The sequence below is a fragment of the Zalophus californianus genome, chromosome 7, assembly GCF_009762305.2.
Source record: "Zalophus californianus isolate mZalCal1 chromosome 7, mZalCal1.pri.v2, whole genome shotgun sequence".
Classification (NCBI taxonomy): Eukaryota; Metazoa; Chordata; class Mammalia; order Carnivora; family Otariidae; genus Zalophus; species Zalophus californianus.
The window spans coordinates 108,084,308-108,358,312 of record NC_045601.1 but is presented as its reverse complement, the minus strand read 5'-3'; the positions used below and the strand labels follow the sequence as shown (position 1 = coordinate 108,358,312).

General features: G+C 45.7%; 2 protein-coding genes across 6 annotated transcripts; both read right to left on the bottom strand.

Moving 5' to 3' along the window:
- Nucleotides 1-6,248: 6,248 nt before the first annotated feature.
- MRPS10 (mitochondrial ribosomal protein S10) lies at nucleotides 6,249-25,579 on the bottom strand. 2 transcript variants are annotated; one of them, XM_027603766.1, is made up of 7 exons: nucleotides 25,493-25,579; nucleotides 14,443-14,507; nucleotides 14,282-14,354; nucleotides 11,968-12,104; nucleotides 9,999-10,107; nucleotides 8,428-8,517; nucleotides 6,249-7,937 (listed from the first exon to the last, which is right to left on the bottom strand). In XM_027603766.1, exons 1-7 carry the CDS (start codon nucleotides 25,538-25,540, stop codon nucleotides 7,857-7,859), a joined length of 603 nt encoding a protein of 200 aa, XP_027459567.1. In that variant the 5' UTR covers nucleotides 25,541-25,579; the 3' UTR covers nucleotides 6,249-7,856. The 2 variants fall into 2 exon arrangements, with proteins under 2 accessions (XP_027459567.1, XP_027459568.1); XM_027603767.1 differs by having other exon boundaries at nucleotides 14,282-14,351; nucleotides 25,493-25,555.
- A 5,575-nt stretch (nucleotides 25,580-31,154) lies between these two features.
- Nucleotides 31,155-229,471, bottom strand: TRERF1 (transcriptional regulating factor 1). 4 transcript variants are annotated; one of them, XM_027603026.2, is made up of 18 exons: nucleotides 229,296-229,471; nucleotides 228,789-228,871; nucleotides 150,474-150,556; nucleotides 96,930-97,044; nucleotides 68,474-70,167; nucleotides 66,957-67,003; nucleotides 65,908-66,058; nucleotides 64,606-64,854; nucleotides 60,705-61,089; nucleotides 59,997-60,063; nucleotides 58,488-58,627; nucleotides 58,252-58,355; nucleotides 56,668-56,743; nucleotides 48,834-48,922; nucleotides 47,101-47,268; nucleotides 41,093-41,296; nucleotides 37,969-38,216; nucleotides 31,155-34,813 (listed from the first exon to the last, which is right to left on the bottom strand). In XM_027603026.2, exons 5-18 carry the CDS (start codon nucleotides 69,899-69,901, stop codon nucleotides 34,498-34,500), a joined length of 3,672 nt encoding a protein of 1,223 aa, XP_027458827.1. In that variant the 5' UTR covers nucleotides 69,902-70,167; nucleotides 96,930-97,044; nucleotides 150,474-150,556; nucleotides 228,789-228,871; nucleotides 229,296-229,471; the 3' UTR covers nucleotides 31,155-34,497. The 4 variants fall into 4 exon arrangements, with proteins under 4 accessions (XP_027458827.1, XP_027458828.1, XP_027458829.1 ...); XM_027603027.2 differs by having other exon boundaries at nucleotides 37,969-38,180; nucleotides 47,158-47,268; XM_027603028.2 differs by lacking the exon at nucleotides 64,606-64,854.
- Nucleotides 229,472-274,005: the final 44,534 nt, after the last annotated feature.

Here is a 274,005-nt window from a genome sequence, read left to right as displayed (position 1 = left end):
GAGGGGCACAAGACCAACTCCTAGCCCACGAAACAGAACCCACTGGCGAGCTGGGGCTCACTCCTCCCCAGGGCCCAGTGAGAAGCAGCAGAATCGGTGACGCGAAGGTCCCCAAGCTCAGTCCCAGCAAGTCACACCCTTGAGTCTTGGAAATTTTCTATTTTCCAATTTAAAGGACAAATGCTTCCTTCCAACACCCTTCACACAAGACCTAGGGACAGGGCTTCTCCTACTTTCTCTCCCAAGTGTGAGTACATGAGAAGGATCTGGGAGCATGGCTTAAAATACCTCTAAGCCTCTTGCTTTTATATTAAATGTCCTGCAAATTTGTTTTTGAATCAATTATATATTTGCGCTTATTTTAATGTAATATTAAAATGATACCTTCAAGAAACCAGAAGATCTGATGCACTTTTCTAGATTCTAGGAGCAGCTGTTCCAGTGAGTCTTCTAATCTCAGGGGTAACACTGCCTGTCTCCCATTGGCTGTCCGTTCCTGAAACGTTCTGTACACCTCCAGGCCTGACCCCCTCTCTCACATAACCCCCCACCTCCATATGTCCCTAATCTCTTGACGTTCTTCTAAGTTCTTGCCTTTCCTGAGGTTGGAACCCCACTTCCTGTCATCCTTGCAAGCGCTCATGGATTTTTCTCCCACATCCCACCCACATCTCTTGGGGTCAGGAGAGTAGGGCTCACTTCCCCGCTCCTACTTGTTGCCTCCACTTTTTCTCTTTTCTGCCTCAAAAATGCTAGTCCCTTTGAAGCCACGTCTGACTCAACCCATTTGCCATCACTCACTGGCGACTTCACCACTTTGTCTCAAAGCACCAGTTTGGTGACTCCCACTTCCAGGTGGAGAGCGGATCCATCCCCCACTCCGACCTCACAGGTCCCTGATCTCCTTTGTTCCAAAGAGCTTTTCTTCCACCCCGCCTTGGCCTCCCATTCGTGGTCCCTTGGGCCAGCAGCTGCAGCATCTGGGAGCTCGTTAGAAATGCCGATTCTCAGGCCCCACCTCTCCTACTGAACCCAGAACCCTGCGGATGGGCGCAGCAATCTGTGTTTGAACAAGCCCTCCACATGCTTCCAAAGCACACTGAAGTTCGGGCACCACTACTGTAGGCCTTGCAATCACACATTTCTGAACCCCCTGAGACATTCGCTTCCAGCTCACTCTGTAACACCTTCACCCAATAAGGCACCAGCCTGACCTGCTGCAATCTGCTCATCTCGTTTTTTAACACCCATCACCTCGTTCATACCCTGGCTTTCCTCCTTATCCACAGCCCAACACTCTTGCCATTTCCTTGCCATGACCTTGAACTTCGTGCCGCTCTCTCCCTCTAACTGCTCAGTTGGCAGAACCTGACCCCGGCTAAAGCCACTAACCATTGGCTAACAGCTCACCTGTACCCACGAGGCACTAGTACACGCCCGTCCCTGCTGATGTCACTCTCCCCTTCTGAGATGACTTCTCCACAAGCTCCCTGCCCTCAGACCTTCCACTCGCTCCCATGTCCAGCTGATGACCTTGTCACAAACTTCACTGCAGAGAGGAGTAGATGCATCATCACATGACCACGTCAACTTCCCACGAGACTTCTCTGCACCTGTGCCCATGCTCTCGCCCTCTTCCTGGGTCCCTGGAAGTGGTGATCCTTCCCTTCTCCACCTTTCAGCTCCTCTGCTAGGTCTCATCTCTCCGGCTACCCAAGCACTTCACTCCCAAAATTATTCCTTTTCTCTGCTGCATCCTCAGCTTATCCTTCTCTAATGGATCATTCCTGTCTGAGAACCGCCATAACGTCACCTTTATTAAAACAAAACCAAACAAAAATCCTTCTTTGACTCCACATTCAGGGTCCCATTATGGGACTTCCAATGGGCCCATACGCTTTTGCCTTCATGGGTCATAAGATAAATATTGGATAAATAAATATTAAATAAATGTTGAAAATATTTTGTCACTCATTGGTATAAAGATGAACATAAACCAGTACAGACTATACTTCTTTCTCATTCTTTCTTCTGATTTTGAAAGAAACGAAACATTTAAAAGAAATTAAAAATCCTGGGGACCCCAGGCACTGTGCCTACTGCATCCCCTTGGCCCTCCAGCTACTGTCTTAATTTTGGCTCCTCTTCTAACAAAACCCCTTGTGGAAGATGTTATTTTCCAAAAATTGCACCGCAACAGATCTGGTCTCACTCGTTCCTCCCATCAAGGGAAGAGTCTATTTCTCCTTCTCTTCAACCTGGATGGGACTTTGTGGCTACTCATTGGCGAGAAGAGGCAAGAGGGACACTGGGTGACTTCCATCAAAGGCGATAAGGCTTCTGCCTGGCTCTCCCTCAGGACTCGCCCTTGGAGCTCAGCCCCGTATTGTGGGAAGCCCAGAGCACCTGCGGGGGTTCCGGCTGGCAGCCCACCTCAACCACCAGGAGTGTCGGGTGAGTGACTCTGCAGATGACTCCAGCCCCTGTCTTCCAGCCACTGTAGCTGATACCAAATGGGGCATTGTCCCCACAGAGCCGTGACCAAGCTGTAATTCATGTGCAAAGTGTCACTGAAGCTACTAGGGGTTGGGTGTTTTTCGGGTAGCGATAGATAACTGAACATTCTCAAAACTGTTCTGCATCCTCTTCTTATGCACTCAGCTTACTCCAGTTGGACGCTCTCATCCTTGTCGCTCCATGGAGAAGTGGTCACCAATGACCTACTTTTCTCACTCAATCTGCCAGCAGATTCATCCCGGTTCAACCAATGAATTCTTTCCTCAAACACTCCAGGTTTCAAGAACCCACACTCCTCTGATTTCACTCCAACCTCACTGACCACTCATCTCCTTTGCTCGCAGTTCCTCCTGTTTAACAAATCTCTTCCGGCCCGGGGCTCCCAGGCTCCTGGTTGGTACCCTTCCCACCTCCCCACAGTGCCCCCCAGGTGAGCTCATTCACCCCCACATACTATCGGTAGGCTGAGTCCTTCTTCAATCTTTTCTTTCTCTTAGATCTCAATCTACCAGTGGGCCATTCCGTCAGCTCTGCCTCCAAACCATATTCTGAATCCAACTACTTCTCATCACCTCCATTACTGCATCTCTCGTCCAGGCCATGTCCTCACACCTGGTCCCCTGCAGCAGGTCCTAAACTGGTGTTTCTGCCCCCTTTCACAGTCCCTACCCAGCACCAAAATAATGTGTTCTACAGCATCAACCTCATCTGTCATTCTCCTGCTGCCAACCTTCCAATGGCTTCCCATTCACACTCAGAATTAAATCCATGCTCCTTCCCACAGCCGTGACACATGACACAATCTAGCCCTTGCCTACTTGATCTTCATGTTCCTCGGCCCTTGTCCCCAGACACGCTAAACTCATGGGGCCTTACCATTGATTGTTCCTGCTGCCCGGACTGCTCTTCCCCTCTGGCTTCCCATGGCTGTCTTCTTGACACTCTTCCCTCCTCAGAGAGAGATTTCCCAAGCCCACCTCAAGTAGCCACTCAAGTCATCCTGACACTATCCTATTTTATTTGCTTCATCATGCTTAACTGAATCTTTTTCTTTTCCCCCCCTTATTATGTCTTCTCCACCAAGTCCAAGATCCTTGAGGAGAGGACTTCACTGTACACACGGAATTCTCAGTGTCCAGAACAGTGCTTGGCACATACAAGGAACTCAAATACATATTGAGTCACTGAGCAAAGTGCTCAGCACACAGGCAGTGCTGAATGAATGTGAGCTCTTACTCCTTAATTTGATAGAACAACTCCCTTGACTCCTTTGAGAGTGGCTGGGTTCGCAGGTAGCTGTTGATGTGAAAAGGCAGTGGGATTTTGGAACTGGAAGAGGCCTTGAAGATCACGTGGCCCGGTGATTTCTAACCTTTCCCCCATCACCTCACACCTGAAGACATGTGCCCAGCAGCTGCTGAGGCTCTGCACCAACAGCACCTTAACTGGCTGGGTGTGAAGGGGTGTCACCCCTCTCTCTGTGTTTATCGACATTCAAGCAACATTGAGGAGTGACTAAAGCACGGCACCTATGCTCAAGTTAAGACACTATATGGGCGAGGGGCGCCTGGGTGGCTCAGCGGGTGAAGCATCTGCCTTCGGCTCAGGTCATGATCTCAGGGTCCTGGGATCGAGCCCCACATGGGGCTCCCTGCTCGGGGAGCCTGATTCTCCCTCTCTTCCCTGCTTGTGCTCTCTTTCTCTCTCAAATAAATAAGTAAAATCTTAAAAAAAAAAAAAAAACAACTATGAATGAAATTAACTTGATTTAGCCTCTGGTCAAGGAATCTAAAATTCAGTTGGCTTCTTTCGTTTGGGTCAGTCGTCCATGACCTGCCCTTAAATACTGCTGAGCTGTCGAGGTATAAATATACCGTTTTAAAGAGGATTAGGAGCCATACAGAGAAATAATAGCTGGAAGTGAGTAACAATAGCAACGATTTAAGGAGGGCAGGGTTAGGAATTGAGCAGGGATTTGCAGAGAACCCTGGGGATTGTAGGCGGTCAGCCATAAGCCTGGCTCCAGGAGTAATGTTTGAAAGTTACAAGCCAGAGTCCGCTGAGCCCTGGACGGACCTAGCCTGAAGGCCTACTGTAAATCATCTCCGTGCCAATTTTTGATCCTGTTGCACCCTCGGACACTTAGGACCAGTGTCAGCCCTGAGACCACAGGGATTGCCCTGTATATTATGCTTCTTGCCTTTACTCATACACATTTACACCCTCTATTCTTTAGATATTTTCCTAGTCAATCTCACTTTTTTTTTAAGTCAGCTCCACACTCAGTGTGGAACCCAATGTAGGGCCTGAACTCACGACCCTGAGATCAAGACCTGAGCTGAGATCATGAGTCGGATGTTTAACTGGCTGAGCCACCCAGGCGCCTCCAATCTCTTTATTTCTAAGCCTTAGGGAAATGAGTAGGTTTTACTCATGTACAAGGGGAAATGAATTTGGATTTTAGGTTTGAATATTCTGCATTTAATATGTGGACATCTGAATACTTCCTAGCCTTTCTAGGCTGTCCCTGTCTTTAACTGGAACTCACACCAGTCAGTTGCACTTGTGGTCTCAGCCTCATCTGTGAACTGGGTGATTGAGTGGGCTAGTCATAACTTGGTTTTCTCTCCTGTAAAATGGAGGTAATAATTGTAACCACTTTATTGGGTTGTTATGAAGATTAAGTAAGATAGCATCTGTAATGACTATGTAAAATGCTTGGCATAATGGGTGGTGGTGATTATAATAAGCATGTCATGTGTTTTCTCATCTAAATTAAACTTCGCATCAACTTCAGCAAGTAAATGACTTTGCAGCCACTCTAAGTGTTGTCCTCACCTTGGAGATACTGAGGTCCTTTCCAGCTGGTTTTTAAACAGTACCTACAGCACGCAAACACCTGGAGCCTCACCAGCTGTGTACGGCCAAGCAGTAACAGCTATTATATAGTGGATGTCTATTATCCGCCCGGTATGATGTGAGGCGCTTCTAAGCGATCTAATTTAACACTCCTAACCTTAGTAAGTAGGTATCGTTTCCTCCATTTTACTAATGAGGAAACTGAGGCTCTGTCAGGGTTAAGTATCCCGCCCAAGTTTAAAGCAGTTATTAGGGGGTTGAACTCTTACTGGACTCAGGCCTGACTCCAAAGTCTGTGTTTTCTCTACTCTGCTACTCATTCAAGTTGTGGTAAACCTAAATAATACAATGTAGGAAAGGAGCAATGGTAGCTTTAACAAGTAGAAATGTTAGGAAATTAGACTCCTGGCTGAAAATAACTGTTGTACGTATTTACTGTGGCATGTAAAAATGGCCAAAAGAACCTGTCAGTGATTTGCTTTGAAAGCATCAAAACCCACCCTGAGTGAGTCTAATGTGTGGAAGTCGATCAATAACTTTAAACAGACGATAACATTATTTTAATATAAAAAGGAAATCTATCTCACTCAGAGAAAGCAACAATGAACCCAGGGTTACACCTCGGTAACAGAAAATAACCTCACTTCCTACCTGCCTTGTGGTTCATTCCATCAGGTAATTTTCTCTTATACCTCCCTTCCCCACACGGATAAAACATGCTACTTGGGTATTAATTCTGATTTTCAGCATAGGCATTTTTCTCAGGAGACCCAATTAAAGAAAGGTCCTGTCAGGACGAAGAAACGATCTTGTTTATATCAGGAAGTAGGCCTCAAATATGCCAAATACTTTTGTCAAAAAAATATCACTAGTTTTTGTTAGGTATGTAGTTTATTTGTATATTCACCTTAAAACAAGATTTTAAAATATATAATTTGAAGTGCTAAGCTAAGTAATCTGGGTTTATAGACTGCTTTAGTCTGAAAACAGCTCGAAGTGGATGCACACCTTGAAAGGAGCTCACAGAGAGTCACTGGAGGCGAGTTTGCATAAATCATCTTATGATACAGTGATTAATATTGTTTATAAAACAAAGATTTAAGTGATCTATAATTAAGAAATTATTTCTTTTAAAGTAAAAATGGGTCACAGATTGCCGCTTTGCTAGATACAGTTCCGTTATATTGCTCTTGTTTTATCGACTAGTTCTTAATCCCGAAGCTTATACCTGGGATAAGCATGCTTTAGGCATTTGTGAATGACACCGTCAACAACTGAGCTGGGAACTGAGTGAGGTCACAGGGCACAAGGCTGTAACTCTTTCCATGTTGAGGACAGTACTGTAGGTCTGACCCATAAGCAGCATGCATGCAGAACGGTGATACCTGACAGAGCATCAGGGAAAAGAGAACCAGGACGCCGGTTTAAGGGGGAAAAACTGAGAAGTCCTAACGACCCTGAAGACGTGAAGGGAACTGCAGAAAGACATGGACCCAATTGTGCTGTAAATGGAAACGAATCACTCCCTTGACATACCTGCAGTTGCAGCACATTGTAGCCTTGCCTCTTTCAGGCCTTTAACTTCGATTTAATTTCACGGAAAAATAGACCTCTCCAAACAGAAAGAATGCCATTTACCAAAGGAAAGAGGCCTTATCACCGTGGGGTTTAATAAGGAAAAATATTTGTGCCCTGCTCAGTTTTCAAAAGCCATTATATCCATTCAATGTTCGGTATTTTCTACAGTGCTGGTTACAGAGCTAACAAAATAAAAGCCTGCTGAGTGAATGAATCACAGGATGAAAAAAGTGATACAGTAATTTCTCGAGAGCTCAAATTCCTTAACAGTGATCCTTCTAGGCGGCCTGGTAAGGGTTTGGGCAACAAGAGGAGTTCAGTGCATGCCACAAATGTGCGTGAGATGCTGCACAGTATATTCATGTTCAAGAATGTCACACTAAAATGAGGTAAAATTTGGAGGTTACCATCCCCACACTAACATTTGCCAGCTTGCACTGAGGTAAATATGAAGAACTTTAACTGTTCGGTGTTAATCAAATCAACTGAACGTTCGAACTTCCAGGTGGCTCAAAAGGGAAAATGTACATAAGGAATATTTCAAAAGATTCACTTTCAGCTGAAATGATACAAATTAAAATCAGTGCGAACTCATCATTGAACAGTAAGAGAAGAACAAAATATAAACTCGATTCTCTTGGCGCACAGTAGTCAAAGTGGTTTGCTCACATTTGTTAAAATCATAACTGAAATGATGATGTGTACAGAAGAAAAGGTCAAGTGGTTTTTCACTCTAGTCCAGTGTGTCATTAAAATTCTGCCCCTTGCTGTGAGCTGCTCAGGGCCTGTGGGCGCATGTGGGCTCAACGGAGTAGTCAGGTGGACTCACGGTCACCCCGACTGGAGGCCTCTCTATCTCAACAACATATGTGTCTGCTGGCACTAGTGGACTCGCTGAGACTTTAGGATGTGCCTTCTTTTTCTTCTGGTACCGTTTCCCAGACTGGCTCCTTGATGTGTCCTGGCAACTGTTCTAGTTTGGTCTAAAAAGAGAAAAATAAAATTATAACATAACGTGGACTTAACTGAACTCTTGAGCCACAAATTGGATTTATGCATTTCGTTCCCTTAAATCCTCTTGTCTTCTTTTTCCCTTTCACCACCCCTCCCCGCCCCCTCATCTTTGTGTAGGGCTCTAGAACCAGGAGAAGGAACCCGGATGGTGTATGAAACACTCTCACCTAGTTCACTCAGTGATCTCCAGGGACTGCCAATGAATGCAGACCCCATGTCTTCAACTACTAAGGGGGAGGGAGCCTCAGGGGCAGCTTGGGGAGGATGTGGGCGGCACTGGCACGATTCTGCTGGGCTGCAGCGCCTGCACAGGGAGGCAGAGACTCCAGCCACTGTGGCAACTCTGCTTCTAGTCCGCCTCAGGCCCTACCCTCCACTCGGGGGGCCGGGGCAGGGCTGCAAAGTAGCAAAACAACAACACAGATCTCTCTCCATCGGAGCTAGAAATTCACGTCATACCTTTGTCACTTCCATGGCAACTCCTTCAGGTAAATTACGCTGAATATATTCCAAGTAGACATCTGCTGTACTTCCAGTTAGATGTTCTAACTAAAATTTCAAACATGAAATTGGTTCATGATATGCTGTTAAAGCAGAAATTTTGTTTCTTTTTTCAGTAAAAGCAGTATAGCTTTTTTTCTCTTTTTTTAAAATTTTTATTTATTTATTTGACAGAGAGAGACACAGCGAGAGAGGGAACACAAGCAGGGGGAGTGGGAGAGGGAGAAGCAGGCTTCCTGCTGAGCAGGGAGCCCGATGCGAGGCTCGATCCCAGGACCCTGGGATCATGACCTGGGCCGAAGGCAGACACTTAACGACTGAGCCACCCAGGCGCCCCAGTATAGCTTTTCTTTCTCTATGAAATCTTACACAGAATTCCAACTTTTTTTTTTTCTTTAGAGAGGGAGAAATTGTGAGCGCCAGGTGGGGGTAGGAGGGGCAGAAGGAGAGGGAAAGACAGAATCCTAAGCAGGCTTCACGCCCAGTGCACAGCCCAACTCGGGCTTGATCTCATGACCCTGAGACCATGACCTGAATTGAAATCAAGAGTCAGACGCTTAACTGACTGAGCCACCCAGGCACCCCCAGAATTCCAGTTTAAAAGGAAAAAAGTATTGGGATGCCTGGGTGGCTCAGTTGGTTAAGCATCTGCTCTTGGCTCAGGTCATGACCTCGGGGTCCTAGGATCAAGTCCCCATCAGGATCCCTGCTCAGGGAGAAGTCTGCTTGTCCCTCTGCAACTCCACCCCCACCCCGCTCACGCATACACTCTCTCTGATAGATAAAAATAACAAATAAATAAATAAATAAATAAATAAATGGAAAAAAGTACAGATCTTCTGGTTGGCTGGAAGGGGGAGCACAGCCCAGAACACCTTAAAACTAGGGCTCTATGGAACCCAGCTGGCAAGTGTGATATTAAAGCAAAACAACATTTACTAATCATTCATTATGTAATGGGAGCATTCTAAGTGCTTTCGATAAGTATCTCATTTAATCCTCACACTAACCTTACGAGATGCGTACTGTTATTACTCTCATTCCACAGATGAAGGAACTGAGGTGCAGATCACACAGCTCGTACATGCCAGTACTTGGACCTGTCTGACTCCACAACCCTTGCTCTCCTTAACCACAAGACTACGCTGACCCTACTGGATGCACAAATGAATAACTGATGAATGAAAAACCTTAATGTTTCCCATTGTGGACATGGAAAACCGATTAGTGTGTGAAAAGAACCACTAGAACTATGCAAAAACTTAACTAGAATTTATGAAATATAAGCCAAATTCTTCCAAGGTTTTATATTGTATGAAAATTAGCATAATCTGTATTGCTGCGTTAAAGTATGAACTACCCTAAAGGACGGCTTTGAGTCTGATTTTCTATCATTTACCTTCTCTACAGCTATCAGTCACAGGCTGACTGACAGAAGGCCATCCAGTCAATGTTAAAGGACAGTTGCAATATGCTAGTGTGAACTTCTGGGCATTTCAAAAATGCTTGAATGTCTGAAATAAACTCACCTCTAAACATCTGTAAAGTGTTCTCATTTCATACTGAACTCTGTGCTTCTTGAAAATATGCACTGATTTGAGAAGAGTAAATCGCTCTATTTTCCTTGGAGGTTCATGTCTGAAAAATCAATGGGCAAAACAACATACTTAAGCTAAGTGATGTTAAAACCCGAGTCACTGATAGCAAAGCACGATTCCACAGTTCTGTAGGTGAGGCTCATACTCAATTATAGGCATTAGCTACCGTTTACAGACTTCCAGCTGTCAAGGCTATCAGGCGTAACAACTGCTGTCCTAAAGCTCGGGCCAAAATGAACACAGCAGACAGCAATGGAACAAATATCCCAGAGATCCAAACTGAGCCACGGCACGCAAGGACAAGCAAGTATGCCTCTGGCTTTCACCTCCCACTCGCCACCCCGAAGTCCGGTTTTGACCAAATGTATGAACTGTGAAGAGTCGAACCAGTGTGTTGCTATGTGCGTTGTTTTAGGGAAATCTGCACATTAATTAATAACCACAAAACTAAAAAGTCTGTTATGGGAAAGGCGTGGGTTCCTTCTGTTTTCTTTTTTTTTTTAAGATTTTTATTTATTTATTTGACAGAGATAGAGAGAGAGCACAAGTAGGCAGAGCGGCAGACAGAGGGAGAGGGAGAAGCAGGCTTCCCGCCGAGCAGGGAGCCCGATGTGGGGCTCGATCCCAGGACCCTGGGATCATGACCTGAGCCGAAGGCAGCTGCTTAACTGACTGAGCCACTCAGGCGCCCCCCTTCTGTTTTCTTGTAAGGCAAGCCTGGCAAAGCCCTAAATGGGCCTTGTTCGGCATCAGAAGGAGCAGGTGACAAGACAAAAGAGGTGCAGCAGTCCCCCCCCTTATCCATGGTTTTGCTTTCAGTGGTTTCAGTTGCCCATGGTCAACCACGGTCCAGAAGCAGATGATAACTCAGAGTGAGTCAGAAGGTTAATAGCAGCCTAACGTGACATCACAGTGCCTACAGCATTCACCTCACTTCATCTCATCACCTGGGCATTTTTATCATTTCACATCATCCCAGGGGTGAGTACAGCACAAGAAGGTATTTTGAGAGAGGGAGAGAGACAAGAGAGCACATTCACGTAACTTTTATCGCAGTATATTGTTGCAATTTTTCTATTCCATGGCTAATTGTTGTTGTTAATTTCTTACTGTGCCTAATTTATAAATCACTTCATCATAGGCATATAGGTATAGGAGAAAAAAGGACATGTAGGACTGAGTACCATTCACAGTTCCAGGCATTTGCTGGGGGTCTTGCGTATCTGCCACGGATAAGGGGGAGATTACTATAGTTACACTTGACCCAGCAGTGATTTCAAGGCCATATGAAGCTAGCCTTGCTCCTGTAGGAAATGACTGGGTGAGTGATGTTTCTGAAGGCGGTTGTGAAACAACAGCTATATTAGACAAAGATCATCAGAGTCTGAAAGGATTGCTTGTTCACCTAAATCACCTCCCTGCCCCATGGACAGTCCAGACATGAGGGCTTCGTGGGCCTCCTTATGTCTGTGCAATTGCTAGAGAGAGGATTCCCTCTGTTTTCCTTGTTCGCTCAGTTTAGTATTTAAAAATTCTAATAGGAATCCTGATTAGGATAATGTGACAAGCCTAAACTCTACCCACCATGGGTTTCTATGCTATTTTAAGGGTTCAGACCTAGCTGGGATCAGCACCATTTTCCTGGTTGATCACGTTACAGCAGCTAACAGGTCAGATTAGGAAAGATCATACTTACACTTCATTTATTTATTTTTTAAAAGATTTTATTTATTTGAGAGTGAGAGACAGATCACGAGCAGGGGGGAGGGGTACAGCGAGAAGCAGATTCTCCACTGAGCAGGGAGCCCAATGTGGGACTCGATCCCAGGACCCTGGGATCATGAACAGAGCCGAAGGCAGATGCTTAACCGACTGAGCCACCCAGGTGCCCCATACTTACACTTTAATAGAGATACCAAGTTCTTTTGCAGCAAACACGGCAAAATATTCGTAACTGTCCAATACAGCCTTATCATGGCCTTTTACTAAAACTGATAGGCGCTTATATAATGTATCTGGTTCATCAGAAATGGTTATCTACAATTTTAAAATCAAAAAGAAAAGTTTCAGTTACAGTTCCTCTAATATTTATAATTGGAAAATTTCATGTATTATCCTCAATTGAACCATTTCAGAGTTTACTAATAAATGGGAAGAAAAATGCTGAGTAACATCTTAATACTATTAGCTTAATTACCTAGCTACTATCACATTCAGATCTCCACAATGACTCTTACAATCTGTTAAAATATAGTTTAAATCAAAAGGACTTTCAAGCAACCTACAAAGTCACTAACGGAACCTTCTAACTTCATAGTTATTAAGCCCCAAATATATAATGGGGAAGGATTTGGGGGGGGTCTATTAACAAAGTAACCTGGTCAGAAGGTCAGAAGACTTGGACTAGGAATTAAACTGCCTCTTCCAGCTGAACGATAACAGGCAAGTCCTAGAATTTCACCGCACTGCAGTTCGATCATATATAAAATAGGGCCATACCTATGCTAGAGATCACAGCATCACTCACAGCACTTCTGTAGGGAACTAATAAGCAAACACAGATAAAGTGCTTATAAATTATAAAACGTTGTTTCACAAAGGCAAGCTATCGCTATTCATATTTTTATTTTTTTTTCTTTCTTCCTTTTTTTTAGATTTATTTATCTGTCAGAGAGAGACAGAGAGTGCACAAAGCAGGGGGAGAGGCAGGCAGAGGGAAAGGCAGGCTCTCCGCTGAGTAGGGAGCCCGATGTGGAACTCAATCCCAGGACCCTGGGATCACGACCTGAGCCGAAGGCAGACGCTTAACTGACTGAGCCACCCAGGCGTCCCTTATTAGGTTTTATTCATGTATGTTTTGCTTGCCCTAACAGAAAAATTACTCATTTCTAATGAAAATGTTATGGCACTGACTGTACATTTAACTTCCCCCCCTTCCACTCTAACATTTAAAGATCTTAGGAATAATGGGTCTGACGTTTCTTTCTTCCAAGAGATGAATTACATTCACCTTCATTCATCCATTAGACCAGTAATTTATCTTACTAATCCAATGATTCAGGGTTAAATTACTTCACTCCTGAAAGGCGATCTACTTATTAACCAGGAAGCTAGCCAGACATTTACTCTCAATTACCCCAAATAGGGTTGCTGGAAGAAGAGAACACACTGATATTCTAAATCATAACTTGGGGGACAAGGGAAAGGGAACAGAGCTCCAAGATGTGTTCTGATTGGTCCCTACAGGGCTTTAAAGATAGTCTGAATCTGTCATGACAGGAAAAAGCAAGAGATCTGGAATAAAAGTTTGGATTTCAGGTTAGCTTGGAAAATTTAAGACCACGTGACATCACAAGGTCTAACTTCCCACATGGCAACATGGGGCTGGAGTAAGTGGTATCTGTCTTGCTTATAAAGGGCACAGCCTGCCAACTGTGCACCACCTTTCCTTACAGGCCTGCCCATGCAAACATCTGACGTGGAGACCCAGGGTTCACATGTTCTGTCATGGAAACAATCCAATATCCGCTCAGCGAAAAAAATCAAAAGAGCAGTACATTACGTATAATACAATTCCATTTTGGTGAGCACGTGCATAGATGATTACACACAGACAAATGTCTAGAAGGAGTCATACCAATGGTTAAAACAGATTGTTTTTGAGGGGTGGAACTGAAAAGATTCGAAATTTGTAAGGATTGTTTAAACCACAATTTACACAAAAACTGGGTTGATAAATCATGGTTTTTACTTAAGGGAAACAAGGTTACACAGCTACTTCTAGATTTTCTTTGCTTGTGGTAATGCTCTTCCTCGCTGTGAACAATAAAGGATTGTCCAGGCCCAGGCTCAATGCCTTAAAACGGAAACAAACACTTAACGCCTCCAAGGAAAGCATTTTCTATAACATAGGATCAAGTATTCTGCATCATTAATTATGACAACTCTTCACATTGTGCTGAGCTAAAGCACAAGTCTGCTTATTCCCACAGTAATTAGTTATTTGGTGTAAATAACTGATTCCTTGACTCTCTGAAAGATGGTATGAGCACACAGGGACATTAGAATCCTTCACTCAGGCATACCGTGTATCTGCCAGTATTCCAGAACAAAACATTCTTATTTATTAAGTGTTTGGGAAACAGCCTCAAATGAAATAATGAGAAAAAATTATTGCTAATATAGCTCCTTACCAAGAAATAGGGAGTACATACCGTAGGCTTGGTCAAATCCTTGGGAATATCAACGTGTAGGTTTGAAAATTGTACCCATTTCATACTGGTACTGCTGTGTGTGGAAACAAAGAAAAACCTAAGTGAAACAGCACAAAAGCCCATTTCCTTATTAAATTTAGCACATCCAATTACATACTTACAGGAGAAAGCCACCATTTCTGGCTGTACTGCTCTTAGAACTGTTTATAGAAAAATTCCTTGAACCCTAAAAAGGGGGGGAGCATGTGTTAGAATTATAGTCAATCCTCAAACATTCATAGTTTCCACTAAAAAAAAAAAAAACAAAAGATGTACAATGCTTTAAATTAAGGGCTATCCATTATTTCAGATGAAGATACTAGGGTAACTAAAATGCCAGATTAGATTTCATTTAAAAATAAGAGGACAATGATAGAGTTGATAATCAAAACAGATTCTCAAAATACTAGAGAATCTGTTATCTCTTAAAGCTTCAGAGTAAGTACTTTTTTAAAAAGCAATTTACACAGACACAAGCAATTCTCACACTGAAAGAATATCTATGATTTAAATATGTGGACATCAAGGAAAAAGTGACTTCATTTTTCCAGTATTTTTTAATAGATTAAATGTACTTCAATATAATACTTATCTTGCCTATGTCTGAGCAGTAAAAGTCTCTTTTTAATTTATTTATAAGAGCTGAAATAATAATTTTAAAGTACCCTTTTTGTGAAGCTTTCATACATCTTTTCTACTGTATGTTTCTTGGCTTGGCTAGGAGATTTATGCCTGGGTGGCTCAGTCATTAAGCGTCTGCCTTCAGCTCGGGTCATGATCCCAGTGTCCTGGGATCGAGTCCCACATCAGGCTCCCTCCTCGGTGGGAAGCCTGCGTCTCCCTCTCCCACTCCTGCTGCTTGTGTTCCTGCTCTCGCTATCTCTCTCTGTCAGATAAATAAATAAAATCTTAAAAATATATATATAAATAAATTGAAATACAGTGAGACGGACATCATCTTACAATGCAGCCTTTCCAAATCCTTTATTGTCAGCTCCCCCTGGTGGACAAAACTTCTAGCTGTAGGAGACCTATGGTAGTATATATAATAATGTAATGTGCCACCTGTTTTCCCCTTGAGCTTTCCTGAGATTTAAAAATGTAACCCGAGAGGGGTGCCTGGGTGGTGCAGTGAAGCATTTGACTCTCGGTTTTGGCTAAGGTTGTGATCTCAGGGTTGTGAGATCCCAGCCCTATGTGGGGCTGTGTATTCAGCAGGGAGTCAGCTTAAAACTTTCTCTCCCTCTCCCCTTGCCCCTCCACCCCACGCTCGCTCAATCCTTCTCTAAAATAAATAAAATTTTAAAAAATATTTTTTACAAGATTTTACTTATTTATTTGACACAAAGAGAGCGAGAGATGGAACACAAGCAGGGGGAGTGGGAGAGGGAAAAGCAGGCCTCCTGCTGAGCAGGAAGCCCCAAGCAGGGCTCAATCTTAGGACCCTGGGATCATGACCTGAGCCGAAGGCAGATGCTTAAAGACTGAGCCACCCAGGCGCCCCAAGATTTTATTTATTTGAGAGTGAGAAAGCGAGAGAGATCACAGAGGGGGAGGGAGAAGCAGGCTTCCCGCTGAGTGGAGAGCCTGATGTGGGACTCCATCCCAGGACACTGAGATCATGTCCTGAGCCGAAAGCAGACGCCTTACCGACTGAACCAACTAGGTGCCCCAATAAATAAATCTTTAAAAAAAAAATGTAACCTGAGAAAGTATAGTAAGATCCTCACAAATACTTAGAAGATGAAAATAACACTTTAGTACAAGTAAAACTTAAAACAACTGAGGGTCACCTAAGTATGTTTTAAAAGCCCTATTTATTCTTAGCTTATTGTCCTGTCCGACCTCTGTACCCAAGGATGGATGCAAACCAAAACTTTCATATCCTCCCTTGGATGAAGGGAGAAAAACAAAAAGATAGGATATTAGGCACAATACAAAGTAGTAGGAGGTGAGTGCCATTTCCCCACACACAATCACACTTCCTCTGCCTCCCTCCCTGCATGTGCGCCAGCGATCCCACAACCCAGTGTGCAAAAGGACCACAGGTCTGGGCACCTGGGTGGCTCAGGCAGTTAAACATCTGACTCTTGATTTCAGCTTTCCCTCTCTTTAAAAAAAAAAAAAAAAGGCCACAGATCTAAGCAATAGGACACTCTGCCAGTCATATTCTCCCAGTATAAACCTCTGCTTTTAAAAGCTGGAGCCTAGGGACACCTGGGTGGCTCAGTCGGTAAAATGTCCACCTTTGGCTCAGGTCATAATGCCAGGGTCCTGGGATCGAGCCCCATATTGGGCTCCCTGCTCAGTGAGGAGCCTGCTTCTCCCTCTGCCTGCCATTCCCCCTGCTTGTGCGCTCCCTCTGACAAATAAATAAATAAAATCTTAAAAAAAAAAAAAAAAGTTGGAGCCTAAAGTGCTGTTATAACCACAAATCAACCTTAAGAAGCTTTTTTTAGGGGCGCCTGGGTGGCTCAGTCGTTAAGCGTCTGCCTTCGGCTCAGGTCATGATCCCGGGGTCCTGGGATCGAGCCCCACATCGGGCTCCCTACTCGGCAGGGAGTCTGCTTCTCCCTCTCCCACTCCCCCTGCTTGTTCCCTCTCTTGCTGTCTCTCTCTCTCATTCTCTGTCAGTTAAATAAAGAAATAAAATATTTAAAAAGTTTTTTAAAAAGACTTATTTATTTATTGAGGGGGGGCAGAAGGAGAGGGAGAGAGAATCTCAAGCAGACTGCACTGAGTGTGGACACAGGGCTTGATCTCATGACCCTGAGATCCTGACCTGAGCAGAAACCAAGAGTTGGATGCTTAACCGACTGCGCCACCCAGGCGCCCCCGACAGGAAAAGATGTTCACTGAATCTTCTACAAGAAACTGATTACCTCTTGAAACTCAGCTAATGAAAAACCATCACTCTGAACTCTTGCTTTTCTCCACTGGACTTTCATTCAAAACCTCTCCCAACTTCTTCCTTTTTCTCCATAAAATAATGTTTCTCTTCTTGTTTATAGGACTTGCCTATGGCTTTGCAATAGCTTGCATGTCCCAAACTGCAACTCTCTGTCATTCCCAAATAAACCAATTTTTACTGGTAAAATAACTTTCATTTTTAAGGTTAACATTATTTGGTGATCAGAAGTGGGATCCAGAAATGATCAACAACTTTGAGGCTAGTAAGCGAACAGTGCCAGGGCCCACAGAGCCAATGAAGCTCACTGCTTTCTTACCAACCCTGGAGTTGGGGGCCAAGTTTCTCCTGGACTTTGAGCTCTACTCTCTTAGTGTTTTGAGCACTCCAGGATCTGTTTTAAGGCTTTGTCCTTTCAGAGAGTACTTGTCTTACCTTTGGTCTGACTCCTTTTTGGAACCAAACAGTTCCTGTTGGAACTGTGCCTGCTTGGAAGTGTGTTAGTTCTGGTCTACCTTCTTTCCAGAGCTGGGCTATTCCTACTGGTTCTGTGCTGGCCTTTGGTCTGATTCCTTTGGAACCAGGACGTTCCTGTTGAAACTGTGCTGTTCAGGAATTTTTCTTTTTTTACTCTAGAGAAAAACCTCTAAGAATCAGGATCCTGGTCATTCAAATGCTTTGAGGGCAGCTCCCCTTCTGGAACACTGATGATTTTATGTTTAAAAGCTGTGGTTCTTCCTCATGCCCATGTCTAACTTTAGTTACTGACTTAATCAAAAGTAATTTAGAACTTCAATGGTCATTACCGGGAACTTCTGATTTCCTCAGAATTAATCGGGCAGCCAAGTCTCTAAAACCGTCGAAACTGAATGGGATACCTATTTTGATTGGTATCTTAAAGCTTCCAAACATTATCAAGGAATCTAAAATTGCCTCTGCAAAATACAATTTCTAGACTAACTGAGGCAAAGATAAAAAGGCTCCTGGGGTCTGAGGGACATCCCCCCGCAGCCCCAATTCCCAGGAGGCTGGCAGTCACTTTATGCTCAGGCCCCAGCTGTGGTGCCATCACCCTCTGGCGCTTCCACCTCCTCTATCAACCTCCCCATTCTAATTCTCTCGCTAAACTTCCCTTTGCATCCAAACCTCACCCTGCTCCCCTCTCTACTGAACCTATCAAAACCTGCCCCTTTACACTTAAATCTTTTGAAGATTTTTTTAAAAGATTTTATTTATTTATTTGACATAGAGACAGCGAGAGAGGGAACAGAAGCAGAGGGAGTGGGAGAGGGAGAAGCAGGCTTCCTGCTGAGCAGGGAGCCCGATGCAGGGCTCGATCCCAGGACCCCGGGATCATGACCTGAGCCAAAGGCAGACGCTTAGCGACTGAGCCACCCAGGCGCCCCTCTTTTTAAGATTTAAAAAAAATTTTTTTTGAGAGAGAGAACGTGCATGTGCCCAAGCGGGGGGAGGGGCAGAGGGAGCGAGAATCCCAAGCAGACTCCCCACTGAGCATGGAGCCTGACACGGGGCTCGATCTCACAACCCCGAGAGCACGACCTGGACACTTAACCGAATGAGCCACCCAGGCACCCCTAAAGTTAAATCTTCTGAGGATCCAAATAACCCCCAAATTTCTTATGTTCCCTGGAATGATGCTGAATTGAGAGCCATAGTTAGTTTCTTACAGTGACTGAAAACCCCCATAGGTTTGCGGAAGCATTTCACACAGTTATTCAAACTTACCAACCTGGTTTCTCAGATTTTTTAGCAATTAGTCCACATGCATGTTGGTGAGGGCCAGGCCAAATACTGGTTGTAGCTAGCCCAATGGGAATACCTTGAAAGGAGTTTAGAGAAACAGACCCCTAACTTTTGGTAAGACGCTAGAACATATGCTAGAAATCTCCACCAAGCAATTACAGTAGCTTTTCCTAAGCCTGTTGACTGGAACAAAATTCAGTCTTTCATACAAAAGCCTGATGAACCTGTTCATGACTATTATAATTGATTTCAGATTGTTTTCAAAGAAAATTCTGGTCTTCCTTTTGATGTTGAATCAATCAGGGTTAGCATTTAACTATGTTTTTTAATGGGCTGAACTGGGCTAACTCTTTTAGTTAAAAAAAAAAAAAAAAAACCAAGATGGAATGGGAAACTGTGTCCACTCCTGATTTAATTTGGCAAGCCAGCTTGCTAGTACCCTAGGGCAGTCGCCTAAAAGAAAGACCACTAAAATTCTTAATTTTCTTCTCTCTTTTTTAAAGATTTTATTTATTTATTCATGAGAGACAGACAGAGAGAGAGAGAGGCAGAGGGAGAAGCAGGATCCCCTCTGAGCAGGGAGCCCGATGCGGGACCCGATCCCAGGACCCTGGGATCATGACCTGAGCTGAAGGCAGACGCTTAACCATCTGAGCCACCCAGGTGCCCAATTTTCTTTTCATCTTCTTCTTCTTTTTTTAAAAGTAGGCTCCATGTCGAGCATGGAGCCCAATGCAGGGCCTGAACTCATGACCCCAAGATCAAGACCTGAGCTGAGATCAAGAGTTGGACACTTAACTGACTGAGCCACTCAGGCACCCCAAAATTCTTAATTTTCAACCCTTAAACAAAACCAAAAACTTCCTAGTTTCTGCTATTATTGCAAAGAGCCAGAACACTGGAAAAAAGATTGTTACCATCTTAAGTGCTCCAGGTGCCTTCAGCCCTCTACAGCCAGCCTTTCCAATGCCCTCATTCCCAAGACATGGCTGCAAGGAAATACAGGGGCTCTTTCCAAAACTCCCTCTCACTTGGCTCAGAGAAACCACTGTTCAGATCAGGAATAAAATCTTTGTCCTTACTGACATCATAACTACACTCTTGGTACTTGGCCCCAGTACTATAAAGCAGTCCCTGACTTGGAGTTTTAAAACAGTTCAAACGGGTCTCTAATAAACATCACAGTTTCCTGTCTCTGAACCTGTTCCCTTTGGTCTAGGTCCTTTGGGAGATACATACCCTTTTCTCCATAGTTTCTCTGCTCCTATTCATTTATTGGGCCAAGACTTTTTTGTTTTTTAAGATTTTATTTACTCATTTGAGACAGAGAGATACAGAGACAGAATATGAGCAGGGGGAGAGGGAGAAGCAGACTCCCCGCTGAGCCAGGAGCCCGACTTGGGACTCGATCCCAGGACCTAGAGATCATGACCTGAGCCGAAGGCAGATGCTTAAACCATCTGAGCCACCCAGGCGTCCTTGGGCCAAGAGTTTTTTAATAAACATATCGTGCTGGAATTTCCTTCTCCCAAAAGAGGGAAATAATTCTAGAATTTGACAGTAGTAATCAAAATGGCCAGCCAGGGGGATTAAACAACCTTTTGACATCTCTTATTTGCTCCATGTCTGATAGCACTATAGTTGCATGTGGGGACACTGTTTGTTCCTATTGGGACAAATCCTCTTTCTGGGCAAAATCTTCAACTGATCTGCAGAATCCACGCACACTTCCTATCAAGATTCAAGCAGATCCCTCAAAACCTCTCCCCACAATTAATGAATACCCTATAAAGAAAGAAGCCCTGCAAGGCATCAAGCCTGTAACAGATGATTACAAAGCTCAGGGTGCTCATTATCCCCTGCACTAGTCCTAGTAAGTAATACCCCTATTTTACCTGTGAGAAAACTCAATGGCCAAGGATGGAGGTTTGTCCAAGGCCTCTGAACAATACATTGTTATCCCTTGGCACCCTGTTGTTCCTAATCTGCATATGTTGCTGACAACCATTCCCAGTGAAAGCAAATTTTCACTGTAATTGAAATACACAGTGTATTTTTTAGTATTCCAGTTGGTAAGGATAGCCAATATCTTTTTGCTTCCACTTGGGAAGGATGGAAAGACACCTGGACAGTAAGGCCTCAGAGTTGCACAGAGTCCTTACTTTTCACCAACCTTAAAAATGGATTTGGATGACAAAGTTTTCTGCAGGCTCTACTTTGATAAAATATGTAGGTGATTTGCTTTTCTGCTGCCCTTCTCAGTAAGATACCATCTACCTATTAAAGCTTTCGGCCTTGGCCTTAAAAGAACACAAAGTCTCCAAAGAAAAAACTGCAGTTTGCTCAAACTCAGGTTTGATACTTAGAGCACCTGATCTCAGAACAAAGCCTACATTTGGATCCAGGGAGGCCTCATACCATCCTGAACTTCCCCAAACCTGAAAAGAAGTGCCAATTATGAGGTTTTCTTGGACTGGCTGGCCGCTGTTGAAATTGGATTTGAAACTTCTTTTATGGCTTAATCTCTATATGCTTTACTAAAAAAAGAAAAATGACAAACCCAATCCTATTATTTGGAAAAATCGAGAAGACAAAGCTTTTGGGACTTTAATAAAGCCCCCTGCCCTCAGACATCCTAATTACCAACTTCCCTTTTTACTCTTTGTATGTGGAGGGGAAAGGAACACCCTTGGGAGTACTCACCCCAGTACTTGGGGACCGTGATGGACCTGTTGGGTATTGTAGCCAATAACCAGACCCTGTAGCATGGGGATATTCCCCTAACTTCTGAGCCATTCCTGCCACGGCACTTAGTTAAGGCCACTGAAGAAATAATCTTGGGATCCCCTTTAACTATCTTGAATTTCAGCTAAGGGTAAAGCTGCAAATTTATACCAACAGTCAGTATGTCTTTGGGGTAGTTCATAACTTTGGAATGTTAGGAAGCAGTCAAGAAGTTTCCTAATCTCCAATGGGGATAAAATTAACAACGTCTCCTATATCCAAAATTTATTTGATACCATACTTTGGCTGGCTGCTCTGTTATTAAGGTTCCCAGGCATTCCAGACTCAACTCCCTGGGCACCAAAGGAAACCACCTCATTACTATTTTCAACAAAAATGCTGCTTTCAAAGAAATCAATAGCCAAATCTCTGTCATGGTCCAAAGGGATGTTTCCCAAAATGATAATTTGGAAAAATTAACCAGAGATACTCAACAATTGGTCCCAGAGAGAGAAAAACAGTATCGGAAAGAGAGTAATTGTTGCCTCAATAAAAAGAGAACTGTGGTCTGGACCAAATAACAATCTGTCCTTACCAGAAATTCTAACATTCCCACTACTTACCACTGTACATGTATTAAACCATTGGTCTACTGAAAAAATGACAGCATCACTAACCAATATTCATGGGGAAATATTAATAAGGCTGCAAAAAGTATCTACCTCACTTATCCCTTCTGTCCAAAGTACGATGTAAAGAAATCTTTGCAGGAATTTCATACAACTCCCCCATCTCATGTATATAAATATGTTTTAGTCATGGTTTGTATGTTTCTCACTGAACTAAAGCTTTACCTTATAGACAGGCCACTGCTGCTTCTGTGGCTAAAGTTCTGTTAGAAAGGATTATTCCTACTGGGGGAACCCCTCTTGAACTTCAGAGTGATTGGGGAAACCATGTGACCAGTCAGGTGCTTTGACAAGTCTGTGCTGTTTGGCTGGTTTTACAACACTTTTATCGTATATATATCATTTTCAGTCCTCAGGGTTAGTTAAACTCACTAACGGTACTATTAAGACTTAATTGGCAAAATTTGTAGAGACTCTCCCAATACCTTGGCCAAAAGCACTGCCGTTGGTCCTTCTGAATCTCAGATCCACCCACTTTGGAACTCAGACTCTCAATCTCTGAGCTAGTCATAGGACGCCCAATGAACCTGGTACCTGCCTCCTTGACCCACAACTGATAAAAGGGTATCTACTTCATTGTAAAGGCCTAATTACTTCTATTAAAAACAACCATGCTTTGGTCAAGCAATCTCTTCACAGTGCTCTCCTGGGAGACAGACCTTAATCATCACACCAAGCAACCTGGAGATTTCATCTACTGGTAAAGATAAGTCCAGAAAGACTCTCTTTAACCTTGCTGGAAGGAACCTCATCAACTACTGCTAACCAACACTTGTGCTGCCAAACTCCAACAAATAGACTGCTGGGTTCACATGACAAATCTAAAGAAAGCATCAAACCCTGACTGGACCTGTATACCATCTGATGACCTAAAAGTAAAAATTTCCCAGAACTGAAGCAGATGACATCTGAAGAGACAGCTTTTCCAAGGTGTCCAGGTCAGGCCTGTATACCTTTTCCTCACTATTTACTTCTACTATCTCTTTTGTGGAAAGAAAATGCCCTTGTCTGCATTTGCCAAACCCCTGTGAAAGGGGGAAACCTCTTCCTTTGATTATGGCCTTTTGAAAACAGCCTCGTCATGATCCTGTGACAAATTAACTTTCACATGCTTTTTCTGAAGGGTGAGAGGGTTCAGCATTCACAAGTCTCTTTGTTCATCTGGACTATTAACTGACTCTGGCATCTTATCCAAATTCATGATCTCTGAAATTTGCAACCTTACATGCTGTATTATTGGATTACATTTGGTTCCAAACAGTTCTTTTGAGATAACAATATTGTTTTCATATACCTTTGAAGTTTTGCTATTTTTGCAAAAAACTCATTAGCTATTAGCTTCATGTTTGTGACTACAGTATATTTTCCCAAATGCACTCAGTTAATTTTCACCGTGTTCTTGCAGTATTCACTATTTTGTCTTCATGGCTACGTTAAGCAGGGACTTCCAGGAGGCATACATGACCCCAGGTTTGCCTTTGTAGGGGGAACTTTCCTCCCCTAAGTTGGAGTAAGTGCCAATAAATATTTCAGTTGGCTACCTTCAGACTTAGGGTCCTGGTTTAAAACCATCATACAATTTGGAATTGTTACATTACTTCTTTTGTTTTGTATAATTATTTAAGTTTTGTACTTAGCCTGTCCAACTTTTGTCAAAACGATGTAACCAATAAGGAGATGATCTCCAATGCTTACAAGCCTGATAACGTATTGACAGATGGAAGTGCCTGAGCATTCTCCCTGCCACCCCTCCTTGTTAGTTGAATGTGACCTCAGTAGGTTTCCAATCTGTACTTTCCCTCAGACGTAAGACATGGCAATCAGAAAAAGTCCTTCCTGGTACTGAGGGACACAATCACTAAACATGGAAACCTGACTCCCAATCAGCAATGCTTTTAAAGAAAGATCTTAATCAAAAGGAGATGTAAAAATAAAGGGAAACCTCACTCAAGTAGAGTTGGAGGCTAAAAAGGGGATCCACACTACTTAAAATCAGTTACAAGAACTGCCAATTATAGGCCTCAAGGGAAGAATAATCAACAGGAAAGAATGATCAATTACAGGCCCCAACAGAAAAAGATGTACACTGAATCTTCTACAAGAAACTGACTACCCTGCAATTCAGCCAAGGAGAAAGCATCTTCGCCCTGAACTCTTGCTTTTCTCCAATTGACTTCCATTCAAAACAGCCCCTCCTAACTTCCTCGTTCTCTCTAAAATAATGTGCCTCTCCTTTATTTGGGGACTTGCCTATAGTTTTGCCACAGCTTGCATGTCCCAAATTGCAATTCTGTTATTCCTAAATAAACTCATTTTTGCTGGTAAAGTAATTTTTATTTTTAAGGTTAACAGGAGATTTACAAAAATATAAAACACTGCCACTCTTATACCTCTGAAAAATTTAGTTATCTTTCCATAAAAAAGTTAATTAACACGAGTTAATTTTATTTTTAAATGAACAAGCATTTTTAAGATTCTCGGCTTTATTTTCTAATAAGCTAAATATTCATTGCTAAAACCCACAAAAACAAAAGTTCTTTGGAGCCCTCAACCGGTTTTAGAGTGTTAATGGGGTACTGAGGCCAAATAAGTTGAGAATCACTGCTTAAGTCTTGCTTTGTCTCTAAAGAACGGCAAAGAGAATCCTTAACCCATTCCTACGACTTCAACGACTCTCATCTAATCTCACAACATCCGGGTATCAGAAAAGTATCCCAATTTGGTTCCATGAGAGGGGTCTAAGATCTTGTATCAGTTCAGCCCCTAATTTTATCGAGGCAATCCTCTGAACTTCAGTGTATTTTGCAAATCTGAAAGAGGGGCCTGGAACATACATTGTTCAATATTCTTTCCAGCTCTGACATGCTACGATTCTTCTTGTTCCCGTCTTTGCCCTGACTCATGTTTTATCCCATGAGAGAATTCGAAATAAAACCAGCCCCTTTCTCGCCGCCTTCCGGCAAACAAAACGCCAGGATGCGGAATAAACATCGGAGAAAGTTCCCGATGGCCAGAACGACATCTGGCAATCAGATTTTGTGGCTACTGTCCAGTCAGGCGGCTTAGCACCCCCAGCCCGTCAAGTACCTGCCAGAGACGCCGGCACATGGAGCACAGCGCTGCCCGCGCCGCCATCTTGCCGTCCAGGCCTCCCAGGACCGCTTCCGGGGTCACAGCGGTGTCCTCAGACCATAGAGTTCCGCAAAAGGAGAGAGTGTAGCCTTGCGTTCCGGCACAGAAACAACCATAGAGACACGATTCCACACTTTTTGAGGGCAAGTCTGAGAGTACAGCTGGCTTTCCTAGGGTTGGCTGAGTGGCCAACGCTCGGTCTTGATACCATTACATCTTCCCATATCTAGATAGTTACCAAGTTCCTTCAGTGTTTGCTCTTCAAATCCTGTTTTGTTGGGGGCAACATAATACATGCTTTAAAAAAATAGACGTATAGTTAATATATTAGCAGCAGTTATTTCTGGGTAGTGGATTATCGATGGTTGATTTATTTTCCCATTTCTGTGTTTTTAAAAATTTTAACAAAATTTGTATTTCATTAAAAGGAAAAGAACCAGGGGTGTCTGGCTGGCTCAGTCTAGAGCATATGATTCTTGGTCTCAGGGGTGTCAGTTTGAACCCCATGTTGGGTGTAGAGGTTACTTAAAAATAAAATCTTAAAAAAAAAAGGAAAAGTACTACTGCAATGAGTCTAGGTCCCATTCCTTTACTTCATTTCAATAGCCTTTCTATGTTCCTTAATCCTGTATTCCTTCCCCACACCATTTGACATTTTTGTGACCCGCCCCCCACCATCCTGTACACCACTGTCCTACAGATCTTCCTAGGTCTTCATTTCCTTATGTTACTCTAGTATTTCAGAATTTACAATTGCTGACATTACCAAGTACCACAAGACCAAAAGTTTTATAACCAAAAAAAAGGTTATTAATGTCCACCATAATTTAGCTCCAACTAAAAAGGCTTTTACTTATTTTTTTAAAGATTTTATTTATTCATTCGACAGAGAGAGACACAGCGAGAGAGGGAACACAAGCGGGGGGAGTGGGAGAGGGAGAAGCAGGCTTCCCACAGAGTAGGGAGCCCGATGTGGGGCTTGATCCCAGGACCCTGGGACCATGACCTGAGCCGAAGGCAGACGCTTAACAACTGAGCCACCCAGGCACCCCCTATAAAAGCTATTAACTGGGGTTTGCTGTAATAAAAATCTCTTCCATTTGTGCCATTCTCTAAGCTTTATTTTCCCCAGGTGTTTTCACATATGCAATTCAGCATAATAGAAAACTCTAGACTTATAATTGGGAAATCTGGGTTTACCACTTAGCTGAGTGACTGTGGGCAAGTTTACTTGCCCACTCTGAGCCTCAAGTTTCTCATATATCAACCAGAGATTATAACAATAGTTCCCATTTCATTTTTTAAAAAGATTTCATTTATTTATTTGACTGAGAGAGAGAGCTGCAGGCAGAGGGAGAGGGAGAAGCAGGCTCCCCACTGAGCAGGGACCCTGACGTGGGGCTCGATCCCAGGACCCTGGAATCATGACCTGAGCCAAAGGCAGACGCTTAACTGACTGAGCCACTCAGGCGCCCCAATAGTTCCCATTTCAAATAGTTGCTATGCAGGATAAATGAGATGGGGATGTGTGACGGTTTGGTATAATGCCCAGCACATAATGATGCAAGGTGAGTATCATCCACTATCTGTAACATAAAGTTGCTTCTGGGGCACCTGTGTGGTGCAGTCGGTTGAGTGTCCAACTCTTGGTTTCTGCTTGGGTTGGGATCTAGGATTCATGGGGTTGAGCCCTGCATTGGGCTCCACATTTGGCCAGGACTTGGCTGGAGATTCTCTCTCCCTCTACCACTCCCCACCTCCCCCTCCCCCGCCCCAATCAATCAATCAGTCAATCTTCAAAAAAAATTGCTTCTACCTCACCTGCCTTGCAAGATTGTTGAGCGGATTAAAAATAAAAAATAAAAAGATCAGGTTTATGAGAACATTTCATACCATCTAACTAAAGTATTATGCAAATATATTCTTCCCCACCCCCAAGTAGGTATCATTCACCCTTACTTTGTAGGCAAGAGAACCAAGGAGAAAGTAGCATGATTTTCTCAACATCACACAAATTGATGAAGATAGGAACAGAAACTAGTTTTGGGGTCCCTCAGACTAGCCTCTTTTCACTAGAACTCTGTCCACGTGGAGGTGTGGCAGAGAAGTGCAGTCTGTTTCTACACCAGAGTGTGTAAACACCACAAATTACACCCGCACCTCTACTATCCTTGACTGTGCCCAACGTTGGCAGGCTGCCCAGTGCCCTTTTCAGAGCTAGGTTCCCTCTCTGAATTGTGACATTCAAATTGGCTGGTCTCTCCCAGCCAGTGGGGTTCTCCAGTAGCTCTCCAACTCTGTTGTTACTTCTGAAGTTTGCATCCGATTCTCTTATGGCACTTCCGCGACAGCTTTTCAGCCTGCCCCTGCCCGCTTTGAGTAGTCTCTGCTGGGTGAGTGTTCCGCAGCCACAATGATGGTGACATTCACCTAATTTGATCCTCACAGGAAGACACAAATTTTATCCTAATTTTATAGGTGAGGACACTGAGGCTCAGAGATAAAATGACTCAAAGTCATATGAATTAGTTACAGCTGAACCAATAACCATCTTCAAAATCCTAGCTCAGTACCTTTCTACCTCTGCAGTGGGTTACTCTGTGATGAGGTCCAGTTCTGTGTAAGTCCCTGTGGATTAGAGGAATAGAGATCCCTACTCCCCTACCTCCCTGGAAGAGGAAAGGGCTTATTTTTATTTTTAAAGACACATGGCCTGAACTACTCCTAAAACTGGAAAAGTAGGTTCAAAGCAACTTAGGGACTCGATACCCTCTCCATTTCTGAGGCCACACATGGTCTCTCTAATGGTGGGCTTTCCCTGCTTACAAACAGCTTCTGCTCCCCCAGAGCTCTGCCTGGCATGTGGCCATTGCTGGTTGCCTCTGGCTCACTAAGTTTCTCTATTCATACCCTCAAACTTGGAGATTTGATTTCGTTCCCGCATTTTCCTGGGCCAAGCCATATTGCGTGTCACCAAGCAGCCTATGGGCCTAATAGAGTGGGGTCAGGTGCCAGCCCAGGTCCAGTTAACTGGGGGCAAAGGGGAGAGTCATTGGGAGGGGCAAAGCCAGGTCTTGCCAGCAGTGGGGCCGTAAGGGGGTGTTCTCTGCCATGGTGTGTAGGCAAGGACAGAGCTCTGCAGCTTGACCCAGGCATTATGGGCCTCTTCCCTACTACCTAAACTTTCAAACATCTGACTTACTGTAAGATGAATAGGAGGCCAAACGATTCTAGGCAGTTGAGGCAAGTACAACTTGCTTTATATTCAGGAAGAATAAAAGTATGTGAGTCATATATTTCTAACATATTTTGATTGCACCAGCTGTTCTATTTTAAAAGACAGCCCTTTTCCCTTGATTGTGATGGCTTCACAGGTATATACTTATCTCCAAAGATACAACTCATCAAGTTGTATATGTTAAATATGTATAGCTTTTCGTATGTCAACCATTTATCAGTGAAGGGATTTTTAACAATGCCAATTACAGCTAAAAATGAAGTTACACAAGCAGAGGAAGTTATGACCTAAAACAGCCCAAAGCAAGCATCAGTGTGGTAAGTGTGTGTGCGCTGGAATGCAAAACAAGCCTGTATGGCTGTTCTGGCCTTTACAACTCAAACAGAAGCATTAAACACTTACCTTGGGGCAGGGGGTGGGGTGGGGAGGACAGCCCTTTTCGAAAGATCACTCTTATATAAAGGAAGTAATCAGCACTTTGGCTTTTTTATACGGGGATATCTGTGATCCAAAGATCATCTATGGTTCAGTTAGGAACATATTATTCAATTTATTAACATGTTTTCTTAGTTGTGTTTTGCTTGTGTCAACATTAAAACTCATCCTCATTCCTAGAGCACACCTCAGCCGCTGGCTATGGCTGAGGAAGGTAGACTGGGAGTCTGTGAAAGTCAGAATTGACTTTAGGTAAACTCAAAAGGCTTTATTTACAAACACACACACACACACACACACACACACACACACACAAATGCACGCACGGATAAGCATACCTGGAAGAGTAGAGGAAATTAATCAATTTATTTATTTATATTATTATTTATAATTAATTTAACAAATCATTGCTGAGGACCTGATATACATTGCTGAGGGAGGCAGTGGTGGTAAGTGAGTTCAGATTATTAATAAAACATGACCTTTGCTCTTCCCAATGGAGGAATTTTTTTTTATTAAAGATTTTATTTCTTTATTTAAAAGAGAGAGAGCACAGGCTAGGGGGAGAGGCAGAGGGAGAAGCAGACTCCCTGCTCAGCAGGGAGCCCGATGCGGGGCTCGATCCCAGGACCCTGGGACCATGACCTGAGCAGAAGACAGACGCTTAAGTGACTGAGCCTCCCAGGCACCCCTGCAATGGAGGAATTAAATCAAGTCCCAGGCCCTGTGTGTTCTAAGTATTAAATTGGCAGGAAGGCATGTTGGTCATCTTTATATACTCTCTTCCCCCGTGTATAATACAGTTGGAATAGTGTCTTCTACAGGGAGTTCATGAGTACTGAATGAATAAATATAAACATAGGAAAACATCTTTGGATTGGACACGTGAACCTCTGCAAGCAGAATTTAAATTTACAACACTGGCTACATGCACACTGCTTCTAGAGGAATAGCTATTTTATTTATACAGAACTGTCTAAAACTGATAGCTAAATATGAAAGTAGGGCGCCTGGGTGGCTCAGTCGGTTAAGCGTCTGCCTTCGGCTCAGGTCATGATCCCAGGGTCCTGGGATCGAGCCCCGCATCAGGTTCCCTGCTCAGTGGGGAGCCTGCTCCTCCCTCTGCTTGTGCTCTCTCTCTCAAATGAATAAAGTATTTAAAAATAAATAAATAGGGGCGCCTGGGTGGCTCAGTCGTTAAGCGTCTGCCTTCAGCTCAGGCCATGATCCCAGGGTCCTGGGATCGAGACCCGCATCGGGCTCCCTGCTCAGCGGGAAGCCTGCTTCTCCCTCTCCCTCTGCCCCTGCTTGTGTTGCCTCTCTCGCTGTCTCTGTCAAATAGATAAATAAAACCTTAAAAAAAATATTAAAGTAAAAAAACCCCCAAAGAACCTAGATTAAGGTCTTGAACAGGTATGCCCCACTTAAAGCAAATTCTGTAGAAAACCCAGAATGGAAATTCTTATTTATTCTCTTGAATAAATAAATTCAAAGATTTATCTATTGGGGCACGTGGGTGGCACCCCAGGTTTGTTTTTAGTCATTAAAAAGTAAACATACTCTAGAATTCGGAAATCCAGACTAGCAATGCATTTACACCAGGGTGGACGGGACTTTGTGGCAAGTTCACGGTGAGCTACCCGTGTGTGATACTGAGCCCCCTAAGCTGCAGCCTGGGCAGTATGGTGTAGAGACCACCAACCCATCAAGGGGCTCATGTCCTGGCCTCTAGGATGTGTGTAGGGGGCACTTTAATGAGCCATTAAATCTCATCAGCAGACCTCTAAACCGGTCTACAGAAGCCAACTAACAGGTAAATTAGCATTTATCCAGCATTGAGAAGTCATTTCAGTGGCTAGAAAGAAGGAATGTTTAAGCCAAATGAAACTCAAAAAGATAACATTTTATTTTCAGAGCAACTGATGCAGTATCGAATCAGGTTTTCACAAATAAATAGGACAGTGTCTATTTGGTTACATCTCTGTTTGATGAATGCCTATCTATAGGAACTATAATAAATTTCTGAGAAGGTTAATGACTGGAACCTTTTAAGTGAAATTCTTCTGGCTCTCTTTCTGAAAAAAGGATTGTGAGAACTTTAAAAAAAAATGCTTTCAACTCTAGGGGAAAAAACCAACCTAGAATGCCTGTTTTATTTTGAAGGAATGCACCTTTTTAGGACAAGTCTATAAAACATCTTTATTTGTTTGTTACATATGATGTTTAAATATAACTTTGCTTTCAAGCTTCAAACTTTTTATTTTTTTAAGCCCCTGGTAAAATAAGACTTTTGGTTCACCTTAACAAAAACTGACCTAGGAAGAAACATTTTTAGCAAAATGTATTATAAAATTCACTAGAAAATACTGCCCTCTCTTTGCCAAAATGTTACATAAAATCCTTATTAAAAATACACACATTACAAAAGAAAAAATTATGAAGATGCTAATACATAGTGCTTTGGATACGGACCAAGGGACCTGCATTCCGGGGAAAATACAGTTAAGTACACTAAATATTATGATGTCAACTTATAATAGTGCAAACTTGAATAAATTACATCCTGAAATGGGAAGGCATGCAAGTCATTTGCTGAGAATAGAACATAACGAAGCCAGAACAGGAAGCAATCACAACACTATTTAAAAATGTTTTCGTTTTTATTACATTAATTTTTTTCAAAAATACTTTTCTTTACAATAGAACTCCTAGAAAATATTTACAACCTTCCTCTAATAAAATATAACAGCAGTTAAATATATTTGAAAATAAGATGGGTTTTTCCATAAAATATATCTGTTAACTTTTTATATACAAGCTTTCTCAAAGAGGTCTAAATTCACTAATGAAAAACCATCTGATAGTAAACAGTAACGGTGTTGAAGACATTAATCTTTAGGAAGAGAAGTTCTTTGGGGCGGGGAGGGTGAGAGAAGCAAAAACAGAACACATACATGCAGGCAGAATCATTGCAGAAGGAAAATAAGTGCAATATTTTACCATGAAGTCAATTCTTTAAGTTGATATTGTCAAGAAATACTTCTTCAGGAATTTGAACTGTCTCGTTAAGGAGGAGTTCTTTGGTTATTTCAAGTCAAAGATGCTTACATTATACTGCATGAAAAATCAAAATTAAATTGTGCATTACATTTTTTGCCTTGGCAACTCAGTTTATTTTTAATGTTTAAAACTGGAACGGCTGGGCAAGTCTCCAAACACAGCAAGTACATTTGCTTTATAAACATGTTTCTGGGTGTTTGCTCCTTTGATAGATAAGCTTTCATAGACCCGATAGCGGAACCATTCCAGAATCACTCTCAGACGCCGGCACACGCAGGGGGAAGCAGTCACCGGGACAGACGCAATCAAATCAGCTGATCTTACGGAATGGTTCTGGAACAATTCTGCCACAGAGTTGATGCACACTGCCTAGGCAGTTCTAACTCGAAACAGACGAGAGAATAACCTGTCTAAAATGGCAGCAAATAAAACCTTTCTTTTTGCCTTATAAGAAAGGATGAATGAAACTGCCAAGAACTTTTTTTCTGAAAACAGAATGATGGAAACGAAAAGAACCTTTATATTTATCTTCCGTCCGTGGCTTTCCTGAGATTCAGAGAACACTGCCTCTGCGGAGCCGGGGTGGGCTGCAGTGTGTGCTAAAATGCTTCTGCCAGAGTCAAACTTCAAAGATGCTCAGGTCCTGTCCTCATACTTCTGCTGACATTCTCTCTAATGTCAAGCTATTAATTAATGTGCCCGCGGAGTAGCCTGGCACGATGGGCTACACCTACACCAGCTGGGGGAACCAGCCTACCTGGGGTGGGGCAAGGCCTGAAAGCCCTCCTTCCGGGAGTCAGGCAGCATTAATGCTCAAGGGAAGGCCTCCAGGGGCAGTCCTCTCTGCTGGGCTGCGTCCCAGTCTGAAGACACGAGCTAATTTGCCCCAACGGGGGAGGGGGCAGTCTGACTCAGCTCAAAAGCCTGAGCTAAATGCCATTTTTGAAGGATTACAGGCTTACTACCTTCAAGTACAAACAGCAACCCTGCTATAGGGACAGGAAGAAGCAGAGCAGAGTTCTGTAGCTTGGAGAATTCTAGAAGTGCTTTGGTAAATGACTTGAATGAATACATTCCTTGTTTGAATGCAAATATTGGTAGCTAGAGTGGTATCTGAAACCATTATTGTTGGTCTTTAATGCTATTTCACTTGTATTTGCTATTAAATTGGTTAGGAAACGGTCCAGCAAAGGTGAATGACAGCAAAATCCCAGCGAATGAAGTTTCACAGTACTTCCAAGTGGTACAAAGTAATTCCAGAACTCCACGGACCATTAACAGTGTTGCAAAAAAGGGGCTCTTCCAGTCTGTAGTTTTGGGGCAAAAGAACACTTCTTGGTGTTCCAGAATGTGTGCCCCTCAACCACTCTCCCTAAACAGCCCTGGCAACTTCATGGTTGGGGTTGTTTTCCTCTAGATGGCTCAAGCTGGGACATGACTCTGCCAATCCACGAATCGGAACCAACTAGTTCCCCGGGGAGCAGGCAAGAGGACGCACTTGCTCTAGGAACCAGGTCCTCCGTAAAGCAGGGCATTGGAGTGAAAGCCTGAAATTGTACAGTACTCCTGGAAACAGGCCAACGGACACAGGCAAGGCAGGGAGAAAACTTATTTTCACATTTGGTCAACTTTCCAAATGGCGTATGTGCTAGAGGAAAGCCGTGTCACACGAGGGCTTGCTTTTTGCTCACTGGAAAGTTACCCCTTAGCACAGAATCTCCTGGCAGAGACTCCGGGTTCACTGCAAACCACAGAATGAGGTCAGAACAGAACAAAAATAACTCTTAGTGGGAAAGGATGGCCCAAGGCCCCAACACGAAGAGGGTAGCCTGCTTCACACACGCACACGCATCCACACGCTCACGGCAAGCTTTGGGATCAAAGGCAGCAAGGATGGTTGACATCTGAAAGCAAAAGAACATTGAAGGTCAGGTTTATTCCCTGCCAGGAATGAGTTCGTAGGAATGTAGCCCAGATGAAACACCTCTTAAATAGAGTTGTGCCAATTATTTATTCCCTCCAACCTCCCACAGAAACATTGATTTTTTTTAAATAAAAGGAAAAGAAACTGAAAAAAAAAATTTTTTTTTCCTAAACCTGAATGAAACGACCACTTTTTTAAACAGGTAGTTTAAAATGGTTACAAAGCGAGCAGGAAGTCCGGGTTTCCTGATTAACGAAGACGGAGGCCGTGGGTGCTGGCTGTCTCTGCGTGACAAGCGGGGCTTTATAGTTCCGCGTCACCCTGAAGCAAAACCGAATCTTGGTCATCCAAGAGGAGATCCGTGTCCACGACCTCAGCCTCTTCCATGACGCCTCCCAACTGCTGGACCACGTCGCCATCGAGGAGGTCCACGTCCTTGATGGGTTTGATCAGGCTCAGCTGGTCCAGGGGCAGCAGCCCCGGCGCCCCCGCGGTCCTCTCGATAGTGGCGGCCATTTCGGCGGCAAAAGCTGCCTTCTGAGCCTTTTGCCTCTGCTGTTCCTCCTGCTGCCTGTGTGTTTTCATGTGCGCATTACGGCTTTTGATCTTGAAGAAGACTCTAAAGATGAAGAAAAAGAAGCGTGTGAAACTGAGGAGATTGGAGTTCTTGGAAATCCGGGTGCCCTACAGGGAATAGGGGCTGCGTGGTCTAACATCTGGTCTGGGTGGCTTTGTCGGGAGTCCCTGGGCCACCTAGGACCTCCACTCCTGTTGCCTGCCCTCTCCGAGCATTACGAGGGAGAGGGGATGGGGACGGGAGCACACGTACAGTGTGACAATGGAGGGGGAGTTCTCAAAGGTCTTCCTGTCCATCTGTGGTGGGCAGCACATGCTGTTCGCCTCCTTTGGCTTCCCCCTTTCTCGCCTCGTCCCAACAGAATCGCAGAATCTGAGAATCCCTCAAGCATGCTGCTGAGCTCTCATAGTTCCCATAATAAAACGCATCATCTGCCTTTGGCTTCTGTCCCTGTTCTTCCACAAATTTCTTGAAGGCTCTACCTGATTCTTCACACTTGGTATATTCCTCTTCCCTCCACCCTCTCCAACTGGACTCTTGTCCCCTCCACTGCAGCCCCAACCCTCTGCTCAAGGCCACCCGTCACTCTGTGTGGCCAAATCCAATGCCCCCCATGCCATCTTTATTGTACCTGACTTCTGAGCTCCACCCACTACTCCTTTTCACCTAAGATCCCTTCTCATTGGCCATCATATTGTCATAATTTCCTCCTTTTAGCTTTAGAAGGAAATAGTAGTTCTCAGCTGTGGGTGATTTTGCCTCCCCAGGGACACTTGTTGATATCTGGAGACATTTTTGACTGTCACAACTCAAGGGGCAAGATGGTATTTCTCGAATCCAGTGGGCAGAGGCCAGGGAGGTGGCTACATATCCTACAGCATGGAGGGCGGCCCCCTCTTCCACAAACAAGGACTGATCAGACCTAAATGTCACTGCTGAGGTTGAGAAACTCCAAGACAAGGGGCCCGCAAACCATGGTCAGTGGACCAAATCCAGCCCACTGAATTTTTGTAAATAAAGTTTTATTGGAACACGGCCGTGTCTATTTGCTTATGGACCGTCTATGGCTGCTCTGCCTGGCAATGGTACAGCTGAATAGCGGTGACTGAATGGTTGTATGGCCTGCAAAGCCTTAAATATTTCTCCCTGAACCTTTTTCAGAAACTGTTTGCCCAGATGTGAGGCTGCCTCTTTCGGGAGAGGGGGTGGCACAAATACCCTGCATTCATTCCTGAGCTCATAAAGGGAAAGGAAAAAAAAACTCTGATTTCTAAGACAAGCAGAGTTGATGAATCACAATTGCCCGTATTGAAACTGTTTCATGTAATGAACATAATTTCAGCAGCTAAAACAGGCATTCTGCAAACATTTGCCTGTTATTCCTACTCCGGAAAACCACAGAAAATATTTCTATTTTCCACAAAGTCTTAACTGGAGTTATGGTATTAAAAGGTCCCAAGCAACATAAAAACAAAGACAAGGAAAACACTTAATGGATGTCACTGAGAGACAGCCAGAAAGCTCAAGATGCTAATTCTGGTTTGTTAAAATGTTCTTTGTCTCCACCTGGTGGGATAAAGAGGTGTGGCCTGTGTGTAGCCCAGTGAGTGGAGGTGTTAGCTCCCCTCAGGGGAGAGATGGGAGATAAAGGGCATCAGCCTGAAGATGGTTCCTTCAAGTCAGGAAGCCTAATGATCCATCTGGGGGCTCACTTCTCCGTGATAAGATGAAGGTGATGCCTTGTCATGGTTCTGAAGGGTATGAGAACACAGGGGGGCTAAACTAGCCATCTCCCCCATCCCTGTGCTTCACAGAGAGAAGACTGTTCTAATTCCACCTCACCGTGGCGAGTGCCACCAGACGGAGTTAGGTTCACTCAGAGGCTGAGAGCGCCGGCCTGGGTCAGGCTGCAGAGCCTGAATCCCGACTCAGATGTGCACTGTGACAAAGACCTCACCCTTTCTGTGCCTCATTTTCTCAGCTCGTCAAAAAAGCAGCTACTAAAAGTGTCTACCCCATTGTGCTAAAGATTAAGTGAATCAATACCTGTGCAAATCCTTTAAAACCGTCCCAGGCAAATAGTACCTGATAAGTGGCAGGGACTGGTAAGTTGTGTGAAATAGCCTAATGAGTATTATAAGCAGAGGTCCCAGTTGGCCTCATTCATACAACTAGGGAGGCTAAAGGAAGTCACTCATGACAACCCCTCCAAGTCAGGCGGACTCACTGAGAAGTGGAATTCTACACTGGATGCTGTGGGAAGGAACGCTGTGCATCTTATCATCAGTGATATTTTCCACCTAAAATAAACAGACCAATAGCATGGAGCAGTGGTCAGGAGCCCGGGCTCTGCCCTTCAACAGAGATGGGTCCAAATCTCAGCTCTGCTCTCATTGGGGGTGTGACCTGAGGCAAGTCACAGTTACCTAACTTTGAATCTTTATTTGTATGACAAGGATAAAGACAGCCTCTGCCTCACATGTGGTTTCTGTGTGAGGATTAAGATGAGCTCCTGCCATAAAGTATTGTCACAAAATGAGTGCCCAGCAAGCGTTAGATGTTATTATATTACTGCCTACTGCCAGTTTTTCTCTCTTAGTTGTCTTAAATTATACATAAAAGGACAGGCATGACAAATAGGCTTTATCTCCTGAGTCATCCCAATCCATCGGTTGTGCCTGCTTGAAGCATTCCGATGGAAAAGATTTGAGGTCCTGTCTTAAGATGATAGCGAAGAGTGCAGCAATCAGTTAGTGATGTCTGCCCCAGACACAGGCCAGAGCCAGTGGTGGGAAGACAGTTCCTGATAGGTGTTTCAGAGCCATTCTCAAATCACTAAGCAGCAATGGAAAGAAAGCCCCACTCGTGACTACGGTTTGGGTGTGAAGGGATGGAGTGGGAATCCAAGTCCCACCCACCATTTCTGAAAAAGAGCGAAGTTTTTGTTACTAGAGGTTTGCCCTGAAGTTATCTGTCCTTATTAGGCGTGAGGATATCAGAATGACCATATTCTGAGTCAGAGACGAGGTCCACCCACCCTGAGGCTCTGTGCAGACCGCAAGGATGATACGAGGGAGTATTTGGAGACACTGGGTTCTTTTTCTAGCTGAAGGAACCTCAGAGCATCTTGGCCCGGCCTCCCCAGAGCAATGATTCATCAGGAACTCAGACTCAGTGCCCGGTCCAATTGCACGTACTTGCCGCACTCCTTGCAGGGGAAGATGGTGGTGGGGTCTGTCTCGCTGCTGGTGGTGCTATGAGAGGGGGAGCTCTTCACTGAGCAGTACCCGCTCTGGGTGCTGCCCGGCTTCTGCTTCCCACAGGGGGTGGCCCCCCGGGCTTTGGTCACCTGGTTGGTGCCACCGTGGATGCGGGCGTGGCCGTTCAGTGCCTGTCGGGAGCTGAACACCTGGGGAAGAAAGGGAGTGACATGACATCTACAGTCCTGAAAAGGAAATTAGGGTTATTAGTTACTCAGTGGTGAAACACAGGATACTTGAAACAGTGTCTAATGATGGCGGGCGGGGGTTTTAAGTAAGCAAACTTTGGACACAGGCATGAAAAGGTCAAGGTCAAATACTACCACTGCGCCCCTAAAAAAAAAAAAAACACACACACATCGTTGTTACAACCGGAAGACAGGAAGTACTGCGTGCGGCACAGTCTGAAGGACAGAGCTGCCGTCTAGCAGTCAGGGCACTGGGGGGCGAGATCCAGCACCTCTGCCTCACAGGGAGGGCCGCTGGGCCATTTCCCCTCTGTACACCTGATTTTTTTTTTTTCTTCCATCTGTAAGGTGAAGGAGGTGGCCAGCTTTCAAACTCTTTTTTTTTAAGTTGGAAATGACCTCCCCTTCCCTGCCCCGCCCCCCTTTTCTTTTCTCCTCCCCTTTCCTTTCTTTCCTTTACTTTAAGAAAAACAAATCAAAACGAATCAAGTCTTGCTCAAAAGCTCAAAGTTAAAAGCAGAGGTGCTCTGGCCGAAATAGAGGCAGCACCCCGGAAGTGAGCCAATTTGCTCAGCTCTATCTCCCCAGCACGGAAAGCCTTAGCACCCCAAGAAACACAGTTGGAAAGACACTGATGAGCTGCTCTGATAAATTCTATATATTACGTCCAAGCCTCAATCAGTGGCCAATTGTCAAAGCAATGTTTCAGACTCCCAAATTTTACTGCGGGATGATAAAAAGGGGCAGGACGAACCTGGACAGTCTTTTGAAACTTGCCATAAAGCAGGTTCTCCCAACCTCAGTATGACTGACATTTGGGGCCGGATAGTTTTTGCTGGAGGGGGGCCGTGTTAAGTAGGATATTTAGCAGCATCCCTGGCCTCTGCCCAGGAGAAGCCAACAGCACCTCTCCAGATGTGATATAAATGTCTCCAGACATTGCCAAAGGGTCTTGGGGAACAAAGTCATTCCCAGTCGAGCACCGCTACTGTAAAGAGATGCAATCCGCTCCCCTGAATTCAAAGAGCCCCGACTTCCAGCTTGTTAAACACATCAGCTAACAGCCATACCCATGGAGCTTGCTCTGTGTGAAATTCTTGAGTTCTGTTTATGGTCTTACTGGGGAAAAAAATAAATCTATGGCTGATTTAGCAACGCAAACCTCCAGGCTTAGGCAAGGAATAAAACCAACATGCTTTTTCCCTGTGAATTTTAAAAATCATTAAAAAAAATATCCAGCTTGCTGAGCATTTCTGATTGGGAAAAGTGAAAGATGACTTCCCACTCCAGTCAAGGATTTACCGTACACCAAAACTATGAATTGACGAAACAGTGAATTTCTAAACAAATTCACCCAGAAATATTGTCATTTAAAGTCACACCTTAACCATCCCTGAACGGAAGCGCTCTACACAAAATGGAAATGATGCGGTGACACTTCCAGGTCATTAAACATCAAAGACAGAAACAAGCTAGCAATTTCTTATGTTCTCTTCGCAGCTAATGTAAAATGTATGTATCTTTTTCTCTTACTTTTTCATTTTTTTCTCAGACGTTAATCAAGTGAATTTCTGCTTTAGGATCTAAATATTTTAAAGACTATTGCTTTCTCCATCTAAGTGACAGAATCCTCAAACAGCATTCAATACACTCTGGAAAACAGTATTGTCCTGTGTAATATACAAGCAAAGATGTACACCAGCTTGGAAAAAAACGGCTTCTTGTGAAGGAGTAACATTCTCATTTTTTTTGAGTAGTACCTCTAGAACGCACCTGTACAGGTGTGCCTGGCTTTAAGAAATCTGATTCGGGAAAAGTTCATCAATTCAGACTAGTGGGGGACCGGTGGGCGACTGAAAGTCTAAAGTTAACAGCTTAAAAAAATATATCCTTTAAAATACATGGGAGCCTTAGACCAGACCAGTATAGATTCTGTAAGGCCTTCCTTAGTGCCAAGAATGATCAAACGGTAAATTTGTTTTATTTTAGCTAAACGATTATTTCCAACGTACTTGAAATGTACTATATTCAATAATTATACAGACTCCCCTTCAGCCCGTTTACATGATTAATTTACTTAGTAAAAATTTTTTTGGTTCTCCCCAAAGAGTACCAAGGTAAACTTTAAGCTAAATTTTTTAAAAGACTTTTATTTATATTACAGTGAGAGAAGGAACACAAGCACGGGGAGTAGGAGAGGGAGAAGCAGGCTTCCCGTAGAGCAGGGAGCCCGATGTGGGGCTCAATCCCAGGACCCTGGGATCATGACCTGAGCCAAAGGCAGATGCTTAACGACTGAGCCACCCAGGCGCCCCTTTAAGCTAAATCTTTGTAATGACTTTCTCAAATTTCAAATTAATGACATTTGAATGAGTAACACTTGATGGAATACGAAACTTTGCAAAATCTTCTGGACAGGTGAGATGGCCAGGAATGGGGTCAAGTTGTAATGAAAGGGCAAAACCTTCTCTGTGGGCTCCCCCACGGCATTTCAATGCATGCTTTACAGGGCAGGACGTAGTGGCACACGGACCCGCGGGGTGGAGGGGCACCAAGAAACACGGGGTGTAAGTTCTGGAGTCCAAGGCTCGCTGCAGAACCATTCACAGCGGCTCTGAAGAGCTCTGGATCACATGCTTCCCAGGGGGCGGGGACCTTCTCTGTGGCCCCTGAGCGCCCAGCACAGCAACATCTGCCGGCTGAACGAATGAGGAAACGAAAAGACAGGAGACAAAGCCATGGCAATGTGGAGTCTCCTCTGTGAAACTTGCCTTGCTGCAAGTGCACCCTTTCTAAAATGCCCTGTCCTTAAAGCCAGGCACAGCCCACCGCCCTCTTAGTCCCAGGCCCCCCGAGGACGCAGCGACACTTACAGCCCCGCAGTTGGGCATCTCACAGATAAAGGAGCCGGAGGGCTGGCTGAGGGCGTGCAGGGGCGGCCCGTCCGCGGGAGCCAGCACGGGGCCTGGCGGCGGCTCGGGAGACTTGGGCACTTCGCTCTCCTCTTCTCTCGTGGATTTCCTATCTTCTTCTGGGTCCTCCTCCTCCTCCTCTAACTCTTCTTCTTCTTCACTCGTCTGGTGGTGAGGCAATAAAAGCAAAAGAGGGGACATCCCCAGATGGCATTTTTAGTGATAAACAGAGCCACCAGCCAGAGGAGAGAGGGGCTAACACAGGGATCCTGTCTAAGGAACGGCACAGAGCGCTCCGGGGAGGGCTACCGCCTCTACCAGGTCGGTCATTGGGCGCTTGGGGCTTTGAGGTCGAGGAAGTCCCCCCGCCTCACTTTGGGGTCCCCTCACCACTTATATGATATAAAAATATGTTAATGCAGGGAGGAGAGATTTCTGTGTGTAGAGTTTCTCCCCCTGGTTCAAGACCAGCAGACCTTGAAATGGATTAAAACTCGCTTGTGAGCAGCTCCGTCTCCCCAGAGCAGTGACGAGGGCCTTCAAGCAGGAATGATACTGTGGAAACTCCTCTGGAGAGAGACTAAAGACCCATATAATGATTTGCCTCCAGGCCTTATGATACATTTCCGTATGAGATGCCCCACATGTCTGATCTGACTCATGGCCTGTGGAAAGCATGGGACCCATGGTGCTCTGACGGGCTCCTGCTTGCTCTTGTCAAAATGGAATCCAAGAGTGAATGTCAACAACTTTGTGGAGAGGAAAGGGGAAGAGATAACCCCCCACCCCCTCACCCTGCATTTTTTTTTTTTTTTTTTTTGGACTGTCATCATGCGCTTGGAGAAATGCCTTCCAGAGGCATTCTATGAAAAAGAACATGAAAAATATTAGTAGCCTCACTGCTACTCTGTCCCCTCCCCCTACTTCAGAACAGCAACCAAGTGGCGAACAAAGCAGAAAATCCTGTCTTCCTCAGAGTTTACAAGATAGTAAGTCACTGGAGCAGCCTGGCACCCTACTGTGGGAGGGTTGGGATGGAGGCCAGGGATGCAGGAGGCCCTCATTCCACTTGTTTAACTACCTTACTCTGCTTCCTCCGTCCTCATGGAGGGATGCTGGCTCCTGCGGGCTGAGGAAGGACTGAGGCCCAGGGGAAGGGAGTTCTATGTTACATCAATCTCACTCCAACTTCTATTTCACAGCACTTCACAGTTTACAAAGCATTTTCATGTTTGCGGTCTCACCCAACAAGACAGAAACATCCTCCCATTTTACAGATGAGAAAACAAAAGGCACGTCCTGCCACCTCCACCCGACAGGTCAATTGTGTTGTCTGCCAGGCTCTGCTCAAAGCACATGGGTCCCAGTTTGGTTTACCCCAGAGAGGGATGTAACTCTGGGGGAGCTTACAATTCTTAGAACCCAGAAGCGAGAATTCCCGAAAGGGACAAAGATTTCTAAGAGTGGAGCAGTACCCTGGGATCCAGAAACCACAAGTTTTCTCTCTCCAGTTTGGATTGGGGACAGGGGAGAAAGACGATGCCAGTAAATATGGGGCGTTTAACATTCTGACACTGTTCCACTGTTCTCTGCATTTAATACCATATACATGCATATTTGAGATGATGTAGTGACAGGGTGTACTTAAGAAATAGCTTCAGTGTCCAGTGGGTTAATTACGATTAACTAGTAATGATTACATTTGCTGAAAGACTTCAAAGAGTACAGATGTAGGCCTACTTCATTTTACAGAGTGATTCATGATATGTAAGTTGTAGGTCTCATAATTATGACTGTAGAACACAAGGGTTGATTTTACTTAAATAGTCTGATTCCCGTGTGAATCCATCATCTTTGGATCTCAAGGGGTTTCAGGTAAAACCACATTATGTCAAACTCCAACGGTTCACTCCGTTCCTTTCTAGAACTAGAACTCTGTGGACTCAATATTGGTTTATTACACAGGCCATGGTCTATAGCTTGGCACTTAAAATAGATCACACGATAACTTTTAATGACAATGGCATCTGTTTTACAGTGCTTGTTATAATTGTAATTTTCTCACAATACCTTTTTTTGGCTTAAAAGCTCTTAGAAAGAGACATTCCACATAGCCACAAATTTACAGATTAAATTACACTGTACTGGATTATATCCGTCTCTGGAATTTAGATAGGTTTTATTTCAACTGGCAATCTATACATGTTCACAACATGATTTATCGTCAAGCCATATGGCTTACCAAAGTGACTAAGAGATACAAAGATAGGAGGACAAAAACCCTAACATGTACAACTTTGTATCAACAAGTTGGCCATTTCATGTGTATTGTGAAATGAAACACTGAATAATATTCCAAAATTGGTAGAAGGTGGGCAAATACAGGATAGGGAGGTGGTGATATATTTAACATTGGTGCCTAAAACCTTGAGTGTCTGCAGTAAGAGTTTCTTGAGGAGGATGATATTCTTATTTCTCAGGAATGCAAACAGAATTCGCATTATGAGACATTTGTAAGTTAAAATACAAATGCTCGACAGCCCAAATTTACTCAGAGACATAAATCTGAGCATCACAATTACTAATGATGATGATGATGGGGATGAAAACATATTGAATGCCTGCTATGAATTAGGCACCACACATATACACACACACACGTGTACACACATACATATACGTGAAATTTCTGGTGCGCACGATAACCCCGTACACATTTTTCTTTTTTAAACAAATGAGGAAATTGGCCAGAGAACGACTTTCCCCAAGGTCACATAGCTGGTAAAGAAGTTGAACTGAGATTGAAACCTAAACCATCTGATTTCAAAACCTCAGCGTTCTTCATTTATTGGCCCTGCAGCAAATGTCCACAGGGGAACACGTGTTCCTCTGCATATTGTTTAGGTTTTCAGCCCAAACACAGAGACCTTAACCCCTCAAAGCCACTGGCCACAGCTGCCTGTAAATATCGAAGGGCAGCAGGAGGTTTCCCAAGCCCCCATCAGTGGACCAGGTTGTAGTAACTTAGGTGCTTAGACCATGGGTGAGCTTGGCCCTTGGAGTCCTGACTGCTGTCTTCCAAAGTTAGCTACTTTCCTCGTTTAGTTTCTTGAATTGTGCTGAATTTACAACCAGATCCACAGATTGGCCTTGAGTGGGAGCATGAATGCGGGTAGGAGACAGGGAGGTGTGATCAGCACTTTCCTCCTACATCTCTAACAGAGCCCACCTTGGTCCCCTTCTTTTGCTTCCAAGGTGGAAGGACCTATCATAGCTTCAGGCCAGAAGTCTACTCAGCTGAGTAAGCTATTGTGTTCTGTTGGCCTTCTGGCTACCTCAAGAGCAGCCATTCCTCACAAACTCTCCTTTTCCCTTCTCCCCACAAAAGTCCCTGAACTATCTGAGTGTGTTCCATCATGTTCTATCTGGGACAAACACTACGGACCTATGATCAGGAAGCCATCCCAGGTGTCCAGGCAGGCCCAGAGGACAAAGGGCAGGACCCCTAGGACTGTGCCTTCTGCACCCTCCCCATTTCTTGCATGGTCCCAATTTTTCATCTCTACTTTGCACACTTTCCTTGGAAGGCTGACTGTGCCTTCACTGTGCCTAAAAGGGCTACCTTGTTTGTGAGCTACCATGCTGACCTTAAATCAAGACTTCCTTCCTCCTTCCTTCCCTCCCTCTTTCCTTTTTATGGGCCTGAGTCATCTCTGCACATAGCTTTTTGCTCTCCTTAAGGTAACAAGGGTGGGGATGCTCTCCTGATCCAACTTAATCCTGGCTCCTGGTGAATAAGCCCAAGAAGGTGGGCATCATCTTAACCTCTCCTCCTTAGTCTCAGTTTACATGTTGGCCTGGGCCTTTCTGTACATCTCCAGAGCCCTGTTGGCCCACGACTGCACCTCTTCCTTATGTGGTAACATCTTCCTTAGCAGCAATCCCTTGCTCTGAATCCCCTTGTTCACCCCATCACCCTGCAGTGAGTTCATAGAGGGACTGTTGCTATGATCCACAGTAACTCCTATCTGGGAATGATGTTCACTCAATTCGTTCAACAAATATTTAGAGTATCCATATTATGCCAGGAACTCCCCTAGGCACTTGGTAACACATAGCTGGAAAGACATCAATTTGCCCTAGGAAACCATATCCTCTTGATTTTGCCTTCTTCCAAAACATGACTCTGACAGAGGCCAGAACATTTCAGGACTGGAAGGGACTTTCCAAATCATCTAAGCCATCTGCCCCATTTTGTAGGTCAGTAAGCTTAGGATCCAGGTCCTAGGTCTGCAAGCCCAGGATTCTTCATGCCTCCTTGTTTGCTGTCTGGTCCACTCATCTGGAAAGTAATGCTCTGTGTGACCTTGGGCAGCCCTTCCCCTCTCTGGGCCTCAAACCCCTGCCTGGGGCATGGTGGAGCTGGATGAGAGAGAGGACCTAAGGCCTTTCTGGTTCTCGTCTTATGCTGCTTGTAAACAGTCTTGGGGTTCATGCTAAAGCTTCCATTTGCATATGCCATATCCTTCCAACTTCAGTATATGCTCCTGGTGCGGGGCAGGAGGGCCAGAGGCTAGTTAACATCCTTAGGTCACCCACAGCACCACATATGCATTGTTGTTTACACTGTGGGAACTCAACTGTGTTTAGCTGATTGAGCCAGAACAGGCCACATTGCTTTTTTTAAACATTAGGCCACACGTGAGAACAACGCTCTTCAGTTATAAGACAGCACCTACTTCGACCACTCAGACCATGGGAAACCGCCGAACATAGACCACCATCACCTCTGATGCAGATGTTGATTTTTTCCTGATATCTGGGTCCAAATATAAATTCAAATATGTGTGTATATTTCACAGCTAAGATCATTCCCAGTAGGAACCTGGAACTTGAGGCATTAATGAGTCCAAGAGTTTTTATACTTCCTAAAAGAATTTGCATTTGACTGCTCTTAAGTATCACACAGGGAATCAGGCTCAGAGAACATCCTCACCAGCCATTTGACCACGGCTAAGTTACCTAGGCTCTGTACCTTAGTTCCCTACCTCACGAATTGGCTGTGAGGATTAAATGAGTCAATATTGGTAAGAGGACTAGCACAAGGCCCCGCACATACAAAGGGCTATGTAAGTGTCTCTTAAAGAAAATAAGCCACTTATGTGCTAACACTCACAACTGGGGCATTATGGGGAATGAAAGTGTAATTACAGATATTCACAACAATCATGAATTCCAAACACTTTCCCCGATGGTGACAGCCTGGAGTTTACTAATCTGTTATAAGACATGCCATTTTTACACACCTATGCATGGCAGGTAATTTCCACAGTGCTTTTAGATTTCCCCTGGTTATGGATGCAGATAAAAAGAGTGAACCACAAGGACAAAAGTGATAGTAATTACCAAAGCCACACATTAGGGGTTCGGAGAAGATTTCAATGTCTTTCATTTTTGGTATGTTATGTCTTTAGTGTATACTGAATATGCAGACAACTTTGGATCGTCTGCCACTGAAGGAAATCAGTCTCGGGGATAAATGGTGATTAAGGATTAGAATAATACACACACTGCTAACTATTCCTCAGTAATTGAGAGGTCCTGGCACCGTCTAGAGGCCAGAGCTCCTCCTAGGTCATGCTTCATGGACGCTGTGGGAAAACCCGAGGGTTCTGGTTCTCTGGCCAGCAGCATCTGTGACACGGATGGATCAGAAAGGATAACCTGGGGGGTCAAGGGCACCCACTAATAAGCCATCAAGTCAAGGCTGGGACCACCCTGGCTTCACTCCCCTGGCCCTGCCTGCCTTGGAAACCAGGCCAGCCCTCACCTCCTGAACTGAGCGTTGAGCTCTGGGGCAAACCCAGGACCACCTTCCTTCTGGCATTTCTAGGCCAGGGAGCGGGACTGTCATCCGCTCCCTGTGATCACCTCAGTAAAGCCAAGCCAAACACCAGCCACTTACTAACCTGGGTGTGGGGCGGGAGCGGGGCCCGCATAAGCAGCGACTGAGCAGCTTCACTCACCACAGAATCATCGATTTCTGCGAGGCGTGTCCGGTGTTTCCGCCCCAAGCGCATTATCTTTTTCCACGTGTAGTAGTACTCCACACACTGAGCCACTGTCTTAGACTTCACCTGCCGGGAAAGCCATCTCCAGATCAGCTCAGCAGGGCGCGATGTGCCAAGCCACAAGTTTTTGTGAAAAGTTAATTTTCTAATAGGTAATAGGTGTATGCAATTCAATTAAAAAAATGTAGATAGTGAAAACCCTCCTTCCGTGCCTCGTCTCCCTCCATCCAGTTCTCACCCCCGACCCCTGCCACACAGCTAGTCCCTCTTCTTCGTTTCTTGGGTCTCATTCCAGAATCTCTTTATGCATATACCAAAGAACACAAAAATATATTTCTCCTCACAAGAGGCGGCACACTGTCTATACTGTTTTGCAACTTGATTTTTTTTTTTTTTCCACAATATAGCCTGGAGATCTTTTTTCATGTCAGCCCATAGAGAGCTCATTTCTTTTTTTAACCCATAAAGCAGCATGCTTTTTCATTTAATGTGCTTGAGCATATTTGGCTCTCCAGCCGGTTGACCTTCAAAAATCTATTTATGAAAAATATTCCTTAGTAATCGAACAGGAATGTAAGGCAAAAGTTATGGTGACAAGAGCTTAGTCTCTGCAGGAAACAAACCTTGCCCTGTCCTCCCCCAAGGGGGCAAAGGTACATGCATTCTAAAGAGAAAAAAAAAATGCCTCTGTGTAGTTCATAGATCTCCCAAGCTCAAGGTGGGGTTCAATAATATGGGTTTTCTGGAGGCAGATAAAAGGCTGGCCATGCTTCTGGAGGGTGGAAACCGGCCACCCCAACCATGAGATCAGAGGGGCACCACCAGAAGAACTCCTGTCTTCCTGAAGTTGCTCCCTTCACATCACTGGATATTTGGCTCGGAGAGCACTTGTTGAAAAAGCCATGGCGCCTGGCAAACATGACACCTGACTCCGTCACCAGTCAACACGGTGCAGGCCTGCAAGGGGTGAGGCCTCCGACAGGTCAGTCCTGGGGGAAGGGGACTCAAAAAAGAGCATGGAAGCTGCTGAGCTTACAGGGCATTCAAGAGCATGGTGGCCTCCCAGGTAGGGAAAGGCAGGGGTGAATACAGATCTGGAGATGGGGGCAAGAGGGAGAAGAGTCTACCTGTTATGATTCTTGTCCATCAAGGAAGGCCCTAGATTAAGGACAGGAGACAGGCACCCACCCAGTGGGTGGCATCAGCTTGGCCCAGCCCAGAGCCAGTGGGAGCTGTTACCTGCTACTCTGTTCTCTGTGCACCTGGACATTTTAATGACCTTAATAACACAATTCGGCTCCACTGCTGACTTTCTGAAACACTCTTGGAATCATTTTAACTTTTAGCCTAAACTACCTCACCTCTTAGCCAATTAAGGTCTATTAAGTTCATTATCTGCTATAAAAGTGCTACTTCATCTGTGTAGAAAAATTCTATTTTGTTGTGAGATGCTGTATATACAAAATATTATTTTTATTACTACTGTCATTATGACATCCTTCACCAGAGAGAGGTGGAAGACATCCTTTTCGTGAGAGTGTTAAATCAGTACCAAATTATTTCTGTAGGTCTTTAGGTGTATAATTTCCCAAATTCAATTTCAAGTGAGCGATTGGAAAAAGCATGCTTACCATCTTCTGTACAAAAATAAAGTCTTTGCTGTAAGTGGCTAGTGCTTTATTAAACAGTTTTCTTTCTAGGGAAGTCCACTTGTCCGAACCTACAAAACAGAAACGTCTTAAGAACAGCACACAGTTCTCCCTACTTTTAGGTGCTGGCTTACTTAGTTACAAAACACGACTCTTTAGCAAGTGATATAATACACATCCAACTCCCGTTTGAACAAAAAGCCAGTGTAGTGTAATGGTTAGCAACCCTGACATCTGGGTTAAAATCCCAGCTATGGCCTTGACCTTGGCAAGTTACTGAATCCGAAACTCAGTTTAGTAACCTACAAATGGGAATAATTCTAATTGTCCCCAGCTTTTGTGATCTTTGCAAAGGTTAAGGAAGATAATGCACCACACAAGTGCTTAGCTTAGTAACTGGAAAACCGGGAGTGCTCAACAAATTGTAGCTATAGTTTTTGTGTAATTATGCTGTTCATGAGTGCAAACGTTCACATAGCAAGTGCTCCTCAAGATGTGGCAGACTCGGCAGGCTCCACCCTCAAGATGCTCACCATCTAGTAGGGAGACAAACCAGCAGGCCACGGTGTTCAAGGTGAGCCTCACGCTCAGGTTAGGGTCAGGTTTCCAGGTAGAGAAAACACCTGAGCTGAGTTTTAAAGGACACACAGAAACAATTCAGGCAAGAAGGAGATGGAAGGGAATTCTGGGGAGAAAACATGGCTGAGGCAAAAGTGAGAGGCAAGAGTGAGATGATGGATGCATTCATTCATTCAACAGTATTGCGTGTCTACTACACGCAAGACACTGTGCTAGAAAAAACAAAACAAAACAAAAACCTAGCATTTCTAGGTGCTTACTATGCCAGGTTCTAAGTACTTCACAGATACTAGTCATTTGGCTTCACCTGTAAGACTCACCCTGTAAGACTGGCATTACTGTTACCCATTTTACAGATGAGGAAACAGAGATGTTCAGAGAAGAAGCAGTAATCCAGTATGGTTTAACACAAACTCCCAGTGAAGAGAAAGCAGATGAGGCTGGAGAGGTGAGTGGGACCGGCACCTGATCTACAAGACCAATGAGGAAGAGGCCCCACAGTGCTGGGTTGGTGCATCTGCCTTAGCGGCTAATCTTGATTTTCAAATTTGTTTTCTCTCCATATATTAGAAAGCAAAATATGCAGATCATCATACTGGGTGGTCCTGGCCTGTTTGGGGTAAGAAATAAAGCTTATTTCTAAGATAAGCCCTATTTCTGGGGGCTCCAGGGAAGGCTCAATTCCTGTGGCTGATTGCAGAAAACTCTGCCTCACTTTTCTGGTTTTTTGAGTTCTCCACATCTCTGATTTTTTGGATGGTACACGGCAGGCCTTTGACATTCCTCCACTTTTCAGAGCTATAATCCCCCAAACCATAATACTTTCCTTCCTCACCAGGATAAGCCCGGGATTTCCACTTTGCTATGGTTGACCGATGAAAATGAAGATATAGGAAACCTGAATTATTTCCCCCATTGGAAGGTTCAGCCAAAATTAGTGAATCAGGCCAAGAACTCTGGCTCCAGACTCAGAATATGCTCTGCGGAGTTGGCTGGCTCAGAACTCCAAAACACAGGGCCGCCACCACCTGATTTCTTTGTTTTGCAAGTTTATCTCTTTATTTCCAGAAGGGAAGCGGTTTTCTGATTAATCCTCAGCAGAAAGAAACATCTTCCACAGGTTCTGGAGGCTGGGTATCTCTGGCTGTGCAACCATCACAATAGGGAGGAGAAGTGAGTCTGGGTGTTTGGAGAAGCTTTGCTGGAGCGGACATGAGCACAGGAAGTCAGTGCGATCTGGGTTTCCAGAATGGTTCCATCACTGTTCCTCAAATTCTGTCTAATATTCAGGGCCTTGGGGTCCCAGCAAAAATATGCTCCCCTTGCTCAGGAGCAGAGGTAGAAAGAGAGAGACAGAAAGGATTACCAACACTTCAGTTGAATGACCAAAGAGCAGCCATGGTTTCCTTTAGGTATCCATCAAAATAGCAAAGAGGTAAGAGGAATCAGAAATACAATGGTGGAAGAGGATCATGATGCGGACATGTCACATCAGCTGAATCCCTGGTCAAGCTACCGCGCTGCAGGTCCAGAGCCCATGCAGCTCTGGGTTGCATCTCAGATGGAGAATCGGGGGACATCTTGGCAATGATGACACCCAACTAGATCAATGAGAATCTCTTCCGCTCTCAGCCAGACCATACGTTTCCTAAGTTAGAGTGGGGCTCTCAGACTTGATGAGACACTAACAGGGCCATGCAGCCTTCTCAGGCCAGCATCCAGTCTCTATGGTGGACACACTTGCTTCCACCCCATGCCAGGAGTGGAATCATCACCTGATTACTGCCCCAGCAGCAGGGTTAAATGCCCAAATCTACTTTTTTTTTTTTTTTTAGAGATTTTATTTATTTATTTGACAGAGAGAGAGACACAGCGAGAGAGGGAACACAAGCAGGGGGAGTGGGAGAGGGAGAAGCAGGCCTCCCATGGAGCAGGGAGCCCGATGCGGGGCTTGATCCCAGGACTCAGGGATCATGACCTGAGCCGAAGGCAGCCACTTAACGATTGAGCCACCCAGGCGCCCCTGCCCAGGTCTACTTTTAAGAAGCATATCCCTTCATGCCTCCATATAGATTGTCAGGTGGAACCCCACTGAACGGGAAATAGCTTCCTGGACCATCTGTCATGGGGGACCCCAAGCCTCATGGTGGAAGGGAATCCCCCCTGCTGACTCCTCGGTGGTTTTTAGGGCTGCTGCTCTGTGATGGGGTCTTCAGTCTCCCCCATCCAAGAGTGCTCGTTCTGTATCCCGTCCTGGATCAGAAGCGGGCTGCACTTTCCCGCTCTGAGGACTGCAGGGCCCGGGGAAGGGAGCATGTGCTCAGAGAGTAAAAGATGGCTCCTGTACATAGTCCTCCGGGTTGCCCTTTAGTGCACAAGACAGCACCGTGTACGTGTGTCTGTCCAACAAGGGCATCCATGAAGTGAGAGGCAGGGACAGGGCCAGACAAGCAAATGCATTCTTATGCTCACACTATAGCACAGTCCATCTTCATGACATCCTGATCACGAGATGGCCCACGGGGCTGAGAATCTACCCTTGGGCTCCTGGACTGAATTCCCAGGCCCAAGCCTAGAAACACCCGAACGTGTTCTTCCCAGATAAAGGCACTGTGCTGTGACTTCAGGGGCGCCTGGGTGGCTCAGATGGTTAAGCAGCTGCCTTCGGCTCAGGTCATGATCCCGGGGTCCTGGGATTGAGCCCCCCATCGGGCTCCCTGCTCAGTGGAGCCTGCTTGTCCCTCTCTCTGCCATTCCCCCTGCTTGTGTGCGCTATCAAATAAATAAATCTTAAAAAAAGGGGTGACTTCAGTCGAGACCCCAGTCTGCGAGACCCCAGTCTGCAAATCCGGTTCTGTCATTTACTCCTGTGGCCTCAGGCAAAGGTACTCAACTTCTCTGGCTCTCAGTTTCCTCTTCCCTGACAGCAGCGTTTGGTCCTAGGCAGGCACACGACTAATGTCACCGGCCATTTGGAGAGGAGATTCCAAGTCAGCCCACAGCTATGGCATACACACTGTCCCCTGCTGACATGCATTCATGGCACTGGGGAAGACTGCTGATCCGCGCCGGTGTTCCTAGTTCTGTGTGACTACAGTTGCACAGCCTTACTCCTGGCTGCTGGTGGCTCCCTGGCTTCTGCTCCCCAACCCCCGATATTCCTTCTGTAATCCCATCAAGGCAAGGCTCAGGCGTCTTGTTCCCAGAGGCTCTTGTCGAATAGGAGCACTTTCTACATTTTTAGACAAGGTTCTAAGCCAGCCCTTCCTGGATTCTGTGTCTTGGACAAAGTCCAGGATAAAATACAAGTTAGAGGCAGGGGGCTGTCTCTAACTCTCCCGTTGCTCTGCCCTTTCTTCCCCTCCAGGATCCCTGCTGTCCACTCAGCATGCATGCAGGGTTAGTGGGCTGACATTCCCCCAGTGCTCATTTGTCCTACCTGGGGATTCCTGGCTATTGGGCTGTTATCAGCAGGGGCCCCTAACAAGCCGATTAAGGCTAATTACAAAGGGCCTAATTAACTGAGGAAACTGGTGCTGGAACAGTATCCAGAGGAAAATTGTTCTGAGCTTCGGTTGCTGGGAAACAGGCTCTGGACTGTGGCTAAATTTGGGGCGATCTATAGCGAACCCAGGCAATTAAAAAGAGACATGGAGTGGTGAGAGAATTGGGCTCAGGATCTTTTAAAGAGGGCGCTTCCGTCGTGCTCTCAAGACTTAAAAAAAACTTTTGTGATGGTGCTGTTATTGCACATACACCAGGAAGACATGTTCACTGCAGGAAAAGGGGGACTGTTTTTGAATCAGATCTTCATTTCTGTGTAAGGTTTTCCACAGTGGGTAAAGGCTGAATAATTTTTTAGGGGTGGAGGGTGAAGTTGGCTGCTGCCAAAGATCCCCCTGGAGGCAGAAGGAAGGGAGGCCTCCATCTGAATCCAGACCTCGAGCTCGTCCACTGACCATTCCTTTACGGTTGTGACAGCATTATGTCAGGCAAGGCCAGAGAGTAAGTATTAACTCAGGTCCTGCCCTTGAGGTGACCACTCTCAGCCAGAGACATGAGCTGAGAATGCCTGGAAAATGACATCACAGCTGTGTTTTTTGCAAAGTATTCTCTTGAGTATGTAGTTCTTTCTCCTCGTCAAACTGGGCAGCTTCCAAGATAGAGAAGAGGCCTTCACCAACCGACTGGGTAATCCCGCAAGTCCAGAGTCAGGTCAGGGTCTGGGACCCAGGAAGAGCCTGGGCTGTGGTGGGAGCTGGACAGTGGCCTCTGTTGCACCCTTGCCAGGAAGCAGAAGGCCAGTGTCCGCAACCATTAGCAGGAATGATGGTTTTTCGATGGAAAATCCAAGGATGCAGCAAGCCCCTTAATCACAACCAGGCGTCTTCACCCTGATCCCCCCATGCTCAGGCCTTCCCCACCCAACCCAAAAGCTAGCAGGGAGCCTCTGCAAACTGCTACCCACACATGGGTGGAGGGTGCTGAGAGAGGGCTGGGCTGTGTGCCTGGGTATGGATTAGCATGCTGGGGGCCACTGCAATGTCACCTTCCTTCCTCCAAGGATCTTGTACAGCGCTCCTCTGGCCTTGGCAAGCAGCCTCCAGATCCGGGCAAGCTGCCCACCCACACTAGTGTCTCTCCTGGGCCCCAGCACTGGTCACTTTTTCCTTTTCTTACCGAATTGCTTGGGATGGGGTGGGAAATGCCCTAAGTAAAGCAGGGGAAGTGACTTTCACAGGTCTGGGTCTCTGTCTCCCCCAAACATGTAGCCTCTGCCTCCAAGCTCAGTCGTTCTGCCTTGCCTCCAGGGCAGGGAGCTGGGGTGGGATGACACTGGCCACAGCCACAGAGCCAAAGCCAAAGGCAATCCAGAAGATAGTGTCCCGGTGATGCCGACTTAACCTGACAGAGTCCTACAGGAGAGAACCCCACCAGGGCACAAAAGCCAAGGCAGGACAGGGCCACGGGGATGGGATTCACTGATACCTTGGAACGAAACTGAGAGAAGGAGTGGTGTCTGGTAACTAGGACATGTGATGGGGGTATACTCTGGGGCCTCCTCTGTGGCCTGGAAGGGAACTATTAAGGGATGGAGTCAGGCCAGACTTTAGGAACCAGGGACCTCTGACTTTTTTCCCTCATAGTTCTACAAAATTCTCTGGGGCTTGGTCTGTGATCACTTCCTGGAGAAGGCAGATGTTCCAGGAGGCAGCAGAGGGCTTCCTGGTCTGCCTGTGGGGGAAGGAGGCCAAGGGTGGGCAACACGTTAGCTAGGGACCCTAAAAGATGGTTAATTTTAGCAGAGTTTAGTTTCAAAATCCTTACTATTATTTCAGCATTTTTGTTTTGTTTTGTTTGGGGTGGGGGGTGGCTTCTAGTCCATAGCTTTCCAAATATTATGTCATGACACACATAAAACAATATAAAACTTGCTTGGCACAGTGGGAAGAACTGGATGGAGGGGGTTTGGGTCTCAAGAGGTTGCTCACAGCTGGAGCTGACCAGCCCAGAGGCGCCAGCCACCCTGGTCACCCTGCGGGTGAGGGCAGCTACAGCAGATGGTTGGGAAGCTCCTTGTCATCAACTGTCTCGCCCACTATACAAAGAAGCCTGAGATAGGCTCCAGGAGGCTGGACAGCCTGTCAGGGTTTAATGGGCAGCAGATGACACTGGGAATTAAGAGGATTGAATTGTTTCCATGGCAGATTAGGGAGAACTCCCACATCTTCCTACCCACACTCGGGGCAGACACCAAGCAGGAAGTGATGGAGACAATAGTAAGAAACTGGCTGGCTTAGGCCCTAGTTAAATGATGGATTTCTAATCCCTGTGTCCGTTCTGTGCTTGCTGACTTCCGGTAGTGGCCTGTGTGCTGACACAGTGACCCACGGGCAGACATCCAGGGCTGTCTGTGCTCAGGTGAGTGACTTCTGAGGCCTTTCCCCCTTGTGATGACAGGAGGGAAGGCTGGCTCAGGAGAGGGGCACAGTAAGTGTGGCAAAGGGTGGTGGGCCTGGTGGGGTGCCCATCGAGAACACTCTAGTATTTGTAGAGCAGCCCTCACCTTAGGCCACATCTGGCTGCCTGGACTGAGGTCTAGAAAAGGTCTGACCAGGTCCCCAAGCCCACTTAGGCATTTAGCACCTAACTATACAGTGTCTGCCCAAGGCACCAAAGGAACCTTCAAATGATTAGCAATCCCAGGGGCACTGGAGGATTTAGCCCCTTCTGAAATGGAGAACCCCGGCAGGCTCAGGGAGGCCCTCAGAATGGATAGGTTTACCCATTACTAGAAATTAAAATGCTGATTTCAACTTCATTTTGTCACTCCAGGCTCCCCAACCTGTCGCCTTCTCTCTTCATGATTCTTACCACATTCAACTCTCAATGGTGTTTTCTCCTTCCCCCTCACCGGTGACGTCATCGTTAACTCACACCGTCACAGGACACATTCTGTCCACGGACATGTATATGTGACATGTGTGCACATATACGTACAATACACGCGTGTCTGTGTGTATATACGCACGTGTGCCTGTACAGTATACGCATATGTAGACGCCTTTCTCCTGCCTTGAGTGTGATCCGTTGTTGATGACTACTTCCTCCTCAGACCCCAAAGTGCAGGAGGCAGGATTCCATCTATGTCCGTCATAATCCCTGTTTTATCTTAGTACTTAGCACAGTTTCTTGAACGCAAGTACTCAATAAATAATTATTCAATAAATGAATAATAGCCACTTGAATATGCCACGCATTGTGCCACATCCACTATCGCTAACCATCACAAAAATGTTGCAAGGGATGGAATAGGAGCCCTGTTTCACGGGTGAGGAGACCAAGGTTCCAGAAGGCCAAGGGCTGCAGGCGAGATTTGAACCCACGTCCACTGATTCCGAAGCCGAGGGGCTGCTGAGTGTTGTTGTCTCTGTGCTGTCCCCTCTGTGGTTCCTTCCCGCTGATGCACCAGGCTCACCGCCACATGTGCGGGCACCATCCACGATCACCTGGCTCTTGGCACATCCACGAGGGTGGGGGGAGCCCGCACAAAACACCCAACGGTACCCAGCCAACAGACACAACTGCCCCACCAGCTATGCCCTGGAAGGCCTCGAGCTCACAAGGGGCATTTAGGATGGGCCTGGGTCGGTCTATTATTAAAAAGCGACCCCAGCAAACATGCAAAGAGCCTGCTCTCAGGAAGCAGTGGGGCACGAGGCTCCTGGCAACCTACCGGCATAGTGGTAATTTGCTAAAGGATGGCATTTTAACCTGACCGGCTTCCGCAGCAGCAGCATTTCCAGGGCGGCCTGCAGACCCATGGGAGAGAAAAGGTGAGAGTCAGTAACGGGGTATGTGGGCCGCGGGAAGAGCATTACCTAACGGGGAAAAGGAGTCAGCACTGCAGAGCCAGGAGTTGGGGGTGCTGGGAGGAAAACCAGAGGGGGAACTCCCCTAACTGGGGCTTCCTTTCTGGCCAGCACCCCACAGGACGCGGCACTCAAACACCTCCCCCCCGTGCCTGCGGCCAGTTGGTCCTGTCAGAGAAAAACGGGGGGCAGTGGAGACCCCATGCCTTCCCTGGTGAAGACCCCAGCCTCAGAGAGACGGTGAGGCTTCCTCTGGATGGAGACTGAATCTCTGGGGAAAGCCTCCAAGGAAATGAGTGGCTGATTTGTAACTGTTTTTGCAGAAAAACCGCATTTCATTACAATTTAACATAAACAGTTGTATTAGTAATAACTGTACTATATACTGTCTTTCCAGGGAGCTTAGAGAAAGAACCCTTTCAAATATGCCTCCTTCAGCCTCGTCAACTTTAAAAAAAAAAAAAATGGTGCATGTGGACTCGTAGATGGGTTAGGGACAGAGCAAGGTCTAGATTCTTGCTTCTCAAGGGTGGTCCACGGGCAAGCAGCACGGGCATCCGCTGGGAGCTGGTTAGAAACACAGGACCTTGGGCCCCACCTCCAGAATTGCTGAATAAGAATCTGCATTTTAACAAGATGCCCCAAGTGATTTGTGTGCACATTAGAAGTTTGAGAAGTGCTTCTCTGCAACACTTGTCTTAAAGGATTAAGGAGCGTTCTCTAACATTCTAGAAAATCCTTGAAGGGGATCAATAATCTCATGAGAAGGGAGTATTGGGACACTTGTTTACTTGCACATTTTCATACAATCAAAAAGCAAGGGGCTAGATTTGGTACCAAAGCCATGTGTTTACTAAAGAGGAAACAGGTTAGTGACTGAGTGCCCTTGCCAGGAGCCCAGGTGGAGCAGCCAAATGGTCAGCTAGGATCCTGGGAAAATGGCACCAAAGGTCTGACTGTGTCAAAGGTGGAAGAATGACCCCAGCTGGTGCGCAGCAAACCCTTCATTTTGGTTAGGAGAGAAACAGTTCTACGAACATCGAACTGGCTGACTTCCATAGTAGGGAAGAACAATCAACAGAGTAGGATACACAGTTTCAGGCCAAGTCTTGTCTCAGTGAGGTTTTTCTACCTCTATCACCAGAGGCCAGGTTTCTGATGTGAATTATAAGACTGCTGAAAAGAAATTCTAATTTCCCAAGACAGATGTGATCATAATTACTATTTGGGAACAGATGTATAAACAGAAGTCCAACTGCAGGTTCTCCTGCAGGCATTAAATTCTGGCCCAATCGATGAGATAAAGGAACATGGTAGCATGTAGACTGGTCATGATCTTAGGAACTGGTTTTATGGTATTTGGGACAATGCAGAAACTCAGGAAAATACTTTTCAAAATTCTGACATGGAGAATATGAACCGTGAAGTCTATTTTCACCGTTCCTTACCATCACATCACCTTTGGCCTCGAAAAGAGAGTGCAAAGCAAATTCAGAATTGGTCCCTCCACCAGGCAACGCACTTGAACAGCACAAATTCAGGAGATTCTCCACTGTTGGGGACAATGAGAAGCCACTGCATCAGAGAGAGCTTGGTCTCATGGACAAACACACCCAGACTGGAGCCAGAGACCCCTGTGAGAGGATCAAGCCTTTTCTACCCAGTTCTCCCCCCATGCCAATACCTCTTTGCTGGAGGTCATGGTTTTCCAGCTCTGGCCAGGGCTTCCATACCAGTGTGGCCTTGTGTGTGTCCCGGGCCAAGGCAGAGACATCCTGAAGTTCTGGGATCTCTGCTTGGAACCTCAAGCCAATGTTGATGCGTCTTTAAGGACAAGAACGAAAACAACAGTGTGGTCTTCAATTTGAGGTCAAGAGCAACTGTCAGGAACTTGAAAAAGAAGGAAACCAGTTCCTTCTGCAAGAAGAATGCAGGGGCATTTCCTCACAGTGTGATCCTAAGATTCCAGGCATGGCCTTTTCACTGGAGAAGGAACAGCTTTAAGATTGGGGAGAGATGCTGCCGGGAGCGGGGGAGAAGTCTGCCTGGAGTGTCATAGCTCAGTGTAACTCAGACAGGGAGGGTGCTCATCGCAAGACAACAGCCGCCCAGAGTATGGCCACTGGCACCATTTAACCAGGAAAAATGCAACAAACATAATGTGCTTATTATATTTGTTATCCCTTTTAGACCACTTTCACATAAATTATCCCATCTGAATCTCACAAAGACCTGTGATGTAAGCAAGGCAGTGATAATTATTCCCACTTAATAGGTGGGTTAACTAAAGCCTAGAAAGGTTGGGGTGCCTGAGTGGCTCAGTTGGTTAAACGTCTGCCTCATGATCTCAGGGTCCTGGGACCGAGCCCCGAATCGGGCTCCCGACTCAGCAGGGAGCCGGCTTCTTCCTCTGCTCCCACTTATGCTCTCTCTCTCTCTCAAATAAATAAAATCTTAAAGAAAAAAACAAAGCCTAGAAAGGTTAACTTCTTCAAGGTCAAATAAAAAAATGGTGCTGGAACTCAGGCTTTCAGATTCCTGACTCAAGGTAGTCACCACTCTACCACCTGGTCTTTTTTGCGCTTATCTATGAAAATGGCACCTTTGTTGTGGTTCCTGGGTGGCTCAGTCAGTTGAGCCTCCAACTCTTGGTTTGGGCCCAGGTTGTGATCTCAGGGTTGTGGGATCGAGTCCGGGGTCGGGCTCCTCACTCAACGAGGAGTCTCCTTGAAACATTCTCTCCCTTTGCCCCTCCCCCACTCACCCACACATGCTAAGTAAATACATAAATCTTAAAAAAAAGAAAAAAGTAAATAGCACCTTTCTTTTCCATTATACTCCCCAGCCCCACCCATACCAAACCTATTTGGAGGACCAGCCAAGAATTTTAGGGAGGGAACTGGGAAGCAAGGGCATTTGGATGAAGCCTTGCAGAGAGCTCAATGTCACTGGGGATGTGCAAGCATGTGGCCACAACCATGCAGCCGGAGATGGGGTCACGAGGTTCTCTGAATATAGGGTTTCATGCTTTAGTATGCACTGAGTCTTTGGAAAGAGCCTTGAAACACCAGTACTTGAGAACTACCATGATCCTACAATTTCTCTAACTTCTCATTCGGTGGTTCCTCATCTTCAGCTGAGGCTTCTGTTCTAAAACAAACAAACAAACCAACCAAAATTGGCTTTTTCTTACGGTTCAACATCAATGGTCTGCTCTCCAGGCCCTGGGGTGACTGTCACGTTGCTGCCATCAATGCTGTCTGAAGCACAAAAACCAGAGGTCAGTGGTCAACAGGAAAGGGTACCGAAGAAACTAAAGCCAATGAGCAGTGACCTAAACAGTCATAATGGGACCCGTCTCCCACCCAACCCATGCCAGAGTCACCCCCCGTAGTCTTCAAGGAACCGAATGGCATGTGCTGCTAAATGGCTTAGGGTTACTCATTTCTCGCACGGGGTAAGGAGAAGCCAGCGCCCTGATTCTGGTCGGCTAAGCTCTACCGTTCCTCTGAAACCATTCTTACTCTAGAAAGAGATACTGGCTCCCGGGCTCTCCATGCTTGATCTTTACACAGCGCGTGCATAAGATGTGGAAGCCGGGTCTTGAGAATAATACTTAATCCTATTTGTCTATCTACTTAGTACAGATATGGGGGGGGGTGTCTCCGACGATTATCCACGGCCCAGGCTTAGGGAGCGAGGGCACACTTCAACTGTTCGCTTGTGCCAAAGCGGCCGTCATTAAGGTAGCTCCGAGGTCTCCCCAGCTAGACTGGGCTTCCCCTGAGGGGGAGTGGCGTACGCGCAGTCTAAGCGTCTCCGGCAGAAGTGGGTGGGGTGCAGGAGCCCCGCGAGCGCGGGGGGGGGGGGGGAGAAGTGGGGAGGGAAGGCGGGGACTCACTGGAGCGGCACAGCAGCACCCGCGGCGTGGGCGTCAGGGGCGTGAGGGGCAGCTGCGGGTGGGCGCCGGGGCCGTGCCCCGCGATGAGCACGTTGCTGAAGAGCCCCGAGCCCTGGCGCACCGGGCTCAGCATGGGCGGGGGCGTGTAGGGGGGCAGCTCGTGGGCGGGGTCCAGCAGCAGGTGGTCCCCGAGGACGCGCGGGGAGCGCAGCTGGCTCTGGTACAGGGTGGCGCCCGAGTACGAGGCGGCGGGGTTGGCGGTGTAGGAGGGCGGTGGCGGGATGAAGAGCGGCTCGGGCCGGTGCCGGAACTTTTTCTTCTCCGGCAAGCTCTTGAGGGCTTCTTCGGCTTTGGCCGCGCCGGGCTGCTGCTTCTTGGGGATTTCCTAGAACGGGAAGAACGGTCCGAGTCGAATCCTCAGGCTTTCCCCACAGGCCATTTCCACAGGTTGAGGGAAGGGGAGCGTCTGTTCTAACGGGGACCCCCCCCCCCCGCCAACCCCGCATCCCCTGCCTCGGAAAAACCGCCACCTCCAGTTCCCACAGGGCGAGTTCGGTGGCTTGACGGGGGAGAAAACTTGGGTTTGGGAGGAAATCCCTAATGTCTGGAGAGAGATGGGGGTCGTAGGAATGGTGGGTGGGCAAGAAAGAAAAAAAATTCACATTCTTTATTGCTTATCACCGCATTCCCATCTGGTGAGTGGAATCCAGCCAAGTGGGCCCTTTAATTCCCCACCGCTCCCAGGGGACGGCCACCAGGGACAGATAACACATGTTCTGAGAAGGGGACAGAATAATCTATTCAGGGAAGCTGGGCAGAGGCTGTGGAGCAGGAAGAGGGGGCCAGGCCTAGCCAAGGCTCCCAGGGCCAGTGACCCACACTGGGCTCTCCTTCGAGGTAACTGTGGAGCCGAGGGAGAGCCAGCTACGGTCTTTGAGGCCCGTTTCATGTGCTCTCCTAAAAACGGATGTGGTGAAGCCCCCCCGCCCCCCACCCCTCACCACTGCTCCCACTGCGGGTCCCAGGACGGTAGCTCATTTGCAGCAAGCCCTTCTCCTGGGTTGCTTCCTGTCAGCAGTGTTCGTTTATTTTATGGCAGCGGAACCAAGCATAGCCTGGAAGGAAGATCTGCCACATGGATACATATATACTAATAAGTAAACATATGCACATAAATAGATAAGCAGGGCATGCCAAAGCCAAACAGAAACAGACTTGGGGTGTGTGCCAGCATCAGCCCAGAAAAACGGAGAGCTGGGTGTAGCTGGGTGGGGCTGGGGAGGCCGAGGTGCGGTTGGGAGAGGCAGTGGGGATACCTGCAGAAAAGTTCGGGGCAGTCTGTGGTACCCTCCCAGGCCCTGCAGGCCAGTGCCTGTCACAGCTGCAGTTCCTGGCAATTCCTGTGCCCAGGGTGGCACCCGAGTAAGGAGGGAGCAGGGGGTGATGGGAAAGGCTGGCCGTGGTCATGTGACCAGCTGCCTCCAGGCCATGTGACCTGCTCCAGTCACCCCCTCAGCCCTGGGCTCCCTTTGCTGCCCCTCCTGTTTCTCCCTCAGCTTCACTGTCTTCTGGGCTGCTGTCCCAACCCCCAGGAGGGAAGTCTAGGGAAGCTGAGGGGTGGGGAAAGGAGAGGGAGCAGAGGACCCCTCCAGGCTCCCAGCTCACCCCCAGGGGGCTCTCCTGAGGCCAGAGTGCGACAACCTGCCTCCTTTCCCCACCAGAGGGCTCCTCACCACCTGAGGCTGAGGCAGAGAGACAGGTCTGAGGAGAATGGGGAGTGGATGTCTCTGCCCCCCAAGTTGGGAAGCAATCTGAAGCTTTATATATACCCTGTTCCCGGATAACTGATGAGGCCATCTGAGCACAGGCTGACCTTGCATGACTTTCAACCCTGTGCGGGAATCCAGACCTCTGATCACAGGGTCAAAGGTCCCTTTTGGGCTCCCTGTACTTGAGCCTCTGGTCCTGTTACTCCAGTTCTCAACTCCAGGCAAGCCTCGGAGACCCTGGGCCAGGGAAACCACCCAGAATGTCAGGCCTGGATGTCACATGAGAGGAAGCATTTACAGGGATCCACCTCTACCAGGCTATTCAGACTCTGGAGGTGGGACCACTCACTGAGAGGTTTTAAAAGCTCCCCAGAGCAGGGAGATCCACTGATGAGTCCAACCCCCAGCTCAGGGGAGAAACCCAGGCTTTTCACGGGGGAGGGTCTCAGTTGCCTGCATCCCCAGGGGGCCAGCAGCAGAGTGGGGATTAGAACCCAGGGCTCCCCCGCAGACATTTTAATTTCTTTACATCAAGTGTCAGGACCTTGCCCCTATTTACTCAATCCTAGCTACATGCTTCTAGTTCAGCTTATCTCATTTAACAACGTCCCTCTCACCTTTTCCACAAAGCCAGCTCCACCTCTGCCTTTAAAACCCTGCTCAGAACTGTGCTCATGGTGGTCTTCTGAGCAAATTCATACCAAACTCCCTTCGTCTCCCCAGTCCCTAGTTACTTTAGCTGCCCAGGGGTGCTCCCCTATGGGGGACCACTGTTTCTTCTCTGCTCTGGTTTCTTTCCCACTGTCTCAAGTTGGGGCAGGGGGTGCTGCCTGGGGCTCTGACCCCTCTGTGACTAGGAAACATACCGTCTCCAGCTTCAGGCTGAGAGTTCTCTAGGGGTAGAAACAGTGTCTCTCCCGCTAAATCAGGAACTTCCCTGGGCAAAGCGGGAGCTTGGCTGTCATTTCACCTCTCTGCTTGTTACTGGCCCCCAAGTTCTGCCGGCTTATGAGAACTGTGCTCACTCCCAGAGGTTCCCCTCAGCATTCCTCTTCTGAGGCCTTGGTATCACAGAGAGAACCAAGGAGGTTCTTTCTGGACTTTTCTAGTTCTCTTAATTATCCACCCTACCCCTATTTTGGCCCAACCCCACCTTCATACCACCTGGAATCCCAGCAGCCACTTATTCTTTGAGGACAAATGTGACCCAGCACACCACTTTGTGGAGAGGGAACAAATCTGATGTAGTCGACCACATGGGTTACAGACTCCCCAGGGGAGGGAAGGAGGGAAGAGGGAGGAAGACAGAAAGAGAAGGAGCGAGGAAGGGAGGGAGGGAGGGAGGGAGGGAGAGAGGGAGAGAGGGAGAAGGAGAGGGGGAGAGGGGGAGAGAGAGAGAGATCTCTACCCCAGAGCCAAGCTAAGCTGCTTGGGTGAAGCACTTGGAAGTTGAGAAAGAGAAGGAGAACTTCAGAGTGAGGGAGAAACACAAATCTCTTTGCTTTCCTGAGACTGGGGGGTGGGTGTCTCTCAGTGGAATTACTTTGGGGACCTTAGTGAATTAGGTCCTCTAAGGCTAATAATGCAGGTGGGATACTGAAAATATGAAGCATCTGCTTAGGCTGACCATCAGAACAGATGCCAGGGCTATTGCATGGAGGCTTGCTGTGCCAGGGCTTCCATCTGTAGCTGCTGGATTTGAGGAGGTCTGGAGATCCTGAAGTGGGGGGGGGGGGCAGGGCTCCAGGCAATAGCTATTTATTATCTGCGATTGTGCTTCCATATTTTAATGGCTGTGATTACCAGCTGAGTTAGCATCTTTGTTTCCCTCTTGGAATACCTTCAGGTCTCAGAATCTACCCAGACCGTTAGCCTGGTAGGGTAACGGGTGTTCCCTGGGGAGCAGGCAGTGTGGACAAGGATGGGATTCCCAAGGAGGCCGTGTGGGGCTCACCCCGAGAGACCAAACCATGTCTGAGCTCAGGCCAGTGACCTTGGAAGAGCTGCCCCATCTCCAGGAAAGCAAAGGGATGTTCCCACCCCAGGCGGGCGGGGACAGAGCAGCAACTCACAGCAGGCGGGTGGGGGGCAGCCCCTTGGGGTGAGTGTGGGGGAGAGAGGGTCATCCTCACGAGCACGGGCATCTCGTCGTCCGACATCGAGCTGGCTGGCTTGTCTCTGGCGGAGGGGGCGGCAACGATGCTGCTGGCGAAGCCCTGAGAGCCTGGCTTGGGCGGGAGAAGCTTGACAGGGACAGACACGGGCATGACCATAGGCGTGAGGCTTTCTGCCTCGGGAGGGAGCTGCGGTGGCGGCGGAGGTGGCAGTGGAGGCTGGGGCTGAGGCTGAGGCTGAGGCGGCAGGGCCTTCTCTCCTTCCTCCTATACAGACAATAAAGGCTTTGATCCTGGGCTGAGAGCAGCCTTCCCAAGGGGGGGGGGGGGGCGCACTTTGCTTTTCCTGAAATGTTGCAGGACATCATGCGTGGGTGACAGAGAACCACGGCAGGGTGTTTTCCTTCCTGCAACCCTGAGTCCCTTGGCTCAAGTGATGCCAGTTGGCAGTGGACAAGGCCATGCAATTTTCTATGTTTAAAGAATCTCGACTGTTATCACTTGTATAATTAAAGCAGATATTGAAGTTTTGTTGTTGTCGTCGCTTTTAAAGGAAAGGATATGGACTGGTAATCAGGCACAAAACAAAACACATAAGCTCTTGTGTAGGACCTCTTAATTCTACGGGCCTCAGTTTACTCATCTGTCCAATGGAAGAAAAAGCTCTTTGATCTGGAACGGCCAGGAGATGGGAGTGACCCGGGGTATCAAGGATTTTGGTGAACAGAGAGTTAATCCCATAGACTTAAATTTAGATCAACAATATCTAAAGAATTTAAGAAATTCTTTGAATTTTAATCTTACTCTAAAACTGCATGGGTAGTTCACCACATGGATATCCTCCCTGGATAATCCTGAGGGTATTTAAAGACCTTCCATTGCTGGAGTCTAACACTAGTGCACTGGTGAGTAGAAAGTGCTGGCTGAGAGCCCGACGGTCACATTAGCTTTCCCTGGCCACCGGCTACTACGCTGGGAGGCCCAAGATACTCTGGTCTTAGGTGCTTTAAGCAGCAGAAGTTAAAAATAATATCACATCTACGTGTTTTCTTTGCTGTCTTTTTCAGGAAGTGGAGAGACTGGGATCCCTCAAAAGGTTTCTAGCCCCTCTGTTTTTGACCCTTGTTCATGAAACCAGTGGAAGTGGGGTCTGTTTGACCTGACTGGCTCCTAGCGGCAAAGCTTAAGCACTCCCGTTAGGGAAGGATGGTGCCTCCCCAGGTGCCCACCGGGGGGGTCACATCACTCTCTGTCTGACGGCAGCAAAGCAAAGCAAGCAACACATGGCCTGGGAAGGGCAGGGAGCTGGCTCCTGCTAACCTGTTTGAGGCTGGGGGAGGCTCTCATTCCCCCATGGGACCGCATGTGGCCATTCAGGGCAGGTAGGCTCTTGAATTCCTTCAGGCAGATGGAGCACGTCAGTTTGTTCTTGGCATCAAATTGCTCCCCAAACACTCCTTTTGGTTGGCCACTGCTCAAGGGTAGGGCCAAATGGAGAGGACACACATGTTGACAAAGAGGAAGGGTGACTTACCACAAGACCTCACACCCCACAGTGAACCCATTTCATTCATCCAGTGCTCCCATGGCCCCACTTGTACAATCCCAATACCCTTCAGAGAACTAAGCCCACTTTACAGATGGAACACTGAGGCTCAAGAGTGGGAAAAAGGGCTTACTCAAAGTAATGCAAGAGTTGAACAAAACATCCTTCATTCTAGGCCATCAAGTGCTGGCCTTTTTTCCCACCTCTGGCCTATTTATTATCTTTCTAGAGTCAGCTCAGGCTGCCTCTTCCAGAAGCCTTCCCTTCGAGACACGTGTCTAAGTCCCTTGGTTCAGCCTCTAGACGGCATGTCTTAGCAGTTTGTCAGGTTGTTCAGGCTAAGAATTTACCATGCCCATGATGGGGGGAAACAAGTCTGTACTATTTACTGCTGCATTCTCAAAGCTTAGCTCTATTGCCTGGCACACAACAGATACCCAATAAATACTTGACTGAATGATCAGTGGACAGAACATGGCCTCTGGAGTCAATCCCAGTATTGCCACTTACTTGATGTACAACTCCAAGCTCTCTGAGCCTGTTTTCTCATTCGTAAAGTCATAGGAATAAAGCCAAGAATGGTCGAGTGCTTACTATGTGCTAGGCACATGGTAATCCTACCCACCCCCACTGGGCTGCTTTATTACACAAAATATAGAGTGCCTGGCACACAGTAAATGCTCAAACACAATAGCTCCTGCTATTATCATTATAAACTTCTTTGAGAAATTGACTTTGAATTTGAAAATGAATCTGGAGAGACAACCCAGGAAAACCTCCCACTCTCCCAAAATGCCGACATGCCTTCTTGCATCCATCCTACCTTGACTCGGGGGACCCTGGCTGGGCTCTGCCATCAGGTAGGTGCATCTAATTTTGAGCCATGCAGGACATGGGAAGAAAGAAGAAAGAGAAAAAAAAGTGTCTTTCTCATGGGAGGAGTCTTTGAGCTGAGGGAACCCCTGGGCCTGCACTTTCTAAGATGTTTCCCCAAGCTCACAGGGGCCAGCAGTTCATGTCCAGGCGCTGGGTGCACCTGACACTTCTTTCCCTTGCTTCTCCCAGCCCCCCAACTTGGTAACGCACCCACTCTGGGAGTTGCCACCAGCCACCAGCCACCAGCCCACCAGGACTCAATCCCCTGCCTCGTTCCTTCCTTTTCTCCCTGTCCACCACTGTGTGCACAAACAGGCTCCAATTCCTAAGAGAAACATGGAACAGAGAGCTGGACGACACAGCAGCATGCCCGGAGACCTCCTGCTCGTCAGGTCGGCACTGGCCATGCCAACTTATTCTTATATTCATAAAGGCTCTCCATTACCAATGGGCCTGAGTCTCAAGCAAGACAGGGTCAAGGGGAGCTCATCTCCAGCCTCCAGGCTCCAGCAGAGCCTTCCCTCCATCTATCCTGGCTCCTTCTCCCCTGAGCCTACTGTCACATGACTATAGCACCTAGAACATGCCAAGGCATGAACAGTGCCCAGCACACAGGAGGCCATTTTGTGACAAATACATTTGGGAAACAATCAAGGGTTAACAACCCTGGCCCACAGGACTGCTGACGGTTTTTGTTTGGCTACACGGTTTTGAAAAGTCCTGAACAAGGATGCCATCAGATGGGGCATCTGCCCTCAAGGCCACCAGAGCTGGTAGCACTCCTCATTATCTCCTAACAGGCCACTTTGCTTATTCCCTTTACCTGCCTGAATCCCAAGCTAAGAGTCTCAAAATCTCTGAAGCTATAGGAGGTATCCCCTCTGGGAGATTCCCAGCGCCCATTAGCATAGTAAAGGCTCTGAGAAGCCCCTCAGCATTGCAACCTGATCCACTTTAGGAACCCCCAAAATGGATTTATCTGGAGAACCTGTCTCCCCCCAGCCTTATCTATTAAACATTCTATTGTCTTCCTGGTCTGAGTAATATGCTTGGAGAAATGCTGTCATAACGTGGCCTCCTTCCCAAAGCGGGAACAATTTCACAAAGGAATTCTCTGAGGATTCAGACCGAAGGGGACCAGACACCCCCACTGTGTGGTCCCTGGGCCTCTGACCCAGGCCTTGACCACTACGTGCATCATTCAGGACCTCATATGGTATTCTGGCCACCTCTGTAGCAAGATTAAGCTCAGTGGGCAGAGGACTGAGTCGAAATCGCTTCTGTGTTCCACATGCCTGGCACAGACAGCGTCTGGCACATGTGGCTTAATGTTCGTGGCGTGAACAGGGAACAGAAGCCCGGGACGGGGCTGGCTAGAGGGCCGGGCACTGCCTAGATAGACTCAGCTCTGGCTGGCGCTGCGGCACACCGAGCTACCCAGAGCCACCCCCACGCTGAGAATACCTGGGGCCACAGGGCACTGGGAGACAGCTGCTGGTGCTGAGGCCCCACGCTGTTGAGGTGGATCCCACCGGGGGACAGGAGCGGCCGGTGGGGGAGGGCCCCGCTGAGCCGGTTCAGGTCCGAGCTTGCTGGGTCTCCCATTCCTGCATCAGGAGGCCCCAGGTCACCGTGGGAGCTCAGCATGGCCTGGGCCTGCCTGTCACTCGGGTAGGTCTTGGGCTGACTGTCCTCACGCTGCTGGTGCTGGGGCAGGTGGCTCTGCTGGCAGAGGGGGTGGCTGTAGGGCTGCTGGGGCTCCTGATAGTAGTACTGGGGCATGGAGCCCAGCTGGATCAGCTGGACAGCGTGCGCCTGCTCCGGGCCGTACTGGTGGGGGTCCCTGTGATAAGAGGGTGCCTGCAGGTGCATCTGCTGCTGCTGTTGCTGAGGCTGCTCTTGCAAGTGCTGCATCGCGGGTTGGGGCTGGTAATACTGAGGTATCTGCATCGGACCCTGCCGCTGCTGCAGCTGCTGTTGGGGCTGCTGAGGCTGCGGCGGGCGGGGCTGCGGCGGCGGTGGCGGCTGCGGCAGGTCCTGCAGGGGCATGTGCTGCTGCCCAGCCTGTGGCGGTGCTGCCGCGTAATACTGGTGCTGCTGCATCTGCTGCATGTGCTGGGACAGCATTGGGGTGGCCTGCAGTGGCTGTCCTCCCTGCACTGGCATCTGAGCCAGCGGCTGCTGGTAGTCGTAATACAGGTGCCCCTGGCTGGCGTGTGGCCCTACCTGCAGGGCTGGTTTGGACAGCCCGCTGGGGAAACCAGGATGAGCCTGCTGGGGCACCTGCTGGTAGCGAGCAGGAAGAGCCGGCGCTGGGGGCTCCATGGGCTTCTGGGACAGCAACTGGCGGAGGGCACTGTCAGGGGCCCCATCCATCACTGCCGATTGGGTGTGCAGCACCTGGGCCATATTGTTGACCTGAATTCGCAGGTTTTGGTTGGCGAACACCTGGGTGAAGGAGTCTAGCTTGTGCAGGACACCGCTGGTGAGTTTCTGGGTCCGGATCTCGCTGGCCTGGGAGTAGGTATATTGGTAGCCATCGGTGGGCTCAGGCTGGGCCGGGGTCCCCCACATCATGTTTGAGTTGGTCAGGTTGCCGCGTAACTGGACGTGGTTTCCAGGCCCGGTATGACCTGCCCACCCTCCCTGCCTCGAGGTATCCACTTGGCCCAGGTTTTTGGAGCCAACAGGCAAGCCTAGACCATCCCGAGTATCTTGAGGGAAGTGGGGGGAGATGGGTGACGCCTGAGGGGCCTCCATTCCAGCCCCTGTGACTGTATTCCCATAGTTGTGGTTCAGCCCGCCATGGATGCCAAGTGGGGTCTGTTGGTAAAAAAGGTTCTCACCACTGTGGGCCACGTGATTGGTCTTGTAGAGTTGCTGATCCCCCATGGCGCCTGCCTTGGCCGGGAACGTCCAGCCACAAAACCATAAAAAAAAAAAAAAAGGTCAATGAAACAAACCCAAAAGGACTGAAACCCTGAGAAGCTGAGAGAAGGCGTCCACACTATTCCACGGCTGACATGTCTGTGAGCGTGGCTGCAGCCAGATGTTCCTGTTGGCCTGTACCACTCATGTGCAGAGCGGGGGGCTTGACATCATCACGCGGGCCGAGGTACGGACCAAACACTGCCGTGGTGCAGAGATGCCGCGCACACCTGCAAGACAAGGTGCAAAGCACAGGACCAGATTTACTTGGATGCTCCGCAGGAACAATGACATCTACCCTGACCAACTAGAGAATTCAATACAAAACAGGAGACTTGATTGGAAATAGCCTGTTTCATACACTGCACACTCTTTACACTGATTCTGCAGATCTGGGCCCTCATGGGAGATGGGAACTCTCTTACTTTCCAGCCATTGTTCCATGGCTCATTAGTTCATTGATTTGTTAATTCATTGTTTTGCTCACTGATTAATTCTCCCATTCTTCTGGGACTTGGCACTATCCTAGGACCTGCCGGCGATGTGAAGAAGGTTAAGGCATTCATTTATCAACTTATCTGTTCAACAAACACTTACTAGACACCTACTAAGTGTAAGGCACAATGCCAGGAAATGATTATGACATGGGCCAGCTCTTGAGGTGTTCATGGTTAGAAAAGGTGATGATGGGTCACATGAATAAATATGATGCCAGAAGGAAGAATGCACATAATAAAAAGGTAAAAATAACAGATACGGGAACTTAGACTGGAGAGCTTATGCCGGATAAGAACGGAACCGGAGAAAGTTTCCAAGGGGAGTATTGCACACATTAGTTTGCCTGTCCCATCAACACAGTTCCCTGCTTTCTGAGGTGCCTGCTCAGGGAAACATCTCTGCACAGTGCTGACCTGGCATGAAAAACCATACTGGGACAAGTCTTAGAACCATGAACTAGGATATCTAGAGAGACTGGTTTAGTCTGGTTTGACTCAGATAGGTCCTTTAGGGGACGTCTAACGGGTCTGTAAACCCCTGGGAGTACATGAAGACGTTCCGAGCACTACACACATGCACTCCAAGTTTTGAGAGAAAGTTTTTCTTTCTCTTAATTCCCAGATCCTCAAACTTCCATAGAAGCTGTTTTCTAGAACTGACTGGTGACGAAGGTGCAAGTTGACGTTTTATACTTGCACCCTCACAACTGCCCTCCTTCTCTACAAAAGAAAGACCTCTTACCCAATCCCAAGTCTTACCTGGGCTTATTATCGCCCCAGCAAAACCCCCCCGGCCACCATCTAGAAAACAAGCAACTCTAATAAATTAGTGGTGAATCTTCTTTGAAGCTGGAGGGTTTCCAATTCCTTTTTTTTCTTAGGAGGGCCTAACAGAAGTAATTAAAGTCTAATTGTTAGTGATGGATCGCTATGTGATTTTTGGTATAGAAGTCAGAAGCAGATCAAGAACTGAGTGATCAGGGCGCCTGGGTGGCTCATTCTGTAAGCGTCTGCCTTCGGCTCAGGTCATGATCCCGGAGTCCTGGGATGGAGCCCCACAGCGGGCTCCCTGCTCTGCGGGAAGCCTGCTTCTCCCTCTCCCACTCCCCCTGCTTGTGTTCCCTCTCTCGCTGTGTCTCTCTGTCAAATAAATAAATAAAAATCTTTTTTTAAAAAAAGGGAAGAACCGAGTGATCCTGTTTTAACAAAACTTCTATCAGTTCATACGAATGAGGATATTCAGGGCTTACATCTCTATGACTAAAAAACGGAAATGTAATCAATGCCGGCCCATCTCAAATCTCATACAATACGTAATATTCTTCCACGAATATAAAAACAAGCTGAAGAAATAACTCAATGCCAGCAGTATTCTATTTCTGGGCGTGGTGATGACTGTATTCATTCAAGTGAGTGTGCCCACTTGGATAATTCAAGATGTACACTCTGCTCATATATAGGTATGTATGTCTTAAGTCAATAAAAAGCTTTATTTTAAAAAGTCATCCAGCATTACTACCTCACCAAGAGACGCATCTTCAATATAATTTTAGGTTTTATGTTTATTATTTATCCAAATTAGCAATACATTTATGTTATTTTGATCAATCATGTCCTATTAATAATTGTTAACAATAACTCAAACCAGAGAAAATTTTAATACTTAGAGCTTTATGATTTCAGGAAATTAAAGAAGTTTTAATTTCATATAAAATTGTTACAGAGAAATATGATAGGGAAACAAATGAAAGAGTTTTAAGCATAAAATAGATTACATATATTCCATTAGGATAAAATTCCACCGGGGAAGTGAACAGAAATAAAGTTTCAAGAAGAAAAAGGAACGCTGACAATTAGTGAAGAGCGTGTTCATGCATTTTTAAAATGGATGATGGTGGATATCAAATGTCTATGGTGCTTAGATTCCACTGGATAAATTTAAAACAGTGATGTAATAGTTTTATTTAAAAATAACCAATGTTTATAATATACTGGAAATTGCATCTTCTGCAAATGTATGATAAAAAATGTAGATGTAAACTGAAAATGTGTGAGGGGGGGTCATTACATTTACCACATCCTTTTATGGGGGATTTTAAGCAGCAAAGTGTGAAGACCATTGCAGTAGCCCCCTCCAACCGGGAACTAGACTGAGTTGGTCTCTGTCCCTTTCTGAATGATAGAGAGGGACAAATTCAGAGCAAGGGATTTGCTTTGGTTTGGTAGAATGAAGGGTAGATGAAGGGAAGCAGTGGGAGGAAACCATGGCTGGCCAAGGAGAGCTAGAGTAGATCCTGAATATGACCATGAATGGCTACTGAAGGCATCCGAGCAGAGGCACAAGGATGCTGGGCTTGATGACGCTGAGCTTCAGAAGCCAGGAGACCCACTCCGCTCACTGAAAATGCGGTCTGTATCACCTGGGAGCTTGTCAGAAATTCAGAATCTCAAGGCTTCAGCCTCCATCTACTGAATCAGGATCTGCATTTTATCAAGACCCCCAAGTGATTCACGTGCACATTAAAATTTGAGGATTTTAGTAGGCTCTCGCTGCATCCAGGTGAGACATAATTAAGACCTGAACTTGGATGACGGCGAGCAGAACAAAGGGAGAAATGAGAGAAACATTCCCTGTGCTGCCACTGGGAAGGGAGTCTCCTTCAGGGGCTTATGACCCAGTCTGAGGAGACACCCTTTCTCTTCTCACACAAGCTCTCCTCCTTGACATCCCCACTCAACACTATACCTTGCTGACCCCCAGTCACTACTCCCAGCCCAGAGGGTCTGGGCTCCTGCTCAGCTGCCTACCCCAAATTCTACTTCCATATTCAAAGGCAAAGTCAACATCATGTTCCCCAGAATGGATGGTCCTCCAAACTCTTGCCCTCGACTCCTCCGTCTCCTTTAATCAACCCCACAACCTAACAGTTTACCTCCTCATCTGTCTTCTGGACCATCCCAATAGCTTCCAACTCATCTCCCTGCTTTTGGTCTTATCCATGCTACAGACAGCAGCAGCAGAATGAACTTTTCAAATATAATTCCGATCCCATCATTGTTCAAAATCCTTTGAGGGCATCCTAGTGCTCTTAAGGTTAAAAATCAAAATCATGAACAAGGCCGATCGGGCTCTGAAGTTTGTCCCAGTCTGGCAATGTATCTCTCTTTTCTTAGTTCTTTACCCTCTTCCCATCCCACCACCCCAAGCCATTCTGGTATTCTCTCAGTTTCTTGAAGCTGTCACACTGCCTCCCACCACAGGACCTTTGCACATGCTGGTGTGCCCCCACACCCCTAATTTGGAAAGCTGTTCCTTTTCCCATACGCTCTTCATCTAGTCACGTCCTGGGCATCCTTCATTCAGATCTCAGCTCAGACTGTATTTCTTAAGGAAGTCTACCCCGACCCCAACCACAAGTCAACATCAGGGTCATTTCTTACACATTCATTTCTTCCAAACCACTATTCTCAGTCCATAATTGTACTTCCACCAGTGCCATTATTTGATTAATGGATTTCTCTTTATTAGAGCAGGGGCCATGTCTATTTTTGCCTATGATTTTATTCCCAAAACCTACCATAATGCCCAGCATATTGTAGGCCCTCCAATAAGGATTTGTTGAAGGAAGGGTAATATTTGTTGAATGAATGAATTGATTAATGAAAAAAAAGGTAACAATGATCAAGTGTCCCACTGAATTGGTATCAGCAGAAAAAGACACAGTGTAGGGGGAATGAATGTTAAGTTCTTATGGAGAACAGTTAGGTTTACCTGGGTCTTGATGGACAAATAGAGTTCATACAGAGATGAGAAGACCAGGAAGGGTATTCTGGTTGAGGGAATGGTGTGTATAAAAGCGTGGAGTCAGGTGCAGGTGTCCATGTCAGGAACTCACTGATGATCAGACTGAACTTGTAAAGCAGGGATAAATTGTGGGGGCTTTAGAATGACTGCTAGCAGTGTTATCCTGTGGGCATTAGGCCTGATGATAACAGAATGCCCTGCCTAGCTTAAACCTCACCACTTAACCTTCCTCAAAAGGCTTTGCACCACATTACCTCCCACAGGAAGAATTACTTATTGAAACTCACCAGATTCCGACCATGACCTGATTTCATGTCCCTCCACCATGCCCTTGTGGGTGGAATGGAAGCTAGATAATTTTACTTCTGTTGATGTGTCTGTTTTGTGTTCTGAGCTACAGGAAACTATTCTTTATTCTGTAATATTTTCAGAACTGAAGATGTAGTTTACTTACAAGTACAGAACCCTACAAAGTCAGAAGTGGTTCCTGGGTCAGCAGCGTAAGCATCACGCAGGAACTTGTTACAAATGCTAACTCTTGGCCCCCACCCAGACCCACTGAATCAAAAACTTGGTTGGGGGACAGCAGTCTGTGTTTTAATGGGCCCTCTGTTGAGTCTGATGCCCTCTCCGGTTGAAGACTGCGGTAAAGCTCATCTGGTCTCCCCACATGACAGATTTAGAAACTAAGGCCCAGAGAATAGTGCCTGGTTCACAGTGGCAGGCATTCAAGAATCATACATCGAATGGAAGAGAGGGGAAAATGACTTCCCTAGGAAGAGATAACGAGGTAGTGGCAAAACCTTGTGCTATTTATTTTACGTTAAATTTATTTATTTGACAGAGAGAGAGAGAGAGAGAGCCAGCACAAGCAGGGGGAGAAGCAGGCAGAGGGACAGGGAGAAACAGGCCTACCACGGAGCAGCGAGCCTGATGCGGGGCTCGATCCCAGGACCCCGGGGATCATGACCTGAGCTGAAAGCAGATGCTTAACTGACAGGGCTACCCAGTCGCCCCTATCTTAGGTTAACTTTACAGATTTTTAAATTTTTATTTATTTACTTTCCCCAAGAACTTAAATACTTTCTGTGTATAAATTTATATATATATATATATATATTTTAAGTAAGAACTATATTTATGTGGTTCAAAATTCAAAAGGCGTAACAGAATATACAAAAGAGCGAAAATACCCCAAATAAATAAGTGCTTAAAAAGAAAGTGAAAAGTCAGAGCAAATTTTTTAAAAAAGGGTACGCGTGAAACGTCTTCCCCTTGCCTCTATTCCCAGATACCCAGCAGCCCAGCTCTCTTAGGACCACCACTCAGATTCTTGCGTATTCTAGAAACATTTGCCTTTTGCAAAGATGGCAGCGTGCCACAGTTCAGCATTTTGTCAAAAGGTATTTTAAGTATACATTTACAACCTAGAAACTGTTCTTCTTGGCGGATTAGTCAATCTAGAATTGTCAAACTACCATCTCAGGACTCAAGTCTTAATGATTTTTCTAATAAGGTAACTGCTTTGCTCATTATGTAAAACATTTCCTATTGGGTAATTGGCACCAGGAGCTTTTTCACTCATGAACTAATTAACAGAACTACTACTTTCACATTTCCTTGATCAATTCCTTCCTTAGAGCAAGACTCTGGGATTCCAGAGTGGAATCAACAAATGAAGGCTGACTCAGAACCCGAAGTGCCCTCTCTGTTCCCCCTGAAGCATGAGAGTCACATGGCCTGCTTCCATGCCCATCTGCCCACTGCCTGTCCCGTCATTCCAAGGGAGGGACAGCATCCTACTCATACTGTGTCCCAGGCTGGGACACAGCAGATGCTCAATCAACGCTCATTGAACTGAGACGCTGCGCCAAGCAAATGAGACGGAGAGCACTTCACCCCTGACATAGACCCAGGGATGGAATCTATTATTTTCTGTTTCAGGCCAAGTGCCCTATAGCACCAGAGTCATGTGATACTGTAGATAATAAGGCTCCGCATAGACTTTTCAGCACAGGAGTTCTTCTGTATGGGGCCAGCTAGTAAATATGCTCAGGTTTGTGGGCCATACAATCTGTCATAACTTCCCAGCTGCAGCGTGAAAGCAGCCATAAAATGATACAGCACGAATGGGCGTGGCTGTGTTCCAATACAACTTTATTTACGGACACTGAAATTTGAATTTTACATATTTTTCTCATATCAAGACATACTACTGTTCTTCTTCTGACTTTTTTCTTCAACCATGTACAAATGTAAAAACCCTTCCCTTAGCTCACAGGTGGTATAAAACCAAAAACTTCTGGCTGGGTTTGGCCCCCGCCAAAGTTTGCTGACCCTTATTCTAATGCATCAAAGTCCCGTCCCCCACCCGCCCACCCCAGGAGCACCAGGAGACAGAGCACAATCTGTAAGGAGGCTATCCGTCCAAAAGGACTGTCCTTTGAACCAGAAAGAGAGAGAGAGGGAGGAAGTTGACTTTGGCCAAGGACTCAGCGGGACTTGTTTGCTTATAATTCAACCGGGGTAACACCCCCCTCCCGCCAGACCACCACCGCTGGTTGGAGGAAGAAAAACCAAAAAGATTTTCCTTTTTTCGACATTGGGTCATCATCCAGAGACTGTATACACAATCCTCCAAATGACTTGGCTTGGGTTTGGGGCAAGCCTTCCCCTCAGGTCTGTCAAAGGAGCTTCATTTGGGTTCTCCTGGGATTCTTTGCTGTCTAGCTCTCGCCCCAGCTCCCCAGAGGTGGCAGAGGCCAAGGGCAGTTCTCCAAGGCGTGGGCCCATGGTTCATGGTCTCCTTTATAGCAATGTTGTCGTTCTAAATGCTTTCTGATTAGTCTTCTAAATAAAGCCGGTGGGTATTTTATGATTCTGTGACCCAATTACCAGGGACGAGTTCGGCCGATGATGGCTCATAGCACCAAATGTCCCCCCTCGCAGAGTGACCGGTATGCTCATTTCCGTGGGGGCCCGCTCTTCCCTGCCCCGGGTCTCTGCTGACTCCCTGTGGTGGGAGGATTCCCAAGGCTGCCTTTGGGCTCCAAGGGACACTTATTTCTCCCTCTTTCAGACTCACCCTGTGGCATCAACTGTCCCTCTAAGCCCAGGAACCAGGAAGAAGCCTGATGCAGAGCCTGGGAACTTGCAAAATGGAGTTTGGGTTTTGCCTCCTGTGGGCAGTTCACCACCAGTACAGGGCAACAGGAGATATTTCAGTTTCTGGTGTGCAGGGTCCTGGCCCTCACTGTCATTGCTCACTCCTTTGGGCTAGCAGTGGTCCTCGACCAGGGAATCAATGCTGTCTTCCCCCAGTGACTGCCACTTGTCATTTCTTCTCTCCCTCCCCAGTTGGCATGAAGGATGTGGATGCTGAGGATGTGGGGAGATAAGGGATCACAAGAATCTAGGATGGCTTCCTGGAGGAGGCAACCATGATCTGAGTGTGCCTTGTTGATGTATTTCTGTATATAGTCTTTCAAATCACCTTCCTCCACAAATGGCTAGACCTGGGTAGGGATATTAGGAGTATGGGCTTGGACTCTGAATATGGTGCAATTAGACAGAGGGGTGCTGGAGGAGCAAACAGGAGCCTCGGCTTTGGCTCCACTGACTCTCTGTGTGACCCTGGGCAAGTCATTTGTCCTGTGTGGACCTCAGCCATGTTTTTATGTATCCAGATAATTAAAGTCAAGCTTTTCTAGAGGGAGCTTGAATAAAATTCATAAAATCCCTGCCTCATCTTTTATCAACTTGTAGAGGCTGAATTTAATGGTTCAGCATCTAATTAGTATTCAATGTGTGGAGCAGACGACTGTTCAGGGGTGAATGCACACAGCTTAGTGACCACTACGGGGTGTCTACCTCCTCCAGGACAGAGAAGTTAGGGAGGAGGAGGCAACGGATGTGAACCGATGTGGCCCAGCCCTTCCCGACTCCTCAGCACCACATGATGTAACTGCTCTGGGAGACGAGAGTGGGACTTGCTCATAGGCGCCCAGTGGGACCCACGTTCGTCACGTCAGGACAGATAAAGTCAGTCTCCCCAAGTCTCCTGGGGAGAAAGCGACATGTGGGGGCAGCGTAGGAAATTTATACCCCAAACTTAGGGTCCCTTAGATCTCATGGGAGCAATGTAATAGGCTCTGGGGCGGTTATGCCAGGGACGACGTCCACATGGGCTGCCTGACTCCTCCACGAAGGCTCCGCCCAACCACAGCGGGCCCCTCCTGGTGGGGGGGAGGCTGACAGATGATGCAGCCAAGAGGTCTGCAGAGAGAAGACAGGGCGGGGGATCATCCGAACAAGCCACACGGGAGGCCCCGAACACTGGCTACTCCATAGGAACGTGTTTCTCCTAAGGAGGAGTTGCTAGGAGAATTTCAGTATCCACCAGCAACCATAACGAAGACCTTACCTGTGCCAGGAGACCTGACCAGGTCATAGCTGCTGGCCTCAAGAGGCTTACGTAAGGGGACCGGGAACTTCACAGCCCGGAGACCGGCCATCTGTGCCCTACCTGTCCTTTATATTCTTTCATACAGCCTCACCCCAAAGACCTACTGTGCCAGGACTCTGCTAGAGGAGCTAAAACCCTGAAAACCTGCATCTTTAAGCTCATGGGTCTGGGGGAACGAGGCTGGGGTGGGGCTTCCTAAAGACTCCAAGGAATTTCACAAGGAGGAGGCAGAGGAGGGCCTCCAAGGGGGCAAGTCACCCCAGCCAGGGCCCAGGAGGCACAATGGGCAGACCCTTGCTGTTGGGGATGGGGGTGGGTATCTCTGTGGGGTGTCCCACTGGAGGGGGCTGGGCCTGGGGCCACAGGGAGGATCCACCACTCCTGCTCCCAAGGACCTAGGACTCAGGTTTTGTGATTCAACACGGGGATTGCAGCCAAAAAAGCATCCCCATCCCTGAAGCTGTCCAGGGCAGGGCAGGGCAGGGCTGGGAGAATGGAAGATTCCCCTCCAACTGCTCTGACGATGCCCTAGGGAGTGTGGCGGATGAAGAGGGACTGAAGGGGTGCTGGCTGGTGGGTAGATCTGACGCCTGTACTCTGCCTCCAGCCTCAGAGTGAATTATAAATCTAAGAAAACACAAGTCAAGCTTCTGAGGGCTCCATTCCTGTCTGTCACTCAAGCCCCACGTCCAGCACCCTGGGCTGAGCCGCCAAGAGAGCCTCTAGCAGGTCCGTGGTACAGACTGGCCTCCTCTGCAGGGGATAATGAGGAGGGGAGCAGGCTGCACCGCCCTGGGATAGACCAGCCCGTAGATTCTCCTGCCTCAGGACTCTACGTAGGCTGCCTGGTCAGGGCTTCTGTTCCCAAATGGGGCTGCTGGCTTGGTTTTGGTCTGTGGTCTTTAAAGTCTGATGTCTTTATAAAAAACAGATGCCGCTGGACACCAAGGTCACAAAGATGGGGAGAGGGGGCTTTGGGAAAACACAGCCCTTCTTTCTGGAAAACAGCTTATAGCTCACTGGGTAATCAAGTAAGTGACGCTCCCTTGTATGTAAAGTGATTGTGCCTTAGCGTTCTTGGTGCTGGGGCTGTCGGTTGGTGTCTCTTGGCTCTCCCGCCTGCATTTCAGACACGGGGCTCCCTGGGTGAGGATGTCAGTGCCACGTCTGGGCATTCTGTAACCAGCAGCAGCAACACGGTCCCATCCTGGAGCAATGCCACGGCTCCTAGGCTCTTCACTTGTACGATCAGGGGGCTAAGACAACCATCCCCACAGCCCTTTCTGGCTCAGAGTTCTAAGACTTTGGGGTAAATTCTGGGAGTCAGGAAACAAGCCAGAGGGACCTCTGTGTATGGGGCTGGAGGCCTTCCCAGAGGCACTTCTTGAGTGGCTCCCTCCTCTAGACCCCTGTAGATTGGATTCTAGCCTATCATCATGGCTCACGCCCCCACCTTTCCAACGCTGAGGGCAGCCAGAGGCCCACCCTGCTCAGCTCTGGGACCCAGCCTCTGCCTCATGCCTGGCACCGTGCTAACTAGGTGTTTGCTCAGTGAAGCCAGACAGAGGGCTTCATAGCCCACGTCAAACCTCCTGTCATCCTGTAGCCCCCTGACCAAGGTTTGACTCTGTGGCTTGGCTGCCCTGAGATGTCTCCTTTGTCCTTCGTTGTGCGGAGGAAGGCTGGCCTCCACCAGATGAGAGGGGCTCCTGGTCCCAGGCCTCTTGGGAAGCTGCTGAGCACAGGGGAGCAAACAGTGAACAGGCAACAGGGGTGAACATCCTGCAAGAGGCAAAGCTGATGGAGCCGCGGAGACCAGTTTTGTCAGGAGGGCCTCATGCCAAATCACAGCATGCCAAGGTGAAGAACACCCGTATGCTTTAATCTACAGATGCTTCTAAGAATTCAAATATTATAAAGTTGGAAGTGAACATTCCCAACAACCCCCTCACCTGAGATTCCCACTGTTGAGTTCTGTATGCAGATGATGGGACGGACACAAAGCCTGGTTTCCGGCTACCCAAGAGGCTACTGACAGGCCTCAGGGAATCAAGAGTGTATCTTGCCTTTTCTGGGTTTGCTCCCTCTTCTGGTGATCCTTTACATCCTGGTAAGCCCCCAAACCTGTCCGGACTTGCCCAAGTCCGATATTCTATTGGTCATTGGTCCCCATTGTCTCACTGTCTCAAATTCTTACATATATATCTTTAAAGATTTTATTTATTTGAGAGAGAGAGAGCGTGAACACAAGTGAGAGAGCACAAGCGAGTGGGGGGGGGGCAGAAGGAGAGGGAAAAGCAGGCTCCCCACTGAGTAGGGACTCGATCGCAGGACCCTGGAATCGTGACCTGAGCTGAAGGCAGAGGCTTAACCGACTGAGCCACCCAGGCGCCCCTCACTATCTCACAGTCTTGCCCAACCAACTTCCCTTTGCTGCTCTAAGACCAGGAGGCTGCAGTGATGCATCCACCAGGGGCCCCTGTGGCTTAAATGAGAGGGCAGAAACGGGGCCCCTAGAGCCTGGGAGCCTTGGGGAGAGTGAGGACCAAACCCTCAAAGAAGGATTTACACGCCCAGAGACGCATCCTTCTGCTTGTTGGAAATATTACTCCATCATGGAGTCACCTCAGATATTCTATTTTTCAACCAATGCTCGCTAAAGGCACAGAACTGTGTCTTAATCCCTCTGTTTGTACGTCTCTCCTTCCCCTCTCCACTGTGCCATGACCAGTGCTGGGCTCAAAGCAGATCCACTCATCATGGAATGCAGCAAACAAAGTTTGTCAAACATCAACACTGTGTGCCTGGCTAAGGATTAGGAACTGAAGGAGACAATCCCCTTCCCAGAAAGCTGATGTGGCCCCGTGTTAAGCCTAGGTAGGATGCCAGCCTAAGAATGTTCCCAACGTTGCCCAGGCGTCCTCCAACCCCGTGTGGAGATAGATTGCAGAGGGGCGGGCTGCAGCTGGGAGGAGAGCAGCAAAGACCCCCACCGCCATGCTGATGAGCTGGACTAACGCTGTTGAGCAGATGGGAAGGAAGAATGATAAAGGTAACGTGGCTAACATGCGTGGGATGCTGACCTCGGGCCAGGCACAGTGCCAAGTCCTTCACATGACCCTCACACGCACCTCCCACACCCCGGTGGGAGCCTGCACCCATCACACTTCACTGCCTCACCAATCTCCCATAGACACTCTGAGATAGCATTCTCAGATGAGACCCCTTACAAACCTCTGTGAGAATCTCTTTAGGATACACACCCAGGCACTGAGAATTCCCTTTCTAGTAAGTTGGTTATAGAAAAGACAACAAATGACACATACAAACCACCTACAGTATTATTTTGAATAGCCAAAGATGGAAAACATCCCAAATGCTGACCAGTTAAGGGACGGATTAAAGAGAATTGTGGAATAAGCACACGGTGGAATACTATGCAGCTGTTAAAAAGAACACGGAAACTCTCTATGGACTGATATGGAAAGCTCTCCAAAGTTAAAATAGACTATACACATAGCTGTAAAGAGTCGATTCTCATTATTAGCAGTCATATGTCCTGTGAAGTCACCAAGAACACTGAATTAGTGAACACTCTTACCACTGCTTCTAAGGGAAATACAAGTTAGGTCCCCATGAGGTCACAACATTTCCATCAACTGATCAGTACATCAGTACATGTACATATCAGTACATCATTTTACATGTGTTTCTGCTTCAAGGCACCTTATTCAATATATATTGCTGATTCGTAAACACCAAACTCACAGCCAGCAGCCCTATAACTCTTACTTAAATGAAGCTTATCTAGCAAGTATTTTCTCCATAGGTCACACACGACCTGGCACTTAGGAGCACTAGCCAGCGTGTCAGCATCATACCTGGGGGCCACTTTACAACAGCGAAGTCAACAGGAAGCACAAAAACATGACAACTGTGGCACGAAAGAGGCTGGGGAAAGGACATCTGTCCACAGCACGAGAGCCCAACAGGAAGGCATCGCATCACACCGGGCAGCCCCAGCTGGGGGTGTGTGTCGGGCAAATCCAATGTTCCACTGCCCTGACTTGTCTGTCAATGACTTCCAAAGTGTCGCCAAATATCGATTTGGGGTTTATAAATAAATTTAAGAGAGTAGAAGAATTCGCAAATACAGAATCCGTGAATAATGAGGATCCACTGTAATATTCATAGTTGGTTGTTGTGCATAAAGAAAACCTGGAAGGATCCAAGAAACCAGTAAGAGTTGTCTGTGGGGAGGGGCTGTGTCTGGGCTGCATAGGAATAATGGGAAGGAGACTTCATTTTAGAGCTTTTTATGTTTCTCTCGATTATTGAGCCACAGGAAGCTATTACTTCAAAAATAAACAGACGTCATAAAACACTGAAAAGCCTGCATGTACACTTAAAAGTGCTACGTTCATGCCTTAATAACATTTTATTTTAACTTCAAACACAAATATCTTACTAATCTTTGAGGCAGGGTCCAGGCCTCTGCGCATAGTTCGGTTGACTAGAGCTGTGCGTTTGTCTCTTCAGCACAAATCACCCCCCATGCATCATGGGTCATTTTCTAGTCCAGCATCTGTAAAAAGGAGCTGGAAGGTGAGGGCGCCAGTCTGACAGGCACGTCTCTCGCCTCCCAGGGCCGGTCTCCAGCCGTGCTCATGCACACACCTGGGCAGGGATTTTTCTTGGAGCGGCTTGCTTCCATCAATTCCTTCCAAAGCATTCAGTTCACTTTTCACAGAAACAGCATTTCTATTTCTTTCGTGTGCTCAGAGGTCATCGAATTTACGATACACTACCGAGCACAACTGGCTTAAGCAGGTGCTCGGGTAGCCCGGGCCACCCCTGTGACGGTGGGGGCTGTGCAGGCGGTCTGGGGGCCAAGGGAGCAGGGCAGCCACGAGCCAGGAGGTCAAAGGGGGCTGACGACTGCCTCACCTGTGCGTGAATATGCCTTGTGAACTGGAATACACCACAAAAATGCAGGATGTCGTTGAAGCGTGTCTTCGTGTACGTTGTGTGTCAGTTACGTCCATGGGTCAGACAGACTAGGGGCAGAGGGCTGGTCCCTGTGGGGCTCAGAGCAGAGCTGGGGGGAGGAGGAGCGGGGGCGAACAGCTTCCAAAGGCAGAGACCTTCCTCAAAGGCCTTCAAGGTAGGATTTCTGACAAAGCAGACATTCAGCCATCCCATTTTTAGGAAAAGGTAGAGGAAAGGCAGGTCTGGACAATCTCCGTAAAGGCCCTACGAACCCCCAGAGAAGCTATTTGGGATTGAAGTCCTCAATCTGGGCCTCCTGCGTCCATGCCCCGCACCTGGTAACCGTGGGAAGGTGCTAAAGTCCATGACCTGAACCCAAAAGGCCTTTGCCTCAGCAGATGACCCTGACTCTGCTTCGCAGAGGAAACGGAGGCTGCCGGCATTGACTCCCTCTGCTTCCTGGGCCCAAACGAACTTTCATGCCTCCACCCCTGCCTCAATTCCTTCCTCTTCACTCGCCTCAAGTACTGGAGGGGACTGAATCAGAAACCTGGGACCCCAAGAGTAAATCCCCCCTCACGTCCAATGGGTTATCAATTCCTGTCGACCTCTCCATGGCATTCCCTGGCCATCTTCTCCCCATCCCCCTGCCAAGTCTACAATAGAGTCTCTTCATGGCCGGCCTCACTCCCTCCAGCCCACTTTCCCCCCAGTAGCCCTGCCCATGCCACCCCTCTGCCCGAAACCGCCAGTGCTCCCCCTGCCGACAGGAGAAGGGTCCCCACAGCTCAGCCTGGCACAATTTGGCCTCATCTACCTTTGCAGCGATTTTCCCCAACTATTGCCCCATACACATCCCAAGCACCAGACCTAGGGAGCTACCCTGAGTTTCCAGAATGCTGGTCCTTCTGCCTGAAATCACTTTCTCTCATTCTCTGTCTTCTCAACCTACAAGTTCTTGCTCAGACTTAGCAACTTTCATGAAACCTTCCCCGATTCTCAGATATGCACTGTAACAAAATATCTGCATGCCCACTTTACAGCAGGCACAATGGATAAAATGGGGCTCGGTGTCAGCCCTCGTGGGGCTTGCAGTCTGGGGAGGCAGTCTCAGACCCAGACAAATGTAATTCTATGACCATGATGAATGGCTATAATACCGTGTCATGACCTCAGCAGAAAGGTCTGGGAAGGATCCTCTGAGGAAGTCACAGTGATGCCACCATCGGAAGGATGAGAAGGGTGTGGAAATGGTGTGAAATGTCACGTTCCAAACAGAGTCAAGGACAGTACAGGCAAAGGCCCTGGGGCAGGTGGGAAAAAGGTAGACATGAAGAACCAAAAAAAAGGGCCAGAGTGGCTGGAGCGCAGGACCAAGGAGCATGGTGATAAAACTGGAAGGGGGGCAGGGGCCAGACCACCCAAGGTTCTTGAGGGTAAGGAGTGTTATCTTTATCCTAAAAAGGAATGGGGAAACATAAAAGTGTTTTGAGTGGGGTGGGTCTGTGTGTGTGTGTGTGTGTGTGTGTCTTCTAAGCAGGTGCGACTGACCAGATTTCCATCTTGAAAAGGTCACAGGGTAGACCAGAGGTCAACAAAGTTTTTCAAAGTGAAGGGCCAAATAGAATACATTCTAGGTGTTGCAGCCAGATGACAAAACCAAGGCTATGATGTAGACACACATGTAATGAGGGAAATACACATTTCTACAAATTTTTTCAAGGAAACTCAAAATATAATAATAACAGTACTTTTTTTTTGTTTTGGTAATACAGATCTGCTAAGGAGAAGAGTGGGAATATTTTTTGGAGGGATAACATGTTGCCTAACTGGGGTTCAAAGCTAGTGTTCCCATATCATGCAACGTTCATATGTACAAACCAATTTGTAGCTCACGGGCCATAGTCTGTGGACCCGTGGTGCAGACATGGACTGGAGGAAGTTGAGGGGGGACACGGGGCACTTAGCTTTACAGTGGTTCATGCCAGGCAGCTCACACGTGGGAGGTGATGGAGGGGCATTTTGAGGTGAACCTGGCAGAACTTAGTGATGGGGTGGGTATGGGGGCACGGGAGGGGCAGGTGTCAAGATGACACCCTGATGTTGGGTTCGCGCCTGTGAAGACAGGGCACCGTGAGAGTTCAGTTTCATTTGGAGACCTACAACAGGAGCTGCCCTTGAGGCAGCTGGACTGGGGATGCCCAGGCTGAGAGGTCTGTGAGTTCCCTGACAACAGGTAATATGTGAAGGCAGGGGCATGAGGAAGAACGCCTGCAGGGCGAGCAAGGATGGGCCGAGGACCCTGCGCATCATTACACCACTCAGCATGCTGTGCCCCACTGGGCTATTGCCTCCACCATCAGGCTAGCACCTCTTCTGAGGAGTGCCTCATCACCTTTGTCTTCAGGGGCCGGCATATTACGTGGTACCCATTGGGCACTAAGGACATGAGAGAGGGAGGGAGGGAGAGAGGAAGGGGAGACCTTTTGTTTCTACAGGATAACATGGAAAAGACCCCCTCAATTCACAAGGGAATCCTTCTCTGAAGAGCAGACCACGTCCTTCCCAAGAGCTGCTTTTGATTAAGGGTCACTGGACCCTCCCCAATCATGTTAAATCATCCAAGTGTGTGAATGCACACGTACATTTACACACAAATCTCCTCCCCACCAACCCTTGCAACATGAGTTGGTGATGGTGTATTAATAACACACCCATCAGCTGTCAGTTCAACACATCTAAATATTATGTTCCATCACCCAGAACATCATTTTTTTAAATTAAAAAAAAAAAAGGCAAAATGGCAATTCCACTCACAGCAAGGGGGGGGGGGGGAAGCAAAAAAAAGCCACAGGTTAAAGAAAATCAGTTTTTCTCTTTTTCCCATTTTGTTTGTTGTTGTTTTTAAAGAGTAAGAAGCTCATGGTTCCATCTCTTTAACAGCCCAGGGATGAGGTCAATGCAGAATGACCTGCCCTGATGACCACGGGATGTGTCTGCTGACATCTATGGAGCTCAGAGCAGACTGGTCCCCTGGTCCACAGCCACAAATCCTCTGGCCCAATGTGGAGTCTCTGACAGGGAGAGCAAGGAGTTCACAGGAGGGTGTGTATATCCTCATGGCCAACAGTAACATTCTGGAAAGAGGTGCACAAAGCACAGACATGCACTGTTTCGTTTTGTCCCGACAACAAACGTGTGAACGCAGGAAGTGCTTTCCCTGTTTAAAAGATGAGGTGGGGGCGCCTGAGTGGCTCAGATGGTTAAGCGTCTGCCTTGGGCTCAGGTCATGATCCTGGGATCCTGGGGTCCTGGGATGGAGCCCCGCATCAGGCTCCCTGCTCAGCGGGAAGCCTGCTTCTCCCTCTCCCACTACCCCTGCTTGTGTTCCTTTTCTTGCTGTCTCTGTCAAATAAATAAATAAAATCTTTAAAAAAAAGATGAGGAAATTAATATGAAGGGGATAATCTGCCCAAGGTCACACAATTAGTGACAAAGGACGGGGCCTCCAACGCTCTGATGCCCAAGGATGAGGCTTCCTGTGGTATTCTGCAGGGTCCCTGGTTCCCCATCACAGATCTGATTAGCATGAAGCTACTTCCCCCAAGATGGAGCCTTCCAGCTTTCTCTTTGACTCCGGAAGGGTTGAGGAAAGCCAGTTTTACCACAGTACAGACATGCCCTGGGAATCTGGCCATCAGCCCTGAGCAACCCTTCAACCCTCTAGCATATAGCCATGAACTCGGAAGTATGAAAAAGAGGCACTTTACACCAAAAAAAAACCTTCCTATTTCTAGTCTGAAAGGGTTAAGCTCCAGTGTTTTTTAACACATCAGGAACTTCTCCCTGGAGAGAAACACATGGGGGGATGTGGCAGGGCATTTTCCTCACAGAAATGCTCAGACCACTATTCTGGAGTCAGAAGACCAGAATTCAAATCCTAAATTTCCACTGGCAAAGTAAGAATGCAGCAGGCTGATCTTGTCTTTTTTTTTTTGGAGCCACAGTTTGGACTGAGGAATGACAATACCTACTGTTCCATTTTTTTTCATGAGGATTAAATAAGAGAATGTACGGGACGTGCGTGGCACCCAGTGAGGACTCATGGAGCCTCGCCACCTGGGGTGGGGTTCCTGTTGTTTATTTTGACTTGGGTACCGTTTATTTATTTTTTTTATTATTTTTTTTAAAGATTTTATTTATTTACTTGACAGAGAGAGACACAGCGAGAGAGGGAACACAAGCAGGGGGAGTGGGAGAGGGAGAAGCAGGCTTCCCGTGGAGCAGGGAGCCCGATGCGGGGCTCGATCCCAGGGCCCTGGGATTATGACCTGAGCTGAAGGCAGACGCTTAACGACTGAGCCACCCAGACGCCCCTTGGGTACCATTTAGATCAGGCCTCAATGACTCAGTTGTGATTGAATCGGTTTGGTTATTCGTTTCCTGGGCAACCTTGAGCCCTCCCTTTGTTTCAGTTAGCAGACTGGTGCTCAGGGGCAGGCACTGCCAGAAGTGGACACCGTAAGGAAGAGAGAAAAACTGTAAAACCATCCGCTGGGAAACCTCAGCAGTCCGGGGCCCTCTGGTGCAGGGACCAGCAACCACACCTACTCCACTATCCTCTGAAAGCACCACTGCATCAGGGTGCCTTCACTTTTAGCCTTCACAAAGATCCAGAGACACCATGGAAAGCCTCACGCACATTTAGCATATTCTTCACCAGGCAGAGAAATAACCAGAAGAACGTAAATGCTCATGGGACTTGCTCATTGTTGAGGAGAGCTTTCCAGGCCGGTCAGCCCCCGCAAGAGAGGCCTTCGGCTCTCCAAGGGTCAGTGCGATTCCGGAGGTGCCTGAGAGGGGCTCAGAGTGGGGCCACAGGTCAGGCCAAGTTCTCCCACGCGGTTCTGCTCTCTGGGGTCTAGCCCTCAAGCAGCTCAAGACGCCCAGAGAGGAAAAGAGAAGTAATTATTTAGTGGCCATCTACAGCTTAACAATACCCGTGGTTATCATTCAAGGAGAAAGAGTGCGCCCAGTTACCCAGAAAGAGTTACTTCATTACCTCCATGACACCAGATAAGGAGACAGTCTACTTCCTTTCCTGTTTCAAGAGGGTTCCAGCTCTCAGATTCCTGGAAACTGACAGTAACTCTGTCTCTATTTGCAGTTTCCTTACTTTTAGTCACAGCCTCTCAGCCTGCCTCAACAATGGTCCCTCGAAGGAAGCTGGGACACACCGTGTGATGCGCTGTCCCAAGGAAATGGGCCTGGGGTGGCTCTGGTGGCCAACCCCTGCCACCTGGTCCGATGGGAAAATGAAAGCTTGCCCAGCAGAAGCACCAAACTCTCTCAGAGCCCATGCCAAGGCAGGTGTGAGAGAAGGAAAAAGGAGGCCAACCTAAGCCTTACCGTGTTGAGGGCACTCACAACCCATTATTTTTCTGTGAGGTAGACCTGGTAGGAGGCTGCATTCCCATTCTGAACTAGGCTATAGAAGCTCCGAGGGAGGAAGAGGTTTCCAAAGGATCACTCATGCCAGTAGCAGCAAACTCGAGGGACTCGAGGGCAGAGGCCTCTGGTCCCAGGCCAAAGAGCCCCCTAAGAGACCACAAAACCACTGCCACTAAAACGTGACTAGGGCCACCATGTGACTTGAATGTGCTCCAAAAATACTAACAAGAAGGCATCACGAAAGTGCAAAAAACAAATTCCTATTTATTTCTATTCCATCGATAAAAATGTCCCAGCCTTCTCTGAATAGCTCCCATTTTGTCCTCCTTCCCCCCCCTTCCCCCACCACACTCTTGTTGGTCTTTTGGACCTAAACCAAGTCTTCCCTCTCCTTTTGATTATGTGCACATAGATTATCTCCCTCTTCATGGGACACTCACAGGAAATTTAAACATTCTCAGACGGCTTCTTTTAAGCCCACTTCCCCTGCCCTCCACCCCCACCCCCCACCCAGTTGCTGGCGTATTCAGGAAATACAAACCCAATATAAAGATAACCCGGACCAAACAGAAAAGGAGACTGGCCCTGTGACCTTGTTGGGCAAATGACTTCCCCTCCCTGCACCTCAGACTCAGCTTCCGCGGAACAAGGAGGTTGGGCCCAGTGGGCTGCAAGGAGGTCCCTCTGGCTCTGACTTCCCAACACTCAGCTGGGTGAGCACCCCCAGCACCCCCATGGTCCCACGGACACCCAACGATCCTGAGCCAGGATAGTCAGGCACTGGGGTTTTCTACTACTCACACCTGATCCCGAAGGATCCTATTGCAGTGGCTCAAGAGCGCTGGGAGTCAGGACACCTGAATCCAGTCTCAGTTCTGCCACCTTTTTGAAAAGGGAAGAGAGTGAACGGGAGAGGGTATCTGAGCAGACTTAAGCTCCAGCTACTGTGTTTTAATTAAAAAAAAAAAAGAATAGTATATAGGATTAGTATAATAAAGATTTTTTTAAAAGATTTTATTTCTTTGTCGGGGGCGGTAGAGAGAGAGAGAGAACACAAGCAGGGGAAGCGGCAGGCAGAGGGAGAGGGAGAAGCAGGCTCCCTGCGGAGCCCAACGTGGGCCTCAATCCCAGGACCCCGGGATCATGACCTGAACCGAAGGCAGATGCTTAACCAACTGAGCCACCCAGGCGCCCCTATAATAAAGATTTTAAAAATATTTTTAGAGGGGACACCACCCAACAGTGAGAAGCAACTGATGACCAATCTCCAGAGCAGCACTTAAAGACTGAGCTTGTAACATCTGTCCATTGGCTTTTAGTGGCTCTGCCAGCATATGAGTCCTTTGATTGGGGGTCCTCCTGTCACTGTGTCCATAATAATCCTGGTTCCCCAAACTCCTAAGATAGCCCCAGACATAAGGTGTTAGACTTTCTAGTTTTGCAAAATGGCCTCCACAATTGCACCTAGAATAAACCCCTTGTTTCATGTGCAGGGCTGACCAGGAGAACACAGGCCAGGTTGTCACCCAATGAAGACTATTTAATCTACCAGCTGAGCTCCCCCTGGGCCAAGCCAGTTGGATGGTATAAGTAATCAATCTTGGCTCACAGCTCTGAGCAACTAGAATGGAGGAGGGACAGGAAGCATGAGTCATCATCGGGAGAGAGCTGTTAATAGACTTTGAGGTTTGCAGGCAGGGGTGGGGTTGGGCTGGCCCCTCAGCTGGGTGGAGAATATCCAGGACATCATCTTGGGAGTTGTGCAGAACAAAGAAGCCCCTCTCTAACCACAGCAACATCAATGCTCAGGCTCCTAGGACCCTCATCCTTTTAGATATTCAAGTAACACTTGCACAAAGAAGACAAGTGGTTGACTCCAAATAAATCTGATACTTACAGACTGAATTTTTATTTATTTTTTTAAGAGATTTTATTTATTTATTTGAGAGAGAGAGATAAGGAGGAGAGGGAGAGGGAAAAGCAGACTGCATTGAGCATAGAACCCGACTCGGAGCTTGATCCCACGACCCTGAGATCATGACCTGAGCCGAAATCAAGAGCTGGAAGCTCAACTGACTAAGCCAACCAGGCGCCCCCTTACAGACTGAATTTTTAAAGAAGGTTGCCAGTCACTATTTTATGACAGTCATCTGATGGCCTGGAGTCAACTGAGGCATTTGTTTGCGAGATAGCGAGATAGAAGCCAAATGCTAATCGGCTCAAGACTGCCATGCACTCAAGACCACCATGTTCACTGGCCATGAGTGGTCAACCACACTTGGGAAACCTGATGAAACACAGTCTAACTGTAGGACTTCTCAGGGCTTTTGAGTGGATATGGCCTCCAAGAGGAGTCACAGAGTCCATCTGTCTCACTGGCTCATGAGAACATCCATCTTTATACCTCAGGTCACACCATAAGGCCAGCTCCAGTCTGCAGCTCTAGCCTCCCGTGACCACTGAGTAGGGCACAGTGCTGTCCCTCATGACGACCCATTCTGCATTCCTAACACTTAATCTCATGAAGACGGTTTATCCTTTGTGTCTGTTTTTGGTCATAAAATCTCTTAACATTAACAGACTTTATTTTTTAAAGCAGTTTTAGGGTCACACCAACTCTATGCATTTTTTAATGCCACTTGCCTACTGTATAAAGCCTAGAGTCACTATGAATAGCAGGTGCTGAAAAAAGTTGTTGCCTGAGAGATATCAAATCAGGAAGTGATACAAATCTGAGAGTGATATAAAGCCACGTAAGAGAGGGGAGTGTGTGAAATAAAGTGTCCCATCAGCTATAAGAACGAAAGTAAAACGGACAGTGAGGACCACCTCTCTCACCCCTCCTGGATATGTGTCTGGCAGGGTGGTTGTGCCATCCTTGACCTGGGGGGCTGTCCACAAGGGAAAAGTCCCAAGTGAGTGGTGTCATCAGAGGGCATGGCTTGGAGGGAGGGCTGAGATTCTGGAGTACCTCATTTCCAGAACCCACAGTTTATATCCTCTGCAAACACTGGCTGGACGGGTGTGCTCTGTTTTCCCTCATACTGCCTTTAAAAACACCCCTAGTTTGAAGTACATAATAGTGAAGCTGGGAATCCCACACTGGCCCTAGATTTCCGCCTCCATTTTCATTGCGGTTCATAAACCAGTTCTTGTCCACTTAAAAGCATCACTGAACAAAAGCTCGGGGCTTGAAGGGTGTGTCTTAGTCATATTGATATTGACTATCATAGACTGAGGGCTGTGAGGCTCCAAGCTCCTGTCATGAGCTCTATGTGCACTGTCTTTTTTTTTTTTTTAATTTATTTATTGAGAGAGAGAGAGAAAGAGAGAGAGAGAAATAGGGTGAGTGTGGAGCCTGACATGGGGCTTAATCTCCCCACCCTGAGATGATGACCTGAACCGAAATCAAGAGCTGGATGCTCAACCCACTGAGCCACCCAGGTGCCCCATACATGCACTGTCTTATTTAGTCCTTAAGTAGCTCTGTCTATTGTCCCCATGTTACAGATGAAGAAACTGAAGCTCAGAGACACCGAGCTAGTAAGTAGCAGAGCGAGGTTCAAACTCAGTTCCTTCTCCCTGTCCCCAAAGCTCAAAAAGCCTAACCACGGTGCTCTGTGGCCTCCTCTCCAATGAACGGCACACACCAGGAGACAGAAAAACCAACAGCAGAAAGGGTGGGGGCGGGGGCAAGGGATGGGAGGAGAGTGGGAAGGAGAGAGTGGCATGCGGAGGAGAGGAAGTTGGGATCTGGAGGAGATGCACATGGGGTCTGGCATCGGGTCCAGCAGGCCTTTGAGGAGTGGGAACGAAGCAGGAAAGTTGCTGGTGACTGCTGGAGAAATAGGCCACAAAATATGTAGAAGCCATTTCCTCTCTCAAGGAAGATAAACAATAGATTCATAAACAAATTTTACAAAGCTGTCCAGCTATTTAAAGCATTCTGGTAGGGACTCATATCCTTTGTGAGCATAAAGTTCATCCACCAAAAATGGTGAAGTTACCTTGGGGAGAGGGAAAGTGGGAAAAGGAGACAGGAAGGAACAAACTCTTCACAGTGCATCACCTGCTAGCCCTGTGACTGCAGCCAGTTACGAGCTGTCACCGAGCTGTGGTTCACTCTTCTGTGATAAGGACTAGTAATTCCTGCCGTAGGGAGCTATGGTGGAGAAGAAAGAAGATATACTTTCGGGCAGTATGGCAGACCAGATACCCTACTTGACCTTCCCAATCGAAATAACTAACATGCTGGATAAAATTTAAAAAATAAAAATTGGATACACATCACTGAGCTCAGACCAGTGCAAGGATTCTTCAAAGACCAACCACAACCCCAAAGCAGGAATCCTGGGAGGTGAGCTAGCAGCAAAGCTGACTTCTGCCCTGAGGGTTCCTGTCAAACCCTAGAGATTCTATGTCTGCCGTGAGAGCTGCACAGTGTTCAGGAGACAGGAGAAAAAAAAAAAAAAACCTCATTCCATAAAGTTGGGGCTCCACACTCGGTGAATGCGAAATAAATGAACAACACAGAAGGAGACTGCAAGGAATCCTGACCTTGGGCTGGTGGAATGGGAGACAAATCTCTCCTGAAAATTTGTGGGTTTTTTTCTTTTTTTCTGTCTTTTTTTCTTTTTCAGAGAGGGAAAGAGAAGGCAGGGAGGGGCAGAGGGATAGGGAGAGAATCTCCAACAGACTCTGTGCTGAGCATGGAGCCTGACATGGGGCTTTATCTCATGACCCTGAGATCATGCCCTGAGTCAAGATCAAGAGTTGGATGCTTACCTGAGTCACCCAGGCACCCCTCTCCTGAAAATATGGAACCATAAGCTAGACCTCACACAGGTTTGGAGTTTGAATTCATGCTTCTTATGTAACCAGGGAACTCTTGGGTAGAAAATTAACTTAAAGTGATTTTTGGTTGCTACTGACCCCAATTAGCAGAAATTAATACAAATTCTCTCTGGAAAAGTCAATGTCAATGAATACCTCAAATAATTCTCAAAGTTTCAAGGAAAATAAGCAGGTGGCTGGAAGCAAGGCACCATGAGTACTAGCCAGCAGACACAACAGACAGCAGAACTAGGCCTCCAAGGATTTCAGAGTCTGGAATTCCCAGATATGAGAGTTTACAATTTCTAAATAGCTACTTCCATAGATTAAAGAAATTAAAAAAGAAGTTTGCAAAAATGAGCAAGAAATAAGAGACTAGAAAAAAATCACCAAGCAGAAAAATAATGAGCCAGAACTCCTAGAAATGAAAAATAAAACAACTAAAAGGAAAATGGATGGAATCAGTGGGTGGATTAAAGAGCATCTGAGACCTAGAATACATGAGCTGAATGGAAGGCAGATTTGAAGGAATTATTCAGAGGTCAGCCCAGAGAGACAAAGAGATGAAAAATATGAAAGAGAGGTTGAGAGCTACAGAGAACAGAGAGTGAGAAGGTCTAACATAAGTCTAACAGGAGTTCCAGAAGAAGATACTAAAGAGAATGGAAAAGAGGCAATATTCAAAGAAATGAAGGATGGGAAATTTCCAAGACTGTTGAAAGACACCCATCTTTAGCTCTAGGAATCCCAATAAAACCCAAGCAGAATGAAGACAGAAAAACTTACACCTAGGTACATGGTAATGGAAGTTGCAGAACACCAAAGAAAACAGTGTGTTGTTGTTTTTAGAGATTTTATTTATTTATTTGTTTGAGAAACAGAGAGAGCACAAACAGGGGGAGCAGCAGAGGGAATGGGAGAAGCAGACTCCCTGCTCAGCAGGGAGCCCAATGCGGGGCTTGATCCCACGGCCCTGGGATCATGACCCGAGCTGAAGGCAGACACTTAACCAATTGAGCCACCCAGGCGCCCCAAAAACAATGTTTTTAACACAGTCAGAGAGAAATGCCAGGTCACTTATAGAGGAACAGCAATTGGACTGACAGCTGACTTTTCAACAGCAATTTCAAAGCCAGAAGCAATAAAATAATGGGTTCAGTGACCTAAGAGAATAAACTCAGGAAAGCCACCTTTCAAGACGGAGAGCAAAATAAAGACATTTTCAAGCCAACAAAAGCCAAAAACCAAACCAAACCAACCCAGACCAGGAAAAACACTTGAGAGTTTACCACCACCAGACTCTCACTAAAGGCTAATAATGCTAAAGGATTTATTTCAAGCAGAGGGAAAATGATCTGAGATTCATGCAGGAATGGTAAGAAAAGATAAGGATAAGTATGTGGGTACATCTGTACAAACACCGACTGTATACAATGTGATGTCTGACTGGTAGGGAAAAACATAGGATAGAATGAAAGCATGGGATACAAATTGTACATAGACTGGGAGAGGCAGTGACGAGAACTGAACCCGTCTATGGCTCTTGCATTGTTGGGGAGGAAAGTAAAGACCCCGATTAATTTTAGACTTTGGTAAGTATGCCAGCTACAACAGCTGGACTAACCACTGCAAGAACAGATAGAGAGCGCAGAACTTCTAGAAAGAGCGCAGAACTTCTAGAAAGAGCGCAGAACTCCGTGGAAAACGGAACGAGGGGGGCAGACAGCTCAGTCCAAAAGAAAGCTGCAAGTATATAAAGGTGGTAGAATGTATCTCAACCCATCAATAATATACACAGATTCTAAGCATCTAGACACCAAATAGCATTGCCTTAAAATATAGAAAACAAACATTTCAGCACTACCAGGAGAAACTGACAAATCCAGTGGGAGATTTTTAACACATCTCTCTCAATAATTGATAGATTCATCAGACAAAAATAGAAAAGGACATACTATAGACGATTTGAACCATACAATGAACGAATTTATTTTGACCATACTATATAGAAAAATATATCCAACAATTAGAGAATACACATTTTTTTGAGCACTCATGGAACATTTGAGAAAAAAGTGGAAAAGAGATAAAATATGAAAAGGGAGCACGCCGAAGGGGTTATGCTTCTTTCAAACTATCTCCAAGGATCCAAACCTGTTTTGTCTTGATGCACTGCGGGTCTAGCGCAGTGACTGTCACAAAGGAGGCTCTTAAGATGTCCTGACCCAAGAATGGTCAGCAGAGGATTCTCTGTGGAGGTGGGTAGAGGCTGAGTGAGCATGGGAGCCTGTTCCAACACGGAGAGGGACAAGAGGCCAAGGTGAGTGGGGCCAGTCTCCAGGTAGAATGGATACAAACAAGAAAAGCGGAGTCATGAACACCACCTTCCCATCTGAAGGAGACTCATGTGGAAGAGATTTGGAAAGCCCAGTCTTTGTGGTTCCAAATGGCACAGCAGGGACAGGCAGACAGGAATCACAGGGAAGAAGAGTTGCACCCAAATTAGGAAGAAATTTCCAATAATTCACTGTTCAACTTTGGTTAGGAATTGGCCTGGCTGATCCGTTAAGACCCCTTACAACTCTGTCCCAGGTTACAGACTAACTGTCCTTCTAATGCCCATTCTTTCCAGAGATTCCTTCACCCCAAATTCCCTGGATATATAATCCCCAAAAGATTTGCCGAAGGTCCCAGATTCAGGAGGTGGTGGAGGAATAATGAGAGCTTTAGTCCCCAGATCTTCAATTTGGTACCCTTTCTTCTCCATCACTGGCCTCTCTACTAAGTGCAGTGAGCAGGCTTTGCCCTGCTAGGCTGCCATGCACTCTCTAAGCCCACCCATGTGCCAGTAAATCCCATTCTTTCAGCACATGGTACGAGATCACAGAAGCACAGAGAATTAGTTGCAATAAAAATGCCTGGGCCTTCCAGGAGAAAGGCAAGCAAGCTTACCTTGACCTCCGCAGCAGATGGTTGAGTTGGGGGCCTGGCTCTGGGGGCTTCTCCTGCAGCTGGCCAGTCATGCTGCTCTCATGCTTCTGGGCAGGTGGGAAGGGGAGGCCTGGTTCTGCAGAGGAAAGAGAAGGAAAGGGTTTGCTCCTAGCTCTCCATTACCATCCTGCAGAGGATACCATCCAGAAGCCCAGGGAGTTCCTGAGGCTGGCCTCACCCACTCTCATATCCTCGGGGAGCAGGCAGGCATGGATGGGACAAACATTTCCCCGCCCCTACGATGTGCCATGCGGGGATCTGAGGAATGAGGCTAAAAAGATGAATCAGATGCACTCCCTGCTCTCAAGAAACAGTCGAGAGAGAGAGAGAGAAGGAGAGAGAGAGACGTGCACATGTTTCATTACAATATAATTTGGTAAGTGCTGTGATTTCCCCAAACTCATTCAACAGCCTACCTGTCCCACAGGGGAGCAGAGGCAGCTCACAAGTGCTACCCACAGGCCTTCCCAAAGAACTTGGCAGGAAGGATGGGTTGTCTTTGTGTTTTAATTTCCAATCCATTGCAGATAACTTTTTTTATAAAAGGTAATGAAAATGAACTGGTGGACAAATGAAATGAAAAAAATGCTCATACAAAGCACCACCTCTTCAGTTACCCGACTCAACAGATTACTCTGTCCAATTGGGATGGAAGTTTCTAAGCGCTTCCTCGCCATTTCTGTTCTCGTCTCGTGACGGCTGAACAATTTGCAGCCCGCGCCATTGCGCAAACCACAGTTGAGTAGCCTCAGTAGAAGTTTACACAGAGTTAGGCTTTCCCAAGATGTCTGGCTGATCTCTTGAGAGGGTGGCTAGCAATGCAGCTGATGCCAAATTCACCCTCTGGACTACAGATTAGAGAGTCTCTCTCCGGGAAGGAGGGCCACTGCAGGAACTTCGGGGAAAGTGTCGGGACAGAGCCAGTGGAACTCGCTGGGTTCAGGTTACGGAGCATGGGGCTCATGGAACCTGGTCAAAACATCCCAGCCCTAACGAGGGCAACCCCAGCCAAAGCTACTGCCCTGAACAGGAAGAACAAAGTGTTATCTATTCAAACGGACTGGGACATTTCAGAAAATAAATCCGTTCCGAGATGTCAAGAGGGCTGCTGGTGTTCATTCCTACTATTTAATGCCATAAAAATGATTTTTTTTTAAATTGAGAAATCCTTTGTCTGTGACAGCCAGCTCCAAAAAAAGCCTTTAAATGCCTATTGCCTTAATACTTGAGGGAGAAATTACAAGTCATTTTCACCCATTTGAATGTTTAAGAGAAAGTGTTCATTCCTCTAAACTCTCAGCTTTTAAGTAGTTCTTATTTTAAACTTTAGAAGATAACTCCACAGAAGAAAAACTTCCCCTTTCAAAGTCTTTTATTTTTTAACGCAAACACCCATATAGTCTCACTCCCTGCTTCAAACGCTAAATCATCTGCAATTTGGGAGTTTGTTGCTCATGAAATTCTAGCGAGAAGCACATCATAAACAGTCCTATAGCAACAGAATGCTTTTGAAGCGATGTCTGTGATGTCACAAAGATTGTATATCATTATCTCTGTATGTTGGAGAAGAGAAGGTTATGGGAATAACTGTTTATGTACAAATAAGTCAATATAGTAACTGGCAACCTGCATAGAAGACATTAGCAAGAAACTAAACCATGGCGCGGGGTGGGAAGCAGGGACGTACTTCCCTCGGTCTCCATGGCTAACGCGCTGTCCTGACTCTCAGCAAGTTCCCCGGCCACAGCCTGAGTCCTTGGAGCTGGCTGTCTCACGGGCAAGAGCTATACTTAGGCAACCAGAGAGCCAAATGTTATTGATCATCTATTGTATGTCAGGTGCTGCGCTGGCCTCCAGGGTTCTCAAGATGGGTTCTCCCTCAAGGGGGCCCAAGACAGACATGGAAGCAGGTGATTACCACCTCCCTACCCTGTTAAAAAAAAAACAAAAAAAAACACCATACTGGCTGGAGTTAAGGGAGAGGAAGTGAGGTTAGCTGGCTCAATCCATCTCTCCAAACGTCCATTCATCCATCCAATGGTGACTGAGTGATGGTATGCACCCTGCAAGTGCAAGGCACTAGACAGAGAACAGGTGAGACCAAAGTGGTCCCTGCCTTCATGGAGCTTATAGTCTAGTGGGAGAACAAACATTAACAAACTAGAAGTAACTGCATTGTGATGTGCTCTGAAGAAGTATATGGCTACTGCTATAGGAACACGCGATGGGGGCAGACCTAGCATGGAGAAGGGTCAGTGGTGCTTTCCAAAGGAACTGGTCCTTAATCGGAGCCCTCAGAACACATTAGTGAAGCAAAACAGGGAGGGCGGGAGAGAAACGAGAGAGAACAGGTGTTTCCAGCGCAATGAACGACCTGTGCAAAGGTCCTGTGATGAGAAGGAGCACGGCACGTTCTAGCTATGAAAGGAAGCTTGTAATAAGGACCAAACTGGTTCTTGGCCTCACGCCATGCTTCAATCACTGTGGTGTTCAAGGCAAGCGTGAAAGATTTGTAGGTTTTTCAGAAGTATCCAAGAAGTTACCTATAGCAAGCCAGGAATATAAGGTGCATATGTACACACATAAGGTGCAATTCTTTCTCACCCTAAGCTGGCATAAGGCATCCAAAATAGGGGCCTCCTTGCTCTCCCTCCAATTTTAGACCAAGTTTTTGGCACTCTTACCTATTTTCTTTTCAGCAGTGGTGAGTTGGTTAAATTCAGTTTGGCCAGTAGTAAAAATTAGTTGATCAGGGCTGATAAGACAGACAGTGTGTGGGTTTTGGAATGTGGATGAACATTCCATTATTAAGATTATTGCTGGAGAAGCATCTTGGGGGGGGGCGGTACTTTAAGAAAATTCATACAATTTCATACAATTTCATTCATGGAACAAGAGCTTTGGGGCCCAGCAGACTTGGGTTCAAATCTGACTCCATCCCTCACTGGCCATTCGGCCCTTGGTCTTCTGTTGAAACAGGGTTAGCAGCGCCTCCTTGCAGGGGTCTCTAGGAGGTAGCAAGCAGCACACTGCCTGGTTCCCAAAGGACCTTGAATAAGGGGCAGCATTACCATCACTGCACCCCGGTGAGCAGGGGACAGGGACAGCCACACCCCTCCCTCAACGTGAAAATCAAAAGGAGTCCACAGAATGATCTCCCAGCCACTACTGGGGCTGTAGGGTAGATTTGCAATGGCTCAGGGGTTACCCATCAGTGGCCAGGTATCCTGATGACTCATCGTTTCTGGGCGTGTACCCTCAATGGTCCCCAGCCACCTTGCTGATAGTCCCCCGCTGGAAGTCCCACTCCACACTAGGGCTAATCCTCACTGAGCCACACCTCATCTGCCCCAGGCTCAACTGCACTGAAGGAATCCAGATGTCCTGCTGGAGATTTACGGGAAGCCCCACTCAGGAGCTCTGGGCTCCCACCATGAACAACGGGGGATCCTTTGGACAAACAGCCGAGTCCCAGGGGGTAGAGGAGATGGGCCAACTACCACATCCTACCACAGACTAGGCATGGTGCTGGGACTTCCCAGGGATTGCCTCTAATATTTACAACAATCCTGCAGAGTCACTGTGGGTATCACAATTTAACAAGTAGGAAACTGAGACCTGTTGACTTGCCCAAGACCACAGAACTGAGCAGTAGAGCCAGACCCTGAAGCCCGGAAGCCCCTCCTCTTTACTCCATCACCACACCGCCTTACGGGGACAGAAATCTTATTGTCTCTTTCTCAGACGACCCAGGAGGACACAGCCCTAGAAGGCTGTGTGCCTTTCCAAGGATCTGCAGCGAGCCAGCCACCAGGCAAGGCCAGACTCTTCCCACTGCCCCACGCTGCTGTTTGGGCCTCAGTTTCCCTTCTGCACACTCGTGGTGACAAATGCCACCTTATATACCACACTACTGTCAGAGTTGGGGGGGCAACAAAGATTTGAAGAGCTGGGGAAAGGGAAAAAATTAATATACAGAAACAAACACTTTAAATGGGTACCGAAAGGCTCCAACCAAAGAAAGAAGGTTCTCCTCAGCCACAAAGCAGTTGTAATGAAAAGAAGAGCTCAGGGGCGCGTGGGTGGCTCAGTGGGTTAAGTGTCTGCCTTCAGCTCAGGTCATGATCTCGGAGTCCTGGGATCAAGCCCCGCATCGGGCTCCCTGCTCAGCGGGGAGCCTGCTTCTCCCTTTGCCTCTGCCCACCACCCCTCCTCTTGTGCTCTCTCTCTCAAATAAATGAAAAAGAAAAGAAAAGAAAAGAAAAGAAAAGAAAAGAAAAGAAAAGAAAAGAAAAGAAAAGAAAAAGAAAGAAAGAAAGAAAGAAAGAAAGAAAGAAAGAAAGAAAGAAAGAAAGAAAGAAAGAAAGAAAGAAAGAAAGTAAGTAAAGAAGAACTCACATCCTGCCCTGATGGGTTGGGGGAAGGTTTAGCTGGGGACACAGGATATACAAGAGGGAGCCTCTGGAATGGGAAGCAGGACGAAATGAAGTGTGAAGAATTCCCTCCGTGCCACCCACAATAAATTAGAAATTGGCACCAATTTTAAAAAGAAGAAAAGGAGGAGGGGGAGGAGGAGGATTCAATCTGTAGCTTTAATTTAAGAACAGCTAAGAAACGGTCTGACGAGTGATCGATACAACGAGAAATCTCGGACTCCAGGTGCTTGGGGGCCAACCCTTCCGTCTAACGAACACCATGCAGAGACAACCGTGGCACGGAAGAAGATCTAATTTTCAAGTGAGACACATTCCCCCAACAGTCAGGGGAGGCCCGGAAGCTTTTTAGATGTGGGGGGAAAAGTCTCATTCTCTCTCTAAACATCTCTTCTCTTGGTACCCCACTCCCATGGAGGTTAAGGAAGAAAACAGCTGTCCTGCATGGCAGGAGGGGGTCCTGCCCAGACCACTATGAGACAGAGGTGGGCCATTTAATCCAGCTTTCATGCACCTGGTTATTCCACAACACAGAAGCTGGGCCATTCACATCAATAGCAGAAGAGCTCAAATACTGAGAACACATCATCAGACGGACTCATTGTAGACTGATGATGAACAGCAGGTCACTAGCCACTGTGCAACCTCCTCAGGCCTCCTACCCCTTTGCTCATGGCCCCAGCCAGCTTGTTTTTAGGGCTTCACACACCCCAAGCTCTTTCCTACCCCTGGGCCTTTGCACATACTGGTCCCTCTGACTAGGATGCTCTTCTCTTAGCTCCTCCCTCATTAGCATCTAGTCAAGCTTTCAGGTTATAGCTTCAGTGAGACTTCTCTGACTCTCCAGAAATATAAGTGTGCAGCAGTCCTTACCACAGTTGCAATCAGTTAATTATGTGATTAGCAAATTGGTCTCCCCAGTCAGACTGTAAGCCCTACTATGGCATGGGCAATGTCTGGGTTTTTTGTTTTGTTTTTTTTACCATTGTGTCCCATGGGCTAGCATAGCAGTTCTCAATCCGGACTGCACATCAAAATCATCTGGGGAGTTTAGAAAACCACGGATGCCTGGGTTCCACCACAAACCTATTAAACAATAGTGTTTAAAGCTTGCCCAAGTGGTTGTAATATGTGGCCAAGGCTGAGAACCGCTGACTTAAGGAGGTCGTGGGTGCTGGGTTGATGTCCTAGAGCAATCTTGCAGTGGCCCAGGGAGTTACAGTAGGACTTTGCTCCCTTTGCTTGTGTATACAATGTAGCATTTAAATGTTGTTTTTCACTCCAGAGATTAAATTTGAGGAAATTCCGGAAGAGGGAAACAAAATCCTCATTGTTAGAGAGGAATACTATTCCTTTCACTAAGTTCTCCCCAAACAGTCTCCTCCCCAACACACCTCTGTCCTTTCACCCTGCTTTATCACCTTTATCCTCAGAGCCACGGCATTAACCTGATGTGTTCCTGAAATACACTTAAATATCAGGGACGAAATCTGCTATTTAAAAAAAAAAAATTAAAACAGGCCCAACTCTACAATGCAATAGGATGCAAAATTTCACACTCAGTTTTGTTAAAACAGGAGAGTTCAAAGCCAGTCTGTACTGGGACAGGCTTGCTGAATCAGCTTCTCTGTCCCCAAGCGACCTGTGTGCCCACTAAAGTGTGAGCAGGGGCGCCTGGGTGGCTCAGTCGTTAAGCGTCTGCCTTTGGCTCAGGTCACGATCCCAGGGTCCTGGGATTGAGCCCTGCATCGGGCTCCCTGCTCGGCGGGAAGCCTGCTTCTCCCTCTCCCTCTGCCCCTGCTTGTGTTCCCTCTCTCGCTGTGTCTCAAATAAATAAATAAAATCTAAAAAAAAAAAAAAAAGATTAAAAAAATAATAAAGTGTGAGCAGCCTGGTCTCCCCAGCTGTGTTAGCCGCAAGTGGCTATTTCAATTAAAATAAGACGAAATGAACTTAAAAACTCAGTTCTTCCAGTTTTACTCGCCACATCTTAAGTACTCAGTAGCCACATGTGGCTCGCGGCTACCATACTGGATGGCACAGAACAGAACATTTCCATCACTGCTAAGCGTTCCATGTGACAAGCATTCTTCCAGAGCAGAGGATCGCTACCTGGGCGCTAGTGACCTTTGGGGCAGGATAATTCTTTGTTGTGGGGAGCTTCCGGCATATGGTGGAGTGGTAGTTCTCAACCTCCGGTGATTTTTACCCCTCAAGGAACACCTGGCCATGTCCAGAGACAGCTTTTGGTCGTCACAGCGGGGGCTTCTACTAGCACGTGATGGGCAGAGGCCAGGGTTGCTGCTAAAAAATCCTACAGTGCACAAGGCAGTCCCCACAACAAAGAATGACCTGGTCCCAGATGTCAGTAGTGCTGAGGTGAGAAACTCTGCTCTAGATTAATCAAGAAAACACAGCTGTTCTCAGTAAAACTACTGGCAGGAGACTCGCAAGACCCAAGTGCCCCGCACCCGCTCCCCTTCCTCAAATTTAGAACCCTGAGAACAACTGTCTAGGCAAACAGGTGTCTCTATTTGTCAAGAATGCAGAATAAGAAGTCCTGGTTTCCAGAATAATCTATGAATTTGTTTTTAAAATGAAGTCCCTGCACTTGGAACCCTAAGGACTAGGAAGAGTAGACATTCATCTTCGGCACTGTGGTTTGGGATGTGTGATTAGCTAACTCCAGTCTGCCTGGTAGCTGGATGTCGCTATTCCTTTGTTCACGCATCTACTTATTCAGAAGTATTTACTGAGCACCTGCTATGTGTCGGGTACTCTTCTAGTGTTGGAGACAGAGCAGTAAATAAAAGAAGCCAGGTCCCTGCCTTGTAGAGCTGACTTTCTACTAGAGAAGACCAACAGTACACAAAGAAACAAATACAGCAGCAGTGGACAGGGGGGAATGATAATGTCAGGAAGGAAAACAGGCCAGGGTAAGGAGACAGAGCAGTGAAGGGGATGGATGCCTGAGGTCACCCCTCTGAAGAACGAACAGGGCAGGTCAGCTGAAAAAGTGACATCTGGGCAGAGACCTGAAGGAACTGAGATTGAACAAGGTGATTCGAGGAGGCAAGAGAGTCCCAGGCAGGGGGAAGAGTGGGTGCTGGGTCCTTTGGTGATACAAGCTTGGGGGAGAGGGGAGAGGGCTGGTAGAGAGGTCAGTGAGGCAGGCAGGGGCCAGGTGGCAGGGCTGGGAAGCCACTGGATGGCTCTGAGCAGAAGAGAGATGGGGCTTGGTTAATGTTTCACAGAACAAACTATGGGATGACAAGAGTGGAGAAGGACAGACCAGTTACGAGGCTGCTATGGTCTTCCAGGCAAGACATGGTGATACATTATTAATCAATCGACAAAATCATTAATACTAATACCAGCTCTCTACTTGGCCAATGCTATTCATATTCTACCTCAGATAGATCAAGGGCAGACCAAGCATCCTGTTCAAGCTACCTCTATGGGAAAATGCACTCTGAGTTCCAAATGGTCAACTTGGGTTTTAAGCTGGGGACCGTGTGTGATCTGAGAAGAAACAGCGGGAAAGGGAGCTGGGGGCTGGGAAGATTTGCAGGCGGAAAAAGGGAGTATTCCCCAATTGTCCCCCTTTCTCCAAAGCCATCAGAGGAGAGGAGTCTGAGAGGGGCCTGCCCACCATATGCTTCCAAGGGTTGTTGGACAGTGAGTGGCTGAGATCCACTCTCCCGCTACAGGCAGAGCAGAAGGGGAAGGACTGGTTCTCCTGGAAGGATGGCATTGCAGCTGAGAACGAAGGAGGGCATGGAGTCTCTTCCAGACGCAGGAAAGCCTTTACTTCTGGGTTTCTGGGGTTTCAGGGCAACACAGGGTCAGGGAAATAGCCATGGAGTCAGCAGATGTAGCGCAGAATAATCCAGCCGTGCCTCTTCCTAACTGCACAACACTGGGCATGCCGCCCAATCTCCCCGACCCTCTGTAAAATGGAAACGAGACCCTGCCTCTCAGCATGGTTAGGAGGGGTCAAGCCAAATGACGTCCAACCTAGAGTAACAACTTCCAGCCCACGTGCCGAAGTCTGGGCCCATGTGTCTTCTGGAGCAGAAGCAGAACCCACATGATGGTCCACAGGCATGTCTGGGTAATTCAGCTCTACCCATGGGAAGGGGCTTCTCTAACATCAATTTATCTATCCAACACACATCCACTAGGTCTTAGTGCTGGACTTGGTTTCTGGAAGAAACAGAGAGTAAGATGCAGCATCTACTGTCTAGGAACACAGGAGCAGTGGGGGGGGGGGGGCGGTGGTGGGAGACAGGCCAAAAGTTTCCTCCAATCCTCCTTTTTCCCTCAGTGCATGGTGACCCTGCGCAGAAGGCTTTCATGCTGTTCGAATACAGCCAGCAGCCTGCTGGGGCCTGTGCACCTCTCGTGTGTACTGGAGGCTTGCAGCGTCCGCCCTCGGGACCCTCCAGACCGGCGAGCAGGCCTGATCGTTTCTCCTGGGGGAAAAGGCAGGGCTGCCTGGGTCAACAGGGACACAGGAGAAGTGTCTGCCTTCAGCCAGGCCTTCCTTCCAGTCCCCGCTTCCTCTCTGCAGGGGACATGGCTCCAGGAGAAAAAGAAGACCATGACAGGCCAGAGGCAGGTAGGACACCCACTCCTGACCCCCAGATGGCCCAGTGCTTGGCATCTTCTCTAGCGCTTCCCAAGGAACGTCTTCAAGAGAAGGCCCCAGCTCTGAGTCATCTGAAGCAGAGAAGGGACCTTGTAAAAATAACTCCCAAGTATGAGGAACCTGTATTCACATTATTCATGAAACAAAGAACAAAAAAGCAGGGCAGGAAGCAGAGGAGGAAAGTGTCGTTCACATCAGTTTTCTTCACATGACAAGCAGCCAGGAACTCATTTGCTGAGCCCCATGTCTCTCCCTCTCCCCTCCTCTCTCCTTAGAGCGATTACATAAGCTGGAGAGAGGGTCTCCTTTTCACCTTTTGACTCTCCCACCCCCCCTTCAACTATCACCCCCAAATCTGAGCCTTCCCAGTAATCCCAGACAGTATCCAGAAGGGCGCAGGCTGTGCCTTCTCCTGGTCGTCTGCCCTGACACAGAATCTCCTCGAAGCCCCAAGAGCCTCTGCCAGGTGCCAGGGGCGGCATATCTGCCATTGTGACCAGAGATATTTTAGCAGACATGTATAAAATCAAAAGGAAAATGCCTCATAATCCCACCGCTTTGTGAGAATATTTATTTCTATTTTTTTTGCTAAACTTTGAAGAAACTATGGTTGAGATCATATTGTATACATAATTTTGTATCCTGTTTCTAACATAAGCATTTTGTCATGTTATTAAAAGCTCTTTGTAAATATTAGCTTTAATGATCGGCTAATAATTCACCAAACATTATGGTCCATTCCCTAATGTTATGAGAAACAGGAACCCGTATCCTCCCCGGACTTATTTTACCTAATAATGCAGGTCCTGTTAAGTGTCCCCCCGAGCACTGAATACAGCAATCATCACCCATCTCTGAGTGTGTACTACTCTGTGCCAGGGACTCTGCCTCCTACCACGTCAGCTGGCTGGGAAGGTTAGATGTGGGGATGGCTTAAGATCACACTATCACGTGCAAAATAGATCCCCTTTCTCCACACTGGGAACTTTTACACCTCCCTTGGTGGAGGGCCATCTCCCACTCCATTCTTCTCCCAGGAAAACCAGGGCCTCGCCCTCACTCCCTTGAGAGGAAGCTCCAGGTCCCAGAAGCAGAGGACATGTGGCCAACTGAAAAGCCTTGGATCGGTCATCGGGTATCAGAGCTGGTCAACCACAGCCTGCAGGCCAGCCAGCCCCCTATTTATACAAAGAGAGCTTCCATGGAACACAGCCACACCCATCATTTACATACTGTCTACGGCTGCCTTCAGCCACAATAAGCAGACTCGTTGTGATAGAGACCATATGGCCCACAAGCCTAAAATATTTAGAACTTGGCTCTTTAAGACTGTTTGCTGACCCCTGTGTTTGGAGGCCAAACATCCTCCAAAATCCATGCTCCCCATTATTTAGTGAGAGGCGTCCCTCAGAAGCAGCTGCCCCGTCAGGAACTCCTTCTGCCTGCTCATCCTGCCGCAAGACGGGACCCTGTGATTAGTTCTCATCAATGAAACGAGGGCCCCGGGACGTACGCCATCTCGGGGCTGTGCGGGTGAAGCGGTGGGTGAGCTTCTACTACCTTCTTTTTTCCCTTCCACCTGAACCCAGGGTCCTCTTGGGCCTGTAGTACTGTTTCCTTCCTTTCTTCATCATTATTCCCCAGAAAGGAGCCTTTTTGGACACTTTTTTCCTAATTGCCTTCCTCCAGGAAATTATACCACAGGTACACTGAATATCTGGTTAGGTACCACGGATATATCTGTCATATTGACGTAAGGAATGTAAAATTTTTTTTGCCCCTGGGCACTAGGTTTTGCCCCCTTGAGTGTAATATTGCCCCCACTGAGAATGTACCCTCTAAAATATAGCAGAATCACAAGACAGAGGTACCTGGGTCCCTGAATAATCTTGTGGAGGAATGCCAGGCATGCCAGAACACTTGCATTTGACTGTTATAAGGGCAAGAAATCACTGATCATGTTAAACTCCCCCAAACTGGAAGATGATTATGGCAGCTAACATTGCCTTAACAATGTTAATAAGAGATCTAAATTTAATCATTTGTTTCAAAAGTATGGACTGGATAGGTAGGCAATATTATAAACAGGGAATCTCTCCTAAATCCCAAAGAAGGTAAATTTAGGATTAAAAGCCCCTACTTAGATGGGGGAGAGTTTAGCCTGTTAGCTCTTGAAGTGATATAGGCAAACATTTTAAAACAGATTCAAGAAGGGTTGAGATTCCATCTTTATTAGGTGGAACATGGATAACATATTAACTGCATTCACTTATATCCTTTTCATATGGATACATCATTGCAAAGATGAAAGTGAAAGAAAAAAAATTTTTTAAAGACATTTCAGGGTGCCTGGGTGGCTCAATTGGTTAAGCAACCAACTCTTGATTTTGGCTCAGGTCATGATCTCAGGGTCGTGAGACTGAGCCCCATGTCAGGCTCCATGCCCAACTCCATGCTTAGGATTCTCTTTCTCCCTCTCCCTCACTATTTCTCTAAGAAAAAAAGAAGAAGAAAGGACATCATTTCAAATAACAAAGGGAATAGGTAAGAGCTACTAGGAAAGAGACTGGAACAACTCTGTGGAAAATAAACAGACTACGGAAGGTTACAAACTGATGGTGGAGGCACAGGAAGCCTGAGCCCAGAATAGATGTGAGTATCATGGGAGTCCATCCGCCTGGCAGAGTGGCCAAGAGGCTCATGACTCAGGGCAATGGAGGGCAGGAATCAGATGTTAGGCTGAACAGGGGGGATTATATGAAATCTGAAGTCAGAGGAGTTGAATCCTCCACGGGTGGCTCATGGGGCAGCCAGGTATCCACTCTCCCCAGCGAAACATGGCATTTTTTTCTCTGAAGAAAGTGAACGGACCCAAAGAAAAGATGAGATCCAGAAAGCAGTAGAACTAACCTAGTAAAATAGTAAAGGAAAAGCCCAGATGACAATTGTGTAGCAGGCCTAGAGAGCGACCAGATCAAACTCGAGGAGAACAGAGGCTCTGGGAGGAAGGGAGGATATATAAAATACCCAACTGGCTGGAGGGCTTGGTAGGAAGAAAAATGACAATATGATAACAACAAATGGTTAAAAAAAAAAAAAAGGCAGTAAGATACTCTAGGAAAAATAAAAAACTGTTAAAAAAAATAAAGGATCTGAATATATTATTACTTGGCTCCAAAGAGGATAATAGATCAGGCATCAGGGTCACACACATAAAGCCTTTATGGTGAGGCAAGTAAGTTAATGATCAGAGAAGGTTAGGTATTAAGCACATGCATACACTGAATGAGTGGCAGGGGCTGCGGCAAACGGGTAGGCGTGCCCATTCTAAAGGAGGCATCCTCAAGCAGGGTGATCATTTGGGAAGTCAGACCATATGTGCCAGAGCTGCCAACTTTTAAAACAATATCCCAAACTCTCTTTTATGAAAATTCTATTTTAAAATATTGGCCGAAATTGAAAAAAATCACCAGGCAAGCCAAACAAGTATGTTCAAGGGCAGACTGTCAATACACAATTTATTATTTAAATATTCACAGTAAGACAAATTCTATATGCTGATTTTTCAGTGTTTAGGATCAACCTACAGATAATGCATAGAAGACTTAATGGCAATTAGAAAATAAAAATGTAAATGCTATCACCTTTATTGTACAGGTAAAAACAGAGATGACAGAAACTGGAAAATGGGAGGTAGCTAGGGTAAGAACACTAACATTTTCATGTTACTGAGAAGAGAATCAAGAAATATTGTTGTTAATGAACAAGAAATATAATAGCAAGAATCTCACTTATAAAGCTAACCAAATAAAGGAACTATAAATAACAATACAACTATGTTGTGAGGATGTGGGGAGGAAGGTAGAAGGGTGGTATGAGTGAGCTAAATCATCACCTATCACAACAGGAAGTAAGCTGATAATTTCTAAAATAGGAGTGAAATAAAAGCACCTTATTTTCAAATATGGAGATAAGTGCCAGAAAGAAGTAACTGAAAGAGTTAAAAGTGGCTGCCACCAAGGGAGTGGGGCTGCAGTTAGTGAGAGAAGGGGACAGGAGACTGTTATTTTTATTATAAATTCTTATGAATGTGAATACCCCCAACCCTGGGTGGGGGGAAACTTCTGAAAGAAAATGAAACAGATCAATTCATGGGGTTGACTACTGAGATAGATAAGTAAGCCTACAAGTTGACTGAGTAACATAGTATAAATGGCACCCAAAAGGGTCTAAATGAAAATAATTTAATGAATGGACAAGTTACAGAGTTGAGAGGAAGGTTAAGGGAACCAACAATATATGGTGCAGCACTCAGAGGCTAACACCAGCAAGAAGCCCTTACCCCCCTAAATTTGAAGGGCAAGGGGAGGGAATGGTGTTCCTGGAGCCCAGTGAGGCTAGAGCTCTGGGAGAGGGGCTGATGCCAAAAAGAAACAGCCACTGCCAGAAATCAGATGAAAGCAGAGAGGGAGCAAGAGGATTAATACTCCAACCTTCCTTTCCTCCTGTTCTTGAATCTCCTGCTGGCATCTCCTATTGGTCAAACCCAATCAAACTCAGAAGGTAAGGTAGAGGAGTCCAGCTGATGAAATCCACAGAGGCCAGCCTCCCCAAGACACAGCGAGACAGAGAATGGATCTGGAAGGAGGTGGGCAAAGAGAGAACAACCAACACAGAGTCTCGCACCCCCATTACCTGCGAGTGAAAAAGTAGGCACCCGGAGTGGTAACTCTGACCTTCTCTAGTTCAGTAGCAGAACTACAGGTCTGCCGGGAAGAAATGATAAAGGATGTGTAATTTCCCCCCAATTTTCATTAGTAAATATAGATGGATGACTTCCATACATAGGCCCTGCATTTAGTCAAAGAGCAGAACCAAGATATATGAAGTAAGAATCCCTTCAACATGAAAAAAGGAGTGAGACAGACCTACACAGAAAGGTAATGGTACCATGTGGTGTGATGAGCATCCAGAAATGTGCAGCCACACATCTCCAAGCCCCAAACCAGGAAGCCACACACCTCCCCAGGCTTTCCTAAATAGGGGAGACTTGATCGGCCCTTGAAGGACAAGTGAAATCAGACAAACAAGAGAGGGCAGCATTTGAGACATGTTCAGGGGCAGTGAAGAGGTCTGCTTGGTCACAGGAGATGGGAAAAACAAGCTGGTCATCAGGCTGGGACAACATAAAGGAGGGATCCAAATGTCAGGCTCAGGAGCTAAAACCTTCAGATCAAGCTTCTCTGAAGCTGTAGAGAAATTAAATAGGTAGAATGTGAACCAATGTCAAAGGCAGAGCAGGTGGGGACATAAAGGACTTGCTCCTAGTAGATGCTTACTCTCTGTGGAAAGACGAGAGGCCAGGAGCTAGGAAGGAAGGGAGGATGCATATTGGTAAGCACTGAGCTGTCATTTAAGATTCAGCTATAAGGTCATAACCTCTATTAAATTTTTCTTGCCCAAACCCTGCCTTTTCTCAGTAATGGGAATATTAAGCCCTGACTCTCAGAGTTTGGAACACTTCCCTGAACTCATGTTTCCTGCTATTACTGTATGAAATCTCTTGAAGGCAAGAAGGGTGACTTATTCACCTTTACGTCCCCAGATCCTAGCTCAGGGCCTGGCCCGTAACCAGTCTCTTCCTGGGTGGGTGGGTGGGTGGATGGACGGACGGATGGATGGATGGATGGGGGATGGATGGGGTGACAGGGGCCTGCGTTAGGATAGTAACAATGCAAATGAATGAAACAGGAGAATCAATAGCATTTGGATCTTCCCAGAGTGTGCAGGCCAGATGCCTGTCTCTTTTGGAAAGTGGGAGATTATAACTTAATTGCTTTATGATTCTGCAAATATTCCCCAGCTTGTGAGGGCATGTTTGGTTATTAACAGATCGTGCAACAAATTGGACACAGGAAAGAAAGCACGGATGATAGAAAGGTGGGTGGGGCTCAGGGCAAGAAGCAGAGACCAAAGCGCCCTCTCACATACAATTTAGGAGGATGAGGTCAGACATGTTGGCTCGCTTTACTTTGAAGTTTTGGCTGCTTCATTTTTTATCGTTCATCTCAAAAGAATGACAAGGAACAAGAAGGCCGTTTCCAGAGAGCTGTTTCTCTACCACACACCAACATCTCTTCTATTACCATAGGCTTGTTTTTAACTAATGGTCTTGGCAAAAAACATAGAAAGCAAAACAGTGCCCTTAACGTTAGGTTCCAGAAAAACACCAGCTGTTGAAATTAAACAGCCAGACTGGTGGCCTAATGATGAATAAAGACAACTTCCTTCAAAAAGTGCCATCACTATGCAAGAGACTTTTGCGTCCTTGGACGATAAAACGCAACAGTTCTAATCAGATGGAACCGCTGCCCCAAATACCATAATCCGCTTGACCAGTTATATAAGTACAGCATCTCCTACATCAGTAGACCAAAAAATGATTCTGAGATTCTAGCTAGAATCTGTGAGACATTTAAGAACCCCTTGAGAGACTATAAGATGCCAACAAGTAAGGGAAGGTGGTGGCATCTGATAAAAACTTTCATTACTACCATGACAGAGATGAGTGGTGGCTAATTCTCTACCTTTCCTATATTCAGGTAGGAAGAGAGAATAGGTTTGCTATCTCCTTGTGTCAGAGTGAGGATGCCCAATGACACCCTGCATCTCTTCTGCCCTATGTATGGCCCCAAGTGATTTCAACAACAAATCTCCCAAGAACCCAGAGGAAGAGCTGGGGCAGGTTCCTCTAGTCACATTTGACAGATGGAAAAATAAACTCACATGAATCTGGAACTCACAACTTGCCCCAGGGTCTCAGAGAGGAGTCCCTGACCCAGCCTGATCTGGAACATTGTCCTCCTGATGACCCACACACAAGGATGGTGACCTCCTCATTCTTCTGTCTCTGAATCTTAGCACAGAGCCTGGCCCTGGTCCATAATCAGGGCTCAAGAAACACTTGCCGAACAGATGCTTCCTTGTGTCAAACTACTGCATGAGCCTCTCTCAGGAGTTGATTTCTTTGTCTGTAAAATGGGAGTAACAATATTCTTCTCATCGGGTTAACATGAGGATCCGAAGCATTCGTACATGGATAGCCTTTACAACACTGCCTGGCATGTGGTTGATACTCCTTAACATTAGCTATTACTATTATTGTTGATGGTGTCACTGCTGTGAAGAAAAGGGAGTAAGGTAACATGAGCGAGAATGACATACTGGGGGGGTGGGGCGTACCTTAGGCTTGTGGGTAAGATGCTCCTGAGGATGTGACATTAGAGCAAGACCTAAGTGACAGAAAGGAGTCAGCCCTGCTGGATCTGGGGAAGCGGGGAGCAGGTTGGGCGGGGGCGGAGGTAAGCTGGGAGATTGGAGTGAGCCTGGTGTGTCTGAGGGGTGGAAGGAAGTGGCAATTTTGTAATGATCACAATCCATTTTATACATCCCAATTGCTATCCCTAATTTTTAGGAGGAAATGTGGAATTATCCACCTGAATAGCCACCCCATGGAAAGACCCACTTTGCTGAAAGTTTTTAAAAAGTCCCTTCAGCACTGTTCACACATTTCTAAGACAGATCTTATTTCTAGCCCATAGATGAGTGGCTAGGGAAACCGAGGCTCCAAGCCACCTCGACCATGGAAGTCTCCAGCTTCTGCTCAGCAACAGCTGCTGAGAGCAATTTGCCAGTACCTACAACCCCTGTCGGTCTCCTCCCTAAGGCTGTCTCACCAGGATTAAATCTGGTAAATGTGGAGGAAGGAGGCAAGTCAATTCAGTAAACACTGAGGAGAAACACAAACTACAAGGTAAAGCCCTGCACTGAAACAGCACTGTCTTACAGCATTTGAGGCTACCCTATGCTATTATCAAAGGAAGCCTGAGCTGAATCAACTCAGGTGAGCCCTTTAAAGCCCTGGTCTTGCCCTTGCCCTTGCCCTAAAGACCCACTCGTCTTGCCCTGACTTTGAGGCTCAATCAGGCCGAGGAGATTTGGACAGGAACAGTCCCTCCTCTTAACCACCAGCCCTAGCGAACAACACTGCCCCCTAAAGCCAGTTCTTAGTGGCCAGAGAGATCTGGAGCCATGCTGGTCCGAATCATGTCCATACTCCTCATTGACATTCATCTTCTGCCTCTGGATCATCCCAATGTGAGGTGGGTTCTGGCACACTCCAGCCAGAGACTCCCCAGGTCACATAATGCTGAGTCCCAGGGAGGGGCTGCCTCTTCCCAAGGATCAGCCTCCTACCCACAGTCCCAGGAGAACTGGCAGTGGTGACCTGGCCCTCCTTCCAAAAGAACTAAACTTAGTCGCACTGACATGAGCAGCCAGCCCATCGCTCAGGCCCCAGCAAGTGAAGAAGTAAAGGGAACCCAGGAAGCTCAAGGTTTAGGCGATCCTGGAAGCATACCACGAAGGCAACAGACTGATCAATTTTACTGTTTAGGGGCGGCTGGGTGGCTCAGATGGTTAAGCGTCTGCCTTCGGCTCAGGTCATGATCCCAGGGTCCTGGGATCGAGTCCCACATCGGGCTCCCTGCTCCTTGGGAGCCTGCTTCTCCCTCTGCTTCTCTCTCTTTCTCTCCCTGTCTCTCATGAATAAATAAAATAAAATCTTTAAAAAAAAGTTTACTGTTTAAAATTTATCAGTTGTGGGGCGCCTGGGTGGCTCAGTTGTTAAGCATCTGCCTTCGGTTCAGGTCATGATCCCAGGGTCCTGGGATCAAGCCCGGCATCGGGCTCCCTGCTCAGCGGGAAGCCTGCTTCTCCCTCTCCCACTCCCCCTGCTTGTGTTCCTGCTGTCGCTATCTCTCTCTGTCAAATAAACAAATAAAATCTAAAAAAAATAAAAATTAAAAAAATTAAAAAATAAAATTCAGCAGTTGTGTATGCAAACAAAAAAGGGTAAACAAAATTAAATGTCAACAAAGTAAAAAAATAGTTTTCCGTATGCATATTAGTAACCTTCATATATAAAGAGTGCTTAAAAGTCAGTCAGAAAATGATAAACACACAAAGAAAAAAATGGTTACAGGCCATCCATGAGAGAAGAAATACAAAAGGAACAAATACATGAAAAACTGTAAGCCTCAGGAGAAATCAAGAAAATGCAGATGAAAAGAACCTTTCAAATTGGAAAATATTTTTTATATCCTAGTGCCGTGTTGGCAAGAATGTGGAAGAAATAAGCACGCTCACATGTGCCGGTAAGTTGACCAATGTCTATCAAAACTTTAGTGTGCACGCAGTCTGACCCAGAAATCTATCCCGTAGAATGTTCACATTGTATACACAAAAATATACGTTATATGATCTCCAGCACTGACAAGAATGTGGAGAAGCGGGCACATTCATTACTGCTAGTGGAAATGAAAATTAGTGTCATATTTATGAAGAGACATTTAGCAATATATACCAGAAACATCTTAAAAGTTTTGCATATCCTCTGACCCAAAAATTCTACTTGCAGAAATTCACCCTTCAGAAATCATCATGACTATGCTTAAAGATTTACTACAAGGATGCTCATGCGCTGATTTTAATAGGGAGGTGGCAGAGGGGCAAAATATGTATGTGTAAAACGCAAGCCCAGGTAAAGAGAAGGTACAGACATGGCATAATGGAATACTATGAAGTTGTTAAATGACTCCGTAGCCCTTCTGGTTTAAAAACAGAAGACTGAAAACATGTTTATCCCTCACCCCTTCTAGGACTCCATTAAAATGACAGTAAAGGAACTCTTTTAATTGTATAAACTTAACAACATTGAAGAGAACAGAAAAGAGGCAATTAGCGACAAATTCTAGGAAGACAGCAAATGGACAGGAGGCAGCACTGAGAAAAGAGAACAAGATGCTCCCAGGGAAGGATGTGGACGAGAAGGGTGTGTCTGCTCTATAAACCAGAGAGTGAGGGAGGCAAGGATGCCAGGAATGGGGAAGGGTAGAAAGAGAAGAGGCTGGAAATGGGGACTAAGGGCAAATCAGAGAACAGAAGATTGGCACATCCACAAACTCTCATCGCTCCCTCCCGCCCACCTGCACCTATCTTGCAGGTAGGAGCCTGGAGGCTCCTTCTCCAGATTAACTGAATGACAAGCAGGTCACCCCAAGTAGTGGCCGGGTTCCCTGTGGGTCACCCAGAAAAGCTCCCAGCTGCGAAACACTAAGTCAGAGAGGGCAAAGGCACAGGAGAATGAAGGGCCACTGGGTGCTGTAGATCCCCAAGCAAGAGAAAGGAAGGGATTCAGAGCCCAGGGTACGGTGTGACCTCCTTAGGGGCACCGGGCTGGGTGCTGGCTGCCGATCCCCTCAGCCCTGATGTTCTGGGCCACTCCGAGCCTGGGTCTAGCCAGACTAGCAATGCTGCCTGAGGCAGGTGCACCCCAGCCCCCAGGGGCCACGCACATAGTCCCTTCTGCTCTTAGCCTCCCCCTTTCCCTTGAGCTCTGCGGAAGAGCTGGGAATGGAGAATCTGTTTCCAGGGAAGTAAAATATGTGTCACTGGCCATTCTTTTCCTGAAAAGTCAGGAAATGGTCTAAACCAAGTGTGCCATCCTTGTAAAGAAGAGGCCCAGTGGGGCGCCTGGGTGGCTCAGTTGGTTAAGCATCTGCCTTCGGCTCAGGTCATGATCCCGGGGTCCTGGGATCGAGCTCCACGTTGGGTTCCCAACTCAGCGGGAAGTCTGCTTCTCCCTCTCCCTCTGCTCCTCCCCCCTGCCTGCTCCTTAATAGCAACCAATCACATGTTGGCTGGTGTTAACTCAGATGGTTCCTGATTAAGCTTATTTCACCTCCTGCTTTTATCTTTCTGGGATTCCAAATAAACTGGGGAGCTATGTTCAGGCAATACCTTGGGGTGCTCATGACTGCAGTCAATGCTTAAGGCCTCACTTGCATAAGGAAGTTACCATCCTCCTCATAAGAAGAAGTGAATGGGGCATATAAGGGGATGTTTCCCAAAGGTCCTGTAATGTGGTTCTATCAGGCACCTGACTCATTGGGTCACTTCAGCTCTTTCCCTGCCGGGGAAGGTGTTCACTTTCCTGACACAACCTTTGGTAGCCACATCAAAGCCAGCAGCTTCCCTTCATCCTGGTGCAGCTGGGCAAAGTGTTCTTTCTGCCAGAGAAGAACTGACCTGGATCCCTGGAGAGAGGATGCAGAGCTCCCGCCATCGATAAGTAAAGGGACCTACACCCCTCAATTCCAACTGGCACAAGGGGCAGAAAATAACCACAGGATCCCAAGGGGGCCCCGTTCCTGACTTCATCCTTCATGGGAGGAAATTATAGGAGCCTCCAAGGGCCACATGGGCCCCTCTAGTGCTTACTTAATGTGAAGAGGAAATTGCCCCAGACACCCACCAACGGATGCAGAAGCGCTGAGACCAAGAGCAGTGACGAATCCCAACGGCCACATCCCACCACATCTCAGCCATGAAGAAATGGAAAATCCCAAGGATACAGCAAAGATATTTTTTTCTTTTAGGTTGACAATCCTAGGTGGGCTTTCAGCTGGGGCCAGTAAAAAAAAAAAAAGAAAGAAAGAAAGAAAACAAAAGAACTATATAGACACAGGTAGCTCAAAGGGGTGTGTGTGTATGTGTGTGCATGCACACGTGTGTGGGTGTGTGTACTTGTGTGCGTGTATACGCTGAAAGGGGTGCCAAGTCAAGAAGCCCTGAAAGGATAAATGTGGATATCTAAAAATAAAACAAAGAAAACTTCGGGAAGGCAAGTGGAGCCCAGTGATTTGAAGGTAGTTGAGCCATGGGGGTTAAGGTAAGACAGGAAGCGCAGGAGATGTGCCTCCAGCAACCCCTGACATGCTCACTCCTTCCACAGCAGCTGCCGGCTCAGGCTTCTCAGCGATTTCCAGCATCACGACCCGCTTTCAAATTTTAAAGCAACTCAAGCCCCAGCTCTAACATTCTCCACAATTCTATTACCTAACAATATTATACGGGCCGATCTCGTGTATCAAATCTCATTACCAGAAAGAATTGCTTGGATGGGCCAAGTCATGGTGATGTTTTGATTTGGTTAGAAAAGAGTCTCTCTGGGAATTAATCCTATACAGCAAATCCTCTATCTAGGCCTGACCACTTAGAGTGGTCACTCTGCGCTGTAACAGCTGGTTCTGAGCGGAGAGCAGCGCAGACCAGAGAGAGGGGGCGGGTGGGGGACACCATGGCTTTGCTTAGGGCCACAACTCCCTAAGGGGAAAAGGGAACGAAGCTCTGAGACCCCACCCAGGTAAGGGCCACTGCGTACCACACGCCTGGTGGCACTGGAACTGAAAAGGTGACATGAGGTGGGGTGGAGAATGCTCCCTCTGATATTTCAAAGCTGTGAGTAATCGATGCAGCCGTGGTCGCGGCAGAGCATTGAGACGTCCCACCTGCACCTGAGTGATGCCCCGGAGGGGACAGGAATGGGCACTGGGACTCCTGTCTGAGAGGAAGATGCTGGGTCACTCAGCTTCGTCATGGGTGAGATGCTTCCCTCTCTGCAGTCCTGATGTTCACAATGAGGGGAATCCGACACACTAGTGTCCTGACCTTGCTGGATTGTTACAAGGCTACGTGATGCCCGGGTCCCAGAAAGGACGGCAACTACTGTGACTTCTGCACCATCAAACCAACGTTTGTGGGGTCCGCTGGGAGGACTGACATCAGAGAGGCAGCAACAGGGCAGGGTGAGAGGGAACACTAGGAGCCAGCACTCTTGGTTCACCTCCAGTGGGAGCCGAGAGCCCGGAAGCCCTCCTCCCAGGTGCGGGGGGCTGGCACCAGGTACTCCCTGATTCTATAAGCAGCTGGAGGGAAAGCATCCCTCGGCTGACAAGTCAGGGGTGCTGGAAACCTCCTATATTTTCCGCCAGCACCCAACAGTGCTTACAGTGCGCCAGGCACTCCGAGGTGCTTTGCATATACTAACTCATTTAATCTTAACGACAATTCTATCATGGACACACCATTTTGTCCATTTTACAGATGAGGAAACTGAGGCACTAGGAGTTCAAATAAGCAGATCTGAACCCAGACCCAGTCTGTCTGTGCTCACCAGGCAATGCCAGATCCTGTGCTCCACACAGTTCCGGATCAAACGGCCGCCGTGAACGCGCACCGGACATGTCGTTTATTGAATGCCAGTGATGGGCTATGTCTGGGCACTTCCCCATGCACGAACGCTGGGATTTGCTCTCCTCTCCTTTCCAACCTCCCTGCCAACCTGGTTCCCGCCTGCTCCAACTCCAATGCAACCATCTCTTCCTCAGGGAAACTCTGGCTCCCCCAACCAGGTCCAATTCCCATTATCTGCTGACAGGACTCCCTCTACTTCATCTTCCTATCGCTTTCCATGGCTCCACATCATTTGCTTGTCTGTTTACACAATAAATGCTCTTCATGGGCCCCTCAGTGGCTTGGTCGGTTAAGTGTCCGACTCTTGACTTTGGCTCAGGTCATGATCTCGGGATCATGAGATTGAGTCCCAAGTCAGGCTCTGCGCTCAGCACAGAGTCTGCTTGACGTTCTCTCTCTCCTTCCTCCCCACTCGCCCTCTTTCTCTCTCACATAAGTAAGTAAGTAAATAAATAAATAAAAATCTTAAAAGGAAAAATAAATGCTTTTTTCCCTGGCTAGATTCTAGGCCAGCACCATCCGATAAGTCTTTCTACGGTAGCAGCTTCTGTTTGTGCCTGAGCCATGCACGTGTGGCTGTTGGGCACCTGAAATCTGGCTACTTAATGTAACTGGGGAACTGAATTGAAGAATTCATTTAATTTTAATTAATTTAAATCTCAATATCCACAGGATACTAGTGGCCACTATAGTCCACAGTGCAGGCTTAATCCCCACGACGGCCTGTTTTCATACTGCAATATCCCCAGAGTCAGGAGACAATAAACACTGACGTGAAGGAATGAGGAATGAACAGATGAAAGGAGGCAGAAACCCAGGAGAGGGAAGCTGATGAGGAAGAGAGCGGCAGGACCCCAGGGGGCAGCACATCCTTGCCTCCCATTCGCTCTGTGCCGTCCCACCCACCTGGCCATCATGCGTCAGAGCCTTGCTCACCTTCCACAGCCCCTCTCAGGGCTGTTTCTATCCCACCCCACCCTTGCCAGGAAGTGTGTCTTCTGCAAGCTGCCTTATTCTACTTACTGAGGACGTACTGGGGTCAACAAGCCATCACCTGCAAGAAAAATGATCCCAAAGGAGGGACCACTCCTTCCTCCCCACTTTAATACTTAATCAGTTAGGCTCTGCATCTCCTGTGCCCTGGAGTGGGGGGGGGGGTGGGTTTCACGTCATGCTTGCACAGAACTAAGTGGGGCAAATGATTCCCATCAGACCCTCAACACCTGCAGGAAAAGCATGACCTAAGGAAACAGTGGCTTGTGTGGCTTAGGGCAAATTCACAGCACCCCAGGCTGGTGTTCAGGAGCCAGGGGTCAAACTCCAGTTCTGCCACTTAAGTGTCACATAGCTTGGTGCAGCCACACTGCCTGTCTCAGCAGCCGGTGCTCCATGTCCACACGGGTCATATTTATTAAGCTCCTACTGCACGCAGGCTGTGTGTATGGAGGGGTATGGTGGTGGTCTGGTTTCCGCTCAGTGGAGAGCAGGCCCTAGCAGATGCCAAAAGAAGAATAATACAGTACGGTTTTCTTTCTTTAAGGAGGCCAGCTGGGGACAATGGGGTCTTGGGGGCAATGGAGTGTGTATCTGGAAAGGGGAGAGAAGTAAGGGAGGTAGGAGGATGCCAGAGAAACTCTAGCTACTGATGCATCCTTTGGGTATCCTGAGCTGTTCAGTGGAACTGTAAGCACCGAGGAGCCTGGGACAGGCCCTGCTCTCTCTTTCTGCAGAGGTGTGGCCCAAGGCCCAGCGGAGAGGAAACTGGCCACAGAAGGGCAATAGGCAGATGGTCAAGAGTCCTGAGGGCAGTGGAGCAAGAACTGTAACGTCTGCGACCTTCTCCAACATTCGAAGCACCTCTTTTCACGTACACTTCTCCTCTTGGAAAAGCCGGGTTCAAGTTCTGGTTCTACTGTTCCTCATAGAAACGCAGGAGGAACTCACTGTAGCAGGTCGAAGCCCCTGTGGTTTGCCTCTGGGCCCAGGAAAAATCGGACTCACTCCTGTTTATGGAGTCCCCACTCGTAGAGGAGTTAAGTGTGGTCCATCCTCAAAGATAGCCTGGTCGGCTGCAAGAGGCAGCCATGCCCAGACCATCTCTACTATGAGGCATGCGTGATGGAGAGTGAAGAGGAAAGGGACAGGGGTATCCTGGTGGAGACTGATAACAGCTCCAAGGAGACACGCCTCTGAGCTCAACCTTGGATGGACAGAACTCTCACAGGTGGAAAGAGGGAAAGGCGTAAGCAGGAGGGACAGCCTAAGCAAAAGGATGGAGGTGGGCAGGTCCCAGATCAATGGTTCTCAACCTGGCTGCATATTAAAATCACTCATGGAGCACTGAAAATGGATGGATGCCCAGGCTCCGCCACCCAGAGATTCCTGATGTAATGGATCTGGGGTGGGGTCCTAGCACTGTTGTTTATTAAAAACTCCCCAGGGCTGAGGGTTGAGATCCCTGCTACCTGGGCCCCCAGCACCACCATCACCTGGAAGCTTATTAGAAATGCAGAGCTTCGGGCCCCACCCCAGGCCTCCTGAGTCAGAATCTGCATTTTCATAAGATCTGCGGGTGATGTGTGTGCACATTAAACTTTGAGAAGCCCTGCTCTAGGGTACTGGAGGAAGAGCGAGGACTTGCATTTAAATCATCTTTTTGTTCAAAGGCATCTGGCTCCCTGCTGTGGGGAAGTGGCAGGACCCAAAAACAATAACCAAATGACCCAAAGCAGCAAGAACCACGTAGCAGCGAGCTGGTCTCCACTGGGCACTGTGGGGAAAGGGGTGTTGCCATATGGCACATATACGAGAAAGAGGGAACTAAGAAATTGGGGGGTAGGGGAAGCAGTGTACTGACAAGACTGGGATTCTGTAAGGCAATGAGAAGAAAAAATGATCTGAGCCACAGCGATGTGAATTCAGAGTGCACACATGCATGCAGGTGCACACACACACACACGCACACACAGAGGCATGAAATTCAAAATGGCGCTATCAGACTTTGAGCTACTTACCAGAAGCCAAGCATTCTAAATTAAATGCATCATTCATTAAATGGAATTTACAAAGAAATTAACAAGGTCCTACTATTAACTTCTGAAAAGCAGCAATCTTGCTTCTGAGTATTATGGACTAGAAAATGGTGCTCTTTTGCCTCCTCCTTTCCTATGCCCCATCTCCACCTAGCAGGCTTTAAGATGACTTTCCCCGAATCCAGTCTGCAATGTCACACACAGACTTTGGAAGCGATCAGCCACGTTGCTAGAATGGGACCCAAAAGAGGCCCTTCCATACCATAAGATTCTTATTTGGAACTCCATTCATAGCCCACACATAGTGAACTCCCAGGAGCATCTGGTTTTCTGTGGTGATGACTCAACACACATTTGTTTTTACTTATTTTTCACAACTGGTCTATGCCCAACAGTTGGCTGGATAACCCACCAGCCATCCCTAACCCCTCTTGCCCGGCTCCACTACTAAAAGGCTGGAAAAACTAAATAATCCTTCACCAGCTTCCCTTGCAGCTAGGGGTGACCATGTCGTACTCACGGAACTGACGAGAAAAGTAGCCCAAGGACAGAAAGCCAAAACACCAAGGAGGGCGAAGTAGAGAGACTGAAAAGACTCCCATCCTTGACGTCACTGTTCAACCGCCCCAGATACACAACAGATAACCACTGCATCCATCCTAACTTCTTGTTTTATGAGAAAATGTATTACCGTTATTTATGGCCCAAAGCATGCCTGTGGGCTTTTCTATCCTCAGCTCCTCTCCCTCCATCAGCTTCACCTCCTTATCTATTTACTATTTCCATCTTGTTTTTGCACCAACCTCTAGACTACTCCATTTTTCCTTATTCATTTCCTAGTTACAACCTCCACCCCCAACTCATTAATAGAACAACAGGGTCAGATACACAACCCCCACTTTTGAAACACTGAGAATGAATGTCCAATCTTTGATCCCCACAGAGTAGCCTTTTCTAATCTCTGGAAACTTCCGCATTGCTACAAATTTTACCCAAAGCTGTAAGAACAATGAGAAAATTCTGTTATTATGTTCCCTTACGTCTTAGGTTATCATTATCAGCCAATAAAGGTATGCAAGGATATTTCTCAAGTGTGTTTATATTTTAACAAATCTTGAATTACATAGCAGGTAACAAGACTCAGCTAACTCATCCAGGCTGACATTATCAACAAAGACAGAAGGCCTTGAGTAAGTAACTACTCCTGAGAATGGATGTGTAAACAGAAACACAATTTATGAGCTAGCCCAGTGTGCTTTCCAATGTTGACTCATGGAATCCAGACACTACCTGGCTGGCCCCGAGCATTTAATTGGATATGTGATTAGGCAAAACATATTCTAATCTTGATGAAGTTTAAGATTTCCTTCTTTCAATGAGCTGCTTAACATATATGTTCAACCAACGTGTTTTCTGCAACTGTTGACCTGCCTTGGCCTCCTTTAGGTTGTGAAATGCTCGAAGGCAGGAACTGTGTCCAAATGGTGCTTTGTCCTTCCACGCTGCACCCACCCCAGAGCCGAGTCTGATCCCGTCCCCAAAACAACAGCAACCAAGTCAAAATCAGAAATAACATGGCAGTTGCCAGTCACAACCAAACACCATTTCTTACCTGTACGTGCTACAGAAATTAGTCACATTTTCAGGGCTCCCTCATTTCAAGAATGATTCACAATTTTTTGTGACTCAGACACACCACCCCATTCCTGCTCTAGCTCATGAGGAGTGTGGAGTGAAAGCATCATGGGATGGATAAGTACCCCCAAGATTACCCTGGCAGGGTGGAGAACAGCCAGGCAGACCACAGAAGGGACAGGAGCTCACCAAGCCCATCACAGAAGGTCAAGCATTCTAACCACAATGCTCAATTTCCCCCACAGGAATACCGCTGCCATGGTCAACATCTACTCATCAGCACACAGACTGATCTATTTATTCTTTTGCAAGTGGCATTTCCCCCCCTTTCTTAGCTTTGTTTCTTCTTCACACACCACACATGAAGCTTCAGGAGGGTCATCTTTCCCCAACCATGTATATGAGCAAAAAAGAAAACTCTCATATCAGATCACATCAAATTAACATTCTGAAAATTCTCCTGAAATGATCGACTTCTTTCTGGAACTTACTCTGACCAGCACCTCACTCCTCCATAACATGCCCAACTGACTGTTTTTTTAGGGTTAATCTTTATGCACTCAGCACTTGACCATGGCTGCTGGGAAACTGTTCAGAATCTGCTACTCCAAGGCAGGGGTCCGTTCGGAGATGCCGAGAGCCCATCCGTGGTGACGGGCTCCCCAGCAGTCCCCCATGTGCAATGCTAAGCTCAGCCTGGTGGCTTCCCCTCACAAACTCCCAGATCTGGGTGTGGGAGTTTCATGACCCCGAATCATTTACCAGCAGAGCAGGGGGTGGAAAGAACAAGGGGCTTTATAGACAGAAAGCTCCAGGTATGAACCCAGCTTTGTGTGACCCCAGGTATACCACTTAACTTCTACAAGCTTCCGTTTTCTCATCTGTAAATTAACATTTGCCCTGTAAGCTTGTTTCAAGGATTACAAATAGTGTGCGAAGACTCTGGCCCAAAGGGGATGCTCAGTCTGGTCAATTACCAATAATCATCCTTATCACCACAGTGAGAAACACTCCAAAAACACACTCATGCGTTTATGTGATACCTCAGTCAGAGGTACTCCCTGGTCTGTGTGCGCATCCATTCAGGGTTTTCATTCTGTGGCATGTCCCGGGTCTGCCTTAGATTCTAAGGACCTGGGGATGGGAGCGGGTGAGAGGGCAGGGCAAGATTTAGAACAATACACGTTCCCTTTGGAGATGAGGCACCTGTTATTTTTGCAGGAGATCTGGCTTACTACAAAAATTCAGCGGGTGAGCTAAACTGTCTCAACAATGCCAGGACCTCAAGTCTAACCCTAACATGTCGGAGGCCACAACGCCCCTTCCAAGGTCAGCTGCTTCATGAAGTCACAAACAGTGAGTTACCACAACCTATTGGCACTACCAGAAGAAAACAAAAAAAATCTGTTTTTCAATCCATCTTGGATGCAATGGGGATAGGCGTTTCAACTTTATTTGTAGGAAGGACAGCATTTAAATGTTCAATATCAATTCATATGCTGACATCCCCCCTCCTGCAACCCCAGGCTTTGGTAATTATTAGTGAAGCCATCTGCTCAGCCTAATGAAATGTGCAATCTCCTGCACATATAATTAGTGAAGTCATTTTAATTAATTAAACAAATTAATTAATTGCAAGGATACTACAACAATTTCCTAGGAACTGCATCCAACTCATTTATTCTGCATGTGTCTACTGGGCTCCTACTGAGGGCAGAGTCCCACACTCGTGCTCTGAGGAGATAAAGATACACGAAGAGGAGAAATGGAAGCCCAATGTGTACAGTTTTGCTGATGTCCATCCCCTCTGCTTCGGGTGACCAATTCATCTTGGTTTTCCTGGGATTGTCTTGGTTTGAAAGCTAGAAGTCCAGGTCCCGAACCCCTCCACCCCGCCAATCCCAAGCAAACCAGGATGGTTGGTCATCCCACTACTGTTCGACCTGGGTCAAAGTTCACCACTAGATAATCTCCACTAGAAAGGAGATGGCTAATACCGGGCATCCTGCAACCTGGCCTTCTGTCATGGTAGACATTGTTTTTTCGTTTTTGGTTTTGTTTTTAAAGATTTTATTTATTTATTTGAGAAAGAGAAAGAGAGAATACGAAGCAGATTCCGTGCTGAGTGTGGTGCCCAACACAGGGCTAGATCCCATGACCCTGAGATCATGATCTGAGCCAAAATCAAGAGATGGACGTGGGGCACCTGGGTGGCTCAGTCGTTAAGCGTCTGCCTTCGGCTCAGGTCCTGATCCTAGGGTCTCGGGATCGAGCCCTACATCGGGCTCCCTGCTCGGCAGGAGGCCTGCTTCTCCCTCTCCCACTCCCCCTGCTTGTGTTCCCTCTCTCGCTGTCTCTCTCTGTCAAATAAATAAATAAATAAAATCTTTAAAAAAGAAAAAGAAAAGAGATGGACGCTCAGCTGACCGAGCCACCCAGGTGCCCCTCACAGTAGACACTGTTAATCAATCAAGGAGTTCCTACTTGCTTAAATCCTTCTCACCTTTGCTCCAGGAGCCACTATGAATAATCCTGAATAAGAAGCCCAGAAAATTAAATTTATTTTCCATGTATGCCCTAGAATCATAGAACCTCTAGGCTAGTAAAGGCCTTTGAAGTCTAGTCTAATCACTCATCCAGAGCTTAAATCCCCTCTATAGGATCTTCCACAAGTGGCCAGCCAGCCTCTCCTTACATACCTCTAATGATGGGGAACTCACTATCCCTAAAATAACTCTTCCTATCTTCAATAGTTTGGGCCGTCATACTCCTTCCCTTAATTCCTGAAATGTCTCTCTTATCAGTCCTTCTGGGGGGACCACATCGTGGTGCTTCAAAGAATGAAACACAGTTATTAAATTCCTCCCTAGTTTTCTCTTTTCCAGGCCCAATTTCTCCATCTGCTCCTTCATTTGCAGTTGGGCGTGCGGTCCCAGTCCTCTCACACCCTGTTTAAGCCCCTCCTGTGGTACAGTACCCAGGGACACCCCCCACGCCAGTTCCCAAGCCCCGGGGGCATTCTCCACTCTGTCGTAGCATCTGGCAGCGCTACCACGCACTGACTCCTACCAGCTTCCCGACGCCGTTTCCCAGCGCGCGACTGTGGAACCATAGCTCCATCCATCTGCCACAGGACTTCCCAGGAGTTTACACTCCATCTGGAGTCCTGGGAGATGAGAAACCCCACCAGACGGTAAGAAAATATACTATAAATGACTGACTGCCAATTTCCCTGTTACAAACAACTTGCTCTAAAGGTTTGCTTAAAAGTGATTTCTTGGGGTGCCTGGGTGGCTCTGATGGTTAAGTTAAGCGTCTGCCTTCGGCTCAGGTCGTGATCCCAGGGTCCTGGGATCGAGCCCCGTATCGGGCTCCCTGCTTGGAGGGGAGCCTGCTTCTCCCTCTGCTGTTCCCCCTGCTTGTGCTCTCTCACTCTGTCAAATAAATAAATAAAATCTTTTTTAAAAAAGTGATTTCTTAAGAATCCTCACAGCACGTAGCCACAGAAACCATATTTAAAATGATGGTTAGACTCCTAGGCCAGCCCACAAAAGCCTTCTGAACTCACCATGTACCTGCAGCATAAAACAGTGCAATTTTACCTACACGTAGCTACCACTTATACGACGGTTTCCACACTAACACACACTCCCTGCATTCCGTTTCAGAGAACTAGACAGGAGGTATACCCAGGGCTGCGTTACTCTGGGCGTTCCACATGTGGGGCGAGGGGTGTGGGGGGTGTTGACTAGGAGGAGAAATGACTCTAGACACTAGCCCCCCCACTCTGGTAAGACTCACAGGTCCTTGGGACGCTTGGGTGGCTCAGTCGGTTAAGCATCTGCCTTCGGCTCAGGTCGTGATCCCAGGGTCCTGGGATCGAGTCCCTGCAGCGAGCTCCCAGCTCAGCGGGGAGCCTGCTTCTCCCTCTCCCTCTGCCCCTCCCCTTGCTTGTGCTCTTTCTCTCTCTCTCTCTCTGTCTCTCAAATAAATAAAATCTTCAAAAAAAAAAAAAAAAGACTCACAGGTCCTTTAAGGGTGTGGCCTGCCTACCTGAGGGCTATTACGGCTAGCTTTGCTGTGAGGCTGCGGTGAGAGGCCTTCTGGAAGGAGGCAAGCAATAACAGTTTCGGAGTTTGGTTGTTGTCTGTGGTGGTGGTGTTCATCAACAAACTACAGCAGACGCAAGGATGGGGTAGTTCTCAAAGTCGGAAATTTAAAACTAGAAGGGTCACTAATTGTCGTGTTCCTGAGTCTTTACGAGGGATCTTTACAAGCTGCTGTGTATGGTGACTGAGGGGACCTGTGTCTGTGTGTGGGGGGGGGGGGGGCGGCAGGGAAGATGTGTTGACACCCAGTTAACAGCAGTGAGGATGCTAGGCAGAGCTGCCAAGCCTCAGCTCTTCCCAGTAGAAGCTCTATATCCTTCCTTCTTCCCACCTCGACCAACCCTGCCCCTCAACCCTTGCCCGGCCCTGGGCTGCTTTTCTTCTGAGGAGTCTACAGACTGATCACGAAGGCAGTGAATGGAATCTGTGGCCATGTGTCCTGGACACCCACCTAAAGCAGGAGTAGCTGTGCCCACCGGGAGGAAGGCAGGTGCTTACCTGGATCGAGCTGGGCCTAGAGCCTGAGGCCTGTAATTTGAGACCCCACTCCACCACCCACTAGCACCCTGAACTTGCTCATTATTAGTGCCGCTAACCTCCCCGGGCCTCAGCTTCCTCATCTCTAAACTGAGCTTAACATCCTCCTCTCGGGACTGTCCCAGGTAATACATGAAAGGCCGTAGTAATAACAGCCAAACTTCCTGGAGGTGCTCTTTCCAGCGCTGTTCTATGCACTTGGATGAACTCATCTAAACTGTACGACAATCCTAATACTTTATAAATGAGGCCCAGAAAGGGAGCGTTATCTGCCCCAAATTGTGCAGCCAGTAAAGGTCAGGATAATAGAGAAAAACCAATCTGGAAACAGCAACATGTTATATAAATGGTGGTCGCTGTTGTTGGTAATGAGCAACAGAAGACAATGCATGGATGCTCAAGTCTGTATTTCCTACCATGAGGGATCCGAGTGGCTCCTGCCCAGCTCTCCTAAGGTTCTGACAGTGGGTCCCCTCCAGCCACAAATGCAGACCTAACCCAGCAGGCATCTTAGCGGCACGTGCCGTGAGCTGAACATTATAGCCCCGGTGTTTGTCCAAAGGCCTCCCCATCACCTGACCACCCTGTTTAAAACTGCAAAATGTGTAACATGCAACCCCCTCACACCCACTCACCTTCCTTATCTCATTTTTCCCCCATAACATGTATCACCTTCTATCCTACCACATATTGTATACTTGGTTATTGCCAGTCACTCCAGCTAAACTATAGGTTCCCCAAGGGCAGGGAGTTTTATCCCTTTTGCTCAGTGTCACATGCCCCACACCCTGTATCCTGCTGGACACATGGGAGGCGTACAGTAAGTGTTTGCTGAATGAATTATAAATTGATCTTCACTGACACAGAGAAAATGTCCTGAAGATACTGTTAACAAAAGAAAGCAGGCCCCTAAATTTTATATAAAATGATCCCATCTGCGTAAATATACCAATGTGTGTGTGTGTGTGTGTGTGTGTGTGTCTGAACATATGTGTGAGTGCACAGAAAAGAATCTAGGAAGATACCTGTGAAAATGTTCATTGTGCATATTTCTAAAACGTAAAGACAGCTTTAACTTCCTACTAAATGTTTTACCAAGACCATATATTATTCCTATAAATTTTTAAAGCTATTTATATCGGAAAACAAATACACTGTATATGCACACACGCACACACAGCAGAAGCATGCAGCTGGTTACGGGAGACCCAAGCAAGACATCAGGGCCGGTGAAAGCTCGAAATATCCGCCCTCCTGGTGGGGGGCCAGACCTGCATTTTCACTCATGGATCAGCAATGCTGAGACAAGTAACAGAATGCGGTCTACAGGGTCCAGGAGAGCACATAGCACTCCTTCAGAAATCCTCCAAAAAGGAAATGAATCCAAAAAGGAAAACTCTATAAAAATCAAACCCACTTCACTGCCTCTATAAAGCAGTCTCAGAATTGTTTCATCCTCTGCGATTATTTTTAAATTACATTCGAATGTTCCAGAAAATGTAAAGCAAACCTAATATATAGAGCGAAGTATGTTGCGAATGAAAATTCACTTCACATGCAGGCAGCCTCATTCTCCTGTGCCGGCGTTCAAGAGGAAGTCGGGGTAACTGAATTCCACCCAGGACCCTGGGGCTGCTTCAGGCCGGTCTGTAGTCCCGCTGCCCTCCTCCTCCACGGTACCCACATACTCCGCATTCAGCCGCTCACGGAGAACACGTCCTCTGTCACCCACAAATCACCGAGGTGCCCTCAACAACACTGTGTACACCAAGCAAGGACCAGCTGTGGGCCCAGCACAGGGCCAGGTGCCATGAGGTGGAAAGAAAGGAAGTAAGACAAGACACCTGCCTTCAAGGAAGAACTAACACGCAAGAAACGCGGAAGAAAACAATTAGACTCGCTGCATGGAGCAGCACTGGATGTGTACTAAGAGTTCTGAGAACACAGAGGTAAATGTGGGCAAAGAGGCTTCGGAGAAGACAGCCGGCTGCAGTCAGCCTTGCTGAGCGCCGGAGGCCACAGTGTGCCCAGGAGACAGGAGCTGAGGGCTGGGGCTGGGGCTGAGACGAGGGAGCTGGGCCTCCAGCGCTGCCACTTCCCCTGCTCTACCTTCCAGGTGCCACACGTGTGCAGAGAGCCCCCCCAGAGAGGCCAGACTCTCCCTGGATGCAGAGCAGTTTCAACTCTATGTCACAGCCACTTTCACATCTTGGTTGAGTTTAGGAGCCAGGCAGACCCAGGGGAGGAGGAGAAGGAAGCACCTTCACATATATCTAGCTCCAAGGACTCTGGTCAAACCACAGAGACTCAGACTGCTGGTCTGGAAGGGCCTCTAATAGCAGAAATGCAAGCAGGGCTCGGGGCTTAGCTTGAAAGAACTAGGGAAGAAGGAGTGACGAAGGCAAAAAGAGAGGGAGAAACAGGCCCAATCAAGAACCTTGCAAAGGGAAAAGAAATAGGGATAGAGCTGGCCAGGGTAGGGAAGGGAGTAAGTGGCACCTAAAGTGACCAGCTGTCCTGGTTTGCCAAGGACAGAGGGGTGTCCCGGGACTCAGGACTTTCAGTATTGAATCTGGGGCAGCCCCAGGCAAACCGGGACGAGTTGGTCCACCCAGTGGTACCAATACCACTCAGGGATACTAAGGGGGTGCTGACCCCTTGGTGCTCTCTGCCCCCTCCTCTGTGGATCTGTCCTTACTCATCAGCAACCCCTAGGGCAATGGGAAGGATGAAGATGTCAACGCAGGGAGATGACCATGCGCCCTTCCTGGCTTGGGTCCTCTCATCTCCACCATGAAGATTTCTGAAGGGCTCCGGTAGAAAATTCTTTATTGTTGTTGAAATTAAAGCTAGAATTACAGCCACTATCCTTTACTCAACTGTTTCTCAGGCACTGAGCTCACCAGCCACCCGCAAGGGGAGGACACAGCACCCTGCCATTAGGGAAGTGCCTTATCTGTACTTGGAAATCAGAAGAAGGAGGGGTGGGCTCACCCAGCTCTCAAAACCATCCCCATCCAGTCTCCATCACCCTCTCCCCTCTCAGAGCTTCAGTCCCCATCTGTGTCTCCCCAAGACAGGGTTCCAAGAGGGTTCTGATCCATGGCCTCTGCCCACCCATGACATCCATTTATGCAGCAAGAACTTACTGAGCATTTACTATGGGCAGACACCCTTAGGGACTATAAAGAACACAAATAACAATAAGATACAGTCTCTGCCTCCCAAAAGGCAGAGAATGGTTGGGGGGGGGTTGGGGAGTGGGGTGGGAAGGTGGGGGTGGTATAGAGAAGGTGAGGATCATTTAATTAGTGAACATATATTTCCTTTGCTGTTAAAATGTGCCAAGAATTGTACTGGGGGAAGAGAGACAATAACCATCAATTGCATAAACCACTGTAAGTACAATGAGGGTGATGTGGGAGCCCTCAGGAAGAGCATCTATCCCAGGCACTGAACCAAATGCCAAATGGTCACCCACTTCACTTTAGCATGGAGGTAAGTGCTATGGAGGATTACACACACACACACACACACACACACACACACACACACACACTCAGAAAGTGGTAAGGCCAAGCACTGACCTCAGTTAACCAAATGATCCCAGACATAAAACCCATACATATGAAACAATTAGTGTATCACAGGACACAGGGTGAGGGGCGAATTGTAGAGTGCAGACCTTCAGTACCAAGAGAAACAGCTGAAGAAGGTCCAAAAAGCTGCCCAGAGGAAGTGGAAGTAAAATCGAAGATGAAATATTGATGGGGAAAGGGTTTTCTAAGCAGGGAGAAGCCAACAGGTACCTTCATTTTTCTCAGAAAGGAAAAGCAAATGTATAGTTACTCCTAAAAATGTTTCTAAGGGCCACACCTATTCACAGGTCTTTGGTTTAAGCAAATGAGGACCTTGCCAATAGTAACTTGCGCAAACATAAGTTTCATTAAAATGAAAAGATAGGCATCAAATCTAATTTCAGCTGAACTGAAATATACTTAATTTTGTAACTGCAGGTCCATGTACATACTTGCACGCACGCAGACACACAAACGTGCACAAACACACACACACACACACACACACACACACTACCCTTTGCTCCTTTCTGTCTCCTTTTTGTACGTCTATCCTCAAGCCGTCCAAACTCCATCTTTCCATTGGAAGAACCCCATAATTCAGGGAAAGAAAAACTGAATTACCAGGAACAATCTACAAATTAATGACTGAGAATTGACCAATGTGGTCAATTTTTTTTTTTTTGCTATAATGATATTCACGAAGTAGGAGCAGAAAGGTCACATTTGGTCTGATGGTACCCCAGTCAGTAAATAATAAGTTAACAACTATTGACTGTCTATTTAATGAAGAGCCCTGTGCTGGTGTTGGGGGAGTGGGAAGGAGGGGCTGGTGAGAGGGATCGGTAGAAAGAAGGCATGATACAGTGAAAAGAAATGGAAGACTCATTAGACAAGGAGTCTGGTCCTAGCTCTATCATTGACAAGGCCTTGGGTAAGCTGATCCCATGGTGAACTTCACCTCCTCATCCATGAACAGATCCCACCAACCTCTTAGGGTCATTTGCACTTCAAAGGAGAAAATGTAGGTGTACAGTGCTCAGAAAAGCAGAAGAATCTACATAATGCATCATGGGGGCTTGGAGGTACCTCCCTGACTTCACTACCCCATCGACTTTTCCAATAGTCCCCTGAATCTTCCAGGCAGCCAATCTGTCCCATCCCCTCCACATGGTACTGCTACAGGGAAACATAAGGTCCAAATTAAGCCAACCAGGGGCAACTGGACTCATTTCTACACCTTTGGTTGATCCATTAAGGATCTTGCCTCATACTTGATGAGGACAAGGGAACAGGCTGACCCGGGAACTATGGGCTGCCATTCTGAGGCTAGAAAGGGAGATCATGCCTGGGGAAGGAACCGACATTGAAGAAGAAACACTGGGTCCTGGGCACTTCATTTGCGCCCCTGGATAAAGCCTAACCTGAGGCCAGCATCTAGTCCTAGATTGAAGGCTGTCTAGGTTGGTTTTCAGTTAATCTGTCACCTAACAAAATGAGAGAAACTACGGCTAATGCAGTGTTATAAATGTCTCTAGTTCCTCACCAAATCCCTGTGGCTCCATAAACTACCCACGGAGCACTTCCTACCAAGTGTCTTCCTGCGCAGGGAACACATGAAAGGGCTCAGTCAAGGGACAAAATGAAGAAAGGCAATCATAAGCAATAAGACATAAGTGACTAGTGGGCCTGCCAATAATTCATTTGCTTCTTGTCTTCCAAGACCAGTGAGGGTGGGCGTGGTGGGAGAAGGAACTCTCCACGATAAGCTGAAGGACTGGAGCTTCTGTCTCAGCTCTATTTCTGCAAGCTTCCTCCAAATGTTTACCCATTCTCTTTTATGGTAACCACTGAAAAGCCCAAAGGAACAATACCAGCATCCTACTGATTTATTTTATATCTTAAAAAATTACTCAGGGCCTGCAGTACTGAGCTCATGTTCAAATTAAGTTTGCTGGAAATCTAATTTGGGATGAGTAATTTAATTTGGCTACTACAATTAAAAGTGGTGCAGTATTTGTGTTTTAGAGGAAAACCATATTAGATTCATCTAATCTTATTAGGTGAATATCACATTTAGATCACATTATATCTGGAACAGATATATACGGGATTGATTTCTTTCATAAATCACTCAGGAGACCAAAGGGACTAATCTTCTTCCCACTCCCCACACACCCATCCGACACAGGTCAGAACAGGTGATGAATGTCAACGAGGCCTTGTGGAGAACTCCACTGCAGAGCCCGGGAGATCACACATCCAAAACACCGCCTACAACAACCTCTCGAGTTCTGTTGATGAGCACACTGAGGGCTCAAGTGGACGAGTGACTTGCTCAGGGTCACAGTCAATGGCAGAGCGGAGACTCCGACTCAGCGCCCTGACCCCTACTTTGGCTCCTGCCATTCTACCACGTGTGTTTTTAATACAATCTAACATGAAAAACAGCTAGAGGGCCTCTGAGACCCTACTGAAAACCACGGAGTCCTTCAGATACCATCAACCTGCCCCCTACTGCTCTTAACTATCCTGGGAAGATAAAGAAGACAATCTCATCATCTCCGTGGGTAAAAACCCCAGTGCCCCAACTCCTCCTTCTTGAGTCCATTTTCTCGATGACTACTTTAAACTCCCTCACTTCAAGATAACTAAAATTTCACAGTGAGAACATTCAAACCATATGATGCGTCAGAAAAAAGAATCCGCTTTGCTTTTTAAAAATGTCATTAATCTCAGAAGTATGCTAACCGGGCAGATTCAGTGGGTATGACAGCGCACATCAGGTTTCAACTGTAGAGTTTAATCTTAAAAAATTAGGTCACAAAGCAAAAGCAAGGAAAGGGGAAGCTAGATAAAAATATTTATAACATGACAAGTTAATACATACAGCATAAAAATCTCTTATAAATGATTGAAAAGAAGATGGAACACTTCAAAATAAAAAATGGAAAAGGATGCAAAGAGGCAATTCACACACACACACACGCACACACAGATTACTGATGGCCTCATGAAAAAATGCTCAAAAGCATCATAAGGAAAGCTTACAAATTAAAACAGTGCACTACCTTGTTCAACAATCGAATTGGCAAAAAGCAAAACAATTCTAATGCCCATGATAGTCAAGAGTGCTCCGAAATAAGAATCCTCAGACACTACTGATAAAAGCATAAATAAGTCCACATTTCTGAAGGGCCATCTGGTAATATGCATCACCAGCCTCAACACTGAGCAAGTTCATTCCCAAGAATTTTCCCTGAGGAAATAATCAGAGGAATACTCAAAGATTTATGCACAAGGACATTTATAGCAGCACTACTCAGAATAATAAAAATCTAGGAAAACGTAACTGTACCATAACAGAAAAGTGGTTAAATCAATTATGATATATCAAAACAAGGAATAACACATAGACATTAAAACTCTTGTTTTTGAAAAAGATTCAAACACACAAAAGCTTACAAAATGATGCTAAGGGGGCGCCTGGATGGCTCAGTCAGTTAAGCGTCTGCCTTCAGCTCAGGTCATGATCTCAGGGGGTCCTGGGATCAAGCCCCATGTCAGGCTCCCTGCTCAGCGGGGCGTCTGCTTCTCCTTCTCCCTCTCCCTCTGCCCCTCCTCCCCTCGTGCTCGCTCTCTCAAATAAATAAAATCTTTAAAAAATGATGCTAAAATTCAAAACTCTTAATAGGGTGATTCCATCTTGTAAAAAAAGTATGTATCATATACATTATAAATGTAACAAATGGTGGCAGAGGGCGCCTGGGTGGCTCAGTTGGTTAGGCGACTGCCTTCGGCTCAGGTCATGATCCCGGAGTCCCGGGATCGAGTCCCGCGTCGGGCTCCCTGCTCGGCGAGGAGCCTGCTTCTCCCTCTGAACCTCTCCCCTCTCATGTGCACTCTCTCTCTCATTCTTGCTCTCTCAAATAAATAAATCTTTAAAAGAAAATGGTGGCAGATTCAGCCAAATGTCCAACAAATATTCATGCTCTTTCCAGAGTGTAGCGTTTTCACTGGAAAGCTGGTACCCAGCCCGGGACTACATTTCCCAGCATCTCTTCTACTTAGGTGTATCTGTATGACTATTCCCACCAATGGAATATAGGCAGAAGTGACATGAAGCACTTTCAAGCTGAGGTGGTTAGTAAGTAACATGCCTTCTCGATGGATGCTCTCTTCCTCCAACCGCCAACTAGATGCAGAGGACCCCAAAGCCCCAGAGAATGGAAGAATCATAAGATGGAAGGACCCTGGGCCCCTGAATCACTCGTTGGAGGGCTGACAACCAATCAGAAGCACCTATGTTGATTAAGAAATAAACCTCTACTGTGTCAAGTTAAATTTGGGGTTTTAACTGTTTCATCAGCAAGTGTTACTTTAACTAATATATGCATATAGAAGAATTACTGAAAGGTAAATTACCAAATTTTACCCAATGCACTGCATGACAGACAAATTATAGGTAAATTTTTTTTAAAATGTATTCTTGGGGCACCTGGCTGGCTCAGTCAGTTAAGCGTCTGCCTTTGGTTCAGGTCATGATCACAGCTCCTGAGATCGAGGCCTGCATCGGGCTCCTTGCTCAGCAGGAAGCCTGCTTCTCCCTCTCCCTCTGCCTGCCACCTCCCCCCGCTTGTGTTCTCTCTCGCTCTGTCAAATAAAAAATAGAACCTTTAAAATAAATAAATAAATTAATAAAATAAAATAAAAATAAAAATGTATCCTTTCCACCACAAACATCTTATTTAATAACAAATAAAGATATTAAAATAAAAAAGCAAACTTTAGAGGGCAATGCTATATAATGAAACCCCTCAGTAAAATATTGAGTAATACAAAAATAAAAATGTAGAAAATTACAAAGGCTCAAAGGACAAAAAAAACTAGATTTACAACTTTTAAAAATCTACTAAAATAATTCCAGACAAATGATTGTTCAAAAATGACCTAAAGTTAAATGACAAACAACAAACTAGGAAGAAAAACTGCAATTTATACACCATAGGAAATATCAGTGTCCTTTAATATGTGAAGAGCCCTTATGAATCAGTAAGTGGGGGGGTAAATAGAATAATTGGGGGGGAAGATATAAACACCTAGTCATAAAATAAGAAATACTGATGTACACTTACAGAAAGATTTTCAACTCACTGATAATTTAAAAAATGCAAATTAAAATAAGATATTCTTTATCCCTCTACCAGATTGACAAACATTTAAAATATTGTAACTATAGCGCCCAATGTTGCTGAGATTATGATGAAGTGGGTAATCGTATATGCTACAGGAGGAAGTTCAAAATGGTATCAAATTTCCAACAAGTAGTCTGCCATGATAGAGAAAAAAACCATAAAAACTCTTGGATTTTCTAGATATTTCTCAGAAGAAATAAGTATGCAGAATTGTTTGAAAAGGTAAAACAAAATGAAACAACTTAGATATCCAGTCCAAAGGACTGGTTAGATCAATAAATTATGGCATGTGTGTGTGTTTTCACATATTAGAATAATACACAGCCATAATATTAAGTTATGAGGAAGATCTAAATGTACTAAAGCACAAGAGTGTCCACAATATAAAAAGCAGGATACAAAACAATATAGATAGTATAATTTCTTGTTTAAAGGTGTGTACGTATAGGAGTTTACATTGTAAATGCCTAAGGAGAGTATAGAAGGATTCTTATAAAAATGTTGATAGTAGTTATTCCAGGGGGTGGGAATGTGGGTGACTTTCATTTCCTTCTTTATGCTTTTCTATACTTTATACATTTTCAGCTGTGAATATGTATTACTCTTATTTATATTTTATTATGAAAAATTCTAAACATATATACAAAAGTAGCAAGAACGTATGTATTCACTGCCCAGCTTCAATTATCATACATGGCCTTGTTTCATCTATACCCCACTATGGCCCCTACACCTGGATTATTTTAACATAAACCCTGGATATATCATTCATCCATAAATACCCCCAAAATATGGACTTCTTATATTTAATATATTTAAACTCTCCACTGAATTATTTTAAAGTAAATATCTGATATTTTATTTGTTCATAAACACTACAGCACATATCTTTAAAATATAACCATAAGTAACAATGTCACACCTAAACCTTAATAATTTTGCAATATCAAATATCCAATCAGTGTCCCAATTGTCTCATAAATGCCTTTTCACAGTTGGTTTGTTTAAATCAGGATCCAAACAAGATTTGCTTTGGTATTTGGTTGACACGTCATCTCTCAAGTCTTCTAAAATGTATTACATAGGGCTGCCCCTCCTTTTCCATGCCATTTTATTTGTGAGCAATGTATGGACATATGTCCCAAGAACTTCCTGACTACATCTTTATGTTATCTTTTAATATCTTCCTCTATCCCTTGTATTTTGTTTCAACCGAGGTTTAGTTCTAGTGTCTGCTTGACTTCAGGTTCCACTAAATTTTTGTAAGACTATCTCAAATCACTGTATTATTTTTGTAACCAGACAAAACAGTAAGCTAAAAAAATGTTTTAAAGGAACCCAAAGAAATGCCAGCCTTTCTAATTAATCCATTTCAGCAATGCAGTAAACTCAGTATCCAAGAGATTTTTTTCAGAATACAGGCTAGGTCAAGACTTTCTCACACAAGAAAGATGCTCAGTGACTGTTCATGGATGCGTTTACTTTTCCAAATACATTCCTTTTACATTTCAAGTCCGTCTTGGGGCACCTGGGGCTCAGTCACTTATACATCTGTCTTTGGCTCAGGTCATAATCCTGGGGTCCTGGGATCGAGCCCCGTGTGGGGCTCCCTGCTCCACAGAGATCCTGCTTTTCCCTCTGCCCCTCCCCCCACTTTGCGTGCGTGCACACCCTCTCTCTCTCAAATAAATAAAATCCTTGAAATCAATCAATCAATCAATCAATCCTTTTGCCTCAGTGGTGAAGTCTATCACTCTCTGAGCAAAGGTACTCACTCCACTGGAAGCTTAAGTCATCCTATAATTGCAGAACTCTTCTTCAATTTTCCTTTCTTTTTAAAAAAATGTAACGTAAGCACATACAGGCATACCCCAGAGATACTGTGGAACTGATCAGTTCCAGATCACTGCAATAAAGTGAATGTAGCAATAAAGTGCTTCAAATGAATTTTTCGTTTCTCGGTGCATATAAAAGTTATGTTTATACTATGCTGTAGTCCATTAAATGTTCAATAGCATTATGTCTAAAAAATATAATGTACATAACTTAATTTAAATACTTTATTGCTGGGGTGCCTGAGTGGCGCAGTCGGTCAGTTGAGCATCTGACTCTTGGTTTCGGCTCGGGTCATGATCTCAGGGTCATGATCTTGGGGTTGTGAGATGGAACGCCACGTTGGGCTCCTAGCTCAGTATGGAGTCTGAATAAAAGACTCTCTCTCCCTCTCCCTCTGCCCCTCCCCCCTCAAATAAATAAATCTTTTAAAAAATAAAATAAAATACTTTATTGCTAAAAGAAGCAAACCGTCATCTAAGCTTTCAGTGAATTATCATCGTTTTGCTGGAGGAGGGTCCTGCCTCGATGCTGGTGGCTGCTGACTGATCAGGGTAGTGGTGGCTGAGGACTGGGGTGGCTGTGGCAGTTTCTTAAAATAAGACAACAGTGACATTTGCAGCATCATTTGGTTCTTCCTTTCAGAATGATTTCTCTGTAGCATGTGATGCCGTTTGATAGCATTTTACCCACCGAACTTGTTTCAAAATTGGGAGTTAATCCTCTCCCACCCTGCTGCTGCTTTATCAACTATGTTTACATAATATTCTAAATCCTTTGCTGTCAATTCAGCAGCATCTTCACCAGGTGTAGATTCCATCTCAAGAAACCACTTTCTGTGCTCGTCCACAGGAAGCAACTCCTCATCTATGAAAGTTTGATCATGAGACAAAAGAAATTCAGTCAACCTCCTCAGGCTCCAATAGTAACATCAAAGAACACGGACCACAGATCACCATCATAAATATAAACAGTCATGAATGAGTTTCAAGTACTGTGAGAATTACCCAAATGTGACCCGGTCACACAAAGTGAGAAAATGCTGTTGGAGAACTGGCACCGACACACCCCCTCAACGCAGGGTTGCCACAAAACGCTGCGAATCGCAATAAACTGAAGGACAGTAAAGCAAGGTATGCCTGTAAATGAAAATTTGGAAATGAAAGAAAATGAAAGACTGAACCATCCATAATTTCACTCCTCTAACACAGTCACTGTTACCTGTATGCTTTCTTCCCATCTTTATGAGGGATACAGATTTTGTACATAATTGTACTCAGTGAATATGGGTTTTAATACCCCTTTGTTAAATTAACACTACATACATTAAAAATACTTGCAGCTTTTTTTTAAAAGATTTTATTTATTTATTTGACAGAGAGAGATACAGTGAGAGAGGGAACACAAGCAGGGGGAGTGGGAGAGGGAGAAGCAGGCTTCCCGCGGAGCAGGGAGCCCGAGTGGGGCTCGATCCCAGGAACCTGGGATCATGACCTGAGCCGAAGGCAGACGCTTAACGACTGAGCCACCCAGGCACCCCCAAAATACTTGTAGCTTATGTTAAGGTATAGAAGGGGAAGCCTGGGTGGCTCAGTCGGTTCAGTGTCTGCCTTTGGCTCAGGTCATGAACCCAGCGTCCTGGGGTAGAGCCCCACATTGGGCTCCCTGCTCAGCAGGAAGTCTGCTTCTCCCTCTCCCTCTGCGCCTCACCCCACTCATGCTCTCTCTCTCTTTCTCAAATAAATAAAACCTTTAGAAAATAAATTTAAAGAGAGCAATAGGGGCGCCTGGGTGGCTCAGTCGTTAAGCGTCTGCCTTCGGCTCAGGTCATGATCCCGGGATCCTGGGATCGAGCCCCACATCGGGCTCCCTGCTCAGCGGGAGGCCTGCTTCTCCCTCTCCCTCTCCCGCTTGTGTTCCTTCTCACTGTGTCTCTCTCTGTCAAATAAATAAATAAAATCTTTAAAAAAAATAAAAATAAAGAGAGCAATAATATATATACCTATGTCCCTAGGCCAGCTTGAGAAAGAGAACTTTACCACCGCCTAGATAGCTCCCACAGGCTCCTCCCTCATCCTCTTCAATCCTCCCCACCACTAGCCTGGATTTTTGTCTACACTTGCTTGTTCTTATAGGGTTTGCCACATGCATGTGGATGTCTAAACACTCTATCACTAGTTCTGTATGTATCTGAACTTTACATAATTGGGATCAAGTTGCTATTCTGCAACTTGATTTTTTTTTTATGTTTTCATTTTAATTCCAGTTAGTTAACATACAGTATTATATTAGTTTCAGGTATACGATATGGTGATTTAACAGTTCCATACATCACCTGTGCTCATCGTGATAAGTGCACTCCCTCATCCCCATCACCTATTTAACCCATCCTCCTAACCACCTCCCCTCTGGTAACCAGGAGTTTGTTCTCTCTAGTTGAGTGTGTTTCTTGATTTCTCGTTCAATCTCTCTTTTTCCCTTGGATCATTTGTGTTTTTCCTTAAATTCCACATATGACTGAAATTATATGGTATTTGTCTTTCTCTGACTGCCTTATTTCACTTAGCATTATACTTTCTAGCTCCATCCATGTCACAGAATAGAAAACCCAGAAGTGAACCCACAACTGTATGGTCAATTACTCCTCAACAAAACAGGAAAGAATATCCAATGGGAAAAAGACAGTCTCTTCAAGAAAAGGTGTTGGGAAAACTGGACAGCAACATGCAAAAGCAAGAAATCACACCACCTTATTACATTATACACAAAAATAAATTTAAATTGGATTAAAGACCTAAATGTGAGACCTGAAACCATAAAAATCTCGCTAAGAGTACACAGGCAAGTAACCTGTTTGACATCAGCCATAGCAACTTTTTTTCTAAACAGGTCACCTGAGGCAAGAGAAACAAATGCAACTTGCTTTTTTACTTAACAGTTGTGTTCCTGAGACCCTTCTCTGTTGTCATAGGCAGCTATGGGTCATTCAATTTAATTGCGCAGCTATATAGCTGTATTCCATAGTGAAACTACACCACAATTTATACTGCAATTCCTATACATAAAATTATACTGTAAATATCATGTCACACTACTACATATCTTCAAAATAATTGTTAATTATAGTACAGTATTATGCTGAGAGAAGAATATTTTATTTTATAGTTACCCAACAGTTGGACATTAATTTTGTGTGTGTGTGTCTACTTTGTAAATAACGCATCAAGGAGCATCTTTGTCTAAATAGCTTAAGTATAGTGTATTATTTCTTTCACGGAGGTAATGTGGGAAGATGGTCCACAGAAGTGGTATTACTGGATCAAAATGTATGAATAAATAATATGGCTCTTTAATATATTGTATAACCGTTTCACGATATTGCAATACCACTAGAATTGGGGATTACCATTAAAAATGTATTCTTTGGCTAATATGTTAAAATAGTATTTTGCTGGCATTTTAATCTACATACCTCTTATTACAAAATTGACCATTTCCCATATATTTGTATGGTACTGTATGTAGTCATCTATTCAAGTGTTCCAGCAAGGTTTTAATTTTTGTAATTAGTTCTTTTTATTTGTTTGAGCTTGTCACAAAATAAAGATACTAATTCTGTCATGTTACTGCAGATCTTTTCCCAATCTACTGTTACCCCACTGGTTTTTTACATGAAGAAATCTTTGATTTTTTTTTTCCTGTAGTTTGACTATTCTTTTCCTGTTCGAGTGTTTTTCTTTTGTTTCTAAGCAATACTCAATTCTATAGATTTCCTATGCCTCTACATTTTGCACTTAATTGTTTAATCAATATGTAATTCATTTGGTGAAGTCAGAATGATTTTTTCCAAATTGCTAACTATGCATCAAAATTATTTATTGAATAATCTTTCCTTCCCCACTGATTTCTGATGACTTCTTTTTATGATTTATCAAATTATTTATGCAAGGATCTGCTTCTGAACTGTCCTGGTTCACTTACCTACTTCCTCCTCTTATGCCGGCATCACAGTGTTTTAATTACAAAGACTTCATTATGCACTTGAATATCTGGTAGTGCTATATACTGTAATATCCAATAGATCTAACTCCCTTCTCCTGTAGCCATTTCCAGAATTCCCCTGAGGTACTCATCTACTTATTTTTCCATATAGACTGAAAACCATCTTGTGAAATTTTAAAAATCCTGATGGGACTTTGAGAAGAATGGCATTACACTCATGAACTGATTTCAGAAGTATCCAAAGCCTTAGTTGTTTGGTTTTTTTTCTTAAAATTTTACTTATATTTATTTTAGAGAGAGAGAGCATGTGGAGAGAAGCGGGGGTAGGTAGGGGCAATGGGAGAGGGAGACAGAGAATCTCAAGCAGACGCCACACTGAGCGTGGAGCCTGACACGGGGCTTGATCTCAAGACCATGAGATCATGACCGGAGCCAAAATCAAGAATCAGATGCTTAACCTACTGAGCCATCCAGGTGCCCCTCCAAATCCTTAGTTTTTATCTCACCGTCTAGAAGTAATCTCTTTAAGTCTTCTTGATCTACAACGAAGCAATCTGTAATGATAATTTTATCTTTTTACAGTATTTAGTCTCTAAAGTTACTACTTTCATAACTTTCTACATTTGCTTTTTGTTTTGATCTTAGCCATATCCCATAATGCCTTTATTGGGGCCCCCCAAAAGTATAATGACAGTGGGCTGTATGAACTCAATCTTCCTTATCATATAAAGGAATGGTCATTTTATATACTTGTTTTTAAGCGGTTTGTAAAACTTAGAAGTTGAACTGACTGAATGTTCTTCTGGAATTAATGAGATTATTGCATATTTTTACTTAAATAATTTATGTGAATCAAATGAAAATCTATGTATATGAAGCCATTCCTGCATTCCATAACCTACTTGGGTATGGTGGAACATTCATATACCCTATTGTTGAAATCAACTCACTAGAATTTTATCTAAAATTTTTACATTCCTGAGAGAGACTGGTATACAGCCTCCCTCGGGGGGCTTGCCAGATTTGTTATCAGGGTCATGTTTGCTTGAAAAAAGAATCTGGAAGTTTTCCATCTTTTTTCTAAATCCTGGAACAGTTTATATAACACAGAAATTATCTGTTCCTTGAAAGTTTTAAAAGAACTTTCAAAGGCCTTTTTATATTTTAAAATATTGCACCTGGCACAGGTTTCTGTGTGTGTGTGTGTGTGTGCATCCACGTGTGCCTGTGTCCATGTGGACATTACCATATTTGTATACATTTCAAATGACAGTAAGATATTGATCTCTAATGGAACAGGGAACAGTTTTAGGATAGTTTACTGCTTTCCTTTCCCCATGAAAAAGAAGTAAGTGCCCAAGAGGATAAAGTGCTAAGAAATAACCCATTTTCCCAGGCTTTCATTCTAAGAACCTCCTTTTTAGAGGCCCAGAAGGGAGGTTATAGATGGTGGTCAGGGAATACTGAATGCTGACCCATCCACACTTCACTGAGGCTGACCAAGTCTGGCATCCACAACTTTACCACTGACATTTGGACTTAGGAAATCCAAGATCTGAAAAGAAAAGGGGATCACTGGTCTACCTAGGTCACCTTGAATTCTGTGGTAAAGGTCTTCCACCAATTTTGTAATCCACCAAGCCACCTGTAGGACACTGTACCTAGTCCAAAGCAATAATTCTAAGGCTTTCTCTACTTACTGCAGGGCTACTGGACCAATGACCCTGCAAGCACTTCAAGGGAGCCACAAATAAAGATTCTGAATTAATATGCACAGAAACTTTGTGTCCATTCGAACCCCCCCAACCCAAATTCATGTGTTGGAATCCTAGCCCCCAATCTGATAGTATTAGGAGGTGGGGCCTCTGGGAATCAACTTGGTTAAGATGAGTCACAAGGGTGGAGCCCCCCTGATGGGATTAGTGTCCTTATAAGAATAAGAGTCTCCAGAGCTTCCTCTTTTCACAAGGGCACAAAGAAGAGGTCAAGGGAGCACACAGCAAGATGGCGGCCACCTACAAGCCAACATTAAGAGGTCTCAGAATGAAACCTGCCTTGCCAACACCTTGATCTTAGACTTCCCAGCCTTCAGAACTGTTAGAAATAAATTTCTATTTTAAGCCACCCAGTCTGTCGTATTTTGTTATGGCAGCCCAAGCTGACTAAAGCAAGAGGGCTGTGGTAGTGTCTGTCCAAAAGAACACTGAGCTATGGCTGTACACACTGAACAGCCTGCTGTAGAGAGAGACACCCGAATAGAAACAAGCGGTAAGGAGTCTGAAGGAAGGCGGAGTGTCTACGAGAACAGGCGAGGACTGTGCTGTAGGAGCACATGTGAGAATATAAACAGGACTCAAACAGTGACACGGTGCCCAAGAATGAGGCTGTGAACAGGGCAGGAACTGCATATGTGGTGTGCTGCAGAACGGTCTGCTTTTTCTTGAGAAAGACACATCTTAGTTCATGTCCTTGTTCAAAGAGGATCCATGAAATGTTAGAGGTCAATGACACATTAGGATTAGGTTACCTTTTGTGAGTCAAGGTGATGAGCATTCAAATAGCCTGGCAGGAAGGCATGGATCTCAAAACCCTCTTTGGCACTACGATTCCATAATTCCATTCAGGATTTCACACAAGCACGCAAGCAGTTTTTTCTCCCCCCCAACAATGACATAGAAGTTGTTTTCACACCAGTCATGGCCTCACACAGAAGCTTAATCCCTGGCTGGAAGGCAAAACATGTTTGTGGCAAAGCCAAGCAAGCATGTGAAGTGAAGCAGAATGAGGAATGTTTTATTACTGGTTTGGATGCCAGGGGTGGTTGGGTGTATGTTGGGGTTTTTTAATGACTCCAAAAGACATCTTTAAAAGTCATACTCTGTTGGCAGCTCCAAGATGCAATTGTTACTACAAGTATTAACGCTTACCAGCGACTGACTGATGCACACACTGATTTTCTCACAAGCACCCTTTCCTTTCTGGGGCTTTTCACCAAATTAAGTTCTCTCTTTCTCTCCTTCCCTCTCCCCTACCCCCTCCTGTATGAGTGTGTGTGTGCTTTCCCACACATAGAGGCATATACCACACAACTGAAGGCCAAATCCAACTAAACATTTATCAATTTTAGGGTCAAACTGTGGAAAAAGAAAAACTCTTGATATACTTTTAATCTGAACGACTTAGGTACTGCAAGATTTTCTTTCTACTGGTAGAAAATTATACTAACAATTCTAAGTTAATGACTTGAGAGTAAACAGTTCCTTCTTTGTAAAATGAATTGGATTCAGGACTTGTGTTCAAGTGAATTTCTCCTCCTTTAAGTCAAAAAAAGACATGACTTAAGAGAACTCCTAGGCTCTAAGAGAATCTTCAAAAAAGTAGGATTTTCCCCCTTACACTGCACATTAAGTAAATACCTCCCCATCTCCCCAGTGCTTGCTATCCACAGATTGGCAGTGCAGGGCCCAAATATGATGTAGTTTTTACAGGTGATATCAGAAAAAAAAAACGTTCCTTTCTTGTATGATAATTGTGGTAATGTTAGATACTTCAAAACATCCTTGCACTAAGGATGGCAAAATAAGATCTTGGTAGCCCTAGGCCAATCCCTCCCAATTTTTTTGACAGTTTCTTCATCCAAGTAATCTATGTATGAGAACCACTTGTCTGACACAAGGAATTTAGGGTCAATCATCTAGTTATTACTAGTTCTCATCTAGTTATCACAATAGTGACCATCCTCAGGGCCAACAAACAACCTATAGAAAATTTAAGACTAATTGTAGTCAATATGCAGGGGAGAGAGTATGAAAACTTTTAAGGCCTATAAACTTGTGGTCTATAAGTTCCTGGTTGTTCTGCAAGTTTTTCCTCTATCTGCAGGCCCCTCACTGCACCCTATCCACCCCTCACTACCAAGTTATCTCCTTCTGGTTTTGAAACTCAGGTGCTTTTAAAGCTTGAGGGTACCATTAATCTGGGAACCCCCAAATCAAGACATTTCACCCTGCTGAGATTCTGAGAGGTCGGCCTTATGGTACCAAAGGCTTTACAGAACAATTCACAGCATTTTGTCAGTTAAAATTCAACTGAAATGAATGCCCAAGACTAGCTTCTTGCTACTGCAGCATCTCACCCGATCTAAGTGATCCTAAAATCCATCTACCCAGAAAAGCCCAACGGCATGGTTGGTTTGGGAAGCCAAAGCTGAGGAGGGCCACTTGCTCTTTCCAGAGCCTCCAAACTGAGAACAAAGGCAAGAAAATCAGCTGGGATACGTCATAACAGGCCTTCAACTATTTATAAAACTTTTCAACTAAGAATATGTTAATAAGTGACTGTAAAATGAAAATCCCCTTTTTTACAGGGATTCTATCTACCTTTAACTTAACTGTATGCTACCTAAAATTTTCTTTTATTAGATTTCCCCCAAAATGAATTCTAAAATAAATACCATTCCAGAGGAAAAAAAATCCATAAACACTAAATTTTTTAATACCTTGACTTACCTCATCTCTAACTAAACTATTCAGTGACAATAACATATCTGTTGTGAAGAGAGTTAATTTCCTAGATTATATGTGCACATAAACACATAAATGTGACAATATTTTGAGATATAGGATGCTAATAAAGGTAACATTTATTGGGCCAGCTACTGGGACACTGGGCACTTTACTCGGATTACCTCAGTTAATCCTCACAACAAACCTATAAAGTAAGTGCTATTCTTACTCCCATTTTATAGATAAGGTTTAAATGAGAAGACTCATTAACGTAATTTAATCTTCACTAACCCAGAATTTGAGTTCAGTGTTTACTCTGGCTATAAAAAGGTTGAATAAGCATATGAGAAATTAAGCAGAATTGTAGAAAGCATGGTTAACCTACTAGAAGAGCGTCTGTTTTCAGACATACTGAAAAGCAGATGCTAATTGCAAGCCTTCCAGCAGGAACTGTTTGGGAAGGTTCTGTCTGAAATTATGCTACCAGAGTTAAGATTCAGACTTTCACTAGTTAAAAGCAGGTTTCCTCTCACTGTTACTTCCAAATTAGGAGGTTTCTATAGATGATACAGTACAGTGGAGGTCAGGTACCCATTTCCCTCCTCCCCCAGCAATACTCGGTTCTGTTCCCTCATCCTCTCCTCCCAGCCCCGGTGCTTTAGGGAAAGCTTACGCACTCCCCCAGGAGAGGGATAGACCAATCAGAAAAACCTCCCGTCCCTGCCAATCAAAAGACGGCTTTCACCTGACTACTGGGATTGGCTGAGGAATGAACACGTGGCTTAACTCCGGGCAATGAAATGCCAGGGTTGGCTTGCAGGGGATGGAATTCTGGGAAAGATACTTTCTCAGTCTTTTAAGGAGTTACTGGCAGGGATGCTTCTTTCCTTCTGGCCAGAGGGATGCAACTATGAGCCGAGGAACTTCCGCAGCCATTCTGCCTCCCTGAGGATGAACTGACATCATGGAAGAGTGACAGAGAGACGGAAAGAAACCGGATGGCTGATGTCATGTTGAGCTATTTCACACCCACAATGCAGTCCATCCCATCCCTGAACTTTGCAGGTACACGGGTTGATTAATTAATTCCCTGTGCTGTGGGAGCCCCTTTGAGTTGGGTTTTATGATGGTCACAACCCCAGAGGATCCAAACTGATAAATGAGAAAAAAAAGCCTTAACTGACAGCTTTCTCTCCATGTGCTTGGATTTTACTTGACACTGTTTCTAAACTGTCTGAAGTAGTTTTGTGTTGGTTTTTTCCTTAAAATGTAACAGGTTTTCAAGAAACACTTTCAAGAATTCATGAGTGGCCTTGGGCAAGTCACTTGACTTTCCTGGGTCTTTCCAACTGTAAAAAGGATGAAGTTTGACTAGAGGATTTTTGTTGCTCCTCCCAGCCCTTACAGCCAACAGTTCTATGTGGCTGACCCAATAATGCAAAGTTTCACTTACTCCACCAAACAAAAACCCCTCTTTAGATAGAAACATCCTTTGCAATATAATTCAAGCAATCTGCATCTCTTGCTTGGTCAGCTATTTCCCATTTGCACCCCTATATCCCCCCTTCTGCAATCAGCTCGGTGCCCCCCAAGGGTCTGATCTCTGTGGACAGCATCAGTATGGCTCCCTGCCTTCTAGCTTCTGGCTGAGTGTGCCTAATGGGAGGCGCCATCAGGAGATGGGAGAAATGAAAAGGGAGTTCGGTAGAATATTTATTCTCTTGGCTCTTTCCCAGCTGTGTTGCTGAAGGTTGACTGCATCCTTCCACCAGAGAGAGCCTTTCCATGGAGCTTCTCTTTCCAGTTCTAATAACCAATCCTTCCCTCTTTCTTTCAGGACTAGGCATGGTAACAGCTCCCCGATACTGCTAGCCCTGGGATACTTCCACATCCTGTGATGGGTTCTCTTAACCCTGCCTACACCACTATAAACAGTCCCTTCAGGACAGTCTTTTGGATGACTCCATTTGAATACACCATCTGTTTCTTACTGGAAACCCAAGACACGATAGCTTAAAAATTAAATCAAAATCAAGCACAACAAAAAAGAAAACAGAAGCAATCAACTTTGAGTCTCACATAAAAGAGATGAAAAGTGTGGCCCTTGCCAAGAAAAACAACCTGCACATACCAAGAGAATCAAATTAGACACCCACCACCCTCCTTTCCCCGCTGTCACTGAGAATTGTGGAAAACAGCCATCCCTTGCTACACCAGGGTTTAAACATTAAAAAAAAAAAAAAAAAGTCTGTGTATACACAAACTTACCGATGCTTCAGACAACTTCTGAGGGGGCCTGGCAGGGGAAATCCCAGCCATGTGCCCATTTTCTAGAGGAACAAACTGAGCATGAAAGAGAACACAGGGCTAGAGCTGATTTAAAAACAAAACAAAACAAAACAAAAAACAAACAAAAAGACCACTAGAAATGTCCCAGGGCCAGTTCAAAGGCTCCTTGGTCCAAGACTCTGCCTCTTACAGACTCTGGGGGGTTTCTCATAAGCAGCCTTCTGTACTACCAATTCTCCAGAGAGGTCTAATCCCCCCTGAACACATCTAGAGCTACCATCCATGAATGTCCTTTGGCTCCTTCATATTCACAACTCTGCAAAGTCAAGAGAGATAAGGCACAATGCCCTCAGCCCCGTTCTGAGTGATGCTGAATGCCAGTATGTGGATCCACTACCGCTGACCATTTCCCAAAGAAACTTGCCCAGCAAGTTATGGGTATCCAGGCCCACAGCAGCCTTTCTCCCCTTCTCGGGGCATTTTCCATTCCATAGATATCCAAAAAATGCTTTCAAGGACCCCTTCATCACAAAACATTACACAGCAGCTACCTGTTTCAGGATTAAGAGGCTTAATTGTTCAGGGTTGTCCTGCTTCCATGTCTTCCTCCTTCAGTATCCGAGAGAGCCAGGGCCTGTAGGAGTGACCCAAAAAGCACATTCAGGATATTTGGCTTCAACATGGGAAAGATCCTATCGTTCAGGAGAGACTGGAGAAGCAGCCAAGGGTGGAGCCCTGAAGAATCCAACAGCGGATGGACCGGCCCAGGAGGAGGCCCCTGAAAGGCTGCTAAGGAAGGTCCCCAAGTGAGAAGAGAATGTAGGAGAGAAAGTCACCCAATGCCATTCTAGTTCCTCAGGCCTGAAACCCAGGAGTCACCGTGACTCCCCTCTTTCCCTCACACTCTACATCCAGTCTACCAACCAGCAAATGATGTCAGAGGATTCTTCAAAATACATCCAGACTCACTCCTTCTCATTTACCTCCACCACCACCACTTTGGTCCAAGCCAGCGGCTTCTCTCCTTGGATTATTGCAATGACTTCCTAACTGGTCTCCCTACTTCCATCCTTCTTTGCCTTTCTAGAATCCACCTATTATGGGGACTGAATTGTGTTATGAGTTGGACTGCATCTCCCCCAAATTCCTTTGTTGAAGTCCTAACCCCCAGTACCTCAGAATATGACGGTATTTGGGAACAGGGTCATCGTGGATGTAATTAGCTGTTGAGATGAGGTCATCCTGGAGTAGGGTGGGTCTCTAACCAGTATGACTGGCATCCTTATAAAAAGGGGAAATTAGGAAGCACGCACTCACACGGGGAGTACCCCCCTGTGTGAAGATTGGAGTTCTGCTGCCACAAGCCCAGGGGCTACCAGAAGCTGGGAGGCGGGCCAGAAACAGATCCTTCCCTAGCACCTTCAGAGGGAGGGAGGCCCTGTGGACACCTTGATCTCGGGACTCCTGGCCTCCAGAACTGTGAGAAAATACACTTCTGCTATTTAAGCCACCCGGTTTGTGGTACTTTGTTATGGCAGCCCGAGCTGACTAATAGACCATGCTCCCCACAACAGCCTCAGTGATCATTTAAAAATCACTCTTCTGCTCAAAAGACTCCTATAGTGTTTCATCTCTCTCAAAATAAAAGACAAAGTCCTTGAAATGACCTTCGGGGTCCACATGACCTGGCCCAGCCTCTTCCTTGACCTTTTCTTCTACTCTGCCCTTCTCCAATTTCCTCTAGCTAGAATGGGTTCCTCAAACATCATCCCAAAGCAGGCTCCTCCCTCAAGACCTCTGCACTTGCTCTCCCCTCTGCCCGGAACACTCTTCTCCCCGGGCATCCTTTACTTTCTTCAGGTTCCAGTGACAATGTCACTTTCTCAGTGAGACCCTCCCCCACAACCCCAGCACCCTTCCTATTCCCCTTCCCCATTGTATTGTTCTTTGTAGCATTTATCAGCACCTGACATTTGTTTATATTTTTTATCTTCTTCCCTCACACTGGTCTACAAACTCCCTACAAATAAGGGGCATGGTATTATGGTAATGTCCCAGGGCCTGGAACATAGTAGGTGCTCAAGAAATAGTTTCTGAGAGATTTATTTGTGGAATGAAAGAAGCCAAGAGAACTCAGAGGTGCAAAAAGGAGGAAGTTGTCCAATGTCAAAAGTAGCAAAGAGTCCAGAAAGATAAGGAGTGAAGTGTCCATTGGGTGTGGCAAAATGGAGGCCACAGGTGACCTGACAGGAGGCAGTTCCTGTGGAAGGCGGGAGCCCTCTTGCAGCAAATCAAACTAGGTCCCTTCCCTGGGCCCAGCACACCTCCCACAGGCAGAAAGCAGCCCGAATGGGCTGTGTCAACTAAGGAGCCAAACCTGAGGGCAGATTCTTTCCAGACACCTGTCTCTAAGGGTAAGAGAAAAGGGAATGAGAACTAGAGAGGGTGAAAGTTTGAGGTTTGGCTTCAGCCAGCTGACCGAAGGGGGTGAGGTCCCAGGAGCTACAGGAGATGGGGAGGACTCATGTACAGGAAGAAGGTTCTCTCTGGCCAGGAGGAGGGATGCGTTCATCACTGAGTGGAAGGAAATCAGGTTGGGATGAGCCACAATGTCAGTACCCACAAGGGAGCGGAGGCAGGAACCTGAGTGGGCTCAAAGCTGAGCTGTTTGGAACTTGTCAATGAATAAATGAAGCCAGGTTGTCTCCTGAGTGAAGAAGGGCAGACAGGAGCTTGACAGGGGGTACGGTGTGGAACACCCCACTAAGGGGAATCATGCAGGTGCCGGGGCAGCCCTAAAACCAGGAGCCTCTTAAATTTTATGCCCTCAGTGTCTCACCTGAGGACATGGTGACCAGTGGTGACCAGGGCTGCAGAGAGAGCTGGCTGCGGGCCAGCAGCACTGAGGGCCCAGCTGAACCCAGAAGCCGTGGTCTCGCGGACGCACAATCCGCAGGGCTGTGGGGGTTCTGGATAGGCCCTCAGCAGCCTGGATTAGGAGAGTCTTCCCTACACTGAATCCGGAGGCCCCAACAGGCTCCGTCCACTTCTGTCAAGGCTATATCATTGTCCCAGGCTCTGGGCCCCTGGAAAGCCCTCTGAACACTCCCCTGACGCCTCCCCACAAGTCACAAATTGGGCCTCATCCCCCACAGGATGACTGTGACTCCGCTGAGCACCGGCCACAACGTGTGTGCTGGCCGCCACACAAGCCAAACCCTCACACGACCGTCCTGTGAAGTATTTTTAGCTTCCACACACTGACGATAAAACGGAGATTCAAGAAATTAAGTAACCTGCTCAAGGTCACATGGGCAGCAAGGGGCAGAGCTGTGGCTTGAAACCTTCCATTTCTCGGTCTTCCTTTCTATATTCATGCCAACCACCCTAGTCCAGGCCTTCAAAGTTTCCCTCCTAAAATTCAACAGGATAAATGTGTTCTTGCTTGCGTCCCGGCATTCCCTGTTTCCAGGGCAGCCAGCCCAGTGAGCCTTCCTACAGCACCGTTTTTACCTAGTCCCATCCTGTTCGGTTGGCTTTGGCAGCTCCAGAGGCGGGAAAATTTCCAACTCCACAGCCATTCCTTTGGATCCTTCAAGAGCACTTCTTCAATCTTGTTTCCCACAGGCACCCTCTGCTCCACCCCGTCCGGTACAGCCCTCCCTTTTCGAGGCCCCTCAGGCCCCAGGGCCCCACACATTCCTCCCCCTGCAGCCCCGCCCCTCTCACCCCTGGCTCTTGGCCCTCTCCTGCAGCCCACTGAGCGGCACCACCCCAGCTTCTTAGCCCTCCCCGCTCTTCTGAGCCCACTGCATTTCCCTTCCCTGTAGACTGCAAACCCTTTGAGGGTGAGTGATATTTGTGTTGAAAATGCTTGGAATTATCCATTGCTCAACATAGGGTCTCTTGACTGGTAAACATTGCTTGATCTACAGAACAATGCTGATGAAGCTCAGACAATACAGTTGAAGTTTTTCAGAAAATAGAAGAGAACTGGAATGGGCAAAAGAATGGACACAGGGCTGCCTTGAAGTTTCTGGAAGTGTACTTATTGTTCCTTTGCAGGAGCACCCGGAGTGTGGCATCCTGTAAGAGCTATCCCAGTGAGAAGGAGGGCGCTAGATTTAGCTCCCCCTCCTCTTCCTGCTCCCACATATCCAAGGTCTTGGCATCCTTCCTTAGCTACCCTTTCACATGCTTTCATAGACATAGATAGAGAGCCTCTCTTCTTCCCTCTTCAGGGGAAGAGCTTGAGATGTGAGAAGTCCAGCTCAGTGGGGCTTGTGGTAACCAGAGGAATGGTCAGCGCCAGGCGGCCAGAAGTAGGAAAAGGATACTCCATTTCTGGGGGAATTGGGAGTTGGCCCTAACCAATTTCAGTCATCAGCCACAGACCACACAATAAATCTGGGCTTCGTGGAGTCCCAGGGGTAGGATGAATGGGATAGACCCAAGTCAGCAAAACACTCAAGGGCCATCAAGTCACACCCCGTACCGACAGAATGGGCAGCCCCTGAATAACAGGATCTAGGAGAAAACTACCGGGGTCGAGGTGATGCTCGCTGTCTGCCGAGAGTTCCAATAAGAAATCAAGATCTCCTCAAACCGGTGGAACCAAAGGCCCGGGGGGGTCCTCATGACATAGTTGAAATAAGGAGCTCTGGAGTCAGGCCTGGGGTCCAAGCCTGACTTTGTCACCCAGGGGCTGGCCAATCTTAGGCTGATCACTTAACCTCTCTGAGCCTGGTTCCGCGTGAGCTACTCTGAGGCCTAAATACAACACACGTATAAAAACATCTAGCACAGTGCCTGGCTTTATGTAAGGGGCCCAGTAAATGTTGCCCCCCTCCCTCCTCCCAGCCTTCAAACCTCACAGCTCTCACCCCTGGATAATGAGAACAAGAACAGAAGCTATCGGGCACTTTCCAGAGAGAAGGTCTGCAAAGAAAGATGGCAACCGTCAGCAAAAGGAAGAACAAAGGAGCCACCCCACAGCCTCTAAGAGAGAAGCGCCGGACCTCTGTGAACACCCGGGTTTCAAAACACAACAAAGCTTCGAGCCTCAGACCATACCCAAACAGGAAGTTTGTGACAAACTTAGAAAACATGCAGGCACGGCTGAGGGAGGTTGCACACCCCTCAGCAAAGACGAAAACCAGCACCTTGAGGGCCCGTGTGGCATAAAGGAGCACGTCCGCTTGGCCTTCCCAACGCACAAAACTCCTCCTGGGCATCAGGGAGCACCCTGCCTTGTGTTCCTCCTCATCTCAAGCACGTGGCCCAAAGCCCACGGAGCTGCTCTGATTTTCCAAAGTCAGGGTCTGGCAATTGCTCCCCACTCTCTGCCCTTGCCCTATGTCTGCAGGCGGTGAGGACAGCGGACACCCTGAACAGCCATCGGGGGTGGGGGTGGGGCGGGGGACTTAGGTGTGTGGGGTCACTTCTCAGCCCGGAGAAGTGAGCACAGAAAGAGGAAGTGATACGTGGAGGTGCCCGGCCAGTGGATGTTTCATCAGCACCCACAACCCCGCACTTCGCCGTGGGGTCATCAGGCTGCCATTCTCCCGCTCTGAAATGCTGCCTGGCACTAATATTTGCATTTGCACCGTTCACACTGGCGTGCGCACTACATCCTCAGTTCATGTGTCTGTAAGTGCAGGCAAAGAGGGACTCGCTTAACCTCCCCCATTTATGTCCCATGTCCCCACCTACAGTGAAAACCAGGAGGTCTTTTCCGCGTTGTTCACAATCACCCAGCACCTGTGGGTGGAGCCCTGATACCAGACCACATGCTTGGTGAGTGTACGCCACACAATACTCCATTTCGACTACCTCACCGCCTACCAGGCTGTGTGCTTCTTGTCTTGACACACCCTCAGCAGACAGGTCCCTACTTCCAGCCCTCCTGGGTGGGAGGCCCAAGCGTAAACTCGGTCCCCTGATGATCAGCCTCACTGCCCAGCCCGCCCCCCTTGGCACCTCCTGCAGTGGTTTCCCCACCTCCCCAAGTTAGGTTCCTTTAAAAAAAAAAAATGACTCATTTAGGAAGAGACAAAACCAGAAACTTCAATGGTAAAGATAAAACAGCACCAAGTCTCTTTAAACATCCCCTACTCCATGTAGAAATTAGATCTGATAAAGACTCCCCAGACTGGACCTCTTAATTCGGAACTTACGGTACATACAATTCTAGTGAAAACATTTCCAGTAATGTCTCCTCTCTGAACTTTTCAGGGTCGTCGTCTTCTTCTTCTTCTTTTTAAGATTTATTTATTCACTTTAGAGAGAGTGGGGAGGGGCAGAGGGAGAGGGAGAGAGAAACTTTAGCAGACTCCTCGCTGAGCCCAACACAGGGCTTGATCTCACGACCCTGAGATCGTGACGTGAGCTGAAACCAAGAATCAGACGCTTGACCTACTGCGCCACCCAGGAGCCCCCAGGGTCTTCTTTATAAATGGAAGTGGACTCAGGCCTCTAGTTAATAGCTTTTTCAAAATGAGAGAATGAGAAAGTAAAGTCCATGCTCTCAACTCCCGGCACAAAAATTAATTGATGGTTCACTATGTTTATGATTCCAACTCACTGGGCAAAGGACGTTGGCATTGTATCACGGGCCTACTGAGAATCATGGGGAGTCTTTCTTAAAAAGTAAAACTTCTTGGTAGGTAACAAGTTTATATAACATTGCCGCATAGTGTTTGAAAGGAATAAAATTATATAATACCATACACAGAACTGTAACATTTTGGGGCTAAAATGAGCGAATAGGAGAATCTTAACCCAGGGGTTCTCAACATTGGCTACATTAAAAAAATTCCTAGGCCCCACCCCCAAAGATTCAGACACTTTGGGCTGGAATGGGGCTCTGGGATTGGGTATTTTTTAAGTTCCCTAGTGATTTTAATGTGCATCCAGGATTGAGAACCACTGATCCGCTGCAGATAAGAAAACCAAGATCTGAACAAACTAAGGTACAGTCCAAGGCTGCATAGCCAGAGACAAAACCAGAACCAAATCTGACATTGACGACTCCCCATCCAGTTCTACAGTCTGGCTCAGATTCTTAGTATTCAAAGATTTGTCTGAAACCTTTTTTTTTTTTTTTTTTTTTTTTAGTTTGGGGGACTAACACAGAGTTGCCAATTTTTTGTTTTGTCAAGCAAGGGTATTTTTATAAATATCTACCAATTACTGTCACTGCTTCCTGACAGGTCTCTTGCTCATTTGCATCCCTGCCACCCTCCCTACTCCAATCCCTGCCCAGGAGGTAAGATTTGATAGTATCTGGCCCTTGCCTGCAGTCTCCCTCACCTCCACTCACCCTGCTCCTCCCCGACATCCATGTGACAAACCCAAACAAAAGCCAGGCCTCAAAAATTCGCCATCTCCTCCTTCTACCAGCTCCGCAATATCTATTTCTGAAAGCCACTTCACTAACTACAAACTACTTCTCAGTCCCTCCAAACCCACCCTTCACCTTCCTCCTGACACGTGACAGCTAATATTTGCACAAGTTACAACCACCAATATTTCCAGTTTGTCACTTCATGCATCTTGTCCCTTCCACATTGCTCCCTAATCAAGGATATACTGGAAACTTTTAAAGAGGAGTACCTCTGAGGAATAGAATTAGGGGTGAGGAGAGGACGGCAAGGGGAGTTCTCTTTATCCCCTTCAGTCTTAATTTGGGGCACGCATTTTTTTTTCTTAATGGGACAAATCTCTCTCTCTCTCTCTCACACACACACACACACACACACACAAAACATTCGGAATTTACGGTACATACAAGTCTACAAATATTTCTACAAAATATATCTACAAATACCATCTAAGTGGTTTGTTTCCACTCTGTAAGTACAGAAAATTGCCTGGGAAGTCTCCCTACCCAAGTTCTAAATGGAAATGTTGTCTGGGTGGCTGGATGATGGGTGACATTAATTTCAGTTCCCTTTCTTCTTTGCTTATCTTTATTATGTTTTATTTATGTAATGAAGGAATAATGAAAGTTTAAAACCCAAACCTAACTGAAACCTACACAGCATTGAGAAGCAAGGCGTCAGAGCAGGTCCCAGTCTGGTACGTAGAAAATCTCCTTTTTGTAAAATGAAAGCTGTCTCTCTCCAGGACCGAGCCTACCACTGTAACTGACCCCGAGCCACACCCAGGCCCTGCCAGTCCCCAAGAAGAGATGCAGAAGAGGCGCCTTAGGCCAGCTGTAGAGCTTCTTCCGGGACCCGTCTGGCCTCCTCAGCTTCATCTCTCCCTTCTCCCTGAATTTCAGCCCCATGGATCAGTTGTCTCCCCTGAGTGTCTCCTCTGGTCCCTGCTTCTAAGCTTCCACCTAGGCTGTGTCACCCACCCCTACTGGTTTCCTTCCTGAGTCTCTGCCAAGGCAAGCAGCAACGCCCACTCCAAGGAGCAATCAAAAACCATAACTTATAGATCAGGAGCCCAGAAACTCCTAAGATGGAGTGTAAACTATGGAATTCTCCACAGTCCCCAATGCTCCCTACTGTCCAACAAGTCCATGAAGAGGGGTGAGAGTGTCTTCCAGGCAGAAAGAACCAGGAGCTCAAAGGCCTGGAGGTCAGCAGAGGTTTGGTATGTTCAGAGAAGGAAGGGGCATTTGGGGATGTCTGGAGCATCTCCTAGCATGTCCAAGGCCCAGCAGAGAGAAAAATCCCAAGAAACTAAACACCAAAATATGTAAGAGCTAGCAAAGAGAGGTCCAACCAAAGGGTTTTCATCCTTCCAACTGCTTGCCCACAATTCACTCTACCCTTCCAACGTCTAGTTGGGTCTAGGCCAACAGGAGTGGGTGGAGAAATAGGAATAGAGAAAAAAGAAATGAGATTAAGCAACACCATATGGAGGAAAACTGAGGTCCTCCCAGTGCAACATCAAATCTTCCTAAGTGGCTCTGGGTGATTCTTGAGGTGTGTGGGGGACATGGTGCTTAAGCCTCTCCTGAGGTCAGCCCCAAAGATGAAGGATGTTTGCCAATTATTCAAACTTCTGGGACCTTCAAGAGACATTTTTAAAGAACTTTGAAACTTCAAAACTGCTGAAACACAGACTAGCCATGCTCCACCCAGATGCCTCTGTGGCCTGTGTGAGGCCTTTTGGGAAATACTCATGGAAGCCACCGGGCCAGCACCACCTCCTATCCCATAAGAAGGAAGCCTTCAACAATTTTGGCTCCTCAAATGTCCACCTCCATGGTGCTTGAGTCTTAGCTAATGGTATGCTCATCTGCCCAGGGAGAAAATACTGCTTTGCAGAAGTGTTGTGCTATTTTAGGAAGGGGTATGTGCCTGTCTTCTCCCCCTGTCCCCCAAATACTCAACTAGACTCTAAGCTCCTACTGGGCTCTGTTCTAGCTTCTTTTCTTTCCTTTTAAAAAAATCCCCCCTGTCGGCATTTACCAACTGAGTAAAAAAGCAATCCTTAGATCCATCGGTTCCTACCAGGTGACCCCTCTCCCAGGGTGACAGCCATCACTGGGTTCCATGACCGCTCACTCTGAGGAAATTCCTTCTGGCTCTGGAGTGGTAATGGCTTGCTTCCTCCTGCCCCCACCCCTCCCCATCCCACTGGTATTGGTCCATGGGCACCAGACTACCACTGCTGTTTCCCTTAATTCTATAGTTCCATAAATAATTACTTTATATTAAAGTCTCTTCAATTCAACCATTTGAGTGAGTGAAGAGTTCAAAAAAAACTCAGGACCTAAGACCTCTATCAATGAAAATTGGAGTCTTCTTGGAGATTGAGGAGAGGTACACACTCAAAATAGCCAGATAATCCCCTGAGGATGTGGTGGATTGTTACCTGTCATGGATTGCTGAAGGAGAGGTATAGGGGGCTGGAGGTTGGAGAAGGTCTCATAGAGGAAGTGAGATCTGAGCTGGATCCTGACAATGGGTTCAACTGGGTCAAGTGGAGAGGAAGTAGGAAGACCATCCCAGGCAGTGGGACCAGCACACATGTGGCACTGACCACAGGGTGGGGAGGGCCCACTGCAGAGGAATGAGACCGTGCGGCACTGAGAGGTCACAAGTATGTGTTCACAAGTCAGACAGAACAGCTCAGAGCCCAACTCTGCCTCTTGTTAGCTATGCCACTGGGCAACCTACTGGCTCTCTCAGTCCCATGACTTTACCAGTAACATAGTGAAGATAAGGATAACAATAGTGCCCACCTGCTGGGGTCATTGTAAAGATTTAAGGAGGATGCACATAAAATGCTTAGGATGCTCAATGCCTGCCATCAATGAATATGATCTGTTTTCCTTGCTATAGTCAAAACTACCCAATGCCCATCCTGCTGATGTAATTCCACTTTCTGCTTGGTAACAGCCATGATTCAGGAAGGAGTGAACACTGGTTGACTGGTCACATGCTGACTAACCTAAGAAATGGAGGAGTCAGCTAAGCATTAGAATGCCCAGGCAGCCAGGGTTGGGTCTTCTCCACTTGACACACACACACTGTCCTCTGCTCTGACTGGACCAGAGACTGCATCAACGGGGCTCCCCAGGCTTCCAGGTGGATTTGGATAAAGGGAAAGCATTTCTCTCCCTCTTCCTTTTACCTTGCCAGTTTGGCAGTAGCAGTATCCCTTCAGGATCATGGCTATTTTGGGGGGCCCCTTCTCTAGAGTTCCCTCCTTCCAGCCTAGGGGAGTTAGGTAACAGCTCCCCACTATGGCCAGCCCTAGGGTGCCCCTTATCCTTTGGCTTGTCTAACTCTGATCTCACTTCTCTAAATACTCTTCATTAAAGTCTCTCCAGCTAAACCCTTGGCATGTGCCAGCCATCTCATGCTGGGTCCCTAACCAACAGAGCCAGGGCCTCCATCCATCATCAGATGCACAGGGCCAAAAGTGCAGCCCTGTCTCATGCTCACTTCCCTCCTCCCCACAGAGGCAGAATGTAAATGGCAGTGCTCACGATGGAAGCACCAATGCCTTTTGCCCATGAGCAATCATATGGGAATTTAACATCCTTAGGAATCTGGGTAAAACCCAAGAGGCTCAGGGAAAAGCAACTCTCCTAGCCCAGGCAGGGTATATTCAAAGGCCCTGTGCTCCTCCACATCCATTATACAGTGGAGCCCCTCTGGATGTGCCCCACCAAATCCATCACACAACGGAGCTCCAACAAAGTGACAGCATGTAGATTAGCGCCTGACACATAGTAGGCACTCAATAACTATGTGTTCATGCAGGTCCTCTGACTAAGGATGGAAATCTGAAATCTAAGAGGTCATTCAGGAAAGGATACTCCATGGAAGCCTCAACTGCATGCGTTGGCTCTGGAGATGCCCTTTGTTCAATCATCTCATGTGACAGGAAGCTCTGAGATACCCCCGTGTATGGGCAGTAGGCTTCAGACGTCAGTCCTTCACACCACAAATGCTGTTCTCTTGTCTCTTATCAAATCATTCCTAAGACTTGTAATCTCCTCAGCATCTCTCTTATTGTTACTCCCCACTCCCTCAAAGGACCAAACACAGTCATGGTGCAGTGCAGTTTAAGAGCATTTAAGTGATGAGGCACCTGGCTGGCTCAGTTGGTTAAGCATCCAACTGTTGATTTCAGCTCAGGTCACAATCTCAGGGTTTTGAGATCGAGCCCCGCGCTGGGCTCGGTGCTGGATGTGGAGTCTGCTTCAGATTCTCTCTCCCTCTCCGTCTGCCCCTCCTGCTCATGCTCTCTCTCTCAAATAAATAAATCTTTAAAAAAAAAACCCCACACATTTATTAAGTGCTTACTATGTACAAGCACTGTGTCAGGCATTGTAGATCCAAAGACGATTTATTTTTTAAAGATTTTATTTATTTGACACAGTAAGAGAGGGAGAGAGAGAGCACAAGTAAGGGGAGGGCCAGAGGGAGAGGGAGAAACAGACTCCCTAGATGAGCAGGGAGCCCGATGTAGGACTCGATCCCAGGACCCTCAGATCACGACCTGAGCCAACGCTTAAACTGACTGAGCCACCCAGGCGCCCCGAAGATCCAAAGATGATTAAGAGAAAGATCTCAGAATCCAAGAGCCACAAAAAATATGAAGAAAGAGTGTTTAATACTGACTAAAGGGGATTCTCAAAGAGCTAGAGCTTGAGCTACACTGGGTCCTGAAAGATGGGGCTATGACAGCGGGGACGGAGGGGAAGGCAGCAGGATATGGGAGAGGCACGGGGGGGAGGGGTACCCCTGGGCGAGGACAAGCAGGACTCAATCAATAGGAACGAGAGCAGAAGCGCGAGGCGGGGGTTTGTCTCAAACTGGGACCACCTGATTCAAGAACCAAGCCCATTAACAAAGCAGGAACGAGACCGGACTGGAAAGACGTCTCCCCCACCCAGAGGTCCTCCACAAACGGCCCCCTTACCCTTACCCTCCCCTCCACCCCCCAGCTGGGAAAACAATAAAGGAAGCTGGAGGTCCTGGGGCAGAGACGCTTGTCCTGAAGGGATGTTTCTCAGCCTGCCACTCACCCACTGCTAGCCTGGGCCTGCCTTGGGGTCAGCCGGCTCGGTGGGCAGAAAGGGCACCTGGCCACCCCTGGCTCCAGAGCCACTGAGCACCCCGACCCCATGAAAATGAACAACCTTCCACACTCGGCCTGCTCTTACTTGGAATTCTAAAATTAAATGTTCATTCCTCTTACCTATAAGCTTTCTCCCTTTATAAGCTAATATGCAAATGCCTTGGATAAGGCCTAAGTCTTAGCAGCCACAGATCCGCTTAGCATGAATGCTTCCAGAAGATCTTTCCTGGAAAACAGGCTTTGTATGAGGGATGCCGAAGAGATTATCTGTGGCTGAAGGGGAGGCAGGAAGAAGAGGGGGGGGCTCATGGAAGGCGAGAAGGCCGCTCTTGCGCTGAACCCACAAAACCCACCAAGGGCAGAGGGTAGAGAGTTCAAGTCCAAGCCTTCAAAAGACCTTTATTTTCATGTTTTTTAAGAAACTGAGATATAACTCATAAACGGTAAAATTTACCCTTTAAACTGCACAGTCCAGTGGTCTTTTAGCATAGTCACGAGGTTGTCCAACCACTGCCACTAACTTCAGGATTATTTTCATCACCCCCCAAAAAACCCCCATACCCACTAGCCGTCACTCCCCATCCCCCTCTTCCCCTGGCAACCACTTTCTGTTTCTATGGACTCGCCCATTCTGGACATTCCCTATAAATGGAACCATACAATATGCGGCCTTTCGTGTCCAGCTTCTTGCACTTAACATAGTATTTCCAGGGTTCCTTTGTGTTGTAGCACACGCCAGTACTCCATTCCCGATTATGGCAAATCATACTCCACTGTACAGATATACCACATTTTGTTTATCCATCAAAGGACTTTAAAGGGCAAAGCAAATGATGCATCCACAGAAAGGAGCTTCCAGTACCCTTGGGGCTGCTTGGGCAACGCAACCATTTCTAAACCATCATCCTCTGAGCCTCCCACCGGCACCCAAGGACACTGCCCAAACCCTCCCCACTATACACACATGATTTCCCAAACACAGAGTGCCTCAGGCCAGAAGCCGTGAATCTCACCATAGGCCATGACAGCAACACCTCAAATTCCTTCTGAGGAAACTTGTCATGACCCTTCAAATGTGTTTTACACATCTCTATGGTCCTGGGAATGGAAGATGGAAGAGCAGAGCCAGCCACAAGGGCCTGTGACCAGTGTAGGTTTAGGGGGCCCCACACTTGATTGAATGCACTACTGTCGCCATCTTGAAAGTCTTCATCTTTAAACAAGGGGCCCCGCATTTTCATTTTGCGCTGGGCCCAGGCAAGTATGTAGCTGGTCCCGGGCAAGAGGCTGGGGTTTAGGAGGGGGTTGAAACTTGACAGTCTCCCCAAGAGACTGCTGTATGACAGCAGCTTACTGAGTCAGGTTGGGGTGCCAGGGAGTGAGACAGCAGATAAATGGGGAAGAGGTGCCAGGTCTACATGGGTGCTAAAAACCCAGCGTCCAAACTGCCCAAGACCAAGCCTTCCTACCCAGACGGCTGAGCAGTTGGCTGATAAAAAGCCTCCCCGGAACAGCCCGACTAGTTGAAAGTAAACGTGGTAAGTCAACGCCATACAGACTCAGACTGTAAAGCAGGGGGACTCAAACTGAAACTTGTTTGATCTTGTAATCGCTTACAGGTTAAGACCAAGAAGAAAGAAAAAAAAAAAAAAAACCCACACTTACTACAGTAACTGGCACTGAGAACACTTTTTAACATTTACTTTTTTTTTTTAACTGTCACCTCTATTTCCAGCATTATCAAGGAAGTCATGGTTTCACCAAAACGGTATTCGATCCAAACAGTGTCAGAGTACTGATGTCAGTATGGAGAGGAGCCTTAGGAACAACCCATCCGCATGAATCCCCAGGAGCCTTGACCGCCCCCCCAGGTTTAGTCCAATTCTTTTATTTTATAGATGAGGAAGCTAAGCTGTGAGAGAGGAAGTAACTAGCCAAGGCCACCCACAAAAAGAGGCAGGACCAGAACCCAGGAGCTTTCAGCTTCCCCTTCCAACCTCCCAGCTTCATGAGTCCAACCAAAATTCATGTATTGGGTGCATGCGCCCTGACCCCCAATCTGCTCCTGGATCCTCAACACAAATCTTGGGGTACTTGTCTTTGTCCTTGCGAAAAGGGAGTCTCTCTGGTCGTGCAGCTAAGTTTAGGATTTATAAACCCCAAGGGAGAAGAGGCAGCTTCCTTCCACCAGCACAATCTCTGTTCCATCATTTGGCAAAAGGCGAGAAGAGCTCCAGGGGAGGGGTCACAGCCTTTCCAAGTCCAGGGCATTTATAAACACGTTTTTTTTTTTTTCTGGGAAGCCTGAAGTTTAATCTAGTTTTTTTCTAGTTATAGGTAAAAGGATAATGCAAGGTGGACGGAGTAAGGGGTCGACAGGGACTGCAGCTAGCCACCTCACCTGAGACACAGGTCCAGATGGCCACCGGAAGGTGATGGGCTCTCTGCCACCAATCAGGTTTTGTCTTTTTTTTTGGCCTAACCAAATCAAACCAACCTTAACATCATCAAGTGATTTCAATTTGTGTTTTATACTCCCTTCTTCCCTCCTTTGAACAAATAGATATTAAGCAGTTACTATGTGTCCCACATGTTCTGGTTGCTGGGCACAAAGCAGAGAAGAAAACAGACCATGTTTCGGTATTTACATTCTAAAGGGAGGAAACAAGGAAGAATTAGGAAATAAATGAATACATGCCATTTAAGTGCTCTGGAGAAAAGTAAAGAGGGACAGAGAATGCTAGGGATGGAAGGCATTTATCTAGGATGGTCAGGTTGGGGCTCTCCAAAAGAGGCAGAAAAGTGAGTCATCTGGGGAAGATATTCTAGGCAAAAGGATCAGCAAATGCAAAGGCCCTGAGGTGGAAATGTCCTGGGATGTTCAAGGAACAAACAGAAGTCTAGTGTGGCATGAATGAGAAGCAAAGTGGTAGACAGAGAGGCAGGGGGATGGGAGCCAGATCAGGCCAGCCCTGAAGCCACAGAAATACCTTCGGTTTTACTCCAAGTGGGATGGAAGTATGCAGGCTCGGAGCAGGGGGAGTAATTGACCTGGCATAGGCTTTACCAGGACTTCCCTGATTGCTGTTATTACCAGGCCTCTTCTCTAAGGATCAGATTCAGGAGCTAGGCCATAAGCCCAGCACAACTTCTAAGCAACCTTGAGAAAAACACTTCCCTTCTCTGGGCCTCCACATTCCCCTCTGTGAAATGGGAAGATAAGACTAGATGTCTAACGTCCTTTCTAGGATATTCTTATTTTTTTACCCTAAAACAGATTGTCTCAAGGGTCTCCAAGTCTCACCCTGTGACTCAGGAGAAGGCAAGGGACTGCAGCCAAGTTTTGGAAGCCCCTAGTCACTCTGCACTGCCTCCCCTGCCCCAAGCCAAATTCTCACCCAGCAAAAAGCACAGCTCTCTAGGGAGAGAGGTCCAGCCCAGGAAGCAGCCACGTCAGCAACGGCCTCTAAAGATTACAAAGGGTGACCACTAAAGATAGCGCAGCCTCCACATGTTTCAGGGTGGGGCTGGGCAGGCAGAGGCCGGTAACAGTGGCTGCTACAGCCCAACCAAAGGGTACTGCTGAATCCGCCTCTTCCCCGGGCTGCCCTGGTTTCTCCTATCTCCCCCACTTCTATCGTGGACAGAGCAGAAGGCTATGGGGTTAAGAACTGCTCCATCCTGCCCATTTCTTTGAGGGTTCTGTCTGCATCACACATCATCAAACCGGGTCAGAAAGCAAGACTCAGGTCTCCTCCATCGGGCCAGATATAGATAAGCAGGGTTTATCTCTCCTCCATCAGACTGGGAGCTCCCCGAGAATATGAGCTATCTCACCATCAGACTGCGAATTCATCCTATGCCTCCTCCATTAGACTGGGGACTCCATGAGGGTCGGGGGCTGTATTTCCCTCAAGAGATTGGGAGCACCTGCTGTCAGGGGCTGAGCCACCTCCACGGGCCTGGAAGCTCCCTGGGGACAGGGTTTCTGTGCCACTCTACCTCCATTACCCTACTGCATCCCATAAGTCTTCTGTAGGTTTTGTGAGTTCTTAAAAGAAGATGCTGATTGAAGCACTCAGACTGAACCACCCAACCCAGGCACAAACTCTTGTGATCTCCCGCCATTGAAAGATCCATGAAAACTATCTGGATACGAACCTTCAAAGTGAATATAAAGAAAACAAAATGAGAACTTGGCTTCACCCAACAACACTTCGGCAGCCTATTTATAAGTTCTGGCCAAAGCCTGTCCGCATTTTATAAATAACGCTTTCTGGTGACTATGGCTGAGTCCAAGCTGAAATGCACCTTGAGGACCAAGAGCCGCGAGATCACGAGCCCAGGCCTGACCAAAGCCAAGTCCATCATGGGAGGGAAGTCCACGGCCCAGATACAACCCTCCTCTCAGCTTCCAAATTGGGCTTTTCCAAGGCAGTCACACCAGGTGATGGGGTGGAAGACAGGAAATTGGCCACGGGAATCGGAATCAGGAGAGTGAAATGAGGAGACCCATCTCAGAGAGGCAGGCCCAAGCCTTCCTCGATGGAGGAGGTCAGGGGTGGGTGGACAGAGACGGAGACAGAGAGCACAGGGCTGGCTCAGTAAAGCTCCTGGCGCCTCCTGGGAGAAGCAGAGCCCTCCCCAGACACGGCGAGGGGCACTCATGTTCATGTGGACTCGGGGAAGCCACCAAAGGCATCCTGGGAATCAAGTATGCTGGCTCATCTCAGCAAAGGGTTTCCACAGAACTGCACAGTAGAGGCAGGAAGGTTGGAACCTCCGAGGGCTGAAGCCAATAACCACAATCACAATAATACTAATGGCAAACACGAACAGGTACTGTGCTGAGTACTTTCCGTACACTGACTCAGTTCATCTTCCTAGTCATGCTAATACTGCTCCCTTTTTACCGAAGAGGCAACTGAGGCCAGCCCAAAGCTGCGCCTGGGTGAGGAATAAAGATTTCAACTGGGCAGGTGGCCTCCCCAGCAGGGGCTTTCAGCACCCTCCCTCTCTGAAAACAATGAGGAAAATCCTAGGGTATTTCTGCTGGTTCCTCTGAACCTCTGGGGTTGAGGGCCACCCACAACAGGCGTGCTGAGGGCTGGGGGGACTCAGACAGCCCAGCAGGGTCCCAGGGCCGCCCTCCCACTGTACCGAGCACCCAGAGGTCTGAAAATGCCATCATGTTGGCATCCAGGTGCCTCTCCTCTCAGGGGTCTCGGGTTTAAAAGTTCCGCGCCCCCGCCCTCCACTTTGTATGCGCAGGTATGCACAGGGCAAAGAGTAATGGCAGTAAGAAAGGACGACAGTAGTGACAGGTCTCTGCTCCTGCTGGAATCCCACAGGGAGTCCAAAACCTCAGGAAACATAGGATTGACTTCTTTTTAAACAGTGTGCTAGTCACATTTTCAAATCAAATTCTCCATGTTCTTCAACCTCCACACCTTTTCAGGTGAAGTTCATCTAAATGTGACACTACAGAAGGTCCAAACTGTCTGAAAACTGAAGGAAACAGTGCACCTGGTGTATTTTTTTTTTTTTTTTCAGATTTACCACTGGACCCCGTTGCTTTACGAGGGCTTTCCATGTATTGACATCATTGGCATTTCGGGCTGGAAATTCTCTGCTGCGGGGGCCGTCTTGTGCATTGCAGAATGTTTAGCAGCATCCCTGGCCTCCACCTACTCCATGTCCCTGGCTTTCTCCTTCCCCCCATCCCCGTCCCAAATGTGACAGCCAAAAATGTTTCCAGACACTGCCCCGGGGTAAGGGCAGGAGGGTGGTGCAGAAATTGTTCTTGGTTGAGAAACTCCGCTTTAGGTTTAGATAAACCTCCTCTGGAAAGGTGCCTGAAGGCTGAAAAATAAAACCATATTAAGCGTAGTACTGAAAATGTGACTGACATACTACTTAAAATTAAGCGTATCCTATTTTCCCTGACTTCTCAGACACCACGTATTTGAAAATTTTCAGTGCAGTTGTGATGCCTCTTTCCCTGCCTAAACGCAAATAGTCAGCGCCCCAAGTCTCAGTATGCCACTCCTCCCCCTCCCAACCCCGGCCTCCCTGGTCTCATTCATGTCCAACCCCAAAACCAATCCATCTTCACGTGACCAACTTGCTGTCTGCCTGAGTCAGACTTCTGCAGGAGCACAGTGGGGATGCCACCAGAAACCACTAGGCTCAGGGACTCCAGCAGCCTCAGAGGCGACAGTGGCCACACCCAAGAAAATGGACGCATTTTCATCACTAGCATGGTGGATCCATCCGACTCCCCAAAGCCTCATTTGAATGCGTGCCTCATCGGCCTCGGCCCCTGGGAGTGAGCTCCGCCAAGTACAGAAATGGGTCAAACAGATACTGAATCTAAAAGATGATGAAATTTCGATCAACAACCTGATAGAAAAATGGGCAACAGATATGAATTCAAAGGAAAGGAAATACAAATGGATCTTAAACCTGTGAAAAGTATTCAACCGCACTCATAAAAGAAATGCAAATTAAAACTGAGATACCAATTTTCATCTATCAGATTGGCAAAGATCAAAAACTTTGATAACTCACTGTGTTGGTGAGGATGTTTCATTCATGTAAATTGCTACCAACTCCTTGAAAGGATCCCTGTAATGTCTACCAATATCACAGATATATATATATATATATACATATATATGTGTGTATATATATATATATATATATACACACACACACATATATATGCTTTTACCAGCAACTCTGCTTCTAAGAATTTCTTCTGCAGACATACTCCTACATATGCAAAATGGTGTGTATACAAGGATACTACAGCAGTGTGATTTGAAATGACAAAAGACTAGAAACAGCTTCAATGTCCACTGCTGGGGAATTGCTTTAATACATTGTGGCTCATCCATAAAATGGAACACTATGCAGTTATAAAACACAAAGAAGGCATTCTCTTATGTCATCATGCAGACTACTTTTCCACGTATGCCGTTAGGGAAACCGGTGAGGCACAGACTGGCATGAAGAGTATGCTAGCAGCTGTTGAAAAATACTATGGGTTCATATGTGCATTTATGAGAAAGATAAGCTTCAAGAAAGATAACCAAGAAGCTAGTAACAGTGGTTATCTCTAGAGAAGGGAACTGGGTGATGCTGGGGAGACGGGGAAGAAGAGTGACTATACACTATGTGAGACTCTGTCACTTCCAACTTTCATGCCATGTGCACGTATTAATAAATAAAGAAAGGAACAAATGAAGAGGAAAGGACTTCAAGTAACTGCTCTAGCTCTACCATCATTATGCATGGACGCACGCAACAGACATTAAAGGTCAGCGTCAATTATACATTTTCGATTCCTCTAAGTATCCATTCTCTTCAAATGCCCCAGGTGGTTTTGATGCAAAAGGAGGATGATCTCCACATCCAGAACACACAAGAAACTCACCAGCCTCCCTCCTCACTTCAGTTTTTAAAGCATTCCTCCTCAAAACTACCTTCCATACCTGAGAAATGTACAGTCTTGATATTGGAACCACCACCACCCTGAAGCTCCACATGTGGGCAAGTGGAATCCTTTGGAAGGTGCATAGCACGATCGACTGCAAGGGACCCGGGGGTACCCACAATTTTAATAGCGCCTTAAAGCACTATCAGCTGGGACCGTGCATCACAAAAGTGACCCAGACCCCAATACCTCTCGGGAGTGGCAGGAACCCCCAGCAGCCATGCAGTTCCGCCAAGCAGCTCTGCCCGCGGCACCATTTTAATGGCACATTACTCAAAGGTGCCACAGCTGTCACTGTTTTTAAACCTACCCCACTACCACTGCCACTTCATCATAAAACAACCTTTATGTATATTTTAAGCTGTAAATCACCATTTGTCAAGTTCTCAATTGGGCTACAGCAATATTTATTCATCAAAGGATAAATCTGCCCTGCACAGCCATAAAACTGCCTAATAATTTAGTATGTTATCATTCTTACCTGAAAGTTGTCAAAAAGTGGCCTGGAAGAGGCATATACTTTACAGTTGGCTGGCGGTAGGTCTATAGTTTATCAAGTAGCTCATGTTTTTAATTCTCTCTATGGGGGAAAATGGCACCCAGGACACGTCCTGTGCAAAACGGCAATTTGGAGATTCATTAAGCTCGTTTGGGGTAGAGAAAAGCAGATTCCCCAAAGAGGCCCAAGAACTTGTCCAACACAGCCTCAAGATGGGTGGTAGAGATAGAAAAGCTAAATAATTCAAATTATGGCATTGTGCATGGGGTGGGGGCAAACTGCACTAAGTTAGAGAATTCGTGGTGGGGGACAGGGCCGTGGTGCCACAAGATAAGATGGGAAATTGTCAGAAGGATGAAAAAAAAGACACCAAGCCGCAAAATTAGTACAGTTGGGCCAAGAGGCCAATTCCTGGGACCCTGTCAGATCTTCGGAGCAGTAGGCTTCCTGGACCCGGAGGTTCTACTTCATTAGGAGTATGTACGTCCAACCACCCGGCGCCAAGCCTCTGCTGTCTCAGGATGAGTGGACAACAACCAAGTCCTGACATCAAGGGTTCTCAGGCTTAGCACTGACACCGTGGACCGAGAACGCTTTTTTGTGGGGCTGTCCTTCGCATTGTAGGATGTTGAGCAGTTACCCCAGGCCTCCACCCACTTGTTGCCAGTAATGCCCCCCAAACCATTGTGACAACCAAAAAGGTCTCCAGACATCATCAAATGTCCCCTGGGGGCAAAATCACCCCCAGCTGAGAGCCACTGACCTAGATGAATGAAATCATCTAATGAATAAAGGTGGGCTCATGCAGATAAATCCACTCCACTCCAACAAATGTACTGTTTGCCTAATGCTGCTTCTTCTCTGAGGTTTTAAAATACGAATCTAGGTACTCCTGGGTGGCTCAGTCGGTGAAGCGTCTGCCTTTGGCTCAGGTCATGATCCCCGGGTCCTGGGATGGAGCCCCACATCGGGCTCCCTGCTCAGCGGGGAACCTGCTTCTCCCTCTCCTTCTGTCTGCCGCTCCCCCTGCTTCTGCTCTCTCTCTCTCTGACAAATAAATAAATAAAATCTTTGAAAAAAAATACAAATCTAAACAAATGAAGACATTAGAAGAGCAATACTGAGTTGACGCACTGCTAACCTTCTCTCACTAGTGACGTCCAACCCTGCCTAAGGGCCTGGAGTACCTAGCCAGACTTTGTTCCCTTTCTCTTTTATCTATCCTTCAACACCCCTCCCACCACACACACACACACACACACACACACACACACACACACACACACACACACACACACACACACACACACACACATATCCCCCACCCACAAGCTTTACCTTTTACTACCAACTTACCCCCCCCATTTCCTTTACATTTTTCCACAACCTTGCGGTTTACGCGGGCACAAGTACATGTTTCAGGCTGGCATTCACTGGTGGTTAATGACAAGGTGGGTTTCTAAGCCACAAACTCTATTAATTTTAAACCGTTCAAATTGACTCTCCTTGTTCATGGGCGAACTGGGGAGGCAATCCCTCCCCAGGGCTGAACACTGAACTCCTAACAGAACTTAACACAATAATCAAAGATAGAGCGCCACTTTTTAATTAAGGGAAAAAAAAGGCCACGTTCATATATATTTCGTGTTCCAGGCCACATTTCCCACAAGAATTTTATAGTCAACAGAGCCGGGGACTACAGTTAACCTGCGAGATTACACCCAGGGAGCTGTCTAGCTCTCGGGCATTAAAACCCTACTGGGAGACAACAGAACCTGGACTGAACTCAGATAAACGTGGTTAAAAGATTCAGCTTTGATTTCATTGCAGAGTTTAAAAAAAAGAAGAGTTGGCTATATGAAGGCAGTACTGGAACAGGACAGGAAAATTTCAAGGAAGCTAGACCGGAGGTTTTGAATGATTTCTTGTGTATTTATACTAGTCTGTCAGGCAGTGAGACTGGGCCCAACCCCCACTGGCAGAAGAACAAGAGAGATGAGCTGAGCCCCAAGGCTCCGGGCTGGCGGCCTCACACCAGGACTGAACCTCAGCCATGGACTACTTCAGGTGGTCAGCCCCCAGTCATGAAAACCAACCTCTCTGCATGTCTGATTCACAAACAACTGAAAACCAGCCTGCCATGAGATTTGCCTAAAACCTCTACCTTCCTTCTGCATGGTTCATCTGCTTGAACGTTACCACCCCGGCCTTGGCGTACCTCCGAACAGCTTGGTGGGATAAAAGACACCTAAGGCTTGGGCTCTTCAGAAACTGGGAGTCCAGTAGCAGGTTCGTTAGAACTCCCCAAATTAGCCCATGAAGGCCAAATTTCCACTGGAGGCGATCCTGTTTGGGTTTTTAAAAACTGTTTCAGTCCCATGCCCTATTCCTTCCATCTGTCACATACAAGTTTGCTAAATTAGCTGACAGTCCGGTTTGCTTCGGCTCTCCATACCTCTACTCCAACAGTAATTTAAAACAAACAAAACAGAAATGAAGGGGCGCCTGGGTGGCTCAGTCGGTTAAGTGTCTGCCTTCGGCTCGGGTCATAATCCTAGGTTCCTGGGATCGAGCCCCGCATTGGGCTCCCTGCTAAGCAGGGAGCCTGCTTCTCCCTCTCCCTCTGCCGGCAGCTCCCCCTGCTTGTGCTCTCCCCCTCCCTCTCTCTCTCTGTCAAATAAATAAATAAAATCTTTAAAACACACACACACACACACACACACACACACACACACACACACACACACAGAAATGAAGCCACAAGAAGGTAGGTAGGTGCCCAAGTCTCACTGGTGTAGAGGGCCTCTGAGTATAACCTCTCCATCAGGACTTGGACTCAAGACTCTCAGAGCAGGCTTACATACACTCCAATCACAGCAAAGCCAAAAAGACCACGGACATAAAATAGAATTGGCAAGAGGGGTAGCTTTAAAAAAAAAAAAAAAGGAAAGAAAAAGAAGACCTTAACTTTTCTTTGAACTGACCTGTGCCTCAGTGTGTTTCCAGGGGCACACAGGCCACACAGATCTGCAAGGCTTTGGCGGGGGGCAAGGATGCTGATCCACCAGCAAAGCTGCCCATCAGGGTCGGGATGTGCCCTGGAGCAGCGAGCTTCCCCCCAGAGAACCATTCTATTGCCAGCCCACTGACCATACCCCCAACCCAGCCGTGTCGGAAATCAGTGCCAACGAGTGCAGAAGGCCACACAGGAGACACCGGTTGTGACACATGTGAACTGAGGGGCAGGACACCTGCTCCATTATTTCAGGTCACTGAGCTTATTGTTCCCGGCTTCCGTGGCCCATCTGTACAATGGAATACCCTCAGCATTAAAGAGTCTAGGATCATACGTATGACCCGGCACCAGGCTTCTGGACCAAAAGAATGTGTTCAGGAAGCACTGGCTTACCATTCCTGTATTCATTATTATGTTATTAATATCATCCAGCCACCAACAATGGAGTGCCTGTATGCTCCCTCCCAACTTCGTAAGCTTGGTGGAAGGGTAGACTGTGGAAATGCATGCAGGTGAAGAAGCTTCTACAAACACACGGCTCTTCTCGTTCGCACTGCTATTGTTGCTTCAAATCCCCAAACTCGAAGCTCCAATGTAGCTAATCCAACCTGAGCTGAACGAGCTCCAATATCCAAACAGCCAACACCTATCAGCAGCCTCCATCCTCGGACCATATCTGCTCCTCAAATGAAAAGCTGTCTGTCTAAACTAACAATCCCTCTCTCCATCTGGCCAGCCAGTGATCTGTCCCCGGATGTGCGAAGTGTGCCCTCCCCAGTGGGAGGCATCTGAGGCAGTAACAGGCTTGAGGGGGTCTTGTTACAGTCAACACGGGTGGGCCCTCACCATACCGGAAACTAATGGTTAAATGTGCGCTCTCTCCTTTTGAAGTCATGAGTGGGGAAAATGAGAAACTGAGGTACAAGCAGATGAAGAAAAACCGTGGGGGCAGAATTCCACTTTCCCCACCGTCTTTAATCAAGCACCAGAAGAGCTAAATTGAGTCCTCCAAGGGAAGGTCTAAAAAGAGGATCAATTTAAATAACTTTCCCCAGCCCTTAGCAGAGAAATGGAGAGAGAGGATCAAACAGCCTCCAGAACCCTGGCGGACATGAATTTGCATAACTTTGGCCCAGCAAGGGAGGAGGAGGGTGGTTTGCTTCTTCCCTAAACTTGTTTGACACCCACCACACACTCTCTCCAGAGGTCTCTTCAGAGGCTGAACCTTTTCAAACCAACAAGAACTTCTACCTCAACAATCTAACAGAACTATATGATTTTAAAGAGAGCGAGAGAGAGAGAGAGAGAGAGAGAAAAAGGTCAACAGCGTTCTGAGTACACAGCGCAGGCTTTGTTCTGCTCACTTCCCCACTTCCTGTTGCCTCCTCACCTCATCACTTTTTAGTTTTGAAGCGTATGTGTTTGCTCTGGTGTCACTGCAGGGTTTCAGTGGGAGGCCATCGGAGCGACCAGGATGAGGACTAGACCGTTCTGACACACGAAATCACCGCTGCCCGACCCTTAGGAAAGTACACCCCAAATTTCACTCCCCTCCCGTCAACAGTGGGCGTGCTAGGAAAACACTTGTAGGCGAGCTTTCCTTTGTGGGGAAGGTCCTGTGTGGGCAATGGCCACCTAACCGCTAGCAAATACCAGGTGGCTTAGAACTGGGAACCAAGGCGGAAAATACTCGGTGCCCACAGACCAAGAAATACCCTCAAGAAGGCACATTCCAGCCCCGAAATCCTTCCCCAAACCCTGGGGGCAGCACTCTGGGCAGCACACAGCACTTGGGAAAGGAACTGAAAGACCGAAATGCTTGGTGAGGGGGACCCTGTCTAACCTCCACCTTAGAGAGGAAAAGGTCAGAGCGAAAAGAGACATCAAGACCGTCTGGACAGTTCCCTATTACAGAGGAGGAAACCGACACTGAGACCTGTACCACACAGCTCATTTATTAACAGCAGAGCCGGTCCTGCATCCTGGTTCCCCGTCTCCCACGGCAGGATTTCTCAACATCCTATCCACTGAACATGGAAGAGATGCTCATTAAATGTTGGCTTGGCCACAAGGGACACGCTCGTCCAGAACACATGTGGGGCAGGGAGGGTGACTCTACAACGCTTTTGTCTGTTACACAGCAGAAGGTCCCATCTTCTAGAAGGATGTTTTGCGGGGTAGAGTACAGCCGGTCTTCAGGACCCTCTCTGACTCCTGAATGCCTGGGAGTTAGGGGCTGTCCTTTAATGGGTCCCCAAACTAGCTTAGTGCATCCATCCTCCATTATTCCCCAGGCAGGAATAAAAAAATAAAATCTAGGAAAAGGAGGATGCTGCATGAGGCAGGGGACAGGGAATGGGAAACTGGGCTCTACCCTTTGGTGAACTTGGGTCTCACGGGGTGGCCTTGGGGGCGTCATCTTGCCCTCTACACCTTCCTATGTCCGTGTGCTCCATGAGAACGCACACCTCCAAGAAGCCGCTAGGCCTGTGGGTCCAAAATCTGCGTCCCTTCTCCCACCCCCCGACTACCACAGAGCTCATTCTCCTCCTCCTACCTTCACTGCTCGGCCTTCCTGCTCGTTCTACCTGCCCAGAACACCTGGGACCCTCAGAAGGGAAATCAGCACACCAGACGTGTCCGGGTGCATTTGCACCTGATTTAAGCTTACCGTAAGCTCTCAGAGTGCCTTCGTGTGTCGTCCCCGTGCAGTAAGGCTCCAATCACCCAACCAATAAACATGGGACATGGGGCTACTGTGCTTGAGGTGCCTGGCTACCTACAGAGTAGGCTGTGTTTCAAGAGCAGTGAAATAGACATCCAGGATTGGAATCCAAATAGCCAAACCCAGCCCTACCTCCATCAGCCTCTAGCTCCCTCCCTGGATGGATCATCTTGTAGCCATCTGCAACACCTGATTTTACAGTCGATGCTTACATGTTTATTTACTATCTGTCTTGCTCACTCGAAGGAACGCTCCATGAGGGGCACAGACTGGCTTCGTTCATCCTGGCAGCCAGAGCGGCACTTGGCAGGGGTCAGAGTCTGCTGAATGAATGAGCAGTCAAACCTGGATCTTCCTCCAACGCGACCAAGGTACTGAACATCTCTAAATGTCACGTATTCCTCATTTCTAAAACCAGGGTAATGTTAATGCATTCTTTATATGACTGGCGTGAAGATTAAACAAGAAAATGATTGTAGAAGCATTTAGGATGTACCTGCCATACAGCAAACAATCAATAAATGCTAGCTATTACTTGTTAGCCATTATTATTATAGTCACTGATGGAAACACAGGCAAATAAAGCCTCTTTCTTATACCCTGGGCAGTTTTAAGGCTAAAGAACTAAAATTCTGTGTATGGAAGACCAATCCATAAAGGATCATTAAGAGAGGACTGGGCCATGGGCCTGCATAGCTACTAGGAACCCCTCAGAGCTAAAGTCTTAGCATAAATTTTTTTTTCGTGTAGTTTAAAGTCATGTGCTCATTTGGGTAAATGATGCTTTATAGGGCCCTATTGTTAAAAATCTTAAGAGTATCTAATGCCTGCTCTTAAAAGCTTATAGTCCAGCTGGGGAAAATGAGACGTTAATATATGAAAAAAAACAACAATCTATCAACTGAAACCAAAACAGTGTATTTCAAATAAGAGCCCTGGACAGTAGGGGCACCTGAGTGGATCAGTCGGTTAAGCATCTGCCTTCAGCTCAGGTCCTGATCCCAGGGTCCTGGGATCGAGTTCTACATCGGGCTCCCTGCTCAGCGGGGAGCCTGATTCTCCCTCTCCCTCTGCTGCTCCCCTGCTTGTGCTCGCTCTCTCTCTCTGACAAAAAGAAAAAAAGAGCCCAGGACAGTAGGACTGTGAAGTGCTGATAAATGTTTAACAATCCCCCTCTAAAGAAAGAAAAAAAGCCTTGATTGCAGCATTTGTCTATTTCCATGGTACACTCGCTATGGCCAATCTCAAGCTCCCAGCATGAGGGCCAGCGGACACGGAGTTGGGAAGAGGTGTGCACAATCGACTCTCAAGAGATGGTATGTAAGCCAGCCACAGGATACCACTGGACCAGGTCCTGTAAATTATTCCTCAAGGTCAATGCTGACAACTAACATCTTCATGTACTTCAAGTTGCAAAATACAGCTAAGGCCACAGCTGTACTTCGCCCATATCATTTAGTCAGAAGAGTATAGTGCCCTCATTCTGCAGATAAGGAAAACGGAGTGTTAAAAAAGCACCAAAAAGGGCGCGTGGGTGGCTCAGTTGGTTAAGCGATTGCCTTCGGCTCAGGTCATGATCCCAGGCTCCTGGGAGTGAGTCCCACATCGGGTTCCCTGCTCAGCAGGGAGTCTGCTTCTCCCTCTGACCCTACCCCTCTCATGCTCTCTCTATCTCATTCTCTCTCTCAAATAAATAAATACAATATTTAAAAAAAAAAGAAAAGAAAAAGCACCAAAAATTTTCAGGGTCGTTCTGCCAGTAAATGACATTATCAGGGCCCAAACCAGTATCTTCCAGGAGAGCCGTGACCTCTTGTGGCACCCACTGCCCCTAATAACTAGGGCTTCCTACAAGAGAAGCAGTTGCAGGATGAACAGTATGTGGAGACCAGGGCAGAAATGTAGGAGAAGTACCATGGTTTTACCTAGACAATGAATTCACTAGCAGAGCCCAAAGGTCTACTAGGGAGCACGGAAGGCATGAGGAAACTTGAAACTAATGAAACCATTTGTTCAGCATGCTTCACCAGAGAATTGCTCTCCTAAAAACAGTGATCCAGTTATTAAAATCTGCATTCCCAAATTCGCTGCAGCACAAGGTGAAGGAGCACAAGAAAGGGAAAGCAATTTAAACGACAAACAACGGGGGGCTGGTTAAATCACTTATGGACTATCCACACCATAGAATGCTGCGCTACCACCCAAAGTTGTGTTTTAGAAGAACAGTCTACAACTAGGAAATGCTCACAGAATATTGTTTTAAAAGCATATTACATAACAGTATGTGCAATGTGACTCCAGTTTTGTAAAAATGGACAAGCAGGCAAACACACCCTATGTATAGATGCAAAGAAAAAAATGACTGGAGACATAGATTTCAAATCTTCGCACTGGTTTCTTCTAGAAAGGTGAGATTATGGACGATTTTTATTTCTCTTCTCTATGATTTCCTGTAGGCTCCAACTTTTCTATACACGTGTCACTTTTATAACCAGAGAGATAATAAGTGGACCATATATTTCAATGTGGATTTTAAAAGGCTGAGAAGAATAACTGCAAAGAATCAGAGAAATAAATCCCAAGGAGGCATTCCTCTGGAGCAAAGGTCCAGGTGTTCAGGCCTCTAATACTTTCCTCTTATTCCCCAAGGAGAAAAGCCCCCCAAACTCCAACTCCCCCCCCCACACACACACACTGACCAGCACCTGCCTCACCTCCATACCTGCCCCTCACCTCCTCCTTCAGGAGACCATTCTCTCAACCTCATCCCGTTATCTACTCCCAACCTGGTGGAGGGCAAAACCTGGAGGACACAGAGGAGAAGGGACAGCCACTAACAATTCATGAGCAGTCCCCCAGGAGGTGCATCATGCCAGGGGTTTCACACGTGTGAATTCAGATGTATGACAATTCTAAAATGTAACTACCGATACCAACCTTTTTAAAACGAGAAAAAAGAAGTTCAGAAATGATATCCAAGGTCATGCAGCCAGCAAGTGCCCAGAATTGGGAATGAAACCCAGGTCTAATCAAAACTGGTCTGTAGAGGCTTACAAGGCTTGCCCAATAACTATACTTGACCGTCATGAAATGCAAAATGATAATATGCCAATTCAACCTACTTTGGTTTATATCCAGGTCCTGAATTGAGAATATACAGATATTTAATAATTTTAAAAAAGAAAGAAAGAAAAGGAAAGGGGGGGAAAACCAACCCTCAGCTCTGTGCTCATCCCTCATTCAGTGAAGTAAAAATAAAAATCGAACCTTCCCCCAACACATTGTGCTTTAATGAAAGCACCAAGCCAATCTTCTTCACTACCACCCACCCCAGCCCACTTCGTTTAAATTTAGGCAACCATCAGGCAAACTGTACCCAACTGCATTATCTGAAATGAAGTCATAAAGCCCTCATCTGTAACACCAGCACTTGCTCCAAGGAAAACAGGGCAGGGCACACAGGGCCGGCATCCTGGGGGAGGGGGGCACCTGGGGCTATGTCTCGGAAGACCCTTTGCAAAGAGCAAGTTCTATGACCAGCTCTGCCCGAATGGTGTTGTGTAACCTCGTGACAGCCAACTTCCCCTCTCTGGGTCTCAGTCACCAGTCTACGAAGTCTGGGGTGGGCCCACCTCTGAGTACAGCTATATGGCTCTCTGGTTCCTAGGACCCTGACGTGCAGAGGGTAGCCTGCTGGGCGAGGCCTGGATGCCCCACCTCACCTCCCAACACCCAGAATGAACAAACAGCAACCCAAGGTGTGGGTGATGGGGGCGAAGCAAGTTGGCCAGACCTGGAGGTGCCATAGTAAGATTCTTAAGCTCCGGTTTTGGAGTACTCGGTTCCCACTGGATGTTTGGTAACAGGAAGGAGAGACAGGGCTGAACAGCCAGAGGGTTTCAGCAAGGCAGGCTCTTCGGGGCCTTCTGGTCCCACCCAGGCAACAATGGAAGGGATTTTGCCCACTGGGACTCAACAAGTTCCGAGTTCCTGATCCTTCTCCCCGCACTTGACTTTCTAAATGGGATCTGGCCAGAGAAAGGGAACTTACTGCAAATGAAAAACTCTTTCTGGTTTTCTGGACGAATCTGAGGCTCTAAGGGCCCACAGGCTAGCTGGATTTTTCTTCCAGCAACCTAGTCCATAAATGTCTTTTCAAGGTTTCCTCTTAGTGTTTCATGAGTGTGTCTAAGCCCTTATCTGTGGGTCTGTACCCACTCCCTCAAAAAGAGTTATGAGGCACCTGGGAAAGAAGGATAAAAATTAACATTCCCAACTCAATGAAAGCAGTCTTCACAAAAGTATAATAACTCACAACTCCATATTGGAGGCAACATTAAACTAGTGTGCGCTCGCTGAGACCCATGGATTGACAGCACTGTCTAACCAACCTGGGACTCCAATCTCTGCAATCAATGGATGGGCCATCAGATCTGATCAAGAGACTAATGGTCTCTTGCCCTCTCTCTCTCTCTCTCTCTCTCTCTCTCTCTCACACACACACACACACACACACACACACACACACACACACAGGAGATGCAATTCTAGTCCTCCTCCAGCCCCGCCCCCTTCACACCTGGACTCTCCCAAGCAGGTTGTCACTGATTCCTCACCTGCTGAGCCATGTTCTAAGACTCCGTCAGATTGCCAGTAGGTGACCAGAAAGAGTCAGAGACAAGACAAAGAAAAGTCCAGAGGAAGAACACAGAGGGCAACCAATGGCCTCAAGGCTCTGAAGCTCTCAGACAAGTGACTTTACTATTCAACTTCAGGATCTGGGAGGCAAGCCTCTCAGACCTCTCCCCTCACCCTGAATCTGACTGAATGGAGGACTCTGAGCCTGAGCCCCCTCCCGCAACACTCCCACCATGGCCATCATCACAGCCCAGAACGTCCCACCCTCCAAAGGCAGTACTTTCAAGGCGAGTAAAAGTGAGACATACGTATTATGCTATTTTACACAGTGCTAAATATACCCAGCCCACATCCCCAAGATGGGGAAATGACAGAGAATAATAAATATTTTTGATTGAAGGTAAAAGTATGACTGATGCATATAGTAGCAAAAACCATGAACTCTGGAATCAAATCTGGATTCAAATCTAGGTCTTTTCATTTAAAAGCCATGTGACCTCAAGCAAGTTACCTGATGTCTCTGAGCTTCCTCATCTGTGAAATGAGAGTATATATAATTTGGAGACAGTATATAGTAGAGAGAATATCTATAACTTGCAGTTTATTCATTAGTTTTGACTGTGAGACTCCCAAGTTGTTCTCCTCAGCAGCCTGGGCCGAAAGGAGAATTATAAGTCTCCCAAGAACTAGAAGGACCCAGACTCAAGAAGCAGATAAGAACAGCAGGACAGGCCCATGGGTCTCCTGCCCCCAACACACACACAGTGCAGCAGGAGGTACGGCCCTCACTCACAAACCCCCGGGCCCTTGCAATGAGCACTGCAGATACTCTCTAGGCATCTGGTTTTCAAACTTTTTTTAGCAGCAGAATCCCAGGCCCTAATATAGAGAACAAAGATAAAAGGCAAGATGCTCTTGGAGAAGCAGATTCTAAGATTAACTGGTCTGCAGCCCTGAAAGAATCTGGAAAACTAAAATTGCACTGTAACAGAGAAGAGGGGAAAGTGATGAGGGGAAGGAGGAGAGCGAGTCATCCGAGGAGGGTGTCAGCTGTGTCACAGGATAGGGACCTCAAGGCTATGGTACCCATTTGCCTGACAAAACCGACAGCCTCGGGCACCTTCCTCAGCCAGTATTTGCTCCCTGCACCCCTTGTTAGAGGGTCAAAATGGCAAGACAGAGGCGCCATGGAGATCAGCTCCAGAATTACAATACTACTTTGTTACTACCAAATGTTTATTAAGATTCAAACACCCACCCTGCCCACTGCATGACGTTCACACCTTCCTGACGCCTCCCCATCTTAAGACATCTCTTGGGAAAAATGGGCCCAGGATTCCTAGGGTCCTGTCTCCAGCCTTCGCCCTGGGAAGCAGCTCTTACCACTCTGCCACAGGTCCTCGCCCCGCTCTCTCACTGGCTCTCCTTCCAGATTTCATGACATGGCATTTATTTGTCCAATAAAAACCTCCGCCCAGCAAACAGGAGGATTATCGGGCCAATTCGGCCAGCTCTCAAAAGCTTGTCTCCATTTGAAATGCAGAGACAACCCATTCGAGCACAGAATGTGGTCAGAAGATACCCACTCATCAGAAAGTATTACGTACAGCATCGTCTGATAAACCAACCAAACAGCAGCATTGCAGGAGAGCGGCCTCATGGAGGGGCTTCCAGAAAAGCACGGCCGAAATGAGACTGGTCTTTCCACCAACCACACGAAGTCTGAATGACGTGACTTAAGACAGCAAAATAATTTCACAGCATTCCTCCCAATTAGAAGTCAACTCTACTTTGCAACCTGAACCCTATTGCTGGGGAATGATTGCTCCGGCATCAGCAACTTCCGGGGAGAAGGTGATAAGGCAGCACAATGGGAAGGTTAAGGAGCAGGAGTCAAAGGATCCTATGTTCAAATCCCAGCTCCAGCACTTGCTGGCGGTGCGTCTTCAATTAGATGATGTACGCAGACTGGATAAATAAAGAAAACACTCAATAAACGCTAGCCCACTCTTAATGCCAACCTTCCACCTCCAACCCTAACCCCAAAGGGAAGAAGCTCCAAGCATTGTGCAAAACCATTATTGGGCAAGTACCCTTCATTCCAGGTCAGGATCACCTCTGTGTGTGCGCAGTGTGGTATTAAGGGATCACGGCCATGCCATGCCTTTAGTCCTTACTTCCCCAAGGGCCTTCTTGTAGTCTGCCCAGCACCAAAATCCTATCCATCCTTCAAAACTCAGTTCCAATAGCGTCTCTGCCATCTCTCAACAAAAATCCACCCCTCTTCCACTACTCCATCTTGCTTGCGTGTTTCTTACAGCACTTGGTTGTTCTGCTTGGTATTACAGTTGTGTTAGGGGTCTGTGCCCCAACGCCAAAGAAAAGATTACTCAGAAATAATAATTTTGTCTCCCGCATCCCTCAAAAACTTTCTGGACCTGGCTCATTGCCTTGTGCAGAGCAGGTCAAGGAATATTTCAGAAGGACGGATGGATCGGGAAGGAACCCATTCAGGAGAGTCCTGACACCACATAAAATGCGTTATCGTGCACTTAGTGAGAGCCCGTGTTACATAAGCCAATCAAAGTACAAGGAGGAAGGGCTAAGGGTACACAGTGACAGGGAGAACATTCCGCAAATAACACCAACACTTGGAGGTGGAGGGAAACAGAAGTACTGGTCTGGAACCTAAGCAGTATAGACCTGAGCCCAGTCCTTCCCTGGTGTGAACTTCAGCCCACTGCCATAGCCTCAATGGGGCCTCAGTTTCCCTGGGTCAACGACCACCTGCTACACCATGAGACAAATGGACAGACTCAACCCAGATGGTGGGAAGGAAGGCACCACGGCGGGAAAGTGTTGTGTATTCCCCAGGGTGCAATCTTGTTTTCTAAATGCTTTGGGTTTTTATAGGAGCTTTGTGACTTTTATAAAAGAAAAGTCCAAAGGAAGAGAAATGAAACAGAATGTACAGAATTTTTAAAAATAAAACAAAAATCAAGAGGAAGTGGGTCCCTCTCAAAGCTATCTCATTAAACCAACAATCAAATTTTAGTAATCAGCTTGTGTTACAATGTCCATGATAGATCATGGCATATTAAACCTAAAATGATCAGAGAACGCATAGGCCCCCACCGCAACAAGATTACCTCGAGCCGCCCTGACAGCGAGGTCTGATTTTTCTCTACCACCAGCTGGGGACGCTGGGTTTCCTGACGTCTACCTGCCTGCAGGGAAGAGACACTGATGAGCAGGAGCGGACTGTCCAAATGCCAACACATAACCAGGAAAAGAACCTACGCCGTCCGAATGGCCACGGGGCTGGAGTCCTGGACAAGAGAGTTCTTCCAGACTGAAGCCTTTAGGAAAGGAATGTGCATTGCTGTATCCAGTGCCAGACCTGATGTTGATATGAAGTAACCAAAGATTGACAGGAGGGACAGAGGGAACATGGGAAGGAGAGCTCCAGCAAGTCACCACCACTGGAAGTAGGGGATGCTGAGCAGGATCGGTAGTAAGTGAGGACTCTGGGAACAGAGGCCAGCTCCACTGCCCTAATTTCTGATTCCTCTCCCTCATGTCAGAACTTCTGTAGTACAGTAGGGAATGGAGAAAGCCACTTTGGGTGACCACCACTTACTCACACTCTTTCCGTTCTGCAAGAGGGGCCCATGGGACCCGGGAGGAACAGGTGGACTGGATTCCGTTATTAGAGCATTCTAGTATTCCAGGAGCCAGTGTGATGTTTTGGAAGGAACGCTATCTTTGGAGTCAGAACTGTGTTAGTATCATGCTTATTACACACAAGGGGTCACTCCACCTCCCTAACCAACTCCACCTCCCTAACCAAGTCCATGCGAGTAGGTTTTCTTCCTCTGCTGGATCCAGTTATCATGAAACCGAGGTCATAGGACCCACATCTGTGCAGAGAAAAACACTCCTGGTCTCAGTTATGGGCAGTACCCCAACCCCAGCCAGCCACAGCCTAAATGCTGCACCATTACTACACCAGGGAGAACCAAGCAAAGGCATGTGTATGGCTCAATGCAGTACAAGAAGAAAGAGTAACAAATTATAATTACCTCCTTCCCATGGGGGGTGGGGGCTGTAATTTCACCCTAAGTTTTTTCTCATCCTGAGAGCCCTTCATTCACTCCCTCTCTCAGCACTGGCTTACATAAGGGATGTCCTGGGTAAGTGTCACAAGTAAGACACCAAGCCCCCCCTCCAACCCAGCACTGTACTTTCTGGAAGGGCAGCAAACATGGGCTTGGAAGAGGCCGCAATATCACCGTATGACAGACAAAGAAGCAAGGGGGCAGGACACCTGGGTGGCTCATCGGTTAAGCATCTGCCTTCGGCTGAGGTCATGATCCCAGGGTCCTGGGGTCGAGTCCCACATCGGGCTCCTCCTTGCCCAGTGAGGAGCCTGCTTTTCTCCCTGTGCTTGTGCTCTCTCTCTGATAAATAAATAAAATCTTAAAAAAAAAAAAAAAGCAGCAGCAAGGGGCCTCTGTTGTAGGAAGCCAACCCCCACCACTGAATAGATTGAAGGAAAGCTGAGGATGGCAGAAGAGGGACACAAGGAGATGCCATGTGGGACAAGGCAGAGGCAAAGGATGGCCCCTTTATCCCACGGTCCTTCACTGCAGGTAAGGTCAGCTACAGCAACCATCACCCTGAATGTCCCGAAGTTCCGACTGCAAACAGGGTGTCATGACTGCCCCCATCAACTTTGGTCAACTCCCAGGGAGGCCCAAACAGATGCCCTTCACAGCCTCCTGTTCCCAGGGGAGGCACAAAGATCTCCGGGAGACCCAGGCCTGAGTGGCCGAAGCAAGGCGGGGGGATGTGTGCTCAAGTGCAAGGGTTCGTGGTCATTCTCTTGACACACCAGAAGAGCCTGGTCTGGCCACTCCCAGGAGAAGCCCAGGAGGAGAGAGGACGGGAAAGGGGGTGCTCTACACGGGCCAACAGCCAGTCCAAGGTTGAGAGGCAGAAACTAGTTAAGTGAACACAGAGGCCAATTTAAGATACTGAATTAAGGACCATCAAAAACCAGGGAGTTCACCACTAATTACCCAGAAGGAACATCTTCTCTCCCTCCATCATCTATGCTCTCAAAATACAAGATTCACAGCACGTCTTGTCATCACAACTACCACTTTTCCTGCACCAGGCCTGTAGTGAGTGCCTTAATTATCTCATCAAATCCCTGAAACAACCAAATTGAGGAAAGTGTCAGCATTCCCATTTTACAGATGAGCAAACTGGCTGAGAGGTTACATAACTTACTCAAGGCCCTGTGGCACAGATATGCACACACACACACAGAAACATTTTATCTGTTCCATCAGATTTTAAATTCCCTCAGAGCCCCAGGCCCCGCCACAGAGCCCGCCCGCAGGGAACCTGGTTGCTAGAACAGTGCCAGGCATGTACAGAGCACGCTGTGGCCGCCTCTACCGCCACTCACGACTCCCCACGCCCTGCCCCACCCAGCCCCACCTGCAAGAGGGAACATGGTGCCCTGCAAATCTTCTCGAGTCTTCACAACTGAGTTCATCCTCAAAGACTTAAAAATGCCCCAAGCCCTGTCTACCACTGGAGACCAAATGGAATTTCACAGGTTCATCTCTTGAAAGGAAAAGAAAACCATCACCTGCAGGCAGAGAGGAACCAAAGACATTTTACTTAAAAGGAAAAAAGGTCTTGGGCTTTGAAGCGTTTGCTCTCAGTGGCCGATAACCAAGAGACAAGAGTCGATCCCTCAAAAAAAACTTAATATTCCACACGAAACCAAAAGCAGACACAAGCACAAACCTCTAGTTGAGAGGTAAACACCAGTTTGCTGATGGCACAACATGCCTACCGCTGTTTTCTGGGTCGGAAAAGAACTCGCGTAGGAAATTTGGGAGGGAGGAAGCTGGGAAGACGATGGGCCCTCACCCGAGAACTTCCTCCTACTTGGGACCACGACGAGTATTTTCTCTCTCTTCTTTAGATATTGATGGTGGGGTTGCCTGATGGCAGAAGGCCCCGTGGCTCCCGACTGGCAAGCGCCTGCCGGGCATCTGAAAGCTTTACAGTAAATGGTGACTCATCTACTGCAGCCACCATAGGGACCGCTAATGTAATAAGCTCAAGTTTGTTCCATCCACATGAAAGAGAAACACTGGGTGCAGGGCTGTGAGCCTGACTCAAACTGTGACCCCCGTTCACCGCCACTCGTCAGCATTTAGCTGAAACTCAAACTGTAATTACCCGGCTCTTGGGGACCAAGGGCAGGAGGAAGGGGGTTTCTAAGGAAGGGTCACATCCATAAACACAGAAGTGTCACTTCTCATCCGACTGAGTCTCTTCATGCAACCACTTACTCAACAAATATTTAGGGAGCATCTACTATGTCAGACGCTGGGCCAAGTGCCAGATAGACAGAAGCAAAGAAAAAAAACATGGCCACGACCCTCATGGAGATCCTAAGTCCTGCACTAGCTGCTTTATACGCTTTTTCTCACTAGATTTATGAAATTCTCATGCAACAGCTCCATCCCGACGGAGGAGGACACTGAGGCTGGGAGGTTAGAGTTGGGTCACAGGGCTAACTGAAGTGGAGAGCCAGGACTCAAATCCATTTCTATGGCACTCTCGGGCCTGGGCTCTCAGACACCACGTTACGCTGCACACAAATAAGTAATTACAAATAAGAATTACAATAAATAGGGTGCTGGAGGGGGGCGCCTGGAGGGCTCAGTCGGTTAAGCGTCTGACTCTTGGTTTTGGCTCAGGTCATGATCTCATGGGTGGTGGGATGGAGCCCCGCATCAGGCTCTGCGCTCAGTGAGAAGTCTGCTTGAGATTCTCTTTCTCCCCACTCTCTAAAATAAATAAATAAATCTTGAGTAAATAAATAAATAGGGTGCTGACAGAGGGGGAAGCTCATGAGATGGAGACAATGAACCTTAGCTAGGGTGGATTCTGGACACCTTCCGGAAAGGTAGGCATGGTCGGGGGAAGTGGGAATAAGGCCAAAAAAGCAAGTAGAGGCGTGGCCTATACTGGGTTGAATAGTGCCATCCCTCTCCCAAACTCATGACCACCAGGAACCTTGGAATATGATCTTACTAGGAAATAGGGTCTTGGCAGATGCAGTTAGTTAAGACGAGGTCATACTCATCTTAAGCCCACCGATGCCCTTAGGAAGAGAGAAAACAGACATGGAAACACACACAGGGAGACCTATGACAATGAAGGCAGAGATCGGAGGGACGCACCTACAAGCCAAGGAATAGCAGGCATTGCCGGCAGCCACCCAGAGAAAGGCAGGGAACAATTCTCCTTCAGAGCCTCGGGACGGAACCAATCCCACCAACGTCCAGCCTCCAGGACTGTGAGAGAACACGTTTCTGTTGTTTGAGGTCACCCAACTAACACAAGGCCCGCTCTGCACAGGCCTTACACATTGGCATAAGGAGTTTGGAGGTTGGGGGTACATTGGGGGGCGTGTTTTATAAAAAACCACTCTGAAGCTTATACCCTTCAAAGCTGGGGACTCCAGTCCTATGGATACCTGTTAGTGACCTCCAGTGCTTTTCCTGCCCACAGGCTGCTTGCTGGTCTCAGCCACACCTACGGTTTCAAGCTCCAAAAGGTACTTGCAGAGAGCATCTGACCTTAGCCAGGACATTCTTCTGACCAGACGCCTCCACCTGCCGTCCTCACGGGTTTCTCAAACTCAACACACCCAAGGTGTCTGGTCCACCGTGTTGCAGTCGGGTTCCCTCCTACCTCTGTTGGTGGTACTACCTACCAAACACCTACCCACCACCTCAAAGTGGGACTCACCCTAGACCTTCCTGCTCACCTCCACATCCAGGGGGTCACCAACTGTCCACTCCACTCCCACTTTTTCTACCCCATCACCGAAGCACTGTGCTGCCTCCTGGATTTCTCTGTGGCCGCATTCTGAATTTCCATTCCTCTGGGAGGACCCGCCCCCCTTTCCTTACCAGCCCCCCACCCCAGTCCAGCTGTCCTAAATAGCACAGCCAGGATAACTCCGAGAAGCCCAGCTCCCAGAAAATACCTGACCTCTGGCCCCACCGCCCCAGGCCTCAAGGCCTCTCCGGCTGATTCACTCAGGCAGAAGCCCCACCTACACTCATTTCCCTGTCCTCCTGCCACCAAGATGCTCTCCTCCCGTCTCTGGCTCCTACCCTCCAACTGTTCTCTGCTAATTCCTCCTTCCTGTCCTAGCGAAGCAGCGCAGAGCCTAAGGTCCCAAGAAGTCAACACCATACACGCCCGCTTCTCTCCCTAGGAAACTTTCTCACATTGCGTTTTCTTTGCATTCGTCCAGAGTGGAGCGAAGTTCACACCTGCTGCGCTCAGGGATCTCCTCTTGCCTCAGGGCATCACCAAGGACGGACGTTTGGAGGGTCGTGGAAGTCCTCACACGTTCAGTCAAGGCTAATGTACCCATCGGCCCGCTAACACCAGTAACTAGGTCCAGGTCCCTTTCCCCCCGGGGCTGGATAGTGCCTGAGGCTGCAGACAGGGCTACAGCCGCTCCCACTTCCAGCTGTGCTCCAAAGCTTTGGCTACTATATTACTTAATCTTCACAGTAACACTGCCAATTATCGCTGTTATCACAGCCACTTTAGAGACAGCAGGGTGAGGCACCGGGGGGTTAAGCACCTTGACTCCAAGTCTTACAGTGAGGAAGGAAAGGTTGGCAGTCTGGGTGTCCCAGCTCACCGGCTGGTGAGCGGGGTGCAGGGAACCTGAGCCCCAGCACACAGTGCCCACTGCATGTCCCCAGGGACCCAGAAAGATTAGAATCCCCTCCTGTGGGGCTCTCTGAGCCTCAACTTCATATCTGGAAAACAAGAATGATGACCCCCACCTCCAACAGTTATTGGGAGGATTTCAATGAGGTACCGTGGGTAAAATTACAGAAATTACAGAACAAAATGCCTGACCCATAGAAGGTGCCTAAGAAAGCTTAGCTGCTTTAAATCGAAGAGAGGGACAGAGAAAAAGAAAGAGGGACAGAGTGAGGCAGGCAGAAAGAGAGAAGCATCCACCTGCCCCTGGGAAGTAAAGAGTGGTACTGACCCCCTAGGCGGCAAAGCCAACGACACAGAAACAAACACCACCGGTTCCCGGAGACTCCAATCCTTCGTGATCACAAAATAATAACATCGGCAGCTATCACGCACGGAAGGCATGTGCTTTGTGCAAACACTTTCCACAGACAACTCTAAATGGGTTAGTCCTCCCGCGCCCCTAGAAGGGAAGTTGGTTATCCCTACTTTACAGAGGGAGGGACAGAGGCTCAGAGAAGTCGATGAACTTGGTCACAGTCACGCAGCCTGGCAGACGTAAAGCTGGGGCTGACCCCCAGGTGACTGACTCCAGGCCCCATATCCCTGTCACTGCCCCCCTAAAATCGGTCAGAACCCCCGCTCAAGACCCTCCCCTTCCATCTTCTCCATCTCAGAAATTCCCTGCCTTTCATCCTCTTCTCACACAGAGGGAGAAGCTGAACGCTCGCTGGTCGAGGGCGTGTGGCACAGATGAAGGAGCAAAGGAGAGGAAGCGAGGGGGCTGTGCTGGACCCCTGTCAGCCCAGGAGGGAGCTCAGAGCTCTTCGGTCCCCTCTCCTCACAAGCTGCTCTAAGGCTCACGTGAGGTAACAGACATGGATGTGTTCAGTACATCCCACAGGACTGCACAAATCCATCTCAGGCCTTCTGGAACCTTCCCTAGAAAATACCACCCCTCTCTCCAGCAACCCCACATTCTGTCTCTTGACTAGTTACTAGCCCCTTGCCCTGAGTAGCCCCAATTTCCCTCATCCTAAAACGCCACCCCTGACCTTGTTGCCTTCTCAGGACACTTGCCCCTTTGTAGAAACCTGTGCCATTGCATCCTCTGGGCTGTATAAGAGCCCTGCAGGCGGGGACCATCAATCATATGGCTCCGTATCCCTATGGGATGCGGCATGGGGCCTTTTGGGGGCAGGCATTTCAGGAACACCTTGACCAGTAATAACTGAAAGCACAAAGAAATCCTAAGTCATTCTCACAACCAACGAGGAAGACAGAGAGGTTACCCTCATTTCACAATGAGGAAACTGGGGGTCAGGTTAAGAAATCCAAGGACATCCAGCTCCCAAGTAGAGAAGCCTGACACTAAAGAATTTATTAGTGAGGCCCCAAAGTGTCCCAAACAGGCCAAATAAGGGGCTGACCTCCTCCTCCCCCTCTTGTCCACAGGCCAGGCTTCTAAAAAGATTCAACTGCATGGTAAATCTGAACCTGCTCACCAGAAGATTCTCTTGAAGGCCCCGTCTTTTCCTCTTGGGCCACATCTCCCGTTCCAAAATGGAAGGGGCACGTATCTCTGTTCAGTGTTTTCCTGGGCCTGCCAGTGCCTTCCCAGGAGTATTTCAGTGGCTCTGCTGGCGGGCTAGTTTGGGGGTGTATCTGTCTGCCTCCCTCCCTCCGCTGCCATGCTGGAAGTGACATTCTGCACAGGTGGGGACAAAATGAGGGAGAGTAGGCAAGGGCTCCCAGCTCTCTGCAAAGCTGTTAATGAAAAGAGTCCTCGCAAGAGCCAAGAGCTCCTGGGATCTAATTTGTGGGTGTCACCATTACCACCCTCTGGGTGGAGACATGGGGGCTGGAGAAGGTATGTGACTAGCCCCAAACCACATGGCAACTCAGTGACTCAAATCCAGCCCATGCGGACGCCTTGCCCAGTGCTGTCTCTCCACCACAACACGGTACCCACGTTTCCTCTTTTTACTACCAGAATTTTCCCCCTTTCTTCTTTTAAAAACCTGCATTGCATATCAACAATTTTACGGGGGGGGGGGGGGAGAAACTTGATCAACACCAAATATGCTCTGCACTTTTCCAGAACCTTACCAGTATGTGTGCGTTGATTTTTCCCTGGCCGCCATCAGCACAAGTAAGCTAGGCCATTCTCTCCCCATCCCACCCAACTTCACCCCACGCAGCCACACGGGGTGATCCCACCGGATCGCTGTCCCAGAATTTACTGAACCGTCCCCTAATTCCCTACGTGTGGATCATGTCCAGTTTTTTCCCATCTGTGGATAAGCTGGTTGCCAGCCCCTTTGGGATTGCTTCTGTGGGACTTATTCCCAGAAGTAAAAACACTGGTCCCAAGAAAGAACCGCACCAGCACTGCTGGAGCCCAGTGTTGTCCTGATGTCCAGAAAAACAACTCCACCTTTCAGTCACACGAGAGGCACCCTGTGTTCTTTCCCACAGGCCTCCGCACTGGTTTTTATAAATTTCTTCTATGTGCTCCTAATTTTACAGGCCAACTGAGCTGTTTGAACTCTCCTATCTTTGGTGTTGAGGCAGCTAAACACTCCACACCTCACGGTATTATCTGGGCATCATATGAAATGACCCTGTTATATTACCAACAGTCTGAGTCTCTGCCCTTAAAATCTTTTCCAGGTCTGTGCATACCTCTGACAACACATTCTTTTTTTTTTTTTAATTAATTTTAACAAGTTCTTACTTGTTGGCACGTGTTTCTCTCTTACCCTCCCCTTTAACACAATCCTTCTTTTTATTTTTGGGGGGGAAGCACCCCACTTCACTGAGTCACACGTAGCATAAACATGTCCCTGGGAGAGCCCCACCCAAAGCCCAGGGGCCACTCAGCCCGCCCTGAAGTGACTGGGTACCCGTGTATTCCTTTTCTCTCACAGATTTCATTCCTGTAGAGCTGAACGCATCCCGGTTTCGTCAATGGTTATTTGTATGGAATTTTCACAAACACGGTTGCTCTCTCCAGTGAGGATAAATATTCCATCCGCTTCCTCTGAGTTCTGAAGAGTTTTAAAACTACGGTTTTAATATGTCGAGATTTTATAACCTATGATGACACGTAACTCTAAGTGCGCCTCCTCCGTGTGGCTCTCTGGTGGTTCCCAAAAGCCACTTGAAAATAACATCCTTCGCTATTGTTTGCCTTTCCAAATTTGCCATGTGTGAATGTCTTCCATTTCTTGAGATCCATTTCCTCGCACCAATCTCCCATTTTTCTGTAATACCGCACAGTTTTAATAACCACTGCTTGCCTGCCCCGTTTGCCAAGAGGAGCCCGCTGCTAAAAGATTTTTGAAAGATATTTCGGTATGCTTACCCACCAATTTTTCCTGATTATTGCTATTATTATCGTTTTGCATGCTTTAGAAAGTATTTCACTGGGATTTTATAACTGCCAGGGCATGAAATCGAGGCAAAAACCTTGGGATACTGACTTTTCAGTACTTTAAACTTCTGATCAGAAACAGCCATGTAGGATTTTGTAATTTTCTTTGAATAGAAATTGTGTCATTTGCAAACAGTGATATTTTTATCTCTTCCTTCCCTATACCCATCCCTCTAGTCTCTTTTTGTTCCTATATTGTTATGACAAGCATCTGTTAAACTATGTTAAATAAAAGTAGCGATAAGGGACATTCTGATTTAGTTCCTGTTTTTCAGGGCACGCTTCTAGTATTTCTCCACTTGGTATCTGCACTCCTGGAAGGCTTGGTTCATGATTATATACAAGCAGGATCTTTATCGTATTTAGGAGTAAATCCCCCAACAATCCTATTTTTAGTCTTATGATGCTTTATAACCCATCTATAATTATGTATTTTTCGGCATCTACTGAGACCTAACTCATTCACTGAATATTTGTTGAGCATTGATTAGATTCCAGGCATCGTGGTAAATATTGGATGTTCTGATTTTTAGGGCTTATTTCTATTAATAGTAGTCTCTCTGTATTAAACCACCCATATATTCCTGGGATGAGCCCTACTTGGTAATGTTTCAAGACTCATTTTCCAAGAACCTAAATGGCTATAAAATTCATCTGGAAAGGGGCGCCTGGGTGGCACAGTCAGCTGAGTGTCCAGCTCTTGGTTTCGGCTCAGGTCGTGATCTCAAGGTCGTGGGATCGGGCTGTGCACTGGGCTCTGTGCTGAGCTTGGGACTCTCTCCCTCCCACACACACACTCACTCTCTCTCTCTCTCAAATAAATAAATAAATCTTTAAAAAAATTCATCTGGAAGAAGTAATAGACAAGGAGGATATTGAATTATCAACCTCCAAGAAGCAGTTCCAATGTTGCCTCTCCTTTCCAAAGCAGAGGTCCCAGGTCCTTCCTCTGGGCACCATGGCCCCCTCTCCCGCCATTACCGCATTTACTGCAGGGACAGTAATACAACCAGATGTCCACCTCTCTGCCCCACCTCAGGGCTCCATCAATGCCTGCCCTGAGGACAGAAGCATGGGTATATCACTGGTGCTGAGCACCATGACCAGTGGAGGAGAGTTGCTCAATAAATATTTCCCGGAGTAGTTAGGTCATTCATCTATTTGTTTATTTCACTGATGATTTTTTGCAGCTGTATTTTCAAGTGAAACTGATACGTAAAATCCTTCTCGGGATCAGCAAGACATGGACAAGCGGGCCCAATTCCACGGACACACAGAGAGGAAAGCTGTCGTCTGCTGCATGGACCTCCCGTCGGAGGAGATCCTGGAGATCTCCAGCTAGAGGATGGGCTCACAGTGACTTCGCGGAAGGGGACAGCATATGATGAGGTGATGAACAGTCTCTACGAAAGGGCAAAGCCCTGTGACAGGGCGAGCCCAGACAGTGACCCTCTACCACACAGGCATCTGGACATTTATGAGAAGGTTACCAAGGCCCCAGCTGGAGGGATGAGGCAGGATTCCAGTGCCTGGGAAGAGGACTTGTCGTGTTAGTTATTGCTTATCAACACACACCCATGCACCAGACACCTCACACAATTGTCTTTCCAACCACCCTGTGAGGTATACTCAATAGTTCCCGTCACACACAAAAAGAAACTGAGGCCAGGCGGGTTATGTAATCTACCCCGAGTCACACGGCCAGTAAATGGATGAGCTGGGACTGCAGCTAACGTCTTCCCACCACACCTTGCCGTCTCCAGCAAAGGGTCTGGGCAGGGTCTTGGTCCCCACACAGGACCCACATATCAGGCACGTTGGCAGAACAGGAACCAACACAGAAGCCTCTTTAGAAGAACTGAGACTCAGAGAAGGAAACAGGACACAGGAACAGGGCAGGAGGCCCCTGCCATGTCAGAGCCAGAACAGTGTCTGAGCCTAGAATCCTGGCCGGAAGGGATTGGAGTCTCCGCTTCCTCAGACCAGACGTGACTCTAAGAGCTGAGGGCAGGGCTGAGAGGCAGGAAATAACCCGTGGGGCTGTCCTCTCCCGAGATGATGCAGGCTGGGTCTGGGTAGGCATGCCCCTCTCAGCTCCACAGACTGCAAGGGGGACCAGGGTCAAGCCAAGCAGGCCCTCCACTGCCAGGGGCAAGTGTTTAGAATGGGAGCTCACGGAACACTGAGAATCTGACTGAATAAACACCTGAAAATCTTGGCCTTTGCCTTATGTGTAAAGGGAACAGGGCTGGACCAGATGCCTTCTGCAGGTACTGTGGGTTCTATTCCTCATTTTAGGATTCTTCGCCTTAGCAGCACCATTTAAATCAGGGGTCTTATGATCTATACATAGGCTTCAGGATGCTTGAAGCCCATGACAAGCAAAAGAATTGAGGGTTTCAGTGTGCATGAATGGGGGTGGGCATATTTCTGGAGAAGTCTAGAGCTTCCATCACATTCTCAACGGGTCCACGGACCACCAAAAAGGTTCAGAACAACTGATCCAAATGTACCTAAAAAGTCAGCTAAACCAGTAGAGGCTAGACAGCAGTGCTGAGCTAAGGCAGTCAGCTCACCAACCAAGTATGGCTAAAGAAATTCTGGACCTTCTACCGTCTAAGACCACCTGGAAAATGTGTGGTCACTAATGAAGCCAGAGAAAGTGACTGGGTTGGGGGGGGGGAGGGCATCCCATCTTCACTACTTCAAAGGAGAGCAGTATGAATGTTATCACAAGAGTTAGAAGCATCATCTTTAGACAGTTGATGGGTTCGCTGGGTACTGCTCCCTTGGGAGATTTAGTGCCCAAAGGTCAGAGAAGGAACAGGTGCCACTTCCTCTCCTTTCTTGCTCCTCAGCGGCCCGCCCCACCTGGAGCTGGTTAGAAACGCGGAATCCGGGACTCCCGGCCTGCTGGATCAGAATCTGCATTTGACAAAGGCCCCAGACCCCAGGGGATTCGTGTGCACCTTAAAGCTTGAGAAGCACGGCTGTACTTGTGTGGACGGAAATTCACGGGAGAAAAAAAAATGAAGGATAAAAGGAAAGTGAAAATAGAAGGAACAAATGAGAATATGGGCCAACGTCCAGGAAGAGAACAAAAGCCAAAAGCTGGCTCTTAGAAAAAATAATGAGGGGCACCTGGCTGGCTCAGTCGGTAGAGCAAGCGGCTCTCGATCTTGGGGCTGTGAGTTCGAGCTCCATGTTGGGTGTAGAGATTACTTAAAAATACAATCTTAAAAAAAAAAAAAAGAATGAAAGTTCTAAACCGTGGGCACAAGTAATTTCAAAAGAATACACTGGAAAAGTCAGAAAAGAACCACAACCTGATAAATGAGCCACTGATACACTCTCTAACGGTTTTAGGCAATCATAAGTGAATCGATGAAAAGGTTAAGATGATGCTGACAAATGTATACGATACCCAAATTAAAGCAAAAGGAGAGGCAAGTTAACTGATCAGAAACCAAAGACGGGTCACAAAAAGCAGAAACAACCAAGGGGAAAGCTTTCCGCCTGTGCTTAATGGCTCCGTCGGAAAATCCTTCCACAATGTGTAAACATTTTTGAACATTCAAGTAAACAGCTAAAGCATTCATACTTTCCTTTTGACAAATTAAAGCATGCAACTCAAAGCTGAGGCCTTTCAAATCTGACTCCAGTCCCCCGAGGGCACCCCTGAAAGGAGCCCGGTGCACATCTTTCGGGCCCGTTTTATTTGAATAAACGATTCCACCAAAAACACAATACTGTCAAAAAGATGATACCGTTTTCCTTTTCATAAATGGCATCCCATCGTATGCATATCATCCTGCAGCTTGCTTTTTGCACTCAATTATTACATTTCCAAGGTCTACTCTTTATCACAGGATTATCAGCCTAACCTATTCCTTTGAGCCACTCTTGCAGTGTTTTTCCAACTTTCTGGACTGCGTCCCATAATACAAAATCTATTTTATATTGTGACCCAGTTCACATTTGGTGAACATGCAAAACTGAAACAAAAAGTCTCACCAAGTATCAGCCCCATCGTGTACAATGCCCTCCTGATTTTCCACTGTTTCGCAACACACTACTCGATTTACTGGCCCCCTCAGGGTCTGAACAGCCCAAGTTGTATTTAGCCCTCACTAAATAAATACACACTTATTTATCCATCTTACTGATGGATGTTCACCTCACCCGGTAAGGAGCTCAACCCCACAACCTATGAGATCATGACCTGACCCAAAAAACCAAGAGTCAGATGCTCAACCGACTGAGCCACCCAGGCGCCCCCTATGACCACCTATCTTTTGACTTTGTTTATGATGGTCTCCTCATGCAAAAATTCTCATTTTTCTGTTGTCAATTTTATCAATCTTGTATGTCATCTGGGATTTGTGTCCAACTTAGGAAGGTCTCTCTACTCCAAGACTGTAGAAAGATTCTTCTAGTGCTTTAATACTTTCATTTTTTTACTTAAATCTTCCACCTATCTCTGACAGACTTATTTTGATCTATGGCACAAAGTAGGGATCTTATTTTCTGCGCCTTCCTTTACCACAGATGGCTATCTAGCTGTGAAGATATTATCATTCCCCATAAACCTGAAACGCTGCCTCTATCACAAATTACACACACACACACCCCTATTTATTTTGGGGCTCTCTATTCTGTCCCATCACTTGTTCAGTCTATTAGCTTAATTACTGCAGCTTTTAAAATGTTTAATATCTGTTACAGCTAGACCCTTCTCTCTTTTTCTTTGTCGTATTTTCATGCAGGTTAATTTTTCCATATGAACTTAGAATCAGATTTTCTACTACCAAAATAATCCTACTGGTAATTTTTGTGATCGCATTTTAAATGTATATGAGAACTGATATTTTTCTAACACTAACTCTTTCTAGCCAAGACTGTATTATCTTTCTAAGTATTTTATATTCCTTTGTAGCACTGAAGTCACGTGTAAATACAATTTTTAAGCTTATAAACTAGATAGTTAATCTCTTTTGTTGCTTACGTAAATGGACATTTTTCTTCCATCATATTTTCTGGTTGGGATATTGTTTATATGGGAGAGCTACCAATTTTTACGCATTAACTATGCATTCCACTACCTTAACAAATGCTCTGTTTGTCTTTAGTCTTGCCTCCTCCTCCTAGTTTTATTTATTTCTTTCTCTTATCTAATTTTACCAGCTTATCCTTCCAAAACAAGGTTACATAATTATGGTGCTTAATCATGATTTTATTGGTAATGCCTCTAACTACCCCCCATTTCAATGCTAAGCAAAACTTGGCTACCAGTTTGACAAAGACTTATTTTCTCACGGTGAGGAGGTATCTAATTATTCCTACATTGTAAGTTTTTATTAGAAAGAGATGCTTAATTTTTCATAAACCTTTTCAGCATCTTAGACCCTTGAATATGGTGAATTTTATTAATAGAAATGCTAAAATTAACCTATCCTTGCATTCCTGTTCTGAAACCCACATGCCTATGCAGTTCCTTCAGTAAGCTGCTAGATTCTATTTGCTAATTGGTAGCAGAATTCTGCATCTATATTCAAAACTGCAATCACTTGGTAGTTGTGTGTGCACATACTGCTCTTTTGCCACATTTTAGTGCACTAGGTTCACAAGAGGAATGTAAGCATTCCTTCTTTCTTTGCTCTAGAACGATTTAAATGGCATTAGAATCACCTGCACCTTCAATATTTGAAAAATTTTACCTGTGAAACCCATCTGGTCCTATGACTATTTTAAGGAACAGCTCTTTGATAACTTTTCTCAATTTCTTCTATGGTAACTGATCTGTTCAAATTTTATTTTGTTCCGGTATCAGTTTATTGTGTTTTTTTTTTTTAAGAATACATACGTTCATCTTCCATAAACTATTTCTAAACACGGAAAAAGATCCTACCAGTATACCTGTAAGAAGTAAATATAGCCTCCACCCCAAACCTTATCAGGACAACGCCCAAGTGGCCGGGTTCCTAATATCTGCACCTGTCCTCCTTGCCCCTCAACACATCATCTTTCCTCAGCACCAGACTCATGTAAAAAGAGAATGGACAGGTTTGCAATAAACGAGAAACACGAGGGCACTCATTCTCTCCCTCCAGTACCATCGGGGAAGGGCTGTAGACAAGGGCCCCAATGCCCACCTCCCTTCCATGGAGTCCCTTCCAGTCTCTTCTAGGCTTCTTTCCCTCACCAATCCGCACTCCAACTGTGAAGCCAGCAGCCCAGCTTACCCACCCATGTGAAACCCTCGGCCTCCTGACGGACAACCTCAAGGAATCCGCAGGCGTTCATTCAACGGGCACCTGCTGGATGCCCGGGGCACCTGACAAACAAGGCTCCTGCACTCTAATAAAAGTGTGTTATCTGAGTGAGGGGTTAAGACCAGCCCACAAGTAACAAGGCCTCAATAAGCAGCCCAAAATAACCAAGTACAAAATAGTGCAGCAGAGCAAACCAAGGGCGCAGAGAACAGAGAAATCACTGGACTACCAGGAAGGCAGTGGGCAAGACACTTCACATAAGGGACCCAAAGCCAGGCTCAAGGAGGATCAGTCCAGTGCACTCATGGTATTTGGTGGGATGCTGTCTGGCCGTGGAAAGGGGCAGATAAACCTGGGCCCCAGGGTGTAGGAACCCTAGTGAGAGGTTTGGATGTGACACAGCAGGCAATGGGAGGTACCATGGGCTACTGTGCAGGGGAGTAACAGGAAGAAAGTGGTGTTTTGGTCATCTCCCACACCCCACATTCTATGATGCCAGACTTGCATTCAAAGAAATGACTAGCTGTGCCAAGAACTCGGTGAACTGAGGGGGGCAGGGGCACAGGAGGTGTAAACCACAACCCTATGCTGATGCCACAAGTGACAGTGGACACACACACACACATACACACACACACAAATCCAGGTTCTAATTAAAGACACCAGGCTGGAATCATACTGCGGCGCCAGGGTTTAAATAGTTTATTGCACTACCCAATAAAAACCACACTGCCACAAATCTCTAACCTCAGGGGGCACCTACACTAGCCCAGCGCCTCTCAAACGTTGACGTACACCCAGATCACCTGAGAATCTTGTTAAAAATGCAGATCCTGACTCTGCAAGTGTGGGTTCTGCATTTACTCCAAGGAGCTCCAAGGTGACACTGGACGCCACTGATCCAGGGACCATGCTTTGAGAAGCAAAGGACTAGATGAAACTGAGGCTCTAGTGGGCTCCCAGGCAGCAGGTCATGGGCACTAACCACGGGCGGAGAGAAAGCTCAGAGGGTCCTGGGGTCTGGGGTCCACAGCAGAGCACCCAAACTAACCAACTCATTTTCTTTTTGAAAAATTCACCATGGGGGTTCAGAGCCAGGCAGGGGTCCCTCTGAATCATTAGTAAATGGAAACCACCCCCCATTTCACAACTACCATCTAATTACTCTCCCTGTAACCTTCCACAACAGCCCTAAGCCAGCTCTTTCAAGTGCTGATGCCACTAATCGAGTCATAAAGCCTTAAAGCTCATATTATTAGCCTTGATCACAGAGGGTAAAACAAACTGCAACAATTGTCTTTCCTCCCAGCTGAGGCCATCAGTCAGGCTAACTGACCGCATTTGCATTACATCCCAGGTCAAGGGAAAACACGTCTAACCAGTGAGGAGCTCCTATACTGGATGGCTCATAGAAGAGAAATTTATCAGCTCTCGGATGATCTCCTGAGAAGATTCTGGAAACTGATCACGATCCACCACAATCCTAGTGATTTCTTTATTGTCCCCATCTCCTTGGATAACTTGGAAGCCTGGAAGAAGCTTCTCCCCACCCCTCTGAATGCATCCCCTCCCCTCGGGTTGCCTACTTAGGCACAGAGTGACCCACTTCAAATCAACCCCATCACAAACCACAGAGCTCCTTGACACAGCTCAATTCTTAAATCTGATGGCCTGTGTTTCAAGATGCATGCCTGTACCACTGGGAGATGAGGTGACTGGTTGATCCACAGAGCAACAATAACAGAAACCGTTCAAGGTAGACCTGGACCCTACCTCCATGTGACTCACAAAATACACACACACACACACACACACACACATCAGTTCAATGACTCAGACATCTAAAGTATACAGAATCTCAGCACCCTACTCAGCACCACTGGGATTCAGAAAACAAAAATCCCTGAACTTGAGGAGTCGGTCAAAGAGGAGATAAAGTTCTCCATGGTCACATAGCAACTGTACTTTTAAGTTCCCCGATGGGTGGCACCCACCAAGCTGGAGAGCTTCCTATACTTGTGGCCTAAAGTCTACAGAATATGGTCAATGACAGCTCCATGAAGACTAGGCCATTGACTCCAAAAGGAAATAAGCCTGAGGACCTGCTCTGCTCGGGGATAGTATTCCCGCCATAAGGTGACTAAGCGATATATGAAGAAGAAGAATTAATGTCCTCCAACGGCCATGAGCACGTGACTCACCAAAATTACACTGAGAGTTTCAAAGCTGGAAGCAGAACCCGAGTCCCTCAATGCCCAGATCACGGTTCTTTCAACTAAATCCCACTCCTCTCACCTCTGCTTTGGAATTCCCCCATAAAATCAGAATTTGAAGTTGGCCACTTCTTTGCTTTTTATTCCTCCCAACCTCAACCAACCTTTAGGACCCCCTTTCTCTTGAGAAAGCAACATAATTTAATTCATCTGAAAGTTGGTCCCATTCTGCTCTCCATGGGATGGGTCAAGGGCAAAACAAAGTCACATCCCCTCTTCAGGACTTAGTTTTTCCTCTTCTGTTAAATGAGGAGCTTAGTGGAGATGACTTCTAAGATCCTTTCCAGGATTTAAATAAAGGATTTAAAAATTACTTCGAAGATCCTTTCCAGCTTTAAATAAAATCAGTGGAACCTTCACTTTGCAGTCAGGAGGAAATAGGGGCTCCCCGCAAGCCATGGTCCCTGCGTCATCCTGTTTTGTGCAGGGAGGATGGGCTGGTACAGGTTAACTGGTAAGAAGCTACAGTTCACAGAAAACCTGTCCCCACCAGTCACTTCCCATGGTCCACATAGAGCTTCTACAGCCCACATTAGAGGAGGAACGGCCGGCTGCCAGCTATCTTCACAAACTTGCCAGGAAGAATTCTTAAAGTTTTTGTTGCATTGCAGTATTATTTCCTTTTTAATGACTTCTTTAAATTACAAAATTGATGTGTGCTTGTTACACAAAACCCGAAAACATGTTATTTTTCATACCTTTTTAAAATCATAATATAAATGTACATTCATTACAGAAAAATCAGAAAACTTGTTAAAGGAAAATCCCACCTGTAAACAAGTCTATACCTATGTTAATTAAGTAAGTCATATTTCAGTCAAAGAGCAAAGAAACCCAAGAGTTGGAACTGACCTTAGAGAGGAACAGGTTGCGTTCCAAGCTACACCATACAACATTTGTGGGAATAGTCACAGTAATGACCCAATCCAATCCCCCTCTCACCACTGGCCCACAGGTGCTACCCAGCCTCTGCTCAAAGACTTCCCACTTTCCAGCCCTTTTCCAAGCTTTGGGAAAGCTCCATCAATGTATCTTCCTGTAGTAGAGAGCAGTCATTATATGCACAGGCTTGTAAAAGGCCTGAAGTTGGGTTCAATTCCAGACTCAGCCTCTTACACGTGCTCCATGACCCTGGGAAAGTCTCTTAGCTTCTCTGAACTTGATTTCCTCAACTCTAAGATGGGAATGATAATATCTGCTTGAAAGAGTTGTCCTGAGATTTAAATGAGAAAGTGTAAGTGCTCAATAAATAGTAAGGACTATTATTAATCGTAGCTCAAAACAAAGGCTTTCAAACTTTCTCCACCTTACCTCTAAAAAGAAATTATACTTTCTCTCATGACTCGGTACCTAAAATATCTATATATCCATGCAAATATATAAAACTGAACAAATATTTTCAAGAAACAATGCTGACCCATACACCTGTGATCCACTGAAAAATTTGTCTTCCTGTTCTATTCTTTCCTTTCTATTCTATTTCACCTTTTTAAATTGCTGGTCTTCATCACTTAATTGATTGCACAACCCATTAATGGATTGCAAACTGCAGTCTGAAAAACACTGACTTATATACTAAGACCAAATCTCTTCTCCTGGAGCTCCCACCTCTGGCTTCACTTTCTGGAACCATACAGAACAACTCTGCTCCATCTGTTCACCTTCCAGGCACTCCCTGTTCTCTCAGTCACTGTATGTGGTCTGGCTTCCCAAACCCCCTTTATCCACAACCCCTCCTCTGGACTCCTCCTTTCCTCTGTAAACTTTCCCCTGTAATCCCCGCTGCCTGAGAGGGCCACACTCAGTTAGCAGATGCTCTATGCCCCTGGTGGCTTCCATGCAAACCTCAGGTCAGGCAGCATGACATGAGCATCTTTTCAAACTTTCCCACCAGATGAGCTATTCATCCCCGGAGGAACACATGTTGGTTTCTTCAAGCCCGTCCCCCACTCCTGTCTGGTGCTTTCATACAAAAACGTGCTCCCTCTATCTCCTCCTCTGTCCTTCCACAGATGAGATTAGGATGCCTCAAGGACCATCAATGAGAAAAGTGAAAGTGAGGAAGAGTTTCAAAATGCATGTGTGAGCCTGAATCGACAACCAGAAAGTGCTCCTTTCTTACTCATCTCTGAACTAGCTCTGCCTGCTAAACCTGGAACCGAACCGAGAAGGCCTCATCACCCGGCCACATCTGTGTCTTCATGGCGAAGGGGGCCCTGTGACAAGGAATCTCACAGCTGCCTGCAAACACAGCCCCCTTCAGAGCTGAGATCTGCTGGCACCGCTTGAGCGGGCAGGAAACGGCAGATACCACGTACGGCCACAGTTTCCCAGATCCTATCTGCATCTGTGGTCATCAAAAAAGGCGTTTATGGTAATAAAAATATATATAAAATGCACACACAGGCACCTAGTGTCGCTACTCCGATAGGTAATGTTTTTGTAATTTGGGTTAAAAAAAAAAGTTTCCAAAGCAATAACCAAAAAAAGGCTACTATGCCTGCAAAATGCAAGCTGGCTCCTCCCCGCTCCCCTCTCCTCACTGCTTCAGTGAGTGTCCAGGGAAACACGTTCAAGAGACTTGAGACTTATCCCTGCTTGAGACTTATCCCTGCGGGAGGAAACTTCACAAAACCACCCCCCTCCGTTTATTATCTTATTAGCTAGATCTGCATCCCGAGAAACAATGTATTTTAAATGTTCTGTTGACTTCAAAATGTATTCAAAAGGTAGTATGCTGTATGGGCTGTGTAGGGTCTTGCTTTAACTTCAACCTCAGATTACTAAGATTCACACCTATCCCTGCACGTAGATGCTGTTCATTTATGTCACTACGTGCGTAACGGCCCATCACGTAACCACAAACTCATTCTCCAATGGATGAGCATTTACCTTTCCAGTTTTTTGCCCGTATCAACAGTGCTCCAAGGAGGAACATTCTTAGGACCCCTCCCGGTGCCCCTGTGAATGGGTTTCTTGTGATTTTGTACACCGAGGAGTAGACCTGCCAGGTCACAGAGTATGCCCACATACAACTTTACAAGACAATACCAAACTATTCTCCAAAGTGGTTGCATCAGTTCATGCTCCTAACCGGCAGTGCACAAGGGGCCACCAGGCTCTATACTGTCTCCAATGCTTGCTCACCGCATAGCTTCTTCATGTCGGACCTTAAAATGGGTTAACCCATTTTAACCCAATGGGGATAAAATGGAATCTCATTGTGAGTTCTATTCCCTGATTACTAATGAAATTAAGTGTCTCATAAAAAGAAAGATCCTCTCCCCACCTAAAGCCCTGTACTTTTCTTTCACTGCTCTTATCACAGTCTATAATTAAATGTTTGTGGGATGATTTGATTAAAGCCCATTGCCATGCCTGCTTTCTTTAACCACTGCATGCTGTACAACAAAGTAGAGCCTCTGCGTACATGTCGAACGAATGAACGCATGAATAGCTGAGTAAATGAGACGATCCCGTTGGTCATCAGGCTCCAATTTGATTTTATTAAAAGCCTGGGTTCACAAGTCCGGGTCTGACCTCCCCAGCTGAGTTATCAAGGGGGTGGGGGTAGAAATGATGGGATGGTAGGAAAGGGAGGGTAAGTTCAGTCTTGGTCCAGGGTAATTCCCGGGGCCTCCCCAATAATAACAGTAAAACGATTACAGCTGTGAACTGCAGTCCTAACATGGGCCCCTTGCTTCACACCAAACAATAACAGCCATCATTTGCATAGCGTGCTTATAAACCAAGCACTGTGTTACTTGCTTACTGGAGTATTCATCTGATCCTCACCATCTCTAGTGAATGAATATTACTATTTCTTTTAAAGATTTATTTTAAAGAGAGAGCCTGCATGCATGGGCAGGGGGAGGGGCAGAAGGAGAGAGAGAATCTCAAGCCATCTCGCTCCTGAGCCGGGAGCCTGACATGGGGCTCGATCTCACGTCCCTGAGATCATGACCTGAGCCGAAACCAAGAGTCAGATGCTCAACCGACTGAGCCACCCAGGCTCCCCGCTACGGAATGGATATCATAGCCCCATTTTGTAGCAAAGAAGCGCCCAGCCGCAGGGCATAAGGGGTAAACTCAGAGTCAGAGGCTCATCAAGGTCAGTCTGGCCCCAGAACCCTTTCCACACACCTGCTGCCAACCCCGGGCTTTTTATCTTCTCTGCATAGGATTGCTTTTCCTCCCCATCTGCCCCCACAAAGCTCTGCAGATTCCAAGTTTTGCTCCACAGCTCACAAATGCTTTCCCTGCGGTGGGGGAGCCGTGCTTGAGTAAAAGATCACCCTGCTCTCTGTCACTGAAACGTTTACCCTGAGAACACACTTACCTGACAGGTCCCTGGCTACAAGGTGCTGAGTGTCACCCGGCAGGCTGGCATGAGGACATCATCCACATCCGACTCTCCAGAGTTCTCGCAAGTCAACACTTCTCACCAGCAGAGGTTCTGCACAGACTAGCTCCTTTTCAACTTTGAAAGGGTTTTTACTGCAACTGGAAACAAACACCTAACAAATTCTATACCGGGGCACATAACATGCCTTAACTCAGCAAGAAATACTATGTAGCCACTACAATTATACAATCCAGGCCAATGCCTGGAAATACGCATGTGAAATTATGTTAAGTGAAAAAAAAAAAAACACAGCAACTCAAAAATAGTATCTACGTGCCAAATTAAGTACACACCGTACCCTCAGACACCAGAGGGTAATATAAATAGCACTGCCTGTTCACTAGGACCTTTCTTCAGTAAGTTACTTAGGTTTCCATGGCCCCCCAAAAGCTACTTGTCAACTATTTATAACAGGTGTGGTTTCAAAGCAATGCTACTAACAGTAGCAAAGAATCATCCCCAGCAAAAATGAAAGTTCCCTGGGTCATGATCCTGTCTGTTTAGTTCAAGGCTGTATCTTTAATGAAGGGGTTGGAGGGGTCAGACCAGGGGTCAGTAGCTGGCCTGCTGCCAAATCCCACCACCTGGTTGTAAATAAAGTTTGATGGGAACACAGCCCCGCCTCCGATTACGTGTTGTCTGTGGTTGCTTTTACGCTACAATGGCAGGACTGAGTACTGAGGACAGAGGACAGAGACATGGCCCCCAAAGCTGAAAATATTTACTCTCCGGCCTTCTATAGAAAGTTTGCCAATCCTTAATTTAATGCCTAGCCTGGTGTCTGCATATAGTGAAGATTCCATAGTATATATTGAATTAATTATTTCAAATAAGCCCAAATCAAGCTAATAGATAAGAATAAAGACCTTATTTACCCAGGACACATAACAACAGATGCCTAACAAATGGGAAATCTAGGGGCGCCTGGGTGGCTCAGTCGGTTAGGCGACTGCCTTCAGCTCAGGTCATGATGCCAGGGTCCTGGGATCGAGCCCCACATCGGGATTCCTACTCAGCGGGAAGCCTGCTTCTCCCCCTCCCTCTGCCTGACACTCCCCCTGCTTGTGCTCTCTCTCTGTCAAATAAATAAATAAAATCTTTAAAAAATCAGTAAAAAATGGGAAATCTACTTTTATATTTAAATCAAAAGTGGGACTCCTGACGCCCTCAGTAGGCGATACATGCCTTGAGCATTTTCTTCCACAGTGGAGATGGATTACACCAAATCACGTGCACCGCAGAGCTACAGGGAGAGACAGCTGGTAAGGGCTTGGCAGGCCATCTGAGGCCAGGAGTAGGAGTCAAGTCTGGGTAACTAGTCAAGATGCTGTAATAATCCCCATGTGGGTGGGGCTCAAAGCAGGATGTTGGCCTCCTTAGTCGTATATTCTAAACAACTAAGCTGCAGGCCCCGAACCACCTCAGGTGAAATCATTTCATTTATTTCCTATGTAACTTCTGGTCAGGACAATGCATCAGTAAACAACGGTAGGCTCAATTATTTTCCCCTTAATTTATCAGTACATCTGCATTATAATGCAACTGCGTATTTTTAGTTCTGCAGACTTGATTATTCAGAGGCTGATCATTCGGCTGGTGGCTTTTTGAAGCTCATTATGGCCCCAGTACAGAAGACAGGAGAAAGGAAATGAAAGGAGGTAAAACTCACATCAGTTGGTGTTGTGACTTTATTAGCAGATAAAATGCCAAGATTGGGGTGGAGAGGGTGGTACAGGGTGAAACCCCAGGTCTCCAGAGCTGAAGCTCTCCCCAGGCCTCCCTTATCAGATCCCCACATCTCACTTACATCACTGCATGCTGACAGCCTATTGATAATTTTGTTATACTGGCCTATCCCTATGACGACCCAAGAATATTTACAGTTGACCCTTGAGCAACACGGGTTTGAACTGTGCAGGTCTGCTCAAACGTGGATTTTTTTCTGATAAATACGATACAGGACTATAAATGTATGTTCTCTTCCTTACGATTTTCTTAATAACATTTTCTTTAGCTTACTTTATCGTGAGACTACAGTATGCAATACGTATAGCATTCAAAGTGGGTGTTTGCTATTTGTTATGGGTAAGGCTTCCTGTCAACAGAAGGCAATTAGCAGTTAAATTCTGGGGGGAGTCAAAAGTTATACACAGATTTTCGAACGCCCCTAAACACCTCCCAGTGTTCAAGGGTCAACGGTACTCTCTAAGCTCCCTTCCTTTATTCATAGGGAGAAAACAAAAGTCAAAAGGAGATTCGGAGGTGAAGCTCTCGATGGAACAAAGCCTTGGCCTGCTGAAGTCAGGGGACAGGTCCGCCCTGCCTGAAAAGCCAAAGTATGGATTCATTTAGGGAAATGTCTCCTGAAGAACGCTGGGAGGATTCTGAGCCCCCTCCCCATCCACCACACACATTAATTACTCCCAGCAGGTCTTCCCCCTTCCCAGAAACCCACAGATCCAGGGGAAGTTCAACATACACAGGCTCTGAGCCACAGGGTTCCACACCCAAGTCCTCCTCTCCCCACCCTCCCACCCCCGCCATGGGCTCCCTCCTGCAGCAGAATGAGTAGTGAGGGACCCAGAGGCCAGGCCCACACACCCTTCAGGCCTGTCTCTACCATAACCACTGCTGAACAAATCAACAAAATCCACCCGTTATTTTAAGTGAAAACTGAAAGTCACACCCACGGAGGACCACACGTCTGCTTTCTCCTTGGGACAGTATTCCTCCAGCTGAACCACACAAAACACTCCTCACCTCTTCTCTCCCTTCTCCTCACCAGCCTGCCACCTTTTCCCCCTTCCCTCCTGAGTCCTGGTGACTAGAGAAACCCTTCGATGCAGGAAGGCAGCATTCTCTTCTCTGGCTGACAACAAACTCTCCAGCGGGCTGGACCCCGGGAGGTCCGGGAACACCTGCTCACCTCCACCTGGTGGGCTTCAGGCCGCCCAAAGGGAACCAACCCCACGAGACAACCATGGATGGGGGAAATGAAAAGAAGTGCCCACCACGGCTGCCTCCTCACACTTTCCCTGGGGCCTTAGCTCTGTCAGATTTTGAAGCATAATGAGTTTTGTTTCATAACAGTCTTAAATGAACTGGGAGGGGGAAGGGGATGACAATGATAAAAATCTTAATTAAAAAAATTCCTACAGGCAAAGACTTTTCAGATCCTAAGATGTGATAAAAGTCTCTTGAGCTGGGGGCCCTACAGAGCCCCCAAGGACCCAGCACTCAACGTACACTTCCTGGGTGTCTACTATGTGCCTGGCACTATGCTGGGTGCTTAGGAGTGACAGTGAACAAACACACAAAGATCTTTGGCTTCTTGGGGCTCATGTTCTAGGAGGGAGGAGACAGTAAGGAAAAAGAATAAGTAAACTATATGGAATGTTAGACGGTTGAAGGTTTTTGTTTTTTAAGATTTTATTTATTTGAGAGAGAGAGAGAGAACAAGCAGGCAGAGGGGCAGAGGGAGAGGGAGAAGCAGGTTCCCCACTGAGCAGGGAGCCCAATGAGGGCTCGATCCCAGATAAAGGGAATGGAGAATTCAGGCAAAATGTGTTAAAGGGGATGGGCAATTCAGGGCATGGTGTTGAATACAACAGAGAGGAAAGCCTCAATGAGAAAGAGTCTGAGCCGAGACTTGAAGGGGGAGACAGTGAGTAATGCAGATGGGTATCTAGGTTGGGGAAGAGCAATCCTAGCATAGAGGACAGCCTATGCAAAGGCCCTGAGGCAAGAACTTGCCAGGTATGTCCAGGAAATGGCTAAGAGTCGCCGTGTGGCTCAAGCAGAGTGAGGGAAGGTTGGGGAGGTGGTCGCAAAAGCAAGGTGGGGGAGGCAGCAGAGTGTCACCAGGCCACTGCAAGGACACTGGCCTTCACTGACTAAGGTAGGCGCCGCTGAAAGGCTGTGAGCAGGGAAGGGACAAGTTCTCCTTCAATTCTCTGCCACCTTGTCATCCTTCCTACATATCTCCCTTGATACCACTTAATCAACATGCTCAAAGCCACCTCGCCCACAAAGCTCTTTCTGATGAACCACTGCAGGTGACAAACCCAACAACCCTAAGGAAATCAGCCAAGCCCCACACCCATCTCTCCCCCAAATCCCTGTTAGACCCAAAAGGGGAGATGAGCAGGAAGACGAAAGAGGGGAATGGGTAGGAGGAAGACGTAACAAGCAGAGAGGGACAAGGAGACAGATGGATTCACGTACAGAAAGCTCCAAAGAGAGGCAGAAAGACAAAGGTCAATGGGTTCTTCACTCTTCATCCATACCCCGCAGTTCCTACGGTCCAAAGCACCAGCGCGTCATCTTCCCAATGCCCGCTGCCCTGGGGCTGCCCTGGCACTCCCATCGGCGGGCGAGCCCGCCCTCCACCTCTCTAACTGCTCATTATCCTGACGCTAAGGGGAACTGGAGGAAGGGAGAGAAGAAAAGGATCACTTCACTCTGCCTCTGTGAACTGCAAAGGCGGCGGCCCAGCCAACGCTAGCCGGTCACACCAGAGGTGGAAGCAGAACCCTCTGTCACTCGATCCACGCCCGGGATCCCCAACGGCTCTGAGCCGCCAAGCAAGCTTCTCTGGTCAACCTCTACAGTCAGCTGCCACTGCACAGACCCAGGCCCAACAGCAATTTCTGTTTCTGGCACCTCTTCTCCCACAGTGTCCCCACATTCACATTCATCCCCCAGCAACCACACTGCAGAGGGAAAAAAAAAAATGGCCAACGAAGAAAAGGCTGGGGCAGCTCTGGAAGAAGCTAAAATGGGTAGAAAGGAAGTGATAAGTTAGAACAATTAGCTCCAGGTGGCATAGGGTAGGAGCTATAAGCATGGGCTCTCGAGCAGGAACTCAAGGCTCAGCTCTGCCACTGACAGGCTGTGTGACCTTGAAAGTTACCAGTGTGACCTTGGGCAAGTTATCTACCCTCTTGTGCCTCAGAGTCCTCATCTTTAAAGCCATTACCATTATTAGTACCTGTGTCCTAAGGGCTCTTAAGAGAATTAAAATTAGTATTATAAAGCATGTAAAAGAATGTCTGGCACATGGTAAGTGCCAGATGAATATTTTTAAAGAAATAAAAACACTTCTGAAAAAGGAATGCTTCTCTCTGAACCATCTGAGATAGAAAAGTTCTATATTTACTTTTGTACCTGACATATACATGGAAACAATCACTACTGATTAATATTTTCAACTCTGATCATTCATATTCCATGCTTTTAAAATATAACAAGATGCTTTGGCACAAAGACATTTATTGCCACATTATTTTTAAAAGCAAGTTCCAGGAAATGGCCTAAGCATCCAACACTGGAAAAATAGTTGAGTAGATTATAAAAGCAATAGGAAACGGTTTTGCACAGATATTAAAAATCACCTAATGAAGAATATTTTTTTAATTATTTATTTGAGAGAGAGCAAGGTGGGGGGAGGGGCAGAGGAAGAGAGAGAGTCCTGAAGCAGATTCCCCACTGAGCATGGAGCCCAATGCTCCGTGGCATTGGGCTCAGTTCCTGATCCCAGGGTCCTGGGATCGAGTCCACATTGGGCTCCTTGTTGAGTGGGGAGCCTGCTTCTCCCTCTCCCTCTGCCCTTCCCTCTGCTTGTGTTCCCTCTCTCACTGTCTCTCTGTCTGTCAAATAAATAAATAAATAAATAAAATCTTTAAAAAGAAAAACCAAAGACTTGAGAAGTGCTTTCTTCTCATCACACAACAGACTGTGTGAGCAGTCATTCCCTGCCCAGGGCACAGGATGTGTCAGATAGCTGGTCTGTATTGGCCTAATACAAGCCCAGGACCCTGAGATCATGACCTGAACTGAAATCAAGAATCAGCTGCTTCACCGACTGAGCCACCTAGGTGCTCCCCTAATGAAGAATTTTTTTAAAGACATACAAAATACTTAAAATGTCAAATGATAAAGGATAAAAAAACTAGACTTCACTTTCAACTATCATAACACGACTGCTATTAAATTAACCCTCCTGTATAGAACAAGTGTAAAAGGTAGATAAAATACAAAATAATAATAATAACTGTTTGAAGGTATGGGAGTACAACAAGGCAGCTAGGCTGTGAAGGACCATGCCCCTAGAAGAAAGGGAAGCTTGGTGAGGTACATATCAGTAGCTGATGTTTCTCCCCAGAACACTTGCAGATTGATCTGGTATAACAAATATTGAGGAAAAAGGCAGCAAGTTACAGCTTTTGCTGCAGCTTTCTCCCTGGACAAGGAAATAAAAACTGGAGTTCAGGGCTATAAAGACATCCAGGATTTGAGAGCCAAGATCCCAGGGAAAAGTGAACCACTCATACATGAACCAATGTTCTGCAGCAATTTCCCCTTAAGGCATTTGCTGATACCAAAACCATGCGTGTACAGGGCTAGGCCCTGGAAATCCAAAGAGAAAAAAAAAAACAAAAAAAAAAAACATTAAAAAACTGAAAAGCTAAGCAGAGATTTTGGTAGTTTCACAGAGGTAGAAAAACAAATTGCGACTATCAGGGTCTACCAAGGAAGTGGGACCCTAATAAACACCCGCTCTAAAAGCAAGGGCCGATCAAAAGTAGACCAGCCTTAACAGAATCAAGGTGATAAAACAGCCTCTACTTTTTCCATCTGAAATGCCCAGCGTTCAAACAAAAATTACCAAGCACATCAGGAAATAGGACCAAACCAAGAGAAAAATACAATCATTAAAAACAATCAAAAAATATTTTTACAAATAAGATATTTACAAACAAAAACAAATTAAGAATTGACTAGATAGGTTTGACAACAAAGAAACAGGAAAGAGATGACTAATGAAGTAGAAAATAGGTCAGTAGAAAAAATATTCATACCGAAGCACAGAAAATACAAAAACAAGCTTCAGGAACATGCAGGATACCATGAAAGAGTCTAACATATGCAAAGATCAAGAAGAGGAGAGAAATAATGGGGCAAAAGCAGTATTTGAAGAGAACTCCTTCCAAATTTTCTAAAACAGAAAAAAAAAATCAAGCCATGAATCTAGAAGCTCTCCAAATTCCATGGGGGATACATACAAAAAGAGCCACATTTATATACATCATAATGAAATTGCTTTAAAAAAAAGCCAAAGAGAAAATAAAATATTACTTTCAAAAGAAACACAATAAAACTGACAGATGATTTTTTAACAGAAATGGAGGAAGCCAGAAGACAATGGAATGTTATCTTTAAAGGATTAAAAAAGGCAACCTAGACTTCTATACCTAGTGAAAATATCCTCCAAAGACAAAGGTGAAAGACATTTTCAGACAAACAGAAATTGAGAGAATTTGGCACCAGCAGACACCTCCTACACACACACACACACACACACACACACACACACACAACCCACAACTAAGGGGGTTTCTTCAGAAAGAAGGAAATTAATCTAAGAGAAGAACATGAGCATGGTCATATAGGAAGAAATGAAGAACCCCAAAAAGAGTAAATATGTGGATTAATCTGAATTGTAATTGACTTTTTAAAACAATGTCTCATGGGGTTTAATATAGAGAGAAAATTAAAATCACAAGACCACCAAAGGCATAAAGGAGGTAAAAGGAGCCTAAGTGTGGTAAGTAGCTTGAACCCTCCAGGAAATGGTTAAAGGACTGACTTAGGGTCAGCACTAAAAACAAACATCTCACACAAAGAAAGCCTCCAACTATACAAAGATATACACGTTGAAAAAAATACTAGAAAGAAACACACCATTTTTTGAAAACAGATTCTATCTAGATGATGGAATGCTGACTGGTTTTGTCTTTATACTTTTCAGCATTTTCAGGAGGACAACTTTTTTCTCTTTGGTTTCACACAAAACTTGTACACTATTACACTTGTGGGAGGTAAAAGCACCCTTCATTTTCTTATAAAGTTTCAAAAAGAACAAATACCTAAAACTTTGGACAGGGACCCCATAATTCCGCAGTCAATTATTAGCAACAATTATTCATATGAGTGGAGAATGCTGTTCACCTGCCAATACAAACCAGCTATCTGACACATCCCGTGCCCTGGGCAGGGAATGACTGCTCACACAGTCTGTGTGTGATAAGAAGAAAGCACTTCTCAAGTCTTTGGTTTTTTTTTTTTTAAAGATTTTTATTTATTTATTTATTTGACAGAGAGCAAGAGAGGGAACACAAGCAGGGGGAGGGGCAGAGGGAGAGGGAGAAGCAGGCTCCCCGCTCAGCAAGGAGCCCGATGTGGGCTCGATCCCAGGACCCTGGGATCAGGACCCGAGCCAAAGGTAGACGCTTAACAACTGAGCCACCCAGGCGCCCTGACTTCTCAAGTCTTTGGATAAGCATGAAGAAATTCTAACTCAGTTGAAAGAAGCACTTTTGATAATAATTCAGGTCATTTGCACAGTCTTTCCACAATTGAAATCCAAAGATCTTGCTAAATTAATAAATAGTCGTTATCATGCAAGAGACATTTGTACTCCACCTTGTAGAAGGAAAAAATTGAGCCCCAGAGAAGAGCTGTAGTATACGGTTGAAAGGGTAACCCATGCTACACAAGAATTACCATTTTTTGGAAAATAATATTAGAGCTGATGAGGTGAGGTCGGCACTCTCACATGCTAGTAGTACGAATGAAAATTAATTTTTAAAAACATTTTGAAGAACAATTAGGAACTATAACTGAGAACCTTAAAAACACCCATTATTGGGGCACCCGGGTGGTTCAGTTGTTAAACATCTGCCTTTAGCTCAGGTCATGATCTCAGGGTCCTGGGATCGAGCCCTGCATCGGGCTCCCTGCTTAGCGGCAGGCCTGCTTCTCCCTCTCCCACTCCCCTTGCTTGTGTTCCCTCTCTTGCTTTCTCTCTTTCTGTCAAATAAATAAATAAAATCTTTAAAAAACAAACAAACAAAAAAACCCACCCATTATCTTTAACATAGCAATTCTCCTTTCCAGGAATTTATCCTAAAAAATTATCCAAGATGTGATCAAAGATTTACACACAAGGATGTCCATTGAAGCATTATTTATAATAGTCAAAGTGATAAGCTAAATTTCTAATACGAATTAGTTAAATAAATTTTGGGACCCAGTGCCTGGTACACAGTAGGTGCTCCATAAATATTTGTTAAACATAAAAGCCATATGAGAATATATTAAGAAACTATGAAAAAAAGAATCCAAAGAATATTTAATGAGCAAGATATTAACATTAAATCTCATTCAAAATTAGCCCAATACTATTTTAAGGCATAATATCATAGCTAATGTCTACTGGGAACTTACTAAGTGCCAGGCACAGCCCCAAATGCTTTACATGTATCATCTCATTTCATCTCACTCAACTCCATTATTTCCATGGAGTGAAGGATCTTGGCTCCAAAGCCAGGCAGTCTTACTCCAGAACTTAAACTATTAATCACCAGACTATGCTGCCTAGAAAAAATGCTGGAAGGAAATTATTAAAAAAGTAACAGGAAGGAATTAAAGACAACTGCTATTTTCTTTCTAAAACCTACCAATATTTTCCAAATGCTCTATAATCACCATGTACTATTTATAGTTTCTCTGTCCTAACTAAAAAGTTCTATGAACTTAACTTATCATTTACACAATTTCAGTGAAAAAGTCTTAGCTCCAAAGGAGTTTTGAATCATGTCTTCTCCAGGTCTTAAAAGCAGGAGAACATTGTATAAATCTGAGCCATACATTCTGACCAGGGAAGAGGATGAGCTGAGAGTCCACTCAACAGACCGTGGAGCCCATGATCTCCACTACACAAATACATGTCACTCTCTGGCTGACAAGGTGCTGATTTATACACATATTCTGCCATTAGTCTTCCCAATGACCCCTCCGAGCAAGCCTGTTCATCCCTTTGTGCCTCCCCTGTATAATGAGGATAATGATGCCTTCCCCGTCGAGTTGCTGTGAGGCTTAAATGAGGTTACATATATAAAGGTTATGAGGTTACATCTCAGAAAAGGGAGATTTAGGAAGGTGAAGTGACTTTCCCAAGGTCATGCAGAGCACTCCAGCTCTGGTCAAAGGCCCAGCCACCAACCATTCCCCCAAATCATGTTGAGCAATCGGGGCAGACCTGAGAGCAAGTCCAGGCCCAAGCACACCTGGAAGTTAACAAGGGAGATTTGTGGGACACACACACACACACACACACACACACACACACACACACCTCGTTCCCAAAACCCAGATACAGCACTGGGACCCAACCATCACAGCGTTTTGCTCCTTCAGAAAGCAATTACGCAGAAGAGTAAAATATGTGGCTTTGTATTTGTCAAAGCACTTGTGCATCCTTTCTCTCCTTTGATTCTTAAAATAAACCTTTTCAACCAGGAAAGCAAAGGTACTGAGAATAAGGGAAACGAGGCTCTGAGAGTTACACTGCTATCCAGGAGTACCCCTCGAGGGTCAGCGTGGTGCCCCTTCCTCCGTATTATCCAAGCCACATTCTGAACTGAGCTCAGGCCACAGTGACTGGTAAGGCAAAGTGGGAGGCAGGATGAGGAAGGGGGAAGAGCACCTGCTTTTATAGTCAGCCAGGTCTGGGTTCCTGGGTTTGAATTCCTTGCTCTGCCATTCCCTAACCACGAGACCTTGAGCAAGCCTGTTCATCCCTTTGTGCCCCCACTGCCTCCCCTGTATAATGAGGATAATGATGCCTTCCCCGTCAAGTTGCTGTGAGGCTTAAATGAGGTTACATATATAAAACGATGGCATGCATCCGCACTTAGGAGGGAGCCATCACATTCTGCAATGCATCCTATCCCCAAACATGCACAGTGTGAGGTCACCATGGCCAGAGCACCTGACCTCCCCTTCCTAGAGAAAATGATCCTCTTATGCTTCTCTAATTCTGCCATCCTGGTTCCTTCCCACTACCTCAAAGAGCCTAGATTGATCTCAGTTACTACCCAGACTCCTTTGCAAAATTCTCTACAAGCTTCTTAAATTTAGGCCCCCAGAAGTGTGCTCAGAGGAGAATCTGTCATGGGCTGAAGAAGACAGAAGGCTGAAACCCCAGAAGAAACCCTGAAGAGAAACGAACAGGTGAGCACCCGGCAGGGTGGAGGATGGTGGGGGAGGGAAGCCCATCTACAAAAGCAGAGAACAAGGCTGGGGGCCCCCAAGACAAAAGAGGCTGAGGGTACCCAGGAGAAGTGAAAGGGAATGCTTTCTGTAGTTTCCTTAGAAACCAACAAGACAACCAAACCAAACCAAAATGGAGACAGAAATATAGGAAATCCTAACTTGGCAAGATGATGATGCTACTCTTCCAAACCCAAGGGCACAGCTTAAGAGTGTAGACCCTTGCCTTCTTGCTCCTGTCCTCTGAATACTTTCCTAACTGATCTCTTGGCCTACAGGCTCAGCCCCTCCAGCCTGTCCTCCATACCTCTGAATGACCTTTCTAATACAGAAATCTAACTTGTCCACATCCCCCACACACCTCTGCTCACTCCAAACCCGCCCATGACTCCCCTGTCGCCTACAGGGTCAAGGCTAAGCTTCCTGTCACGGTATCTCACCCTCCCAGCCCAATCCTTTTCACTTCTCCAGCCTCGTCACCTGCAACTATCACTGGGAACCTCGTATGTGCCGGGCCCTGGCTGGTGCTGGGGGCGCAATGATAAGCAAGACACGGCACAAGAATGAACAAGACCTAGCTCACGCCCTTTAGAAGCTGAAAGTCCTCGTAGGCCGACAGACACAGAAAGGGATCACTGCAATCCAGATGGACTGTGGGATGGCGACCCAGCCTGGGGTGCACAGGGAAGGCCTCTGGAGGAAGTAGGAGCGAGCCAGGTAAGGGACAAAGAAGGAAAACATGCCTTGCAGAAGAAGCCTCAGGGCAAAGTTCATGAGCAGTGCTACCTTACAGAACTTTCTACACTGATGGACATGTTCTATACGCATGCTCTCCAGTATGGCAGCCACCAGCCACCAGCACTTGACATGGGGCTAGTGCCACTGGGGAACTTAGAATTTTTTGTTCATTTATTTTATTTATTTTATTTTATTTTAAATTAACTTAAACTTAAGTGGCCATGCATGGCTAGTGGCTTACCATACGGGACGGCACAGTTCTAGAGCATTAAACTGAAGGTGATGGAAAATAAGATTAGATGGGTAAGCTTTTCTTTTTTTTCTTCCTCCTAGAGAGGGAACTTAAGGCAGGGGGGAGAGGGGGAGCAGAGGGAGAGGCAAAGAATCTTAAGCAGACTCTGCGCTGAGCCCAACACAGGGCTCGATCTCATGACCCTGAGATCACGAGCTGAGCTAAAATCAAGAGTCGGACGCTCAACCAACTGGGCCACCCAGGCGCCCCGGATGGGTAAGCTTTGAGGTGATGCTTCAGTAAAGCCAGACTATATGTAGCTTCCTATACTCACTATGCTATCTGCTAGTCCCTCCCCACCTTGCCTGCCTGGTAAGCCCCCACTAAACCCACCCCACCCCACCCATGTACCACCTCTTTCTGAAGACTTCCCTGGCTGCTCTACACAGTCCCTCTCACTGACTACTTCTGCAATATGATCTTTTTCTAGGCGGCATCACCGTGTACCAGGTTTATGTGTCCTCCTGACTGTCCCTACCAGACTCTGAGCTCCTTCTCTTGTCCTGGTATTCCTGCCACTGGTAAGATCCGGGCATACGGGAAGCACTCAAAAACGCTCGAGGAACAAGTTGTCAGCCCTGACAAAGTCACTGTAGCTTGGCAGGCTGGGGAGGAGGGCACTCGCTCACTTCTTCTAAAAAAGATGTGAGCCACTAACCTTGATCTTCCTCAGAAAGACAGCTCTGTCCAGGGGCTCGGGAAAGGTTCTCATGAACATCCTGAGCACTCCACCCTTCCCGGTCAATGGCAGGCTCTGCTGTGGTAGCTCTATGTTGTCCAGGTTCCTAGAACCTAGGCCTCCATATAGGGAAGGTGACTCAGCAGTCTTTGGGGGTTAGGCCTGGGTCTGAAGACCAGCTTGGCAACTCAGCACCTGTGTGTCCTTAAGCAAGGTGCCGAACTGCCCAGAGCCTCAGTTTCCTCAAGTGTAAAGTGGGCATCCCATCTGCCTCTTACAACTGCTGGAGGGCAGAAGTGACTAACATACCTGCACAGGGCCAGGGACACACAGTAAGCACTCTGTCAACAGTAGCCACTACTCCTAAAGCAATCTGAAACCCTCATTTGGGTACCCCACAGCATATGCAAATTCCTGAGCCCCTAAATAAGGCTCTTCTTGGTGCTCTCTGGGATGCAAGGGATATAATCCAATCTCTGACTCACAGTGTGTTGCCAAAATTCTCCTTGAGTTCCCAAGAGAAAATTTATTTTAATTCCCTCCAACTTTTAAAATTAAACAGTCCTTACAGCATTTTGGGGTGGCAGGGGTGACAATGGAGACCATGAAATCTGACAAGCAGCTTTAAAAAGGTTACAAACTGATCGGAGAAAGAAAGGAGAAGGCAGCCGAAGGGGGTGAGCAGGGGGGGATGGAGACAATCCCCTGAGTGTCTGCTATTATTGAATACCCCAACTCTCAAAGCAGCCTGGCCGCCCCCTCCTCCACGCGAGCTAAGCTCTGTTAATGAGAAAGCAGAGCCCTGCCTACATTTTGCCACAATAATGATTTCCCTGTTGCATTTTTACATGCCTGCCGCTTTATCAGAGCAGAAGTAGACATATATTTTCAATAAATCCCTCTCTCCTTCCTCCTCGCCAACTCCAGCTCGCCCAGTAAATGTTGTTCCCTCCGCGCCCTCCCCCAACGCAATCCCAACCCTGGAGCACAATGAGTTCCACTAATCAAAACAGAAAGAAAAAGAAAAATGGAAAAATCACAGCTGCTGAAAAACAGCATTCGCTACAAGTCAAAGCCCTCCACATTTTTTCTGCACACAGCATTTACTTCTTCAAGGACACATCACCCCCGCCCCATCAGAAATCTTATGTAGAGTTCCTGGGGGGGGGGGGGGGGGCGCGGGCGGGGAAAGAAATCTAATATTCACTCTCTTTCCTATTTTGACTAAGCCAGCACAGACAGAAATATAGATAAGGCCTCAAATAACTGATTTAACAAAATGTCACTTATTAAAAGGGATGGGGGATGGGGCTGCACTTGAATTTGAGAGCTCAGTTAAACCACCCCGGCTAAAGGCTGCCAGGCCCCGAGAGGCAAGGGGGGAGGAAACATTCTCTAGCCTGGTCTCCTTCAGTGGCTGCTCCAGAGCTGACCCTGGTGTCAGAGAGGCCTGGATTTCTCCCTCCAATGAGAGGCGAAAAAAACAAACAAACAAACAAAACCCAGTTGATTCTTAAATATATAGACATTTATATGCACCAACTATGCCAGGTGCTGGGGGTACAACAGTGAGTGATGACCCAGTTCTGCCCTCCCCAGGGCAGTGCAGAAGTGGTGAGAGACACACCTGGGGGTAAGTATGACAAGAGCATCCTAAGAGCCCGAGCGAGTCCCCCCCCCCCCCGTGGCCCACTCCACAGCCCTGGCCCGTGACCAGGCACACGGGGTACACAGGGCCCTCAAGAGAGAATGAAGGAATGAGCATATGCACACTGAAATTGTTTGAATTCCATACCGGTTTCTAAAGAAGCTCAGACTCTTCAAAAGAAGAGAGGCCTCTAAATGTCCTTACCTACTTAGGCTCCCCATAACACCCCCTCAGCTCACATGTGTTCACCCAATTAAGAAAGAAAAGTGAACGAGTCCCAGTACTTGAGAATCAGCCTCATTACTGGTATCCTTGAGTCGAATTTTAAGGGAGTTTGGTATCTCCCATTGTGATGACATCAGAGGGAACTCAAATGACACCCCCTATTCAAATACCTTGGGCATCAACTCCAACTTTTTTTTTTTTCCTTTTTAAAACACCTTTCAGGGGCGCCTGGGTGGCTCAGTCGTTAAGCATCTGCCTTCGGCTCAGGTCACGATCCCAGGGTCCTGGGATGGAGCCCTGAGCCCCGCATCGGGCTCCCTGCTCCGCGGGAAGCCTGCTTCTCCCTCTCCCACTCCCCCTGCTTGTGTTCCCTCTCTCGCTGTGTCTCTCTCTGTCAAATAAATAAAATCTTTAAAAAAATTAAAAATAGAAAAAACATCTTCCAAAGAAGTTAGATTGGAGGTGGTTTCCCAAGATGAGGGGAGAGGCCCTCAGAGCAGTCCTTGTTATGACAAAGACCACCCCAAGGGGCCCTCAGGAAGCTTTCTGAGGTTAGCAAACTGCTCAGGGCCCAATGTGGCCAAAGCTGGAGCCTGGAAACTAAAGGCCAGGCTGTCTAGAAACAACCATGGCTTGTCCAGGTTCCTCCACTTAGGAGTCCCACAAAAAGGACAGGGCAAAGGGTAGGAGGCTGATGGAGAACAGCCATGCAATTTGTTAAAGTCAAGTTTTGGCTTTAATTATGAGGCAGCCTTCAAGCTGTGTGCTCCAGAACGAGTTAGACAATTGAAGTTTTTTTAAAAAATGTAATGCCCAAAACATGCTTAAATCATCTGAGTCTTTCCAACTAAGGTCACTGGGAGAAGCCCAAAGTTCCCAGATGATCATCTTGGTTTCCATGGTCTCTGCATCTACTCAGTACCATATTCTTACTTAATACTGCATAGCATTATCTATTTGAGGGTGCACAACATTTGGAGACCATTCAAATTCTGGCATTAAACCAGGATGCTGGCTGGACATGTGACTCTGGGTTAATCACTTATATATATATATTTTTTTCAGTTCTACTTCTTGAGCCTCACTTTCTTCAGCTGTCATATGAGAATTTCAACCTCCTATGGTTGTTGCTTCTGTTGTCAGATAAAATAAGACATGCCAAAGAGGCTTTGGACCAATAAAAAGCTAGGTAAACACTGGTTATTTCAATGATGGCATCCATTTCCTCTATCTCTGATTTTTCGTTGATTATTTTCCCCTTTATGAAACCAAATTGGTATCAGTTCCACTGATCTCTCAAAACTGACATCTTGTATTTATTATACAAACACAAGAAGTCCTATTACCCACAGGTGAGCAAAATCTCAGTAACAGCTGCATCTAGGTGACAGGTACAAGGGAGCTCATTACACTCGCCTGTCTGCTTTTGTTGCATGTAAAAGTTTTCCCATAATAAAAATTAATTCAAAAATAAATAAAGCCTCAACCTCTGGCTCAGAGGTGAGAGGTCTGATGAGTGAAAAGCGCAAGGTATTTCTTAAAACTGGAAATTACTTTTCCAGCACAACAGTATGAGAAAGGGCTGAGGGCTGTTTTTAGGTAGTCTCAGCTTTATAGAACAGGCTTCATTTGCAAAACAAACGCTGAATGCAAATGAAGACCTGCCAGGACCCGCTGACCACAGTCCGGCTTCCTGGGGAGGTTCAAGACTCCCCTGCACCCAGAGCACAAGCCAAGTGCGTCTGTCGCCTTGAGTGGGGAGGTCTCCAAGTTTAAATCCGGGATCAGAGTCTGAACCGAGACCACCTAGCATGTCACCGCCAGCCACTTCGGATGCCAGCCTTCCGACAGGAGGAACACTTTCGCTACCAGGATCCCAGAGGGCTTGAAACCCCCACGAGGCGGGAACAAGAATGGGAGAGGGCGTGGTGAACGGAGGTTTGGGTAGAAGCTCTGGGAAATTAAGGGAAGCGTTTCAGTGGCTGTCAGGTTTTATATCTGAAAAGGAGATCTGGCTGAAGATCAATTCACCTCACGCGATGCCTCTTACAGTTTACATAGCACTTTCCGTCCATTATCTGATGGCATCCTCAAAAGTGAAGAGGAGAGACGGCAGATGGTATCACCCGCTCTTTACAGATGCGGAGCCAGGCTGGGAGGCCGCCTTGGCCAAAGCCAGGTGACCACGAGGGCGCTGGACCCAGATCTTCAGCTGCCCTCCTCACCCGCCCACTCCCGTGCAGACCCCACGGATGGGGGCCACCCAGACTGGCAGTCTGCGGCATATGCTCATGAAAGGCTGCCCAAAGGAGAGGCCTCTTTTGTTTTTTCTTTTTCTTTTTTGGAGCTTCTTGCTCAAAACCTATGACAAGCTGCCCACCAACTTTTGAACAGGGCTGAAAAATCACAGATTTTTTTTTTTCCGATGACAGTTTTCATATAAATCTAGCGTGAGGCCCAAATTACTTTACCTGAAGACTCTTCCTCAAGTGAAAGAATCTGCTCTTGCCTCTGTACTGCTCAGTAACGTAGTCAAATGTTGAGGAAAAATGCAGTACAATCTTCTGATGCAGTCTTAACCCTTGAAAGTCTCCGGCTGGTGTCAAGTCCTGAGCCCAAATCCTTGCCCAGGAAGCTGCAGCCTCAGCCTGGAGCACAGCCCCCTCACCTTCTGCTCACCTGCACCTGTCTTCTCAGGTTTTCCCTCAGGCCTGGATAGAAGGCCTTCCCCCTGGGGAAAAGGCCAAATCTTCCTGAAACCTTCTCAAGGGCTTTAGTCAGCTGACCCAACCCCACCCACTGCTCTCCTCAATCACTCCCTCTCCAGAATCTTCCCCATCAGTACACAAAGGCAACACCAGCACCCAAAACACCCTTCCCATTAGGCACATGTCCTTCCAGCTCCTGCTTCATACCTCTGCCCCCCTCTTGCATAATCAAACTTTGCCAAAAAGTTGTCCACACATGCTATGACGAGTTCCTCACCTCCTAGTCCCCATGCCAACCCCTCCACTCTTGCTCCCACCCCATCCATTGCACTCCACTGAAGCTGTTCTCTGGAAAGGCCTCAATGGCCTCCATTTTGCCAAATAATCCAGCGGTGACTTTTCTGGCCTTATCAACCCCATGAAACATTTAACCACCACCCTCTCCGCAACAACACACCAACACGCAGGCGCGCGCACACACACACACACACACACACAGAGCCTTTCCTCCTCTCTCTATAGGCTCCTTAGGGCATCTCATCCAGTCTCCTGGATTTAAATACCACTGACGGCTCCCACATTTTTATCTCTTGCCTGGCCACTCCTCTGGTGCTGGACACCACTGTCACACTGCCTGCCTGACATCTCCACCTTGAGTCTAACAGGCACTTCAAACTTAGCGGCGCCCAAAAGGAAATAGCTTGATTCCGTTCCCCTCCTGCTCCGAATCTTCCCCATCTGGGCAAACAGCACCACCCATGTACCCAACTGCTCAAGCCAGAACCCTCAGAGCTATCCTAGATTCTTTCTCCCCAGCCAGCATCAAACCCATCAGCAACCCTGCCCCTTCTACCTCCAAAGTGCATCTCACACCCACCTGCTCCCTCCACTCCCTGTCACTTCCTCACCTGGCCTGCTCTTCAACTCCACGCCTGCCCCTCTCCACCACTGCAAGCCCCTTTATCAAGAGTTGGGGGTGTCACTTCCCATTGGAAACTTTCAGTGGTTTCCCACTGCATTTCAAATGAAACCCAACCTTTTCAGAGGCCTCCGGAGTCCTGCACATTCGCCTCACACTGCCCTCTCCCCGTCCCCCTTATCTCAAACCTGTGCCTCTCTTTAGATCCCCCCAAAGCCAAAGTCCTTCCACACGGGCTCTCCTCTTGCTGGTGCTCTCTGCCAAACCTCAGAGCACCTTCTTAGGCTACTTTAGCTGCGTAAGGCCAGGTCACTGTTCCCTATGGTTTCATCAAAGCATTTATCACATTTTGCAATATATATTTCTGTACGCGTCTGCCACCCCTCTGGATGGTAAGCTAGAGGTGAGGGTGCGGGAGGGGAGAGGGAGTAAAATATGTCTATTTTAATTATCATCATATTCCCAGCCTTAAGACAGTGCCTAGAATAGTAGGTGCTCAGTAAAGTAGCTCCCGAACGAAGGAATAAAGTAGATCCAATTACGGCATGAAAATAATTGTTACTTTCTAGGAGCCCAGAGTTATCACTGCCATTTAGGCACACGGGTTCTTTTCCCCCTTCCTCTCTAACAAAAAAAAATGTTTAGTGTTGTTGCACCAACAGCCCAATAGCTCAGCACATCCCATCCACCCCCAGCTTGTTGTCTTTCGACGAGGAAAACACAAAAACCATCCTCTTGCTCAGTAAACCGAAATTAACCCAAAGACCTTATAAGCAGATACCATGAGTAGTTAAAAATTCTTAGAAAATAACACAAGGTCTTTTTGTTGTGCATTTTCTTTAACCCAGAAGTAAAGATTTATTAAGAAGCCATGGGATCAAACTTATGTCACCAGCACTGTATTATTCCTTAAAATGCCACAGTACTCTCGGTGACAAGCATATGCCAATAACTGGACGCCAACTACTTCTGTCTCCCTCTCCCCACAAAAGAAATCAACTATGTTTTACTTTCCCCTTTATTTCTTTGGTCCCCTGCCAAAATGCAAATTCAGAAATATTAATCCACAAGATCCCAGCTGATTCTAATCCTCCCTTCTCCCTAACCCACACAGTTTTATGAAGTCATAAATAAAATGAGCTGAATTCAACTGCTTTTAGAGCAGAACAGCCAGCATCCATTCGTACTGCCTGGGGTCTGAGCCACTTGTCTGGATCCTCACTTTTCATGTCAATGTTCAAAGTCAATAAAAACATCAAGAGCTTTCCCCCCCAAAAAAATGCCTATGGTGAAAGACAGGATATCCCAGAAACGACAGGAACACAACATGATTATTATGAACTCTATCACAAACATACAACCAAATCCCACTTACCCGTATGTGAATTCTCCACAGAAAGTGGGTAAAGCCACACTTGGCTTTCTGGTGTCCCCCTCCTCCCCAAGACTAACTCCTCCTGCAGCCTGGGAATAACAGCTCAATTAACCTTAGACTTGACCAAGCATAATTAACAGGTAAGCCAGCTGGCTGGAGGGGAAACTTCCAAGATTAACTGAAATTATTTTGGGTGCCTGGGATTATGCGCCCCCACGCTCTATTAGCACATATAATTGGGAAATAACCATGCACTTTTTTTTTCCAAGACAGTGGCAGACTTTCATAAAGTATTTCCTTGTATTTGACCATCAAGATTACCAGGCTATTCAAGAGTCCTTTTTGGAATGCCAAGGTACAAATCCACTCTCTCCATGAGAAGACAAAAACAGAAGTTAATCAACTCATTCTTGTCCGTGAAGCAATTTGGCCACTGGCCCAGGAAGAGCTTGTCGAGACCTCTTGAGACCTCTCTCCACAAGACCCAAGTCAGGATTTCAGAGATGGAAGAAACTCATGGGTCAAATATGCACTTTTAAGATAAAAAATCCAAAACCCAGAAACGGCTAGAAACGGGTACCCTCCCAACTTTTCTCATTGGCGACATTTACTCCCTGCTTTGAGAATCAAATCACCTTAAAAGTTCTTTGTCGCTTTACAAATACTGTAAACTGAGCCAACTACCCAACGCAAGACAATGGTAACACCTTCTGATTAATCGACTTGATGGAGAACCCTTAAACTTCCAAAAAAAAAAATCAATGCTTTTGATTATTATGACCAACCTACCTACCAAAGGAGGAGGAAAAGAATGTTACAAATATGCTTTGCTTTTGTGACCACACATTTTATTATATAAGCAGCAGTCCGCTCTTTTACTATGAAAGCTCCCATCTTCACTAAAAACCACAGGCCCAAGCCAGTTAAAGGAGACAAAACTGAATACTTTTCACACAGTTCATAGAACAACTGTTTTCACAGCAAGCTCACATAAATGCTATGTGATATTAACACATGCCTGCTATGTGGAAGCCGACTTACCAAGCTGTGAAAAGACCCATGTTCACTATGGAACATGCAAAATTAATATTCTCAATGCCCATAAAGCAGAAGGGAAATGCTCTTTTTTTGAGATGTCAAGCTGGCTTCTAAACAATCCTTTGGCGAAAATGGACATGCCTAAAAGGGCGGGGCCCCAAGAGGTGTGTCACTCCTGGTATCAATTCCTATAAATCAAATCCTGACAATCACCACAATATTTTAAAAAGAACGAATTATGATTCATGGGCCTTCAAACCTTTATTACCACAAGAACATTCTCAGCAAAAAGGAAAAAAAAAAAGCTACTGTGACTTGATTAATGGCCAAAGCAAGACAATAAAATAAATCTCATAAATATAAGAAAAAAACTGAATGACTGCTCTTGGCTTCAAGGGTAGGCATGTAAATAATTCTTCTACCCTGGGATAAACACACATAAAGATTCTGTTTACCCTCCCAGCATATACACCATCCAGGCTAAGATTCTTAGCAGGGAAAAATACTAGTGAATTTGTTTAACTAAGACCTAGTTAAGAATATTTGACAAGTGGCAATAATATTTAATTCCCAACAAACTCAACTCTCAAGATGCCAAAAATCAAATTCTCAACCTGGAAATCTGATGACAGGAAGGAAAGAAGAGAAGCACTGTCCATCAGTAACATATAGAGATTTTTTTAAAATCCACTTTTTCCCCTTCTAGAATTGAGTTCGTCCACAGAATTGCACAAAGCTTAACCAACTTTAGTTAACCACACACATAGGGTTTACTACCGGACCCTACCAAACATGTCTGGGTTTGAGTCCCTGGAGCTAAAATTATATCCTGGCAAAGTTAAAACTCCCAGCATAATCAAGGTACCTGAGAGCCAAAACCTACAACTCATCTGCAGAAACCAGCCGGCTGAAGACCAGGAAAAGAGAAGCCAGGAGAAGCAAAGACTGTTGGTTAACTGGTTAAGCTTGGAGTCCTGCTTGTTATTCTTGCAGTGGGCATCAAAACCACATTTTCCATCACCAGATTGCTTTCTTGAAACGGTAAAGGATGCAGAAGGTTGGTACCAACTGGTAAAACTTAAAACTCTCTTAAAGCTCTCCTCCATGGCCTGCTAAAAAGTGAACCCAGCCTGCTTTCGAGAGGCATTTTTTAAAGAACTCTTCAGTCATCCCTGGCTTCATCATTCCCAAGTATCACGTCCACGTACTTCACCAGACAACCCAGGCCACGCTGTGAGCCACCCGCTTCAACACTTCACTTGCCAAAGCCGTGTCTCGTCTGGGGAAGAGTTTCCACAAAGCTGGCTCTAACAGACCAACCGAAGGCACACGGAGGAACCAGAAGTCATTTTCTTTAACCTAAGGATGGCAGACGCACATGCTCCAGCCCAGTGCTGGCTAGAGGCTGCCCGCCAGGTGCTCTCGGCCTCCGCCAGTGAATGGGTGGTTTTGTGTAATTCTTAAATATCTATTTCTTCAGCCCACCAGCAGTAACTTCCCAGTCTCCCAAACTGAAGTTAGGGAGTGAAAGGGGCAGGCTTACCCCCTTACACATTTCTCTTATCTGGGTGACCCCTGTAACTTGGGAGAGTACCCAGCCCCCAAAGAGCCTTCAGGCGCATATCCATACATATATGCATCATGTCAAAAACCCCCAAAGGCACATCCCTAGGGTCCTGCGGTTTCTTGGCTGGAAGAATGAAGGCTTTATAACATCAGAACCTTCAATTGCAAGTCCCACCACCACCACCCTTTAAGCCGGGTCTGCCAATTATAGCGCCCACCTCAGCCGTCCCCCCTTTGCTGGGATGCTGGACAGCCCGAAGAGGGACGAGGGAAGAGAGGAAGCAGAAAGAAGGCCCTGCTAACAGACTGAGAGTAAAGAAGTGGGGGGAGACTTTTCCCTTCCCCTCCCCCGTCTTCTCACGGAGCATCCCCCAACTAATTTTTTTTTTTTTAATGAAACTTAATAAGCTTCTTGCCTACCTTGGCTGTTTCTGCAACAAGTGCATGGGCAATCCGACAAGACCAGACTCCGCTTGGGGGGTGAGAGGGGGGGGCGAGCAGAGCTGATGGAGTAATTTCAATATTAATTTATGTCAGAGCCGCCTTCTCGAAGCGCTACTCACTTACAGTACTGCCCTCAGCCTGTAAACAAATATCGCTCCGCCAGGAAACATACTCCCCAGATGCAAGCCCCTTCCCCAGCAGGGAACAGGGCCCTGCGCCACCCCCACCCCACCCCCAACAGCATGCCCCCCCCCACCCCGGGAAGGAAGCTCCGGGTTCCCAAAGCACCAACCCACCACCTCCGCCGCCACCCCAGCAAGAAACTTACTCGGTCCGTCTACGCCTCCACCCTCCCTTCAGGAAATCTACTCTCCATATGCATTCAGCCTCCCCGCAGGAAATCTGCTCCCCCCTCCCCCCTTCTATATACATGCACCCCTCCCTCTCCTCCTCCCCACGCGCCCTCCCCAACCAGAAACTTACTAGCGTGCAAGCGTGCAGGCTCTCCTGATCCTGGAAACTTACTCCCAGATATAGCGCCCGCCAGCCCCCTTTCCCGGCCCTGCTCCCCTTCCTGCCCTCCGCGGCAAGCAACTCCAAACTCTCCGCATCCAGCCACTCTCCCTCCCCGGTGGAAATTTGCAGCGCGGGGCCGCGCGCGTGCATCCACCCTCCCCTTCAGGAAACTTACTCCCCATCTGCATGCACCGCCTCTCAGCCATTGCTTAGAGGGAAGGGGGTGTGCTAGGGAGACAGAAATACATATGTATCTCTCGCCCCTCCCCCGGCCGCAGCCCACTCGGGGCCGAGCCGCGGTAACCTGGCCTTACCTTTTGCATTGCTCCCCACCCTCGCCCCCTCCCTTAACCCTCCTTATCCGCTCCCCGGCGCCCCCCTTTTTTCACCCATTACCCACCCCTAGCAACCGTTCCCAAGCTCCTCTCGGCCTTTTTTTTTTTTAATCCAGGATGCAAATTCCTCCCCTGTCAGCAAATCGACTGTCAAATTATTTTCTTGCAAAAGGAGAAAGGCGGGGTTGGGGGGGGGGTGGGAGCAGAAGCAATAAGGGGGAGGGCGGGGGAAGGGAGAGAGGGACAGAGGGGGGGAGAGATATCCCTCCGCAGAGCTGGGTCTGGCGGCGGGCGGGGAAGCAGGAAGTAAGGTGTCCAGCGCCGTGGCCGGCGGGTCCTCCGCCGCGGCCCCCACCCGCGCCCCCTGTCCCCCCGGGCGCCGCACTCGGGCGGGCGCGGGCAGCCTGGCGCATTGTTCGCAACCTCCCCGGCGCTGCGCTGCCGACCTTATTTGTGTGCTCAGCATGTGCGTGAGGTTGCACCTTTTGTAGGCTGGCGAGACTCTGGACTAGGATGGGGCGGGGTACGCGGACCGAGTTGCGGCCCCGCGCGGGACCTGTCAGCCCCGGGGTGTGGCGGACTCTCCGGCATGACCGGAAAATCGAGGCCGGGGAGAAGGCGGCGTGGCCGGGAAGCTGCCGCCTTAGACCCGGACCAGTGCAGGATTGCTTCCTGCGTAGCCGTCTCGGTTATTGTAACGCGCTTTGCAATTTAACGACTGGGGTTTGGGGGGTATTGATTTTTTTAAGGGGTTGCAAAGATGCCAGGGTCTCGGTGGGGTGCGGAGAGACGGCCTGTGCCTACCCCCACTGCACCCAGGCTCGGCGGGGCTGGAAGGGGGCTGGGGCTCCCGGGAAGGGGCTGGAGGTTCGCGAAGCGCGCGGCTCCATACCTCCTCCCCGATGGGGGCGGGGAGGGGGTGCTGCAGACGGCGCTGGAAACGCAGCTCTCTGGGGAGGGGTCTCCATCTCCGCGGCGCAGCAGGCCGGGGAGGGAGGTTGCCTAGGAGAGGAGCCGGGGCCGAGGCGGGGTGGGGGGGGGGGGGGAGGCGGGTGCCGCGGCGGCGCGCGCTCGCCCCTCCTCGCGCGCCATGACTGTGGAACGTGGTGCCGGGGAGGAGGGACAGCCGCCGGGGGCCGCCCGGGGCTGCTCGGCATTGGTGCGGAAACCTGAGCCCGGAGTCGCTCCTCGCGCTGTCTCCTCCTCCTCCTCTGCGGGGGAAACCGCTGCACCCAAACCGAGAGCAGCTGCGAGCAGGGGGCAGGGCGCGGGCTGAAAGGCGAACCAAGGGTTCAAACCTCTGCGGCGCCAAGGAGGGGCGAGGGCAGGACGGCCCCGGGTCCCGCGACGGCGCGGCCGCCCGTCGGTGGAGCGCGGGACCCCAGCCTTCCCCGGCTTCTCTCCGGGTCAGAGGGAATGGGACCAAAGGCGGCCCGTCTGAACAGACCACCTCGAGCCGGGTGCGAGGCATCGATCTTATTATGAAGGGCCCACAAGACACCGAGTAGTTTTTGCTCGAGGGAAAGTTAAGCCGTGCTTTTTTTTTCAGTGTGGGGAAATCGTTGCGTCCCTTCCCCCAAATATCGCGCAGGATAAATGAGGTGCTCCCCTACCCAGACGTTCACTGCTGTCCCCCACCCCACCCCCACTCGGGCGCTGGGTGGGGACAGGGCGGGGGAAGGCTATATGGGAGCTTAAAGCATGAGGTCATGGGCGGAGGAGGCTGCTGCCAAAAGCGGCCGAGGTTTGTGTGTATTTTGAGGGGTAACGGTTCTTCAGCAGTGGTAAGTTCTCCCGCCTAACCCTACCAATCCTGGGGCTCCTGGGCCAGAGAGCCCCCAAAGAAGAGGGGGCTCTAGGCTATTTCGCTCAATGAGTGTTTGGCCGGTGCTCAGCCCTTATGAGGTCCTTCCATAAGAAGCAAAGAAAGCTGAGGGACAGCGCAGTGTCGCGGGGACTGAGAAAGGCTTCAGATGCTCGGTCGCCGCCCCCCCCCCTTTTCTTCCGGTCCTCAGCCTTTTTCAATCGGACTGCTTTCTGTGATAGCCTCCTACCCCCCTCCCACCCATTTTTCCCTGTTGGCCAGAGGAGTCTCTAAAACTCTTACCCACACTTCTTCAAAACCCTCTCAATTGCTCTTAGAATAAAGGCAATCTCTGAAGCCCCTGCGTGATTTCTCCTCTACGGACCTCCCCACTCTCCCAGCTCCTCCCCTTCGGTACTGTAAGCTGGGTGGTGCTTCTTTGTTCTGCATGGGGCGGGGGCTGGAGGGGGGACCTCTAAGCCTTACGCCTCCACCTCTTATTACTAACTCCTGCGAGACCTTTAGGATTCGACTCAACTGTCGCTACCTCCAAGAAGCCTTCCTTGAGCATACGATCTCATCTCTAACACCCTCGGGGGAGAAAGACCTTCCCTAGGACACCCCTCCCTCTCCCTCCAGCCCAGCTGCCACCGGAGCTGGCCCCAGTAACAACCCGTTTCCTAGCGGGGGAAGAACATTTAAGCTTGAGCGCCATCGCTGCCTGGGGGCCTGACCTCCTGGGAGGGAGCTAGCTAGGAAAGAACCTCCAAACACCCTGTTGCTTCTAGAGACCTGGCAGAAGCCACACACCTCCTCGTCCCAACCCCAGCACACATCCATACATGGAAGGCATGGAGAGGTCTTTCCATCTGAAACTCCTCCCTGGGGCAGACAGATAAGGAACCTGAAGCAAAGAGAGAGAAAGTAAATGGCCCAGGGTCAATGCAGAAATTCACACTCTGGTCTTTCCTGCTCCTAAACCAGAAGATGCAGAAAAGGAGGGGTTTGGGACTTGGGACCCAAGGTATCGCTGCTACACAACCAACCAGGCTTGAGTCACCTTCAAAGAACCCCTGCATGCCTGGGCCACTACCAACAGAGAAGTAGTATTGCTTAATGGTTAGTCCAGCATGCTGGCTGGCTCTGCCCTTGATCGAGTTACTTAACTTCACTTGATTCCGTTTCTTAGCCTGTAAAATTGGAATCATGGTATCTACAGTGTAGTGTTGTGACGTTTAAATGAGTTAATGTATGTAAAGGCCTTAGGACAGTGTCTAGACAAATTGTTGATTATTTGTGAAGGGGGTTAGGTGCCTCCTCCCTTCCCAAGAACCCTAGAAAATCAGGTCCCCAGAGACTACACTGATTTCACCATCAAAAGTGATCTATGGCCCAAAGAACTCAAAAGCCCTGATAAATGCACTGATTATACACAAAGACGTTATTTAGCCAATAGATTCAACTCTCAACAGTACATGTGCTTGAAGACAATCCATGGGGTGGATAACCCCAATTCTGTGAGCTGTGGTTCTGGACCCTTAGAATGAATGTCAGAGGAAGGACACCTGAAATTAAAATATCACCTTGGATCTTTGAAATTAGAGTCAGGCTCGGGGCACCTGGGTGGCTCAGTTGGTTGAGGGTCTGCCTTCGGCTCAGGTCATGATCCCCAGGTCCTGGGATTGATGGAGGCCCAGTCTGGGTCTTCTCCCTGCTCAGCAGGGAGTGTTTCTCCCTCTGCCCTTCCCCCTGCTCGTGTTCTCTCTCTCAAATAAATAAATAAATAAATAAAATCTTTAAAAAAAAATCAGAGTCATGCTGAAATACTCCTAATACTGGTGCAAAACCCACCTCGTATGACCTAGACCTTCCTAGGGCTGCAAGAAATGTAAGGGGATTATTTTTATTATCATTAGATCCTAGTGTTACGATTCTCAGTATCCCCATGATAAAGGGTTTTTTAAAAATGCATTCACATGGTTCCGGATTCAAATAAACATTGAGAAGTCTCCCTTCCACCCTATTTGACACCCCCTGATTTCCCTCTGTGGCGGCAACCAAGGTTAGCCTTCAGAAGACATGTTTAACTGTTTTCCAGCTGAGGCCTTTAGAGAACTCCTTGAATGCCTATTTAAATCTTCATGTCCAAGACTTCCTTCTCGAATCCAGGGAAAATCACTACCCCGCTCCCACCCAAGCAACCCCCTTCAGATTGTATTACTAGTGACGAACCACCATTTCCTGAGCTACCAACAAAAGCAAACACTTGGCCGTCCTCCTCTCCACCAATAATAATCACTAAGGTCTAGTGAGTGCTTTCTATGTGCCAAGCGCTGTGCTAAGTCCTAGACATGAATAATCCTATTTATTTAGCCCCAAACCATCATTATCCTTACTTTACAAATGCAGACAGAAGTGGAAGATCTGATGACATAACTTGCTCCAATTTGCAAGCCAACCTGAGCCTAAACCCTCTCTCCTAAACAATAGTCCTCTTGCCTCTCTGCAACACAGGAAAAATCCTGGTAGCCTGAAAGGGAAGGAGTAGAATGGAGTCTTTGGACTTTGTCAGACCTCAATTCAAATTTTGGCTCTGGCTCTGCTGGCAATGAGAACTTGAGGAGGTTTCTTAAGCTCTCAGAGGCCCAGTTTGCCCGCCTGTGAACCAGAAATGTTCATTTTTCGTGGGGTTAGTATGAAGATCAAATGCATGTAAATAATGGCTTTTAAAATGCCTAGCAAACCAAATTCAGTGTTTAGATCTTGTGTGGCTCTGATTTGAATAAACCAAGCATTAAAAAGACATGGTTGAGACAGGGAAATAAAATGTGGATTTGATGTAAATGTTAAGAGATTATTAATGTGATATAGATGTGATGTATATAGATATTATAGATAGATATGTGATAGATACAGATATTGTAGATGTGATAATGGCATTGTGGTTATGGTTTTTTTTTTTTTCAGTTCTTGTCAGAGATGAATAATGAAGGATTTGGGGTGAAAGTATGTCTAGGACTTATTTTCAAAGACTCCAGCCTCCTCCCCCCAAAAACAGGAGATAAATAAAACAAGATTAGCAAAATATGGATAATTGTTGAAACTCTTTATTATACTGTTTTCCCTGCTTCTGTTGCATGCTTGAAATATTTCAAATCAATTTGAAATAAATTTAAAAGTAAAATAATATTCTTAAACATTAAAATTGAAAATGATCAGACATTCAATTACTATGACTTGTTAATAGTCATAAAATTTTCTAAATTACTGAAATACAGTACTAGCTTATAGTAGAGTACATGCAAAAATGGCAGTTTTGTTCCTGGGAGACATTCAGGACAGGTCTTACGTGCCTTTGGCAGGTAAGCTGACTGTAGGGGTCGGAAGATGGGAAAAAATGAACACTGCAGAAAGCAAGGTGAACAGGTAATTGTTAAGGACCCATTCGATCGTATAGAGGACAATGTACAGGTAGATAAATGGCAGGAGGAATGGGTCACAGAGGCACAGGCAAATTTAAATTGGGCATAGATTTTCCCCTAAAATGTATGTCTGCACAGAGCCACTTCAAAATTGAATGGATTAGGAATCAATCAGATGCACTGGGCAAAATTCTCAACTCTGTGCTTACTAGTGCTGTTACCCAGTCCAGAGGTCTCTGAGTTCCCTCATTTGGAGTTTGGGTGCAAGACGACCATTGTCCAGACTGGAAGTCTAAGGAATGCTGTTGGCCTTTCACAAGAAAAGGATCATTTTTGAGGCCACTCTGGTTATTTGCCTATCTCAAGAACAGATCAGAGCTGAATAGAAATGGAAATGTATCCGACTTATAACCAAATAAAATGTTTTAGGCCCAGCGAGCATTTGTTTATTGTTCGAGGAGTAATTTTCTTTTTTGTGCTCTGGATTCAAACAATTGGAATTCTTTTTACATGTGACCCCATTTTGAAATAAAAGTTTGTCTTCTTTGAGAGAAAATTTGCATTTCAGAGAAAAGATGAGACAATATATTTGGTAACTCTTTAAAGAAGGGAACCCTTCTGTCTAATACATTCCTTTGTAGTAAAGGTAGCTCTTGAGAACTTCCTAAAAGCTGAAAGAACAGGAGGTATGGAGAAATGGGGGAGAAGCACATACCACCTTGCTTCCTGCTCTATTCGAGGCTGTAGAGTGAAGGCTCTGCCAGGCAACATGATCAAGTCAAGGAACCATGGAACAAGCGGAGTGTGTGCTTTAGGGCTGAGTGATGGATGTAAGGGGTAACTAATGCAGCTGTTGAAGGAGGCTTCGTGGTGAAGGCAAGTTAAAGCAATGAAACAATATGGTGGTAGGCTGTTACTCAACCTCTTGTTTCTTTCTCCTTCTTAAATCTGGAACAACCAAAGCAATGAAAGCAAAAAATCATGGCATGGAAGGGCTTATGGGGCTCCCACTTTAAAACCTTTAAAACCAGTAAGATAGCATAAGTCACCTCAACCGCCAAGTCTGTTAAGGATGGTGTTGACAGAGCAGGCCTTACTCAAGACAGGAGGCCTAACTGGTGTTTGTGTAGTAATACTAAGAGATTGCTATCTCGGGCAAGCTTCTAGCCAGAGAGAGAAAATATGTTCCAAGCTCTGAGAAGGTTCTCAGTTTCAATCATATTTCCAAGAGGGAAGAAAAAAAAGGCTAGGATATGTAGTAGATTCTGTATCCAATACAAAAAAACAAAAAGGGACTAACTGGTGGAAATCACTGCTAAAAATTATTGCCCCTATCCAGAAGGCATGCTTGGGAGTCACACATTTCAGCTATGGTATTAGTACATGGTGGGGGGGTGCTCAAGGGCTGTGGTGGCACACGATGGTTCCCATATTAGTGGCTTTGTTAGCTGTGAGGGTAAGGATGAGATTAACTGAATTTACTAGTGAGGATACAGATCTATTAAAAAGTTTTAAATTGCACCCCTGTGCAACTTAAATGTAAGTATAGATAACGGCTACTTTTCAAGAACTCCTAAAGGAACCGCAATCTTTTTAAGTGGGAGAGAGGACCCATGAGACCTTGCATTAAAAAGGATCCTGGCAGGGAACAGGAAGCCCACTCAACAAGTAACTGAAGAGTGTTTAAGGTAAATACTATCTGTAATCGTATGCAGACAGGGCAGGCTTCACGGATGCGCAGCCCGTGTGATCGCACAAGACCCCACACCTAGAAGGGTCCTGCACTGAGTGTAATGCTTTGTGGTTACCAACTTGAAATTCTTAGTAATTTCTGAACAAAGGTTCCCACGTTTTCATTTTGCACTGGGCCTCACAAGTTATGTAGCCAGTCCCGTGTGCAGGGTTAGGGGAAACCAGCAAGAGATGGCATAGTACCAGAGGATTAAAGCAGTGTAGAGCCTTTAACCATCCCTAAGACAGAAAGGGCAAACGAGAAATATCTGGCGTGGAGAGAGAGCTGTTACTGAAGTTGTGGCTGTGCCCCTAGCCATAGGAGAAGGTCACACCATAGATGCAGTGGCCTTTGGTAGAAGAACAGCCATAGTCCCCCCATAAGCTGTTAAGAGAGGGAGGCAGGTGAGTAGATACCCCAGTTTCTCTCCTCTCCTCCCCTCTGGTCTCTTGCAAGTGCCTCCATTGGTTGAATCCTATAGGAAACCAGAGGGTCTGGGAGCTCACTGATGAAATCAGTGGACGTTGGCCTGCCAGGGCATGGGGTACGGTAGAAAAAGGTAAGAGTGAATCTGGAAAGGGCAGAGAATATCCAGCTCAGGACTTCTGAAATCTTCAGCATCAGGGTTAAAAGTAAACAAAATGGAAATACCACAGACAATGAATCTCAGTAAAGGGCTTTAAATTGTGATGATTTTTTTAAAGGATGTATTTATTTATTTGAGAAAGAGCAAGCACACAAGCAGGGGAAGGAGCAGAGAGAGTGGAAGCGAGAATCCCAAGCAGACTCCCAGCTGAGTGCCAATCCCCATGCGACACTGGGCTCCACACCCAGGCTCAATCCCAACACCTGAGATCATGACCTGAACCAAAATGAAGAGTCTGAGGCTTAACTGACTGAGCCCCAAACTGTGATGATTTTTAAAGGATAGCCATTTGGTATGCATTGTGCACAGGTTTTTACACACTTTCAAAAGACAAACAAGATGATTTAAGAATTTTCAAGAAAAGAGGCTTGGATGGTTGAAGGAACCATCATTAGCAAAGAGATAAACCTGAGATTTCAAAATTTTGAGAAACATTCTAGACCCCAAAGTCAAATTTTGCAGACCACCCCCCACTCCCCTTTACTCTTTCTTCCCCACCCCCTTAGGCCAACATGACAAAAAAAGGACCTTTGACAGGCAGAGCATCCCAACAGTTGCCAGAGCCACTAGGGTAATAGCAGCTGAATAGAATCTATTCCAAAAGAGGATTTTGATATAATTAAATATTTGTAGATACTTTTACATATGAGGAGCATTGAAAAGCTCGTACAAAGGGAGTTCATTATGCCGATGTGTATATCTTGCAACTACTTGATTCCTCTGAACATTTTCTACTAACCAGATCACGTTAAAAAAAGTACATATCACTGATTAATTTGGATTCCACTCAGAGTTCCTGACTATTCAGACATGGGCTGAACTTAATTTATCCATTACGGTCTCCATGAAAAACAAAGATTTTGCTGCAAATGTGAATAAGATTACGGGGGCACACCTTATCTTTTTTCAGAATCGAGACAAAAGTCACAATATAAAATTAATAATTTTAAAGTGTACAATTCAGTAGCGTTTAATACATTCACAATGTTGTATAGCCATCACCTCTATCTAGTTGCAAAACATTTTCCCAAGGGGAAACCCCATACCCATTATGTAGTCAGCTCCTATTCTCCCCTCCCCCTGGCCCCTGGCAACCATTAATCTGCCTTCTGTCTCTAGATTTATCTATTGTGGGTATTTCACATAAAAGGAATCATACCATATGCGACTTTTCTATCTCGTTCTTTCACTTAGCATAAGGTTTTTGAGGCTCATCTGTGTGGTAGCATATATCAGTACTTCATTCGTTTTTATAGCTGGATAAAATTCCATTGTATGGATTTACAACGTTTTGTTTATCCATTCATCAGTTGATGGACATTTGGGGTGTTTCCACCTTTTGGCAATCGTGTATAGCACTGCTATGAACATGAGTGTGCATGTACTCATTTGAATACCTGTTTTCAATTCTTTTGGGTCTACAGATAGAAGTGGGGTTGCTGGGTCACATGGTAATTCCATGTTTAACTTTTTGAAGAACCGCCAAATTGTTTACACTAAATCTTTTTCAGAGAACTCCCTGTTTGAAATCCCTTTAGAAGCACTCAATTACAATCACTTGAGAACATACCTAGAGTAACTAAGCCCATTCTTGTCTGCAAAATAAAACACAGTCCAAAAAATAATTCTATGTGGAAGGTACTCTAGTTAGCAATTGACTTAAGTTCTTACAATTTATTTAAGTTATTAGTTTATAAAAGTAACATATGCTCATTAGAAATTTTTTAAAAATATGAAGGGGTCCCTAGGTGGCTCAGTTGGTTAAGTGTCTGACTCTTGATTTCAGCTCAGGTCTTGATCTCTCAGTTGTGAGTTCAATCCCGGCATTGGGCTCCACGCCCAGTGTGGAGCCCACTTAAAATAAATAATAAAGAAACAAACAAACAAACACTAAGAGTCCCCTGACTAGGTGTAGGCTTTCTTTTCTTTTTTAAATTAACATATAGTAAAATTGACTCCGCGCGCGCGCGTGTGTGTGTGTGTGTGTGTGTGTACAGTTCTAAGTGTAAACAACATCACAATCAGGAGACAGACAGTTCTATCATACACTCCAAAATCTCCCGTGCTTTCCCTTGAGAGTCACACTGTCCCCCCATCCCTAATCCCTGGCAACCACTGATGTGTTCCCCATCACTCCTTTACTTTGCCTTTTTCCCAAATGTCATATAAATGGAATCACACAGTATATAATCTTTTGAGACTGACTTCTTTCACTCCACATAATGTCTTTGAGACTCATTCATGCTGCTGCATACGATAATAGTTCCTTTTTATTGCTAAATAGTATTTATATTATACTAGCAATAGTATGTATTGCTAAATAGTATTTTAATGCTAAATAGTATGAATGTACACAGTTAATACACCCATTGAAGAACTTTTGGGCTGTCTCCACTGTTTGGCAATGATTATGAATAAAGTGTTCCTGTACAGGTTTTTGGGTAAACATAAGATTCATTTCTCTAAGGTAAATATTTAGGAGGGGGATTGCTGGGTCCTATGGTAAGTATGTGTTTAACTTTATAAGAAACAGGTAATTTGTTTTCCTGAGTACTCTTTAAATTCCCAACAGCGAAGAATGAGAGTTACAGTTGTCCTGTTGGGCTTTTGTTGTTATTGTTTTTTTTTTCCCATTCTTAATAGGTGTGTAATGATATCTCATCGTGGCTTCAATTAACTTTTTCTTAATGGCTACTGATTTTGGCCATTTTTTTATGTGTTTATTTACTTCCTACAAATCCAGTTTGTTAAATGTCTAGATGTTTAAGGCTTTTGCCTCTTTCCTTTTGTTTAACCATCTAACAAACTACATATTTTACCTATTTATTTTACTTATTGTCTGTCTTCTCGATTAAAATGTAAGTTCTGGGGCACCTGGGTGGCTCAGTCTATTGCACATCCGACTCCTGATCTCAGCTCTGGTCTCAATCTCAGGATCATGAGTTTGAGCCCCACTTGCGTGGAGCCTACTTTAAAAAATAAAATAAAGTAAAATGTAAGTTTGTGAGGAATTCTGGTCTATGCTATTCATAGCTCTAACAGCTATAACCTAAAATGCTTGTAACTTGCAATATCTTATCACCTGTAACAGCGCTTCACACATAGATCTCTAACTAATATTTATTGAATGAATGAACTAACATTTGTTGAGTATTTACTATGTCAAGTGTCAGTCTAAAAACATCATAATATTATTATCAGATTTTTTGTTTTTGTTGCCATTTAATTATTTTATCAGTAATTTTTATTTCTTCTTTACAAATCTTGTTCAACAAACACACTGAGTGGTTACTATGTGATGTTACTATGGGATAAAAGTGAAATAGGAATAAAGTGAAATAAAGTACCATAATATATAGCTACCATTAAGAGGCTGGGGTGCCTGGATAGCTTAGTCGGTAAAGCATCTGCCTTCCGCTCAGGTCATGATCTCAGGGTCCTGTGATGGAGCCCCGAGTTGGGCTCCCGGCTCCCAGCTCAGTGGGGAGCCTGCTTTTCCCTCTCCCTCTGCAGCCCCACCTGCTTGGGCTCGCTCTCTCTCTCTCTGTCAAATAAATAAATAAAATCTTAAAAAATAAAAAAAAATTAAATAAATAAATAAAATTAAGAAAAGAAAGAGACAGACAGACAGGTTGATACTCTAAGATAAGGAAGGCACTATGATAGATATATGCATAGGAAACTGCCAAAACGCAGGGGAGGAACAGTGAAATCACAAAGTTTTCTGGAAGAGCCTATCCCTTGAATTAAACTTCAGTGAATAAAATGCTTAGCTTATACTTGTCCCATACTATTAAACAGAATTAAATTTTAAAATTATTTTTACTCCCACTTACAGTAATATAATCATCCAGTAAGCACTGTATTTTATTTATTTTTTTAAAGATTTTATTTTTATTATTTTTTAATAATTTTTTATGTCATATTAGTCACCATACATTACATCATTAGTTTTTGATGTAGTGTTCCATGATTCATTGTTTGTGTATAACACCCAGTGCTCCATGCAGTATATGCCCTCCTTAATACCCATCACCGGGCTAAATCATCCCCCCGCCCCCTCCCCTCTAAAACCCTCAGTTTGATTCCCAGAGTCCATAGTCTTTCATGGTTCGTCTCCCCCTCTGATTTCTCCCCCTTCATTTTTCACCCAAGGTGGGGCTCAAGCTCACAACCCTGAGACCAAGAGTCGCACGCTCCACCGACAGAGCCCGCCAGATGCCCAGAAACACTATATTTTTAAAAAAGGCATTGGAAACAATCAAACAAAAGGCTCTGGTCATTGTTTCTTATCATGGTAGGCACCTTGTTTTAAGGATTATAAGAACTCAACTATAACAAGATGGTTTCCTTTTTTTTTTTTTTTTTTTTTAAGAGGGAGAGTGCTCACGCAAGCATAGGCAGGGGTGGAGGGCAGAGGGAGAGGGAGAGAGAGAATGTTAGGCAGGCTCCTAACACTCAGCACGGAGCCAGTCATAGGTCTTGATCTCACTACCCCAGCATCATGACCTGAGCCAAAATCAAGAGTCAGAGGCTTAACCAACTGAGCCACCCAGGCGCCCCAAGTTTCCTCATTTTTCAATTGGGTGTTTTATTTTCCTATTAATGAGCTTTGAGAGTTTTGTTGGATATGTGATTTGAAAATATTTCCCCCCGTCTATAGCTTTGCATGCTCCTAGTGTCTTTCACAAAGCAAAAGTTTTTCATTTTCATAAAGTCCAATTTAATAATTTTTCTTTTATGGGTTGTCAAGTCTAAGAAACCTCTCCCTAATTCCAAGTCCAGAATTTTTCTCCTATATTTTCTTCTAAAAGTTTTATAGTTTTACCTTTTACTTTTATATCTATGATCCATTTTTTAAAAGATTTTATTTATTTATTTGACAGAGAGAGACACAGCAAGAGAAGGAACACAAGCAGGGGGAGTGGGAGAGAGAGAAGCAGGCTCTCCGCTGAGCAAGGAGCCCAAAGCAGGGCTGGATCCCAGGATCCTGGGATCATGACCTGAGCTGAAGGCAGACACTTAACGACTGAGCCACCCAGGCACCCCTCTATGATCCATTTTTGAGTTAATTTCTGTATCAAGTATGAGATTGAGGTCAAGATTTTTGTTTTTTAATTTTAAGTAGGCTCCATGCCCAACATGGGGCTCAAACTCACACCCCTGAGGTCAAGAGTTGTACTGACTGAGCCAGCCAAGCACCTGAGGTGAAGATTTTTTTAGGGATGGGGCGCCTGGGTGGCTCAGTCGTTAAGCGTCTGCCTTCGGCTCAGGTCACGGTCCCAGGGTCCTGGGATTGAGCCCCACATCGGGGCTCCCTGTTCGGCGGGAAGCCTGCTTCTCCCTCTCCCACTTTGCCTGCTTGTGTTCCCTCTCTCACTGTCTCTGGCAAATAAATAAATAAAATCTTTTTAAAAAAAGATTTTTTTAGGATTTTTGTTTTATTCTGTTTTTTTGTTTTTGTGGGATACTTTTGTATATCGTGGTTCAGTTGTTCCAATACCGTATGTTGAAAAGACTATCTCTTTTCCACTGAATTGCTTTTTACCTTTGTCAACAATCTGCGTTTTGTCAATTAATTGCTGAACATTCTATTCTACTCCATTGATCTAGACCTCTATCCCTCCACCAATACCCCACTGTCTTAATTACTGTTGCTTTACAGTAAGTCCTGAAATCAGATAGACTGATTCTTCCCACCTTACCATTTTTTTTTTCAAAATTGTTCTGGCTAATGTACAGCATGGGGAATATAGTCAATAATATTGTAATAACTTTTCGACAGATGGTAACTACACTTACCGTGGGGATCACGTATAAAAATATCAAATCTCTATGATGTACATCTGAAATTAATAGGATATTATATGTCAATTATACTTCAATGAGAAAAATTGTTTTAGTTATTCCAGTCCCTTTTCCTTTCCAAAAAATTTTAGAATCAGTTTGCCTACATCTGCAGAAATCCTAATGGCATATTGATTGGAATTGCATTAAATCTATAGACTTACTTGGAGAAAATGGATGCTTAAGTAAATCGAGTCTCCCAAACCCTGAACACAGTATGTCTCTCCATTTATTTATGTCCTTTGATTTCTTTCCTCCATGTTTATAGTTGTCAGCATACAGATCCTGCACAAGTTTTGCTAGATTTATACCTAAGTATTTCTCTTTTAAAATTTTCAAATGATACATATAGTTTTTATTTTTTTTAAGATTTTATTTATTCATTGGACAGAGAGAGCAGGAGAGCACAGGCAGGGGAAGTGGCAGAGGGAAAGGGAGAAGCAGGACCCCCGAAGAACAGGGGCTTGCATGCAATGCGATGTGGGGCTCGATCCCAGGACCCCAGGATCATGAACTGAGCCAAAGGCAGACACTTAACCAACTGAGCCACCCAAGCACCCTTGATACATATATTTTTAAATTTTGGTTTCCAATTTGTTTATTTTAATGTATAGAAATACCCCCTTTTTTTGTGGTGACCTTATATCCTGTGGTTGTGCTAATCTTTCTTATTAACTTAGGACATTTTTTGTAGGTTCCTTGGGATTCTCTATAGAAAATCATGTCACCTGCATATAGGCACAGTGTTCTTTCTTTCTACTTAATATGCATTTTATCTTCTTTCTCTGCCTTATTGCACTGACTAGGACTTTCGGTGCTATATTGAATAGAAATAATGAGAGAAGACATCCTTGCTTTGTTCCAGATCTTAAGGGAAAGCATTTAGTCTTTCACCACTAAGCATCATGATAGCTATAGGTATTTTGTAGAAAATTCCCTTTTGTTTCTAGATTGCACAGAGGTTTTATTATGAATGGATGCTAGATGTTTTCACATACTTTTTCTGCATTGTTTTATATGCTTTTGTCAATTTTCCTCTTTAGTTTTTTAACATACTGAATTCCACTGATTGATTTCTTAATTTGGAACCTGCCTTGCATTCCCAGGATAAACCCTACTTGGTCATGGAGTATTATTGTTTTTATATATTGCTGGATTTGATTTTCTAGTATTTTGATGAGGATTTTTGTGTACTGTTCATGAGGGTTATTGGTCTGTACTTTTCTTGTACTGTCTTGGTCTAGTTTTGGTATCAAGGCAATTCTAGCATCATAAAATAAGTTGAAGAGTGTTCCCTTCTCTCCCATTTTCTGGAAGAAAATTGCATAAAATTGGTGCCATTTGTATTTTAAAAGTTTGATAGAATTCACCAGTGAAAACATCTAGCCTAAAGGGGTTTTGTGGTTTTTGTTTGTTTGTTTTAACCTATGGATTCAATTTCTTTAATATATATGTTACCTATTTCTTCTTGGGTGAGTTTTGGAAGTTTATGGATTTTTTTAAAGATTTTATTTTTAAGTAATCTCTACACCCAGTGTGGAGCTTGAACCCACAACCCCAAGATCAAGAGTCACACGCTTTACTCACCAAGGTAGCCAGGCGCCCCGGAAGTCCGTGGCTTTTAAGGAAGTGGTCCATTTCCTTTAAGTTATTGAATTTATGTGTATAGAATTGTTCCCAGTATTTCTTATTACTATCTGTGGGGTCTGTAGCGATAGTCTCTTTTCCATTACTGATATTATTAGTTTACGTCTTTTCTCTTTTTTTGGTTTGTCAGTATGGCTAGAGTTTATTAACTTAATTCATCTTTTCATAGAACCAGCTTTTGATATCATTGATTTTCTCTATTTTTCTGTTTTCAATGTCATTGATTTCTCATCTTTATGATTTCCTTCCTTCTGCTTACATTGTATTTATTTTGCTCTTCTTAGTTTCTTAAGATGGAAGATCAGTCTGTTGATTTGACATCTTCTTTTCTAATACAGGCATTTTAAATTTATAAGCATTATAAGCATTTGTAAACATTATAAATTCCCCTTTAGGCACTGGTTTAACCTCATCCAACAAATTATTATGTGTTGTGTTTTCATTTTTGTTCACTTAAAAATATTTTAAAATACCTTTTGGGACTTTCTCTTCGACCCATAGATTTATTTAGATGTGTGTTAGTTTCCAAGAGTGCGGAGATTTACCCTTTATCTTTCTGCTGTTGATTTCTAGTTCAATTTCATTATGGTCAGAGAATATACGTTATATGATTTCAATTCTTTTAAATTTGTTGAATTTTGTTTTATGACCCAGGATGTGGTCCGTCTTGATGAAGGTTCCATGTGTACTTGAAAAGAATGTGTATTCTGCTGTTATTAAGTGAAATACTTCACAGATATCTATTAGATCCAGTTGTTTGATAGTGTAACTCAGCTCTTCTATAACCCTGCTGATTTTCTGTCTAGCTGTATCATTTATTAATGAGAGAGGAGTAGTGAAATCTCCAGTTGTGGATTTGTTGTATTTTGCTTTATGTGTCTTGAAGCTCAGTGGTTTGATGCATATACATTTAAGATTATTATGTCTTCTTGACAAATTGACCCATTTATTGTTATGTAATGTCCCTCTTTATGCTTGTTAATTTTCCTTACTTTAAAGCCTACTTTTTCTAATGTTAATTTAGCCATTCCAGCTTTCTCTTGCTTAGCATTTGCATATCATTCTTTTACATTTTTTTATTTATGTTCCTTATGACATTATATTTAAACTTGTTTTCCTGAAGACAGCATATATTTAGATATTTTCTTTCTTTTTTTTTATCAAAAAACAATTCTGGGGGTGCCTGGGTGGCTCAGTCGGTTAAGCGTCTGCCTTTGGCTCAGGTCATGATCCTGGAGTCCCGGGATCAAGCTCCACATCTGGCTCCCTACTCAGTGGGGAGTCTGCTTCTCCCTCAACCTCTGCCCCTCCCCCTGCTCCTTCTCTCTCTGTCTTTCTCTCATTCTCTCTCACTCACTCTCTCAAATAAATAAATAACAATTTTGGCAATCCCTGTTTTTTAATTAATGTGTCTAGACTATTTGCATTTTATGTTATTTTTGGTATATTGGACTTACTTACCGTTTTACTATTTGTTTTCTGATTTTTGTTCTTCTGTTTCCCCATTCTTACTTCTTTTTGATTATCTGAATATCTGATGAAATTTATATTAGAATTTAAGATATGCTTTCATGAATCCCTGAGGTTCTCATTTTTTTCTTTTTTTCCTCTCTGTTCTTAAGATCAAATCATTCTTATCGATTTATCTTTAGGTTCGTAGACTCTTTCCTGCATCATCTCTATTCTTCTCATCCAGTAAATCTTTATTTTAATTATTATATTTTTCATTTAAAAAATTTCTACTCATCTCTTCTTTTTTTTTAAAGACTTTTTTTAAAGTAATCTCTACACCCATTGTGGGGCTCAAACCTACAACCTCCAGATCAAGAGTCACATGCTCTACTGAATGAGCCAGCCTGGTGCCTCTTATTTCTTCTTTATATCTTTTATCTCCTTGCTGAGATGTTCTTTGTATCATTTGTTTCAAGAGTGTTCATCTGTACCTCTTTGGGCACTGCTGTTTAACATCTTTGTCTCATTATTACAACATTTATGTCTCCCTAGAGTTGGTGTCTTTTGATTGTTTTTTCCCTTATCACTTGAGATTTTCCTGGTTCTTCATATGCTGACTAATGTTGGATGGTATCCGGGACATTTCTAAGACTAAAAACAGGAGGCCTCAAAAATTGGGATTTGTTTGTACACCTTTCAGGCTTAACTGACTTCTGTATATCATTACAAACCAGTGGAATATAAAAGAGGATTGGGCATATTTAAAAACAACAACACATACACTACATATGTATGCAAAGGTTCATGTTGAACTCCTGCTTTTTAGCAAATTAATAAAAGAGTATTGCTCTTTTTTTAATTTAAAAAAAATTTTTAAATGATTTTATTTATTTGAGAGAGAGAGCGCATGGCGGGGAGGGGTAGAGGGAGAAGCAGACTCCTTGCTGAGCCTGAAATGGGGGCTGGGTTCCAGGACCCTGGGACCACGATCTGAGCCTAAAGCAGACGCTTAACCGCTTAACTGATTGAGCCACCCAGGCGCCCTGAGTATTGCTCTTTTTAAAGCAATAATTATTGTACTCATATGCAAGTTAAAATGCTTTTTAAAATATTAAAATATTTTTTGATAGCTGTGGCTCTAGCCCCCTGAGCCTCTTTCCACTAGGCCCACATTACCTCAGCTTCTCCATCAGGAAACCCCAAACCTGCCTTTTATCTAGCAATTAAAGAGTGAATGTCTGGCCCAGGAGGAGCTTACCTGACTCTGTTCTAGGGCTGTGGTTGAAGACTATTTTGATTAGTCAAGGGCAATGCCTACCGGTCATTAAATATTTGGAACATCACCTCTGCCAGTACCTTATATTTGTACACCGTCTTATTTTTTTATTTTTAAAGATTTTATTTATTTATTTGACACAGAGAGAGAGACAGTTAGAGACGGAACACAGGCAGGGGGAGTGGGAGAGGGAGAAGCAGGCTCCTGGCTGAGCAGGGAGCCCGATGCGGGGCTCGATCCCAGCACCCTGGGATCATGACCTGAGCCGAAGGCAGACGCTTAACAACTGAGCCACCCAGGCACCCCTGTACCGCATGTTATAGTTTACAAACGATGTTTACATATATTGTCTTAGTTAAGCTTCATGCTAACTCTGACATCAGTAGGAATTATTACTGCCATCAGAAAACATCTTAATGATAAAATTAATACATGATGAGTGTGGAAAATGAATTATTCTTGGGGAAGTTGAGGCTCAGGAAGGTTATCACTTACCCAAATCATATGGTTATAGGAGTTGGAGTCTAAACCTCTCACAGAGCCAAGAATGGTACATGTCTTAAATGCCCGGTTTGGGGGAGGGAGATTTCACTCTGGGTTAGCTACATCTGGGAAAGCAATTGTAAGAGGAAGGCCCTGAGCTTGATACTGACAGACTGGTGGGATCTGGTAGGCAGAGAAGAGGAGCAAGGATATTTTACTCAGGAAGTGTGAAATGTGGCCCAAATGTAGTAAAATACCCCATTTTCACCACCATTGCAAGACTCCTTGTCTAGAGTCTTGTACTGGAACTGAAATGCCCCAAGGTTCAATCACAGAAAGCACCTGGGCAGAGTTCTCCTCCACTACATTGCTTTCTCAATCCTGGATTACTGTTGACTCCTTCGAATATTCATGAGCCACTGAAAACAAATTGTACTTACTGGGCTGTGTGTCTCCTTCACAGCCTGGTCCCTCCAGATAGAGTAGTTGATGAGAAAGAAGGTGAGGAAGTCTTAAATATTATTCACAGCTCTTGTTGCTCTAAGTCCAGATAGGTGTCTCTAGGCTTTTTTTAACGCAGAGAAAAATATTAATCCAAATATGAAGAAGTGAAGAGATGTTCCTTCAGGGTAAGTATGGTTTTGAACAGAGAAACCAGACCAATAATCCAAGAGAACTCTCTGATCTTAAGAGCAAAAGTACAGAATACACGTAAGTATGTCCAGTCCGAAGGAATTTATGTCTGCAAACTCATGGATGCACTTTGGGGATGTGGTCATCAGTGCAGAATCATGTAAAAAAGAACATGACAGACTTTTCTCCCATACTTGACTTGTCATAAATCTACAGTGAAATTAATTTTGGTTTCTGTCGGTGCTAAGTGTGTACTTGTGCCCAAGCGAAGTTTCTATATGAATTCAATAATTTTTCAGTTCTTCACTTCAGTTTTTCAATTCTTCAGTTCTTCACTGAACACTCACTGTGCCTTGTAACGGAGTCGCCATGGGGATTTGCAGAGATGTTTGCATCCTCCCTCACCCTCTGTGGAGGCTCTGGTAGATGCCAAGCTGCTTTGTCATCCAAGGCTGGGCCCGCATGGCCCTTCTAGGAACCCCCAACTCAGTTATTATTTCCCTCCAAAGTATTTGCCAACTGTACACTTAGTCCTAATGCATGCTCTTTCCTAAATATCTTCTTACTAAATATTTTTCCAGTGTATGTTCTCTCTTATGAATGAATGAGATCATAAACCTCTTAAAGGCAAGTACATACTCATATTACTTCTTAGCATCTCTGTCCTCATCATAGAGCCTAATACAAGTTGATATATATTTATTGTATTATTATACTCTTTCTTTCTTTCTTTTTTTAAGTAAACTCTACACCCAACGTGGGGCTTGAACTCACGACCTCGATATCAAGAGTCATATGTTCTACCCACTGAGCCAGCCAGGTGCCCCTATCATATATGCTATTATATAATTAACACTTGTTCATAATGGAAGTGTTCATCATGGAAATGTTAGATGATGTGGACAAGCAAAAAGATTTTTTTTAAAGATTTTATTTATTTATTTATTTGACAGAGAAAGACGGGGAGAAAGGGAACACAAGCAGGGGGAGTGGGAGAGGGAGAAGCAGGCTTCCCGCGGAGCAGGGAGCCCAATGCAGGGCTCGATCCCAGGACCCTGGGACCATGACCTGAGCCGAAGGCAAACGCTTAATGACTGAGCCACCCAGGCACCCCACAAACAAAAATATTTTTAAGTTACCTATAATTCTACCACCCCCAAATAACTACTGTTAACATTTTTTATAAAGTGTGCACAAAACAGGATGTATAATTGCCCCAAGGGAGCTAAAATTTTAATGGAATAAATTGAATTATATACAACTACAAGTAAGAACAGGTAAGTGGATGGAGTTACATTTTTTAAATTTTTATTTATTGGGGTGCCTGGGTGGCTCAGTCGGTTAAGGGTCTGCCTTCGGCTCAGGTCATGATCCCAGGATCCTGGGATCGAGTCCCACCTTGGGAATCCTTGCTCATCGGGGAGTCTGCTTCTCCCTCTCCCCCTCCCCCTGCTTGTGTTCCCTCTCTTGCTGTGTCTCATTCTGTCGAATAAATAAATAAAACCTTTTTAAGATTTATTTGTTTATTTATTTATTTATTTATTTTCAGAGAGAGAGAGAGCAGGGGTGAGGGGTAGAGGCAGAGGCAGAGGGAGAGAGAGAATCTTAAGCAGACTCCACGCTGAGCGCAGAGCCCGACATGGGGCTCAGTCTCACCACCCTGAGATCACGACCTGAGCCAAAAATCAAGAGTCAGACACCAACCACTTGAGCCCCAGACGTCCCTGGAGTTACATTTTTTGAGAGGCCAAGAAGATGTGTTCCTTGTGGCCTAGGGTGGGCAGCATAAGTGTGTTTTTACAGATTTGGCCAAGCATGCTATCAGAAAATAGTTCTCCCATCAGTTCTTGGAATTTTTATAGTAGGAATAAGGACTGTCCTTCCACAATGGTGCTAAATGCCCTGAGAAGTCCCAGAACCAGCAACATCAGCATCACTTGGGAAACTTGTTAGCAATGCAGATTCTTGGCCCCACCCTAGAGCTACTGAATTACAAACTCTAGGGCTCGGCCCAGCAAGTCTAGGTTTTTTTTTTTTTTTTTTTTTTAGATTTTACTTATTTATTTGAGAGAGAGAGAATGAGAGATAGAGAGCACGAGAGGGAAGAGGGTCAGAGGGAGAAGCAGACTCCCTGCTGAGCAGGGTGCCCGATGTGGGACTCGATCCCGGGACTCCAGGATCATGACCTGAGCCGAAGGCAGTTGCTTAACCAACTGAGCCACCCAGGCGCCTGCAAGTCTAGGTTTTAACAAGCCCTCCAAGTGATAACTCTGATGCACAACAAAGCTTAAGAATCACGGACTAAGTGCTGGGATTATATCTTGTTCATTGTTGAGTTCTGTCTCAGCATCCAGTGCCTAGAAGGCCAAAAAGAATTTGTTAAATCAGGAATACAAATACAAATACCCCTTAGAGATGCATCAATTTTAAAAATTATTTTTATTATGGTATATTTCTCATAGAAATACATAAAAGATATAATGAATACCTAGCTTATCCAGCACAATTTATAGCAAACTAAATCTTAACAGTTTGCCACATTTCCTTCAGATAATTTTTTTCTAGAACAAAAACATTGCAGCTACAACTGAGGGCTTTCTGTGTATCCTCTTCCCAATCTCATACTGCTTTCTCCTTCTGTAGAAATAACCAAGATCATGACGTTGGCATTAATCATTCTCATACATGTTTTATGCTTTTACTATATATTCATGTATCTGTAAACAATATATAGAACTGTTTTTGCAGGTTTTTAAACTCTTTGAATGGTGTCACACTCTACATACCCTGCAATTAGCTTTTCTGTATTGTTTTTAAGATTTATCATGGTGCAGACACAAAGCTGTGATTCATCATTGTAATTGCTGTGTAATATTCCCTTGTATGAATCTATGACGATATATGAAGCTGATCTTCTAGTAATGATATTTAAATGTCTCCAGCTGATTTCGTTTCTCATTATTAAAAGTAATGCCGTCACAAACATTCACGCCCTCTGGTCCAACCAAATAGTGTTTCTCTAAGGTGTAGCCCTGAGAGTACACTTCCTGAGATTTAGGAATATGGGTATTTCCAATCGTCATAGATAAAATCATTGCTCCCCAAAGTGATTGTACCAATTTCTCCACCTTTTTTTTTAAGATTTTATTTATTTATTTGACAGAGAGAGACACAGCAAGAGAGGGAACACAAGCAGGGGGAGTGGGAGAGGGAGAAGCAGGCTTCCCACGGAGCAGGGAGCCCGATGCGACGCTTGATCCCAGGACCCTGGGATCATGACCTGAGCCAAAGGCAGATGCTTAATGACTGAGCCACCCAGGCGCCCCCCAGTTTCTCCACCTATTTTCTAATGTTTGGTGTTGTTGGACTTTTAGATTTTTGTTAAATTGGTGAGTATGAAACAGCATCTCATCATTTTTTAAAATCTTTCACTACCTTAAATACTAGTAGGGTTGAGCACCTTTTCATATGCTCATAGGCCATTTGGATTAGAGAGAGAGAGAGAGTTAACTCATATTCACACCAATATAAATCCCTGATATCATCTCCACGTCTGAAAGAGAGTTGTGATAGGGAGAAACCCTGAGAGGGTGGGAGAAAGTGGAAAAAGTTCTGCAGAAATAGGAGGAGATGAAGTGAGGGGAAGCCAGAAGGACCATTCACCTTCCTCAACGTCCTTTCCAGGGCTGGCTTGGCCAATTGTCACATCAGTTCTGTTTCGGTCCCCCAAGTGGAATCCTAAGCCCTGGGAGAGTTTGAGGTAGAATGGAGAGCGTAGTAAAATCTTCACTGAGGAAGGTTTTTTTTCTGGTCTTGAATTTTTCAGCCTTTTTTGATTCAGGACTAGTTAACCCACTGTTAATGAAAGATGGACATCCCTGCCAGGGTGTGTTTGGGAAATTTGGGGGGATTTTTGATTATCACAATAATTAGGGGATTGCATTATTGGCATTAGTGGACTGGGACCAGGGATGCTCTACTTCCTTCCATGTATGGGACGGTCCTACGCAGCAAAGAATCTCCGTGACCGCTCCACACAGCTTTCAAAAGCCTTGTTGGACATTTATCTGGGTGAAAAACCTGTTCAGAATGGTCAAGCCTAGCACCTGACTCTTTTCCATGTAATCACAAAGTGTTTTGTCATGGTTATACACTGGTGGTTCCAGGAATGTAAACGACTATTTAAACTGAGAGAAGATTCTTTCTTTTTTCTTTTTTTAAAGATTGATTGATTGATTGATTTTTATTTTTTTAAACAATTTTTTTAAGATTTTATTTATTTATTCATGAGAGACAGAGAGAGAGAGAGAGAGGCAGAGGGAGAAGCAGGCTTCCCGCTGAGCAGGGAGCCCAATGCGGGTGTCAATCCCTCAACCCCAAGATCACGACCTGAGCTGAAGCCAAGAGTCAAACACTCAACCAACTTAGCCACCCAGGCTCCCCTAAACAGAGAGAAGACTCTAATCTCATTTTGTTCAGAGCTTTACCAAGATTTTCCCTAAAAAAGTCTGTCACCCGACAGTACTGATCATGGTATTTAAGTCACCAAGACAAGAACGCACACTGGGATCGGTCCCTGATTGCAATTATCACCTTCATAGTGATCCTACACATCGGTGCAAGCATCTGACAACTTCACTATGCTTTCTATTATAGTTAGGCCTACACATTTTATAGAGTTTTATGGTAAACTACTCTTCTTTTATTTCTCCTTTATATTTGGGCGTTATAATTATTTTAAAATTTTGTGTGTAGAATGATCATATTACTCGTGAATTTCATTTTGGTATTAAAAAAGGACATCACAAAATTTTATTGAGAACCAGGGAACCAATAGTTCCTTGGTAAGGAAATTTAGGCTAAGAGAGTGAAGAAAAAAAAAAAAACACCAAATCCTCACTTAGCTTAAGATGACATAGTGGGTAATTGAGACAGGACAGCTGTACACCCATTGCTGACCGACAGCAAATCTAGACTCTTTCCATTAAGCCACTCTACTTTCCAAGGCCATGGCCTCCGTGCAAGTAACAGCAATCACAATAGCTTCTATGTGCCTAGTACTTGCTATGCTCCAGACATGGTTCCTAAGAGTTTTACATTTGCTAACTGTCTGACCATAACAGTAACCCTCTAGGTCCTATTCTTTATTGTACAGGTGGGGAAACCAATGCACAGAGGGGTTGAGAGACCTTCCCGAAGGCACACAGCTGATGTGTAGCTCAGCCAAGATGATCCCTGGCTATCCGGCTTTTCATCACTTCACTGTATCATTTCAAAGACAGGGTCAGAAGCCGGGCAAACCCAACAGAGGCATTTGGGCTGTAGAAATGGAAAGAAATGGACACACCCAAGCCATACCATGGCTCAAGTAAGAGAATGTCCCCCGATGAGCTCTGGGGTTTATGTGGATCTCCTGACACTATATGCAAACTATGTATCTATGTGTGTATATTTGCACATTATTTTAGTGAGCAAGTTCATGATTCTCATTTGATTCTCAAAGCAGTTCCTGACCACAGAAAAGTTAGAACCACTGGTATAAAGAAGTAGCGGCAGCACTTGGTAAGAAGGAGGATCTCGGCAGAACTTCGAACCCAACACTGGCGTGCAGGGACGGACTGAGTGCGGGGATAGAAACTCCCTTTGCTAGAACTTCTTTACTCTTGGGCATCTCCGTCTAGGAGCAACCTCTCAATTTCTGTTCCCCACAAAAGCAAACCCTGAGAAAGTCAACGTGCTGCACAAATATCCTTTCTATGTATTAAGTTACATGCAAAAGATCGGAAGGCTCTGATTTAGAGAGTAAAGGGGGAGAAAGAACCATATTCTAAGAGCACAAGTGGGGTTGAAAGGGCCATTCAGTACCCAAATGGCTCTCAATCTTTTTCTGCCCCCAAACATTAGGGGATGTAGGGAGGGCACAGACCACCAGGGGCCATACCAGGATCTGATGTGCAAATAACAGCTTCTGAGGGAGAGATGGTCAATGCTCCCCATTGCTCTGTAACTGAGCCCACCCAGGAAGCTGCTTCCAGCTTCGGTGGAAGTCCCCATGCACACCAACAGCTTCAGATCCCAAACGCTGGCTTCTTTTCTGTCACTGAGCTGTCTCTGACCCCAGTGCCCTATCAGTACACGCTCCCAGGGACAACCCTCAATGAGGATGGAAGTCAGTGAATAAATGCCTCCGGTTTCCCACCCTCAGTGGAACAAATCTGAGGTGTGTTTTATACAGTCTTTCAGAGCATCCCCAGTGGGATGGGGCCCCAGCTGCCCACAGCACTAGCCTGCTCATTGATGCATCCTATACTGACATTTTCCTTACCTTGTGTCTCCATTTCCCACACCCCCTTCCTGGGGCCAACTCCAAAATAAACTGTATCCAAATCCTTGTCTTAAGGTCTGCTTTTAGGGGAGGCCAGGCTAAGACAGTCCCCTTAGAGATCACGTGTCAGCTGAGAATCGTTGCTAAACAAGTCAGGCCTCTGGCAGACCTTGGCACACATCTTGCCAGGGGCACCATGGGCATGGCATTGTTGGGGAAGGGGTGCTCACAAGACCCTTGTAGGATGAATCTAAAGTGCTCCAAAACCAGGGGAAAAAAGCATTCATTCAAATCCTTAAATGAGAAATTCTATCATAGAGGACCTTCGTGCTGAAAAGCCCGCATCTAATGAGGCCTGTCCCAGGATAGACCCAAGGAAGAAAATTCCAGAGAGTCACCTTATAAATAGGCCTTAAAAGAACAATCTTGTGCCACCAGGGGCCTCTGCAAAAGGTTGTGTCCTGGCTGAGGGGGTAATGGGAGTTGAATTTCAGCCTGCATTCTGGTGACCAGGCTGTGTGCCCATGCGAAGGGGCTACCCTTTAAAAGGTGCACAAAGGGGGGTTATTCACACTCAGCCCCTTGCGCATCCACCACGGTCTTTGCTGGTTCACTCAAAAAAATCAGCTAGGTTTCATCTTCAGATCCAAACTATCATTGCTAGCAATATATTCTTTATAACAATATTCCACTGATCTAGAACAAAAGCAATTTGAAAGCCCCAGGCTGTTTGTTGTAATGGAATTTTCCTCATGTGAAAAAGTAAGCTTTGCTGTTGTATTATTAATGGAGTTTATCCTTTTTCCACCAAGTTGACAGCTTTAGTATCATGTTGGTACCATTTATTTTGCTAAATGATTAGAATACTTCTTTGTCACATTTCTATCTTCCTTTTCTAAATTGGAAATGCTTGTATTCTTGCTGCAAAGTCCGACATGTAATGAGATTTGAACTTGTTTGCTTTGTGTTGAATGGGATTAACCCCCCTGCCGGTGCCCCCTCACCAGTCTTTGTGTGGGGGAGGCCCCAGTTATGGGGCAAATGGATGGTTATTCTCAGCAATAAAATTGAGCAAATAACGTGAAAGCACCCATACCTCAAAAAGCAGGAGATTGACCTCGGTTTGACCTTGAGGTCTGTGCGCTGAAAAGTTCCCTAACAGACAAAACAAGCTTTGAGCCAGAGAGAAAGAGAAAGATTGCTTACTTTCTGATTACTTTGTTTAAACCAACCTCCTCGCTAGTTTATAATCCTTTATGGGAGCATATTAAGAAGGGGCAGTTTAAGGTCTGTTTAAAGCTGCGAGGAATCATGAAATAAACAATTAATATTTAGGAAAGGGGCCCAGAACCTTTTTTGTAGGCTTTTTCCTCTCCCCACTTAATGAATAATAGCCTTGAGCTGTGGTCTCAGGCATCCCATGTATTTATTTTGATTACTGTTGTCGTATATTTGGTGGTTACACTCTTTGTGCTATTTTAGACAGTCCAAAATTAGGGGAATTCAGTGGAGTAAACAATGCCATGATTTCTGCCGCTGCGGGTTGTATATAGGATAGAGCAGTGTTGGTTCCAGGAACAGGGAAGCAAATTCAGCATTTACATTTTATCCTGGCAAAGTGGTTTTGGACCTTTTGCCTTGGGTCATTTTTAAAAAATCAGTCAGTATTCCTTGCCTTCCAGCCGAAGACTCTGTCAGTTTGCAGTGTGACACGTGGTCACTACTGCTCCTGCCCAAGGCTGATCTGCACTGTCCGGCTTCTCTGGGCCTCCGCTCAGACCCGTGCCTCCCGCGGGGGAGCCTTCCCCAGGCTGTTGTGTCCAGTGAGTCCTTCCCGTCCTCAGAGAGGAGTTCAGGGGCGCCTGGGTGGCTCAGTCGGTTAAGCATCTGCCTTGGGCTCAGGTCATGATCCCGGGGTCCTGGGATCGAGCCCCGCATCGGGCTCCCTGCTCAGCGGGAAGCCTGCTTCTCCCTCTCCCACTCCCCCCAGGTTGTGCTCTCTCGCTCTCTCTCAAATAAATAAATAAAATCTTAAAAAAAAAAAAAAAGAGGAGTTCAAATCCTATTTCTTCCAAGCAACTTTCCCAGGCTACCTTGACACCTTCTCTTCATCCTCCAAATTTTGAGGATGAGAACCCATTGCTTGGTCTTTCTCAATATACTACTGATTGTCTTTTCAAGCCTACAAGTTCTTATGTCTCCAGGCAGATTTTAACTTCTTAAGGCAGAAGTTGCAAGTCGCCACCCAATATCCATTCTGCCCCACTTTCTAGTAACAGACCCCCAGTTATTCAGGGTGGCAATAAACCCACAGAGAAACTACCCTCTCGGGCCTACCTTGCCAAGCATGGTCATGTGACTACATTCTGATCAGTGAGATATATAAGGAGAAATGTTTTCTGGAACTTACAGAACGACTGCTAAAGGAGAGAAGGCTGGACCTTCTGTCCTTTCCTCCTTCCTTCCACCTTCCTGTTGTCTGAGGTGAAGAGGGGGATGGTTAGCGCTAAGAGAGCCATCTTGGACCATGAGGGGACCACCAAGATGGACACTATGGTCAGGGATAATGGAGTTAAGGGGCTCCTGGGTGGCAATCCCGGGGTCCTGGGATCGAGCCCCGCATCGGGCTCCCTGCTCCACGGGAAGCCTGCTTCTCCCTCTCCCACTCCCCCTGCTTGTGTTCCCTCTCTCGCTGTGTCTCTCTCTGTGTCAAATAAATAAATAAAATCTTAAAAAATTTTAAAAAAGGATAATGGAGTTAAAAATAGGAAGAAACGATGTCCAGTGATTTTGTGGAGTCACTCTTCCATCCCTGGCTTATCTCCTCTAGACTTCTTTTCTGGAAAAGAAAAAACCATGTTTAAGCCATTGTTGTTGCATACAGTCAAATCCATTTCTTCTCTTGTCCAGCTTCTTAAGGGCAGATTGGCTTTTTAATCATTGTACGGCGAGCAGTGCCTGACATAGTACGTGATAAACTCTAAACAGCTATATATTAAAGCTGGAAAATATTTTCCTTCTGACCCATAACAGTTCTCATCCTCCTTGATAACAGAATGGCCCTCTTTAAAATCACACTTATTGATCTTCTGCTCCAATTTTAAAAGTTGATATTGTTTCCGCTGCATAGAATTTGTATCCTTACAGATGAAGTCATTGTTTATTTAAGAAATTGAAGAGATCACAGAAAAGAAAGAAGGTCATGATTAGGTCACAAGTGGAACGAGGTAAGTTTACCATATGATGCAGAGGAGACCACATGAAAGGTATCTTGGGCACATTTACTTTCATCTGGTTAATTTTGCTTCATTGCCGGCAGACGAGAAACAAGGCATTCATATACCTGGACAATTCTTTGTGGTCACGTCTTCTTTCATTAATTTGACCTTCTAATGCTGACCTCCCTGAGTCAGTATCTGCGACCTGTGATATGAATCCTAGTCATCCATCAATAAGAAGTACTACTGTAGATTTAGAACCACAAAGATTTTTGAACCATAAAATATAAGAAAATGATTGTCAAATTGTTCCTAGGGATCTGTAGGTTTACCTTTGACAAATCATGTAGCTTTCTTTTGTAGCCCTTGGCCATCTATAACATTGTCACACATGTGTATACCAGTCCTCCACACAAATGCGGCTGGGATTAATGAGGTCAACATTTCCAAATGCATTTAAAGGTCTTTCCATGGAAAACCACTTTGGAGGCAGAAAAAATGATTATTGCCCTATTATCATTTCCTAGAACATGGATGGCTGCCGTCCTTGAATAAAATCTTATTTAGAAAGAAACCCTCTCTTCCCCATGTCTTTTTCCCGAATATAATAATTCTTGGGAATAAATGGTGGAAGAATTGTGTTTCAAAGCTGTATAGCTTATGTGGCAGGTCATAAACTTTGTCATTTTAAGGAAAAACAAGTTTAAATTCAACTTTATATTTTTTCTTTCCATTCACCCTTTCCATGTCAATACCAAACTTATGTACCTTGAGACCAAAACAAAATGGGAAGCTTAAATTGTGTTTGTGCTCTTAAATTTTAAAAATGTCAAAACTCAGAACTAGAAAAGGATCCTGAAAGAGTATCTGATGGTTATTCTTCCTTCAGATAGATGAACAGCTAAACTATCAAGGACAAGTTTCAGTCCGTTCCATTCATAAAGGTCTCTAGGAATCAGGAAATTCTTTGTTTTCCCAGAGAGTCTTGTTGAGCATTTTTTAAATGTTTTTAAGATTTTATTTATTTATTTGACAGAGAGAGACACAGCGAGAGAGGGAACACAAGCAGGGGGAGTGGGAGAGGGAGAAGCAGGCTTCCCGCTGAGCAGGGAGCCAGACGTGGGGCTCGATCCCAGGACCCTGGGATCATGACCTGAGCTGAAGGCAGATGCCTAATGACTGAGCCACCCAGGTGCCCCTTGTTGAGCATTTTAAAGTTCTCTTTCATATTTGACGAGGACAGCTACATCTCCAGTCCTACAAGTGCCCCAGAAAAATAGTTTTCCTAGAAGAAGGTCACCAGTACATGGAATCTTTTATTACAAGCCCTATTACACATAGTGAAATGGCAGGCATCTCTGACTTGCTGTAATCTTTGAACATAAATGGGCATATCTACACACAGGACCCACAAATAGTTGAGTTACCAAAAAAAAAAAAAAAATCAAATCCAGGGGCGGCTGGGTGGCTCAGTCATTAAGCATCTGCCTTCGGCTCAGGTCGTGTTCCCAGGGTCCTGGAATCGAGCCCCGCATCGGGCTCCCTGCTCGGCTGGAAGCCTGATTCTCCCTCTCCCACTCCCCCTGCTTGTGTTCCCTCTCTCGCTGTGTCTCTCTCTGTCAAATAAATAAATAAAATCTTTAAAAAAATCAAATCCATAGCTAAGTGGACAAAGAGGTATTAATGTCTTAAATAAGGAGCCTTCTCTCCCTTAGCCAGGTCATGAATTCTGTCCTGGAAACTCATTTATAGAGGGGAATGATTTTTCTATAAAATAAGGGAACATTCTTCCTAGGAAAACATTCCCCCAAAAAGAAAAAGATTAGTGAGAAATTAGGTTAAGATCCAATTTATTTTTTTATTTTTTTAAATGTTTTTTTATTTATTTATTCATGAGAGTCAGAGAGAGAGAGAGAGGCAGAGGCAGAGGGAGAAGCAGGCTCCCCACCCAGCAGGGAGCTTGATGCAGGGCTCGATCCCAGGACCCGCAGATCATGATCTGAGCCGAAGGCAGATGCTTAACCATCTGAGCCACCCAGGTACCCCAGTTAAGGTCCAATTTATTTGAAACCATATATAAAATTAGGTCATTCATTCTCTTTATACCCAAATAATTACAAGCCCCTAGCAGACTACTTGCTATATATTACCACACCCATCCCCCAAAATGTTTGAGAAGTTCCTCCTCAGTCTACAACTCGAGGCTCACCATTCTCCTGGACACGACTCTCTTCTGCTGACTGACGTTGCTAACCATCTCTGCCAGAAGTTTGGGCTTCCACTTTTCCTTCTAATTCTTCACACCAATGCTGAACACCAGCTCTTCCCTAATGTCCCCCAGCAGCACTGAGACTGAAATGGAACATTAATAATACCTACTGAAGGTTGAGAGGGAGACAGGTTGAGAGTAGAGGCAGAGGGTGTACCATTCAAAAACAACTTATAGGGGCGCCTGGGTGGCTCAGTCGGCTAAGTGTCTGACTGTTGATTTCGGATCAGGACATGATCTCAGGGTCGTGAGATCGAGCACCGAATAGGACTGAGCACTGGGTGTGGAGCCTGCTTAGGGGTCTCTCTCTCTCCCTCTTTCTCCCTTTTCCTCTACCCCTCCCCCCACCCCCCTCTCCCCCACCTCCTGCTTGCGCTGTCTCTAAAAACAAACAGGGGTGCCTGGGTGGTTCAGTTGGTTGGGTTGGGTGTCAACCTTCAGCTCAGGTCATGATCCTGGGTCCCTGGCATCAAGTCCCGTATGGGGTTCCTTGCTCAGTGGGGAGTCTGCTTCTCCCTCTGCCCCCCCGTTCCCCCTGCTTGTGTTCTCTCTTTCTCTCTGACAAATAAATAAATAAAATCTTCAAAAAAAAAAATAAAAACAAACAAACAAAAAACAACTTATAATTACTTTCTAAGCCCAGGTGACTCCCTGGCCCTTCTCCCAGCCTGAACATAAGCAGCTCACCCTCTACCACAAAAGTGCTTCAAGTCCTTCCCTTCTATGAAGAATGGATGTTCCCACCACCAATCATGTTGTAAATAGGTTCACTTTCAGTTAGAATATAAAAATGTAAGAAGACTCTTAAATGAGAGAGGGAAAGGGAAATTTTCTTTTTCTTTTTTTTTTTTAAAGATTTATTTATTTCAGAGAGAGAGGGAGATAGCGCACAAGCAGGAGGAGCAGGAGAGGGAGAAGCAGGCTCCCCGCTGAGCAGGGAGCCCGATGTGGGGCTCGATCCCAGGACCCTGGGATCATGACCCGAGCTGAAGGCAGACACTCAACAACTGAGCCACCCAGGCGCCCCGAAATTTTATTTTTCCTTTGGGGATTAGAGATCAGTTTTTCCAGGACTTGGAAATGAGGAAAGACCTGGAATGCTAGCCACTTTGGTACCAATAGGATGAAGACAACCAATAAGTTCAGCCAAGAGAAGTGCAAGGAAACAGAGCTAGAGATACTGGATTAGATCAATTTTTTTTAAGATTTTATTTATTTATTCGACAGAGAGAGACACAGCAAGAGAGGGAACACAAGCAGGGGGAGTGGGAGAGGGAGAAGCAGGCCTCCTGCCGAGCAGGGAGCCCGATGCGGGGCTCGATCCCAGGACCCTGGGATCATGACCCGAGCCAAAGGCAGACGCTTAACGACTGAGCCACCCAGGCGCCCCAAGGATTAGATCAATTTTAAACTTACCTTACCTCTTGAATTTTAAGTATGAGAGACAAAAACATTTCTTTACAATCCAAGTCAAATTGAATTAGAGTTATTTTTGTTACTGGAAAAAAAGCACCCTGATATACTTCCATATTCCTAATTATACTTCTAGGGCCATTTCTTGGTTTATCAATATCAGATATTATCTATTTAATCTGTCATATGATAAATGAAAAAATCGGTTCTTTTCAACACCTTCCCTACCTCTTCTTTTAGTCCCTCTATTGGTTACCTTTATAACTCTTAAAATTTCACCTTTATAAAGGTCATCCTAACAGCTTTATTTTTTTGGTCCATCAACTATCTTTTTTTTAAAAGATTTTATTTATTTATTTGACAGAGAGAGCGTGTGCTCAAGCAAGCACAAGCAGGGGGAGCAGCAGAGGGAGAGGGAGAAGCAGGCTCCCCACTGAGCAGGGAGCTTAATGCAGAGCTCAGTCCCGGGACCCTGGGTTTATGACCTGAGCCAGAGGCAGACACTTAACCAACTGAACCACCCAGGCGCCCCATCAACTATCTTTTAATATTCCTTATAAAATTAATATATTAGCTCCTCAACCAGTCCACTCAGTAATCTTACACTTCACTTTGTACCTTCTGTCATCCATACTCAACTTTTGCATTATCAAGCTTGATAATATTTACACTATAATTAAATGGTTTTAGCTTTATTTATAGGTTGATTATGACCAAAAATCAATGAAAACTCTTTGTTATTGGCAATGAATGCACCATGATTGCAGAGCTGAGTACTGTTCAATAATACCATCATCCAGGGCACCTGGGTGGCTCAGTCAGTTAAGCATCTGACTCTTGATTTCGGCTCAGGCATGATCTCAGGGTCTTGAGGTTGAGCCCTGCATCAGGCTCCATGTTCAGTGGAGAGTCTGTTTGAGGTTCTCTCTCTCTCCCTCTCCCTCTGCCCCTCCCCACTCTAAATAAACAAACAAACAAATAAATAAATAAATAGATAGATAGATAGATAGTAGCATCATCCATCTCCTCTCATTTTAACTCCATGGAAATCCCTGAAAACTTGACTTGCTATGTAGCTGAGATAGACAGAGGTAGAACGGAGACAGAAACAGACACAGAGAGATAGAGACAAACAGACAGCGCTGATGTGATTGTAAAAAGCAAGGATATGGTCTGCTTGGGAGTTATATTTCACACCATAAATGTACAAAATTTTATCATGGCATGAATATTTGTGAGCATAAAATACTTGAGGAAGTTAACATACTCATGTACACGTAAACACACATATATATATCATTCACACATACCTGTGTAGAATCAGAGAAAGAGAGCAAACAAAAACAAAAATAAAAACCTCTACATTATTGTGACTGAAAATACTGCTCATTGCAGAATCAGTGATTTTTAGAGTTACATTTCCTTTCTTGTTGCTTTTTGTTTTTCCTAAAATTTCTATCTGCCCTTATTTTTATTCCAAACTATTTATAAATTTATATGAATAATGTAAAAAATTTTCCCACATCACTGTTTATATTTTTTCCATAGTTATCTTTTCCAAAACTTTCTCTATGCATTTGCATACGTGTGTGTGCACACGCATAAAGAGTTTTATTTACATAGGTGTTATAACATTGTGCTTATGGCTCTTTGACTTGCTTTTTTTACTTAATAATATGTTTTGCAGACCTTTCCACATCAAAAAAATATAGCTCAACTTAATTATTTTCTCTTAACTCTCACCTAAGTACTGGTATGGTTGTATCAGTTCTGTTCATTTTGTTTGTTTGTTTTTCTAATTGTGTTAGACCCCAGTTGTACAAAGAGATTGAGATGACTTGATTATTCATTTATAGCCAATTTGTGGTTTTATTCCTTTACTTCCATTCTTCTCCTTTCACCACAGGCATCTACTCCCAGATATTTAATGTATATCTTTCCAATCCACCTGCCATATTTTTCTTATATAATATACACCATTATTTAGTGAGCTTAGGCTTTTTCATAAAAATAGTACCATGCTACACTTCTGTACAACTTGCTTTTATCATGTAAATTATGTGTGAGGCCCATCCACATTGATAAATATGTTTGTTTATTCCTTTTAACTGCTGTGTGGTAATCTATCATATGATTAGACCCCATTTTATCCATCCATTCCCCCATGGTTGTCATTTAGGTTGTTTTTGACTATTTGCTATCAAAAACACTGATGCAATGGATATTATTGTATGTGTCTCCTTCTGCATATGTACAATCCATAATGATTTAACCATATCACCACTGGTGGACATTCAGTTTGTTTTAAATTTTTATTATTATAGATCTCTTTGTCATATGTGCATATATTCCTCTAACAAGTGCTGTGTAAGTCGCATTCTTACATAAAAGGGTATGCATGTTTAGAATTTTGATATCACTAGATTATCTTCCAAAAGATTTTATCAATTTAAATTCCCCAGAACGGAATATAAGATACCAATTTTCTACACATTTGTCTGCACTTGATATAATCAATATGAAATTTTTCTTTACGACACAGTTAAGAAATAGTATCTCATAGTTAAGATTTGCATGTCCCCAGTGACTGTAAAAGTGGGGTATTTTTTAATATCTTCACTGGCTTTTCATTTTGCCTTGTTATAGCCTTTGACAACTTTTCTATTGAATTACTTATTTCTTTCTTGTTGACTGTCTAACATATTTGTGATATTAATTTTTGTTACTGTAAATATGATGCAAATCTTTTTTCTCACCTTGCTTTTTATTTTACTTGGTTATGGTGTGTTTTATAAGAACAAGATTTTATTTTGAAGTCATCAATTTTATCACTCTTTCCTGTAAAGCTTTTTGTTTGAGTTTGAGTCTTTCTTGCTTTTGAGAATTTTCCCTACCCCATGGGTGGTAAATATTTGCCTACATATTCCTATAATTATCTGCGGGTGTGTGTGTTTGATTTAGACGATCTTTCCTTCTCAGAAGTAATATATTATTTGTCTCTGTTTTTATTTAATACTTTCATAGCTTATGGGTTTTTTTAAGTTTAGCCCTTTAATCCATTTGGAATTTAATTTTGGGAATAGTATATGGCAGGGATGTAGCCTTTTTTCTACCAATTATTCCAACACTATTGAGTTTAAAATAATGTAATATTATATACTACTACATTCTCACATATAGACAAACCTACTTCTATAGTCTCCATTCTGCCCCATTAATCTCTTTATGAATTTCTATGCCAAAACCACACAATTTTAATTGCTTTAGTATTACAAAATGTTTTTATATTTGATTTGGCAAGCCATAATGTCTGAATAACTTCTTGCTGCAAGACAACTAAAAATTCTGAATAAAATAGATTTCTTTCCAGTTTTATTTTTTTAAGATTTTTTTAAAATTTATTTATTTGAAGGGAGAGAGAGCAGAGAGAGAGAGCACACATAAGCAGAGGGGGAGGGGCAGAGGGAAAGGGAGAAGCAGACTCCCCACCAAGCAGGGAGCCCGATGTGGGGCTCAATCCCAAGACCCCAGGATCATGACCTGAGCTGAAGGCAGATGCTTAACCAACTGAGCCACCCAGGTGTCCCAATTTCTTTTCAATTTTAAAAGTGAGTTAGCAAGAAAATTACAAAAAGTTACATAGGCTAAATGAGTGAAAGGAGAAATCCAAGTGGAATGCAGGGGCATTATAGTCCTCTTTTATGACCTCAAGTTTCCATTTCGACATCCTCCCAAGGTCTAGAGCATTGAAGTACTTCCAAAGTGAGGAAAATGAATAGAAGACCCACACACAAAGCTAAAGTCCAAAAGGTGTGTTAGAAAAATCAAGCCCACAGAAAAGTACAGTAAGCAAACTTATCTGCTTCAAAGTTGGTGGTGGGTGGGAGAGGAAATAAAAATATCCTCAGAAAATATAGAATTACAGCTAGCCTTTCCATTGATGTGTGGCCTAAATTCATGTGGCCTATGTTTTCTGAGAAACCTCAGTCTGATCATTTATTTGTAAATGGTTTGAGAGCAAATATTACATTGACACCAAAACCTGACAGATTGCGCCAAGAAAAAAAACTACAGGCCAATCTCACAAATACCAATGTAAAAACCTGAAATAAGATATTAACAAGCAGAAGCAAAGCATACCTTAAAAATAATAACCAAATGATGTTGATTGCATGAATGAAAAGACAGTTCCATATTAGGAATCTATCTATATTAACATATCTGAGGAGAAAAATTATATGATCATCTCAACTGTTACTAATAAGTATTTGCAAAAGATAAACATCCATTCTTGATTTTTAAAAACATTACTCAAAATATAAGTAGGTGATTTATTTTACATGACTGAGATTTTTATTAATCCAGAAACCAGAATCAGTCTGAATGGAGAGGACTGGAAGAATGCATGCTGAAGTAAGAAATAAAACAAAGATGCTTGCTATCACCACTGTTATTTAATATTGTCCTGAAGACAGAAACAAATATAATGAGATGAGAGAAAGTAAGGAATTTTCTTTTATTTATTTATTGAGAGAGAGAAAGCAAGTGAGCACATGGGAGGGGCAGAGGGACAGGGAGAGAGAGAACCTTAAGCAAGCTCCATGCTGACCCACAGGGGCTCGATCTCACAACCTTGAGATCATGACCTGAGCAGCAATCAAGAGTCAGACGCTTAACTGACTGAGCCACCCAGGAGCCCTGAAAGTAAGGAATTTTAAAAGAGATGGTAAAAATGTCACTATTTTCAAACTATTTGATTTTATATTTATAAGAAAATCAACTGAAAAATTACCACAAATAATAAAAGAATCCAGCAAGCTGCAGGATATAAAATTAATAGGGGCACTTGGGTGGCTCAGTCAGTTAAGCGTCTGCCTTTGGCTCAGTCATGATCTCAGGGTCCTGGGATCAAGACCCATGTCGGGCTCCCTGGTCAGTGGAGAGCCTGCCTCTCTGTCTCCCCACTGCTCTCTCACTATCTCTCTCTCTCTCAAATAAATAAATAAATAATCTTTAAAAAATTAATATAAAGCAATGAATACCTTTCTTATGTAAAACAATACCAGTTAAAAAATACAATGGAAAAGAAGACCACATCTGCAATAGCAAGAACAACAACAAATGGATATACTACTTAAGAATAAACTTCATAAGAAATATGCACTTTTGTAGGGAAAATTTCCAAACACCACTGTTGGACTAAAACAGAACTGAAATAGAAATATATGCCCTGTTCTTCAGTAAAAAAAGCCAACATGGTGAAAAGTGTGTTCTCTCTGAGTCAATTTATAAATTTAACCTTAATGAGATTACCAGTGGATTTTTTTTCCCCAGGAAATGGATAAGTTCGTTTTAAATTCATTCAAAAAATATATAAGCAGGGTTAACCAGGGAACCCAGCTGGCTCAGGAGGAAGTATGTGTGACTCTTGACTCTCAGGGTTGTGAGTTTGAGCCCCACGTTCAGTACAGAGATGACTTATCTAAATTTAAAACTTAAAAAAAATAGAATGACCAGAAACACTCTGGAAATGAAGATATGATGGATCTATCCCAAAGGTATTAAAATATATTAACAGGTCCCCCATATTAAAACAGATAATGGTGCATGACTAAACAGACTGAAAGAAGAAAATATAAAATGCAGAAATAGAACCAAATACATCTAAAAACGTAATATATGAAAAGATGGCAACTCAAATTAGAGTGACTAGAAAGAATTTTAAATAAACAACTGGGTAGCCACCTGGAAAAAATAATGTTGAATCAAGACCTCTCATTACATACCAGGAAAGAGGCAAATATCTTTAAAATCTTAATATTAAAAGATGCACCTGGTTGGCACAGTTGGAAGAACATAAGACTCTTGACTTGGGATCGTGAGTCTAAGCCTCACGTTGGGTGTAGAGATACTAAAAAAATAAATAAACCTTAAAAATTCTTAATATTAAAAAATGAAGCCATAAAACCATCAGAAGAAAACATGAGTGAATTTCTTTAGGAGCTAACTATGACTTAAAATACAGACACATACAAAAAGCTTAGTAATTTTGGCTACATAAAAAAAGTTTTAAGTGCATGGGAAAATATGCTGAAAGCAATGTTGAAAGACAAAGGACAAACTGGGAAAATATATTTGCAACTTATGTTGTACTCAAAGAGCAAATTACCCAAATATGTAAGGAATAACAGTAAATCAATATAAAAAAAAACAATAAAAGATCAATACTTTTAAAGAAAAATGAACAGAAGCGCCTGGGTGGCTCAGTCAGTTAACTGTCTGCCTTCGGCCCAGGTCATGATCTCAGGGGCCTGGGATCAAGGCCAGAGTTGGGCTCCCTGCTCAGCGGGGAGTCTGCCTCTCTCTCTCTCTCTCTCTGTCTCTCTCTCCCCCTCTGCCCCTCCCCCCACTCATGCTCTGTCTCTGGCTTTCTCTCTCTCTCTCTCAAATCAATAAATAAAATCTTAAAAAACAAAAGAAGGAAAATGAACAAAGCACATGGAACAGAAATGTCACCAATAAAAGATAGACAAATGGCCCTAACGCATATAAAAAGGAAGAAAGCTTTCTTTAACTCATAATAAGAAAAATGCAAATTGAAACTACACCAAGGTAATTCTTAAATTAGGAAATACCCAAAAGTTGAACTGCAGTTTCTGTTAGCAAGGCTGTGGGGAACCAGGTCACCTCAGACGTTGGCCATAGTAGTGAAAAACAGTGCAACCATCATGGAAGGCAATTGGCAGTATTTCCCAAATTTACAACACATTTACCCTTTGACCTGGCATTTTCATTTCTGGAGATTTTATATGTTCCCCTGCTCACTGACAAGATGATGTATGTACAGGGTAATTCATCGCTGCATCATCGTCTTCAATAGGAAAAGATCCGAAACAAGTGCCCACCAGTAAGGAACTACTTAAATAAACTATGTCCTATTCACACAATGGAACACAGTACAGCTGTAAAAAAAAAAGAAAAAGAAAAAGAAAAGAAAAGAAAAGAAAGTTTTTTTATGGATCGATGTAAAAGATCTTTATGGTCTACTTTAAGAACAAAAGGTGGGTACAGAAGAGTAATTTATAATTTTCTGCCTTTTTTGCAAGAAAGAGGGGAAATAAATATATTCTCATTTGCATCTGCATAAAGAATCTTGGAAGTATTTAAAAGAAGTTGATAAAAGTGCTCAACTGCAGAGAGCAGGAGGGAGTGGAGGGTAGCATATCAGTAGGGAAGGGAGTGCCTGGCTTCTTTGTTAAAGAGGAGGATAAAGATGTTGGTTAACTTTAGATTTTGTTGATTGAGTCAGGATAGGTTTGGTTATATATGTCGCAGTAACAAACACCAAAATCTCGGTGGTCTAACCACCAAGATTTTCTTTTCTTTTTTTTTTTTTATTTGAGAGAGAGAGAGCAGAGTGAGAAAGAGAGAGCATAAGCAGGGGGAAGGGGGGAGAGGTAGGGGCAGAGGGAGAGGAAGAAGCAGGCTTCTGGCTGAGCAGGGAGCCCAATGTGGGACTCCATCCCAGGACCCTGGGATCATGATCTGAGCCGAAGGCAAATGCTTAACAACTGAGCCACCCAGGCGTCCCTAACTACCAAGATTTTCTTTCTTTCTCCCACTAAATGTCCATTCCATCACGGACATACTGGGAAGTCTATTCCATAGTTCTGGGATGGGCATAGGACCTAGTGTACACCAATGAGATGTGACAAAATATCCTGGAGCACTTCCGGCAAACATTTCCTCACTGTTGAGAGGGGTCAAACAGGAAGCCATCACTTCTGTGTCACAGGATGCTTAGTATGGGAGCCATGTTGTTGCCTTGGGAAGGGCAAGCTTGAGAGACTTACATATCTGACCTCCTGGATATGGTAGTGTTAAAAATAGAATGTACCTGGGTGCCTAATGATGTCAGTAAGCCACTGAATTGGCCAACTCTGGAGACTTCCTACCTCAGGATTTCTTATTATGTGAGATAATAAAATTTATTTTATAAGCTATTCCAAATTAGGTTTTCTGTTAGTATTTGTAGATGAAAACATCCTCATTTATAGGTTTCTTACTCGTTTTTCTTATTTTATTGCATTGGCTAGATCTCCCAGTGTAATGTTGTATAGTAGCATGAAAGCAGCCATCCCTGTCTTATTCCTGACTTAATAGAATTACCTCTAAAATCATCTCTAGGTATTATGATAGCTGTAGGTTTTTGGTAGGTCCTTTATTAAGATAAATTTCCTTTCTATAGATAGCTACTTACAGGTCTTTTTTCATCCTTAATAGATGTTAAATATCAATTATTTTTCAGCATTTATTGATATAATCAGATGCTTTAACCTGTGAATGTAGTGAATTACATAAACTTTTTTTTTTAAAGTAGGCTCCACACCCAGCATGTAGCCCAGTGTGCGGCTGGAACTCACAACCCTGACATCAAGACCTGAGCTGATACTGAGAGTCAGACACTTAACAGACTGAGCCGCTTCAGCACCCTGTGAATTATGTTAACTTTCTAAGTTAAAATTAGATTCGTGGACTTCTGTAACTAACCTCCTATAGTCATGGTAGATTCCTTTGACACTGTTGTATTTGCTTTGCTGAAATTTAAATAGGATATTTGCATCTATGTTCCAAGTGCAGTTGATTTTATTCAGTTTTGCCATCCATGGTTTGCTGGTCTTACAAAATGAGTCAGATAACTTCCAACATTAGAATAATGCCTATAACATAGAAACCATCTTTTTTTGGAAAGTTTTGTAGTACTCACCCATAAAACTCCTTAGGTTTATCATCTTTTTTTAACTTTAAAAAATTTATTAAAATGTAAGAAATAATATAACCCCCCATTTACTAACTCAGAGCCAAAAATGTTTGATTAGTAACAATTATCATTTTGAAGCAAATCTCTGACATAACATCTATAAATATTTCAGCATGTATCTCTAAAATATAAGAACCCTTTTTAACCCTGCCCCCACCCCACCCACACTTTTCTTATTGCTTAAGAATTTATTTGTTGAAATAACTGAGTTATTTGCTCTGTAGAACTGCATACTGTCTGGATTTTGTCAATTATATCCTATAGTGTTGTTTAATTTCTTCATTGTCTCCTATTTCTTGTAGCAAGCAACCAATAAGAATTGTTCATTTGTTTTAATTATCACAGACTCTTTAATTTATATTTGATGTGTTTTAATCCAGTGCATGTATTATTTTTATTAATGCAAAATAGTCACCTTTAGCAGGAGGAGCCTCTCTATGTTGGTTCCCAAGTGGTTTTGATGCTCTCTGTAGTCTTTCCCTTTCTTGCTTCTGATAGGACAGCTTGTTCTGGGCTCATCTTGTACATTTCCTGCCCCTGACCTGGAATCAGCCTTTTCTCAAGTGAACCCTGATTCCTCTTAGTGGGAAATAATGTTTAGAGACCACTACTGAGGCACCAGGGATGCTCACTACTATTGGGTGAATCTGTTTTCTAGACTTTCCTCGAATTCTGTTTTATTTGTTTTAAACATACTCACACAGAGTTTCTTTACATTCATTTCTTCTTTGAATACCTTTTTCCATCACTTTGTTTTCAACATTCATTTCAACACTTTTTATTTTATAGGTGTCTCTTGTAAAAGCTAGATTTTTGAAAATCCAATATAAGATTCTCTTTTCCTCCACAAACTTAACCCAATTACATGCAATGTGATATTGACACAGCTGAGCTCTTATCTTATTTTGCCTTTTCTACTTATTCTGGATTTTTTTTTTGTTTCCTTTTGTCTTTTGTAAGACTTATTGAATTTTCTTTGTCCTATTTTGTCCTTAAAATTTGAAACTTGTATCTGCTATGTCTTCCAGTGGTTACCCCCATTTATATGGATTTTACAATAAGTTTCACTGATTTCTTTAATAAGATACTACTTCATATGTCTCTGTGGGATTACATTTAATTTAAAATTCTTTTCTAGGTAAGTACATCCTCTATTAATTATTTGTGGATGGTAAATTTTCTGAGTCCTTGAATATATATAAATGTATTTATTTTGCTTTTACACCTGAATAATAGCTGAGTATAGAATTCTAACCATTTTCCTCTCAAAAATTTGAAAATACATTTCTATTGTCTCCTTGTTTTCAGCATGTTCTCATTGAAAATTCTGATATCAACATTTGTAGAAATGCTTTTAAGAATCTTTGGACGCTTTAAGGGATTCTCCTTACACCTATTGCTTTAAAATTTCACTCTACATATCTAGATGCAGTCATTTCTTTCTTTCTTCCTTCCTTCCTCTTTTTTTTTTTTAAGATGTAGTTATTTCTTTTCTTTTTTTTAAGGTTTATTTGAGAGAGAGAGAGAGAGAGAATGTGGGGGGAGGGGCAGAGAGAGGGAGAGAGAAAGAGAAACTCAAGCAGACTCCCCCCACACTGACCATAGAGCCTGATGTGGGGCTTGATCCCAGGAGATCAAGAGCCAAAACCAAGAGTCAGGCACTCAACTGACTGAGCCACCAGGCACCCCAAAGATGTAGTCATTTCTTATTCATCCTACTCAGTTCCCAACCTGAAGACTTGTGTCTTTATTCAACTCTGAAAATTTTTCTATTATTATATTTTGAATTTTTTTTTGTTTTCATCTTTTCTGTTTTTTAAATTTTCTTCTGGAACATGTATGACTAGGTTTGGGAGGCTCTGGCTCTATTGTCAACGTTTCTAAACATTTCTTTCATACTTTCTGTCCCTTTATACTGGCACTCTGGGAGAATCCCTCGGCTGTTGTTTCTAGCTCACTAAGTAGCTTTTCATCTGTATTCATTCTGCTATTTCCTCTTCTTCTGAATACTTTTCATTCCTAAGATCTTGATTCTTGGTCCTTGGATCCTTGGTACTTGGTACTTTTTCATACTTCATTTTTGTCTCATGGATTCAATTACATTTCTTACCCCTGTGAAGATTTTAATTATATTTCCCTTAAAATCATCTTCTGTGACTTCTATTAATTGGTTCTTAGGTATTCGTCATGTGTTACATTTTGTGCCTCTCTTTGATGATGTATTAGTAATATGTGCCTCTGTGCACATCTTTTCCTTTGAGAGTCTCTGTTAATCCTGCCTGAGAAAGCTGTTTATTGAAACCCACTGCCAGTAAGCGTTGGGGAGATGCATACTTTAAAATAATTATATAACTACATTTTAATTATATTAAAAAGCATAATTTATGGTATACATTTTGAAATGGAATTGCTTAATATGTTTAGGGACAAAATCTATATTTTGGTTGAAAGAAGCTATATGCTATGGCATTAAAATGGGTAAAAATTGTTTTCATTGCCTAATGTTTAGGACTCTTGTATTTTAACTTAAAATAACTATTTTCTCTTTATAATTTTCATATTTTTTCCTAAATGAGGAGATGAAGGAGACTTTAGACTCTCATTTAAAATATTTCTCTGCAAACACATTTGGAAATGGAAGTTGACTGCAGACAATCATTATTCCTAGTAACTGAATTACTTCTTCCCACTTTTATTTTATTTTGTTTTAGATTTTAAATAATCTCAATACCCAACATGGGGCTCCAACTCACAACCCTAAGATCAAAAGTCACACGCTCCACTGACTGAGCCCACCAGGAGCCCCTCCCACTTTTAAAACAGGCTTTAGAGTATCAAACATGTTTTGATGTTTAAATTCATGTTATTGGAATGATGAAATAAATACAACTTACATATCTGGCAAGAACTCTTTCAAGGTAAAATATTTCAGAATTATAATTTTTTATTTTGGTGAAATACACGTAACATAAAATTTACCATTAGTGGCATTTAGTACATTCACACTGTTGTGTGACCACCACCACTATCTAGTTTCAGAGTATATTCATCACCCCAAAAGGAAACCCCATTCCCATTAAGCAGTCACCCCTCCCTCCCAGCCCCCAAAACCACTAATCTGCTTTCTGTCTTTATGGATTTGCTTATTCTGAATATCTCATATAAATGGAATGATACAGTATGTGGCCTTTTGCACTTAGCCTCTTCATTTAGTATGTTTTCAAGATGCACCCATTTTGTAGTATGTATCAATACAGATTTATAATTTTAATGCTTCCCATTAACTTATTACATTTTAATATAACAGTATTCCTTATTCTTTCTGTTGTTAGCCTATAATCTATTCTGTATGTA

What these genes read in the sequence shown, in the direction of transcription:
- MRPS10 (XM_027603766.1), bottom strand. Translation starts at nt 25,540, where the DNA reads ATGGCGGCGCGGGCAGCGCTGTGCTCCATGTGCCGGCGTCTCTGGCAG. An exon ending in AGAAATGGTGGCTTTCTCCT is followed by an intron (nt 14,355 to 14,442) that starts GTAAGTATGTAA and finishes TTCCACACACAG; the next exon opens with CAGTACCAGTATGAAATGGG. An exon ending in CTTGGTATCTCTATTAAAGT is followed by an intron (nt 10,108 to 11,967) that starts GTAAGTATGGGG and finishes TTGATTTTTCAG; the next exon opens with ACATGAACCTCCAAGGAAAA.
- TRERF1 (XM_027603026.2), bottom strand. Translation starts at nt 69,901, where the DNA reads ATGGGGGATCAGCAACTCTACAAGACCAATCACGTGGCCCACAGTGGT. An exon ending in CAGACCATTGATGTTGAACC is followed by an intron (nt 58,628 to 59,996) that starts GTAAGAAAAAGC and finishes TTGTCCTTAAAG; the next exon opens with ACGCATCAACATTGGCTTGA. An exon ending in AGATGCCCAACTGCGGGGCT is followed by an intron (nt 38,217 to 41,092) that starts GTAAGTGTCGCT and finishes TTTCCTTTTCAG; the next exon opens with GACTGTAGATGTCATGTCAC.